This window comes from Scyliorhinus torazame, chromosome 7 (assembly GCF_047496885.1).
Source record: "Scyliorhinus torazame isolate Kashiwa2021f chromosome 7, sScyTor2.1, whole genome shotgun sequence".
Taxonomy (NCBI): Eukaryota; Metazoa; Chordata; class Chondrichthyes; order Carcharhiniformes; family Scyliorhinidae; genus Scyliorhinus; species Scyliorhinus torazame.
Window position 1 is genome coordinate 233,867,793 of NC_092713.1, and position 218,836 is coordinate 234,086,628.

The following is a 218,836-nucleotide window of genomic DNA, read 5'->3' on the forward strand; positions in this document are numbered from 1 at the left end:
ACGTATGAGGAGGTGAAAAAATCCATCTTGGGTGCATATGAACTAGTGCCTGAAGCCTACAGCCAAAAAGGTTTAGAAATTTAAGGAAAGAACCTGGTCAAACATACATGGAGTTTGAAAGGATCAAACAAAGTAATTTTGATAGGTGGATAAGGGCTTTGAAAATAGACCAAACATATGAAGCTCTCAGAGAAATTATACTTTTGGAGGAGTTTAAAAATTCAATTCCTGATGTAGGAATTGGCTTTGTGCGTGGAAAATCATGTCTCACAAATTTGATTGAGTTTTTTGAGGGAGTGACCAAGAAGGTAGATGAGGGCAGTGCAGTAGACGTTGTCTACATGGACTTTAGCAAAGCCTTTGACAAGGTACCGCATGGTAGGTTGTTGCAGAAGGTTAAAGCTCACGGGATCCAGGGTGAGGTTGCCAATTGGATTCAAAATTGGCTGGACGACAGAAGGCAGAGGGTGGTTGTAGAGGGTTGTTTTTCAAACTGGCGGCCTGTGACCAGTGGTGTGCCTCAGGGATCGGTGCTGGGTCCACTGTTATTTGTGATTTATATTAATGATTTGGATGAGAATTTAGGAGGCATGGTTAGTAAGTTTGCAGATGACACCAAGATTGGTGGCACAGTGGATAGTGAAGAAGGTTATCTAGGATTGCAACGGGATCTTGATCTAGGCCAGTGGGCCGACGAATGGCAGATGGAGTTTAATTTAGATAAATGTGAGGTGATGCATTTTGGCAGATCGAATCAGGCCAGGACCTACTCAGTTAATGGTATGGCGTTGGGGAGAGTTATAGAACAAAGAGATCTAGGAGTACAGGTTCATAGCTCCTTGAAGGTGGAGTCGCACGTGGACAGGGTGGTGAAGAAGGCATTCGGCATGCTTGGTTTCATTGGTCAGAACATTGAATACAGGAGTTGGGACGTCTTGTTGAAGTTGTACAAGACATTGGTACGGCCACACTTGGAATACTGTGTGCAGTTCTGGTCACCCTATTATAGAAAGGATATTATTAAACTAGAAAGAGTGCAGAAAAGATTTACTAGGATGTTGCCGGGACTTGATGGTTTGAGTTATAAGGTGAGGCTGGATAGACTGGGACTTTTTTCCCTGGAGCGTAGGAGGCTTAGGGGTGATCTTATAGAGGTCTATAAAATAATGAGGGGCATAGATAAGGTAGATAGTCAACATCTTTTCCCAAAGGTAGGGGAGTCTAAAACTAGAGGGCATAGGTTTAAGGTGAGAGGGGAGAGATTCAGAAGGGCCTAGAGGGGCAATTTCTTCACTCAGAGGGTAGTGAGTGTCTGGAATGGGCTGCCAGAGGTAGTAGTCGAGGCGGGTACAATTGTGTCTTTTAAAAAGCATTTAGATAGTTACATGGGTAAGATGGGTATAGAGGGTTATGGGCCAAGTGCGGGCAACTGGGACTAGCTTAATGGTAAAAACTGGGCGGCATGGACTGGTTGGGCCGAAGGGCCTGTTTCCATGCTGTAAACTTCTATGATTCTAGTGAGAACTCATGTGGAATAGCAGAGGATTAAAACTGCAAGGTTAGCAGCAGAAATGGCAGATGATTATGAATTAATCGTAAATCAAAGCTTGGTTTCCGACATCAGTTTCAGCCTGTGAGGGTTAGAAACTGGGGAAAAGAGAAATACTCAAGTGGCAGAGGTAAAGGAGATCTGATGGGAGATAATAATGAGAGTGTAGCTCAGATTAAAAAAGAAATTCAGGAGGGTGGAAAAGAAATGAAAAGTTTCAGATGTTTTCACTGTAATAAACTAGGCATGTAAATACACAGTGTTGGTGGTTGAAGAAAAGCACTGGGAAGGCTGATGTGGTAAAACGGGATAAGACAGTGGGGTTTGTTAAGAGTGGTAAAGGAAAGCCCAAGGGAAGCGAAGGAGGTGCAAACGATTGTACAGCCTGATCAAGAGGTGATTGATAAGAAGGTGCCAGATCCCTTTAAAGAATTTATTTGTGTGGGTAAAGTTTACTCGTGTGTACCGGAAAGCTTGGTGGGGTAAAGAAGTCACAATTCTAAGAGACATGGGAGCTATTCAATCTTTGACGGTAAGAGATGAGGAGTTATGTAGTTTGGGAGGAATATTGCCAGAAAAGGATGTAATATGTGGAATTCAGGATGAGGAGAGTAGTGTTCCATTATATAAGTTAAGGTTGGAAAGTCCAGTGAAGAGTGGTGAAGTGGTAGTAGGAGTAGTAGAGAAACTATCTTGTTCAGGAATACAGTTTATCTTGAGTAACGATATAGCTGGATCACAGGTGGGAATGATGCCTACTGTGGTTGATAAGCCAGTGGAAAATCAGTCAACTGAAGTGTTGAAGAACGAATATCCTGGGATTTTTCCGGATTGTGTATTAAGAAGGTCGCAAAGTCACAGGTTAAGACAAGAGGAGAAATCAAAGAATGAAGATGGAGTTGAGGTTCAATTATCAGAAACGATTTTTGATCACATGGTTGGAAAAGAACAAGAACAGGTGGAGGATGAAGCATATATTTTTAGTTCAGGAAAATTGGCGGAGTTACAATAGAAAGATATAGAAACGGATGAATCAGAAAGCATACACAGAAGAGAAATCTGAGTGTATACCATAATTTTATTGCCGTAAAAGTGATGTCTTGATGAGAGAATGGAGACCTTTACATATGCAGGCGGATGTAAAGTGGGAAGAAGTTGATCAAGTGGTATTGCCAGTAGGGTATAGGAAGCCGGTTGCGAGTAGCACATTAGGTACCAGTGGGAGGCCATTTGGGTGTAAGGAAAACTCAAGCTAAAATCATTTTTATTAACCTGGACGACATAAAGATGTAGTTAAATTTTGTCTATCATGTCACACATGTCAAGTGATAGGGAAACCTTAAGCAGTGATAAAACCAGCACTCTTAATACCCATTCCAGCATTTGAGGAACCTTTTACAAGGGTCCTAATTGATTGCATAGGACCACTTCCTAAAACGAAAAGTGGGAATCAATACCTTTTCACGATAATGGATGTGTCTACTAGGTTTCCAGAGGCCATTCCAGTACGCAATATTACAGATAGAAAGATTGTGGAGGAGTTACTTAATTTCTTTACTAGATATGGACTACCCACAGAAATACAATCGGATCAAGGATCAAATTTTACCTCAAGGTTATTCAGAGGAGTTATGGATAGCTTAGGAATAAAACAATTTAAATCAACCGCGTACCATCCAGAATCGCAGGGAGCGTTAGAAAGGTGGCATCAGACATTAAAGACAATGTTGACGGCTTATTGTCAAGATAATTCAGAGGATTGGGATACTGGAATTCCATTCGTACTGTTTGCAATTGGGGATGCACCTAATGAGTCAACCAAGTTCAGTCCTTTTGGACTAATTTTTGATCATGAGGTAAGAGGACCACTTAAATTGATTGAGGAAAAATTGGTGAGTGAGCAGTTGGAACTTACATTATTTCATTACGTGTCAAATTTTAGGGAACGATTAAATAGAGCAGGGGAATTGGCTAGTGAACATTTAAAGGTTGCACAACATGTGATGAAACGGGTAGTGGACAAGAAGGCAAAAGTTTGTAGTTTTGCCAGTGGAGATAAAGTTTTAGTATTGTTACCAGTGGTAGGTGAATCTTTAAAAGCAAGGTTTTGTGGACTTTATCAGGTTGAAAGGAAATTAAGTAAGGTGAATTATGTGGTAAGAACGCCAGATGGAAGGAAAACTCACCGAGTGTGTCATGTGAATATGCTTAAAAAGTACTTTGAAAGGGAAGGAGCGCAAAAGGAGTTTTTAATGATTCTAACTCAAAGTGAAAAACCAAATCCAGATGTCTTTGAATTTGACATCCCTCAAATTAAATTGGAAAACGAGGATGTTCTTAAAAATTGGGATAAATTGTTGAGTTACCTTCCAGAGGAAAAACAAACTGACCTGAAAGAGTTAATGATGGGCAAGTTTGTGTAGATAAGTTGGGAAGTACTAAAATGGCTATACATGATGTAGATGTGGGAAATGTTGTTCCAATTAAACAACATCCATATAGACTTAATTTAGAATTGGCACAGGTTAACAAGGAAATTGAAAGTATGCTTAAAAATGGCATAATTGAAGTGGGTTGCAGGCAATGGAGCTCACCCATAGTGATGGTACCGAAACCGGATGGTACCCAATGGTTGTGTGTGGACCATAGGAAGGTTAATGCAGTTACAAGAACGGACTCTTATCCTATCCCACGCTTGGAGGATTGCATTGAGAAGGTGGGACAATCAGCTTTTATTTCCAAACTGGATTTACTTAAGGGTTACTGGCAGGTACCTTTATCCGAAAGGGCGAAGAAGATTTCAGTTTTTGTGACTCCAGATGGTATATGCCAATTCAAAGTTATGCTGTTTGGCATGTAAAACACCCCAGCCACATTTCAATAGTTACCTAACAAAGTCATTTCAGGATTACTCAATTGTGCGGTATACATCGACGATCTGGTAATTTTCAGTCAGACATGGAAAGAACATTTAAAGTATCTGATGGAGTTATTCGATCAACTTCAGGAAGCGGGTTTAGATGTAAATCTAGCCAAAAGTGAATTTGGAAAAGCCCAAGTCACTTTCCTTGGCCATACAATCGGATAGAGTCGAATGGTCCCACGGGATGGGAAAATAAAAGTTATTGGGGAGTTTCCAATACCCTCGGCACAAAGGGAAATAATGCAATTTCTTGGCATGAGTGGATTTTACCGGAAATATCTGCCGAACTTTAACAGTGTGGTTTCCCCACTGACGGACTTGCTAAAGAAGCATCGCAAATTTAAGCGGACAGCAGAATGTCAACAGGTATTTGACTACCTGAAGGCTGTGATAACCAATGCACCTGTGTTGGAGAATTACAAGGGGCTCTGTGATCGGATTGAACTAAAGTATCTGACTTCAAAGAGAAACGCCTAGGCGAAGAGAAATGGATGGATCGTGCAGAGACCTTCTTGTCCAAAGAGACTATCAATCAAGAGGGATTCCAGTTGCAGGAAGAAGAATTAAAATGGACTATGTTATTATAAATATTTGCGTATTTTGTTTTGTTAAAAAACAAACGTATATTCACTGTCAATATTTCTTAAAGAAAAGCGAAATGGTGAAAAATGAAACCATCTTGGGGGGAGGTGTCATGTGACTGTCCCTTTAAGAAAAGTGTGCTTTATCAAATGGCTGCAGTGATGTCATTGTGTGGGTGGAGCTGGGCTCTGCTCTGCTTTTTACTTTTGTTTTGAGCTGGAAGTTGCTTTTTGGCTCTGTGTTTAGTTTTGCTTTCAGTTGGAGAGCTGCATTCAAACAAGAAGCTGTGTATCTTTCTTTCTCGAAAGAATGTCTCCAGATCACTTGATGATTTCAAAGTAATACCTGTTTCTGCAGAGAATTCAAACCTACTGTCTTTGTTAAAAAGTGTTTTAGCTTATGGATGTTGTTAGGAAAGTTACTAAGGGTTACCAATAGAGTATTGTATCTGTGGGGATTATCAGTTTTGGTAGTTGGTAAGATGTTTACTGTGGATTTATAAAACTTAACTGGATTCATAGGATAAACATTGTTTTGTTTAAAAATACTTCTAGTTCTCTGTTGCATCACAGCTGTAAAGTGGGCCCTTGTGCTCCCCATAACCAAAATCTATTCAAAGTTGTGGGTCAGGTGGATTCCATGATATACTTTGGACTTCTCTAAACCCTGGCCCAAAATAATTCCTTCATTGTTGCTGGGTCAGTTTCCTGAAATTCCCTATGTTACACCATTATGGGAGCATCACCATCACAAGAACTGCTGGAGATGGGGCAGTTGAATTCCAGATTTCATTCACTTGGCAGGAAATGAAATGAGCTGGAAACTTGAAATTGCTCAGTTCCCTAGTCTGACAACCCAATAGTCAATCGTACTGACCTTGCTGGCCAAACCCGGAGGATAAAGTGGATAAGAGTGGTTTCCAAGTGCAAAATGGAGACAGTCCTCAAAAGAGAAATTGGCCAGCCTCTGAATGATTGGGGGGCAGTGAGTGAGGGGAGTTGTGACACTTGCCCCACACGACCAAATAGATCCGCCACCGAAAATGGACTTCACAAAAACATGAATTAACCCTTCAACTTGGATTGGCAATGTAATGGATTGCATTTCCAAAAACCCATCTGTTAGTTGCAATGACATTGACCACATTGGCCCATAATATACTGTCAAAGTAACAGTGAGATAAATAGCATTCACGGTTATTTATGCGCAAGTGCAACAGCAACTTCAACTGAGGGCAGCTGTAGAACTCCAGAAAATCCGGCACACTATTAGCTTTGCATCTTGCGAATTGCCTCACTGTAAAATTGCATTGAGAGGTTTGAAGTTGTATTTGGCCAATAAAGAGTAACAAAACTTGCCACAAAGTTAGGTTTTGTCTACTCGAGTCGAAGTATCCTTTTAATGATGTGGTAAGTATTGGTTAGTAACTGCCAACCTATCTGGCACTGAAAATTAACTCATCCAAGTGTGGAATATCATTCTTCAGGTTTTCATTTTTTTATTGGCGATTTTAAAATGTCTAATTTTACATACCCTTTTTAATAAAGAAAATCTTTTCCTTTCTGTCTTTTTTTTACAGTCTCTTAATCAAATTTTTCTTTTTGCTTCATTTCGTTATTTATTCCTGATTTGACACTGAATTCATTCACGCTAATTTAAACTTACTTCTCTATTTTTGCATTGTTCACTTCACAATCCTTCAGTCTGATCTGTTTAGGAGGTACCCTGCAGGTTTCCCTGTTCACTTAGGTCCCAAATGTTTAGTTTGCCTCACTGCAATGTTACCACCTGAAACATTCAACAACCTGCCACAAAAAAAATTAAAAACTTAAACATGCAACGGTAAATCTAACTGACTGCAGATACAATGCATTGGCTTATCAAAGCAATTTATGGCCTAATGTCTTGAATTTTAGTCATGAATTTCCATTAGGTTTGATTCCAGCCAGGGGTGACTGTCTGTGTGGTGTCTGCGTGGGTTTCCTCCTACAGTCCAAAGATATGCAGGTTAGGTGGATTGGCCATGCTAAAATTTGGCCGTTGGTGTCCAATGATGTGCAGGTTCGGTTGGATTTGGGGATATTGCAGGGGAGGGGGATTAGGTTGGGTTCCCTTTCAGAGCATCGGTGCAGACTTGATGGGCCGAATGGCCTCCTTCTGCACCCAAGAGATTCTATGGATTATATGAATATATCTTCCATTCAACTGCAAATGCTGTCTTCTTGTAACAAAATAATTTGTAACAAAAGAGTGAAAACTTCAAAATCTTTGGTCACCTAGCTCAAATGAGGCAAAAGCTCAACATATTATAACTCATCTGTTTGGCAAAACTAGGTGACCATAATATCCATTTTACACGTAGCACATTGAAATACAAAGGCTTGTGTAAGATTTCAAAATAACCAGCGGCCAAACACAATGTGAAGAAAGCTCATCAATTATGAAGATGTAAATTTATCTTGAAGCAATTAAAAAGACAAAGTAAAGCTCTGGAATTTAAACAGCAGTGGTTTGTTGATAAACCAATTCAGTGCCGCATGAGACAGCACAGATTTAGGTGAACAATTTATTCCACATTGAGTTTCTGACTGTAGCTATCATTCAAGAGGGAGAGTGTAAGCCAGCTTACATCACTTATGTACTTCCACAAGTATTTAGAGAAGAGCACTGTTAGAGAGGGTGACTTCCCCAGGTAATGAGAAGTTTGGCATGAGTACTCTAAAACCAATGACGAAAAAAATGAAGCAATGCATGTTTTAAACATAAATGGATATGGGGTTCAAATAAAAAGGTATAACTTTTTGATTTGAGGCACGCATAGAAAAGAGGGTAGTCTGTCAGAATGAGTGACCTCGGAGTAGGTTTTCTTTCTGGTTACTATGTAACCACAATCATTAAACAGAAGATCAGGTGAACATGTAAACAACCTTCCGTGTAATTGAATATTTAAAAAAAATACAATACAAATCTAGACGATGTATTTATTTAAGACATGCTGTTTTGAACAATGTCAAGAGATTTAGCAAACGATTGTGTACAAAATCTAGGTCAATCCAAAGCATGAAAATGAAAAAGGCTTACCGACATTAAACCTCGGGTTGGGTCAGTGCATTCAGAAGAAAATGAACCTTGGACTTAAGTGATTCAAGTTAATAACAGCAAACCGAAGCAGCATACAGCTTGACAACAGCTTCCCGCCGTGCCAGTGATCTCGACTAACTGGTTTTCTCAGTAGTTTTCTGAAACTTAATTTGAATGCCACTATTGTCGGCTTGAAACAGCCCAGACGGATTGTTTTGTTACGTAGCAGATTCCTGCCTGAATTTATGCCGAATCATTGTATGTAGGATTGTTTCACTGAAATGATTGTCAAAACAACACTGCCCCAGAAGCTGTTCAGGTAAAGTTTGTCCAACATTCGCCAATGTTCTTTGTTCTGTAGTTCAAGAATATCTGAGACAACAAGAAAGAAAATATATGGTTCATTTTGTGCCTGAATCAAAATATGATGTGCATTTAGATAATGTACACCTATTTCCCAAAATCCTTTGGGATCCCTGCAATTATTCTGGGATTGCCTCCTAACATTCCTTCAGGCTCTTCCAAGTTGGAGTTATTTGCAAGATGAGAGGGTGGGCACCTAATTTGCAACGGTAAGGTGGGTGCAATTGATATTATGGACAATAACCTATTTATGTCAGTTAGGAAATTCCCGGATTCTCCTCCCTCCCAACACGGTCCATCGATGAAGCGGTGTGCCAAAGTTTGAGATTTAAAACGAACAGATAACTAAATGGTACAAAAGCAACAAGGAAAAGAAAATCACAAAAGCTCCACTGCATTGAGACCAAGTAAACATACCTTTAGCAAAACCTACTATGGAAGTGCAGGAGAGACCAAAATGCAGCATAGAGAGCTGCTCCTAGCTTAAATGTGAGTGAAAAGTACAACCCGAAGTGAAACAAGTTTAAGGAAGTAACATTTTCCTCATTAAAACTAAAGTAAAAGCTGTAAGTTCTGTACAACATTTCACACTGGAAAAGAAACAGATGAAATACTTTATATTGCTAAATTCCTGGGTGGGATTCTCCGTCCCACCGCACCAGGGCTGGATTCTCCGAATTTACGGCTAACTGCCGTCGCCGGCGTGGGAACTGTAGCGTTCTGTGATGCCAAAATCAGCGCCGCACCCTCACCGATTCCGGGTTCTGTGAGGGCTAGCAGCAGTGCCGGGTGAAACTTCTGGCTCCGCGCCAAAAACGGGCGGAGAATAGCTGGGTCCTTGGCCGCGCATGCACACGGCGACGACCTGCAGCGGTCGAGCCACACAACATGGCACAGGCCGTGGCTCCTGCTGATCAATCCTCCCACTCGGCGAGGAGGTTTGTTTTCCCTCCCTCTTGCCAGCTCTCCGGCTTGCCACTGTTCGCTGTTTCTCCCACTGGCTGGCTCTCAAGCTTGTTGTGTTTCCTGCTGGCCGGATTTCTGGCTCGCTGTCTCTCCAGCACGCCGGGCCTCCCGCTCGCTATCTCTCCAGCACGCCGGGCCTCCCGCTCGCTGTCTCTCCCGCTCGCCGGCTCTCCGGCTCGCTGTCTCTCCCGCTCGCCAACCCTCCGGCTCGCTAACTCTCCAGCACGCCGGGCCTCCCGCTCGCTGTCTCTCCCGCTTGCCGACCCTCCGGCTCGCTGTCTCTCCCGCTCGCCGGCCCTCCGGCTCGCTGTCTGTCCGCTCGCCGGGCCTCCCGCTCGCTGTCTCTCCCGCTCGCCGGCTCTCCGGCTCGCTGTCTCTCCCGCTCGCCAACCCTCCGGCTCGCTGTCTCTCCAGCACGCCGGGACTCCCGCTCGCTGTCTCTCCCGCTCGCCAACCCTCCGGCTCGCTGTCTCTCCCGCTCGCCGGCCCCCCGGCTCGCTGTCTCTCCCGCTCGCCGGCCCTCCGGCTCGCTGTCTCTCCCGCTCGCCGGCTCTCCGGCTCGCTGTCTCTCCCGCTCGCCAACCCTCCGGCTCGCTATCTCTCCAGCACGCCGGGCCTCCCGCTCGCTGTCTCTCCCGCTTGCCGACCCTCCGGCTCGCTGTCTCTCCCGCTCGCCGGCCCTCCGGCTCGCTGTCTGTCCGCTCGCCGGGCCTCCCGCTCGCTGTCTCTCCCGCTCGCCGGCTCTCCGGCTCGCTGTCTCTCCCGCTCGCCAACCCTCCGGCTCGCTGTCTCTCCAGCACGCCGGGACTCCCGCTCGCTGTCTCTCCCGCTCGCCAACCCTCCGGCTCGCTGTCTCTCCCGCTCGCCGGCCCCCCGGCTCGCTGTCTCTCCCGCTCGCCGGCCCTCCGGCTCGCTGTCTCTCCCGCTCGCCAACTCTCCGGCTCGCTGACTCTCCCCTGTGCCGACCCTCCGGCTCGCTGTCTCTCCGCTCGCTGTCTCTCCCGCTCGCCGACCCCCCCCGCTCGCCGACCCTCCGGCTCGCTGTCTCTCCCGCTCGCCGACCCTCCCGCTCGCCGTCTCTCCCGCTCGCTGTCTCTCCTGCTCGCCGACCCTCCCGCTCGCAGTCTCTCCCGCTCGCCGACCCTCCCGCTCGCCGACCCCCCCGCTCGCCGACCCCCCCGCTCGCCGGCCCTCCCGCTCGCCGGCCCTCCCGCTCGCCGACCCCCCCCGCTCGCTGTCTCTTCCGCTCGCCGACCCTCCCGCTCGCCGACCCCCCCGCTCGCTGACCCACCCGTTCGCTGTCTCTCCCGCTCGCCGACCCTCCCGCTCGCCGACCCTCCGGCCCGCTGAACCTCCCGCTCGCCGGCCCTCCGGCTCGCTGTCTCTCCCGCTCGCCGGCCCTCCGGCTCTCTGTCTCTCCCGCTCGCCGGCCCTCCGGCTCGCTGACTCTCCCGCTCGCCGACCCTCCCGCTCGCTGACTCTCCCGCTCGCCGGCCCTCCGGCTCGGTGTCTCTCCCGCTCGCTGTCTCTCCCGCTCGCCGGCCCTCCGGCTCGCTGACTCTCCCGCTCGCCGACCCTCCGGCTCGCTGACTCTCCCGCTCGCCGGCCCTCCCGCTCGCTGTCTCTCCGCTCGCCGACCCTCCGGCTCGCTGTCTCTCCTGCTCGCCGACCCTCCAGCTCGTTGTCTCTCCGCTCGCCGACCCTCCGGCTCGCTGTCTCTCCGCTCGCCGACCCTCCGGCTCGCTGACTCTCCCACTCGCCGGCCCTCCGGCTCGCTGACTCTCCCGCTCGCCGACCCTCTCGCTCGCTGTCTCTCCCGCTCGCCGGCCCTCCGGCTCGCTGTCTCTCCGCTCGCCGGCCCTCCGGCTCGCTGTCTTTTCCTCTCGCCAACCCTCCGGCTCGCTGTCTCTCCGCTCGCCAACCCTCCGGCTCGCTGTCTCTCCCGCACGCCGACCCTCCGGCTCGCTGTCTGTCCGCTCGCCGGGCCTCCCGCTCGCTGTCTCTCCCGCTCGCCGGCTCTCCGGCTCGCTGTCTCTCCCGCTCGCCAACCCTCCGGCTCGCTGTCTCTCCAGCACGCCGGGACTCCCGCTCGCTGTCTCTCCCGCTCGCCAACCCTCCGGCTCGCTGTCTCTCCCGCTCGCCGGCCCCCCGGCTCGCTGTCTCTCCCGCTCGCCGGCCCTCCGGCTCGCTGTCTCTCCCGCTCGCCGGCTCTCCGGCTCGCTGTCTCTCCCGCTCGCCAACCCTCCGGCTCGCTATCTCTCCAGCACGCCGGGCCTCCCGCTCGCTGTCTCTCCCGCTTGCCGACCCTCCGGCTCGCTGTCTCTCCCGCTCGCCGGCCCTCCGGCTCGCTGTCTGTCCGCTCGCCGGGCCTCCCGCTCGCTGTCTCTCCCGCTCGCCGGCTCTCCGGCTCGCTGTCTCTCCCGCTCGCCAACCCTCCGGCTCGCTGTCTCTCCAGCACGCCGGGACTCCCGCTCGCTGTCTCTCCCGCTCGCCAACCCTCCGGCTCGCTGTCTCTCCCGCTCGCCGGCCCCCCGGCTCGCTGTCTCTCCCGCTCGCCGGCCCTCCGGCTCGCTGTCTCTCCCGCTCGCCAACTCTCCGGCTCGCTGACTCTCCCCTGTGCCGACCCTCCGGCTCGCTGTCTCTCCGCTCGCTGTCTCTCCCGCTCGCCGACCCCCCCCGCTCGCCGACCCTCCGGCTCGCTGTCTCTCCCGCTCGCCGACCCTCCCGCTCGCCGTCTCTCCCGCTCGCTGTCTCTCCTGCTCGCCGACCCTCCCGCTCGCTGTCTCTCCCGCTCGCCGACCCTCCCGCTCGCCGACCCCCCCGCTCGCCGACCCCCCCGCTCGCCGGCCCTCCCGCTCGCCGGCCCTCCCGCTCGCCGACCCCCCCCGCTCGCTGTCTCTTCCGCTCGCCGACCCTCCCGCTCGCCGACCCCCCCGCTCGCTGACCCACCCGTTCGCTGTCTCTCCCGCTCGCCGACCCTCCCGCTCGCCGACCCTCCGGCCCGCTGAACCTCCCGCTCGCCGGCCCTCCGGCTCGCTGTCTTTCCCGCTCGCCGGCCCTCCGGCTCTCTGTCTCTCCCGCTCGCCGGCCCTCCGGCTCGCTGACTCTCCCGCTCGCCGACCCTCCCGCTCGCTGACTCTCCCGCTCGCCGGCCCTCCGGCTCGGTGTCTCTCCCGCTCGCTGTCTCTCCCGCTCGCCGGCCCTCCGGCTCGCTGACTCTCCCGCTCGCCGACCCTCCGGCTCGCTGACTCTCCCGCTCGCCGGCCCTCCCGCTCGCTGTCTCTCCGCTCGCCGACCCTCCGGCTCGCTGTCTCTCCTGCTCGCCGACCCTCCAGCTCGTTGTCTCTCCGCTCGCCGACCCTCCGGCTCGCTGTCTCTCCGCTCGCCGACCCTCCGGCTCGCTGACTCTCCCACTCGCCGGCCCTCCGGCTCGCTGACTCTCCCGCTCGCCGACCCTCTCGCTCGCTGTCTCTCCCGCTCGCCGGCCCTCCGGCTCGCTGTCTCTCCGCTCGCCGGCCCTCCGGCTCGCTGTCTTTTCCTCTCGCCAACCCTCCGGCTCGCTGTCTCTCCGCTCGCCAACCCTCCGGCTCGCTGTCTCTCCCGCACGCCGACCCTCCGGCTCGCTGTCTCTCCCGCTCGCCGGCCCTCCGGCTCGCTGTCTTTTCCTCTCGCCAACCCTCCGGCTCGCTGTCTCTCCCGCTCGCCAGCCCTCCGGCTCGCTGCCTCTCGGCTCGCCAGCCCTCCGGCTCGCTGTCTCTCCGCTCGCCAGCCCTCCGGCTCGCTGTCTCTCCGCTCGCCGACCCTCCGGCTCGCTGTCTCTCCGCTCGTCAACACTCCGGCTCGCTGTCTCTCCCGCTCGCCGGCCCTCCGGCTCGCTCTCTCTCCGCTCGCCAACCCTCCGGCTCGCTGTCTCTCCCGCTCGCCGACCCTCCCGCTCGCTGTCTCTCCGCTCGCCGACCCTCCGGCTCGCTGTCACTCCCGCTCGCCGACCCCCCGGCTCGCTGTCTCTCCGCTCGCCGGCCCTCCCGCTCGCTGTCTCTCCCGCTCGCCAGCCCTCCGGCTCGCTGACCCTCCTGCTCACCGACCCTCCCGCTCGCTGTCTCTCCGCTCGCCGACCCTCCGGCTCGCTGTCACTCCCGCTCGCCGACCCCCCGGCTCGCTGTCTCTCCGCTCGCCGGCCCTCCGGCTCGCTGTCTCTCCCGCTCGCCAACCCTCCGGCTCGCTGTCTCTCCCGCTCGCCAGCCCTCCGGCTCGCTGCCTCTCGGCTCGCCAGCCCTCCGGCTCGCTGTCTCTCCGCTCGCCAGCCCTCCGGCTCGCTGTCTCTCCGCTCGCCGACCCTCCGGCTCGCTGTCTCTCCGCTCGTCAACACTCCGGCTCGCTCTCTCTCCGCTCGCCAACCCTCCGGCTCGCTGTCTCTCCCGCTCGCCGACCCTCCCGCTCGCTGTCTCTCCGCTCGCCGACCCTCCGGCTCGCTGTCACTCCCGCTCGCCGACCCCCCGGCTCGCTGTCTCTCCGCTCGCCGGCCCTCCCGCTCGCTGTCTCTCCCGCTCGCCAGCCCTCCGGCTCGCTGACCCTCCTGCTCACCGACCCTCCCGCTCGCTGTCTCTCCGCTCGCCGACCCTCCGGCTCGCTGTCACTCCCGCTCGCCGACCCCCCGGCTCGCTGTCTCTCCGCTCGCCGGCCCTCCGGCTCGCTGTCTCTCCCGCTCGCCAGCCCTCCCGCTCGCTGTCTCTCCCGCTCGCCAGCCCTCCGGCTCGCTGACCCTCCCGCTCGCCGGCCCTCCGGCTCGCTGTCTCTCCCGCTCGCCGGCCCTCCGGCTCGCTGTCTCTCCCGCTCGCCGGCCCTCCGGCTCGCTGTCTCTCCCGCTCGCCGACCCTCCGGCTCGCTGTCTCTCCCGCTCGCCGGCCCTCCCGCTCGCTGTCTCTCCCGCTGGCCAGCCCTCCCGCTCGCTGTTTCTCCCGCTCGCCAGCCCTCCGGCTCGCTGACCCTCCCGCTCGCCGGCCCTCCGGCTCGCTGTCTCTCCCGCTCGCCGGCCCTCCGGCTCGCTGTCTTTTCCTCTCGCCGGCTCGCTGTCTCTCCTGCTCGCCGACCCTCCCGCTCGCTGTCTCTCCCGCTCGCCGACCCTCCGGCTCGCTGTCTCTCCCTCTCGCCGGCCCTCCCGCTCGCTGTCTCTCCCTCTCGCCGGCCCTCCCGCTCGCTGTCTCTCCGCTCGCCGGCCCTCCCGCTCGCTGTCTCTCCCTCTCGCCGGCCCTCCCGCTCGCCGGCCCCCCCGCTCGCTGTCTCTCCGCTCGCCGACCCTCCGGCTCGCTGTCTCTCCCGCTCGCCGGCCCTCCGGCTCGCTGTCTCTCCCGCTCACCGACCCTCCGGCTCGCTGTCTCTCCCGCTCGCCAACCCTCCGGCTCGCTGTCTCTCCCTCTCGCCGGCCCTCCGGCTCGCTGTCTCTCCGCTCGCAGTCTCTCCGCTCGCCGGCCCTCCCGCTCGCTGTCTCTCCCTCTCGCCGACCCTCCGGCTCGCAGTCTCTCCGCTCGCCGGCCCTCCCGCTCGCTGTCTCTCCCGCTCGCCGGCCCTCCCGCTCGCTGTCTCTCCGCTCGCCGACCCTCCGGCTCGTTGTCTCTCCCGCTCGCCGGCCCTCCGGCTCGCTGTCTCTCCGCTCGCCGACCCTCCGGCTCGCTGTCTCTCCCGCTCGCCGACCCTCCGGCTCGCTGTCTCTCCCGCTCGCCGGCCCTCCGGCTCGCTGTCTCTCCCGCTCGCCAACCCTCCGGCTCGCTGTCTCTCCAGCACGCCGGGACTCCCGCTCGCTGTCTCTCCCGCTCGCCAACCCTCCGGCTCGCTGTCTCTCCCGCTCGCCGGCCCCCCGGCTCGCTGTCTCTCCCGCTCGCCGGCCCTCCGGCTCGCTGTCTCTCCCGCTCGCCAACTCTCCGGCTCGCTGACTCTCCCCTGTGCCGACCCTCCGGCTCGCTGTCTCTCCGCTCGCTGTCTCTCCCGCTCGCCGACCCCCCCCGCTCGCCGACCCTCCGGCTCGCTGTCTCTCCCGCTCGCCGACCCTCCCGCTCGCCGTCTCTCCCGCTCGCTGTCTCTCCTGCTCGCCGACCCTCCCGCTCGCTGTCTCTCCCGCTCGCCGACCCTCCCGCTCGCCGACCCCCCCGCTCGCCGACCCCCCCGCTCGCCGGCCCTCCCGCTCGCCGGCCCTCCCGCTCGCCGACCCCCCCCGCTCGCTGTCTCTTCCGCTCGCCGACCCTCCCGCTCGCCGACCCCCCCGCTCGCTGACCCACCCGTTCGCTGTCTCTCCCGCTCGCCGACCCTCCCGCTCGCCGACCCTCCGGCCCGCTGAACCTCCCGCTCGCCGGCCCTCCGGCTCGCTGTCTTTCCCGCTCGCCGGCCCTCCGGCTCTCTGTCTCTCCCGCTCGCCGGCCCTCCGGCTCGCTGACTCTCCCGCTCGCCGACCCTCCCGCTCGCTGACTCTCCCGCTCGCCGGCCCTCCGGCTCGGTGTCTCTCCCGCTCGCTGTCTCTCCCGCTCGCCGGCCCTCCGGCTCGCTGACTCTCCCGCTCGCCGACCCTCCGGCTCGCTGACTCTCCCGCTCGCCGGCCCTCCCGCTCGCTGTCTCTCCGCTCGCCGACCCTCCGGCTCGCTGTCTCTCCTGCTCGCCGACCCTCCAGCTCGTTGTCTCTCCGCTCGCCGACCCTCCGGCTCGCTGTCTCTCCGCTCGCCGACCCTCCGGCTCGCTGACTCTCCCACTCGCCGGCCCTCCGGCTCGCTGACTCTCCCGCTCGCCGACCCTCTCGCTCGCTGTCTCTCCCGCTCGCCGGCCCTCCGGCTCGCTGTCTCTCCGCTCGCCGGCCCTCCGGCTCGCTGTCTTTTCCTCTCGCCAACCCTCCGGCTCGCTGTCTCTCCGCTCGCCAACCCTCCGGCTCGCTGTCTCTCCCGCACGCCGACCCTCCGGCTCGCTGTCTCTCCCGCTCGCCGGCCCTCCGGCTCGCTGTCTTTTCCTCTCGCCAACCCTCCGGCTCGCTGTCTCTCCCGCTCGCCAGCCCTCCGGCTCGCTGCCTCTCGGCTCGCCAGCCCTCCGGCTCGCTGTCTCTCCGCTCGCCAGCCCTCCGGCTCGCTGTCTCTCCGCTCGCCGACCCTCCGGCTCGCTGTCTCTCCGCTCGTCAACACTCCGGCTCGCTGTCTCTCCCGCTCGCCGGCCCTCCGGCTCGCTCTCTCTCCGCTCGCCAACCCTCCGGCTCGCTGTCTCTCCCGCTCGCCGACCCTCCCGCTCGCTGTCTCTCCGCACGCCGACCCTCCGGCTCGCTGTCACTCCCGCTCGCCGACCCCCCGGCTCGCTGTCTCTCCGCTCGCCGGCCCTCCCGCTCGCTGTCTCTCCCGCTCGCCAGCCCTCCGGCTCGCTGACCCTCCTGCTCACCGACCCTCCCGCTCGCTGTCTCTCCGCTCGCCGACCCTCCGGCTCGCTGTCACTCCCGCTCGCCGACCCCCCGGCTCGCTGTCTCTCCGCTCGCCGGCCCTCCGGCTCGCTGTCTCTCCCGCTCGCCAGCCCTCCCGCTCGCTGTCTCTCCCGCTCGCCAGCCCTCCGGCTCGCTGACCCTCCCGCTCGCCGGCCCTCCGGCTCGCTGTCTCTCCCGCTCGCCGGCCCTCCGGCTCGCTGTCTCTCCCGCTCGCCGGCCCTCCGGCTCGCTGTCTCTCCCGCTCGCCGACCCTCCGGCTCGCTGTCTCTCCCGCTCGCCGGCCCTCCCGCTCGCTGTCTCTCCCGCTGGCCAGCCCTCCCGCTCGCTGTTTCTCCCGCTCGCCAGCCCTCCGGCTCGCTGACCCTCCCGCTCGCCGGCCCTCCGGCTCGCTGTCTCTCCCGCTCGCCGGCCCTCCGGCTCGCTGTCTTTTCCTCTCGCCGGCTCGCTGTCTCTCCTGCTCGCCGACCCTCCCGCTCGCTGTCTCTCCCGCTCGCCGACCCTCCGGCTCGCTGTCTCTCCCTCTCGCCGGCCCTCCCGCTCGCTGTCTCTCCCTCTCGCCGGCCCTCCCGCTCGCTGTCTCTCCGCTCGCCGGCCCTCCCGCTCGCTGTCTCTCCCTCTCGCCGGCCCTCCCGCTCGCCGGCCCCCCCGCTCGCTGTCTCTCCGCTCGCCGACCCTCCGGCTCGCTGTCTCTCCCGCTCGCCGGCCCTCCGGCTCGCTGTCTCTCCCGCTCACCGACCCTCCGGCTCGCTGTCTCTCCCGCTCGCCAACCCTCCGGCTCGCTGTCTCTCCCTCTCGCCGGCCCTCCGGCTCGCTGTCTCTCCGCTCGCAGTCTCTCCGCTCGCCGGCCCTCCCGCTCGCTGTCTCTCCCTCTCGCCGACCCTCCGGCTCGCAGTCTCTCCGCTCGCCGGCCCTCCCGCTCGCTGTCTCTCCCGCTCGCCGGCCCTCCCGCTCGCTGTCTCTCCGCTCGCCGACCCTCCGGCTCGTTGTCTCTCCCGCTCGCCGGCCCTCCGGCTCGCTGTCTCTCCGCTCGCCGACCCTCCGGCTCGCTGTCTCTCCCGCTCGCCGACCCTCCGGCTCGCTGTCTCTCCCGCTCGCCGGCCCTCCGGCTCGCTGTCTCTCCCGCTCGCCAACCCTCCGGCTCGCTGTCTCTCCAGCACGCCGGGACTCCCGCTCGCTGTCTCTCCCGCTCGCCAACCCTCCGGCTCGCTGTCTCTCCCGCTCGCCGGCCCCCCGGCTCGCTGTCTCTCCCGCTCGCCGGCCCTCCGGCTCGCTGTCTCTCCCGCTCGCCAACTCTCCGGCTCGCTGACTCTCCCCTGTGCCGACCCTCCGGCTCGCTGTCTCTCCGCTCGCTGTCTCTCCCGCTCGCCGACCCCCCCCGCTCGCCGACCCTCCGGCTCGCTGTCTCTCCCGCTCGCCGACCCTCCCGCTCGCCGTCTCTCCCGCTCGCTGTCTCTCCTGCTCGCCGACCCTCCCGCTCGCTGTCTCTCCCGCTCGCCGACCCTCCCGCTCGCCGACCCCCCCGCTCGCCGACCCCCCCGCTCGCCGGCCCTCCCGCTCGCCGGCCCTCCCGCTCGCCGACCCCCCCCGCTCGCTGTCTCTTCCGCTCGCCGACCCTCCCGCTCGCCGACCCCCCCGCTCGCTGACCCACCCGTTCGCTGTCTCTCCCGCTCGCCGACCCTCCCGCTCGCCGACCCTCCGGCCCGCTGAACCTCCCGCTCGCCGGCCCTCCGGCTCGCTGTCTTTCCCGCTCGCCGGCCCTCCGGCTCTCTGTCTCTCCCGCTCGCCGGCCCTCCGGCTCGCTGACTCTCCCGCTCGCCGACCCTCCCGCTCGCTGACTCTCCCGCTCGCCGGCCCTCCGGCTCGGTGTCTCTCCCGCTCGCTGTCTCTCCCGCTCGCCGGCCCTCCGGCTCGCTGACTCTCCCGCTCGCCGACCCTCCGGCTCGCTGACTCTCCCGCTCGCCGGCCCTCCCGCTCGCTGTCTCTCCGCTCGCCGACCCTCCGGCTCGCTGTCTCTCCTGCTCGCCGACCCTCCAGCTCGTTGTCTCTCCGCTCGCCGACCCTCCGGCTCGCTGTCTCTCCGCTCGCCGACCCTCCGGCTCGCTGACTCTCCCACTCGCCGGCCCTCCGGCTCGCTGACTCTCCCGCTCGCCGACCCTCTCGCTCGCTGTCTCTCCCGCTCGCCGGCCCTCCGGCTCGCTGTCTCTCCGCTCGCCGGCCCTCCGGCTCGCTGTCTTTTCCTCTCGCCAACCCTCCGGCTCGCTGTCTCTCCGCTCGCCAACCCTCCGGCTCGCTGTCTCTCCCGCACGCCGACCCTCCGGCTCGCTGTCTCTCCCGCTCGCCGGCCCTCCGGCTCGCTGTCTTTTCCTCTCGCCAACCCTCCGGCTCGCTGTCTCTCCCGCTCGCCAGCCCTCCGGCTCGCTGCCTCTCGGCTCGCCAGCCCTCCGGCTCGCTGTCTCTCCGCTCGCCAGCCCTCCGGCTCGCTGTCTCTCCGCTCGCCGACCCTCCGGCTCGCTGTCTCTCCGCTCGTCAACACTCCGGCTCGCTGTCTCTCCCGCTCGCCGGCCCTCCGGCTCGCTCTCTCTCCGCTCGCCAACCCTCCGGCTCGCTGTCTCTCCCGCTCGCCGACCCTCCCGCTCGCTGTCTCTCCGCTCGCCGACCCTCCGGCTCGCTGTCACTCCCGCTCGCCGACCCCCCGGCTCGCTGTCTCTCCGCTCGCCGGCCCTCCCGCTCGCTGTCTCTCCCGCTCGCCAGCCCTCCGGCTCGCTGACCCTCCTGCTCACCGACCCTCCCGCTCGCTGTCTCTCCGCTCGCCGACCCTCCGGCTCGCTGTCACTCCCGCTCGCCGACCCCCCGGCTCGCTGTCTCTCCGCTCGCCGGCCCTCCGGCTCGCTGTCTCTCCCGCTCGCCAGCCCTCCCGCTCGCTGTCTCTCCCGCTCGCCAGCCCTCCGGCTCGCTGACCCTCCCGCTCGCCGGCCCTCCGGCTCGCTGTCTCTCCCGCTCGCCGGCCCTCCGGCTCGCTGTCTCTCCCGCTCGCCGGCCCTCCGGCTCGCTGTCTCTCCCGCTCGCCGACCCTCCGGCTCGCTGTCTCTCCCGCTCGCCGGCCCTCCCGCTCGCTGTCTCTCCCGCTGGCCAGCCCTCCCGCTCGCTGTTTCTCCCGCTCGCCAGCCCTCCGGCTCGCTGACCCTCCCGCTCGCCGGCCCTCCGGCTCGCTGTCTCTCCCGCTCGCCGGCCCTCCGGCTCGCTGTCTTTTCCTCTCGCCGGCTCGCTGTCTCTCCTGCTCGCCGACCCTCCCGCTCGCTGTCTCTCCCGCTCGCCGACCCTCCGGCTCGCTGTCTCTCCCTCTCGCCGGCCCTCCCGCTCGCTGTCTCTCCCTCTCGCCGGCCCTCCCGCTCGCTGTCTCTCCGCTCGCCGGCCCTCCCGCTCGCTGTCTCTCCCTCTCGCCGGCCCTCCCGCTCGCCGGCCCCCCCGCTCGCTGTCTCTCCGCTCGCCGACCCTCCGGCTCGCTGTCTCTCCCGCTCGCCGGCCCTCCGGCTCGCTGTCTCTCCCGCTCACCGACCCTCCGGCTCGCTGTCTCTCCCGCTCGCCAACCCTCCGGCTCGCTGTCTCTCCCTCTCGCCGGCCCTCCGGCTCGCTGTCTCTCCGCTCGCAGTCTCTCCGCTCGCCGGCCCTCCCGCTCGCTGTCTCTCCCTCTCGCCGACCCTCCGGCTCGCAGTCTCTCCGCTCGCCGGCCCTCCCGCTCGCTGTCTCTCCCGCTCGCCGGCCCTCCCGCTCGCTGTCTCTCCGCTCGCCGACCCTCCGGCTCGTTGTCTCTCCCGCTCGCCGGCCCTCCGGCTCGCTGTCTCTCCGCTCGCCGACCCTCCGGCTCGCTGTCTCTCCCGCTCGCCGACCCTCCGGCTCGCTGTCTCTCCCGCTCGCCGGCCCTCCGGCTCGCTGTCTCTCCGCTCGCCGACCCTCCGGCTCGCTGTCTCTCCGCTCGCCGACCCTCCGGCTCGCTGTCTCTCCGCTCGCCGACCCTCCGGCTCGCTGTCTCTCCGCTCGCCGACCCTCCGGCTCGCTGACTCTCCCACTCGCCGACCCTCCGGCTCGCTGTCTCTCCGCTCGCCGACCCTCCGGCTCACTGTCTCTCCGCTCGCCGACCCTCCGGCTCGCTGTCTCTCCGCTCGCCGGCCCTCCGGCTCGCTGTCTCTCCCGCTCGCCGGCCCTCCGGCTCGCTGTCTCTCCCGCTCGCCGACCCTCCGGCTCGCTGTCTCTCCGCTCGCCGACCCTCCGGCTCGCTGTCTCTCCCGCTCGCCGACCCTCCGGCTCACTGTCTCTCCGCTCGCCGACCCCCCGGCTCGCTGACTCTCCCGCTCGCCGGCCCTCCGGCTCGCTGATTCTCCCCTGTGCCGACCCTCTCGCTCGCAGTCTCTCCGCTCGCCAACCCTCCGGCTCGCTGTCTCTCCGCTCGCCGACCCTCCGGCTCGCTGACCCTCCCGCTCGCCAGCCCTCCGGCTCGCTGTCTCTCCCGCTCGCCGGCCCTCCGGCTCGCTGTCTCTCCCGCTCGCCGACCCTCCGGCTCGCAGTCTCTCCGCTAGCCGGCCCTCCGGCTCGCTGTCTCTCCCGCTCGCCGACCCTCCGGCTCGCTGTCTCTCCCGCTCGCCGACCCTCCGGCTCGCTGTCTCTCCCGCTCGCCGACCCTCCGGCTCGCTGTCTCTCCCTCTCGCCGGCCCTCCGGCTCGCTGTCTCTCCGCTCGCAGTCTCTCCGCTCGCCGGCCCTCCCGCTCGCTGTCTCTCCCTCTCGCCGACCCTCCGGCTCGCAGTCTCTCCGCTCGCCGGCCCTCCCGCTCGCTGTCTCTCCCGCTCGCCGGCCCTCCCGCTCGCTGTCTCTCCGCTCGCCGACCCTCCGGCTCGCTGATTCTCCCCTGTGCCGACCCTCCCGCTCGCAGTCTCTCCGCTCGCCAACCCTCCGGCTCGCTGTCTCTCCGCTCGCCGACCCTCCGGCTAGCTGACCCTCCCGCTCGCCGGCCCTCCGGCTCGCTGTCTCTCCCGCTCGCCGGCCCTCCGGCTCGCTGTCTCTCCCGCTCGCCGACCCTCCGGCTCGCTGTCTCTCCCGCTCGCCGACCCTCCGGCTCGCTGTCTCTCCCGCTCGCCGACCCTCCGGCTCGCTGTCTCTCCCGCTCGCCGACCCTCCGGCTCGCTGTCTCTCCCGCTCGCCGACCCTCCGGCTCGCTGTCTCTCCCGCTCGCCGACCCTCCGGCTCGCTGATTCTCCCGCTCGCCGACCCTCCGGCTCGCTGTCTCTCCGCTCGCCGACCCTCCGGCTCGCTGACCCTCCCGCTCGCCGGCCCTCCGGCTCGCTGTCTCTCCGCTAGCCGGCCCTCCGGCTCACTGTCTCTCCAGCACGCCAGGCCTCCGGCTTGCTGTCTCTCCCGCTCGCCGACCCTCCGGCTCGCTGACTCTCCGCTCGCCGACCCTCCGGCTCGCTGTCTCTCCCTCTCGCCGACCCTCCGGCTCGCTGACTCTCCCGCTCGCCGGCCCGCCGGCTCGCTGTCTCTCCCGCTCGCCGGCCCTCCCGCTTGCTGTCTCTCCAGCACGCCGGGCCTCCGCCTCGCTGACTCTCCCGCTCGCTGGCCCTCCGGCTCGCTGTTTCTCCCGCTCGCCAACCCTCCGGCTCGCTGTCTCTCCCGCTCGCTGTCTCTCCCGCTCGCCGACCCTCCGGCTCGCTGTCTCTCCCGCTCGCCGGCCCTCCGGCTCGCTGTCTCTCCCGCTCGCCGGCCCTCCGGCTCGCTGTCTCTCCCGCTCGCCGACCCTCCGGCTCGCTGTCTCTCCCGCTCACGGCCCTCCGGCTCGCTGTCTCTCCCGCTCGCCGGCCCTCTGGCTCGCTGTCTCTCCCGCTCGCCGACCCGCCGGCTCGCTGTCTTTTCCTCTCGCCGACCCTCCGGCTCGCTGTTTCTCCCGCTCGCCGACCCTCCGGTTCGCAGTCTTCCGCTAGCCGGCCCTCCGGCTCGCTGTCTTTTCCTCTCGCCGGCCCTCCCGCTCGCTGTCTTTTCCTCTCGCTGGCCCTCCGGCTCGCTGTCTCTCCTGCTCGCCGACCCTCCGGCTCGCTGTCTCTCCCGCTCGCCGGCCCTACGGCTGGCTGTATTTCCCTCTCGCCGGCCCTCCGCCTCGCTGTCTCTCCCCCTCGCCGACCTTCCGGCTCGCTGTCTCCCCCCCCCCCTCGCCGCCCTCCGGCTCGCTCTCCCTCCCGCTCGCCGCCCACCAGCTCGCTGTCTGCCCCCCTCGCCGCCCTCCAGCTCGCTGTCTCCCCCCCTCGCCGACCCTCTGGTTCGCTGTCTCCCCCCCTCGCCGCCCTCCGGCTCGCTGTCCCTCCCGCTCGCCGCCCTCCGGCTCGCTGTCTCCCCCCCTCGCCGCCCTCCGGCTCGCTGTCTCCCCCCCTCGCCGCCCTCCAGCTCGCTGTCTCCCCCCCTCGGCACCCTCCAGCTCGCTGTCTCCCCCCCTCGCCGCCCTCCTGCTCGCTGTCTCCCCCCCTCGCCGCCCTCCGGCTCGCTGTCTTCCCCCCTCGCCGCCCTCCTGCTCGCTGTCTCCCCCCCTCGCCGCCCTCCGGCTCGCTGTCTCCCCCCCTCGCCACCCTCCGGCTCGCTGTCTTCCCCCTCGCCGCCCTCACTAAGGGGTGTGAGCCCTGGGTTGGTTGGCAGTAGCGCCGGGTCTGGTCCATGGGATGGAGGGTGATGACAAACCACTCTGTGATTAGCTCTGATGCTCTGCAACACATGCCAACGTCTGACTCCTGCCCACAGTAGCACTTTCCACCGTCCACCTGGGTGATCCCTGCATTCGAGCTGGCCATTCCATCACATGGTCCCATCGGATCCCTGGGGTGGCGGTGGTGTAGACGGTCGGGGTGTGGGGGGGGGGGGGGGCAGCCCAGACCAGCCTTCACACCCATCAGACAGCACCAAGGCAGGTTGTAACAGGCGTTTAATGTGAACAAATATTTACGGGTTTGTGCCCTAGCCCCGATAACTAAACTGTGCCTTGCAGCCAAATTAACTGCTGTCTAACTTTCTAGCCTTACAGGCTCTAACGTTACATCTAGCTGGTTCCCCAAGTGGTACAGCACGATTGGAGACAGCCTGCTGCGATTCCTGTCCTGTGACCTAGGTCCCCATCTGCAGGTGTCTTCTGGGGCGACTGGGCCTGGATGGGCTCGGCTGCAGCTCGGGTGTCCTGGGTGGCGCACTGCCAACACATTATGCCCACTGACACTAGACCCACCAGGGACAGGAGTGGTGGTGGGTGTCCGAGGTGTGCGGTGTTCCGGCAGCTCCCCGGCAGGAGTCACCTCCTCCTCCCTCGGGCTGCCCGATGAGCCGCCGGGCTACTCCTTGGGACTGATGTGCGAGCGGAGCTATTCTCCAAAGCTTGGTCGCCACCTGGTGCTGCCAGTCTTGGAGGCCGGCTCTGGTCTCGACCAGGGTCCACACGGCTCGAGGCCATGAAGCACAGGGATTGGACCATCTCCATCTGGGACTGCGCTCCATCATGCTGCGACTGTGCTGGGAAACAATTTTTAAAAAGGAATATCCTATTGTGGTAAACATGAGCTTTCAGAACAATAATAGCTGGAATAGTGAAGACGTCACTTGAACAGTCACAACTGTCTCACTCCCTTCAATGCGGAAGAAATGGTCGTAAGGATGTTGAAAAATTAGTGTGTGGATGTAGGGAGTGGTTTCGTTTTTGCGGAAGGTCCTTCCGTACTCTGGGTCGATTCAACCGAAATTCTTCACAGATCGCCGTGCTAATTATGCATTTCACAGAACTTTTACTGGTTTTAATTTCCTTTCATGGTGATTCAGGGCTGCGGGTGATGAGTTTCTCGCTGCACGATTGCCAAGTGCATGGCTCCTTACTCGTTGGCCCAAACTTGAAAGTGTTATGTTACCGGATGAACTTGGTCAAGGTCCCACGGTACATTCCGACCGCTACAAAATACCTGGACTTGGCCGAGAACAGAATTGCAAGCCTGCAGAAATCCAGCCTCGATCACTTGCTGCAACTTCAAGTATTGAACATTTCACAAAACAGCATCCGTGACATCGCGGAGGGGACTTTCGGGCGCACAAAGAATCTCTCTTACCTGGACCTGAGTTACAATAGACTCACTTCATTAACCAAAGGCATGCTGAGCGGCCTGGGGAATCTCACTGTGTTCCTGCTGAACAACAACGTGATCCAAAGCATTGACCTCGACGCCTTTGCCAGCTTGGTGAATGTGAAAAGCATCAACTTAAACTCGAACATGTTGCACCGTTTGGAGGAAATGAGTGGTGTGTTTAACGCCATCGCCGCAGAAACATTGCACATCGGAGACAACGGGTTAGTTCACTTCTCAACCCAGAACATCCCCATTGTGCCGAAAACCCTAACCGAATTGGATGTGTCGAAGAACCCTTTGGTCCTCTGCAATATTACAACTGACGTTCTGGGCAGTCTCCTCTCTCTGGATCTCTCCTCTGTCGGGGGCAATGGGTCGGTGGTGCTGCACGTTGCTGCCGGCTCTTGTTTAAAGGGGATGAAGAAATTACCTTTGGGAGGGATTCACATGGCGCCACCTGAGATACGGGCGCTCCTTGCAAGCATAAGGAATGTGTCACTGGAGGATATTCAGCTAAACAATCTGCAATTGCAGGCGACAGACCCCCTCCTGTTGGAAATCTGCATTTTGCACCAAAATTTGAGAGTTTTAAATCTGAGCGGAAATAGCCTCAACCCTTTAAATGGCGATGGCGTCTTTAGGCCATGTGTACATTTAGAGCACTTAGATTTATCAATGAATAAGTTAAGCAGCATGTCAAGTTCTTTATTCAACAACTCCGTTGCTCTAAGACTGCTGTCTCTGGCCAGCAACGAACTGACGGTGGTCCCTGAAGCCGTTTTGGGTGCCTGCGGTTTGGAAAGCCTGGATCTCAGCTTCAATCAGATTGGCCGCATTGATCCTCAGGATTTCGCCACCCTCGGTAAACTCAAGCGGCTGCTTCTTGCAGGAAATAAAATCAGTCGAGTTGCGCCGTCTTCATTTTCTGGCCTTTTTGAATTGACAGAGCTCCAGTTGGGTAACAACTATCTGCTGGAAATAGCCAACTTCTCATCCGACCTGAAGAGGTTAACAACTCTGAGTCTTAGGCGTAACAAACTGAATTTCATTCAGAAGCATACATTCATCCATTTGCAGAATTTGGATTGCCTTAATTTGATTGACAATCAGATATCCGACCTGCATGAGGAGAGTTTTGAGGGGCTTTCAAATCTAAAACACTTGCTATTGGGATCCAACAGACTAACAGCTGGTATTCTAAGAGGCTATATATTTTCACCAGTTAAGTCATTGAAGGATCTTCAACTATTCGACAACTGCCTCACCTACCCGTCTTCAAAGAAGCTCGATAGGGCACCGTTCACTTCGCTCAAGTCGTTGGACCACCTTGCCATAAACAGCCAGGCTCACAATGGTCTCCAGCATTTCCCTGTAAACCTCCTGGAAGGGCTCGATTCTTTGAAAGAGCTCCACGCAGGGAATATTGCCATTAGTCACATTGATCCTAATACGTTTCAGTACGCGCCAAATATTTCTTTCCTGGACTTGAGCAACAATGCCTTCAAATCCATTAATTTTAGTTTGCTGCTGCACTTACCGGACTTAATCGAACTTCACCTCAATAAAGTCGGGTTGCAGAATCTCGACTTCCTGAAGCAGGCACGGCTGATCAATCTGAAGCTCCTGCGGGCTACGGGTAATCAAATTGGTTTGGTAAACCCAGCACATATCAAGGCAATGCCATCGCTCACATTCCTGGACCTTAGAGAAAACCCTTTCATGTGTGCGTGCGATAATTCTTGGTTTCAAAATTGGTCCCTTTCTGGCAATAAAACCCAAGTAATATACTTCGATCGGTTCACATGTACTTACCCGCCCAACCTTAAAGGGATGAAACTGGTTAATTTTAACTCGAATTCTTGCCTTATCCACTTCGAGTTTTTGCTCTACATTTCATCATCCACAATCATAATAATGACCATATTAGTAAGTTTCGCCTATCACTTTTGGAGATGGCATGTTGTCTATGCATATTACCTTTTCTTAGCATTAATTTACGATAGCAATCGTAAGAGGGGCAGAAACGAACGCTACAAGTATGATGCTTTTATTTCTTATAACGCGCAAGATGAACAATGGGTATTGAACCAACTGTTGCCAAACCTGGAAGGCAACAATGAGTGGACGTTATGTCTCCACCATCGAGATTTCGAACCTGGGAGGCCGATCATTGATAACATTGTGGACAACATCTATCAGAGTAGGAAAACGATCTGCGTCATCAGTCGCCACTTTCTGGAGAGTGAATGGTGTTCCAGAGAAATCCAGGTGGCAAGTTTTCGGCTTTTTGATGAAAGGAAAGATGTACTGATTTTGGTTTTTTTGGAGGACATACCCCCAGACCAACTTTCCCCATATCACAGAATGAGGAAACTGGTGAAAAAGACCACGTATTTGCAGTGGCCTCAACATCAAGAGGAGAGAGCTCTGTTTTGGCTTAAACTTCGTACCGCATTGAAAACAGCAGAGAATAAAGATGAGAGCCCGCTCCTTTCTGGGATTGACTCAGGGCCCCAGTGCTAGTCACTATTAAACATTTACTGCCCGCAGTTGTTTAATACAGCGACGGAAAGGAAATACAATCGAATACAAATTCTTCTATCACACGCTATGAAGCTGAAGTTGAAGTCTTTGCTACATTTGGCCAAAAATGCCTGCCTAACAAGTACAGTGGGAGTACCCTCACCCCATGGACTGCAGCTGTTTGGAAACACTGTTGTCATTCGAGATGGACAATGAATTCTGGTCTCCCCAGCGCCAGCCGTATCCTGAGAATGATTTTATTTTTAAAAGGAACCAACAGAAGATGCAGAAAGTTAACAATATGATTGAGAGGTACCTGGAGCTCTGTGTACTACTAGGGAATGTGTTAATCTTAATGTTTACAATTAGATTTAATGGGTCTACAATTACTTTTTGGTGTACCCTAATCCAAGAGAACATAAGTAAATATTTGCAAAGGGCCAACTTGGATTGTGAAACTCAATTGATCAAGGCAAGCTGGTCTAGAAATTACAAAATAATTTAGACAAAATATGTATATTGATGGACAAATGGCAGTTGAAATTTAATTCAGACCAACTGCACATGTGAAGGATAAATAGATGGCATGTATTCATTAATAGCATTGTAATAGGTGTACAATTCCAGCTGATTTTATAACTGGTCGGGAAAATCCCACAATGGCACCCTGGCTCAAAAGACTGTAACTTTTACACTCGGTTTCGAAAACTTGGATGAACATCAAAGGCTACCAATTAGTTTTTTAACAACAACAAAAAATGATTGAACATGAAAAGTTTGACTACAATACAATACTCCTTCACTCCCACTTATGTACACACATTTTAAAGAATAACACAGGTTATAAAGTACATCTTATGCTATGCTCTCATTAAACACACAGTCCCTGTAACCCAACAGACTGACTGTGGTGTGATGACTGGAAGCCTTCAGAAGATTGGATTCTAAGTATTGGTCAATTTAAGGGTTAAAAACCTGAGGCTAGAATGTGTTTGACTGGATTGGTTTATTGTCACATGTACCGAGGTACAGTGCGAAGCATTTTTCTGCGAGCAGCTCAACAAAAAAAAAATTGTTTAAAAAAAAAATCTGTTTTGCAGGGCCTAGGTTTTAGCAGCCAGAAGGTGAAATTGACAAAGGAAAGTGTTTTTCAGTCTGGACTAATGAACTGTGTTTTGACTGGGAAATTTCCTGGGGATTAAAGTGCCTTGCAGCCTGCAGAGATCATTTGTTTTACATCTTGGGGAGATGAGGTTGTTGCATGGTAGAGCCAAGGAATGCAGAGAAACATTTTGCAAAGCTTCAGAGAAACATTTTAAAAATGCGAGGCAGTTTTTAGAGAAAGTTTCGGAGAGAGGAGTTGAATTCTCTTCTGCCTGCATTGAGTCCACAATTCTCCCACAGCAAGATAGATTGAGAGCTGTATGTTTCTTTTCTTGCTCTTTAATGGCAAATTGAATAGCAGTGTTTAAGATGTAATTGTAAGTCATAATAAAGTTTTGTTTTAAAAACATACCAAAGCCCTATTTCTTTATGCAATCAAACCTGGAGCGAATCATTCTTCCCGCAGTCTTACAAATAAACTAAAATATTGGGGTTTTGGTCCAGTATCCTGGCCACTGTTGGGGTCTGGTCTGGCATTGTAATAGTGATAAGACAACACTCCACTGAAATCCAGTGGCCAATGCCACACAATCAATCTTCTGTGCGTTTCTCCTCAAATTCCACGCAGATGATTGTCACACGAATGATTCCAAACTCCACTCCCAGAAAACATGTTTTAAAATCTTCTTTCACGCAATGCTTTCCCTCAGGATCTGGCTCTAGGTTTTCCAACTCCTGTTTTCAGTATGCCTTTGTCTTGAATTGTGACACACATCCAAACATCTACACACAGATCAGGTATTCAGTTCCCAATAGAAACTATTGTTTAAAAAAATTGGAAATAAGTACACCAAACCTTATGAATGCTTCAAATCGGTCTCTGGCTTCTAGCTTGCCAACTTCATCAATTGCTTCACTTTTTAGCTCTGTCTTTAACTTCAATGAATAGTATGCTGTTCCAAATCCTGTTTGTGTTTGTTCCTCTGACTTCCTGGAATATCTCTTTTTATTCTTTAGTTTCTATAATTAGCTGTTCTTTAGTTCCTGGTGTGCTTTTTGGGAAGTCTGTCTGATTGCAGCTCCCTTGTCCTATTGGCAAAGCTAAGAGAACTGTTCCCTCTCTAGCTTCCTAGTTCCACAGCTAAGAGAACTGTTCCCTCTATAGCTTCCTAGTTCCACCTACTATGATTTCAGGGAAACAATCACAAGGTCTGTCCCTCCTAAAGTGGCCCCTGGTTGTTAAGCATTTTCCTCAGGCTTGTGTTTACTTTCCCCATCGTAATTTCTCCCTCAGCACAATAGAAACATAGATTGAACTAAAACCAAACCCCCCACAACAAACACATTTGGTAAACATGAATCTAACTAGATGTTTACCCTTTCTTATAGAGAAACACAAACTTAAATTCTCTTAAATCTATACCTAATTTCTAAATATCCAACAATCATTATCATAGAATGTACAGTGCAGAAGGAGGCCATTCGGCCCATCGAGTCTGCACCGGCTCTTGGAAAGAGCTCACTACCCAAGGTCAACACCTCCACCCTATCCCCATAACCCAGTAACCCCACCCAACACTAAGGGCAATTTTGGACACTAAGGGTAATTTAGGCCTTGTCAAAAAGAAAAAGGAGGCATTTGTCATGGCTAAAAGGCTGGGAACAGACGAAGCCTGTGTCGAATATAAGGAAAGTAGGAAGGAACTTAAGCAAGGAGTCAGGAGGGCTAGAAGGGGTCATGAAAAGTAATTGGCAAATAGGGTTCAGGAAAATCCCAAGGCTTTTTACATGTACATAAAAAGCAAGAGGGTAGCCAGCGAAAGGGTTGGCCCACTGAAGGATAGGCAAGGAAATCTATGTGTGGAGCCAGAGGAAATGGGCGAGGTACTAAATGAATACTTTGCATCAGTATTCACCAAAGAGAAAGAATTGGGAGATGTTGAGTCTGGAGAAGGGTGTGTAGATAGCCTGGGTCACATTGAGATCCAAAAAGACGAGGTGTTGGGCGTCTTAAAAAATATTAAGGTAGATAAGTCCCCAGGGCCTGATGGGATCTACCCCAGAATACTGAAGGAGGCTGGAGAAGAAATTGCTGAGGCCTTGACAGAAATCTTTGGATCCTCACTGTCGTCAGGTGATGTCCCGGAGGACTGGAGAATAGCCAATGTTGTTCCTCTGTTTAAGAAGGGTAGCAAGGATAATCCAGGGAACTACAGGCCAGTGAGCCTTACTTCAGTGGTAGGGAAATTACTGGAGAGAATTCTTCGAGACAGGATCTACTCCCATTTGGAAGCAAATGGACGTATTAGTGAGAGGCAGCATGGTTTTGTGAAGGGGAGGTCGTGTCTCACTAACTTGATAGAGTTTTTCGAGGAGGTCACAAAGATGATTTGTGCAGGTAGGGCAGTGGATGTTGTCTATATGGACTTCAGTAAGGCCTTTGACAAGGTCCCTCATGGTAGACTAGTACAAAAGGTGAAGTTACACGGGATCAGGGGTGAGCTGGCAAGGTGAATACAGAACTGGCTAGGTCATAGAAGGCAGAGAGTAGCAATGGAAGGGTGCTTTTCTAATTGGAGAGCTGTGACCAGTGGTGTTCCGCAGGGATCAGTGCTGGGACCTTTGCTGTTTGTAGTATATATAAATGATTTGGAGGAAATGTAACTGGTCTGATTAGTAAGTTTGCAGACGACACAAAGGTTAGTGAAATTGCGGATAGCGATGAGGACTGTCAGAGGATGCAGCAGGATTTAGATTGTTTGGAGACTCCGCACAGACAGTGACCCAAGCCGGAATCGAACCTGGGACCCTGGAGCTGTGAAGCAATTGTGCTACACACAATGCAATCCACAATGCAAACATATATTACTTAAAACTACCTCTCCTTCTTGAAATTGCTAAGGATGAAATTGAAAAATACCTAACAGCCTTAACAAACCTAAAATACTTGAAGACTATAGTGAACTAACCAGAACACAGTAATGTGTACATGTCTGTCCAGCAAGATACAGGACAACTATTTAAGAAATAGAAGTGATTCAGAAAAGGACGACAAAGCTCTTGCTTAGTGTCAGAGATCGGAGAACAATTAGAGAAATTGGACTTTGAAAGAAGGCAAATGAGATCAAGGCAATCCGATTGTTTTAAGTTGAGACTCTATATGAAATAGAAATGATAATGGACTTCAAATTACTTAAAACTAAATTATTATGGTAGACCAAGCAGGCACAGGTTCCTAACTTGTAAAGAGCTAATTTAGCATTGGTATCAGGAAGTTTTCCCAAACAGAGCAATCAATAGATAGAATAGACTTTCAGGCAGAGTAATGGAGGTGAAACATTTTAGATTGATCTAATTGGAAATTACAGAATGCTGGAGTGGGAAGACTTGGAGACCTTCAGGATGAATAGCCTATGGTGGCCAGAATCACCTTCCTCATCATCCTCTGATATTTTGGGGCTTTATTGTACAACATCAAAATTCAAATAAAATAAGTGCAATAAGCCCAGGTTTATAAAAATAAATTTGTGAGTTCTAGGCATAAAAATAAACTGGATAAATTGTGCAGAACAATCAAAGGAGAAAACAAACATATTTTTTCTTTCTTTGTTCTTGATATCTGGGGCGTCATTCTCCGACCCCCCGCCGGGTCGGAGAATGGCCGTTGGCCGCCGTGAATCCCGCCCCCGCCGAAGTCTCCGAAGGGAGAAAAGTCGGCAGGGCGTTAATGGCGCCGCTGCCGCGGAGAATGTCACGGGTCTGCGCAAGGCAGCCGATTTTCGGCCTGCCGATATTCTCCCTTCCGGATGGGCCGAAGTCCCGTCGACGTGATGACCGTTCACGTCGACGTCAATCAAACCTCCTTTTCATCGGCGTGACCCGGTGCTCCAGGCTCACGCCGACCAGCGAGGAGGTGAGTGACGGCCTGGGGGGTTGGCTCTGGGCAGGAAATGGCGTGGCCGCAGACTGATTGCGTGAGGAGAGGTGTGTCTCGGCTTGTGTGTGTGTGTGTGCGGCGGGGGGGGGGGGGGGGGGGTGGTTAGAGTAGGCTGGGCTCCGGGGGAGTGCCGGGAGGGGGTCCGTGCCGGGGTGGAGGTTGGGGGGGGGGGTCCGTGCCGGGGTGGAGGTTGGGGGGGGGGTCCGTGCCGGGGTGGAGGTTGGGGGTTGGGGGGGGGTCCGTGCTGGGGTGGAGGTTGGGGGTTGGGGTCCGTGCCGGGGTGGAGGTTGGGGGTTGGGTCCGTGCCGGGGTGGAGGTTGGGGGGGGGGGTCCGTGCCGGGGTGGAGGTTGGGGGTTGGGGGGGGGTCCGTGCCGGGGTGGAGGTTGGGGGGGGGTCCGTGCCGGGGTGGAGGTTGGGGGGGGGTCCGTGCTGGGGTGGAGGTTGGGGAGGGGGTCCGTGCCGGGGTGGAGGTTGGGGAGGGGGTCCGTGCGGGGGTGGAGGTTGGGGAGGGGGTCCGTGCCGGGGTGGAAGTTGGGGGGGGGTCAGTGCCGGGGTGGAGGTTGGGGGTTGGGGTCCGTGCCGGGGTGGGTGATGGGAGGGCAAATGAGTTGGTCCACCTGGCCAGGTGCCAGCCTCCAACAGTTGGACCCATGCGGTCCATGCCACCTGGCTGGGGGGAGAAGGGGATATGGGCAATGATGACATGTCGTCGTTCCCCTCCCCCCCACCAGGCCGTCATGTTTTCAGACCATCCAGCGATGTTGGCCGCCGTGGTGGCAGCCGCTCATGTCTATGTTGCCCTGGATGAGGAGGAGGAGGAGCGTGCCAGAGAGGCGGCGCATGCTGCCGCAGAGGGGCAGGCGGCAGCCGCCCAGGCTGGAGGGACACCTGACCGACAGGACGAGGAGGGGGAGGAGGACGTCGCGGCCCCACGGCAACGGAGGCACCCGAGGGCGCCCCGTGTGTACCGGCCCCGGCAGTCATACCAGGACCTCACGGACCGGGAATGCAGGAGGAGACTCCGGATGAGCCGGGAAACCGTGGCACACATCTGCCACCTGTTGGCACACCTGTCACCGCGTGGCACTGGCGGGGGACACCCTCTCCCCGTGTCCGTCAAGGTTACGGTGGCCCTGAACTTTTATGCAACGGGGACATTCCAGGCACCGAGTGGGGACCTGTCCGGCATATCGCAGACATCGGTGCATCGGTGCATCCGGGCAGTGACAGATGCCCTTTATGCCATGGCGCACCGCTACATCCGCTTCCCCGTGGACCGGGCCAGCCAAGATGCCCGGGCCGTGGGCTTCTCTGCCGTTGCCGGGTTCCCCATGGTCCAGGGCGCGATCGATGGGATGCACGTCGCCGTGCGGCCACCTGCAGAGAACAGGGCCGTGTTCACTAATAGGAAGGGGACCTATTCAATGAATGTACAGGTGGTCTGCGACCACCGCATGATGATCCTGCACGTCTGCGCCCGTCACCCAGGCAGTGTACACGACTCATTCGTGTTGTCGCGGTCATCCATCCCCGGCATGTACGAGGGACGCCATCCCCGGCTGAGGGGCTGGTTGCTGGGCGACAGGGGCTACCCATTGCGATCGTGGCTGATGACGCCTATACGGAGGCCACGCAATGAGGCGGAGAACCGCTACAATGATGCCCATGTAGCGACAAGGGGAGTGATCGAGAGGTGCTTTGGCGTGCTGAAGATGCGTTTCAGGTGCCTGGACCTCTCTGGGGGCGCCCTCCAGTATCGGTCAGATAGGGTCGGCCGCATCATTGTGGTGTGCTGCGTCCTGCACAACATAGCCCAGCAGAGGGGCGATGTGCCGCAGGCAGAGGAGGGCGGAGTGGAGGAGCAGCAGGAAGAGGCCCAGTCCTCCCCAGATGAGGGGGATGGGGGCAATGGTCAGGGCAGACGGGGTAGACACAGGCGGGTGGCTGTCCACCGTTACCGGCTGGCCCAGCGGGCACGGGACAGACTGATAGACGCCCGCTTCACTGACTAGATGGGCGTGGGAATCGGGTAGTATGGCCACAGACTGCACACCATGACAACAGCCGACCACCCACACCCCCCACCCATCCACCCACCCAGCACCCTCACCCCCCTCCCCAACCCCACACACCCCACCCGCATGCACACCACCCCCCCACCCCCAATTGCCGATCCACCGGCGGCACAACGGGCCGGGCTCACCCAGTTGCGGGTGGACGCGTGTCTATCGCAGGCCATGGAGAATGATGACAACCCGCCTCCGATGAGCTCCTGGCTCTACATCGTTGGACTATGTCTGACCCATGGCCACAGTACCACCATCCACCCGGACCATCCCTGCATGCGGCTGTGACACTGCAGCGCACGGTCCCGTCCTCTGCCCGGGGGATGTTGATGGCGGCCCAGGGGGAAGGGGGCAGACTCACCTGGGGCTGAGGTAAGACCACCCCTCACACACACACTTGCGCTCAACGTACATGACACGCCCGCACACTTTGGACAGAGCACAAAGGCAGCTTCGGTAGGTGTAACATTGACTTTAATAACCAAAGGAGTTCATGCACGTGCCCTAGCCCCTAAAACTCATCTGTGCCCTGCACCCGTGCCAACTTACTCAGTGTCTAATTGTTTGGCCTTACGGGCCCTTTGACTACGTCTCCGTGGTTCCCCAGACGGTACAGCAGAACTGGAGGTGGACTCCTGTGATTCCTGCCCTCTGACACTGGATCCCTTTGGCGGCCGTTTCCTGGGGCGTCCTGGCCTCGATGGGCCAGGCTGCGGCGCGGGCGACTGGGATGGCGAGCTGCCAGCCTGTCCTGCCCGTTGCCCACCCGATGCACCTGGGACGGAAGGGGGGGAGTCCGAGGTGTCGCGGTGTACCGGGACCTCCCTTACAGAGGGAGCCGGGATGGACCACACCACCTCCTCCTCCCTTGGGGTGCCCGATGGCCCCTAGGCCTCTACATGGGTGGGGGATGCGAACGGACTGGCCATCCGACGCGCCCCCGACATCTGGCGCTGCCAGTCCTGGAGGCCCGTGCTGGTATCGACAGGGGTCTGCAGGTTTGCAGCCATGGAGCCCAGGGGGTTGTCGAACCCTGTCTGCGACAGTGCGACGCCAGCTCGCACATGGCCACTGGCGCCGATGCCCTCAGCGATGGCCTGCTGAGACTGGGCCATGGCCTGCAGAGACTGGGCCATGGCCTGCAGAGACTGGGCTATGGCCTGCTGAGACTGGGCCATGGCCTGCTGAGACTGGGCCATGGCCTGCTGAGACTGGGCTATGGCGTTGAGCGCCTCTGCCATCTGGCGCTGGCACTGGCTCATGGCCTCCTGTGAGAGGGCAGCCATTTCCTGGGCCACAGACGCCGCCTGCACGGAAGGCCCCAGGCCTCGCAAACCGTTCCCCATGTCTGACACCGTCGCACCCATTGCCTCCACCGCGGACACCACCCGTGCGGTGTCAGCCTGGGTGGCACGCATGACCGGGACCACTCCCAGCTCCTGGACGCGGGTGGACTCCTCCACCTGCGACCGCAGCCGCCGCAAGCCACCCGTCACCCTATTCGCTCGTCTCCGTGTCGGTGGTTGCATCGGATCTATGTGTGGGTGTGGTAACTGCAGGAACCCGGGATCCATCTGGGCGGCAGATGTTCGCTTGGCCTGGGCTGCCCTCCGACCGCCCGGTCCCTCTGCTGCTCCTACCTCCACCTGCTGTACCGGGACGGCTGTGTTGTGCGCACCAGTGAGTGTACCAGACGCCTCATCACTAAAGTGCCCAACCGTGGTGAGTGTTTCTGCGATGGTGGAGGGTGTTGGTGACAGCAGTGGCGTTGTGTCGTGCTCTTCGTCCCACTCTGAGTCCATGGCACTTTGGGGTGGGGGTTCGTCTCCACCCATCCACTCTGAGTCACTGTCCGGTATTTCGTCTTCCCGGGTAGGGGTGTCCTGGGTAGTGCTGTCCCGGGTAGTGCTGTCCCGGGTAGTGGTGTCCTGGGTTGTGGTGTCCCGGGTAGGGGTGTCCTGGATAGTGGTGTCCTGGGTAGTGGTGTCCTGGCTCGGATGTGACGGGGGCCTGTGGCTGCCCCCCTCATCGCTGGGTGGTCGCTCCCGCACGTGACGGGGGTGTCGTCTCCCTGTTGCTCCGAGTCTCTCCGTCTCCCGTGGTGTGCGAGGGGCATCCTGCGGGCGTCGCATGCTGGAGGGTCCGGGTCTCTCCGTCTCCCGTGGTCTCCGAGGGGCATCCTGCGGGCGTCGCATGCTGGAGGGTTCGGGTCTCTCCGTCTCCCGTGGTCTCCGAGGGGCATCCTGCGGGCGTCGCATGCTGGAGGGTGCGGGTCTCTCCGTCTCCCGTGGTCTCCGAGGGGCATCCTGCGGGCGTCGCATGCTGGAGGGTGCGGGTCTCTCCGTCTCCTGTGGTCTCCGAGGGGCATCCTGCGGGCAGTCTGCATCTGCGGGGATGGGTGCCTGGACGTTTGGTCCTGCGATACACAATGAAGCATGCATGGTTAGACATCAGGCAGTGATCAGGTGATACGGGGGAGGGGGATATAGGGGAGGGGGGATGTGGGACGGGCTGTTGGTGGCTCACTTGCTCGTGGGGCCCCGACCTCTGCATCAGCAACCTCCCGGTCCTCAGGTCCGCCAGCCAGTTCCAGGGCCCTTTCCTCGTGTACGGTCAGTGGCCTCTCATCAGCGGGCCCTCCTCCAGTCCTCACAAGCTCCCTATTGTTGTGTGCGCGCTTCTCCTGGGGGGGGGGGGGGGTGGTGGCAGGGGTAAAAGGCAACAGTGTTAGGCAGGTATATGAATGCACGCCATCGGTTGCGCGTGCATTGCAGAGGTTAAGGTTAGGGCTGGATTCACTTGGGGATATGGGGGAGGGGGGGATATGGGGGAGGGGGGATATGGGGGATATGGGGGAGGGGGGATATGGGGGAGGGGGGAATATGGGGTATATGGGGAGGGGGGATATGGGGGAGGGGGGAATATGGGGGATATGGGGGAGGGGGGATATGGGGGAGGGGGGATATGGGGAGGGGGGAATATGGGGGATATGGGGGAGGGGGGGATATGGGGGAGGGGGGGATATGGGGGAGGGGGGAATATGGGGGAGGGGGGAATATGGGGGAGGGGGGAATATGGGGGAGGGGTGAATATGGGGGAGGGGGAATATGGGGGAGGGGGGAATATGGGGGATATGGGGGAGGGGGGAATATGGGGGATATGGGGGAGGGGGGAATATGGGGGATATGGGGGAGGGGGATATGGGGGATATGGGGGAGGGGGGATATGGGGGAGGGGGGATATGGGGGAGGGGGGGATATGGGGGGGAATATGGGGGAGGGGGAATATGGGGGAATATGGGGGAGGGGGGATATGGGGGAGGGGGGAATATGGGGGATATGGGGAGGGGGGATATGGGGGAGGGGGGAATATGGGGGATATGGGGGAGGAGGGGATATGGGGGAGGGGGGAATATGGGGGATATGGGGGAGGGGGGATATGGGGGAGGGGGGATATGGGGGAGAGGGGAATATGGGGGATATGGGGGAGGGGGGATATGGGGGAGGGGGGATATGGGGGAGGGGGAATATGGGGGAATATGGGGGAGGGGGGATATGGGGGAGGGGGGAATATGGGGGATATGGGGAGGGGGGGATATGGGGAGGGGGGAATATGGGGGATATGGGGGAGGAGGGGATATGGGGGATATGGGGGAGGGGGGAATATGGGGGATATGGGGGAGGGGGGATATGGGGGAGGGGGGATATGGGGAGGGGGGATATGGGGGAGGGGGGAATATGGGGGATATGGGGGAGGGGGGATATGGGGGAGGGGGGATATGGGGGAGGGGGATATGGGGGATATGGGGGAGGGGGGATATGGGGGAGGGGGATATGGGGGAGGGGGGATATGGGGGAGGGGGGATATGGGGGAGGGGGGATATGGGGGATATGGGGGAGGGGGGATATGGGGGAGGGGGGGGATATGGGGGAGGGGGGAATATGGGGGAGGGGGGATATGGGGGAGGGGGGAATATGGGGGATATGGGGAGGGGGGATATGGGGGATATGGGGGAGGGGGGGATATGGGGGAGGGGGGATATGGGGGAGGGGGATATGGGGGAGAGGGGGATATGGGGGAGGGGGGATATGGGGGAGGGGGGAATATGGGGGAGGGGGGATATGGGGGAGGGGGGAATATGGGGGATATGGGGAGGGGGGATATGGGGGAGGGGGGAATATGGGGGATATGGGGGAGGGGGGATATGGGGGATATGGGGGAGGGGGGAATATGGGGGATATGGGGGAGGGGGGGATATGGGGGAGGGGGGATATGGGGGAGGGGGGATATGGGGGAGGGGGGATATGGGGGAGGGGGGATATGGGGGAGGGGGGATATGGGGGAGGGGGGATATGTGGGATATGTGGGAGGGGGATATGGGGGAGGGGGGATATGGGGGATATGGGGGAGGGGGGATATGGGGGAGGGGGGGATATGGGGGAGGGGGGATTTGGGGGAGGGGGGATATGGGGGAGGGGGGGGCTATTGGGGAGGGGGGATATGGGGGAGGGGGAATATGGGGGATATGGGGGAGGGGGGGGATATGGGGGATATGGGGGAGGGGGGGATATGGGGGATATGGGGGAGGGGGGATATGGGGGAGGGGGATATGGGGAGAGGGGGATATGGGGGAGGGGGGGATATGGGGGAGGGGGGAATATGGGGGAGGGGGAATATGGGGGAGGGGGGAATATGGGGGAGGGGGAATATGGGGGAGGGGGGATATGGGTGAGGGGGGAATATGGGGGATATGGGGAGGGGGGATATGGGGGAGGGGGGAATATGGGGGATATGGGGGAGGGGGGATATGGGGGAGGGGGGAATATGGGGGATATGGGGGAGGGGGGGATATGGGGGAGGGGGGATATGGGGGAGGGGGGATATGGGGGAGGGGGGATATGGGGGAGGGGGGATATGGGGGATATGGGGGAGGGGGGATATGGGGGAGGGGGGATATGGGGGATATGGGGGAGGGGGATATGGGGGAGGGGGATATGGGGGATATGGGGGAGGGGGGATATGGGGGAGGGGGGATTTGGGGGATATGGGGGAGGGGGGGCTATGGGGGAGGGGGGATATGGGGGAGGGGGAATATGGGGGATATGGGGGATATGGGGGAGGGGGAATATGGGGGATATGGGGGAGGGGGGATATGGGGGATATGGGGGAGGGGGGATATGGGGGAGGGGGGGGATATGGGGGAGGGGGGAATATGGGGGAGGGGGGATATGGGGAGGGGGGAATATGGGGGATATGGGGAGGGGGGAATATGGGGGATATGGGGGAGGGGGGATATGGGGGGGATGGGGGATATGGGGGAGGGGGGATATGGGGGAGGGGGGATATGGGGGAGGGGGTATATGGGGGATATGGGGGAGGGGGGAATATGGGGGAGGGGGGAATATGGGGGAGGGGGGAATATGGGGGATATGGGGAGGGGGGATATGGGGGAGGGGGGAATATGGGGGATATGGGGAAGGGGGGGATATGGGGGAGGGGGGAATATGGGGGATATGGGGGAGGGGGGAATATGGGGGAGGGGGGGATATGGGGGATATGGGGGAGGGGGGATATGGGGGAGGGGGGATATGGGGGAGGGGGGATTATGGGGGAGGGGGATATGGGGGAGGGGGGATATGGGGGATATGTGGGAGGGGGATATGGGGGAGGGGGGATATGGGGGATATGGGGGAGGGGGGATATGGGGAGGGGGGGATTTGGGGGAGGGGGGATATGGGGGAGGCTCACCCTGCCTGCTCTGACGAGGTCGTTCACCTTCTTGTGGCACTGGGTGCCTGTCCGTGGTGTTAGGGCCACAGCGGTGACGGCCTCTGCCACCTCCCTACACAGACGCCGGCTGTGGCGTGGGGCAACTCTGCGGCCGTGCCCGGGATACAGGGCGTCCCTCCTCTGCTCCACCGCGTCCAGGAGCGCCTCCACATCGCGTGACTCGAACCTCGGGGCTGAGCGACGGCCAGCCATCAAGTCGGGTGTTGCGGTCGGCTGTTCCGGTCGGGTGGGGGGGAGCTGCGCGGCCTTATGAGCCGTCACGCCGTGCAGCGCGTATGACGCTGCACGGCGTGAACCACTGCGCAAGCGCGGATCCCGTTACGTCGCTGCTAGCCCATTTCGGGCTGCAGACTATCGGCCCATTTTTATGACGTGACGCAAGTGGGATTTGCGCCGTTTTTTGCGCCGATCGGCGGACTTTCCGCCGATAATGGAGAATTTCGCCCCTGTTTCCTGACTCTGTCATTGTTCACCTTTTCATTCACCTCCCATATTCTTTCCAGTTCAGTTTTCTTTTAATCTTGCATGTTTTGTAGTCGCCGCCAAGGAGAGGGCAGCAGCGGTTTGGGAATATAGGGCTGGATTCTCCCTTCTGGGGACTAAGTCCCGACGCCCGCCGGAAAACGGGAGAGAATCAGTCCGGACTTTTTCCTCAAAGGTCCGGAGTGATTCTCCGTTTTCCAGGGGGTAAGGAGAGCCCCAGTGTGCGTCCCACAGCTCTGACTGCTGGTGGGGCGCTGCTAGCCAGACTGCGCGGCCGCACATGCACACGTCGGCTGCAAGCGGGTCTGCGCCGCCGACATGGCGGAGCCACAGAGCGGGCCCGCGCGGAGGAAGGTAGGTCCCACCCAGGTCGCAAAGGCCCCCGATCGCGGGCCTGGCCACCGCTGAGGTCATCCCCGGAATCAGATACTCCCCCGCCTCCCACCAGGACCGCCAGCGCGGCCGCAGCTCCTGCTGGATGGTAGGTAAACCACGCCAGCGGGAGTTCGGCCGATCGACCGTGGAGAATCGCCGCATGGACCGCGCGCGCGGGACTGGCGGATCCGTGGTGAATCGCGGAAGCTTCGTCGCTCCACATATCCGGCATCAACGGCTTTTCTCCGCCCCTGCGATTCCATCGCGGAGGGGCGGAGAATCCGCCCACAGTGCCCTCAAGCTCCCCTTCAAGTCACACACTCTTCTGGCTGGGAAATATCTCACTGCTCCTTCATTACCACTTGCTCAAAATCCTGGAACCCCCAACCTAACAGCACTGTGGGAGCACCTTCACCATACAGGCAGCAGTTGCTCAAGAAGTCAGAGAAACAAACACAAACAGGGGGCGTCATTCTCCGACCCCCCGCCGGGTCGGAGAATGGCCGTTGGCCGCCGTGAATCCCGCCCCCGCCGAAGTCTCCGCTCCCGGAGATTGGGCGGGGGCGGGAATCCGGCCGCGCCGGTTGGCGGGACCCCCCGCTGGATTCTCCAGCCCGGATGGGCCGAAGTCCCGCCCAGGAATTGCCTGTCCCGCCGACATAAATCAAACCTGGTATTTACCGGCGGGACCAGGCGGCGTGGGCGGGCTCCGGGGTCCTGGGGGGGGGGGGCGCGGGGCGATCTGACCCCGGGGGGTGCCCCCACGGTGGCCTGGCCCGCGATCGGGGCCCACCGATCCGCGGGCGGGCCTGTGCCGTGGGGGCACTCTTTCCCTTCCGCCTCCGCTACGGCCTCCACCATGGCGGAGGCGGAAGAGACTCTCCCCACTGCGCGTGCGCGGGAAACTGACAGCGGCCGCTGACGCTCCCGCGCATGCGCCGCATTTCCGCGCCAGCTGGCGGGGCAACAAACGCCATTTCCGCCAGCTGGCGGGGCGGAAATCCCTCCGGCGTCGGCCTAGCCCCTCAATGTTGGGGCTAGGCCGCCAAAGATGCGGAGACTTCCGCACCTTTTTGCCGGCGCGATGCCCGTCTGATTGGCGCCGGCTTTGGCGCCAGTCGGCGGGCATCCCGCCGTTGGGGGAGAATTTCGCCCAGGATTTGGAACAGGATACTATTCAGCAGACTACCTTTTCAAGGGCAACGAGATGGACAATAAGTGCTATGCTTGCCAGCGACACCAACATCCTGTGAACGAATTATGAACATACAAAGATAGGAAAGGTTGTTTGTAAAAGCTTTTCATTTGTGTAATGTGCAATTTCTGAATAGCATCATATATGTCAGGATAAAGAGTACATTTGGAATTTTTCACTTTTATTTCAAATACTCATTTGCGATTATGTGCCCAAGTCAATGGGACAGGACTTGGAGACAAACGTTTGACTCCATTGCAAGAGTGTTGTTACGACTGAGGCAAGACTGGTAGCTCAGTAACAGGCTCAAAATTAAACTTCTGCTGTTATGATTTTTACTTATTTGTAAAACATCACATACTTAATGTTGGAGGATAGGAATTTGGTCTGGAAGAGGAAGGAAATAATGTTCACCCCAATTTCCGGTACTGCCAACAGCAACTGTCTGCAAAAATGTCCATTAAAAATCTCTCAAATATTTCACCCTAATGCAATTTTGCCAATAGAGTCAACGTTTACCCGTCTTAAACACACTTTGTGGAATACACTTATGGCATGAATTATCCCCCCCAAAAATCAGACTCTGTTCTGGGCAGGATTTCCTGGAACCACCTCGCTACCTAACGGCACTATGTTGCTATTTCGGGGCCCAACATGGAACTGAGCGACCCGGGCCCTTCAGGATCATCTCCTGCACTAAGGTGCTCTAAGGAGAGAAGCCTGTCAGTGCAGGAAGAGATCAAGAGACCATGTTTCTCTTTCCAGGCTCCCCTACCATTGAAACCAGCAGCACAGGGTGGCACGGTGCCGCAGTGGTTAGCACTGCTGCCTCACAGCGCCGAGGTCCCAGGTTCGATCCCAGGTCACTGTCTATGCCCCCGTGCCTGCATGGGGCTCACCCCCACAATCCAAAAGATGTGCAGGGTAAGTGGATTGGCCATGCTAAATCGCCCCTTAATTAGAACAAAAATATTTTGATACGCTAAATTTAAAGAAATAGATTTTTGCTGAATTTTGACAATATTATAGTATTTTCTTGCGAGGGATACCTGATGGATTTTTTTTTTTTTAATAGGTCTGTTGGATACCTGTGTTCTGGACTAAATACCCACAGAAGTGAAAAATAAATCTGAGTTGCTACAGGACGACTCGGCACTTCCAGATATATCATGGAGGAAGCAAGAATATTTCAAAAGCAGGAACCTGCTTCATCAGCATTTTAATAGTGGGTTGTTTTTGTTGATGTAATTGCGGCAGACAAAATGGTTTTCATACTTGGCTACATATCTGGAAATTCATGTCTTTTTATCCTGCATCAGCACCTTCCCTTCACATGGTCTTTAAGATTCTCTTTCTTGAGAGTCCTTGACCCCCCCCCCCCCCCCCCCTTGTAGAAGCCAGGTATTTCTAATACAACTAGTATAGGTAAAAGATAGCTGTTTAAGCATAAATATTAAGCCCCAGTTTTAAATAGCCATTTAAAACTGGGGCTTAATATTTATGCTTAAACAGCTATCTTTTACCTATACTAGTTGTATTAGAAATACCTGGCTTCTACACCCCGCCCCCCCCCCCCCCCCCACACCCTCCTGGAGGCTCTCTTTCTTGAGAGTCCTTGAACCCCCCTCGAACCACAGACCCCCCACCCCTTCCCCAAATGGCCCAACTCATCTGTAGGGTGGGCTCACCCCACCACTTACCGGCAGGGCAGCCCCAGGCCTGATCCCCAGCATGGGCAAAATGCCAGCCTGCTACCCTGGCAAAAAGAGATCTTACTCTACTAAGATCTCATGAAACATAACGGCCGTCGGGAGAGACCTCTCCCAGGATCTACCAGAAGCGTCCCGCCGGCCAATGGATTGTGGCCTTAATAGTTGACAAATACAAATGTGATGAGGATCCATAGCTTACACCTCTGGCACAGTGAGATATTACAACAATTGTTTCCACAATAATTCAGACTGCATTTGGAAACTGCACCTTGAAAGAAAGAGGGTCTCAAAGACCAAGTGAAGGGGAGATGCTGTAGGACCTTAACAAGACGGGTGAATTTCAGATATGTAGCCAAGTATGAAAACCATTTTGTCTGCCATAATTACATCAACAAGAACAACCCACTGTTAAAATACTAGTGACGTTGGTTCCACTGGTCCCAGCATTTCAAATATTGTTATTCCTCCATGGTATATCTGGAAGCGCCTAGTCATCCTGTAGCAACTCAGATGTATTTTTCGCTTCTGTGGTATTTAGTCCAGAACACAGGTATCCAATAGGCCTAATTTTTAAAAATCCATCAGGTATCCCTCGAAAGAAAATATTATTGTATTGTCAAGATTCAACAAAAACCCATCTCTTTCCTTTGGGCTGAGATCAGTTTAAAGACATGGATGAAAAATTTGACTCTGTACTGCTGCTGGTTTCAATTGTACAGGAGCCTGGAAAGAAAACAAATGGTGGTGGGCTCACACCTGATGTCTTCTAGTACAGTCTGGATCGATCGCCATCTTTGCTCCACACTTTCCCATCCTTCCATCCCTCTATTACCAACCATCAGTGTCCTTGTGTCTAAAATCTTGAAATAAAAGACAAATCAAACATTCCGCATGAATGCTGCAGTCCTGAGAGAGGTTTGCGCACCTTTGAGTCACTGCCACCAGAGTGATGCCACAGCATTCCTGGTCACCTCCTGGAAGACACAATGCTAAACTGCTGTGAGACCTTGAAATCCCCTTTGAGCACTGGCATCCACAGGCAAGTTGGCAGAAGTTGAAGCCTGCATGGTCAATGTTGTAGACTTAAAGGGGGGGCACAGTGGTTAGCACTGTAGCCTATGGCACTGAGGACCCGGGTTAGAATACCGGCCCTGAGTCACTGTCTGTGTGGAGTTTGCATATTCTCCCCGTGTCTGCGTGGGTTTCACCCCCACAACCCAAAGATGTGCAGTATAGGTGGATTGGCCATGCTGAATTGCCCCTTAATTGGCAAAAAAAAATTGGGTACTCTAAATTTATTTAAAACAAATGTTGTAGACGGAGGCAGAGACTCCACGAGAGGCCAGGGTGACAGGGTACAACTAACTCACTTTATTCTACACTAGTCACAAGAATCATTCCTCTCCACAGGATCTTCTTCCCCAAACCACTTCTAGGTCCCGGTTTATATTCTGTGGGGAGCTCCTCCAATTGGGAGGAAGCTCCACCCCTTCGTCACCTGAGTAACTCTTAGGGAATCGGATGTTATACAAGCTCTGTCCGTGTAGGGGGTCTGTGCCCTGTACCTGGATTGCAAAGGAGACTGGCCTTGTCATGTGGAGGACTACCCCAGGGATCTATGTGGCTCCGGTCCCGAAGTTCCTCACATAAACCACGTCACCCATCGCGAAGGTGCGTGCTTGTGGGCGGCGGTGAGAGTCTGTCTCTGAGCGGTCCCGCCACTGATGGACCTATACCCCGATGTCGGGGAGGTTGCAGCTGAAACGCGTCTGGAGCCACCGCCCCATGAGCAACTCTGCCAGTGCGATGCCGTTCGTGGCGTGAAGTGTCGTACAATAACTGGAAAGGAACCGTGCCAACTATGTGTCCTTTGACCCTGAGGTCACCTTTCTCGTGGCCCACTTGAATGTTTGCACCGCTCGTTCGACTAGCTCATCGGAGGCCGGGTGGTACGGTGCCTGATGCCTTTCGTGGCCATGAACAAAGTGAACTCCTGGCTTGTAAATGCCGTCCCATTGTTGGACACTAGGAGCACGTGCAGTCATTGAGTGCTAAAAATACCTCTCAGTCTGTCCGTAGTTTCTTGCGTGGTCGACGTGGGGACCCAGTGCACTTCAAGACACTTTGAGTGGGCGTCCACTAATATAAGGAATGTGGCCCCCCGAAAATGGGCTGGCAAAGTCAATATGTACACGGGACTAAGGCTTACCGGGCCAATCCCAGGGGTGGATCGTAGCCACCGGTAGGGCCTTCTGGTGTTCCTGGCATGGGGTGCAATTGCAGACCACCCACTTGATCGCAGCACCAAACATAGCTGCGCGACAACATTTTCATTTTGGCCACCCCTGGGTGCCCGTTATGGAGGTCTTTCAACAGTGGTGTGCGCCCTGTTCGGGTATGACCACCCCCATTCCCACAGGAGGACGTAGTCTTCGATGCTCATTTCAGGCAGCTTTGAGGTGTAGACCCGTTTGGTATCGCCCTATGGCAGGCCCCGTATTGGACCATATCTCAGACCCTTCACAATTCAAGATCGGTCTGGATCTATTCTCGAGTATGAGCTGCCGTTATAGATAAAGTGCCCATGAAATGGAGGACGGCTATCACTTCCGTGGCTGCGGCGGGCGCTGGCGGCTTTGTGGGCAAAGGCAGGGGGCTTAACGCGTCCCACTTGCAGGATGTTTGTGCTGGGGCGATGCTCTAACATCAACTTGTAGGCCGACAGGAGCAGGGCCCACTGTTGAACACGGGCAGGTGCTATCGATGGAATCACCAGATCTTCCTCAAACAACCCTAGCAGGGGCTTGTGATCGTATACCATGGACGTCTCACATAAACGTATTGGGGGTATTTCCTCACCGCGAACACAACTGCCTTCCTTTTCTATCTGGGCGAGGTTTCACTCGGCGTCCACCAGCGTGCAGAACGCAAAAGCTATTGGTCGCTCTACTGTTGGGAAAGCGGCGTGCCAGGACCACCTTGACGCCGTATGGCGAGGCATCGCCTGTGAGGAGCAGCGGTTTATCCGGGTCAAAGTGAGTCAGCAATTTATCTGATGAGAGACACTGCTTCACCGTTTGAAACGTCTTCAGATGCAGGGAGCTCCACTTCTGTCCCTTCTTCAGTGGTTGGTGGAGTAGACTGAGCAGCATGGCTTCCCGAGTATGAACTTCTCATTGTAGCTGAGGCTTAGGAAAGAGCGGAGCTCCATTTAGTCACGATGGGAGCCTGGCGAATTGCCCACATCTTTTCCTCCACTGGATGGAGGCCTGTGCTGTCCACTCGGTAGCCAAGATATATGACCTGCGGCACGTGGAAAAAGCACTTTTCCCTCCGGAGGCAGACACTGGCCCAAGCAAACCACTCAAGAACCTCGGTTAGGTTCTCCATGTGTTCCTGATGAGATCTCCCAGTGATGAGGGTGGTGAACGGTTTGCAGTAACCATTCACCATGTATATAACTATGTCACACTGTTGCCCATGTGGACTCCACCTATAGACCATTGTAAGGTATTACCTGTAATGTATCATGTTGGTGCCTTGTGGGCCCTGCCCCTGGCTCCACCCCTTGAGGGGAGGTACAAAGAGCAGTAGCCCTGTAGGCGACTCTCACTAGCAGACCAGTCGCAGGCAGGCACTGTTCTAGTTGATTAAAGCCACAGTTTACTTCTACTCCTGGTTTTGTGTGAATTGATGGTCGCATCAATGAGAACATCGTCCAGGTAGATGCCCACCCTTGGCAACCCTCGGAAGATATTCTCCATAACACTCTGAAATATCGCACAAGCCGAGGAGACTGCGAACGGCAACTGCGTATACCCGTACAATACCAATGGGTATTAATTGTCATATATTTCCTGGAACTTGGCTCAAGCACCAGCTGGACGTATGTGTGGCTCATGTCCAACTTAGTGAATGGTCCTCGATCTTAGGGACCAGATAACGATCAAGATGGGATGCCCGGTTTACGGTCATTTTATAGTCCCCACAGAGCACCGACCCATCCGGCTTCAACACGGAGACTACAGATGCAGCCCAATCAGCATAGTGGACAGGGCAAATAATATCCAACTGCTCCAAACGTTCCAATTCCCGCTCTACCTTGGCACGAAGTGCGTATGGCACATGTCCTACATGTTGGACTTTTATGACAACAGGTAGAGATATCATGACCTCAGTTCTAGCTTCCACTGCAGCACTGAGATGTTGGGTAGCACCTATCCGTGCTGCACAGAAAGCATGTGACATCGGTATCAGGTGCTGCATCGTGGCTGGCATAGCAGTGTCCCCATGAAGTTAGCTACCACTTCCACTATGGAAAGGATAGGCTCCAGTTTCCACAGGAACCCCTGTGCCATGTTGAGGTTGGATTCCTCGACACTCCTTGGCAGTAATAAAGAACTGTCCGTCAGGCCCACCAATGCATCAAGCATTGTCCGATCAAAATTCTCACCCAAGTGCTCTGCAGCGGAACTTATTTCTGACCCTGTCCTCCAGGGAGCTAGCACAATCGCTAACCTTATGTTTAGCATTGGCTGCACTTCACACTCACGGGTTGTGCCTCAACGAGCCTGTTAGTGGGCCTCATCTAACATTCAGTCCATTCAGTCATGGACTGAGTGAGGCTGCCGTTTGGTATGCTGGATTAAATGCAAGATTCGAATTAGAATGTGGATCTTGCACAAAAACATGATCATTGAAATTCCACATGAGCTGTTCAATGGAGTAGTGGAGGTCTTGTGATGCAGTGGGTAGCAATCCTGCATTTGAACCAGAAGCTTCGGGTTCGATTCCCACCCGAGAACTTGATGGCCAAGGAAAGTGCGTTCGTAACATGGCCAACACGTTGAGTATCAACCTGCATAATCCTTCCAAACACTCCAGTGGAGGGCAGCATGGTGGCGTAGTAGTTAGTGCTGCCGCCACACGGCGCTGAGGTCCTAGGTTCGATCCCGGCTCTGGGTCACTGTTTGTGTGGAGTTTGCTCATTCTCCCCGTGTTTGCGTGGGATTCGCCCCCGCAACCCAAGATGTGCAGGGCAGGTGGATTGGTCACTCTAAATTGCCCCTTAATTGGAAAAAATGAATTGGATACTCTAAATTTATTGGTACTCAAAAAAGCACTCCAATGGCAGGCGGTAAGAATGGGAGACTCCTGGTCAGCAATGATTGATGCGGAGTGGCACTGCATCCAGTTGTAAACCTCTGGAGGCAGACGAGCGGCCTGTTCCTGGAAAAACACTCACTATGGGAACAGATGAATGTCTGACTGATGCATCACTCAGTGTGGGGAGAAAAACAATAACTCATTGAGTTAGATCACAGATCAGGTATCACTGAATGACAGAACAAACTGCATGTCATAGCACTCTGATGACCATGGGGAAACCATTGTTGATCTCCCCATGGGACTCACGGAGTAGAGCTTCCTAGGTAGGGGGCGGAGGCCACCCAGCTGGAGCTCCTGAAAGATTACACATACAAGTTGGCCCAAGCAGAGCCCAGCTTTGTTGGTTGTCCCAACAAGGACAGGATGAGGAGGGAGTTTCTGCCGTGGGCAGTGTATTGTGTGTAGTTCAATTAATCCTTGTCCCACTACCGCTGGTTTCCTCACATGACTAAACCACAGATACTTGACGTTCGTTAAACCAATATCCTTTCTATAAAACTAGGCAAAGAATTGCCGCAGCTCCAACTTCACATTTTTAACCTCAATCCGGAGTGTGTTTTTTAATCAATGGCACAGTATCTCAGATTGTGCGAAGAAGTGTGGCTTTCCATAATCATGTGGACCCTGATGTTATCCTTGGTGTATAAAAGAAGAGACACCCTTTATATACAGGCAGAGGCCATTTCATCCACCACTTGGAATATGGTGCCAGGAGGGTGCAGCTTAGGAATAAGAGATCCTGCTGTGAGAGCACATCTGCTAAGGGAAGAGAAAGATACTCTGCAGAAAACTATTGACATGTGCAGAAGTTCTGAAGTGATCAAGCATCAGCTGAAGAGTATTAATGGGGGAACTGACCAGGTTTTCCACTGTGCCAAGAGGCAGTTCAGGCCTTCTACACACAAGGAATGGAGAGGAGACAGAACTACTTTCAGACAGGCTGGCAGAAATATCGAGGTTGACGTTATGGACGTAAATGGCACAGAGGACACCACAGGAAATCAAAAGATGCATGTCCTGCTTGGGGAAAGCAGTGCTCTAATTACAAGAAGCCAAATCACTTTGCATGCAAAACCTGGAGAGATTTTGGATGATTTTTTTTGAAATTTTTAAATTTTGTGTACCAAATTCATTTTTTTCTAATTAAGGATCGATTTAGCGTGGCCAATCCACCTCCCCTGCACATCTCTGGGTTGTGGGGGTGAGACCCATGCAGACACGGGGAGAATGTGCAAACTCCACATGGACAGTGGCCCGGGGCCGGGATCAAACCCGGGTCCTCGGTGCCATGATGCAGCGGTGCTCACAATTGTGCCACGGTGCCACCCCTGAGATGTTGGAGGCTGATCCTGGTGAATTATTCTGCACCCTTGAACAGGTTGCCACCCTCAAGTCACAAGAAAAATGTTGAGACTGTTTTGATTGGAATAATGATCAAGTTAATGTCAAGTGTTAGATAGACACTGGTGTTTTGTACAACAACATAAGCTTCGCCAGGCTTGTGTGAAGTTGCTCAAAATGGCGAATCAGAAATGAAGTCTTCTAAAGTAAATTAGGAGCTATATGATGGAGGAATGCTCACCCCTGAAGGCAAACTAAGTTGAGAGACCAACGCAATGGGGAGAAAGGTTTACAGCTGCAAATAAAAGACACAAAACAAAGTCCACTTATCTCAGCTGAAACAAATCAAATCTTGTCAAGTTTCCCTTCCTGAACCAGCAATGTTTCACATGACACAAAACCATCAACATTTTAACAAATCCTAAACAAATTACAAAGATTCTTCACGGGTCTTGGATGTCTTCCCTGTCCATATAATCTTGAAGTAGAGGAGGTTGTGAGTCCAACTCAGCATCTTGTTAAGTGTATCGAACATTCTGAATTCGCCCTCAGTGTACTCGAGCAGGTGACGGACTGTGGTGACGAGGGGATGTTCACAGTAGCTCCATTGCGGTGTTAATGTAAGCCTACTGGTGACACGAATAAAGATTATTATTTTGAGGAGAATTACAGCTGCCCTCAAGTCCAGCCTGAAAGTCAAGATAGAGAAACTTGAAAAGACAATTGTAAATCAAGAAAGTGGCAATTCCTACAGACTGGATTAGCAGCATGCTTTCAGTGAAAAAACCTGGAAAGCTGAGAGTGTGCATAGATCCAAAAGACTTCAATTAAGGTGTTACGGGTAAGATCCTGGCATGGAAAGAGGATTGGCTGACTGGCAGAAGGCAGAGAGTGGGGATAAAGGGGTCTTTTTCAGGTTAGCAGCCGGTGACTAGTGGTGTGCCTCAGGGGTCAGTCCTGGGACAACTTTTCACAATATACATTAATGATCTGGAAGAAGGAACTGAAGGCACTGTTGCTAAGTTTTCAGATGATACAAAGATTAGTAGAGGACAGGTAGTATTGAGGAAGCAGGCGGGCTGCAGAAGGACTTGGACAGGCTAGGAGATTTGGCAAAGAAGGGGCAGATGGAACACAGGTGGGAAAGTGTGATGTTATGCACTTTGGAAGGAGCAATGGAGGCATAGACCTTTTTCTAAATGGGGAGATGCTTAGGAAATCAGGAGCACAAAAGGACTCGGGAGTTCTTGTTAACGATTCTCCTAAGGTTAACGTGCAGGTTCAGTCGACAGTTAGTAAGGCAAATACAAAGTTAGCATTCATATCGAGGAGGGCAAGAATACAAGACCAGGGATGTACTTCGGAGGCTATTTAAGGCTCTGGTCAGATCCCATTTGGAGTATTGTGAGCAATTTTGAGTTCTGTATCCAAGGAAGGAAGTGCTGGCCTTGGAAAGAGTCCAGAGAGGGTTTACAAGAATGATCCCGGGAATGAAGAACTTGTCATATGAGGACCAGTTGAGGACTCTGGGTCTGTACTCGCTGGAGTTTAGAAGGATGAGGGGGGATCTTATTGAAACTTACAGGGTACTGCGAGGCCTGGATAGAGTGGAGAGGATGTTTCCACTTGTAGGAAAAACTAGAAGCAGAGGACACAATCCCAGACGAAAGGGACGTTCCTTTAAAACAGAGATGAGGAGGAATTTCTTCAGCCAGAGGGTGGTGAATCGGTAGAACTCTTTGCTGCAGAAGGCTGTGGAGGCCAAATCTCTGAGTGTCTTTAAGACAGAGATAAATAGGTTCTTGATTAATAAGGAGATCAGGGACGTCCGGTGGCAGCCATGGAGCGAGTGGTCACTTATTTGGTAGCTCCCGCTCGTGATGGACCTTTGGGATCGTTTCCCCCGATTTAGAGTGGATTTGTCCCTGGCCCAAACTGCTCGATGAGGTATTTCCATTCAACTCTGTCACAGGCCTTTTCTGCATCGAGAGAGACTATCACCTCTGGTGTTCTCTCCCCGGGTGGGGTCAGTATCCCATTCATCAGTCGTCACAGTTTGCTGTCTACCCTTGACAAAGCCAGTCTGGCCCTCTGCGACCACTTCTGGTACGCAGTTCTCCTGTCTGTAGAAGGGAAATTAATGAGTTGCCAACTTGGAAGCATGCTGGGAAATGCTTGACTATAGTTTAACACTGCTTCTGAACAAAAATAAGTAGGTCAGGTAACATAAACAAAATACTGCTTAATATTTTGGTCTCGCCCTTATTATGAGAACCCATTGTCCTCCGAAAGATAACAAAATGTGTACTCGAGTTGTTTTTAGCCAAGGGCAAGAACATGCGTACTACGTATTTCATCTTACATACTTTCCAAGGTCTATTTAATATAAATATGTCTGTTTACTTCAAGCTGTTATTGCAGACTATAAAATATGCTTCCTTCAATCGAATCTCAGTGTGGTGCACTGGCTATGTAGCTGGAACACTCTCTCTCCACAAATATATTTGTGTAAATAAAGTTCCTTAAATCGAACCTCGAGGAATTCGTCTTTATTATAATTTCCACGACACATTGGCGTAGTCGTTGCAGTTTCCCTAATTTAACGGGACGTGAACCCTGAAAGGACTCTATAAATAGGACTCTCTCAGCTGAAAGGGAGAGAGCCATAGCGCGACCCCAACTGAAAGGAGGGGGGCGGCGCTCAGCAGCCTTAATTACTGGCCGGTGACTCATGCTAGGATAAGTTATCTTAATTAATAAATTAACGATATCTGCATGGGAAGAAACAATGTCCCTTAGAGACTAAATTTTTTTTAAAGGCTTTGAGGTTCGTGAAAGGATAAACACCGGTGTGCACTCTCTGTAGTATTTGTAAATGAATTCTGCGGTCGTTGTTATTATGTATATGTTCTGAAGTATTTTGCAGAAGGAACGATGAGCAATAAACTCGGCACCCCCATCCAGGTCGTCCCGAAGCCTCGGTAAAGACATCCGGAGCAAGAATGAAGGTGAACTCCTTAAAGAAGGCATATAAGGGAGTCAAAATGAGTAAGAAAATGAAAAGAAACAATCGTAAAGCAACGGAATGAGGTAGGAAACCCACATGTCCCCCATAGGAATCTAATGAAGCTGAACCCCTCTCGGAAAAAAAACAGGGGAGTAAAAGTAAATAGAAGATGAAGGTAAAAGCATAACAGATGGGTCCCTGTCGAAAAGGGAATTCAGATTTGTCTGTGGCCGTGAGATAAGGCTAACGTTTAACTATGATATTTGTGAGCTGTGAGAATCTGTGTGTTTTGTTTAACCAATTAATTTAGTCAAAGCATGAAGTGCTAAGTGGGTTGTATTTTTTATCGTCTGTCATTGTGAGTCCGAGATTATAACTTGTGATTTGTGTTGAGATTTCTCGAATGCACTGAAACATTGGAAATTAAAATCAGTTTAAAAGAAAGAAAATGCCTTTACGAATAAAATTAATTGAATATAAGTTTTTAGATTACGTGAAAAGACGTAAATGGCATCATTCCAAGATCTCCGCCCCCTTAGGTTCTGCAGGAAACATTAACCATTTCAGCAGACAGTTGACCTTTTCTGAATTGACGAAGAAAAATATACGTCTCTAAGAATAGCTAATGCCTATAAAATCAATCATTGGAAATTGACTTAAATGTGTGGTATTTATAGCCCCCTCCAAGGGGATGTTTTGCTGCTTCTAAAATACTCTTAAGGTGCATCTTGGCTAGCTTTGAAGGATGGGATTGCAGTCCCACCCGGCATAAATGGGGGCTGGGTTCCCAATAATGATAATCATTTGAATGAAGGAAATGAGTACGTCGAACACTGGTTAGCAAATAGAGGGAAAGAGGCTAACCTGCAAGGGGCCAAGAAGCATTTAACCCCCAGGAAGGATGTACCCCACCTAGTGATGCCTTCCCCTATTAGGCAGACAGACACTCTGCAAACTAGAAGTGGTAATACATTGCATTGAGAATGGAATGCTTATAGAACTGTCTCAAATACGAGCTCACCAGCTGCAAAATTTAATAATTTCTGAGCCTGCGCCCGATCGCTCTGTGTTGTATGCTGGCAGCTGAACGTTAACCCTTACAGTTAAACCCACTGTTAAAAAAACATTTTAAAAATTTAAACTGCAGGAAGTCTTACAAAAGGTTAATGACCCTTGGGCACAACTATTAAAACACCTGAGACCAGACGAGAGAATATAGTGACCCATTGCACGGCTCGGTATGCTCGTGAGGATGAGCAGGCATACAATTTACAAGCGCAATGTCACTTAGGAAAGCAGGCATCATTGCATGTCACTCCTTTTTATTTTTCGGTATTGTGGGATTAGGAATGTTGGTACAGTTGGTCCATAGTCAGAGGGACCTTTTTAGGATGGGTTTGACTTCAGAACCCCATTTAACATTGGCCGTAAGACATCCCTCTAAGGCAAAGCAAATAGGAGAACTGGTCAAAGAGGCCAAAGGAAAAAAGTAATACATGGGATTTATATTGAAATGGACGGACAAAATTGCCTGATGGCAAACAGGAGGGCAGAGTGACCTGGAAAGAGGAGCAATGGCCCACTACATTTGAAAGACAACAACCTCCCCGAGAGAGCCATCATTTATTCCCTTCAATCCTGGCCCAGGTACTGGCACATCTATGGGCCCAACATAAAAATCATGTTGGAAAAGTACATTCTGTCCCAGTGCATAGGGTGCAGTTACAGAAGATCGTTGCCCTGCCCTGCTTAAAACTATACAGGTTGGCACTGGAAGCAGAAAAAGGGATAGAGGGAGTGATCAATGCACTATTACAGCAAGGGATGTTGAAGAGAACATAAAGCCCCTGTAACACCCATATATTCCCCATTCCAAAGGTAGGAAGACCCAACGAGTGGCGGTTTGTGCAAGATCTTTGAGCCATCAATAAAATTGTTATCACTATTGTTCCATTGGTGCCGGACGCAAATGTCATTTTGTTTTCTATACCACCAACAGCGGATACTTTCTCAGCCTTTTTCTCCATACCATTGCACCCAGAAAGTCAATATCTATTTGCTTTACATATCGGAATCAACAGTATTAAAAGAGACTTGGGCGAGTGCCAGTTGTCTGCAGGCTCAACATTCCCTCAATATGATGACGATTTATTGATAGCCTCAGAGGGAGGGCTAGTTTGTCAACAGAATACCCTTTTGTTATTATCACATCCGGCAGAAAGAGGGCATAGGGCCTCAATGGACATACTGCAATTCTGTCAGGAGGCAGTTCAGTATTTGGGATTTCAGCTGCAGCAAGGACAGCGGAGGCTTGGGTCTGAAAGCATACAGGCTGTAGCAAGGGTTCCAACTCCACACACGAAAAAGGAAACCTTTACCTTCCTCGGAATGGTGGGCTATTGCAGGCAGTGTATACCAGACTATAGAGAGATAGACACAGTACTGCACAAGACTACCCTACAGGATGCCCCTTCAGTTGTTACCTGGATCCCAGAGAGGGAGCAAGCATTTTGTAACTTGAAACAAGCCATGACTAGCGCCCCTGCCTTGGGACTTCCTAATTTCAGCAAGCCCTTTAAATGAAGCAGGGTGATTTGCAACAGGGGTCCTGGTGCAAGAGCATTGAGGAGGGAAAAGACCCCTTGCCTATTACTCGGTGGCCCTATGTGCTGTGGTAAAGGGTATGCCAAGTTGTTTAAGAGCAGTAGCAGCCACGGCAGCCATAGTAGAAAAATCAGTACCCCTTGTACTCGACCACCCTTGTACAGTATTGGTTCCTCACTCTGTTTTACTGCTGCTTAATTCATCTGCAACGCAGCATTTTACTGCGGCTCGACGTACTGGGTACGAAGTAATCCTCTCGAAAACCAACTTTACCTACAAGCGAGCAGCAGCTGTCAACCCTGCTACACTCTTGCCCGCAGCCTCAGAAGCAGAATATCTGTATGATCATGACTGTTTACAATTGGTTGAAGTCACCACAACGTCTCAACCTGATCTACTGAGTCACCCACTAGAAAATCTAGACATCATCTTTTTTACCAATGGGTCAACAAACCGACCAAATGATATGACTCTCCTGCCCGGCTATGCAATAGTAACTCCATTCAAGAGCGTAGAAGCTTTTGCTCTGCCTTCGGGAATGTCTACTCAAGCGGCCAAATAGTTTGCCTTTACTAAAGCATTCTAGCTAAAAAAAAAACAGCCAATATTTATACTGATTCCCAATCCGCTTTTGGGGTAGTACATGATTTTGGCCAATTATAGAAAAACAGGGGATTCATAACTTCCTCCGACCAACCTATTAAACATGCTAAATTGGTTAAATATTTCCGAGATGCTGTTCAGCTGCCCAACAAGATAGCCGTTTTAAAGTGTGAAGCGCATACTACCACAGACGATGAAGTCTCATGCGGCAATAGATTTGCTGATAAAATAGCAAAGGAAGTGGCTCTCCAACAGCAGTCACAACTACAAGCTGCTGCAGTTGAACTTCCGTCCACCATAACAGAACCAAAGTTAAAACAGGCACAGGAGCAAGCCTCGCTACAGGACCATCGCTCTTGGCTAAACGTGGGTTGCTATCAAGACAATCATCAAGATACCCGCGCAGTATGCCCCAGAAGTCTGTTTTTTCCACTATGTCGCCTTGCCCATGGGCAGGCTCATGTGGGCAAAGGAGGAATGATACATGCTGTATGTCAACAATGGTATGCTCGAGGTATTACGGTAACAATTGAAAAAGTAGCACCGCACATGTATGATTTGTCAAAAGAATAATCGGTGATAGTGGGCATGTTTTCCCGGTGGGTAGAGGCTTTTCCAACCAAAAGAGATGATGCTAGCACAGTGGTAAATATTCTGTTGAAGGAAATAATACCTAGGTTTTGGCTACTAATGGGTATTAACAGTGACAGGGGAACTCATTTCACTAGCAAATTGACCAAAGCCCTAAAGAAGCCATGGGATTTGATTGGAAATTGCATATATCATACCAGCCACAATCCTCAGGAATGGTGGAAAGGGCGGATGGAATAATTAAAACTGAAGTTACAAAAGTGTGTCAACAAAATGGGCTGCCATGGCCAGATGCCATACCCATAGTACTGAATGCCCTGAGACATAAGAGAAATTGTAATACGGGTTTAACCCCGTATGAGATATTAATGGAACGTCCCATGACAAATGGAACTAAACCCCCAATGACTCCAGCGGCAGTTGCCTTAATATGGGCAAATGAGGCATCACTAAAATATGCACAGGCTATGGGCTGGATTCTCCCCTACCCGGCGGGGCGGGGGGTCCCAGCGGGGTGGAGTGGCGTGAACCACTCCGGCGTCGCGCCGCCCCAAAGGTGCGGATTTCTTCGCACCTTTAGGGGCTAGGCCCGCGCCGGAGTGGTTGCCTTCCCGCCCGCTGGCGTGGAAGGCCTTTGGCGCCACGGCAGCCGGGGCCGAAGGGACTCCGCCGGCTTGCCGAAGTCCGCACATGCACAGGAGCGTCAGCGGCTGCTAACGTCCTCCCCGCGTCGGCCATCGCGGAGGCTATGGCCGACGCGGAGAGGAAAGAGTGCCCCCGCGGCACAGGTCTGCCCGTGGATCGGTGGGCCCCAATCACGGGCCAGGCCACCGTGAGGCACCCCCCGGGGCCAGATTGCCCCGTGCCCCCCACAGGACCCCGGAGCCCGCTCGCGCCGCCTGGTCCCGCCAGTAAGGGAGGTGGTTTAAATCACGCCGGCGGGACCGGCATTACAGCAGTGGGACTTCGGCCCATCGCGGGCCGGAGAATCGCCAGGGGGGGCCCGCCGACCGGCGCGATTCCCGACCTGCCGAATCTCCGGTGACGGAGAATTCGGCGGCCGGCGGGGGCGGGATTCACGCCACCCCCCCCCCCCCCCGGCGATTCTCCGACCCAGTGGGGGGTCGGAGAATCCCGCCCCATGTGGGAAACCGCTGAAAAGAAAAATTACATGAAAAGGTGCGACAGGCTCAGGTGCATCCAAAAGAGGGAAATATACACCCTTTAAACCTGGAGATCAAGTATGTGTGAAAGCACTAAACAAAGATTATTTTTCTCCTAGGTGGAATGGACCCTACCAAGTGCTGCTAACAACCCGAACATCCGTTAAAGTAAAAGAAAAGCCAGATGGGATCCACGTAACTCGTGTAAACTACATCATACGGAACATTGAGAGTACTAGCGAAATGCTGACCTGAAGAGAATGACGGCGCCACTGTTCTTGTGGATTATCATATTAATCCAACATCATGTAGAGGGAAACTGCATACTAACACCTTAATATACATGTGTCACTCATACGCAAAGAGGGTAAATAAATTCAGTTGTTAGGTTTGTACACAAATTCCCAGATGCTCGGGGGAGGGCTTCCCTGTGCGACCTATCCCATTCACCAGTAAAGAGGTAGCAGAATGGGCTTGAAGAAGAAATAGTACAGGACATGGTGAAGATACACAGAATATATTAGATTGGATATTAGTTGGATACGATATGAATAAGTTTGAGGAATGGTGGGGGCCTAGGTTTAATGTAACACGTCAACCGCCCAATTATACTGGCGTCCCAAAAGGAAGTATATGCTTTAAGAATCATAAAACATATGGGACCCACTCAGTAGGAAGTGAGTCAGTGTGATCAGACCTTGAATTGGCAACCCCCTATGTTCCACTTTACAGCTAAAGGATTATTCATCTTTGATTGGTCAGGAGTTGAAAATCAAACTAGTGGAGGCTCCTGGGAAGGAGATCCGATTAGACTAATGGTGACTGATAGTAAAGGAAACCTGACCGCATATGACGGTACGTACTTTATCTGTGGCCATAAGGCGTACCCTTGGTTACCAGAAAATTGGGAAGGCTCCTGCTATTTGGGATACGTAGTCCCTTATGTGCATCACGTTCAGCAATTGCAGGACCATCCCCATCACAGGACAACACAAAATATTATGACATGGGCACAAATGCTGGGAATAATGATACCACCATTAGGAATAGCCACTAATGCATACGAACTATGCGAGCTACGAGACATCCTTGAGCAGGTAGCTAATGACACTGCAGAAACTGTTAACCAGATAGAAACTGAGATAGCTGCTATAAGAGCAGTTGCCCTGCAGAATAGAATGGCCCTTGATTTCCTGTTAGCTGAAAAGGGAGGTTCTTGTACCCTGACTGGAAGTGACTGTTGCACATAAATCCCTGATAACTCAGAAAAATTGATAATCTGGTGGATCACATTCGTAGAGAGGTAACAAGATTACATGAAAATGAGGGATGGGACTTTGTCTTTAAATGGTAGGATCGTTAGGACAGAGGATTGTGTTCTGGATTATAATCGCCATTGTAATCTTGATTGTCGTATGGTTACTGTTTTAATGTTGCTCAAGATATTTTTATTGTACTAACACGGGAACAGCCCTAGCTGTCTTGCCACCAGACTCATAACATGCACGGAACTGTCATATGTCCATTCCCCTTACATTATAAACCACTCTTCTCTACGGAGGACACGATAATTTACTAAAAGGTGTTGATCAACAGATCAACAAGGAGGGAATTGTGGAAGGGAAATTAATGAGTTGCAAAAGTAGAAGCATGCTGGGAAATGCTTGACTATATAGTTTAACACTGCTTTTGAATGAAAATAAGTAGGTCAGGTAACATAAACGAAATACTGCTTAATATTTTGGTCTCGGCCTTATTATAACACATTGTGCTCCAAAAGATAACAAAATGTGTACTCGAGTTGTTTTTAGCCAATGGCAAGAACATGCATACTACGTATTTCATCTTACATACTTTCCAAGGTCTATTTAATATAAACATGTCTGTTTACTTCAAGCTGTTATTTCAGACTATAAAATATGCTTCCTTCAATTGAATCGGAGTGTGGTGCACTGGCTATGCAGCCGGAACACTCTCTCTCCGCAAATATATTTGTGTAAATAAATGTCCTTAAATCGAACCTCGAGGAATTTGTCTTTATTATAATTTCCACGACACTGTCTATTGACCAGGGCTGTAGCGCGTATTTTCGCATCTACGTTGAGCAGCGAAATGGGTCTATATGATCTGCATTCCGTTGGGTCTTTGTCTTTTATGAGTATAAGCGATATAGTGGCCTGCTTTAGCGTTGGAGACAAAGTACCCCTCGCTAGCGAGTCTCCAAACATCTCCAGTAGGTGTGGGGCAATAGCCTGTGCAAATTGTTTTGTAGAAGTCCGCCAGGAACCCGTCCGGTTCCGGTGCCTTTCCCGCCTGCATGTTGATGCTCTCCATGACCTCTCCCAGCCCTTTGGTGATTCCAGCTCCCTCCATCTATCAGTCCCCATGACTGGTATGTCCAGTCCATCAAAGAACCTTTTCACCAAGGACAGCATGTGGCGCAGTGGATAGCACTGGGACTGCGGTGCTGAGGACCCGGGTTCGAATCCCGGCCCTGGGTCACTGTCCATGTGGGGTTTGCACATTCTCCCCATGTCTGCGTGAGTTTCACCCCCACAACCCAAAGATGTGCAGATTAGGTGAATTGGCCACGCCAAATGGCCCCTTAATTGGAAAAAAATAATAATTGGGTACTCTAAATTTAAAAAATAATTCATCCCCACCTCCCCTTCGGGGGGGCTCAGAGGTGTACAGTCCCCGTTAGAAAGCCTCAAATGCTTTGTTGACCTTTTTTAGTTCGGCAAATAGGCTGCTGTCCTTGACCTGGGCTATTTCCCTCATGGCTGCCTGCTTTCTCAGCTGCTGAGCCAGCAGGCAGCTGGCCTTCTCTCCGTATTCATAAAAGGTCCCCCATGTCTGGCGGAGCTGTGCACTGCTTTCCTGGTGGATAGCAGGTTAAAGTCCATTTGCAGCTTTTTCCTCTCCGGCAGAAGTTCCACGGTCGGGGCTTCGGAGTATCTTCTGTCGACCTCCAGAAGGGAGTGATCAGTTACTGCCTAGCCATGGTCTTCTTTGTAAAATCGTGTTGTCCCAGTTGAGTGCGTACACATTTACCAAGACTACCGGTGCCTGGTCTAGGACACTGCTGAGCATGACATTACCGCCCCCCTCGGTCCGTAACCGTCTTTGTCGCCGTAAACACTGTCCTCTTGCTTATCAAAATCGCTACCCTGCCCCAGCCCTGTAGCAGGAAGGGTAGGTCTGTCCCACCCAGCCTCTCCCTCAGTGCGTCTCTTGGAGGAAGACTATGTCGGCTTTCAGACTTATCAGATGGGTGAAGACTTTGGATCTTTTCTTTGGGCCGTTAAGTCCCCTAATGTTCCATGTGATAATCCTGGTGGGGTGGGATTTGTCCCTTCCTTCCTGCAGGATCAACCATATTTACCTAGTGAATGTGCCCCTGCACTCCGGGGTTTCCGTTTGTTAGCGGGCCATCCAAAATAGCTGCGGTCATCGTCCTCACTACAAGGCCAGGCCCCTGCACTCCAGGGTTTATCCTTTGTCCAGGGGGCCCCCAACATGGCCACCAATGCTGTGTGTACGACATGTGGGTGACCCCTGCACTCCAGGGTTTCCTTTTATTTGGGAACCCTCCAAAATGGCTGCTTGTGGCGCCATCTTTTTCCTTCAACCCGAAGCTTACCTGCTGAGGCCAATCTTCCCTTCCTTCGCATTGTGTTCCCCACGTGGTCCCTCTTTCCACCCCCCTCCGTCCCCCTTTCTACCCTCCCCTTCCACCCCCCTCTCCCCCCCTCCCCCCATCTACCTATTCACCCCCTTACATTCCCCTCCCTGCCAGAGGCTCACTCCCTGCTGGGAGGTATGCCGCAGCACCCCCCCCTCCTTTCATACTTCCTAGCGCTAGCTTTCCCTGCTAGTGTGGTGGCCCCCCTCCCGGGGCTGATCTTATCCCTTCCCTCCCCTATGCCCTATCAATAGTTGTTTCCTTTGTCTCCACTTCACCCTGTCCCCTCCCGGGGCTGATCTTATCCCTTCCCTCCCCTATGCCCTATCAATAGTTGTTTCCTTTGTCTCCACTTCACCCTGTCCTGCGCTCCGCTGCCCTTTCCTGTGAGCTGGTGCTCTTGCTCAGAGCAAGGCAGTACTGTCCTGCGCAAACATTGGTCATGTCCATTTCTTTTCTTTCTTATTTCTCTCTGTGCATCTTCCTCAACACTGCCTTGTCTGCCCTTTGACCAGGCCATTTGTCCGCATGAACTCGTCTAACTCTGCTGGAGCCTTAAAATAACGTTCCTTGTTTTGGAATGTCACCCAGAGCCTGGCTGGGAATAGCATCCCAGATTTTATTCCATTTTTGTACAAGGCCGACTTCGCTTGGTTGAACCCTGCCCTGCGGTTTACCCCAATGGCTTGATACACCCGTGTATTCGGTGTCCTTCCCAATTGCTCGCCTTTGTCTGCTGTGCCCAAAGCAGGATCCTCTCCTGGTATCTGTGTGGTTTGGCGATTATCGCCCTTGGCTGCGCCCTAGCCTTGGACTTCAGTTGGAGTGGCCTGTGTGTCATGTCGAGGAACCTGTCCCTCCCGACTAAGTTGCCCAGCATCTGGGTCACGTAGTAAGTGGGGGCCTTGCCCTCGATCCCCTCTGGCAAGCTCACAATTCGGATATTTGGCTCCAAGACCGGTTCTCCAGATCGTCGACTTTCCCCTTCAGGCGCCCCTGGGTAGCCACCAGCCTTTCTATTTCAGCCTCCAGAGCAACAATCCTGTCAGTCCATGCCTGTTCAAGCTCCTAGATAGTCTTCCCCTGAGCTTCAAGCTTCTTCCCCATTCCGTTGATCACCATCTGCATGGCAACCAGCGCCTCCATCGCGGCCACCTTGATCTCCTCATTGATTGCCTCCCTCATCGCGGTCAATTCCTTAGTCAGGAATATCTTCCATCCATCTCCAGGTTGGTGAGGGGGGTGGGGGGGGAGGCCATTATATAGTACATAGAACAAACAGTGCAGAAGGAGGCCATTCGACCCATCGAGTCTGCACCGACCCACTTAAGCCCTCACTTCCACCCTATCCCCGTAACCCAAGAACCACTCCTAACCTTTTATTTTGGTCACTAAGGGCAATTTATCATGGCCAATCCACCTTTGGACTGTGGGAGGAAACCAGAGCACCCGTAGGAAACCCACGCAGACACGGGGAGAACGTGCAGACTCCACAGACAGTGACCCAGCAGGGAATCGAACCTGGGACCCTGGCGCTGTGAAGCCACAGGGCTATCCACTTGTGCTACCGTGCTGCCCACTGTTTGGTTTGTCTGTCTCCCTCCCTCGGGGGTGGACGGGGTCCCCTCGCCTCATGGATTCACTGACTCGTTCACTCGCTGTCCTTTCCCTCCGCTTCTTCCTTATCTGCGGCCTCGAGCTCCCATTTGCAAGGATACTGCACCTTTCCTCATTCTTTCTTGTTTATGCGTAGAATGGGTTTGGGTTTGGGGGCTAAATTCATCCAAAAGTACCTGTCTTATTGCATTCTGGAGGAGAGCCACCTGATATGCGACTGCTCAGCACATACCACCACCAAAAGTCAAGGTTTAAAAAATATATATATTTATTAAAGTTTTTTAACACAATTTTTCTCCCTTACAAACAATAAACTCCCCCCCTCCCCCCTCCCCTCGTAACAAAAAAAAAATGAGAAATCGCGCAGAGCAAGATATATACATGGCAAAATGATATATTTACACAGCTTTGTACACTGGCCCTCACCTGTACGAGCCAGTTTCCCCAAACCTTCATGTTATCTATTGCTCATCCACCCTCCCAGGCAGTCCCCCCTTCCCCCCCCCTCCTCCCAGGAAGGGGGGGGATGTGATGTGGGGGGGGTGGGGGGGGATGTGATGTGGGGGGGGGGGGGGAGAGATGCGGGGGATGTGGGGGAGGGGATGTGGGGGAGGGGATGTGAGGGAGGGGATGTGAGGGAGGGGTTGTGGGGGGGAGAGATGGGGGGAATGGGGGGTGGGGGGGATGGGGATGGGGGGGATGGGGATGGGGGGATATGGGGATGGGGGGATATGGGGATGGGGGGGATATGGGGATGGGGGGGATATGGGGATGGGGGGGATATGGGGATGGGGGGATTGGGGGGGGTGGGGGGGATTGGGGGGGGTGGGGGGATTGGGGGGGGTGGGGGGGATTGGGGGGGATATGGATGGAGGGGGATGTGGATGGGGGGATGGATGGGGGAATGAGAGGATGATGGGGGATGCTGGGGGGGGGGGATGTGGGGCGGAGGGGGATGGGGGGACACGGGGGGGGGGGGAAATGGGGGATGGGGGGCGAGGGGACCGGGGGACGGGACGGGGAGAGGCTCAGGGGGATGATGGGGATGGGGGGGGACGGGGGGAGGGGATGGGTGGATGGGGATGGGGGGAGAGATGGGGGGGTGGGGAGGATGGGGGGAGGGGAGGATGGGGGTGATGATGGGGGGTGGGGGACGGCGGAGGGAGGATGGGGATGGGGGGTGGGGGGGGATGGGGGGGAGATGGGGATGGGGGGATGGGGATGGGGGGATGGGGATGGGGGATATGGATGGGGATGGGGGGGATGGGGATGGGGGGATGGGGGAATGGGGATGGGGATATGGATGGGGGCTGGATGGGGGGGATGGATGGGGGGGTGGATGGGTGGGGATGATGGGGGGATGTGGGGATGATGGGGGGGGATGATGGGGGGGTGGGGGGATGCGGGGGGATGGGGGGGCAGAGGGGGATGGGGGGCGGAGGGGGATGGGGGGGGAGGGGGGTGGGGGTGGAGGGGTATGGGGGGACATGGGGGGGATGAGGGGGGGACTGGGGGGGATATGGGGATGGGGAGGGGATGGGTGGATGGGGATTGGGGGGTGGGGGGGATGGGGGTGGGGGGGGGAGAGATGGGGTGGGATGGGGAGGGAGATGTGGGGGAGGGGGGAGGGAGATGTGGGGGAGGGGGGAGGGAGATGTGGGGGAGGGGGAGGGAGATGTGGGGGGGGAGGGGAGATGTGGGGGGGGAGGGGGAGATGTGGGGGGGAGGGAGAGATGGGGGGGGAGGGGCCCACTGAAAGTCACTCCCTGTACTTTCTTCCAACCCCTCCCCCAACCCACCCCACCCATGACCTCCATCCCACCCACATCTATCTGGGGATTCATCAGCAGTCTGCAAGGTAGGCCCTAGAATTGTGTGCTGGCAGTGACCACTGCTAATGGTACTGGCAATATTGGGGAACTGGGTAGCTGACAGCTCTTGGGTGTGGGATTTCTAACCTATCGGGGGCTTGATTGTGTGGGAAGCCCAATGGTGTTCAGGTAATTATCTGATTGCCTGATTATTAACAGGCTTCTTAGAGAAAAACAACCTGGACTTCCCATCCGTTCTCCAATGCAATGGACCCACATTGCACACATTGATCAGAGTCATCTATGGCACAGGAGGCGGCCAATCGGCCCTTTGAGCCCATACCAGGTACCTGCTGAGAAATCCAGTCAGTCCCAATCGTTGGCTTGACCATCATAGTCCTGCAAGTTTATTTCCTTCAAATGACCAAAGTTATTTTTAAAATCATTGCTCGTTTCCACATCCCTCACCCTCGTTGGGCAATGAGCTCCAGGTCATTAAGACTTGTTGCTCATAAACATGTCTTTCTCACATTTCCCCTGCATCTGTTACCCAAAATCTTAAATTCTTCTTGTTAATTCTGTTTCTCTCCACAGATGCCACCTGCGGGTATAATGTTACTTCCCTAAGATATTACATACTCATTATTAGTACAGTTCAAAAGCAATTATGCAAATCCATGCACCAATTTAGTAAAAAAAAAGATACAGATTACAGCCGTTCACTAAGCACGATGTACACTGACCCCTGCATTTTGTTTTCCTTTCTATAGTCTGTACCTGTGGTAATCTCCCACAAACTAGACAAACCATGTACATCAGATAGAATATAATAGTAAATAATTTTACATTTATTTACTTCCTCTTCGTGGATGGAAAAATTAAGGACAGAATTACCAGGCAGCACGGTAGCATAGTGGTTAGCACAATTGTTTCACAGCTCTAGGGTCCTCGGTTCAATTCCCGGCTTGGGTCACTGTCTGTGCGGAGTCTGCACGTTCTCCCCATGTGTGCATGGGTTTCCTCCGGGTGCTCCGGTTTCCTACCACAGTCCGAAGATGTGCAGGTTAGGCTGATTGGCCATGATAAATTGCCCTGAGTGTCCAAAATTGCCCTTCGTGTTGGGTGGGGTTATGGGGATAGGGTGGAGGTGTGGTCTTGGGTAGGGTGCTCTTTCCAAGAGCCGGTGCAGACCCGATGGGCCGAATGGCCTCCTTCTGCACTGTAAATTCTATAAAACTATGAATTCATTTTATACAACTATAGTAAAATTTATATTTAGCAAAAAAAAGAGATTAGTTCTTGTTTTCCTCCCAGAACCTTTTCCTGAACTGAAACTCTTGCAGCTGGCACTATGCTGAGGCCACTCTTTCTCTGAGCCTCAACAGCTATTCAATATATTCAGCTATTCAGGGAATGTAGCCACATGTTGTCCCAATATCAAAATATTCCTAATTTTCAACCAGAGACAGCTGACAGTCTCACTGGGAGAGCTGGGCAGCAGAACAATGCAAGGGCATCTCAAATAGAGGGGCCCACTGGAGAACTATGAGATTTTAAAAATCAGTCTTATCACTGTTGTCAGGCCATCAGTGTATATAGGGAGTCCTTCCACAGGATGGCCTGTGCCTGCGACTGGAGCTCCTCTAGCATCCGCTACTCCGGACAGGGCATGGAAATTAAAGGACGCCTCATGGACTGCCAGCCTCTTGGCACTTGGCATGCTTCAGCCTCAGCAGGAGGCCTTTCTCCAGCTCGTATGAATCCAACGCTATCAGCATTTTGATAATCGGTTACCCACCGCTGCGAACCGGTAGCTGGTGTCAGTATAAGACCATAAGACACGCTGGGCAGTTGGGAATTGGGGAGAGGCTGCAGGAGAAAGGAGCTGCGCCACAGGGGGCGGGGCCGGCCCAGGCAGAAAAGGCAGGCTTTTTCCCGTGCACAAAGGGGGGGCGTGGCCCGATGCGGGGGGGGGGGGGCGGTACCGGATGGGAGCCTGCACTGGCTCATAGGGGGAGGGGAGGGGAGGGACTTCGAGGGGGAATTCAATCGGGGGATCGTCGGCAGAGGCGGGAGCGGCCTGGGTCAGCAGGAGTCAGCTGACTTACGGGATTGCAATGGGGGGAGCAAGGGGGCGAGGCAACTTCCTGGCCCGGGGGGATCTGGGTTGCTGCTGTACTGACTGAGGGGGAGCTGGAGGTAAGAGGGAGAATCGGGACGGGGAGCCCCCGCCTGGGGGGTTGGAGAGTGCGGGAGGCATGGGCATGAGGCTGGCCTAAGAATGGAGATGGCTAGTCGGCAAGGGGGGGGGGTCCCCTGATCCGGCTGATCACGTGGAACGCGAGAGGCCTGAATGGGCCGGCCAAGAGGGCCCAGGTGTTCGCGCACTTAAAGGGACTGAAGGCAGATGTCGCTATGTTGCAGGACACGCACCTGAAGGTGGCGGATCAGATCAGGCTGAGGAAGGGATGGGTGGGGCAGGTCTTTCACTCTGGGTTGGATGCGAAGAATAGGGGGGTTGCAATCCTGGTGAGCAAGCGGGTGACGTTCGAGGCGATGAGTATTGTGGCAGATAATGGGGGCCGATATGTGATGGTGAGTGGTAGACTGCAGGGGACCCAGGTGGTGCTGGTGAATGTGTATGCCCCGAACTGGGACGATGCAGGGTTCATTAAACGCATACTGAACCGGATCCCGGATCTAAAGGCGGGGAGTCTGATAATGGGGGGGGGGGGGACTTCAATATGGTACTGGACTCGGCACTGGATCGATCTAGGTCGAGGTCGGGCAAGAGGCCAGCTGTGGCCAAGGTTCTGAGGGGGTTTATGGATCAGATGGGGGGAGTGGATCCGTGGAGGTTTGCCAGGCCAGTGGCTAGAGAGTTCTCCTTCTTTTCCCATGTGCACAAGGCCTATTCACAGATAGACGTCTTTGTGGTGAGTAGGGCGTTGATCCCAAGAGTGGAGGGGACGGAGTACTCGGCCATAGCCGTTTTGGACCACGTCCCGCACTGGGTGGAGCTGGAGTTGGGGGAGGAGAGGGGCCAGCGCCTGCTGTGGCGCATGGAAGTGGGACTGCTGGCGGATGAGGAAGTCTGTGGGCGGGTCCGGGGGTGCATTCAGAGATACATAGAGGCCAATGATAATGGGGAGGTACCGGTTAGTGTGGCTTGGGAAACGCTGAAGGCGGTGGTGAGGGGAGAGCTAATCTCAATCAGGGCTCACAGAGAGATGAGGGAGAGGATGGAGTTCATGGAACAAGTGTATGTAAGTTGTTTAAAGCTGCACCCCTTCTCAGTTTTTTGAAAAATCTTTTGTCGCAGTTTTGTTTGCACTTCATTCCCCATGCTCGTGATCTACGGGCACCCAGTGCGGAGTTGGGTGGGGAGGGAGGAGGACCTCCTCGAGAACCTTCTCCTGGGCCTAGCCAAACTTGCCATAAACAGATCCAGGGAGCAGGCGACTGAGGGGGTCGTCCAACCGGACAGTCTGCAGCTGCATTCATGGCCGGGTGCCCCTGGAGTGGAAGCATGCGGTGTCCACAGGCACCTTCGAGACTTTCCGTGCTTGGTGGCACATTTTGGTTTGATGTTTTAAGTTTAATTTGCTCTTCGTTTAAGGGGCTGCCCCTTTTAATTTGTTCCACAATTTGTTTAATTTAGTTTATTTGGTTCAATCTCTCCCGGGAGAGTGGGAAAAACTGGATGTGTGAATGATCAAGCCATGGAATTGGAAGTAATGTGTCAAAGTTTACAGATTATTCAAAATTTCGGGGGGTGGGGGGTGTTCGTGAATCAAGGCAATAAATACAAGGTAGCCATTTGAAAATCAGCTTTTTAGGCAATGGAAGTTTTCACTGCAATATACCCAGTGCAACGTTTACATATAATAAATCGGCATAAAAGCTCAGATATTGCTGTTGAAAATAATAATAATTGAACATTTAACACGTATGACATTATTTCTGCTATTTTAATGGAGGTATTAATCCATTCAAAGCAAATTCATTAAATCCTGTATTAAAGTAGGAGACTGAACAATGCCACACAAATATGTTAAGTATCCATTTGCTAATATCACGAACCATAATTTCCAAGTTGTAATGAAATTAAGTTTCCTCCCTTTGCAACCCACAACTACGACACAAGAATAGAGAGGCCAGCAGCCCTTTCAAAGTGGATGCAATGGAAATTATCTTATGTTTCCTCAGTAGAGACCAAATTATCATAGTTATTACCAAGAAATGCAAAGCAAGTGCCTTAATAGAATTCCTCCAACTTTCCATAATGATATTCAATGAGAAATCTCTGTTCCATCTGATTAAATGTTCTTTCCACATCCAGGAAAAGTAGTCCAAACTATTTATATTCATATTGTAAAATTGGTGTAGTATGTTCAAAATTATCTCCCATTGTCACTTGATAAGTGTTCTTCATAAATTTTGCATAAATTGTCTGTAACTATCTTGAGGAAAAATGGAGTTCAACCCGAGTAGTTAGGATAAAATCTTAAATTTGCTCTTCAAATGATAGAAATCTGTATAAAATAAACTACCGGAAGATCTCTATAATATGGATGACGTCCTCAATCACTTTGATCAGTGTATGAAGCAGGCCACAACATCACAAAGCCTGGAAGTTCCCTTTCAAGCCACTCACCATCCTGACTTGGAAATATATCTCCATTACTTCAATGCCGCTGGGTTAAAATCCTGGAAGTCCCTTCCTAACAGTGCTGTGGGCGTGCCTACACCACATGGATTGCAGCGATTCAAGAAGGCAGCTCAGCACCACCTTCTTGAGGGCAATTAAGGATGGGCAATACATTTGAGCCTAGCCCGCAAAGCCCACTTCCCATAAATGAATTTTTAGAAAAATGTTGGTTGGAAAATTGACTGAATTTAAAAATCTGCAGGATTTATTATTTCTATAACTTTGGAACTTCAAGAGATTGCGAGGATGTCATTCACACATTAATAGCTGACTATGAGACTGGTCTTCTACGCAAAGGCAGCTAACTGTATATTTGAAAATCTAGGTTAATCAGCCTATTTCAGCCATCAACCAGGCAATATATGCAATGAGGCTGGTTTAGCACACTGGGCTAAATAGGTGTCTTTTAAAGCAGACCAAGGCAGGCCAGCAGCACGGTTCAATTCCCGTACCAGCCTCCCCAAACAGGCGCCGGAATGTGGCGACTAGAGGCTTTTCACAGTAACTTCATTTGAAGCCTACTTGTGACAATAAGCAATTTTCTTTTTTTCAATGGCCTGGAGCTACTGTTGTTGATAACCATCGAATGGTTTATTGCATTGAGTGTTACTTTAAATCAGCTGAGCACATAATCTGCCCCAGAGGACAATAAAATGTTTAGAAATCCTTGAACTTGATTCAGCAGTCTACCCACCATGAACAGTACTAATTCACACTTTATTCACACATTTTTCAAACTTTCATTATTATATTGAATTATTTCAATATATAAGGCTACCTATAAAATATTGGGTTACATTTTTCTCGTTGTTCAAAAAAGGTACTGACACTTGTAAAATCCATTTTTTTAATATAAATTTAAAGTGTCTAATTATTTTTTTCCCCCCAATTGAGGGGCAATTTAGCACGGCCAATCCACCTACCCTGCACATCTTGTCTAATTTATTTTTTCCCCCCAATTGAGGGGCAATTTAGCATGGCCAATCCACCTACACTGCACATCTTTGGGTTGTGGGGGTGAGACCCATGTAGACACGGGGAAAATGTGCAAACTCCACACGGACAGTGACCCGGAGCCGGGATAAAACTCGTGTCATGTGAGAGTACCTTTAAGACATGGATGTTTAAGCAATGTACCTTTAAGAAAACAGTGATGTCAGAGAGTGGGTGGAGCTGGGCTTTAGATCAGCCATTTTGCAGTTTAGTTTTGCAGTTTGAAAAAAGAGCTTGTGAGTGTCTGTGTTTTGCAGTGAGCTGGATCTCTGCCATGAAAGACTATCTCTGGATCATTTGGGTGATTTACACTTATAATAGTAAAGCCTTTAACCTGATGTGATTCTGTTTAAAGGTGTTAAGTCTCTTGGAAGTTTGAAGGAACATTTTGAGGAATTATTTACTGTTGTAATATTTTCGAAGTTATCTTTGAAGTAAGGGATGTTAAGAGATCCAATGTTTATTAAAGATATTAAGTTGAGTACATGGAATAAACAGTGTTTTGTGTTTAAAAACCCAAGGGAACAAGCCGTGTGCTGGGAAAAGCAACAAATACATTAAAGGGGGAGGTTGGTTGAACTTCAGGATACATTTTGGGGTTCTGAAAACGCCTCTCCCATAACAATTGGGGGCTCGAGGGGGATAGAAGTCGATCTATTGGATTGGCTTTTGTGAACTTAAAGACAGTGAAGGATTTTTGCTTTTCCGGTGTGGTATTTTAGTTTAAGTGGGGAGTGTGTTGTGGACAATGGCTCTTTCAGAGGCTCAGAAGATTTTGGGGGTGGAGACTGTCACACGCAGTACTTTACGTACAGAGACGAAAAGCAGACTGTTGGGTCTAGCAAAAACATTGCAGTTAACATTCCCTGATAAAATGCGAAAAGATGAGGTAATTATGGCGGTGGTTAAGCATTTAAAGTTGCCTGAGATAGAGTTTGACTCATTGGAAATGGCAAAAATTCAGTTGCAAATTAAACAAATGGAACATGAGAAAGATTGAAGCGGCTTGAAAACGAGAGTGAGAGAGAGGAGAAAGAAAAGGAGAGAGAAGAAAGAAACAAAGAAAGAGAGTGAGAGGAAAGGGAAAAGGAGAGAGAGTTGAACTTCGGAAAATGGCTCTGAAACATGAAAATCTGTTCAAATTGGCAGGCGTGAAGGGACACGTACAGTTGGAGGAGATGGATGAGGATAATCTGACAGAGCGTCATAGTCGAAGACGTGGTGGGGATCTATTTAAATATGTCCAAGCATTGCCAAGGTTTGACGAGAAGGAGGTAGAAACCTTTTTAATTTCATTTGAGAAGGTAGCTAAACAAATGCAATGGCCACAGGACATGTGGGTATTGCTGATTCAAACAAAGCTGGTAGGTAGGGCTAGTGAAGTGTTTGTATCACGACCGGAGGAGATATCTGGAACGTATGAGGAGGTGAAGAAATCCATCTTAAGTGCACATGAGAGCGTGCCTGAAGCTTACAGACAAAGGTTTCGAAATTTAAGGAAGGAATTTGGTCAAACATACATGGAGTTTGAAAGACTCAAACAGAGTAATTTTGATAGGTGGGATACGGGCTTTGAAAATAGACCAAACGTATGAAGCTCTCAGAGAAATTATACTTTTGGAGGAGTTTAAAAATTCAATTTCTGATGTAGTGAGAACTCATGTGGAAGAACAGAGGGTTAAAACTGTGAGATTAGCAACGGAAATGGCAGATGATTATGAATTAGTTCATAAATCAAAGATTGGTTTCCGACATCAGTTTCAGCCGGTGAGGGATAGAAACTGGGGACATGAGAAATACTCAAGTGGTAAAAGTAAAGGTGATCTGATGGGAGACAATAAAGAGAGTGTACCTCAGATTTTTTTTAAAGCCAGGAGGGTGGAAAAGAAATGAAAAGTTTCAGATGTTTTCACTGTAATAAACTAGGCATGTAAAGTCACAGTGTTGGTGGTTGAAGAAAAGCACTGGGAAGGCTGATGTGGAAAAACAGGATAAGACAATGGGGTTTGTTAGAGTGGTAAAGGAAAGCTCAAGGGAAGCGAAGGAGGTGCAAACGATTGTACAGCCTGTTCAAGAAGTAATTGTTAAGAAGGTGCCAGATGTATTTAAAGAATTTACTTTGTGTGGGTAAAGTTGACTCATGTGTATCAGGAGGAGCAGGTAAATAAGTCACAATTTTAAGAGATACAGGGGCTAGTCAATCTTTAATGGTAAGAGATGAGGAATTATGTAGTTTGGGAAGAATGTTGCCAGAAAAGGTGGTGATATGTGGAATTCAGGGTGAGAGGAGTAGCATTCCATTATATAAGGCAAGGTTGGAAAGTCCAGTGAAGAGTGGTGAAGTGGTAGTAGGAGTAATAGATAAACTATCTTGTCCAGGAATACAGTTTATCTTGGGTAATGATATCGCTGGATCGCAGGTGGGAGTGATGCATACTGTGGTTGATAGGCCAGTGGAAAATCAGACAACTGAAGGGTTGAAGGACGAATATCCTGGGATTTTTCCGGATTGTGTAGTAACAAGGTCGCAAAGTCACAGGTTAAAACAAGAGGAGAAATCAAAGAGTGAAGATGAAGTTGAAGTGCAATTATCAGAAACGATTTCTGATCAGATGGTTGAAAAAGAACAAGAATAGGTGGAGGTTGAGGCGGATATTTTTAGTTCAGGAAAATTGGAGGAGTTACAACAGAAAGATGTAGAAATACAACTGATATATCAGAAAGCATATACAGAAGAGGAATCTGAGAGTATACCAGAGTGTTATTACAGTAAAAATGATGTCTTGATGAGAAAATGGAGACCTGTACATATGCAGGCAGATGAAAAGTGGGCAGAAGTTCATCAAGTAGTATTGCCGGTAGGGTATAGAAAGGAGGTGTTGCAAGTTGCACATGAGGGACCAGTGGGAGGTCATTTGGGAATAAGGAAAACTCAAGCTAAAATCCAGAAACATTTTTATTGGCCTGGACTGCATAAAGATGTAGTTAAATTTTGTCAATCATGTCACACATGTCAAGTGATAGGGAAACCTCAAGCAGTGATAAAACCAGCGCCCTTAATACCCATTCCAGCATTTGAAGAACCTTTTACAAGGGTCCTAATCGATTGTGTAGGACCGCTTCCTAAAACAAAAAGTGGGAATCAATATCTTTTGACTAATGGATGTGTCTACTAGGTTTCCAGAGGCCATTCCAGTACGTAATATTACAGCTAAAAGGATTGTGGAGGAGTTACTTAAATTCTTTACTAGATATGGACTACCCACAGAAATTCAATCGGATCAAAGAACAAACAAAGAACAAAGAAATGTACAGCACAGGAACAGGCCCTTCGGCCCTCCAAGCCCGTGCCGACCATGCTGCCCGACTAAACTACAATCTTCTACACTTCCTGGGTCCATATCCTTCTATTCCCATCCTATTCATATATTTGTCAAGATGCCCCTTAAATGTCCCTATCGTCCCTGCTTCCACTACCTCCTCCGGTAGCGAGTTCCAGGCACCCACTACCCTCTGCGTAAAAAACTTGCCTCGTACATCTACTCTAAACCTTGCCCCTCTCACCTTAAACCTATGCCCCCTAGTAATTGACCCCTCTACCCTGGGGAAAAGCCTCTGACTATCCACTCTGTCTATGCCCCTCATAATTTTGTAGACCTCTATCAGGTCTCCCCTCAACCTCCTTCGTTCCAGTGAGAACAAACCGAGTTTATTCAATCGCTCCTCATAGCTTATGCCCTCCATACCAGGCAACATTCTGGTAAATCTCTTCTGCACCCTCTCTAAAGCCTCCACATCCTTCTGGTAGTGTGGCGACAACAAGGATCAAATTTCACTTCAAAGTTATTCAAAGAAGTTATGGATAGCTTAGGAATAAAACAATTTAAATCAACTGCGTACCATCCAGAATCGCAAGGAGCGTTAGAAAGGTGGCATCAGACATTAAAGACATTGTTGAGGGCTTATTGTCACGATTATCCAGAGGATTGGGATAAAATAATTCCATTCGTATTGTTTGCAATTAGGGATGCACCTAATGAGTCTACCAAATTTAATTCTTTTGAACTAATTTTTGCTCATGAGGCAAGAGGACCACTTAAAGTGATTTAGGAAAAATTGGTGGGTGAGAAATCGGAAATTACACTATTGGTTTACGTGTCAAATTTTAGGGAACGATTAAATAGAGCAGGTGAATTGGCGAGACAACATTTGAAAGTTCAACAAAATGTGATGAAACGGGTAGCGGATAAGTATTCCAAAGTTCGTAGTTTTGCCAGTGGGGATAAAGTTTTAGTGTTGTTACCAGTGGTTTTGTGGACCGTATCGGATTGAAAGGACATTAAGTGAGGTGAATTATGTGGTAAAAACACCAGATAGAAAGAAGACTCACCGAGTGTGTCATGTGAATATATTTAAAAGGTACTTTGAAAGGGAAGGAGGGAAAAAGGAGGTTTTAATTTTTCTAACTCAAAGTGACGAACCAAATCCAGATGACTGTGAATTTGACATACCTCAAATTAAATTGGAAAGTGAGGATGTTCTTAAAAATTGGAATGAATTGTTAAGTTACCTTCCAGAGGAAAATCAAACTGACCTGAAAGAGTTATTGATATCACATGGGCAAGTTTGGAGAGATAAATTGGGAAGTACTAAAATGGCTATACATGATGTAGATGTGGGAAATACTGTTCCTATCAAACAACATCCATATAGACTTAATCCTTTAAAATTAGCACAGGTTAACAGAGAGATTGAGAGTATGCTGAAGAATGGCATAATTGAAGTGGGTTTGCAGCCAATGGAGCTCACCCATCGTGATGGTACCTAAATCAGATGGTACCCAACGGTTGTGTATGGACTATAGAAAGGTGAATACAGTTCGGACTCTTACCCTATCCCACGTTTGAAGGATTGCATTGAGAAAATGAGACAATCTGCTTTTATTTTCAACTTCCAGACATGGAAAGAACATTTAAAACATCGTATGGAGTTCTTTGATCGACTTCAGGTGGCTGGTTTGATGATGAACCTAGCCAAAAGTGAATTTGGAGAAGCCTAAATCACTTTCCTTGCGGAGTTTCCGATACCCTCAAGACGAAGGGAAATAATGCGATCTCCTAGCATGAATGAATTTGATCGAACAGTTGTGCAAAAGTTTTGTGGCGTGATTACTCCACTGATGGAATTGCTGAAGAAACGTAAAAAATTTCAATGGACAGTGGACTTTCAACAGGCATTTGACTGCCTGAAAGCTGTGATCACCAATGCTCCTGTATTGGAGAATTGCAAGGGACTCTGTGGTCAGATTGAACTAAAGTATCTGATTCTAAAGAGAAATGCCAAGGAGTAGAGGATCGTGCAGAGACTTTGTTCAAAGAGACCGTCAATCGAGAAGGTTTTCGGTTGGAGGAAGAACAAAGAAAAATGGACTATATTATTATACCTGTTTGCGTGTGTTGTTTTTTTTTTTTTAAAACAAAAAGGTATATTTACTGTGTACATTTCTTAGTGGATGGTGCAAAAGTGAAAAATGAAACCATCTTGAAGTTGATAGGTTTTTTTTTCTTGGGGGGGGAGGTGTCATGTGAGAGTACCTTTAAGACATGGATGTTTAAGCAATGTACCTTTAAGAAAACAGTGATGTCAGAGAGTGAGTGGAGCTTGGCTTTAGATCAGCTATTTTGCAGTTTAGTTTTGCAGTTTGAAAAAAGAGCTTGTGAGTGTCTGTGTTTTGCAGTAAGCTGGATCTCTGCCATGAAGGACTATCTCTGGATCATTTGGGTGATTTAAACTCATAATAGTAAAGCCTTTAACCTGATGTGATTCTGTTTAAAGGTGTTAAGTCTCTCGGAAGTTTGAAAGAACATTTTGAGGAATTATTTACTGTTGCAATATTTTCAGTTATCTTTGAAGTAAGGGGTGTTAAAGAGATCCAATGTTTATTTAAGATGTTAAGTTGAGTTCATGGAGTAAACATTGTTTTGTGTTTAAAAACCCACGTGTCCATAATTGTAATCCCACACCTAGGGAACAAGCTGTGTGCTAGGAAAAGCAGCAAATACATTAAAGGGGGAGGTTCGTTGAACTCCATGATACATTTTGGGGTTCTGAAAACGCCTCGCCCATTACACCCGGGTCCTCGGCACCATTAGGCAGCGGTGTTAACCAGTGCACCGCCGTGCCACCCTGTGAAATCCTTACTTATGACATGCAGTCAAATGAAACAAAGTGCACCTGTAATGTTTCACCAACTTTTAGGGAGATACTTTACTAACTTAAATGAGAAGTTCAGAATTGTACCATTGAATGTAAAAGATGTATGGTTAATAGTGGAATGAAAATTGAGAAACTCTGATTTCTCATCAGGCCCTAGAAATAAATGGCACCGTTTTGTGCATGTCGATGTACTGCAATACATGGTTTGCTCTTAAATGTTGGGAGTTATTTCCTTGCTTTTGTGCACATTTGGTTTCAGAAGTAAAGATACCAGTTCAAGTTACTTCTGATTTTGTAGAACCTAATTTTCCTCCTTTATCAAAACTTTGGTGCATTGTGGGCATTTGTCTTTCTCTCAGTCTATTGATTCCAGAACTTTGATGTGGCCCCCATAGCAGAGCCAGAATTCTGTGCCTTGCAGCAGGGTAGTAAAGAAACTGGCCTGGTAAAATTTGATTTTAGAATTCAGCTCATGTTATGCTGCTTCCGTAGGTCATCACAGAATCATTGAATTTACAGTGCAGAAGGAGGCCATTCGGCCCATCGAGTCTGCACCGGCTCCGGGAAAGAGCACTCGACTTAAGGCCACACCTCCACCCTATCCCCGTAAACCAGTAACCCCACCTAACCCAAGAGCAATTTAGCATGGCCAATCCACCTAACCTGCACATCTTTGGGCTGTGGGAGGAAACCTGACGACCCGGAGGAAACCCACCCAGACACAGGGAACGCGTGCAGACTTCGCACAGACAGTGATCCAAGCCGGGAATTGAACCTGGGACCCTGGAGCTGTGAAGCAACTGTGATAACCACTGTGCTACCGTGCCGCCAAGGTCATGGAGTCGGACATCGGCAGAACTAGCTTTCAGAGTGCGTGCATGGATATCATTATCAATGCTGCATCCATACAAAGCATACTGCCAAGGTACAAGAATCCTTCTGCAATATTGTGCCAACAATTGTTATGACTGGTGCTTAATAGTGTGCCCGGTGCTTCATGTATATTTTTTTGAGAAGTACAGAACAGTCAGACAAGAAACCCATTCCCAGGTTTCTCAATGCCATTCTGTAAATATCCACAGCAGGATGAATGGCGGAAGATAGAACTTAACCTTTCCACTGTCCCTCACTTCCTCAATGGCAACAGCTCTCTCCTTATCACCTCCAGCAGTGGGTTGAGATCAGAAACTGATCAAGTCCATGAGGAATCATGGCTAGAAACCTCTATCCTACAATTAGCTAATATCCATGACTACAGTAAATGTTGTCCATAAATGTATGAGCTTTCATACGCAATTTGGTAAACTAGTACAATGTCAACAACATACTGTATCAGCATATATAACATGTGCACATATACTCTGCGGGTTAAAGGACAGAAAAGATAAGTGTATCTGCAACAAGGTTAAATGCCACATGAGGGCAGACTTGTATAACTCTTTAAAGTAATCAAACCAAAGTTACAGTTCAAAACAAAGTACAAAAACTTTCTTGCTTTACCTATCACTAAATATTAACAACATTAATTCCAGCTTAAAGAACAGGTTACCTGTCATCGCCTTACCCAAAGGAACAAAACATATTTACTGAAATGATAAAGCGACTAGCACTTGAATACAAGAGTCTACAAGTACAAATTGTTCCCATTTCATCAAAATGAACTCAGATATTCCACAAAGCTGTTTGAAAAATAATAAGCCACATTTCAGTACATCTTATTTAAAAAAAGGAACTTCATGTGGGGGTGGAAAATTGTAGTTCTATAAATGAATCACACTTGTAACACAAAATGTTGTTTGATGCAACAAGCACCAAACCCTGTTGCCTAAGGGACTATTGATTGGTGCATCAAACAAAATTTAATGTTATCCTGTTTAGGTTGGACATGTTGTACTATCGTGTATTCAATTCCATGAGCAATAATTTGTGTTCAAATAAATTGACTTCAGAACGGAGTTATGCTTGTACTTGTCTTTTCAGGGTTGGCCTTCATACTACAAGATTTCAAACGAGTAGTTGCATAAGTACTCCCTTAATCTGTAGCCAGGAATTCTGATGACAGACACAGAGGTTGCCTGGCAACAGACGCCAAATGGGTGCTGAGAGTTGTGCCTGATTCATCCTGCTGGCGTTTGTCCAGACCTCATATTGGTTCATTGTTTAATCTACAGAGCTGTTTCACAGTCCATAGCTGTGAAAAGCAAGCAACACTGATCGATTTTTAACCTGTGACTGAAATGAGCTGCTCTGAAGGTAGTTTTACTCTGTGAGCAACACTTGGTAAATCAAATGACTTAATTATTTGGAACCTACCCACGAAAAGGCTATTCAGCCTAACCTGGTCTATGCAGTGTTTATATTTCATTGAGCCTCCACCAACTTGTAATTACTTCTCACCTTCCTTCCCCTAAATCAGGGAACTGAAGTAGGCAATTCAGCCCTTCAAGCATGTTTAACTATTTTGTTGGATCATGGTTAATTTGTACAGCAATTCCATTTATCCAGTTTTTCTCCACATCCATCATTTTCCTTCTTAAAAAGTCTATCGATTGAACCTTAAAATTTCAATTGGGCAAGTATTCTCGAACTTTTGGGGAGCAAATTCTGGATTTCCAATTGTATTTGTGTGGGGGAAAGAAAGAGCTTCCTGATTTTGGTCCGAAAACATCTGCAATTTTCCAATATCTCTATTCACAACTATTAAGAAAATTATGAAGAATATAGAGTCAAAATCATAGAGCTTTACAGTACAGAAAGAGGCCCTTCAGCCCATTGTGTTTGCACTAGCCATCAAGCACCTATCAATTTTAATCTCAATTTCCAGCACTTGGTCTATAGCCTTGTATGCTATGGTGTTTCAAGTGCTCGGCTAAATGCTTCTTAAATTGCAATATCCTGTTTCTTTCAACAACCCCAGGGTGGAAACCTTCAGGTCTTTGAGATTTGATCATTTTAAAAAACATTAATTGTCTTCATTAACACGTTTTCTTATATTAAATTGACTAAGTTTCTCCTCTGGATTTCAAATTCTCTTACACAGCTGATATTTTACCCCCATTTCTTTATTTCCTTCTCCTACTTGCAGGCAAAAAGCAATGACTGCTTCAAGCATTGCATCTTGTAAATTTGACATTCGCATCACTGTGTAATGCCCTGAAAAGATCAAACTTACTAAACTATTTGAAGAAGTAACAAAGATTAGACAAGGCAATGCGGTTGATGTTGCAAATGTGGACTTGTAGAAGACATTCAATAAAATGCCACACATAAGGGATGTGACAAATCGTAATGAGTGTAGAGTCAGGTAGCAGAATGAAATGAAAGATGGTTAGAAAACAGAAAATAGATGATAAGATGCAGGATAGTGTTGATGGGAAGTGAGAGCTGAACCCAAAGATCTGATGTATATGGCAGATTTTTGTAATTGTCACTGGGAGGCAGGTTAAGGGGCGGGGTGGGGGGGGGGGGGGGGGGCTTAAGCCCTGAAAAGTGGCATTAGATTGAAAACCTGATTTTCACTCTTGGATTTGACCCAGGCAGGCAGGGATCTACCAAAGAGTTTTGGATTAGCAATTTCAAATCCCCAATTAATTGCAGATTTAACAAAGCATCCTGAATGTAACAGCCAGTGCCAGATTTCTTTGACTACTGTGGGTCAGGCACGAGTAATGCAGAGAGAGCTTCTTCAGTGAAACTGATAGGTTGGTGTTAGTGTTTTAACCTGCTTGAACCCTATTGGCTGGAACTATTGCTTATCCCATGATGTATTTTGGGGAGCAGAGCTCCCCAATGCGGGGGGGGGGGGGGGGGGGTGCGGGGGAATCATTAATAATTGCACCTGTATAAATAGAGCTGGCAAGTGTGGTACCGGCTAAAGTAGGAAGCATTAGTGAATTACTGCTGCTGTGTATATACTATTGTACATAAAGTTACTTTCTGTTTGAATCTACAAACTCGTGCTGGATTCTTGACAAAACTGGCGCCGAGGATGGGTTCCTCATGTGGGGGATGCATGTGGTCGTCCTGGATAAAGGGCTGGAGCTGATACTAAAGGACCTCCACAATGGCCATCCAGGTGTAATCAAAATGAAAGTGTTGACACGGAGTCCTATCTGGGGGCCGGGCCTCGACGCCGACTTTGAGATGGTGGCCCAACACTGCTCTGTTTGCCAGGAGGGTCAGAAGCTTCCGCCAGCTGCACCCCTGCATCATTGGGAAGGGGCCGGACCGGCCTTGGGCGCGCTTGCATGTAGATTTTGCCAGGCCTTTTCAAGGATCCATGTTCCTCTTATTGATCGATGCCCAATCAAAGTGGCTAGAGGTGCATAGGATGGTAGGAACAATTTCCCGTGCAACCATCAAGAAGATGCGTTATATTTTAGCATGCATGGCCTCCCAGAGGTGCTTGTCATGGACAATGGCACTCCTTTCACAAGTGAGGAGTTTGCAGGGTTCATGAAAATGAACGGCACACAACATATCCGCACCATCCAGCTTCCAATGGAGTAGCGGAGCGCTCAGTGCAGACGTTCAAACTGTCTTCCGGGTCCATGTACACTAGACTGGCTCACTCCGCATGCAGTGACTGGGGTAGCTCCCGCAGAACGCCTAAAGGGCTGCAGACTTTGTACCCACCTCAGCATGGTTTTTCCGGACATTGGCATGAAAGTAGGAATGGCAGGGGCACGACATCTTCTCAACATCGGCTGATCCGGAAGCTTGTGCCCGGAGACCTGGTGTGTGTTCAAAGCTTTGTTGCTGGTACCCAGTGGGTCCCAGCATCATCTTTCGAAGAACAGGCCCAATCTCTTACCAGGTGCAAGCCCGGGTCGTATCCAACACAAGCATTCAGACCACATTCAGTCCAGAAGGCTGCCATTTCCACAGACTCCAGGTCCCCGGAGGTCGCTTCTCCAGCTGTAGCGACTACCAGATTTGGACGGAATGGATACTCATCCTAGAGATCTCCCTCTGACGCCGCACTCATAGCCTGCTCGAGTTGTTACTGAACCCCACGGATATATGGACGCTAAGATCACGGAGGGTCTTGACTCCGACTCTGAAATGGACATGCAGAATGCCTCCGAGGGGGTGTCCCTCGGACTTGCAGCCATTACGTCGTTCATCTTGGAAGCGCCGTTCACTTCCTCGTTATACGCTGCCCGATCCAGCGCCCAATGCGAATGACGCCCTGCCTGCTGTAAAACGGGTCTGACGCCCTCCTTCGCCAGAGTCTTCAGTGGGTTCCTTGGACTTTGTGGGGGGGGGGCGGGGGAGAATGTTATAACCTGCCTGAACCCTATTGGCTGGGGACTATTGGTTATCCCATGAAATATTTACAAGCTTAGTAACAACTCAAGAACACAAAAGAATAAACAACATGGTAAAAAGTCACAAAAATCAGTAATATGCAAAAAGCATTTACAAGACAGCAAAAAAATACAAAATTACCAGCTCTCAAACCAGCAACCGCACCCCCCCCCCCCCCACCATTCCCCCCCCCCCCCCCCCCCACCATTCCCCCCCCCCCCCCCCCCACCATTCCCCCCCCCCCCCCCTTCCCTCCACCCCACCCCCTCCGGCCCCAACAATAGTCCCATATCAGCAGAAAGGCACCCAAACAAGCGGATGTTCCTGTAAATAAACCACCAGCTGCAACGCCAGCATATGGTCACCTCTGCCCCCCACCTCTTCTCCGCTACGGTAGCCCCACATCACAGAAAGGCGCCCAAATGAGTGGTGCAGCCCACTGGAAAAGGACACACTGATGCCCTGCCCTAACGGCAGCCCCAAGCAACCAAATGAACGGCAATGACCACTGGAAAAGTACACACCGATACGGGGCATGGCAGAAGAAAGAGAGAGAGAACTCCCTTTATTAAAAAAAAAGACAAAATACAGAGCAACCACAAGAAACACAACAAACAATTAAGTACAAGGGAAAGCCGGCAGCACTCAAGGCAAGGCACACACCCCTCCCCCACCCTCCCCTGGCACCAGCCCCATGCAGGTAAAGAGGTGCCCGCAAGCAGCTCAATCCACAGGGAAAGGACAGGCAGCGTTGAGGAGAGAGAGAACAACCCCCCCCCCCCCCCCCCCCCCGCTAGCACCGAGAAGGACCTCTCAAACACCAGTGCACAGAAGCAGGAGGGCCACAAATGACCAGCATGCAGCCGCAAGGTCCAAAATAACAATACACAACAAAAATACAATAATAACCATACAATCTCCCAACAATAAAACAAAACCAAGATCAGTACAAGCAGTGCACATAGTCACTTGGGCCACCATCCTGCTGCTCTCACAGTTCCGGCATCCGGTCTCCAGACACCATCCAGTCCAAAACTGCAAAATCGAGTCCGTTCTCCTCCACTTTCAACCCGACAGCAGGCCAACCAAAATCCACCCCATGCTCCACTCCCAGCCGGTAAGCAGAAAGGCAGCCAGTAACCAGTACGAATCCCAGGCGTGGCAACTGCAGGCAGGCAACTCTATCCTCTCTTTCCCCTGTAAGCAACCTCTCCTCCATCCAACTGGTTGTAGCACCATTCACCCTTGCCATAGTCCAGGCTTCAAAGTCAAGAAAAGGCAGCCAGCATACAGAATAACACACCAGGTCAGGGAGCAGGATTACAGCCAGAGGCAGCTGGGGCTCAGAGACAGATTCCCTCCAACACCTCAGAAGGTGAGCTACTCAGGTGGAACGTGGGGGGAAACACAACCCAGGAAGAGGCATTTTGAAAAGTGAAATGGCGGTTGTCCTCTTCGGGGGTTTTGTCGCATTTCGAAGCCATTATCCGTCACGTGATTCATCACCGTATGGAATTGGGGCAGTCCTTTCTCATCGGATGAGCGATGGCCGTAAACGCTCTATCGCCTTTGTCTCCCAGAAGCTGGCTATGGTTGAGCGCAAGTACACTGAAATATAAAAATAAGGTCTGGCAGTCGTATTTGGTGTGAAGAGATTTCATCAGTATGTCTATGGCCGCCATTTCTTTATCATCAAGGATCACAAGCTCTTTACTGGGCCTCTTCTGTGAAGACAAGGCAACCCCACCAATTGCTTCCACAAGGATTCAACGCTGAGTATTGTTACTGGCTACTTAAGAGCACGTAATAACTCGGGTGGCCCCCGCCAAGATGCTCACGGGTCGTAGACTTCCGTTTGCATCTGCTAGACATCAGTGTGAAGGTGCGCCATAACCAGGAGTTGCATGGGCATTGCCCGGTTCAATGGCGACCTCCCTGACACTTCGTACCTGACGACACACTGTTTGTTCATAACTTCACTGACGGTGCTCGCTGGCTCTCTGGGATTGTCATCAGTCAAACAGGACCAGTCTCTTACCAAGTTCGGATGCAGGGGAAACAGATGCGATGGTATTTCGATCAAGTTTGCGCATGGCGAGGGACGAGGGGGAGATCATGGTAGATGAGCTGAAAGGGAAATGGGAAGAAGAACTGGGGGAGGAGATTGAGGAGGGGCTGTGGGCTGATGCCCTACGTAGGGTAAACTCATCGTCCTCGTGTGCCAGGCTAAGCCTGATACAATTTAAGGTGTTACACAGGGCGCATATGACTGGAGCACGGCTTAGTAAATTTTTGGGGGTAGAGGATAGGTGTGCGAGATGCTCAAGCGGCCCAGCGAATCACACCCACATGTTCTGGTCATGCCCGGCGCTACAGGGGTTCTGGGTGGGGGTGGCAAAGGTGCTTTCGAAGGTGGTGGGGGTCCGGGTCGAACCAAGCTGGGGGTTGGCTATCTTTGGGGTTGCAGAAGAGCCGGGAGTGCAGGAGGCGAGAGAGGCTGACGTGTTGGCCTTTGCGTCCCTAGTAGCCCGGCGCAGGATATTGTTAATGTGGAAGGAAGCCAAACCCCCGGGTGTGGAGACCTGGATAAACGACATGGCAGGGTTTATAAAGTTAGAACGGATTAAGTTTGTGTTAAGGGGTTCGGCTCAGGGGTTCACCAGGCGGTGGCAACCGTTCGTCGATTACCTCACAGAAAGATAGAGGGAATGGAAAAGAAGTAGACAACAGCAGCAACCCGGGGGGAGTGGGGGGGGGGGGGGGGGGGAGGAATCGGACAGACTCTCAGAGTGTTATTGTATATGTATAATATGTATAGGTATTTGTTATAGGTAATTGTATATTGGATTGTTGGATTGTATTTTTGGAGAGTATTTATTTTGGACAAGGCAGTTGCCATTTAGTTTTGTTCTTGTTTATATATTATTTATTTATTTGTTTAAAACTGGCCACTGTTATTTATATTGCTTTATTGTTGTGTAAAAGAAACACTATGTACTGTTATGTTTGGCCAAAAATCTTGAATAAAATATAATTTTAAAAAACGTTTGTGCAATTGGTCCTTTGTGGGGTTCGTGAGGTTCATCGAAAGAATCCTGTCCTGCATCCTCCAACTCTATTACCAAACCAGCCTGCTGTGACGCCTCCAGCCTGTGCCAGCGCCAACATGCCCAACACTTTATCGTCGGACTCAGACATAGAGAAGCAGACGTTTGAGGTCTTGGATGCCGATTCGGCAGTTCAGCCGTCTCCTGCCGAACGTCCACCATGGCGTTCCTGCTGCAGGCGACGTTCCCTTTCGAGGTTTACACCACCTAATTCGCCGCTCCGGGGACTCGGGGTTTCACCAGAGCCGAAGATGGTCCGATGTCCTCCACCTGCTCCTCCTCGTTGGCCGTCAAGGGTGCCTTTGGACTTTGTGTGTGTGTGTGGGGGGGGGGGGGGGGGGGGGGGGAGGGGAGAAATGTTGTATTCCGCATGGGACGTATGGAGTGGGAATGATTATCTTCCTTGCAGTTCTCGCGGTGTACGAGCTCCCCCAGTGAGGCGGGGGAGCTCCAATCAGCCTTGTATAAAAGGTCAGCCAGTAAGGCAACGACTGTGAAGAGACCCGGTAGGGATCTACCAGTTGTATATAACGTAACTGTAAATTAACCAAAGTTCTTTATTCTTACTCGGTGTGGACCCCCCATGTCCTTATTAAAGTAGCCATGCCTAGATGAGAGGCTGATGCAAGCACTTCATCTCACTGCTAGACACATGATGTTCAACTTCTTGGAAGTCAGTTCACCCATTTTGGGTTTCACTGAGCTTGGTGTGCACTTCCCTCCTGCAAGCCTTCACTGAGCTAACACTTAACAGCAACAACACCAGGAGCAACAATTGTAGCAGCAACAGCTATGTTCTCCTTAGCATCCTGCTGCAGTATAGGACAGAGGAGATAAAAACAAAGATCCCGTTTGAAGAGCTGAAACCCTCACACAAGGTCTGAAAACAAAACAAAACGATCATCACTATCAATATGTGTGAGGCTCAGGATTTTACAGCAGGTCATTGCTGACATCTGCCGCCTCCTGGAACAAATCTTGCTTACTCATTCGGCAGGCATTATCAGCGTCCATTAAGGTGGTTATCATTAGAGAGTCCCACCAGTCATCCTGCTCTCCCATCCTTGGTTGTCTGTGTCTCTCTGGAGTTATGCAATGCAAGGAGGGAAAGTAGAGTTGAGTGTGAGAAGCAGATTGTGTGGAGAAGATGGAATGGCAGGATTTGTCGAGGGTGATGCATGGTTGTATTACAGCACAAAGATGAGGGTGAATGCGAATGTTGGCTTTTCAAATGGGAATGTGAGGAGGTGCCTCGAGAGAGTCCATAGAATCCCAATAGCGCAGAAGGAGGCCATTCGGCCTATCACGTCTGCACTGACCAACTGACCCCACCTAGACCTACATAGAAGCTAACACATCATAAATGAGCTTTACAAAAACTTTTAAATAATGTGGATTTTTTAACAATAATGGTGAAATTTGACATTCTGCAAATATAAAATAGTTTTTCATGGTAAGGAAGGTTTTTGGCAGCAATTATGAACTTAGTATACAGTTGCAAACCCTGTTACACACCATTCGCCAAGGTTTAACTTCAAGAGTTTTTACAGGAATACTAACAGCGTAGATTAACAACTTTTAATTAAATAGCACCTTTAACATAATGGGCATAACTTTTGTGGAGTGGCAATCACAGTTGGATTGTAACTTTGCTCCTATCTACCTGCACTAAAATGTAACTGTATCTTTCTTGCCGGAACTTCCGACTCTCTTGTCAAGGAGTCAGGACAAAGAAAGTACTAGCTAAAGGGGCAGCATGGTGACACAGTGGTTAGCACTGCTGCCTTATGGCATCAGGGACCAGGGTTCAATTCCAACCTGGGGTGACTGTGTGGGATTTGCACGTTCTCCCCGTGTCTGTGTGGATTTCCTCTGGTGCTCCAGTTTCCGCGCACAGGAAGATGTGCAGGTAGGTGGATTGGCCATGCTAAATTGCCCCTTAATGTCCAAAGTTTGGGTGGGGTTACGGGATGGGGTAAGGGAGTTGGCCTAGGTAGGGTGCTCTTTCAGAGGGTCATTGAAGACTCAATCCTTTTGCACTGTAGGGATTCTAATGTCGAGGAGGCAGGTTGAAAGGTCCAGGCACTTTTTAAGTTTGTAATGTGTGGGCAGGATGGAGGGGTACCAGTATGTGGGGAGAGGTGGTGAGGGCAGGGTAGTCAGTGTGATCGGTAGTCGAGGAAGGGTTGGGGCATAGCTAAGGACGGAGGCAGCTGATGAGGTGCGAGGGGTGGTGGTCAGCAGCTTTGTTACACAGGAGTTAGAACTTTTCCTGGGTAACTATTTCTGTAAGACAGTTGAACCATCCAAAGACTCCAACTTAAATCAGAATATCAGATGGTTCCCAGTGCAGGATAATTGCCCAATGGAAGTTTGAACTTCACACACAATTGGAATGCAGTCCTTACGATTAGATTAGATTTGTCATGTGTACTGAGGTACAGTGAAAAGTATTGTTCGGAATACAGTCCAGGCAGATCGTTCCATGCATGAAAAACATAGGGGACGTGATTCTCCCATGCTGCGCCGTATAGGAGAATCGCCATTCGCACCATTTTTTCCCGCGCCGCCGGTCCGAAGCCGGCAGGCGATTCTCCGAGGAGCGGAGAACCGGCGCCATTTGCGCCGGCTCATTTGGCGCGGCGGCCGGGCCGCAGTCCGTGGCCGAGCCTCCATCCGCAGCCGGGCCGCCGATTCTCCGGCCTTGATGGGCCGAGCGGCCGCACGGAAACGGCAGAGTCCCGCTGGCGCCGTTCACACCTGCTCGCAGTTGGCGGGAACTCTGCGCGTACAGTCGGGGGGCGGCCTGTGGGGCGGGGAAAAGCGCTCGTTCACCGGGGGAGGGCCTCCAATGTGGTCTGGCCTGCGGTCGGGGCCCACCAATCGCGGGCCGGCCTCTTCAGCCCCGGCCCTATTTTATTACGCGGCCAGCCCCTGAACCCCCACACCATGTTGCATCGGGGCCAGCGGGCTGATGGCGCGGCCCAACTGTGCTGTTGGCGCAGCGCCAATTTGGTGTCGGGAAGGGAGGCTGGAGCGGCGTGAACCGCTACAGCGCCATGCTGTGCCCCGTCTCCATTTCGAAGAATCGCGCTCAGGAGATACGATAAATACACAATGTAAATGCATATGGACTTCCAGGGGTGGGAAGGGCAGCACATCTTTGGGCTACCTCCCAAGTACAACTCCTGGAGATCAGAGGTTATGAGCCATTAAAACATTCCAAGGCACTTTAAAGGGGCATTATAAAACAAGATACGACACGGATCCACATAGAGAGATTTTAGGGCAGATGACCAAAATCTTGATCAAAGAGATAGATTTTATTGAGCATTTTAAAGGAGATATAGAGATGGGGTGATTAAAATTGGGGATGTCCAAGAGGCCAGAATTAGAGAACAGCAAATATTTCAGAGAATTGTGGGGTTGAAGGAGATTGCAGAGATAGAGATGGGTGAGCCATTGAGGGATTGGAAAGCAAGGATGATCATTTTTAAATGGGTGCATTGTTCAGTAAGCATATGGATGATGAGTAAATGGGACTCGGTACGAGAAAGGACACCAGCAGCTTTAGGGTTTTAGATGGCTTCCAGGGAGGAGTATGGGAGGATGGCCAGGAGTGCATTGGATAGCCAAGATTAAAGATTACAAAAGGTATGGATGAGAGTTTCAGCAGCAGAGATCAGTTATCATAGATCATAGAATTTACAGTGCAGAAGGAGGCCATTCAGCCCATCGAGTCTGCACCGGCTCTTAGAAAGAGCACCCTACCCAAGGTCAACACCGCCACCCTATCCCCATAACCCAGTAACCCCACCCAACACTAAGGGCAATTTTGGACACTAAGGGCAATTTATCATGGCCAATCCACCTAACCCGCACATCTTTGGACTGTGGGAGGAAACCGGAGCACCCGGAGGAAACCCACGCACACACGGGGAGGATGTGCAGACTCCGCACAGACAATGACCCAAGCCAGAATCAAACCTGGGACCCTGGAGCTGTGAAGCAATTGTGCTATCCACAAGGCTACCGTGCTGCCCACTTGTTCAGGCAGAAGCAGTTGAGGCAGAAGCAGCTCTATGATCAGGTAATGGTATAGATGTGGAAATAGGCCGTGATGATGTGGCTATACGGTTGAAAGCTCATCTCTGATAAATGTTGATACCTGGTTGCAGTCAGTCTAGTTCAACCTGTCAGGGGTAGAGATATTGCCAGTGACCAGAGTTTGTAGTGGGGACCAGAAATAATGGCCTCATCCCTATCATCCCTATATTTAAATGGAGAAAATTTCTACTTATTCAGTATTGGATATCTGCCATGTTGTCTGATATGTTTGAAGCAGTGGAGAGGCTCAAAAAGGTAGTGTTGAGGCAGAGCTGGGCATCATCAATGTACGTGTGAAAGCCTACAGCAATGAAGTCACTGAAGGACAGCACGCAAATGACAAATAGAAAGCAGCCAAGGATAAATCCTTAAGGACAACAGGGGTAATTGTGTGGGAATGGGAAGAGGAGCTATTGCAAGCGATTCTCTGTCTATGGCTAGATAGATTAGAATGGAACAAGACGAGTGCAGTCCCACTCAGCTGGGTGACAGAGGTGAGGTGTTGGAGGAAGATGGTGCGGTCAACATGCAAGGGAAGTTGTTTACCACTCTCACAGTCACATGTCATTTGTGACTAAGAGCTATTTTGGTAATGTGACAGGTGCTGAAACCGGACTGAAAGGATTCAAACATTGAGTTCTGAGAAAAATGGACATTGATGTTGGAGGCGACTACAGGTTCATGGAATTTGGTGGAGAGGGACTTTGGAAACGGAGCGCTACTTTGGAAGAAAGTTGGCGGGGGTTTAAAGGAAATTTGGCTTGGTGGGCTATGGGAAGTCAAGGGCCAAGGTGATTGATCGGATGATTTCAATCTTAGTAAGAAGTTTTACAACACCAAGTTAAAGTCCAACAGGTTTGTTTCGATGTCACTAGCTTTCGGAGCGCTGCTCCTTCCTCAGGTGAATGAAGAGGTACGTTCCAGAAACATATATATATAGACAGATTCAAAGATGCCAGACAATGCTTGGAATGCGAGCATTAGCAGGTGATTAAATCTTTACAGATCCAGAGATGGGGTAACCCCAGGTTAAAGAGGTGTGAATTGTGTCAAGCCAGGACAGTTGGTAGGATTTCGCAGGCCAGATGGTGGGGGATGAATGTAATGCGACATGAATCCCAGGTCCCGGTTGAGGCCGCACTCATGTGTGCGGAACCTGGCTACAAGCTTCTGCTCGGCGATTCTGCGTTGTCGCGCGTCCTGAAGGCCGCCTTGGAGAACGCTTACCCGGAGATCAGAGGCTGAATGCCCTTGACTGCTGAAGTGTTCCCCGACTGGACGGGAACATTCCTGCTTGGTGATTGTCGCACGATGTCCGTTCATTCGTTGTCGCAGCGTCTGCATGGTCTCGCCAATGTACCACGCTTCGGGACATCCTTTCCTGCAGCGTATGAGGTAGACAACGTTGGCCGAGTCGCACGAGTATGTACCGCGTACCTGGTGGGTGGTGTTCTCACGTGTAATGGTGGTATCCATGTCGATGATCTGGCACGTCTTGCAGAGATTGCCATGGCAGGGTTGTGTGGTGTCGTGGTCACTGTTCTGAAGGCTGGGTAGTTTGCTGCAAACAATGGTTTGTTTGAGGTTGCGCGGTTGTTTGAAGGCAAGTAGTGGGGGATGACCTTGGCAAGATGTTCATCGTCATCAATGACGTGTTGAAGGCTGTGAAGAAGATGTCTTAGTTTCTCCGCTCTGGGAAAGTACTGGACGACGAAGGGTATTCTGTCGGTTGTGTCCCATGTTTGTCTTCTGAGGAGGTCGGTGCAGTTTCTTGCTGTGGCGCGTTGGAACTGTTGATCGATGAGTCGAGCGCCATATCCCGTTCGTACGAGGGCATCTTTCAACGTCTGTAGATGTCTGTTACGCTCCTCCTCGTCTGAGCAGATCCTGTGTATACGGAGAGCTTGTCCATAGGGGATGGCTTCTTTAATGTGTTTAGGGTGGAAGCTGGAGAAGTGGAGCATCGTGAGGTTATCCGTAGGTTTGCGGGAAAGCAAAGTGCTGAGGTGACCGTCCTTGATGGAGACGAGTGTGTCCAAGAATGCAACTGATTTTGGAGAGTAGTCCATGGTGAGTCTGATGGTTGGATGGAACTTATTGATGTCATCGTGTAGTCGTGTCAGTGATTCTTTGCCGTGGGTCCAAAGGAAAGAAATGTCATCGATGTATCTGGTGTATAACGTCGGTTGAAGGTCCTGTGCAGTGAGTAGGTCTTGTTCAAACTTGTGCATGAAGATGTTGGCCTATTGGGGTGCGAATTTGGTCCCCATGGCTGTTCCGTGTGTCTGGATGAAGAACTTGTTGTCGAAGATGAAGACGTTGTGATCCAGAATGAAGCGGATGAGTTGCAGAATTGCGTCTGGAGATTGGCAGTTGTCGGTGTCGAGTACTGAGGCTGTTGCAGCAATGCCGTCGTCATGGGGGATGCTGGTATAGAATGCCGAGACGTCCATTGTGACGAGGAATGTTCCTAGTTCAACTGGTCCGTGGGTGCTGAGTTTCTGTAGGAAGTCCGTTGTGTCGCGACAGAAGCTGGGCGTACCTTGTACGATGGGTTTCAAGACGCCCTCGATGTAGCCAGAGAGGTTCTCACACAGGGTCCCATTGCCTGAAACGATAGGACGGCCTGGTGCGTTGGCCTAGTGTATTTTCGGTAGGCAGTAGAGATCTCCAATGCGGGGAGTACGTGGGATGAGAGCACGTAGGATGCTCTGAAGATCTGGATCCAAGGTCTTGATCAGTCTGTTCAGTTGGCGTATGTGTTCCTTGGTCGGATCTGCGGGTAACTGTCTGTAGTGTTCTTGGTTGTTCAGTTGTCGGTATACTTCTTTGCAGTAGACCGTTCTGTTCAGTATGACAGTGGCCCCTCCTTTGTCTGCTGGTTTGATGACGATGCTGCGGTTGGTCTTGAGAGCACGGATGGCATTGCCTTGTGCTTGGGTGACGTTCGGGGCTGTCTTGTGAATGCGACTGATGAATCTGGCATTGACGCGACTCCTGACGGCTTGAGCATACATGTCGAGTCTAGTGCAACCCTGCCATGGCAATCTCTACACACAACCCTGCCATGGCAATCTCTGCAAGACGTGCCAGATCATCAACATGGATACCACCATTACACGTGAGAACACCACCCACCAGGTACGCGGTACATACTTGTGCGACTCGGCCAACGTTGTCTACCTCATACGCTGCAGGAAAGGATGTCCCGAAGCGTGGTACATTGGCGAGACCATGCAGACGCTGTGACAACGAATGAACGGACATCGTGCGACAATCACCAGGCAGGAATGTTCCCTTCCAGTCGGGGAACACTTCAGCAGTCAAGGGCATTCAGCCTCTGATCTCCGGGTAAGCGTTCTCCAAGGCGGCCTTCAGGACGCGCGACAACGCAGAATCGCCGAGCAGAAGCTTATAGCCAAGTTCCGCACACATGAGTGCGGCCTCAACCGGGACCTGGGATTCATTTTAAAAAATTTTTTTTTATTCAAAAAAATATACTTTATTCATAAAATTTATCATAAGCATTACAGAAACATTTCAACTTGTCTTGACTGTACATTTCCGGCAGAGTTGCACATTGCCTTGGCTTTCTTCCATTCAATTTTGATATTATTATACACATATCACTCTTTACATTACAATTCCTTCTTAAATATTTACATTGTCATGTTTATTTTATACATTGGAGTGTTGGTGGCCCAGATCGAGGGGGGATTACACTGTTACCCGCCGCTCGGTGTACATTTGCTGGAAAGACCTTACACAGTGGTCTTTCCCCATTGCGCCTTGGCGGCAGCTGCCCCAAGCTTGAGTGCGTCCCTCAGCATGTAGTCCTGGACCTTGGAATGTGCCAGTCTACAACACTCGGTCAAGGACAATTCTTTGCACTGGAAGATCAGCAAGTTTCGGGCAGACCAAAGAGCGTCTTTCACCGAGTTGATGACCTTCCAGCAGCAGTTGATATTTGTCTCGGTGTGTCCCCTTGGAAACAGTCCGTAGAGCACAGAGTCCTGTGTCACAGATCTGTTTGGGATAAACCTTGACAAATACCACTGCATCTCTCTCCAGACCTTCTTTGCAAAGCCATATTCCACAAGGAGGTGTGTGACCGTCTCATTTCCCCCACAGCCACTCCGAGGGCAGCGTGCATTGGCGCAGAGCCTTCGGGTGTGCACGAAGAATCTGTCAGGGAGGGCCCTTCTCACCACCAGCCAAGCTAGGTCTTGGTGCTTGTTTGAAAGTTCTGGTGATGAGGCGTTCTGCCAGATGATTCTGGCAGTCTGCTCAGGGAACCATCCAACGTCCTCCACGGTCTCCTTTTCCCTGAGGGCCTCGAGGACATTACGTGCTGACCACTGCTTCATTGCCTTGTGGTCAAAGGTGTTTTTCTTCAAAAACTTTTCCACGAAGGACAGGTGGTACGGTACGGTCCAACTACTTGGAGCGTTCCGCGGCAATGAGGCCAGGCCCATCCTTCGTAACACCGGGGACAGGTAGAACCTCAGTATGTAGTGACACTTGGTGTTTGCATACTGGGGGTCCACGCACAGCTTGATGCAGCTGGACACAAAGGTGGCCAACAGGATGAGGGAGGCGTTGGGTACGTTCCGCCCTCCCTTCTCCAGAGGTTTGTACATGGTGTCCCATCGGACACGGTCCATCTTGGATCTCCAGATGAATTTGAAGATGGCTCGGGTGACTGCTGCGGCGTAGGGTCGGGTTATGGGCCAGACCTTCGCCACGTGCAGTAGCACCGAGATTACCTCACACCTGATGACCAGGGTTTTGCCCGCAATGGAGAGGGAGCGTTGCTCCCACCAGCCCAGTTTCTGCCTTGCCTTTGCTATGCGCTCCTCCCAGGTTTTGGTGCACGCCCCAGCAGCTCCGAACCATATCCCCAGCACCTTCAGGTAATCTGACCTGACAGTGAAGGGGACAAAGGACCGATCGGCCCAGTTCCCAAAGAACATGGCCTCGCTCTTGCCGCGGTTTACCTTGGCTCCAGAGGCCAGTTCAAACTGGTCGCAGGTGGTCAAGAGCCTGCGTACAGACGCAGGATCCGAGCAGAAGACGGCAACGTCGTCCATGTACAGGGAGGCCTTGACTTGCGTGCCTCCACTGCCTGGGATCGTCACTCCTCTTATACCCGGATCCTTCCCGATGGACTCGGCAAAAGGTTCTATGCAGCACACAAAAAGGGCAGAGGAGAGAGGGCAGCCCTGCCTGACTCCGGATTTGATCTGGAACTTTTCTGATTCCCACCCATTGATTGAGACTGCGCTATAGATGTTTGTGTAGAGCAGTTTGATCCAATTGCGAATTCCCTCCCCAAACCCCATTTTGGAGAGCACATCCATCATGTAGGTGTGCGATATTCTGTCAAAAGCCTTCTCCTGGTCAAGGCTGATGAGGCAAGTATCCACCCTCCTGTCCTGCACGTAGGCGATCGTATCCCTGAGTAGCGCGAGGCTATCAGAGATCTTCCTGCCGGGTACAGCACAGGTCTGGTCAGGGTGGATCACCGACTCCAGAGCAGACCTGACCCGATTGGCGGTGACCTTGGCTAGAATTTTGTAATCTACATTCAACAGTGAAATGGGTCGCCAATCTCAAATTTCTTCCCTATCCCCCTTCTGCTTGTAGATGAGGGTGATGATGCCTTTCCTCATGGACTCTGACATGCTGCCTTCCAGACGCATACTCTCGTACACTTCCAGCAGGTCTGGGCCCATCCAGTCCCACAGAGCCGAATACAACTCAACCGGTAAGCCGTCGCTTCCGGGAGTTTTAATCGTCTTGAAGGATTGGCGGCCTTTGTCAGCTCATCCAGAGTTAGTGGTTTGTCCAGGTTTTCCAGCTCGCTGTCGCCTATGACCTCCGGGATAGTCGACAGGAAGGTCTGGGAAACAGTGCTATCTGTTGGCTTCAGGTCATACAGTCAGGCATAAAAGGATTGGCTGATCCTCAGGATGTCAGACTGTGATGACTTTACAGAGCCATCTTCTTCCTTCAGGCTGCTGATCCCAAGAGGTCTCTCTGTGCACCTTTTGGAAGAAGAAGCGTGAGCAATTTTCGTCCTGCTCCACGGAGCGGACTCTGGAACAGAAGATAACCTTGGAGGCATCCGAGGTGTAGAGCAAGACTTGCTGGCTCTTCACCTCTTGGAGATCCTCCTTGACATCCACCCCCGTCGACTGCAGATGGAGCAAATTCTGCATATTTTTCTGGAGCCTGGACATGACCCCTCGTCTCTCTCTCACCTATTGAACGCCCTTGAGGATGAAAAACCTCTTGATATTTCCCCTTGATTGCTTCCCACCAGAGATGTGGGGCCTCAAAGAGGGGTTTCATGGTTCTCCAACCCTTGTAATCCATCCTGAGTTCCTCAAGGTTCTCAGGGGTCAGCAGTTTTGCATTGAGCTTCCATGTCCCCCTGCCTACCCCCTGGTCTTCCTGCAGGTGGCAGTCGGCCAGTAGGAGGCAGTGGTCAGAGAAAAACACCGGCCTTACGTCGGTGGACCTGACCGTGAAAGCTCGGGACACAAAGAAGAAGTCTATCCTGGAGCGGACGGACCCGTCTGGCCGTGACCATGTGTATCTATGCTGCGCTCCGTCTGCAGGGTTGCTGCAGACGTCGAGCAGCTTGGCGTCTTTTACCGTTTCCATCAGGAGTCTGGACGTAGCATCTAGTTTGCTGTCGGCTCTGCTGGATCATCCAGCCGCACCGATGATGCAGTTGAAGTCACCACCCAGGATGACCGGCTTGGAGGTGGCCAACAGCAGTGGGAGTTGCTGAAGGACTGCCAGCCGCTCACTTTTTACGGCCGGGGCGTACACATTAATAAGTCTGAGAGGGGTGTTTTTGTATTTGACGTCTGCTACGAGGAGGCGCCCGCCCACCACCTCCTTAACGTCGGAGATGGTGACGTTGCCTCCCCGCAGCAGAATACCCAGGCCGGAGGAGCGGCAGTCGTTTCCTCCTGACCAGATGGATGGCCCGTGGGACCACCAGCTCGACCAGCGCCTGTAGTTGCTGAGGTGCGGAATTCCGCACTCCTGCAGGAACAGTAGGTCAGCTTTCACATTTGCTAAATAGTTGAGTGTGGCTACACACGGCGAAGTATCTTTGATGCTTCGCACATTTATGGATGCAATTTTTAAACCCATTATAAAAAGGTAGATTTACCAGTCTCAAGAGTCCAGAGTCTATGCAGTTGGCTGTTCCAGTTGTTGGATGTTCCCCAGCATGCCGGTGGTGCTCGCAAACTTTAGCACAGTTGCAGGGCTGAGAAAACTGTTCTGGTCCGCACTGGCCCCGTGAACCTGATGCAGATGCATTGGGGGGGGTGGGGGGGGGGGTGGTGTAGCCCTGGCGTTCGTTGTGGCAGTCAGTAGGTGTTGGGGTTGCAGGCCGGTCTTCGCCTGGGTTGTTGCTGCTTGTTACTTTCGGGGGTTGGTCTGTGACCTTGTTTTCAATGTCCTGCGTTTGGTGGCCGTTGGTCATATTGCTGTTCCCATGAGCCAGGGGTTGATTGTCTCGGCGGTTTTTATTTTCTTCCCGGTCTGTGCCTCCCGTTCCACGTTGGTGCTTTGCCTCTTTATTTGAGGCCGATTCTTGTCTTGTTTTCCCTCATCGGAGGAGGTGTCGGCGCTAAGTCCGCTGGCTGAAAGGTGTCGCTTTTTGCCACTCCCCCTCGGGGGGTTCTTCAGTTTGTTTTTTTGTTTTCTCTTTCGTTTGTCCCTGTTCACTGTTTCCCAGGGCTCTTTATTCTTTGTCCCATCCTCTTCCTCTTCCATTGAGTGTTCCTCATCAGATGAGGCTGGGGTTGGGTTGTCAGGGCGTGCTGAGGCCTCCTCTTTTTGTTGGGGTCCCTTCTGTTGCTTTTCCGCATTCTGTGCCGTGGTGTCTTTTTCGGTGGAGGGTGTATGAACCTCCTCTCTGGTCGCCTTTTTAACTCCGCTGCTGATGATCTGTGCATATGTCGCCCCGCGTTTCGGGCAGGCCCTGTAAAGATGGCCGGCCTCCCCACACAGGTTGCAGTACTTGTCTTCTTTGCAGTCCTTAGTCATGTGTCCCTCCTGCCTGCAGTTTTTGCAGAAGGTCACACTGCAGTTTGCGACAACATGCCCCGTTTTGCCACAGGTGTGGCATACTCGTGGCTGTCCCACGTAGTAGAGGTAGCCACGATTTCCTCCAATGGCGAAACTGGAGGGGGGGATGCAGGATGGTTCCGTTGCTGTCTGTTCTCAGTCACCTTGATCTGGTGCTCACTTGTCCAGATGCCGAAGGTGTCTTTCACTTGCACGCTGTCACTTTTCAGCTCAGCGTACCTGGCGAGGAACGTGAGCACATCAGACACGGGGACGTGGGGGTTGTACGTGTGCAGTGTTACAACCCGGTTTTGCTGCGACGGTAGCGTAAACAGAGGCTCCGCAGTCAGGATCGACAGGGCACTCTGGTTACCTTTTTCCTTGAAGACGTTCAAGAATTTGATGCACGCTGCGACGCTCTTGAAGGTGACATCAAAATATCCATTGTTGGGGAAGTTTTGCAAGCAGAAGATCTCTGTTGCTTTAAACCCACAACACTCGAGCAGCACCCGCTTCACGAAGAGTTTCCGGTCCACAGGTGACTCTCCTTCCGTTTTCTTCACTGTGACTCGGACAGTGTTTCGCACTCCCCAGCCTGGTGGTCGGGATGCAGCTGCATCCATAGCTCGTACGTTGGGTCTGAACTGTATTCATGTCGCATTACATTCATCCCCCACCATCTGGCCTGCGAAATCCTACCAACTGTCCTGGCTTGACACAATTCACACCTCTTTAACCTGGGGTTACCCCATCTCTGGATCTGTAAAGATTTAATCACCTGCTAATGCTCGCATTCCAAGCATTGTCTGGCATCTTTGAATCTGTCTATATATATGTTTCTGGAACATACCTCTTCATTCACCGGAGGAAGGAGCAGCGCTCCGAAAGCTAGTGATATCGAAACAAACCTGTTAGACTTTAACCTGCTGTTGTAAAATTTCTTACTGTGCTCACCCCAGTCCAACGCCGGCATCTCCACATCATGACTTCAATCTTAGTGACAAAGGCACCAAATGCTGCAATGCATCATGATGATTTCTTGGAGTCAAAAATCATTGAGCTGTAGAACAAAAACCAGTGGCAGGTAAGGCTTGTTTCACAGTCAATGTAGTAGATTCCAATTGTGAGAGGAGAAGGGAAATGTTGGGCACATGGAGGGAAGTAGCAAGAAGAGACTGGCAGCAAGCTGGAAGATCTTTGTGTGAGACTCTGAAGAGCATTTCTGCTGCTACTTCGGGCCCCACATCAATCATAAAAAACAAAACATGTATCCTTTTGGAGAGGTCTGCAGCTGCTTCTTTAGGGACAATTCATTTGGATTCTTCATACTGAAGAAAGTAGTAAAAGCATGCACTATGCACACACCGTCCATTCCTCCACAAGGCTGCAATAGTGCCTTATTGTAGATATTGAATTCAAATACTTAAACCGCCTCCTGTCTGCTTTGAGTGCAAGTCCTAGTGTCCATTTATATTCAATATGAATTCAAGCAGGAAAATGGGTGCAGAATGCTCCAATATTTTCCTCTGCCAGTCTTCCGATAATCCTCCCCTAAATCTCCTTGCATGCGGCACTACAGAAAATTGGCCAGTATATATGAAGGTACAGATAAATATATTCTGGTTTAACTCTACAATAGCTGCATAAAATATAAATATGAATGTACTGGTTTGAAAATTTAATCTGCAGATTAGGTGGATTGGCCATGCTAAATTGCCCATTGGGGTTCAAAAGGTTAGGTTGGGTTAGGGCAGTGTTCTTCAAAGTCGGGGGCGCGACCCGCGGGTGGGTCGCGGAGCCGTCCTTCATGGCGCTCCCAATCGCGCAAATCCCCGCGCAGCAGCCGGTTTTTAATAACACCGGCTGCAAGCGGCCTTTAAAATGGCCTTTAAAATGGCCACGATCATGTAAAAAAAATGTGGCCGCATTGCACATGCGCGCACGATCATCGCTGCGCATGCGCAAAACTATGCGCATGTGCGCCGATGATCGGGCGTGCATGCGCAGTCCTGCCGCTATTTTTTTTAATGGTCGCAGTTCGGGGGGGTTTTATTCATTTAATTTTTATTTTTTTCATTTATTTTATTCTTTTTTTTTACAAGTTCAGGGGGGTTTTATTTGATAAACGTTTGCAGGAAAACAATGCAGAACTTTGGACAGATGGAGACTCCATACTTTCCGACACAGGAAGGTTCACCTTCATCCAACAGGTTCCATTGGAGGAGCGTGTACGAGGGCCAAAGGGACCCAAAGTCATTTCCTCCATTTTTATCAGCAGCAAACAAGGTAAGATAAAATGGTGGGTCGCTCAGGTCGGCCGGCGTGGGTCGCTCAGGTCGGCCGGCGTGGGTCGCGAAGGTTGGCCGGTTGGTAAAAATGGGTCCCCGGAAAAAAAGTTTGAAGAACACTGGGTTAGGGGATAGGGTGGAGGCGTGTGCTTAATTAAGTAGGCTGCTGTTTCCAAGGGCTGGTGCAGACTCGATGGGCCAAATGGCCTCCTTCTGCATGTAAATTCTATGATTAGGAACCTTGGTTAAATGGCCTAGTCCATCAAGCCAAAAGTTAAATTCCCGCTAAACATACAGCAATGATTTACATGAAATAACTGAAATCCATTTGTTAAAACTAACAAGAGAAACTTATAATTACCAAGGCAGCTAGTAATTGTTTGGAGAAAAGTAAAATAATCAATCGGCTCTTCAATCACGAATAAAATGTATTGCTTGCCATATTGACTACACAGAGAAAAAAGCGTTTTGTATAAGAATAATCGATTTAATGGAAAACTTTCGAAGTCTGGTAGTTAGCGGGAACTGCCGCTATCCTCCTGGCGCTCAATCCGGCGAGGCCGTCACCGGTCTCAAAAATTAATTGGTTTACTTAAATCAAACGTTAATGTGTTGGGCCCACCGGCTTCCCACCAAGGGGGATCAGCACTTAAACAGATCCCACAGAGCAATCCCTACACTTCGCAGCCATGCCACCGAGGAGACCAGCCCCATAATTCGGGAATGCCGACATGACCAGATTGTTGGAGGGTCAGCCACAGGGCAGCCAATGTCGCCTGGGACGAAGCAGCAGGGGCGTCAGATCAGGTAGCGTGACCAGGAGGGACGGCACCCAATGCCATAAGATCAACGACCTCCAAAGGGCCGTACGGGTGGATTAGCATGAGCTACGTGACACAGATACCCACAGGAATCCACTTGGGAGGTGTGAAGTGCTCACTTAGCTACAATTGCCAATTTCCGATTAGCAATAACTTTCAGCCGCACAGCCAGAGATCCCGACGGTCAATGGGAGTTATGGGTGGCCGTGGAGACAGGCAGACAAGGGTTGCCCCCATTATGGGTACACACGATCCAGTGAGACATGAGACACTCCCCCCTCTCAGCCAAATGGTGAACCCTCGGCCTCCCAACGATGGCGATCCCCCCATGAACCGAGGCCGCCGCGCCTCCACTATGGGCGGGCTAACCCACTAGCTCCCATCCCCACCCCCCTCTCCCCGAGCACTGGGGCAGTTACGCCAAGGCCTTCAGACTCATTGCCCAGGAGCGAAGATGGCTACTCACGTCCTCGGATTCCCACAACAGCTATTCCACCAGCTTCATGCTTTTAAAAATGTGTACTAATTGGTTTCTCGCCACACCACGGCAGGAACCTGATTTCGCCAATGGGAGTGGGCCAGTTAGACCACAAACTGATCGACATCCGAAGTAAATTCAGGACTGATCAATCTGGAGTAGTTATATATCTGGATGAGGGCTCTTAGAGAATGCGCTGAAATTATTCAAGATATATCAGGTCTTGTAAAGGTGTGCATGAGAGGAGTTTGTGTGTAAAATTTGCTTGTGGCTCAAAACAGATACGTAACATAAGCTGACACTACAGCTAAATATGGAGGGGATACCGCATTGTTGGAGGTGCTGACTTTTGAAAGAAAAGTTGAATCCAGTCTCCAGTTTATTCGGTGAATTTTAAGAATTACATGATATTTTTTTTTAAGCAAAATCAATTTTACTGGTGTCCTTCCAACATTTATTCCTCCAGCAAGACTACCAAGGACAGACCAAGTAATCATTCAACACACTGTGCTTTGTGTGACCTTACTTATGAAACAGTGATTAAAACTTCAAAAAATAATTCATTTGCTTTGAAAAGTTTGGAATTTCCTGAGAGCATGTCTCTATTTTTATATATGCTGAATGGCTACTCTTTACATCCATAAAAGATTCATGAGCAAATTCAGAACTGATGGCACGAACCTACCTCTTTATTATTATGGACCAGTGAGCAATGTCGTTTGTCCATTTCATTCAATCATGTTAATATCTCTCAACTTTGAGAAGCCGCAGTGATGCAGTATTTAGGAATTCTGAAGCATTGTCTGAGAATGATACAGGTCCACATACTAAGCTCCAGATTCACCTACGGTAACAGACAAATGTTCAGGCACTCTTTCAAAATACCACAATGGAAGGAAACCCTAAATAGGAAAAAGGGGAAAAGTCCATTAACTAAAGAAGCATAACATACACAATATAAAATTATAATTCTTCCAACCACGAGGCAGAAATAGGAGGGCACTTGTTAAAGGAAAACTATCTTCATGGAATATTTTTAACACTTTGTTAAAAATGCAACAGGGTTCAATAAATCTCATGTAACAACCTCCCCTGAGTGTGTTGAATGCTAGTGCTATTCTCCTTTGGCAACAAAAGAAAACAAAAATTGGTTGATAGAAATTGCAAACCTCAGGAATATATCAACGGATGATATCAAGTCAACAAAAAAGCAGAAAATGGAATTCAATCTGGAGAACAGGTGGATAATGCGTTCGATGAGGGCAAACAAGGCAAGGGAATATGCAATAAACACCGCGATTCTGAGAAGCGTAGAGGAACAAGGGGACCTTATCCTGAAGGTAGCAGGATAGGCGTCCAGAAGGCATATGGGAGACTTTCCTTTCCACGCTGAGGTCTGGAGTATAAGAGCAGGGGGTAGTTATGCTAGAATTATATTAGAGCATACACATACAGTGCAGAAGGGGGCCATTTGGCCCATCAAGTCTGCACCAACCCACTTAAGCCCTCACTTCCACCCTATCCCCATAACCCAATAACCCCTCCTAACCTTTTTTGGTCACTAAGGGCAATTTATCATGGCCAATCCACCTAACGTGCACGTCTTTGGACTGTGGGAGGAAACCGGAGCACCCGGAGGAAACCCACGCAGACATTGGGAGAATGTGTAGACTCCGCACAGACAGTTACCCAGCAGGGAATTGAACCTGGGAGCCTGGTGCTGTGAAGCCACAGTGCTAACCACTTGTGCTACCGTACTGCCCTAAACACACTAGTTTTCAATAGACCCAAAGCTAGAGTACGGTGTACATTTCTGGTCACAGCATTACAGGAAATATGAGAATCAACAACAATTTATATAGCACCTTTCACATAATAAAAAGCACTTCACAGGAGCATTAAAAAACAATATACGACAACGAGCTACATAAGGAAATATTAGGTCAGATGACCAAAGGAAGAAATCAAGGTCGAGAGTCAGTGAGATTCTGGGGCGAGGGCGGTGAGCAGGGACAAGGTAACTGAAGTCACAGTCACCAATAGTGCAGCAATTAAAATCAGGAATATTCAAGAAGCCAGGAGCAGAAACACAAAGGTGTTTCGAATAAGATAACAATTGGCATAATGCCAAAAAAGGAAATATTAGAACGGATGACTAAAATTTTGTTCAAAAAGGCAAGTTTTAAGGAGGGTTTTAAAGGAGAGGTGGAGTGATGGAGAGGTTTAAGGAGATAATTCCACTGCTTCGATACTAGGTAGCTGAAGGAGATAAACTCTGGTCTCAGATGCAAGAAATGCAAAATTCTGACCGCATCCCTTCTTCGAATCTTAACTCTCAATGTGTATGCATAATACCCTTAACCTTCCGATTTCTGATCCTGCTCTGACCATGAATCTTGTCCCCACAGAGCAAACCACCTCACCTGTCTCCAATATTCTCCCTCTGCCTTCTTATCCTCTCCATCTTTTCATCAAGTACTGCGGGCCTGATATCAGTTATCTCAATTTCCCGGATTTCTCCCTTACTCACTCTAATCTAGCTCCCTCTGACCGTGCTACACTCCATTCTCTCAGGTCCAACCCTAACAATGTTATCAAACTTGCCAACAAAGGTGATGATGTAGTTATCTGATGTACTGGCCTTTACCTTGCAGAGGCTGAAAAACAATTATCTTGACACCACCACTGAACATCAACCCAGGACTGCCCTGTCACACACATTATTCCAGCCTATTTCTGCCCGATGGAACTGGTTTCTTCTTTCAACTCTTTATTTTCTCCCCTTGTCCAGTTGCTTCTCACCTACATCTGTGACTCTTCCGATGCCCTCCATCACTTTACTTTCCAATTTCCTGGCTTTGCCCTTCACCTACTCACCTTGGACATCCAATCTCTCTTACACATTCATCCACAACTGGGGCATTCTTAGGATTCTCAGCTTCTTCCTTGAACGGACGCAAGTCCAAACAGTTTCCATCCACCACCATCCTACTCTGTCTGTCTGAACTACTTCTAACATTGACCAACTTCTCCTTTAACTCAATTCACTTCCTCCAAATATGGCTACCCACATGGCACCTAGCAGTTTGTCATTTTTGTGGGAAATGTTAAACATTCCTTTCTCGAGTCCCACACAAGCCCGCTCCCTCAACATTTTTCCAGTAGATTGATGATTGTTTCCTGCTCTGAATTGGAAAATTTCATAAATTCTGTCTGTAATTTCCACCTTTCTCTCACCTTCACGTCCATTTCTGACTCTTCCTTGACTTCTCTGGCTCCATTTCTGGTGATAAATTAACAAACATTCTTTATAAGCCACTGATTCCTAGGCTACCTTGATAACACTTTCTCGCCGTGCTTCCTTTAAGGATTTCATGCTATCCTCCCAGTTTCCCGATGACAGCTGTTCTGATTATGCTGTGCTCCATATATTTTTTATATATTCGCTGTCTTTTTCCTCAACCAAGGATTCCACCACTGCATGCACTGCCCCGCACATTTCCCTGCACCCCACACAACCACTGTCGTTGTCAAGGTTTTCAACTGTTGCTCTCACTCCTTCCCCCACCCACCCAAGCCATGATACAATTCCCCCTGTTCTCACCTTCCATCCCACCAGCCTCCGTATTCAAAAGATCATCCATTGCCATTTCTGCTCCCTTAAGCATAACGTCACCACCAAACACATCTTCTCTTCACTTCCCCTTTTAGCATTCCAAAGAGATACCTTGGTGTACTCCTCAATCATCCATAACATCCATTCCCCTTCACACAGCACCTTTCTATGCAGGTGCATGGGGTGCAACACCTGCCATTTTATTTCCTCCCTCCTCACTTTCAAATTCCTCAAACACTCTTTCCAGGTGCAGCAGCAATTAGCATGTCCTCCTTTGAATTTAGGATACTGTATTTGCTTTCCACAAATGCAGTCTGCTCTACAATAAGACCAAACGCAGATTTTGACCAATTTGAAGAACATCTCAGTGACTCTGAGCTTCCGGTCAGGTCCCATTTTAATTCTTCACTTTGCTCTCATATTGACTTTTGTCCCCAGCCTCCTAAAGTTCTCAAATGATGTTCAACACAAGGTTGAGGAACAGCACATTATCTTTTCACAAGATATTTTACAGCTTTCCAGACTCCAAATTGCATTCAATAATATCAGACCTCAGCTCCTATTTTGTTTCCTGTCTCTTTGCAGGTTTCTCATTGCCATTCCCATCACCTCTCGTGCATCCTTTGCTTCACTTGTCCCATTGGTCTTTGCACCCCCAATCTGTCTGCCACCCCATCAAGTACATTTCCTGTTATTCTCTCTTCCAACCCCCGACTCCCTTACTCCAAACATATTCCATCTCTAGCTTTTCCCAGTTCAGATGAAATACGAAACGTTAGTTCTGCTCCCCTCCTCACAGGTGATGCCTAACCTGCAGCTGAGTATTTCCAGCACTTTATTAAGCAATTTTTTCTGACTGCATTAAGTCAGGAGATGTCTGCAGAGCCATCAACAATCCAAGGAAACACAAATCCTGTCGGAAACAGGAAGGCATCACCCAACATTCCACAGACCACCTGTTGAAACAGGAGTCAGTAGAAGCGAAAAAAAACCCGCAGGCTGATGGAAGTTGTAGTCTCCCCGCCCTTACCTTTATTGCGCAGAGGACTACAAATCCCAGAATGCAGTGCACTGCACCCCCTAGGGGGCGGGCGTGTGGTGGCGGCTGCGTCCGCCACAGTGGAGGTGCATCGTCATCATGGCCCGCGGCCGGGAGGGAGGCGGGGCCGCATCACCATGGCGATGAGCGCGAGAACGGGACGATGATTGTAAAAAAACCGATGACGTCCGTCTCCCCTCGCCCCACAAGCCTTTGCAAAGAAGAAAGAACTTGACGGCGAGAAGATGGAGCATTAGGGAGAGTCGGCGGCGCTCGGGAAGGGGGAAAGGAATAGGAAAAGGAGCAGGAAACGGATCCGAATAATTCAGGAGAGGACGTGGGGGGAAGGCGGCGCAACCCAGTGGCCTCTATATGTCCGCGTCCCGCCGGTCGTCGTGCTGAGAGAGCGAGCGAGGGGAGAGCGAGAGAGAGAGAAAATTACTAACGACGAGGATGGCCAGCGCCAGTGGTTCGAAAGCGGAATTTATCGTCGGTGGAAAATACAAATTGGTCCGGAAAATCGGCAGCGGCTCGTTTGGCGATATCTACCTGGCGATTAACATCACCAACGGGGAGGTGAGTGTGGGAAGGGGAGAGAGAGAGATTCCGCCCTTTTAACCCCCAGCCCCCTTCCCCATGTAACTGCTGGTGTTGTTTCTATCGGTGACTGACCAGTGTTTTGTTTATTATTCTCTTCCCTTTCATCTCCTGTTTTTTGGTTTGGTTTTGCCCTTCCGTCTCTCTTTCCCCCCCCCCCCCCCAAAAAAAAAAAAATCTTCCTAGGAGGTGGCCGTGAAATTGGAATCACAGAAAGCGAGGCATCCTCAACTTCTCTATGAGAGCAAACTGTACAAGATCTTACAGGGAGGAGTCGGCATCCCTCACATCCGGTATGTTAAATTGATAACTTTCTTGGGGGTTTGTTTTGTGTGCGCGTTTTATGTAACAATTGACCCTTTTTCCAAGTGTTTGTGCGGTAGGCGACCCCTCCCCCTCTCTTCAACTCCGTCAAAAACGTGAGGCGAAAATGCACCGCGGCTTCGGTTAGATGATTATGTTTGAAGTTGGCTTTTCATCAATCGAGGCTAGCAATTGGGGGTCGGAGTGCGATTATTTTCAAATAAACGATTGAAGTTCCCCTCTCGGGCGATCACTTTTTGCGGCCTATCCTCTGGTGTCTCCTTCTCATGCGATTCCTCTTTTCTCTTCCTCCCCCAGCCTCGCAACCAACACAACTTCTCCTTTTAAAAATCAGCCCGTGCATATCACCTTTTAAAAATTGTATGCTCGGTATTCATTATTTTTAGTAAATTGTGTTCTGACATGTACAGTGCGGGTGGCTGCGTGGAATGGCTGCTCTTTTGTTATGTTTTGTACGGACATGTCATAAAATGGCGGATCGACGTGATTAGGAGCAAGTTTCATCCCACAGGATTTAGATATTTCTTCATGGTAGTCCCGGTTATTCCGTGTTACTTCCGACAGCCGGGGGCGCCTGCTTCATAAACGCGCTGTCGGCTTAAAAAAAAAATGGCAGGAGTACTCTTTTTTTTTTGGTCGACTTGAAACTACGGAGTTTTATGTCCTCTGCAACTTTTTGACTGAGTTTAGGGACGAAGGAGGCAGCTTGGTGTCTCCAGTCACTAAGGGCATGAAGCTCCTGTGCGGTTTTGGGGCAGCAAGTGAAGAAAGACTGAAACGAAAATAAGTTGTGAAGATAAATCTTGAGGCGTAAACGTTTTCTTAAATTTTGAGTGGTAATTGGAATGTAGGCCTATTATATGCAAGAAACTAAAGGCAAAAAGGAAATGGAGCACTTATTTCATTAGTACTTTGTATCTGTTTTCACAGTTGAGGAAGAGAACCAAAAGTATAGGAATTTTTAAATTCACCAGGAGGGTCTTGTTAATAAAAGTTTATTAAAGATGGAAAATTATTAGCATTTAAGATGTTTGCTGCCCCTTAGTAATCAATAAAAAAAAGTTTTAACGCATTAGATTCAGGGACATTGCCATGTATTGGAAAATTACTGCATTGTGTAAGTAATCCAGGTGACAAGCCTTGTCCATTTAATGTCAGTTGGCGAGTTATTGGCGCCTGAAAGATAATGACAGAGTATGAATTTGTAATAAGTGAGTCAAGTATTTTGAGGTCAGTGACATGGTGATATCTATCTACAAAAAAATGCACAGAGCTGGCAGTAATGAACAAAATGCTGGGAAATAGATCGTGAAGCAGTTAGCAATTTTAATGGGAACATTATCTGATTGGATTTGTAAAGTGGCAGTACCCAGTGATTTGTATCTTTGATGGAACGGGGTTGGAATTGATCATCCGGATTGTCAGAATGCACAAAAGTTGGGAGGCACAGTAAGTTGCATGCATAGGCACAGATTTATATAAGTTTGGAAAACTGTGACTTAAGTAGTCATTGATTTGAAAGTTGTGGAGGAGCAAAGGGATTTAAGTTTCCTAGGGGGAGGCAATTAAAAGTTTGCATACAGGTAGAATGTGATCAACAATTAGAATTTGGTTAAGCCCCATCTGAAGTCTTGTCTTGGGCTCCAGAAGAGGAGTGGCACAAATATTGTTGGCGTGTGATGGGTAAGACTATCCATGGGAAGAAGCTGAGGCAGAAATCAACCATTATCTAATTGAATGGTAGTACAGGCTCATGTAGTTACTCAGTCTCTACTAGTAATGTTTGTTAGATCGGAAGAGCTTCTCTGGCGACCTGTTGTGTACCGTATTTGGTTCACATTTATGTGGTGGAATGCTGCCCTATAACTAATAGGGATGGGGGGAAAGAGATTTTGTGGGTTGCATTGCTTGCTTATTTTCAGGCCACATACAGAAAGTATTGTGGAATTGTCATGAATTGGGACATTCCCCATTGCATATACCTGTTATAATTTTTCTAGTAAATTGATGTTGTTAGCTGATATGCAGTTGTGGAGTGATTTGTAATTTGGTTCTGTCCCTTGAGTATGGAATGGGAAAAATCAACCACAATTTGTGTTCTTCTAAGAGCATGCCATACACTTCTGCTAACACTCTAACAATCCCTGTCTCTCAGATTGTCTACAATCTTTGCCTATTCTAAATATTAGCTTTTTTTTTCTACCTAGAGACCCATTTCTTCAACCTAGCCTTTAGTTATTATCACTCCCTTGAGCTAACCAGTTATTTTTGTGCAAACTGCATAACGAGTGTTGTCCCTTGTTGAAACAGCTTAAATTGTAACTAAACTGCTAGAAGTCACATTTGTAGCCTGTGTATATTGAACATGTTATGCAAGAGCTGAACAGGTTCTACAATTTAGTCTGCTGTTTTTATTTATGTTGGCCTAAATGCTACAGTGTAATGCCAATCATATTTTTTAAATCTGTATTTGATAGAAAACATAATGAGCCATGGTTGTTCCATACCCATTGTGGAGCTGTTAATGTTTACAGGAGTATTGTTATGCAGTGATTTGGGGAAATTATTTCAAGAAAAATGTTTGTGACATTCGATGTGTTCAGGGCCTCGTTCTGGGTTAGTCTGCTTTTTTATGTTCTGATGAGAAATGCTATTTTGCCTTTTATGTTTATGGCCTGGAATTGCTTAGAGTCGTTGCAGTCTGGATTAATAGTCTTCTGAAAAGGTCAAAACCTTAAAAGGAGATGGTTGACACATCAACTTTTTCTGGCATATTAGTTAGTGAACCCAAACCACACCTCATTGGTCAATAAAATTCTGTAGCTTTAAACACACAATTTGCCTTCATCTTATAACTCATGTGCTTATTGCACACCTAATTGAAGTAATCTCATTGTGTGAAATTTCAGGCTCATATTATGGTTACAACTGTATAATGCAGTATGTTGAACTCTTGCATTTTGGTACTATTCTGATCCTATTGTGCAACCTTTTACTTTGGTGGACAGATAAAATGTAGTATAAGGGGTGGTATGTCTCTTGTCAGAAATACTCACTGAACAGATCTTCAATTTGTGGAATTGTGCTGCACAGAAAAATCTGAATTTATGTCACACCTTTCACTCATCTCAATCTCCTACAGCCATTGGTGCATTTCAAAAGTACTTCAAAGTTGTAGGAAACTGGAAGAAGAAGTCCCCCATTTTTTCTTCAAGTAGTCCCATGAGGATTTCTATGTCTGTCTGGGTAGATGGGTTCTCGATTTAAGGTCTCATCGGAAGATGGCATCTTCAATAGTGCAAGTCTCTGGAATGAAGCTGGAGCCCAGCCCCTGACCTGGAAGAGAGTTATTACTGAACAAAGACTGACTGCATGGTTTGCTGTGTCTTGTAGGGAGTTGTAATCTGATTGCCGTGATAAAATTCTCGTAACAAAACTATTTGAACCCAGTTACTGCAAAAAATGCTGTAAGGGGCATTAATAATAGTTATAACTTGCAGTACTTTTGACTCAAGTTAAGAATTATAGGTTTTTCATTCTTGCCATATGTCCCATTCAGACAGGTGCCTATTTGCTTCCGGTGACCTATAGCCACTATTAAATTGAGATTTATGTGACTTCTAGTTTTACCATAGGAAGTGTTACAGTTTGCACCTCTCTGTCAATGAAACCTGGCTTCAGCAAGGTTCCTGGCTGAGATTGAATGCATCAAACTCCGAGTATTGCAGCATTAACTTTTAAGATCAAATATTTCAAGTTGTTGGATAAGCATGATTGAGTCAAAATTAGGGTTTAAAGATTAAATTGACTCCGTAGATTGGTATTTAATCTTATCCAGTGAAATATAGCTAACTGAACAGTGTCCAGTTTCGAAAATATTGGCTTAGTTTTATTGCTCATTAAGTGTGGATCTTTATCTGTAAATATGTATGACGGAAGTAGTGTATTACTTTTCTAGAGTTTTGAGTTGCTGGTTTGATATAGTGAATGTTCGGCAAGTCTGTTTAGAATTTCAGCCCCACCCAGATAAATTGCACAAAGCAGCTAAATGTTGGCCCTAAGCATCTGAATGCAGTTCTTTGTAGCAGGGGTTAGTGTCACCTTGTGAAAGTACTTTAATGCAACTTTGACACTCAAAGGATCAAATTAGATCTGTAAGAGTACATCATATAAAGGTCTTTTTGCATTTTATTACCCAAATCTGCGATTGGAATTGTATCAAAAGCTATTGTGTGTAATTTTAATGAGAAAGGGATGTCTTTTGATAGCATTCTGTACAAATGACTGGATGTCCAACTTTGCAAAGCCATTGCAAAGTGTTTTTTGTTTCACACCAAGACAACAATTACTGTAGCAATAATCTGAATCCACTCCCTGGGCTTGAGCTATCACCAGATTGATGTGGGTGAGAGTCCTTGAAGAATTCTTGCTCTGCTTTTGTGTTTATTCATACCTTGATTCTGGATTGACTGCACAAGGTTAAAATCAGATGGTAGTAAGATCAGAGACGATGGGGCAGCATGCATTTTTGCATGGGCAGTGAAGGCCTCTAGTCAGATTTCGGATGGGTTAGATATAAAGCCAAACCTGTTTGAGCACACCTTAATCCCTTTGAATACTAACCTGATTATTGTTCTTTTGCATATGATCTCCAAATAAGGGAGATTGGAATTTGAAATGGTCATTTATCCTCTTAAACCAGTACTGCCATTCAGTGCAATAATGGCTGAATTTTTGATAAACCTTTATAAACACTAGCTTGGTCACAACTCGTGTCCGGTTCTAGGCACCACCCTTTGGGAAAGATGTTGAAGTTTTTCGAGAGGTTGCAGAAACGTTTGCGATGGTTTGAGGGGTGAGGTATTTCAGTTACATGGTTAGGTTGAAGAAGCTGTCCACCTGAGAGGAGATTGGATAGTGATGTTTTAGATCATGAAGCGTAGATGAGGAGAAACTGTTTGTACCGGCAAAAGGATAGAGGGCATTGATGTAAAATGGTTCAAATTAACCCAGCGTCAACTAATGTTTGCCCAAGAGAGTTCTAAACATCTACCTTTTGTAGAAGTATTAACGAAAACATTTCTGAAAAGGGCCAGATTATTACCCCTTTAATGTTTTAAATTCAAGGGAAAGCAATCTTGAGTTTTGTGTAATTTCTCGCTCTCTTGCAAGCGCACTCTCTAACCCTTTGAGTCCAGGTATTATCTCTGCACCACCTTTTTATTTTCGCTTATTAACATATGCCCAGTTTACTGTAGAAAAATCATTTCATCCTGATCAGTTTTGCCTCAAACTAGAATCTTAGCTGTTGTGTATCTCCCCATCTCAATCTGAACATTGATCATATTGTCACTATTTGATAAAGGCTCATACATTTAAGTTAACTAAATGTGGCTGCTCATTATTCAACTTAATATGGCTACCGCCTGGGTTATTAGAGTATATTGTTGTAGAAGAGTACCTGAATGCAGATAGCAACCTACCAAAGTAATATTATTAGAAGTGCTAGTTTCATCTAAATGGTTAATTTTAGATTCTAAATATTTAGCAAATCCTCGTGCCCAACCAATTTTGAATATTCTGCCATTTCTTTTAATTCAAGCATATTATATTGTTTAGGTAATTTTACTGGATGCATATTTATGACTAACCTGTAATTACAGGCCCACCTGTAATTTCAGCAGGCTTGTTTGTGATTCAAAAAATGTAAATTTAAAATTGACATTCATGAACGTTCTGTCACCAAATATAGAGATAAATGCAAGCTAAGAATTTGTGAATTGTTTATTTGCAGGTGGTACGGACAAGAAAAGGATTACAATGTCCTAGTTATGGACTTGCTTGGACCAAGCCTTGAAGATCTTTTTAACTTCTGTTCTCGCAGGTTCACGATGAAAACTGTTCTGATGTTAGCTGACCAGGTATGTAATAAATGTGCACCAAATCCTGATTGGATTAGTCTATGGCTTGGGTATGCCTGCTGCTTAACAAAATAATATGAGGCTTTTGGGAGGCTGTAGCTTTTGACTGAAGTACCGGAGAGCCAAAGGAGCATTGTTATTGCTGTTTTGTGGTTTTGGAAAGTATCTGACATATGGGAGCATCTTTAATATTAAGGTGTATATTACAGTAGGCTTGGAATGAATAGTTTGTCATACATATGATGAACAACCATTTTGAGACCTCCCAGAAGACACATGTAGGCAATTGACTCATTTTCATGCAGCTGGCAGCAACTAAGCTCACTGTACTTTGTGCGCCACCACAGTGTCTACCACACAGACAGACTCGGTAGCACCATGACTAGAATTATAAAGAACATATTTTCCAGGTGGGTGAGTGAACCAACGCCCTGGATTTGGGGGGGGGGGAACAGATATGAAACACATTTTTGGGTATGCCCAGTGCTGCTCCTGATGTATTTTCTCGCGTTGATCACTGAATCAGGGTTCATCCCCTGACTTCATGGTGATAGAGGGAAGGATGTGCTAGGCCATGACGTTATAGATTGTTTTGAGCTGTAGCATCTATTGATTCTATCCCTTTAACAGTGGTTGTGCCACACACCACAATGGAGCGTGCTGTTAATGCAAAGACAATACTTTGTCTATTCAAGGAATGTGCAGACCTACCAACACTCATGGGCTGATGCATTTGCAGCAGGTAGATAGGCATGAATGAGGTCAACACATGAGTGTTAGTGGGACTGTGCAGTCCTGTTTTGCATTGACAGGACTCCATTGTGATGTGTGGCACAACTACTGCCAAAGGGATAGACTCAACAAGTGTATCAGTTCAGAACAATCTGTAACCTCGTGACCTGGCACATGCCTCCCTCTACTTTAACCATGAAGCCAGAGCACCAACTCTGATTCACTAATCATTGTGGGAGAGCATGCCAGGAGCAGTCCTGGGCAAAACAATCTAAAATGAGTTGCATACCTGGTGAAACTGCAACACAAGTCCACACGCATGCTAAACAGCAGAAGCAGTATATGATCGACAGCTAAGTGCTCCCTCAACCAAAGGATCTGATCTGATCAAAGTCTGCAATCTTACTGTGCCAAACCATGAATGGTGGGGGGTCAATTGAACAAGCAGCTGGAAGAGGAGGCTTCAAAAAACATCAACATCCTCAGTGATGGTAGAGCCAGATAGTCTGTGCATCTTCAATGGCGAGTGCTGACTGAATATCTTGGCCACCAGAGACTCCCATATCATGTCAGTCTACAGGCAATTCGATTCACTTCTCTTGTCATTAGCAGAGTGATGGAAGGTGTCATCGACATTGCTATCATGTGTCACTGACTCAGCAACAACCTGCTTACTGACTCAGTTTGAATTCCACCAGAGTACTTGGTTCTGATCGGTCCAAATATGGATGTAAACCTGAATTCCAGAGGTGAGGAAACGGTGACTGCCTTTAACATCAAGGAACCTAGGAAAAGTGGGATTTGGAAGAGCAATTCTCTATTGATTGGAGTCATATCTACACAAAGGAAAATGGTTGTAATTGTTGGCCTTGGCCAATCATCTCGGGGGCCCAAATATCGCTGCAGGCATTCCAGACTCTGTCATCTTCAGCTGCTTCATCAATGACTTCCCCTCCATAATTAAGTCAGACTGTTAGTGCCAGTTGCAAGCATTCGGGCTTGGGCTGTATAAATGGCAAGTTGCATTTGTGCTATGTGGTGGTGACATTACCATCGTTGAATGTCTCAACATCCTTACCATTGATCCGAAACAACTGGACCAGCAATATAAATGCTATGTAGCTGAAAGAATGGTGAATAACCCAACTACATATTTCTCCCAAAGCCTTTTCACTATCTACAAGGCACAAGTCAGGAGTGTGAATAGCCTCCTCGATCACCACCACATCCATCTTCTCTACCAGTGCACAGTCAAAGCAGTGTGTGCCATATGCAAGATGCACCACAACAACACAGCAAACCTCCATCAACCGCACCTTCCAAATCTGCAAACTCTACCCTGTAGAAGAATAAAGGAAGCAGATTCATGGGAACACACATCTGAGTTGGAACTATAATGTTGTTCCTTCACTGTCTCCATTCAAAATCCTGGAACACTCTCTCTAACAGCAATGCAAGTTTACCTGCAGCAATGTACTGCAGCGGTTTAAGTGGTGGATCTCTACCTAGCAAAAATGCTGCACTTGCCAAAAATCCCAAGAATAATTTAAAAAGATATCTGGCAGTGGTCATTAGCTGAAGAACTTTATACTGCAGCACTAATGGATATGTAAGATCTATATTGCCCTAGTGGCCTATCGCCATACTGTAACAAGTGGAGACCAGTTGCATTGTCAACTGGAATTCCAAGAGTTGAGTTCCGCTGATTGTGTAGGTTTTAGGCTAATTAGACTACCTGTACTCATTTCCAATGTAGTGAGGCTGGGGCTGTAGAGGTTGATCGTATCGTCTCTTTGTTTATTGACTAGTTATAGTTGGAGCTTTTCTCTGCACTGTCTGGTTTAGTTGATGTTTGTCTTTTTGGTGAGAAATTTTAGGCTCTGTTATGGGCTCTGTTAGAATGAAGGTCGAACTTGGACAGATGCAGAGAGAGGAAAACTGCACTGATTCATTCTGGACAAATCCTGAGTTTTTCAGTGAGGTTGCAAATAGAAAAATGCAGTAAGGTTGCAAATAGGAAAATGCAGTTGAGTGCTGCATATGGACTTCCCGGACTTGCCAGCAAAGTTGAAGCCTATAGGATTAAATGGTTAGCAGTGGCATTGATACTAAACTGGTTGAGTGACAAGAAACTAGTGTGAACATTTTTCAGACTGGAGGGTTATTCAATGGGGTTCTGCAGGGAAGGTATTCGGATCACAACTTTTCTTGATATGTATTCATGACCTAGATTTGGGCATGTAAATCACACAATTTCAAAATTTTCTGATGCAATACTTGAAATTATTGTGAACTGAGGAGGCGAGTGATAGACTTCAAGAAGGAATGGATGGATCATTGGTAGATATTTTATTCCGAGAAGTACGACGTGATGTTGTTGGGTGGGAAGAATGAGAAAAGGCAATATGAATTAAAGGAGCAGAGGGACCTGGGGTCCCGGCTTGGGTCACTGTCTGTGTGGAGTCTGCACATTCTCCCCGTGCCTGCGTGGGTTTCTCCCACAAGTCCCGAAAGACATAGTGTTAGGTGAATTGGACATTCTGAATTCTCCCTCAGTATATTGAACAGGTGCCGGAATGTTGTGACTAGGGGCTTTTCACAGTAACATCATTGCAGTGTTAATGTATACCTACTTGTGACAATAAAGATTTTCTTTTAAAATTATGTGCAGAAATTTTGAAGATAGGGCAGGTTGAAAAATGAGCCATACGGGATCTTGGGTATTGTGTTTCGAAGTATTTTATTCAAATTTTTGGCATTTTAATATTTTGCAAAACCAAAAATTAGACCCCCAAATGCAATAAACACAGCACCAATTCCTCCCTCCCTCCCCCCCCCCCCCCCCAAACAGTTGACGTTAACTAACACACCAAAATGAAAAATAAGCAAACCGCATCTCTTGTGGAACCCTCAATTGCCCCCATATGGCAAATTTCACCGTCTCAAGATGCAAGAAATCCATTAGCTCCCCCAGTCATGCCAAGGCACAGGACCTCCACCCCAACAGAACCCTCCTGCAACTATCAACAAGGCAAAGGCTAAAACAACTGCCCCCTCCCGTGCTCCTGCCTGCAACCAATCCCGCGTGCAGGATTGCTGACATGGTACTGAAAAACAACCCTGAAAATGTCTCCAACTTCGAGCAGAACCAGACAATGTGCATATGATTAGCTGGGCCCCACCAACACTCTTGGTCTTGGTCATTACAAATAGAAACCTGGAGTATAAAAACAAGGAAGTAATGATGAACTTTGGTAAAACGCTGCTGCTTAAATTGGAATATTGTGTCGAATTCTGAGCACTGCACTTTAGAATTATGTCACAGGCGAGGGAGAAAAGATTTTGAATGTTTCCAGGAATGCAATTCACAGTTATGTTGATAGATTGGCGATTCTAGGATTTTTCTTGGTGAAGAGAAAGTTGTTTTTTAAAAAATATTATTGTTCTCTTTTTTTTCACATTTTCTCCCAAATTTGCACCCACCAACAATCAGCAATAACAAATAGAATGTCAATCCCCATATCAACAACAACAATCCCATCCTCCCACCAACCCCTAAACAACTGCCCTCATGTTAACATAAACAAATAACAAAAGTGAATCAGGAATCACTCATAGTCACCATTAACACAGCCCCCCTCCCCCCCCCCCCCCCCCCCCCCAAAACTAATGTTCGAAGTTATCCAATTCTTGAAAGTCCATAATGAATAACGCCCATGAATTGTAGAACCCCTCCATCCTTCTCCTCAGTTCAAACTTAACCTTCTCAAGAGTCAAGAATTCCAACAGGCCCCCCTGCCACACCAGGGCACAGGGTGGAGAGGTTGCTCTCCATCCCAACAGGATCTGCCTTCGGACGATCAACGAGGCAAAGGCTACAACATCTGCCTCCGCACCTGTTTCCAACACCCCGAATATTGCCTCCCGAGGGCCCGGGTCCCATTTCACATGCACCACTTTAGAGATTATCCTAAAAACCTCCTTCCAGTAATCCTCCAGCTTTGGACAGGACCAAAACATATGAATGTTCCCCCGAACAGAAAGTTGAGCGGAGCAGGTGCTCAAAGCCATGAGGGTTCTTAACTGAGTAGACCAGAAGAAACTGTTGCCAATGGTGGCAGGATCAGAGAGCACTGAATTAACGTAATTCTTTTTAAAAAAAAAAAAAAAAGAGGTCAATCTCAAATGCACTGCCTGAGAGTGTTGTGGTGGCCGATTCAATAGTGGCTTTTTAATAGGCTAATTATTTGGAAGAGCAAACATTTGCAGGGCTGTGGGGGAAAAGGCTGGTGTTGGAGAGTGGGACTTGGTGAACTGCTCTTTAGAGCTGGCGCAGGCAAGATGAGCCAAATGGCTGATTCTGTATTGTAATCATTGTGTGCTTTATCATGTGGGGTGAACTGTATGCAAGACAGCTAATTTAATAACTTTGATGATATAAATCTTATACATTCTCGCAGCCTGCTTACTATCCAAAATGATAATGGCTGAACTTGAACATCAACACTCCCCAAATTCCTTAATTCTTTTGGTGCCCAAGAATCTATAAATCTCTGCCTTGAATATACAATATAAGACTGACCATCAACTGCCTTCTGTCATAGAATTCTAAAGGTTCACAGCCTTCTGAAGAAACTTCTCATCTGAGTTCCAAATGATTGATCCCATAACTTGAGACTATGGCCCCTATTTCCAGACTCTCCAGCCAGGCAAAAGAACTCATCAGCATTTACCTTGTTAAGCCTCTTTAAGTTTCTTTCAAACAGGTCAACTTCTCATTCGTAACCCTGCTGCTTCCTCATGTGATTGATAACTTGACTGATTTTGGCTTCGAAATAATTTGATTAGATTTGTGATTGATTTAATTTATTTACTATAGTTTCCCAAAACATATGATTGGTAATGAGCATGCTGTCGGGTGGAATGTCTATTTTGTCACTTGTGGACGAATGAACAGGATCCATTTGCATACATCTCTACCCTTTGACAGCCATGGTAGTCAATATTAAAAGCTGTTTTGCTTTTTGGCTTTTCTGTATTTTGTATATTTTTACATTAACAGATCAGAAGTGATGTTAGCATTTTTCACATCCTAAGGTATGTTAGAACTGCAGACTTTTGTATGCTATGTGCCTATTTCACAGTATGCTACAGCTTCTCGAAGATCATTGGACTATAGCTATTCACATACAAGTTGTCAGTATTTTTGGCTTGCTCGTCATCGACAAATCAATTATCTTTTCATAATCTAATGTTTTCATTCTGTATCTTATTGGCAATGATTTGTGTGCTTTGGCAAATGGCTTTAGGTGGTCAACTGAAGTTAAATCAGGATTGCAAAATTCAATGATTCGTGCACAAAATATTTTAGTGAGAAATAACTGGCTTTGTTTCCACCTTTTTCTGGGGGAAATCAGCTTTATGATTTGATGTGTATTTGTTTGCTGATAAACTGCACTGGGAAAATGGAAGTCTATTCTTTATCCTTTGGATTATTTTGAAACATATGGAAATAGAAACTGGAGTTGGAAAATTCTGCACTGTATATTTCAAGCAATGGAGAATGAATCCAGTCAGAAGAAATCCCATTGGTGTTTGCTGATATACACATGCTGACATAGTCTCGATAGGCTTAGCCTCCTGTGCATAAATGACGATATGTCTCTATTTGTAGTTTTTTTTAAAAAAAAGAAATTTAGTGTACCCAATTCATTTTTCCAATGGGCAATTTAGCGTGGCCAATCCACCTAGCCTGTACATCTTTGGGTTGTGGGGCAGAAACCCATGCAAAAATGGGGAGAATGTGCAAACTCCACACAGACAGTGACCTAAAGCCGGGATTGAACCTGGGACCTCGGTGCTGTGAGGCAGCAGGGCTAACCCACTGTGCCACCGTGCTGCCCTCTATTTGCAGTTTTAATGTTAAATATTTAAGCATTAACTTGCATCACTTGCTAAATAAATATACGTGATTTAGATTAGCAGTTTTAAATGAGAAGGCACAGTACAAAATAAATTTATTCTCAATTTTAGTACAGTATAAAACTCTTCTGGTTGATAATAGATATGAAATTATTCTTCACCTTTCTGCATTCATGAGTCATCTATGTACAGATTTTAGTTCACTATTTTGTGATATCCATATTTAAGTTTTAGCTCAGTTGGCTGGACAGCTGGTTTGTAATGCAGGACAAGGTCAACCATGCGAGTTCAAATCCTACAGCAGCTGAGGTTATTCATGAAGGCATTGTCTTCTCAACCTTGCCCCTCGCCTGAAATGTGGTGATCCGAAAGTTAAATCCCACCGGTCAACTCTCCCCCTCAAAGGGGAAAGCAGCCTATGGTCATCTGGGACTATGGTGACTTTGCTTTTTACTATAGTTTGCATCTGAAAGTAATATCAATGTAATATAATTACATATTTTCTCCCATTTTGTTTTTCAGATGATCAGCAGAATTGAATATGTGCATACAAAGAATTTTATTCACAGAGATATCAAACCGGACAACTTTCTAATGGGTATTGGACGTCATTGTAATAAGGTTGGTATTCGCACTAATGTATTTAATACATCAGAGACAGTTGCAGAAATTTAATTTAATGGAAAAGACAGCCAAGTTTTGAACAGTTGACATTTTCCTCCAACAAAAAATATACTTTTAGCCTTTTATTATAAATGCCTTCACTGTTTAGAAGGAATTTGTTTTCATAATACCTTGGATTCTTATTTTGGGAACAGTAAATTAGCCTGTTCATTTTACTATGACTCCATTTAATTTTGCATCTTCTAGTATAAAACCTAATCATGAAAATTTCAATAGAAATTAGACACGATATATCACGGGGTGCATGGTGGCACAGTGGTTAGCACTGCTGTCTCACAGCGCCAGGCCAGGAATCCGGGTTTGATTCCGGCCTCGAGTGACTGTCTGTGTGGAATTTGCATGTTCTCCCCGTGTTTGCTTCAGTGTCCTCCCACAGTCCAAAGATATGCAGGTTAGGTTGATTGACTGTGCTAAATTGTCCGTTAGTGTCCAAAGATGTGCAGATCAATGGGGGGGGGGGGGGGGGGGGGGGGGTCTAGGTAGACTGCTCTTTTGAAAGTTCGGTGCAGACTTGATGGGCCGAATGACGACCTCCTCCACTGTAGGGATTCTATGAATCATATTATTCCTGTCCTGGCAAATTAAATGGAGACATAAAGCAGTTACATGGATGTTCTTAAAATAAGGTGTGTTTACTGGTTTTAATTTTACATTATCAATGTACAATACAGCATGTAAAATAAATGAACAGGTCTTTCACTGCCTCCTTTCTCTCCTCCTCTTTCCCCCCCCCCCAATAAGTAGTAACAGTTTAAAACTATTTATGTAATCGCATTGGGTCACCTGGAGAGTAAAACAACTGCAGTTGGATTGCTCACGTGACATATCTGTGGCTGAGTGGAATTGGTGCATTAAAAAATCTAATTTTTTGGAATTCCGTTTGTTAACAAAAACTCATCCAGTTCCTCACACTAGAACCATCTTTTTAACAGGAAAGGTAGTTCCTCATCTTGTAAATAAAATTTGTAAATAGGATGCTTGTGCTGATTCAGTTCAAGTCAGAAAAGTTTACTTCTATCTAATTTACCAAAACATTTCCTTTTAAATATTCATTAAGGAGAGCATGGTAGCACAGTTGCTTCACAGCTCCAGGGTCCCAGGTTCGATTCCCGACTTGGGTCACTATCTGTGCAGAGTCTGCACGTTCTCCCCGTGTCTGCGTGGGTTTCCTCCATGTGCTTTGGTTTCCTCCCTCAGTCTAAAGATATGTAGGTTAGGTGGATTGGCTTTGCTAAATTGCCCTTAGTATCCAAAAAGAGTTAGGATAGTGTGGAGGTATGGGCTTGGTGGGGTGCCCTTTCCAAGGGCCAGTCAGACTCGATGGGCCGAATGGCCTCCTGCTCTGTATATTCTATGATGTCCTCTGTTTTCTCTTGGATGAAAACCCAGAATAACCCATAATTTCTCACGATCTAGAATAAACCACGATAACCATTCTTGTACGTCTTTCACACTACAGATCCATTATAAAGTAGCAATCAAAACTGTATCCAGTACCCCACAAGGGATCTCGTAATATGACTTGTCTGCATTTATTACACTCTACTACATCTCCGACATTCCATTTGTGTTTTTAGCAGCCTGAAAACATTGACTGTTGCGACCTTTTTGTTGAAATCTGGAACACACTCTTGTCCCGATGCGCCTCTGTTCCCATTTAGTACACGACCTGCATTAACCTTTCAATTCTTATGACCTTACATTTCCTGAATTAAATCTCATCTGCCGTTCCTCTCCCAAATGAAAATCTTTTAAAGTTTGTGAGCAGCGCTGTCCATACCTTCCTCCCCTAAATTAGTTATGAAAAACTATAAATCGCAGCCACGTCATTGAAACTTGTGACAGTCCACCATAACTGGCTGCTAACCAGATATTTACACATGCATTAATATGTTATTTACCAAACACTTATCAACCCACTTTGGTGCGTTCCCATCTATCCGATAGGTTGAGTCCTTCCAAAAGCTGAATAGTCAAGTAAACAAAACTATTCATTTATTTCACATGCTTGTGCTGGCTTTCCTTGTATTTATTCTAGAGAGGAGGGATGTGCCTAAAATTATTTTGTATAAAATTCAAGGAGTTAAATGTGTGAATTCTTGTCATTCTTGAAAGATTTGTATAATGGTCTGGAATGATTAGCGATGTTAATCCCACTTTCATTTCATAAGGAATGAAGTTGAGCTTTGTATGTTTGTGTGCTTGATTGAAGTTTGTCATTTTTGAGCTTGAGCAGACAGGCAGCATTGGCAACATTACGCATGCTGCAATTGATGGTACATTTGATCTGTTTATAGTGACAGATAACCTTGGAGCACCAATCAACTTTTTAAAAAATCAAGTTGCTTTTTAACTAGTCACATTGATATATATCAGCAAAGCATGTTTTTTTTTTACCGTTTAGGTGCTGCAATCCCCTTTAGAAGTATTTACCAGAGTCTGCCTGTACGAATGACAACTTGGCCTATTTAATTTTAATCTTAAAGGAAGGTTGTCTGCAAAGAAATCATTTTCCCCTCTAGGCAATAAAAGTCATATTTTAGTCATGCCAAATGACTATATTATGCTATTTTATTACACAAAAGCTGCTTGTGGGATTTTTTTCCTTGTGTGTACAGGTGATGTTAAAAATATCTTGGGGTTTTGAATTTATGGAAGCATTTCATTGTCTTTTCTCCTAAGACTGTTTCAACCAAGTAGTAACTTGTCAAGGGTATAGTTCTTTAGACGTTGCTAGCACATGAAATAACAATTTTCATGTGAGCCTGGGCAGAATGTGCCAACAGGCTAACAACTACTTGCAGAATTTGTCAATTCATCCAATATCCTTGTGCACTTTACAAAAGAAATTGCTGGTTAATAAGCAGAAACAGACATTTTACCCTCCATAGTCAGGCTAGTTCTATTGTCCCTTTTAAGAACAAATAATTGACATGAAAGTAAACCTGGAATTTTCATAGCTTTTTATGTCTCAGTACCCTACTTGACAAAAATGTGATTGATTGCCAGCTGAGCCACTGCCATTAATTTCAATAATTATTCATTTTGCTGCTCAAAGATATAAGTATGTTTCTGTACAATCTTGTGGATAGAAAGGGCTGTGAGAAAGATGTATTGACTTTTTGTTTTCTTCCTGCCGTTGGGAAATGTCTGACTTATTTGCTCCGTATGTGTCCCAACAGTTGAGGTGAAGCTAGTTCTGCCTGGGAATTGTAGGGGCTGATCTGCCACTCTGGGACTGGGTGGCTGTGCCACCTGTTCTAGCAGATTTTAACTTGAATGAAGGGGGTGAGATGAGTTAATTTTAAATGAAACCTTGTTACTCATGTCTGTGTATTGTAAGTTTTTTTTGTTTTTTTTTGTCAGCAATTTATATTTTGTATCTCAATTATGTCAAGGATTAAATTACATTTGTGGTGTTGAACAGGGTTGACTTATTAGTTGCTAGGCTTGACAAAGTATTCATCCCAATTGTTTACTTAACCATAGCTGGCATTTAAGCAACATTAGTCCAGTTTGTTTTTGTAGTATAATTGCAGATAGTGTTGAAATTCACCCTATTAACAATATATATCTAATTGCAATATATCTTAAGCGGCAGTCGGGTTACATCTCAAGTTCATATGCTCCAGCAGACACACTTCCTTTAATAAAGACCACGCTTTTATTAATAAGTGCCAGTAAACTGGCATAATACAGTATGGACTACATGATAGATTACAGTGCATTCCTTATTACTGTCAACCTAAAAGCAGTTACAGTACAACCCAAACTGATTCTGTCTTCAGTTCCCTCCTTTCTAGCTACTTCGTCATTGCTGCTTTTCAAGTTTGAGGTATCCTTTGGTATTTTTAGACCAGTTTTGGTTTCTATGAACTTTCTCTCGGGTAACCATTTTTGTCCAGCTGTGGCCTTGGCCTAACTTAGACTTTCTTGTAAAATCTCAATTATCTGGACAGCCACCATGTGAAGTAATTACATCTTTCGAGGTAGCAAGTTCAAAATTTCTCTAACTTGACCTGCAGGTAGTTTAACCATACATAGTAGCTGGGTTCCAGATTAACTTGGTGCTGCATTAGCTAATCTAAGTTGGGCAGCATCATAGGAAACTACAGTTGGCCTGTGCAATCTTGATTTAAAAGATGATTATCAACCATGATTCCCACCTTGATCCTTCCAGTAGTCAGGCTTGTTTAGGCACCTTCTGTGGCTTTAATAGCCTCATATTTCCTTTCAGTGTTCAAGTGTTCGTGCAGAATGACTGCCTTTGGAGCAGTACTGCAGCTTGAAATCAAACTCTAGGGATAAAGGGGGGGGGGGAAGTGCATTTTCAAACTCTAAGAAAGTAATTTCCATTATTTTTATACGAATAGATAGTAAATGGTACTTATCCAATATTGACTTGGAATTCATACAAGGCAATATGTTGTCATAGTTTGCACAATGTCAGAAATGGTCAAAATCTATGAGATGATACTGTAAGGAGACATGTTTGTCTCTTATTTTGGCAACTTATTTTGGGAGAAATGAAAAAGTAACAAAAGCTCAGTTGTCGATGGGCTTTTTACATTTACAAAAAGGGAAGATTTGGGTGACAAAATTACAGCAAAAATAAATTGGAAATCTTAACGCAATAAGCAGAAAGCACTGTAGTCTAAGTATTCTGTAGGCATATTGTTACTGCTGATCAATAACTTGAAATGTTTTGAAATAATTGTATTTAAAGAAAAAGCAGATACAGTTCTGTAGGTGTGACTTGTAAATAATGCCATCAGATCTGTATCTAATGGAGAGGTAATTGTGCCTGTGATCCAGTGAAATGCTCATTTAAATAACTAATTTAGCATGCCTATTGCCTAATATTAACTATTCTGACTATCTGACCCAACTATTTTGCCGAAATGCCTTCTACCTCTTCCTTACTGAAGGTCTTGACATTCATTACATGATACATGAAAAATTCTTCATTCAATAACATTTGTAATGCTATTGTGACCGTGGAACTTGTAGCACTGTAACCCTTGGAAATTGTAAATTCCATAAGATTGAAACATTCTCCTGTGTAGTAACTGTTTACTGTATTTGCAACGTCATTAATATCAATGAAATGTTGCATTTACGGTAATATATTGATATCTCCTTTTCATAATTTTCTTCTGAATGGAGATGCAACAAAATAGTTCAAACTAGAGCAGCAGGACAATAAAAGATTATCCAGAATTGTCAGCAGTACCTGCCCCAGGGTTGATAGGTGCATGATATTGATGATCCATCTTCTGACATTGCCTGGATCCTTTGTACATTAATAACTTAAGGCCACGCGATATATTTGACTAAGCTTGCCAAATGTCAGCTAATGTACTAATAAGGCACAGTGCTAAGTATTTTTCTTGACCTGCTACTTGTGCTATACTACCACACAATTTTGCAGATGCACTTGTGTAATCGTGTTCCCCTGCACTTCAGATTAAATTGGGGATATTTTATTCCAATACTGGACATAATTGCTTTTCTAAACTTTTAATGGCTTTTCATTCATTTTGAAAGCGCTGTGTTGGTTTTGCTTTTATTGTTTAATTTAGAACACAAAATTGATAGAGTTGATGTTGGGAAGATGGATGGCATTTGGCTGCCCCTTCTTAAAAGCCTCCGTGTTGCCTGTCTGCGCTGGCCTTTCTATGTCAGCAATAATGTTCATGCACTGCCACAATCTTCATTTGTTCAGTGTTTAGAATCTCCAGTGGGGAAGAGGAAAAGAAGCATGACTGTTAGTCCTTCTCACGATCCAGCTTTCTCAGGATTAAATCAGGTCTGAAACTGTCTCCTACTCGAGCCAACCCAAAATTCATTTTTTCCAATCAGATTTAAGGCCACTCACTATCTGTGTTGGCATTATTCAGACATACATGGTAAACGTGTTTGTTTTCTTGCTTGGAAATAAATTCTAGTTCTGTTCACTGAATTCTTTTCTGGCTCTTGTGTGCTATTAGAATTGGGCTAAAGTTTGACCATTTATGTATAACCTTTTATATTTCTTTGTATCTGCACTCGTTTTATTTTAGCCTTCCTCCCTTTGACTGAATTCTGGCTGGGAGAAAACAAACACGTTTGTTCGACCCCCTTTGGCACTGGTGCTTTGTGAACCAGCTAGGTAGGAGGTGTGTCCACCTTTGAAGTCTGGATTTGTTAGCTTCCCACAGTGAGAACTGGCAAAATGGGGGCAGGTTGGAGTGTTGGCCTTCACTGGGACTCAGACCAGCCACCATGGAGGTGTTGGGTGAGTGCTACTTAGTCACCATGTTGACTATAGTGACTTTACATTCCTTCATACCCCTGGTAATACTTTAATTGCAACTAGAACTGGCATATAAAACTTAAATGGGAGTTATATTTTGCAGTTTGAAAGAGTGTTCAACAAAAACAATTGAAAATAAATGGTTTTCTCCCCATGACCAACAAATGGCCTATTGAATGATTAGTCTTTTGAATCTTAATTTCCTATCAATCTTTGAGGAATTAGTATGGGTGTTTGGATGAACTATACCAGTCTCATCTAGCATTGTTTTATCCATTTACCAAATGTGTGGAAGTTTGTTTTGGATCTTGCTTCATTATATTTACAAAATTTGGGGTGTGTGACCTCTTTTAAAGCATGTAAAGTATTTCATTTTGAATAAGTGGGTGCTTTGTCATGAAAGTTCTAAGAATGAGAAGAAAATATAATGGGAACAGGTGAACGTTACCCATTACTAGGAAAAAAATAATCAGGATCAAGCAGTGTTTGTGCGCTGAATATTAAGCTAACTGCGCAGTGGAATCAACCTTTTTTTGCAATTCAAGTCTGAAGTATTTGCTCCGTTTATTCTTCCTTAATTGGGCCCATCTATTTGGTGACTGACAAAGTAAGTCGTTTTCCAATTTGTGATGTTTGGGTTTGTCCTACATTTGAATTATGTGGATAAAAAATTTACAAAAAATTCAGTATGCAGCATAGAATTCTGTCCATAAATATTAGACAAATGCTTTCATTTGTCTGGTCAGGTGCTTCCAATTGACTTTATTACAATGTCTATTTTATCTCCACTGGAGTTTCCTATGAAAAGAGGAATTGAAAGGCAAGTGAAGTGTTAGTTCCTGCAATTGAGAAGTGGTATTTGAAAGAGTGAACTTCTTTAATGAGGCCAAAGCACTTTAATTTCCAGGGTGCTTGAGCTTGTAAATAGGTTGGGGGGGGGGGGGGATAAGAAAATAAATGAGTGAATTGCGTAGTTTAGGCATATAATTCCCCTTGTTAATGAGCAGTAATTTATTCATGGTGGGGTGATGTCACTGGATTAGTAATGCTGGGGCTGGGGGCACTTGTTCAAATTATAGAATCATAAAATTCCTACAACCATCGAGCCTGCACTGATGCTCTGAATGAGTATCTACCTTTGCCTACTCCCATACCCTATCTCTTTGGACACAAAATTTAGCATGGCCAATCCACCTAACATGCACATCTTTGTGCATGACAGCAGGTGAAATTTAAATTCAATTAATAAAATCTGGAATTGGAAGCTAGTCTCAGTAATGGTGACCATAAAACTATAATTGATTGTTATAAAAACCCATCTGGTTCACTAATGTCCATGAGGGAAGAAAATCTGCTATCCTTGCCCAATCTGGCTTGCATATGAATCCAGACCTCCACATTGTGGTTGCCTCTTAACTACACTCTGAAATGGCCTACCAAGCTACTACATTCAAAGGGAATTGGAGTGGACAACAAATGCTGGCCTTGCCAGTGATGCACTCAACCAGTGAAATAATTAATTTTAAAACGGTAATTTTCCTTAAATAATCACTGGATATTAAAGTTAATTTCAGGTCATCAATTGCTTGATCAGCAATAATATTGCTTTATCATATTAAATGTTGACTTTCCCAAAACAAAGGCTTTTAAATGTTTTAGTTAAAATTATATACAGTTGATCTTGAATGCTGTGTATCCATCTATTTGGTATTTTTATCATTAATCCTTTTGAAGCTTTATTAAATCGCAATATGTAGCTGCTATGCTATTCTAATATTTATTGGGTAACGAAGAGTGCAGTTTACAATAAATTGATCATTTTCTTTTTAATAAATTTAGAGCATCCAATTAAGGGATGATTTAGCTTGGCAAATCCACCTACCCAGCACTTCTTTGTTGTGGAGATGAGGCCCAATCGGACACTGGGAGACTGTACAAACTTCACACGGACAGTGGACCGGGGTCAAATCTGGGTCCTTGTCGCCATGAGGCAGCAGTGCTAACCACAGCGCCGCCCATAAATTGATCTTTTTCAAGCAGAAATGCCAGTATTAAGGCTTTCAATGTAATGAGCTAGCAACCTTGGCCATATGTGAATTTTCATTCCTGTAATCTGAACTTAGTCATAGATTCAGTTGCTTAAATGTTGCATGCTTTGAAGGCTTGGTTACCCTGAAATGCACTTGAATTGATACTGATTTCAAACTAGCCAGATTACCTCATGATTGTTTTGGTATATAAATAGGATTTATTTATTTTCAATTTGCTGATGTCAATATCCATTTCAGCTGCAGGGTAGTCATATTGTCCTAATTTTGCAAGAGCATTGGAATTCACCCGAGGAAGGAGCTGTGCTCCGAAAGCTAGTGATTCGAAACAAACCTGTTGGACTTTAACCTGGTGTTGTAAGACTTCTTACTTATACCAGTAGTTCAGTTTCTAATCGGATTCAGAAATATTTCATTTATGTTCTTGCAACTTAAAAGTATGCCTTGGGCAATCCCTCAGCATCAAGGATGACTTGCTTACTCCGTGGAGGTGCGTTCTGTGGTGGTGGATAAGTCCGATCCTGGATCTGCAGACTCTGCCGCAGCTTTGGCAGGTGGTGCTTGATTGGGTGGGTGGGACACTCTGGATTTTGCAGTACGTATGTGTAAAAGTATATGATTGATACAGCTAATAACGAAAATCTAGCATAGTATTCCTAACTTATGAAACACTAGTTAAATCACTACTTAAGTCACTTTGGCTACAGATTTGTAATTAGGGAGGTATTCGGTATATTGTAGATGAAGGAACAGAATTATAACTAGCTGGGCTGGTTTAGCACAGTGGGTTAAATAGCTGGCTTGTAATGCAGAACAATGCCAGCAGCACGGGTTCAATTCCCGTACCGGCCTCCCCGAACAGGCACCGGAATGTGGCAATGAGGGGCTTTTCACAGTAACTTCATTGAAGCCAACTTGTGACAATATGCAATTATTATTATTATTTTTGCATGCTTAAATTTGCAACTTTTGTTCTTTACTTGCATTTGAGGATCCTTAATACTGCTGTGTACAAACTTTTAACTGCGTGATTTTGAGAGAAACCCTTCTCAACAATTGTACAATATTTTGATGACAAACGTTTTGTCAGTGATCCTAGTTGAGCAGATAATTTGAATACATTAACCTTGACCTGCACATTTCCTGAAATTAAAATTGCATGTTTAGAAATAAATTGAACTGACCGGCTATGATGAATTTGCTTTAGAACTGAATTAACATTCCACAAGGGGGAATGGTTTCATTTTCAATGTGATTATAAAGCTATCTTGAGGTACACATTCCAGGGTAAAGCTTTGACATTTATGTTTGCTAAAATAATGTGTAAATGTTTGGTTGTAGGGTGACCAAGCACTGTGGTTTTACTTGAGTAAATTTTATAAGAGAAGAATAGAATTGAGATTGTTTAGTAAACAGGGAGGTAAATGACTACCCTGACTTATCACTCCATGTTGGCAGATCATTAGACAGTAGGTGAATTTTCAGAAGTTTTAAAAGTTTTAGTATGCCTGAGTGCTTTGGAAAGTTGTAGCCTTTGCAGAGACCTGCAATAGTTAACTATTTGTTCTCCATTCCAACTTTTCAATTCTCCTTGCTTGTTGCCAGATTGTGGTTAACACTGCTGCCGCACAGTGCCAGAGACTGGTTCACTTCTGACCTTGGGTAACTGGGGTTTGCACGTTCTCCCTGTCTCTGCATGGGTTTCCTCCGGGTGCTCCGGTTTCCTCCCACAGTCCAAAGATGTGCAGGTTGGGTGGATTGGTCATGCTAAATCGCCCCTAGGTGGTGTTCGGGGATAGGGCAGTGGATTGGACTTGAGTGAAGTGCTCTTTCAGAGGGTCAGTGCACACTCGATGGGCTGAATGGCCTGCACTGTAGGGATTCTATGATTTGTGTAGATAACTAATAAGGTGAAAGTAAAAGGGATTATTAAGTAGAAGTGAGCCTATTTGTTGCCATTTTGATCTCCCAGTTGTAATGTATCAATGTAAAAAAGCTTATTGGCTGATACAAAGATAGAAGGCATTTCAAGCAATTTGGATGGAAGCATAAAATCACAATATTGATAGATTAAGTGACTATCGAGGAATTGAACACGAGGCAGTAGAAGTCCAGCTTCAGCAATACAAAGCACTGTCAGACCGCACCTGGAGAACTGAACAGTTCTAGGCACCACCCCTTAGGAAGGATACATTTGCCTTGGGAGGGGCTGCATAATAGCAGAATGAAACCTGGACTCTCAAATTACAAGAATAAATTAAACTAAGGTTGTATTCCTTGAATTTAAAAGTTTAAGGGATGATTTGATCAATGGTTTCAAGATGTTGTGGGGAACAGGGTAAATAGAGAAATTATTTCCACTCTCTGGGAAGTCGAGTATTTGGAGGGTGTGGTTAAATTTAGCATCAGACCTTTTTGGAGTGAAATTTGGAAGCACTTCTTCAGGCAAATGGTGATACAAGTTTGGAGCTATCTTCTGCAAATAGCAATTGATGGAAGATCAATTTTTTATTTTTAAACTGACATTGAACAATGTGGCGTGGGTATGTGGAATTGATTCGCAGATCAGCCATTGCATGACAGCCAGGTTCGGCACATATATGTCACCAGAAACCCCTTTTTACTGATGTGTGATTGAGAGAAATGCTGGCTTGAAGACCAGTCAAATCAACTTGGAACATCACTTGGAAAATGTGATGGGCTCATTTACCTGCACCAAGGAAACCTCAATTAACATTTAATCCAAACGATGACACCACCTCTGTGCTCTGGATCATACATTTATCTCTCTGAAAAGAGCTTGACCCCACAACCTAACTCGGGCAAAAATGTTACCACTGAACCAAAGATGACACTTGTGCCTTTCATATAATAAATCTAAATGCACCAAAACCAAAAATCAGTTTTGTGCATAAACATTTTCATGTGAATGAACATAATTGGAACTGCAAATTGCAGAAAATTCTATCAAACAACTCCTGTTGTGCCATTTAGAAAATTGGGATGCATTGTAGCTCTCCAGTAAAATTAACACTACTGAATACTTCATAGATGAAAACTTGTAACATTGTCATAACAATGAATGTGAAAATTTGTTAAACATGTCTACATTATCTATGTTGGGGATATGTTGCCCAGAATTGATCAATCGGTCATGGCATATTAGCAACACAGCAGAACTAAAGTGCTTGCACAGATATAGCACCTTTCATAACCATAGGGCACCCCAAAACCCCTTGCAGCCAATTAAATGTCACTGTTATAATATAGGAAACCTGGCAGCTAAGTTACCAGAGATGACAATGTATTAATGACTAGATTTTCTTTTTTACTGACTTAGATTGTAGGATAAATATTGACTAGATAACTGCAGGCTCTTTGAAATATGCTATGAGATCTTTGGTATCACCTGAAAGGGCAGATTGGACCTCAGTTTAAAATCTCACTTGAACAGTGGCATCTCCAGCAGTACGCCATCTGTTCATTGGAGTGTCATTAATCTGCCGTTGCACTAGATTTGGCGCTCAAGTCTTTGAAATAGCATTTGAACCTGGAACCTTTTGACTCTGGTGAATATTGCTGAAAGTCTAATGAACACATAGTGCAGCACCAGACAAGCTTTTCAAGCAGTAACAACTTTGGCGGACTAAATCTTGGGGGCAGCACGGTAGCATAGTGGGTAGCACAATGGCTTCACAGTGCCAGGGTCCCAGGTTCGATTCCGGCTTCGGTCTCTGTCAGCGGAGTCTGCACGTTCTCCCTGTGTCTGCATGGGTTTCCTCCCACAGTCCAAAGTTGTGCAGGGAAAGGTGGATTGGCTATACTAACTTGCCCTTAGTGTCCAGAAAAGGTAAGGTAAGGTGGGGCTACGGGGATGGGGTGGAAGTGTGGGGTTAGGTAGCGTGCTCTTTCCAAGGGCCGGTGCAGACTCGATGGGCCGAATGGCCTCCTTCTGCACTGTAAATTCTGTGAAATCAAATTTTGGATCCAAGTTAAGTGAAATATTAAAAAGCTGAGAAATTTGCATTTCGTTTCATTTTATTAATAAAGATAGGTTTTTTTTCATGGGGGCTGGAGGAAGAGCCTAGACCTGTTTTTTCATTGGCTATAATTTGGGTATAGCTATATCAGTAAATAGCAATCTACAATGTATGGAGTTTTAAAAAATTGTCATTTATATTTAATATACAAACCTTAGTTTGTCACTGGTGTTTGTACTTTGTGCTGGAGAAACGTTCAAACTATCTGATACAGTGGTCTCACTTAACAGTTGAGACAACTATGGTCCTTGGGAGAGGTTAATGGCTTGATAAACCATATTCCTGAATATTTTATATCAATTCCTAGTTGAGCTACGACCATGGTACAAGTTGAGGGTGATTGACCATATTGGATTCCTGTCCTTTCCATCAGCGGAGAAATTTAAATTCCGTTCTATAGAACACGGTGGCAAAGTGGTTAGCACTGCTGCCTCAGGTTCAATTCCTGCCTCGGATGACTGTCTGTGTGGAGTTTGTACTTCCCAGTGTCTGCGTGGGCTACCTCCCAAAGTCTAAAGATGTGCATGTTAGGTGGATTGGCAATGCTAAATTGCCCTTTCGTGTCCAAAGATTGGGTGGGATTACGGGGATAGGATGGATGGGTGGGCTCAGGTAGGGTGCTCTTTCTAAGGTTCTGGTGCAGACCTGATGGGTCGAAGGGCCTCCTGCACTGTGTAGATTCTATGAACAAATAAACAGTAGCTTTATTTTCTAGTAGATATCGATATTGGTCTATTGGGAGACGGAGGAGAGGCCATTGGCACTTCCTAGCATGTCAACACGCAGTACCCATGTCATTTAAAAGGATCGCTTTTACCATTGCAGTTGTGGGTGTTGGAGTAGAAGTGTCTGCATTCCTGTTGCTACATATTTAGCAAAACAGGCAGCATCGCCAATTTAGTCTCCACAAAACATTTTTGATTGGTGGCTGATTGAATTCTATGCACTGATTTTCTCCTTTGTGCTTCGGATAAATTTTTACAGATGCAGTCTATTTTGCATATTGCTAGTTTTTTAATCTCTGTTTTGTCCTTTGTTTAATGGCAAGTTATTGGAAAGATAACAAATAATTTGGTGGATGTTTCATAAAATCCCTACAAATAAGTTTTTCTTTGCCTCAAATGGAGGCAATCTTTTATGTTTTAAGGTTGAGGCATTATTTTGGGACATGTTACCTTTCCCTGTCCTTTATTCTTTGTGCTCCCTTAGGAAGACCCAACTTTGGTAGGAAATGGTGACTTACCACCTTGGATCAGATGCAGTGGGTGACTGCACTTGTGCCTATGTATTTATATATTTTTTTAATGGCTTCAGCTGGACTTCCTCCAATCTTTCACCCTGTGTGTACACTATTGAATGTAGAATGACTACCTTGCAGAATTTGCACATGTCTTGACTGCCGTTTAACCATATAGTTGAAGAGCTAGTGTGGCATATTCTTGTGCCCTGGAAATTACCTTGATGCCAGGTGCATTTTATTGAATGAATCCTATTAACACTTGGTGCCCATGTTTTAAGACCATGTTTTTCAAATGTTTTTTTTCCCCCGGGACCAACTTTTGCCATCTGGCCAACTTTGGGACACACTTGCTTTTAATGCGAAAAGCGGGGGGGGGGGGACCACTTGCTTGGTCCTCACAATCTCATTCCAGTCAGGTTCACAGGAGAGGGCAATGTGCATATCGAGTGCAGACGTCAGCCAATGTCTCTGTGCTGCATTCACCTTTGTAAGAACGGAAAACCCAACCTTGGACACGCAGGTCATCGTGAAGGACAATAGCAACAATATGCTCCTTTTACTCAGCACTGGATACGCTTGGGAGATGCTACTCCAGAATGCTGAGAGCCTCATGGACTTTTGGCATGTTTTTAATGTGCTATCACAGGTCAGGTACGACAGCCTAGTCTTTTTTGGAGTCTCTTGTAAGTTAATACCTGACTCTGGGGACTTGACCTCAAAATAAACTTTTCACACACTACTACTTTCAAAATCTTTTATACTGCTTTGTTCCCGAGTTAGGTTTCTTCTTTGTAGGCTGCTAACCAGAGGCCGTGGAGATTGTACAGAGCTAGCACTGCCCTGTCCTGCGAGGATTCCCCTGAGCAACGCTCTCCAGATTAAGATGTAAGATCCTGGCCAATAGGTGTATTACCTATTGTCTCTCTGGCCATGATTTGCTTGTCAGAAAATGATTCATCTTCACTATTCTCTTGCCTTGCTTGCCAGCAACTAGAAAATAGAAGAAACTCTCCTCTGTGATTTGGTGTCAAAAACATGCACATACAGGGTGCTTGCTGTCAAGTGTACTTGCAGGGCACGTAACCTGCTCACTACTGCCATTTATGGCTGGAAGACGACACAGCATAATTTCCTTCTCATTTAAAAAGCCACCATTTTCAATTTTTTTAAAAATGCCAATAGCGATTGGGACCTCCGCGGATACACCTCAACCCTCCTGATACCCGCCTGTGACCCACCCGTGGGTCACGTTCAAAGACATGAGCAAAATAAACAGTATGTTGCTTTTCATATGAACATATTCCTGAAGAGTGAGTTATTGTTGATTTCAACCATTCAAGTTTTATATGCAAGCATAATTTGAAAATGGATTGAATTTTTGTCCTGTAACACTGTTCAGTTTGATTTGTGTATGTTAATGTTGCTGTACATTTGCCAGGATGTACAATGAAATCTAAAATTTAGTTGGTATGATACAAGTTCTAATATATTACCAACAAATAACATGGAGCTGATGGAGATCTAGATTTAAAATATTGGTTGCCTAACTAAATTACATTTTGTTATACACAATTGATGAAAACTGCTTTGCATTTTAGAGAAAAAAGTAATTGAGCTGAAGAATGACCAGTCTTATAACAAACGTGTTACAGAACTGAACATTGTGCAGATTGTACTTCCATTGGTGTGAAATCAATTCCAATGTTGGCATTCACCTTGTTTAGGCAAGTCTTTGTTCTTGGTGCAAATCTAGATAGTAATAATTAGCAGGTTATTTGAACATGGAATTGGAACTGAACCTAGTTCTATTACTTCCTAGTGCTCATGTGTGCAGCAGGAGTCACTCCTTAGTAGTTCGGAACCTTGGGTAGCTGTTTTCCAGGACGCCAACAGCAGATCATTTTAATTTCTATAGTTCTAATCTCCAGTCTTCTGGTATGTCCAGCTTGGTGCTGAACTGGGTGGCATGTTTTATCTATCTGGCCATGACAGGATTAGGAAAGTGACCTTGAGCTTCAGTGTCTAATTTTGGACAGAGATGCTAAATCTAGTTGGCGTGAATGCATGTTGAAACTTTAGGTCAGTCAAACTTGATGTGGAGGGATATTCGGATGAATGTGAGGAAGTTGGGATGTTACTTGGATGAATGTGAGGAAAAGGCCATTGTAATCCACTGTCATTCCTTAGTTTGCTTAATGTTAAGAATCAATGTGTGTTAATCATAAAATGTGAATGACCTCCATGTGCAATTTGTTTTTGTTTTTTTAATACTGCACAAGCAAAAAGTAATGGGAAAATTACATTTTGGCCATTATCTAATGTCTTTCTTTTGCTACGACTGAGTATTGAAAAGATTAAACCAGGAGAGAGAGAAACATGAAAATGGTATCTCTAACATGAGAATTGTTGATTAGGCCCAAGTCCACGAAAGGAAACATTTGGCCTTCCCACAGCCCAGATGACTCCACCCCTCTTTGCCATTTGACTATCATGAGTCAACACCCCTTAAAAGAGGAGGGGTATTCTGTGCAAATTATTTGTTTCATTGGCATTATTTTTTCACTTTTTGAAAAAAAATTATTTGTGCTGAGATGCCAATTTTTCCATTTGAGTACATGGCTGCTTTTGACTGTTTTGCAGCTTTAGCTTGTATCCTCTGTTAGTAAATATGTTTTTATTCAAATTGAAAATCATATAAGCAAAGGACTTCAAGGTCTAGAGGAAAATATTTTTATTTTAACCATGTTCCTGAAAAATGACGCACCTTCATCACTAATTCAGGCCCTTCTCTCGATTTCAATATCTTTTTACACTCTGTATAATGCATGCCATCACTTTTCTCCTTTAAAAGGAAATGATTATTATGTTTCTGGGTGGGGGGGACAAATTGAGTGCTAATGATGGCTAGTTTGTTTGCATGAGTGAGAATCATATTTTAAATAAGTCTAATTAGAATTTCCTATTTTGTATCTCTCTGCGTGCTGACACACTCCACTGTAGCCGAAGTTTTGCAGTATTGAATTTTGCTCTTTAATTAGTATCATCCATTACAAAATTAAAGCTAATACTGGATTTCACTTTACATTGCCTTGTATTTCATATTACAGCTGTTTCTGATTGACTTTGGTTTGGCCAAAAAATACCGTGACAACAGGACAAGACAACACATACCATACAGGGAAGACAAAAATCTCACAGGAACAGCACGTTACGCCAGCATCAATGCACATCTAGGTATTGAACAGAGGTAAGCTATTCAATTATATTTTTAATACCAAAATTGTTACTTTGGTTTGGAAGGGACAGATGTTCAAGGCAGCAGCAGTTGAATGGATGGTCCCTATCCTGGTAACAGAGGAATCTAAATTCTTTGCTTTTGTTGGAGTTGGGAGTGGTGGAAATTGGGTATAGTTATTAGAGAAAATCCAGAATGATTTTCCATCACTAGGATAATCTTGGAGCAGAATTTGCAGAGCATTGGGACTGGAGGACCTTGACTTTTACCTACAGATATAGTGACAGATGGCTGAACTGGTTGTGTGCAGGAAATACTCCAGTTTACATCTCAGACTTGAGGGAATGAAGAAGTGCACCTTAGTGGGGAAGTGACTGGGGTGAGAAAAGTGAATCTTTTGAGGACCGGGGAATGGATGATAGAGGTGTTGAGAAAATCAGCAATTCAAGGGTATTGTAAATATGGGTCAAAAACTAGGAAGGGGGGGTGGGGGATTTTTTAGTGTAACTGTAAACCTGGAGTTTTGTGGAATTGGATGCTGAAGGATCTTGGCATAATTTGGAGAGAATGGAATTTGCTGAAGACTGGCAGTTGAGATGCTGAGGACCCAAGGAGGCAATCAAGATGTATCATTTACTCTGCACTTCTGGCTGAAGATTGCAAATGCCTCGGTCTTTGTACTAATTTGCTGGGCTCTCCCATCATTGAGGAGGATATATGTGTAATAATATCATAATTTTTATTGCCACAAGTAGCCATACATTAACACTGCAATGGAGTTATTGTGAAAAGCCTAGTTGCCACATTCCAGCACCTGTTCGGGTACACAGAGGGAGAATTCAGAATGTCCAATCCACCTAACAGCACATCTTTCAGGACTTGCCTCTTCCTCCAGTTAGTTGTTTAATTGTGCACCACCATTCCTGGATGTAGCGGGACTGCAGAACGTTGATTGTGGGATTGCTTAGCTCTGTGTCTATTGCATGCTGCTTATGCTGTTTGGTATGCATTGTGTCAACTTTTTGTTGTTGGGAGTTCCATTCATCCAGGCAAATTAAGAAATTTCCATTACATTTCTGACTTGCCTCTTGTGGATTGTGGAAAGGCTTTGGAAAGTCATGTAGTGAATGAGCTGTCACAGAATTCCCAGCAAAGACTGTAGCCACAGTATTTATATGACTGTTCCTGTTCTGTTTCTGGTCCTTGACTGCCAGAATGTTGATATTGGAGACCTCAGCGCTGTTCATGCCATTGAATGCCATGGGGAGATTGTTGAGTTATTTTTCGTTGGAGATGGTCTTTGCCTGGGACATGTGTGGTGCAGTGTTACTTGCTACTTGTGAGCCCAAGCTTGAATGTTGTCAAGGTTTTGCTGCAGATTGACACATACTGCTCCAGTATCTGAGGAGTTTGAATGGAAGTGAACACTGCATTTGTAGCAAAGATGCCCACTTCTGATCTTAACAAGGGAGGTCATTGTAGGATCAACTGAAGGTGGTTGGACTTGGGACACTGCCATGTGAGCTCCTGCAGTGATGTCCTCTACCTGAGATGGTTGGCCTCCTTTGTGCTGATATGATTGCAGCCAGTGGTGAGAAGCTTCCGATTTCCATTCACTTCAATTTTGAGGCCAACTACTATCTTGATGTCTGAGGCACTCAATCTGCCTTCACTCTGTTTTGTCATGTTTGAATCAAGAATATAATGAGGCCTGGAGTAGTGGTTTTGGCAGAACCTAAAGTGATTGCTGCTGATCTGGTATATGGTAAGTGCCATTGGGTAGCACTGTTTAAGGGAAAAAGCTAATTCTGGCGCAACTGTCTTTGTAGCTGGCATGTTGCCAGCTTCCATCGCCTTCCTGATTCTAATGTGGTCAGACATTTCTTTCATCACAATCAGAAGCTATGGACAAAGATAGGTCATCCACTCAGCAGTACTGGCTGAAAATAGCTCCAAATGCTACCACCTTTTGTGCTGCTGTGCCTGGCTCCACCACCATTGAGGATGGGGATTTTCATGGGACTTGTTTAATTGTCGGCCACCATTCATTGTTTATGAGAGGACTGCAGAGATTTGATCTGATTTATGGGATTGTTTAGTTCCATTCATGGTATGTTGCTTTCACCATCTAGCATACGTATGTTCTAATTTACCAATTTGGCATCTAATTTTTGATATGTTGACTGATTGCAGTATTTCCCTTTTTCTTGAATGTGCTCAAATAAAGTTATTAAAAACCATGACAATTTTTGTAGGATACATTTCTTTCAAGAAAAAAATTAGTTTAGTGGGCGTGCTTCACAGCACCAGGGACCTGGGTTTGATTGCCGGCTTGGGTCACTGTCTGCGCAGTCTGCACGTTCTCCCCGTGTCTGCATGGGTTTGCTCCAGTTTCCTCCCACAGTCCTGAATGACGTGCTGTTAGGTGAATTGGATATTCTGAATTCTCCCACAGTGTACCTGAACAGGTGCCGGAATGTGGCGACTGGGGGATTTTCACAGTAACTTCATTGCAGTGTTAATAAGCTTACGTGTGACACTAATAAAGATTATTATTATTTTGCTCACTTTAACCCAAAGAATGTCATAGCATGTAGGGGCATAACTGGTTACTGATTAGAATTGGTATTGATTAGCATGCAGAGACATAAATGGTTTGCGATCAGCATTGTTATTTGATTTTCATTTTGGTTGGGTGTGGCATTTAAAAACGGCAAACTAGTTTTTAAATTGCATTCTTCCTCTTGCACTTGATTATTATGGAATAGAATATCCCAAAAATTTGGTAACGGCACGTGTGATTTATTGAGGGATGCAAAGGTTGCTTTTTACACTGAAGATAGAGATATTGACTCTTTTATTTTTAACTATACCTAACATCTACAAAGATTCCTCGGTTGCATTAACCTTTGGAATTATTTTTTGTAAAATGGTTTACTAACTTCTGGCTGTATGTAGGCTTGTCAGCTGAGGAATGCAATAAATCTTTCTGTAGAGATGTTTGAAGGTTTTTAGCTGTACTTATGCTGACTTGATCTAATTTTTAAAATTAAATACAGGTACCCAGTTGCACTGCATCCAAACTGTCTCTAAACGTGACAAAACAACTCTGGATGTTATTCTGCCTTTAATCCCAAAAGTGCAATGCATGCGATGGTTTGGGACAAATAGCCCACATTGGTATTGGGGTAACGTTTTTGCCTAGTTGTTTTTTAAATGATTGGAAGTAATGAATGGCATCTTTCAATTGGTATTATTTTTATTTGGCATTTATTTTTCAATTTTCCCCTTAGTTGCAATGCAGGGAACAGCTAAATTGGTTAGAGGGCCCAATTATTGTTCTTGGTTTCATTGCTTTCCTAGCCAAAGCCAAGAAAGATGGTGAGTTTGAGTTGTATGGGGTCAGTGTTTTATGGTGAGTTGAGAACTGTGGAGATTGATTTTTAAGATTATCACCGGATCAGCGTGTAGCCAGTGTGTCTGTACTGACTTGAAGTCTCACAGCATTTTTTTTCCAGCTGGAAAACAGCCGTGATGACTTATAATGCCAACGTGTGTATTGCTTGTGGTTATGAATGAAAATTATGTTGGCAAAGGTAACAATGGATAGCAAAAATAAGAGGGCAAAACATTTTTGGCAGCTATTAGGCCTGGTTAGGAGTTGAGAAAATCAATGGGATAATCAAGTGAGGTTTGCTAGTAGATTGGCACAAGCCAGCTGTTGTCTAATTAGAATTGAAAGGAGCACAGATCTGTATTTTTGCAATCGGGGCAACTAAATGCCTGCTGGGTGGGATATTGTATTACAAAATATTCATCTGTAAATCCTTCTAAAAATTCAAAGATATTACTAATTATGCTTTGCATAGGAGGATTCTATTTTGTGTTTCCTCTTGGTCCCTGGAGCTGTTCCTGTGATTTGGGTCGTGACATGTCAGCTGATATTAACCTGTTCTCCCTGGCTTGAGTATCGAAGTGGGGATCCAAGCTGCGCTGCACTACTTTGAATTATTAAGGAAACTCTTTTGAATGCAAAAGATTGGAGCTTGCTATATATGGTGCTTCATTGACATTGAGAGTGAATTCAAGTATTTTTCAAGGTGAATTAGTTAATTACTAGTCTCTTTGTTTTGCTACTTCCTAAGACATTTAACTTTTTCCCACCAGTCGTCGTGATGATATGGAATCTCTAGGATATGTACTGATGTACTTCAACAGAACCAGCCTTCCATGGCAAGGATTGAAGGTAAATCCAGAGGAGACTTTAGAAATAATTCAATAGCAGCATAGGTGTGACTGAATGTACATTGCATGGATTGGGATTATTTGGATTTGATTTTTGTAATCAATTTTGCAGTATTTTTAGTAGCTGAGGAAATTAATGTAAGAATTAGGAACAGAAGTGAACCATATGGCCCTGTCATCCTCATTGCATACCTGTCTGCTTCCTATAACCCTTGATTCCCTGAGACCAAAAATCTCTCTTCACCTTAAATATACTCGACAATCAAACCACTGGAAGAGAATTACATTGATTCACATATCTTTGAATGAATAAGTTTCTCCTTAAAGCAGATTAAATGATAAACTGCTTCTCCTGAGGCTGTAGCCCGGCCCATGCTCAAGATTCCCCAATGAGGGAACATCCCCTCAAATGTCTGCATTATCAAGCTCCCTGGCATCTTGAATATTTTAATGAGATTCACTTTCATTCTTCTTACCGCCGGAGAACATAGCACAATCTGCTCAACTTCGCAACATAAGACAACCCTGTCACCCAGAAATCAATTTAGTAATCCTTTGCTTGGAAGACTATTGCAAGTATATCCTTTGATATGGAACCAAAACCATGCATTGTACTCTTGTCACATCAAAGATCTGTACAATTATAGTCAGGCTTCCTTGTTATTGTATACCCAATTGATTTGTAACAATATACTTGGAAATGAATGAATTCTGTATCTTTGAAGAAAACCCACGGTACAGATTTTGGGGAAGGAGCCTTAGATGTGATTTGCAAATTTGTATTACAACATTCTGAATTATAAATTCAGAATTATTCTGAATTATAAAGAAAAAATCATAAGGATGTAAACATTTATTTCAGAAACTGTTTTGCTTGGCTAACTATCGGTAAGGCAAGAGGTCCCTGAGACTGGCAACAAATCAAGTCTGTAAGAAGGTGCTCCTCAGTTGTTGCTTATGGAGTATTTACTTATCAACAAGTAATGAGCAGGGCACCAGCATCTTTGGAACCATTATCAATATGAACTAGGTGCAGGTGTGACCTTACCACTAGGCTTACAACTTGTTCCTCACTAGATTTCACCTCTTCCAATATCAACTTTATGATCCACGAAGGTATATTATCCAACCTTCACCCCTGCGATTTCTTTCCCAGTTCAATTGTTGCCCTGTCTTTCTATACACCTCAATATGGAACTGGAATGCTCTTGTGCATTTGGTGAATACCAAAAGCACCTTATCTTCTTTGAGCAAAAGTAAATATGCCCTGCTCTAGGACAAATTGCTGTTTACAGTTTAAATGCAAGAAAGGTTGCTTGATTTTTTTCAATATCAGTAGGTGTAAGTGAAGGTAAAGACCTGCAATTTTAAGTATTTAGATATAGACTACATTTGTATGATGGACATACAAAGAACCATACAACACAGGAACAAGCCCTACTTCAAGCATTTATAATTTAAGGAAATCGATATGTAAACTATTTGTTCTGAAGATTTTTGGCAAACCATTTGAATTGTGTAGTCCTTTAAAGAAAATACATTGTTACTGCTTAATAGATTTAAAATACTTACATGTTTTGCAATAACATATTTATTACATTCATCTACCTGGTGTTGGTGTGACATTTTTTTAAACTTATTTCTAATAGCCGAGATATTCCATGAACAAAAATTGGAAATATTGCTTTCATGTTGCATATCATTTCTGTACATGGTGCTTGCTTTTATATATAATAATAATGAATCTTTGTAAACCTTTCTCATCACATGCTGAACTTCAGCATTGTTATCATTACAAGTGCTATTGCAACTGCACGCAAAGTGATTCTAACAATCATTTGAACCAGATCTATGTGCCACTCCTACTACACCAAAAGCCACCCATGTATTTTGACGTAGTCATTGCTCGTCTAATGAAATAATTGACGCCATCAGACAACTACTGTCTGCTCCTGTTTATTTTCCTTTAACGTCTCCAGCCTAATATAAGGTTTATGTGTCTGGGCACACACAGGGCCCTTGGTAAGCAATTTTGAAATACCTGCTTTGCCCCATTCTTTGTTTTTGGTTGGGGGTTACAAGTGTTTATTTTTGTATTTATCTCATCAACTTTGTAAATTTGTTCACTAACTCGTGTTCTCTTTGGGAACTTTCCTTGATGGTTAGACAGCTAGAATGCAACAAAGGTTAAAGCATGCAAACTGTGACCACGCCCAAATAATTACAATTAATATTAATGGGCAGGTCCTGACTTGTTCAGTATATAAATTGGATTTTTATTTAAAAAGTAAGCGTTGCCCTTGATATCAATGTTGCATGACTGTCTTTAAGCTTGATTGACCGTCAGAACTTGCCAACAGTTTTTCAGCCTGGTTTATAAAATGTTCATGCAGGATTTTGCTGTTCAACTCATTTGTGCACTTCAGACCATTCTCAAATGTTTATTCTACAGGCAGCCACAAAGAAGCAGAAATATGAGAAGATTAGTGAGAAGAAGATGTCCACACCAGTTGAGGTTTTGTGTAAGGTAGGTTTTGTTTCTAAGTCTGTTGAATTTCTTTTAATGTTGTTTATGCTTGAGTGCCTTTTTAAATCTTCCAACTGGGTGCTTGAATAAAGATCAACTGACATTTTGAGCAGTGGTGTTCCCAGCGATGAGGGATTGATGATGTCTTACATTGCAAGCGTCACCAGATCTTCCAACTTGCACTAACTGAGTAACTTGCAGTGTGATGGCTCCACGATATGGCAGAGGGAGATGATGTAGAAAATTTAAATTTGTTGAACTTTTTCAAAAGGTGATTCTGATCCTTTCCTGTTGTAGAAAAATGTTATGTGAATAGAAAGTTAACTCTTTCACCTCTCTATATTAGGGGTTCCCCGCTGAGTTTGCAATGTACCTGAACTACTGTCGTGGACTACGTTTTGAAGAAGCACCAGATTACATGTATCTTCGACAACTTTTCCGCATTCTTTTCAGGTGACTTGTGAAGCCACAGTGCACTTTTTGGAAAAATCATTTTTTTAAATGGAGGACTTGGGAATTTACCAAAAGATTGCTTTTATATCTTGCTACTAATATGCTGTACAATTTTTCAAATGTATAATTGGGTACATTGATATCATCTCATCTTCCACATATTGGAAAGAACTGCAGTTAGAATGATGCAGCAAAGAAGAACAGAGGGGTGGCCATTTTGGTGGGGAAACGGGTAGCATTTGAAGCAAAGAACATCGTAGCAGATAGCGGAGGTAGATATGTAATGGTGAGTGGTAGGCTGGAGGGAATGGAGGTCGTGTTGGTTAATGTGTATGCCCCAAATTGGGACGATGCGGGATTCATGAGACGGATGCTGGGGCGTATACCGGACCTGGAGGCAGGAAACTTGATTTTAGGAGGGGACTTTAATACGGTGCTGGACCCGGGGCTAGATAGATCCAGCTCAAGGACCGGAAGAAGGCCGGCAGCGGCCAAGGTACTTAAGGGGTTTATGGACCAAATGGGGGGAGTGGATCCATGGCGATTTTTTAGACCTAGGGCTAGGGAGTTTGCCTTCTTCTCCCATGTCCATAAAGTGTACTCCCGGATAGATTTTTTTGTTTAGGAAGGTCGTTGATCTCTAGGGTGGAAGAAGCTGAATACTCAGCCATAGCGGTTTCAGATCATGCCCCACATTGGGTGGACCTGGAAGTAGGAGAGGACAGGGAGCAGAGAACACTCTGGCGATTAGATGTGGGACTGATGGCGGATGAGGGAGTGTGTGCAAGAGTGAGGGGGTGTATTGAGAGATACCTGGAGGTCAATGACGACGGCGAGGTCCCTGTGGGAGTGGTCTGGGAAGCACTAAAAGCGGTGGTCAGAGGAGAGCTGATCTCTATTGGGGCCCACAAAAGGAAAACAGAGGCCAAGGAACGGGATAGATTACTGGGGGAAATTTTAAGGGTGGACAGGGAATTTGCAGAGACCCCGGAGGAGGAGCTGAACAGGGAGAGGAGACGACTCCAGACCGAGTTTGACCTTCTGACCACCAGAAAGGCGGAGGTACTGTGGAGGAAAAAGCACAGGGGAGGAAGTACGAATATGGGGAAAGGGCTAGTCGCCTGTTGGCGCACCAACTGCGAAAGAGGGCAGCAGCGAGGGAGATAGGAGGAATTAGGGATGAAAGGGGAGACACTGCGAAGGGCAGGAAAGATAAATGAGGTGTTTAAGACCTTTTATGAGGAACTGTATGGGTCTCAACCCCCAGAGGGAGAGGAGGGGATGCGGCAGTTCCTGGACCAATTGAGGTTCCCGAAAGTGGAGGAGCAGGAGGTGGCAGGCCTGGGGGCGCCGATTGAGGTGGACGAGGTTATTAAGGGACTGGGAAGCATGCAAGCAGGGAAGGCTCCGGGGCCGGATGGGTTCCCGGTGGAATACTACAGAAAATATGTGGTCTTGTTGGCCCCGTTGATGGCGAGGACGTTCAATGAGGCCAGGGAAGGGGGGACTCTACCCCCGACGATGTCGGAGGCGACGATATCGCTAATTTTGAAAAGAGACAAAGATCCGTTGCAGTGCGGGTCCTATAGACCTATTTCACTATTGAACGTGGACGCCAAGTTACTGGCAAAGGTACTGGCATCGAGGATAGAGGACTGTGTCCCGGGGGTGGTGCACGAAGACCAGACAGGGTTCGTAAAAGGGAGACAGCTGAATGTTAACGTGCAACGACTATTAGGGTTGATAATGATGCCCCCAGTGGAGGGGGAGGCAGAGATAGTGGCGGCAATGGACGCAGAGAAGGCATTTGATAGGGTGGAGTGGGAGTATTTATGGGAAGTGTTAAGGAGGTTTGGGTTTGGGAATGGGTTTATTCGCTGGGTTAGACTTCTTTATGGGGCACCAACGGCAAGCGTAGTTACAGGTCGACTTAGATCGGAGTATTTCCGATTATATGGGGGAACAAGACAGGGATGCCCGCTGTCTCCATTGTTGTTTGCGTTGGCAATTGAACCTCTGGCCATGGCGTTGAGAGACTCCAGGAAATGGAGAGGGGTGATTAGAGGGGGAGAAGAACATCGAGTCTCGTTATACGCGGATGACCTATTGTTATACGTGTCGGACCCAGCGGGGGGGGATGATAGAGGTTATGCGAATTTTGACGGGGTTCGGGGAATTCTCGGGGTATAGGCTAAACATGGGGAAGAGTGAATTATTTGTGATACATCCAGGGGACCAGAGTAGAGAGATAGAAGGCTTACCGCTAAGGAAAGTGGAAAGAAACTTCCGATACCTGGGGATTCAGATCGCTAGGAGCTGGGGAACCTTGCACAGACTTAATCTGACACGGCTGGTAGAACAAATGGAGGAGGACTTCAAGAGGTGGGATATGCAGCCTTTATCGCTGGCGGGCAGGGTGCAAGCAATTAAGATGATGGTCCTCCCGAGGTTCTTATTTGTATTTCAATGTCTCCCTATATTAATCACCAGGACCTTTTTTAATAAAATAGATAGGAGCATCACGAGCATTGTGTGGGCAGGGAAAGTTCCGAGAGTAAGGAGGGGGTTCCTTCAGCGTAGTAGGGATAGAGGAGGACTGGCACTACCGAACTTGGGAGATTATTATTGGGCCGCCAATGTGGCATGATACGTAGATGGATGATGGAGGGTGAGGGAGCGGCGTGGAAAAGACTGGAGAGAAAGTCCTGTAAAGGGACGAGTTTAGAGGCGCTGGTGACGGCACCGCTACCACTCTCGCCTAAAAAGTATACCACGAACCCGGTGGTGGCGGCAACACTGAACATATGGGGACAGTGGAGGCGACAGAGAGGGGTGCGGGGAGCCCTGGTGGGGTCCCTTATCAGGAACAACCATAGGTTCGCCCCAGGAAGAATGGAGGATTTCAGAGCTGGTACCAGTTGGGAATTAGCAAGGTGGGAGATTTATTCTTAGATGGGACTTTTGCGAGTTTGGGAGCATTGGAGGAAAAGTATAAGTTACCCCGGGGAAATTTCTTGAGATATATGCAAGTGAGGGTGTTTACTAGACAACAGGTGAGGGAATTTCCGTTGCTCCCGATACAGGGGATACAGGACAGGGTGCTTTCAGGGGTGTGGGTCGGAGAGGGCAAGGTGTCAGAGATTTACAGAGAGATGAGGGAAGAGGGGGAGGAGTCGGTGGGAGAACTAAAGGGAAAGTGGGAAGAAGAATTAGGGGAGGAGATAGAAGAGGGTATGTGGGCTGATGCCCTAAGCAGGGTAAATTCTTCTTCCTCATGCGCCAGGCTTAGCCTGATTCAATTTAAGGTGCTACATAGAGCACACATAACGGGGGCAAGATTGAGCAGGTTCTTTGGAGTGGAGAACAGATGTGGGAGGTGTGGCGGGAGCCCGACAAACCACGCACATGTTTTGGGCGTGCCCGGCACTGGAAGGATATTGGAAGGGAGTGACTGGAGTGATCTCGCAGGTGGTGAATGCCCGGGTCAAACCAAGCTGGGGGTTAGCTCTATTTGGAGTTCATCATAGAATTTACAGAGCAGAAGGAGGCCATTCGGCCCATCGAGTCTGCACCGGCTCTTGGAAAGAGCACCCTACCCAAGGTCAACACCGCCACCCTATCCCCATAACACACTAACCCCACCCAACACTAAGGGCAATTTTGGACACTAAGGGCAATTTATCATGGCCAATCCACCTAACCCGCACATCTTTGGACTGTGGGAGGAAACCGGAGCACCCGGGAAAACCCACGCACACACGGGGAGGATGTGCAGACTCCGCACAGACAGTGACCCAAGCCAGAATCGAACCTGGGACCCTGGAGCTGTGAAGCAATTGTGCTATCCACAAGGCTACCGTGCTGCCCGTAACGCGGAAGAGCCGGGAGTGCAGGAGGCGAAAGAGGCCGATGTCGTGGCCTTTGCGTCCCTAGTAGCCCGGCGCAGGATCCTACTTATGTGGAAGGAGGCAAAACCCCCCGGACTGGAGGCCTGGGTAAATTATATGGCGGGGTTTATTAAACTGGAGCAGATAAAGTTTGCCCTGAAGGATCGGCTCAAGGGTTCACCAGGCGGTGGCAGCCATTTCTCGACTACCTAAGGGAGCGTTAGAGGGAAGACAGATGACCAGCAGCAGCAACCCAGGGGGAAGCGGGGGGGGGTTTAGTTTAGTATAGGTCAATAGATAATGGGGTTTTGTTACTTGTGTATTGTTAAAAATTTCTATTTTGTTATCGTTCCGTTTGTTTTGTAAGAGGGAAAAATGTTGTTTAGAAAAATTTTTCAATAAAATATATTTTTTAAAAAAAAGAATGATGCAGCAAAGGAAGAGGCCATTCGGCCCATGTGGGACTAATTGGGACACATCACTGCTATTTGACCATTTCCCTGAAAACCTGTTCCCTTCAACTATTTATTCAATTCCATTTGAAGGCTGCTACCTAATCTGTTCATTTGTTTTCAAGTAGTGCATTTCAGATCATAACTTAGCAGTTTTTTCCCCCTCATTGTCACTGGAAACCATTTCTCTTTATTCTCTGTATCAAAACAATTATTCTGAGCCTCTCCGTCAAATCTCCTCTTACAGTAATAATAACCCCAGCTTTCCCATCTCTCCTTGTAACTGAAGCACCTCCTACTTTGTACTATTCTGGTGAATCTTTCTGCATCCTGTTTTTATCCCTTCTAAATGGAGATTGACTGGAACACTCCAGCTGAAGCCTAACCAGTGCTTCATGAAAGTTTGGCATGACTATCTAGCTTTTGTTTATAAAGCCACAGACCTCATTTTTTTAAAAAATGTCTCCTTAGCTTATGTTCCTACCGTTTAAAGATTTTTGTGTTCACCCTAAGACTCTGCTCTTGCACCCCATTTACAGTTGTGCCATTTAGTATATATTGTGCCTCCCTATTCTTCCTGCTAAATTGTATCACATCACAATTCTTTGCATTTAGTTCAAGTGCCATATATCTGCCTATTTATCCTCTTGACGTGTATAGCTATCTTTTGTGTTTACTACTTTTGATTTGCATTTCGTTCACATTTGAAAATTATACCCAAGCTATTAATATGTCAAAAAGAGCAGTTCTAATATTGACCCTTTGGGAACATTGCATACCTCCCTCCCTCTGTAAAAGAATAGTTGATTGCTCTCTGCTTTCTTAGCTAATTTTGTATGCACTTTACCAATCTTCATTTATCCCATAGGTTTGCTAGAAAGATTGAAGTCCGTTATGTGGCACTCCCATCAAACATCTTTTGACAGTCCATGCGCACCATATTAATTGCATTACCCATTACTTCATCAAAATTCAAAGAAGTTACAAAATTGTGATTTACCTTCAAGTCCATGCTGGTCATTTGTTTATTAACTTGTATCTTTCCAAGTTGTCTGAGGTTCCATGCCACTTCCATTAGGCTGACTGCCCTGTAGTTAGAGGGTTCTTCTCTCCCTTGAACAGTTGTAACATTTACAATCTTCCAGTTCTCTGGTATCTCTTGATATTTAATGAGGATTGGAAGATTGTGACCTGAACTACTTCCGTTTCCTCATTCCTTCTATAACCTACGATGCATTGCATTAAGGTGGCTTTTCTACTTGGAGTGGTTGCAATCCTTTTTAGTATGTTTTTCTTTTTCATACCTCCTGATAGCTCCAATATTGCATCCTTTACTTTAACATTGGCAGCATCCTCTTTGTGCAGACAGTTGAATAGGAGGTGACTATTTTTCTATCGATGTTCCTGGGGTTTTGAGTAGCTTGTTTTTAAAAAATATTGCATGAATTGAAATTAAAATATGGCCCAAAAAGAATTGCTAGTAGAATTCTCAACATTTTTAAATTTAGTCACATAGCATGTAATATGTGCTTTTTTTTTTCTTTAGAACCTTAAATCATCAGTATGACTATACCTTTGACTGGACAATGTTGAAGCAAAAGGCAGCACAGCAGGCAGCTTCTTCTAGTGGGCAAGGGCAGCAGGCCCAAACCCCTACAGGCAAGCAAACTGAAAAATCCAAGAGCAACATGAAAGGTTGGTAGCTGTATGACTTTGTTGAAAAATGAAGCTGTAAATTTTGAGGCAATGTAGATAGTTGATGACATGCCAACTTTTAGTATTAAATCAGGCAGGTAGTCAAGAATCTATTCAACTAAACTATTTTGTACATTGTTGTTTGAAGAGGGAGGATAATGGTTAATTGAACTTCACTATCTGGTATGAATTCCCCTCTTTAAATTACTTTAGACTTGGTATATGATTCAACTTAGACCTGATATTTATATATCTAAACATGTTCCAGTGGGGAAAATACTTATTTCCACAACAACTTGATGGAAGCAAATAAAAAACAAACAAATGATTAAGGTTAAGTAGCAATAGCATCTTTTAAAAGATGGAACAGACAGGAAAAAAGGAATAAGTGCAGGAAACATTTACTCCAGCTCTACCACAGCATTGACCATAATCCAAAGATTGGACAGTGTTTTCCTTTGTTCCACTATAAGCTAAAGACCACACCAATTGTCCCACTGCTTTAATGGATAAAATGAACTGTTTGGTGAGAGACAATTGCATTTGAATCTACTTTAGAATCGAATACTGTTTTTATATTTGGAAGTGGTTTCCTGTCTAGAACCTGGTTACTGCAGTATTCAGTATCATAGTGGTCCATAAGTTTCAAAGCTGAGTGCTTTGCTTCCTAACTGGATTTGTATCCAAGAGGACAGCAGTGTCCTTTTTCCCCTCAAAATTCTAGGTAAATGGATGTTGACTGCTTAATGCAACATAATGCCGGGCAGTGAATGTTATTGAGTTGTTGAAAGGTTGATGCTAATACATTGCTCAGTAAACTTCTATAAGTAACAGCGTTATGATTGACTGGGGGTACAGATAATTTGCATAAGAGAATTCCATTTTGTCTTTTTGTGATCAAGCACATCAACAATCTGTTCAACCAATGAAGAAAAGATCCATTAACCTAGAGTCATGAAGTGGCAGTTGCTTAGCTATCCTGCAGTGTTTTAACTCTTAAAATACGAATTTGCTTCCGTGGCAGTATAATAATCTTTATTAGTGTCACAAGTAAAATTACATTAACACTGCAATGAAGTTACTGTGAAAAGCTCTTAGTCGCCATACTCCGGTGCCTGTTCGGGTACACTGAGGGAGAATTCAGAATGTCCAATTCACTTGACAAGCATGTCTTTCGGAACTTGTGGGAGGAAACCGGAGCACCCGGAGGAAAACCACGCAGACACAGGGAGAACATGCAGATTCCACACAGACAGTGACCCAATCCGGGAATCGAACCTGGGACCTTGGAGCTGTGAAGCAACAGTGCTACCCACTGTGCTAACGTGCACTGTGTAAAATCAAATATAAGAAGCCCACCTGAAACTGAGAAATTTAAACTGAGCTTGAAAAAACTCACATCTAATGAGATGCACGCGAATCGTATGTTGAAAATCATTTTCTTTTTTAAAAAAATATATTTTATTAAAGTTTTTCGATCAAACAAAAATTTCCCATTTTACAACTTTGTAATAATATATACATTGATCGTTTTTTAAATAAATAATATACTAACTAACGGCAACTGCCAACAACAAAATAAGAAACAACAGAAATAGTAACTAAAATAGTAACTTCGTAAAATCTAATATAAATAACTAATACATAAACACACACACAACCCCTGAGGACCCAAATGAGTCGGTCGTCGTCGTCCCCCCCCCCCCCCCCCGGGTTGCTGCTGCTACCTTTCCTATTTTCCCTTATCGCTCTGCGAGATAGTCTAGGAACGGTTGCCACCACCTGGTGAACCCTTGAGCCGAACCTCTTAGTGCGTACTTTATCCGCTCCAATTTTATGAACCCTGCCATGTCGTTTATCCAGGCCTCCACGCCCGGGGGTTTAGCTTCTTTCCACATAAGTAGAATCCTTCGCCGGGCTACTAGGGACGCAAAGGCCAAAACATCGGCCTCTCTCGCCTCCTGCACTCACGGCTCATCCGCAACCCCGAACATAGCCAACCCCAGCCTGGTTCGACCCGGACCCCCACCACCTTTGAAATCACTTTTGCTACACCCACCCAGAACCCATGCAATACCGGACATGACCAGAACATGTGGGTGTGGTTCGCTGGGCTTCCCGCGCATCTCCCACACCTATCCTCCACTCCACAAAATCTACTCAGCCTTGCTCCAGTCATATGCGCCCTGTGTAGAACCTTGAATTGTATCAGGCTGAGCCTGGCACACGAGGACGAAGAGTTTACCCTACTTAGGGCATCTGCCCACAGCCCCTCCTCAATCTCTTCCCCCAGCTCCCCCTCCCATTTTTCCTTCAGCTCCTCTACCATCGTCTCCCCCTCGTCTCTCATTTCCCTATATATATCTGACACCCTGCCATCACCCACCCATGCCCCCGAAATCACTCTGTCCTGGATCTCTTGCGCCAGGAGCTGCGGAAATTCCCTCACCTGTTGCCTCACAAATGCCCTCACTTGCATATCGCGAAATGCGTTCCCAGGTGGCAGCCCATATTTTTCTGTCAGTGCTCCCAGACTCGCAAACGTCCAGTCTAAGAACAAGTCCTTCAATTTCGCAATTCCTGCTCGCTGCCAAGATATAAATCTCCCATCTATCCTTCCCGGGACGAACCTATGGTTGTTCCTTATCGGGGACCACACTGAGGCACCCGTCACTCCCTTATGTCGTCTCCACTGCCCCCAAATTTTCAGAGTTGCCACCACCACTGGGTTTGTGGTGTATTTTTTCGGGGAGAACGGCAACGGCGCCGTCGCCAGTGCTTTTAGGCTAGTTCCCCTACAGGATGCCATCTCCAGTCTTTTCCACGCCGCTCCTTCCCCTTCCCTCATCCACTTACATATCATTGACACGTTGGCGGCCCAATAATAATCACTTAGACTCGGCAGTGCCGGTCCCCCTCTGTCCCTACTGCGCTGCAGGAACCCCCTCTTTACTCTTGGGGTCTTTCCAGCCCACACAAAGCTCATAATACTCTTGTCCACCTTCTTAAAAAAAGCCTTTGTAATCAGTACAGGGAGGCACTGGAATACAAAAAGAAACCTCGGAAGGACCACCATTTTAACCGCCTGCACCCTGCCCGCCAATGACAGGGGAGCCATGTCCCACCTCCTAAAGTCCTCTTCCATCTGCTCTACCTGTCGTGCCAAGTTAAGCTTATGCAAGGTTCCCCAGTTCCTGGCCACCTGGATCCCTAAATACCGGAAATCCCTTGTTACCCTCCTCAACGGTAAATCGTCTATTCCCCTGCCCTGTTCCCCGGGGTGCATCACAAACAGTTCACTCTTCCCCGTATTCAATTTATATCCTGAAAATTCTCCAAACTCCCCGAGTGTCTGCATTATCTCCGGCATCCCCTCCACTGGGTCCGCGACATACAACAACAAATCATCCGCGTATAATGACACCCGATGCTCTCCTCCTCCTCTAAGTACCCCCCTCCACTTCCTAGAGCCCCTCAGCGCTATGGCCAATGGCTCAATTGCCAACGCAAACAGTAACGGGGACAGGGGACATCCCTGTCTTGTACCCCTATATAGTCTGAAGTGGTCAGATCGTTGCCTATTTGTAATCACACTTGCCACCGGGGCCCTGTACAGGAACCCATCTAATGAACCCCTCTCCAAATCCAAATCTCCTCAATACTTCCCACAGGTAGTCCCACTCCACTCTATCAAATGCTTTCTCTGCATCCACCGCCACCACTATCTCCGCCTCCCCCTCCGGTGGGGGCATCATCATCACCCCAGCAGCCTCTGTATATTAGCATTCAATTGCCTCCCTTTAACAAACCCTGTTTGATCATCATGCCCCACCCCAGGGACACAGTCCTCTATCCTCGTCGCCATCACCTTGGCCAAAAGCTTGGCATCTACGTTCAAGAGGGAAATAGGCCTGTATGACCCGCACTGCAGCGGGTCTTTGTCTCTTTTCAGGATCAGCGATATCGTCGCCTCCGACATCGTCGGGGGTAGTGTCCCCCTTTCCCTAGCCTCATTAAAGGTTCTCGTCAGAAGTGGGGCCAGCAGGTCCATGTATTTCCTATAGAACTCCACCGGGAACCCATCCGGTCCCGGGGCCTTCCCTGCCTGCATGTTCCCAATTCCTTTTACCACCACCTCCACCTCAATCTGCGCTCCCAGTCCTGTCATCTCCTGTTCCTCAACCTTCGGGAACTCCAGCTGGTCTAGGAAACGCATCATTCCCTCTTTCCCTTCCGGGGGTTGAGCCTTATATAGCCTCTCGTAAAATACCTTAAACACCCCGTTCACCCTCTCCGCTCCCCGTTCCATCTTTCCCTCCTCGTCTCTAACCCCTCCGATCTCTCTCGCCGCCCCCCTCTTCCCAAGTTGTTGGGCCAGCAGCCGGCTCGCCTTCTCTCCATATTCATACTGCACTCCCTGTGCCTTCCTCCATTGTGCCTCCGCCTTACCCGTGGTCAACAAGTCAAAGTCCGTGTGCAATCTCCGTCTTTCCTGTATAGCCCTTCATCTGGAGCCTCCGCATATTGCCTATCTACCCTCAAAATCTCCCTCACCAATCTCTCCCTTTCTTTATTCTCTTGTTTCCCCTTATGGGCCCTTATGGAGATCAGCTCCCCTCTAACCACCGCCTTCAGCGCCTCCCAGACCACTCCCACTTGGACCTCTCCGTCATCATTAATCTCTAGGTACCTTTCAATACGTCCCCTCACCCTTGCACATACCCCCTTGTCCGCCAACATTCCCATATCTAATCTCCAGAGTGGGCGCTGCTCCTTTTCCTCTCCTACTTCCAGATCTACCCAATGTGGGGCATGATCTGAAATGACTATAGCCGAATACTCCGTTCCTGCCACCTTCGGGATCAGCGCCCTTCCCAGGACAAAAGTCTATCCGGGAGTACTCTTTGTGGACATGGGAGAAGAAGGAAAACTCTTTACTCCTTGGCCTAGTAAATCTCCAGGGATCCACTCCTCCCATCTGCTCCATAAAGCCCTTAAGCACCTTGGCCGCTGCCGGCCTCCTCCCGGTCCTAGATCTGGACCGGTCCAGCACTGTGTTGAAGTCTCCTCCTCCTCCTCCTCCTCCTCCTCCCCCCCCCCCCCCCATATGACCAACTTTCCCATCTCCAGGTCCGGGATGCGCCCCAACATACGCTTCATAAAGTTCGCGTCATCCCAGTTCGGGGCATATACATTCACCAGCACCACCGCCTCACCTTGCAGTCTGCCACTCACCATCACGTATCTACCCCCACTGTCCGCCACTATGTTCTTCGCCTCAAACAATACCCGTTTCTCCACCAGTATTGCCACCCCTCAGACCACGTCTGCCTTTAGCTTCTTTTGGTGCGCAAGTACCCTTGCCCTCTTAATCGTCCCATTCAACCCTCTCACGTTCCACGTGATCAACCGGGTTGGGGGGCTCTTTACCCCCCCCCCCTCGTCGACTAGCCATCCCCTTTTTTAGACCAGCTCCTCACCCGGTTCCCACGCACCCGCTTATCCCCCCCCGACGGCGCCTTCCCGTCCCGACCATCCCATCCCCTAACCCCTTCCCCTTAGCAGCAGCAACCCAGTTACCCCCCCCTGCTAGATCCCCCTCTAGCTTAGTTGCTCCCCCCATATTGCTTCCGGAAGTCAGCAAACTCTGGCTGACCTCGGCTTCCCCCGTTTATCCTTAACCTCCCATCATGTGAGGCCCCCTCCTTCCTGCGCCCCCTTTTCCCGCCACAATTTCCATAGCGCGGGGACAAAGCCCGCGCTTCCCTCTCGGCCCTGCCCCTGATGGCACAGCTCCCTCTCTCCTTCCCCCTCCCCATCCCCACCGGCGCCCATATTTCTTCGTGTGTCCCCCCCTCCCTTCGAGGGGAAAGAAAATTTTCCCCCATCTGATTCACAGTCCCTTGCCACCACCTCACTACTTCATTTCAAACGCTCTTTCTCCAATCTAGTCCAACTTCTCCTCTTCAATAAATGTCCACGCCTCTTCTGCCGTCTCGAAGTAGTGGTGTTTACCCTGGTGTGTAACCCACAATCTTGCCGGCTGCAACATTCCGCACTTCACTTTCCTCTTGTGGAGCAACGCCTTGGCCCGATTGAAACTCGCCCTCCTTCTCGCCACCTCCGCACTCCAATCCTGATACGCAGATCACCACGTTCTCCCACCTGCTGCTCTGTGCCTTTTTCTCCGCACCATCTCCCTGTCCTTGTAGCGGTGGAACCTCACCACTATTGCTCGAGGTATTTCTCCTGCCTTTGGCCTTCTCACGAGGACTCGATACGCTCCCTCCACTTCCAGGGGGCCCGTCGGGGCCTCCGCTCCCATTAAGGTATGGAACATCGTGCTCACATACGCCCCAACGTCCGCTCCCTCTGCCCCTTCGGGAAGACCCAAGATTCTCAAGTTCTTCCTCCTCGAGCTATTTTCCAGGGCTTCCAGTCTCTCCATACACCTCTTATGCAGTGCCTCGTGCGTCTCTGTCTTCACCACCAAGCCCTGTATCTCGTCCTCCTTTTCGGCAGCTTTTGCCTTCACTCCACGGAGCTCCATCTCTTGGGTCTTCTGCGCCTCAATCGCCTGCAGCATCGGCGCCAGCACCTCCTTCTTGAGCTCCTCCACATATCGCCGGAGGAACTCCTGCTGTTCCAGGCCCCATACCAATTGGCCTCCCTCGGCCGTCATCTTGCTTCTCACTTCCCTTCTTTGCCGCTGCTCCAGAGGATCCTCCGCAATCTGGCCACAATTATCTCTTCTGTCCATTCACATCCGGGGTGACTCCCTTCTATGTCGCCTCACAATGGGTTTAGCCTTCGAAAATTGCCATTGGGGCTCCCGATAAGAGCCCAAAAGTCCGTTAAAACTGGAGGTGCCGAAACGTGCGACTTAGCTGGTCATCGCCGCACCCGGAAGCCGAAAATCATTTTCTACTAAGTGTTGATATTACTCAGCTCAGGGCTTTAAGACTGTGATGAGAAACAAAAGTCAAGCACCAGTGAACCTCGTTGCATTTGATGAACTTGAAGACTGGGTTCATCGCCCACTTAGCCTTGCAGTATTGGTTATGAAAGACCCCCCACAATTCTGTTGTGGTTGTGCAAGCCAATGTACCTGGTGACTTGCCCACCCTTTGGCAATATATTCTCAACACTTCAGTTCCTATTGACCTGAAGGAGTGCCTGTTTGCAGGAATGGAACCCTCAGGGCAGATGTGCCAGGAGTATGCTAACTTTAAGGTGCCAACGTAGGACACAAATCTAAAACTGGACCATAAATATCTTAACCCAGATATCACAAAATTCTCAAAGAAGCATTACTTTGAGGCTATTTTTATTTGTACAAAAAAGACTTGATTGTTTATTTTAACCTGTATTTACAATTTGTTTACAGCCACAGAAACAATTTAACATTTTAAAACACAGTTTAAAAACTGCAGGATAGCTAAGAAAGCGCTTTACTTATTTTATTGATTTGAAATAGTTACATTTTTGGTTGCATTTGATCCAAAAAATATACAGTGGAATTCTCTTTTGCAAACTATAAGTATCCCCAGTTAACCACAAGGTTCAGAAAGTTTGTGTCACATGAAGTTGGGAGCTAAAGTCAGAGTGAAACAATTAGTGCAGGGTCACTAATGATCATCTTATTCCTTTAAGACTATTGATAATTCTGGATATTGCATAGTTTTCTGTTGGATAAGCATCCACAGATATTAATTTGCCACTTCACCTGACAGTCGAGTGTTTTTTTTTTTGGGGGGGGGGGGGAGAAAGCATGCCAATTGGCCATTTTTGTTTGTAGTTTGCATAAGTATGGCAGCAAGTAATTAAAGATCTAGAAATCTATTGAGGCAATACTGTTGCTGTCCTGCAATATTTTCTGTAACAACTCTGACTTTGATAGCTAATGCAAAGATTTGGAATACAGGATATTTAAAAATGTGCTTATTTTGCACACGTTCTTTTCAAAAACTTAAATCATAAAATAATTCGAATTGGGTATTACAGAATCATAGAATGAGATGTTAAGAAGGAGGCCATTAATTTATAAGCACTGCTTTCAAAATCACAGCCACTGGCTTGCAGTTTCTTTTGTTGGTGCTAGTTCTTTTGCTAATTACCTTAAATCGTGTCCTTTGTTTTCAGTGGCAGAAGGTTGGAAACCAACTTCTATTTACTGTATCAAAACCCATCATTGTTCTCAGCACCTTGATCAAAGTTCTCCTTAAACACCTCTGCTCTGAGTACAACCTTAGTTTCTTTGGTCGCTCCCCATAATGGCTTTTCTCCCCATGTACCATTCCAGTAAATCTCCTTTGCATGCCATCCAAGACCTTGACATCCTTCCTGAAGTGTACCGCCTAGAATTGGTCACAGTTAGGCCTTGTTGACAGGCTCACCAGAGCTAGTTATAGAAAATTATGTTTGAACTCGTCAACTTAATCCCACTTTCCAACTCCTGGCCTGTAGCCTTCTATGTTACAGCACTTCCAAGTGCATATTCAAGTACTACTTACATGTGATTAGAGTTTCTGCCTCTACCACACTTTGATGCAGTGGTTTCTTGCCCCACCAGGTTCTGGGTGAATTTCTAATCCTTTTGCCAATTACTCAACAACTATGCCCTTTGTAGGATCTCTTATTTTCTAATAAAAGTCGAAGTCTGTTGGTAGGTTGAGATTGAGTTTATTGCAAAACTTAGTACAATTTCAAACATCAAAGAGAAATAAAAAGCCCAGAGGGGCAAAAGAAAGAGAATAAAAGAAAGGGAACAAAGAAGACATGTATGTTTTGGGTCACACCCCTTCTTTGTCCCCCATTGACTTAAATTCTGAATTGTGACTCCTGATTGGTGCTCTATCGCAGCACTTTATACCAACATTTACACTTGTATCTAACTTACTGGCTGCACTTACATTTTTACAATGTCACATTTGTGGTTTGGATTCGGAAAAGCTGATGTGTTCCCACAGTATTTTCCTGCAGTTTCAATATTTTAAATTGAGTTTCAACATTTTCCCCTTTTGATTCTTCTAAAAATTAAAAGAGAATTAATCAATAAGAGCAAGCAAGTGGGAAATAGCACAGAGGAACACATTCACAGATGCCCTTGATGGTTCCTTTGTTTTGGACAGCCTTCAACATTGGAATGGGCAAGCCAATATACTGTTACAAACCTTTAAACGTAGGAAGCTCACTTATTAGGCAAGATGGAATGTCAGTTAGTCTTGAGAAGCTTAACCTTAGGAGGGGCTTTGGTTAATTGTTTACAGCAACACTAAAGCAGAAAAACACAATACAGAATAAGAATGATAATGAAGAATAAGATCAATCCTTGAACTAATGAGGTCCCTTAGAGCCCAACCATCCAGTTGCCCAATTCCACAAGGTGGTGGATAGAGGTTGTTTGAGTTTTTTTGTCTTTTGTATGCGCTCCACCAAATTAGTAATTTTCTAGGAGCTGTCCAGGATAGAGCACAAGTTCCTCCCTTTTCAGCAAGAACGTAGTCAAGAGCCATTCGGTTCTGCAAGGCCACAGTACGAAGGGCGACCATTTCTGCATTTATTTTAATTAGGGCTTCAAGGTTATCATTGCCCATCTTTTCCATGTATGCCAAATTAATGGACTCCCTTGCCAGCGGTCCCATAAAAAGGGACCAGGATGGAGAAGAATCTTTCCATCTGGAATGGCGCGTCTCATCTGCGGTCCTCTGAGGGAGATAGAATGATGGATAAAGGGAACAACATACCCCAAATAACAAGATCCTGTCCAAGAGCGTGGTAGCCAGGGATAGGCCCCGTGACCACAGATAAAGTAAGTACCATTATAAGAGGCGAAGCGGGCCACCACCTCAGGATACCAGCACTCTGAGAAATTGCCGCTGCTGGTAAGATTGCAAAAACGTGTCAACAGGGAGGCATGTTCTGACCATCCCTTAACGGGGTTTGCTCTTGTCATGTCAAAATAGTGAATGCAATTACTGTGTCTGACCTGTTTCTGTCCTCGACCCCCCCCCCCAACTACTCCCGACCGGGGACTAGTTAGGCATGGGGTTCCTCTCTGACTTGTGGTGGTGGAAAGTTCTATATATGGCTCCGATTGTAAGTGGGCTAGTATCACCCCGAGAAAGCAGTCAAAAGATAACCCACTAACTGCCATGTTTCAATGTTACCAGTTATGTCTGTCAGGTAACCCCTTACACATGAGGTCACCTCATCACAGAGGAGAATGAGCAGATATACCGTTTCAGATGGGCTAAAGGAGATAGGTCTTAAGGTAATGCCTCAGTTAGAGTAGATGGGAATATAAGTACACACCCAACAGCTGGAGAGGTTGGAGTCTTCGGCATACATATAGGACATGTAAAGGAAGATGCTGACATTTGGCTCCTTGGGAACCTGTCTGGGCATGACATGGCCGGTCAAGGGAAAGAAAGGAATGCAAAAACTTAAAAGGCAAGCAGTGAATCTAACAATATGGCCCTTTTAACAGCTAGGAGTTTTAAACCGTGTGCTCATTTAACGTGAGATGTGTAAATCCAAGCTTTCTTCCCCTGGGCTTGGGTGGTCAGTAGCACTTGATAGGGTCCTTGGCATCCAGAGGTTCTTTATGTATTTTCTTTGTGTAAACCCAAACTCTGGGGATGTGTCATATCCTCCTTCTGGTGCCGATACCTGTTGGGGCGTAGAACTAATAGTATTTGTTATATTCTGCCAATATTCTAACAAGGCATCGCTTACCAAGTGACAATCGGCTTTTCGTAAATTAATGGTTCCTGGCAGAGACATGGGTCTCCCTGTTATCATTTCAAACTGACTTGGACTCCTAATTCTATTCAGAGTTGCCCTAATACTGCACAGGACTATTGGTAGTGCCTGGGGCCATGGTATTCCTGCCTGATGATGTTTGGCATGTCGTTGTTTCAGAGTTCTGTTCGTTCGTTTCACTTGCCCTGGTGATGAGGACAATGCAAGTCCCAGGTAATGTTTAGTAATCTACAGACTTCTTGGCAGACAGCACCTGTAAAATGGGTTCCCTGCTCGGAGTCCATGCTGGTCCGGACTCCCCATTGGGGAATGTAATCCTTAGGATCTTGTATGATTAGCTGTGGCCCTTCTAGTTGGAACAGCTTGCGCACACCTTGAGAACGTGTCGACCATCACGAGAACATTGGTGTATCCTTGACCTGGAGGAAGGGAGATATAGTCCAACTGCAAATACTGGAATGGTCTGGCAGGGGTCTTCAGTTGGGGCATTACCATGATAGGTCTGGGATTCTTTTTCTGGCAGACTACACTGGTCTACTACCAACTGGGCATGTTTTTTGAGTCCCTGACCCCACCAGAACTGTGCCATCATTTGTAGCGGAGCCAAGTATCCCATGAGTGGATCTGTTGGGCTAAAAAGGACATCAGTGCTTGTGCCGCGACTGGCTTGTCAGTACCTTTTTGTCTCCAGATGCCTTCATCACATAGCTGAATTCCTGTCTCAATCCATGTCCATTTTTCTTCTCAAGAGCACTTGCCTTGCATTGCCTGTAGGTCTTGAGTCAGGCTGATTGCTCCCAGTTTGCCTATTTGTGTCAGTTCTTCTGGGGAAGCACATTGTGAGGCGGCTTCTTTGGCTGCCTGGTCAGCTAGGGTGTTTCCTTGCGCTTCTGGTATTTTCCTTTTATGTGGGTCTTGCACCTCAAAATGGACACTTCGCAGGGCAGTTATATGGCTTCTAGTAAGTGTTCGTACCGCTTTCCCGTTTTAGATAGGTGAACTAGCAGCAGTGAGAAATCCTCTTCTCCATCTGTAAACGGGATTAAGTCTAGGTCTGGTCAGGCTCAATTTCTCCATTTAAGATCTCCGCACAGTCATGCTCCCCTCCTCCCCCTTCCTGCACCTCTGGAGGCGGGAGCATAGATGTTGAGTTAATGGGCGAGCCTGTACAATAGGGAGGTTGGAGGCTTCCAGGATCGCTGTCCATCTGGCTGCGGTCACCTGGGATACTCTGTTCTTAGACAGCAAAATGTGTATGTGTGGGAGAATTTGGTGGTTAGCCTCTGGTCCAGGACTAGGCCCACAGTGGCCATTACAGCCTGACGTGGTTTCCATGGCTCTCTGGCAACTACCCCATCGAGTCCACTGCGTCCAATTTTCCTGAATAGTACCTAATAGGTCTCTGCTGATCCCCATGTTTTTGCGCCAGTATTACTGTCATATATCCATCTTTCTCATGGACAAACAAGATAAATGGCTTCCCGTTGTTGGGGTTTCTCTGAGCTGAACGCAAGGCCCTTTTCCGATTTGCAAAGGCTTCTTCTTCTCCATTAGGGCAACGGCTTCCTTGAATTTCCACAGGTCATTCAATAGCCGAATCAGCTGTGTATAGGAGTCGATCCAATTTTGGTTCAAGTTACACAAGCCCAAAAAGGACCTGAGTTATTGGATAGTAGTGGGCTGTTGGCACCCTGAATGGCTGAGTCTATCCTGGGAAAGTTCTCTTCTTCCTTCTGAAATCTTTTGTCCTAGGTACAAAACCTCCTCTTGGGCAATTTGTGCTTTGGCAATGCTGGATTTATGTCCCCTGACGTGGGGGAAGTCCAGTATGGTACGTAGGTCTTGTTCATGTTGTTCTTCAGAGTTGGATGCCAACAGAATATCATCCAAGTACTGAATAACCATGGAATGCATGGTAAGTAATTCTCCCGAATGTTTTGTACGGCCATGTGAAATACCGTAGGGCTGATAGTCGTGTCCAGGTGTACTGTTGCTGTTGGACGGTGAAGGCGAACCGTGGTTGAACCTCGGGTGCCGATGGCGCCAACCAAAATCCATTGGCCATATCTATAGCTGAAACCATTTATGTTCCGGTGTTATGGTATTAAAAATAGTTGAGGGATCGGCGATCAATACACTGGTTGACCTGCCTGTAATCGGCGGTCAGATGCCATTGTGTTTTCGTACTGGCCATACGGGGTTGTTGGAGGAACTGTTTTGACCAGCACGCCTCGCTCTTCTTGTTGTTAATGACTGGCAAGAAGCCAGCAATGGAGGTTTGGCTAATGGCCTATCCAGATTGCTGTGGTCAATTTGTGAGAGTGTGGGGAGATCCAATGAGCATAGGTTGTGTTCTACTGATTGCCAAACCATGGTCCCTCAGCCCAGTGGGCAATTTATATCCTGTCACCTAGAGGCAAAATGGTTTTGTATCGTAAGGGCAAACGTTAATTCTGCCCCTGTTTTCGGGAGACGGTCTATATCTTGATCGCCCACCCTCATGGTGATATACAATCCATCTCCTCGCTGTTGGATCAGCGCCAGGAGAGGTACGAGGTGAGCAAGGGTGGACTCCCCTAGTTTTTTTGCAACCTCCAGTAATTCCTTTTGTTGCTGTGGTGTAAGCTGCCTGAATCTTTCCCATATTTGTCATCAGAGGGTGTGCCTGGTTTGTGTGTCGGTTTGTTTCCCTGACGTCCCCTCCTCGTCCTTTTTCTTTGCACCTCCTGGCCCAGTGGCCTTCCTTTCCGCAGTAGTGACATTTTCCGGGTCGTCTGCCTTGTGTGTTGTTCGGATCCTTGGGTTTCCACCCTGCCTTCATGGTTCGAAGTGTAGCTCCTATATCCCGGTTTAGTTGGTTACATCGATCCACTAATACTGCAAAATTCTGTTTCTCAGCCTTCCCAACGGGCAGGGTGATCTTCGTCTTTGACAATTCTGGTTTTAATCCAGCGACGAAGGCAGCTTTCATGGGCCCCAAAACTGCTCTCGTCCATATCCTCGGGTCCCTCGTTGTTTAGTCCCGAGTGTTCCAACCAGACAGATTGAAATCGCTCATCATACTCTTAGCACTTCCTCCACCCTTTTTGTTGGTAAATTGCAATCTTACCCCAGTCTGTTTTTGCTGGTCTGAAAACTTGTAGCCAGCACTTGATTGTGGCCCATCTGACCCCTAATAGCTGTTCATCGTCACCAAGGGCGACTTGAACCTCTTATTTTCTTCCCCTCCCATCTGGGTACCATTACTGTCAGGATCTGTACCCTGCCCCACGGGTGGAGATGGTCAATGCCCGTTAAACTTTCAAGCTGTTCCCATGTCTTCATTTCCCCTTTCTTGAGGTGTGGTAATTTATCAATTTTTTTCCGTGTCCACTGGGACATGGTGAAAATGTCGGGGCGTATTTACCTTTAATTGTTTTCTCGCCACATTCGTCAGTTTCTTCTGGCTTAATCTTAACCCATTATTTCTTCAGAGGGTTGAGTCGCGTGAGGAGAGTTCCTTCTCTGAACTACTTACTCCACTTGAGGATCAGAATCTGTTTCTGGACTGGCTTTGCGTAACTGCGTTTTTCGCTGTTCCTCTTCTATTTTCTCCAGGCATGGGTACAAATGGGACCATACCAAGGGATGTCCCTGGCCTTTTGGTTATGTTATTGGTTCTTCAAGCAATTGTTTCTTAAATTCCTTATTTTCAGGCTTGCATTCTTTATTTTCCACTTCTAACTTTTCCAATTTAAGTTTCACCCCTTTATTAAAATTTCACAGACTGCCCTCAGCTGGTCCTTCGCACCCTGCCCAATGCAATTATGTTAGGATTGACTCATAATTTTGATTTGCTGTTGAACCTGGCCCATGGTGTCTAGGGATCATTTGGTTTGTTCCTTTTCTTTCTTGTGGGTTGTTTTTCCCCAGTCTAATATCTTCCAAGGACCATTATCCTATGGAAATACCAAATTTTTCCTCAATCTCGGAACAAGTTTTGGATGAGTCAAACTGCTGCTCTATATATTCTTTTAATTGCCAAAGGATCCTGTCTTCTGAAAGTCCAGTGGGGCCTTCCCGCCTTCGACTGTGGTACGCAACTGTGTTTGTTCTTTTCCACTGCCATAATGGCGATTCTTTTCGAGGACTCGAACCATGGGGCTTTTCAGCCGGGTCGGTATATCTGTACGGCATGCTGCCGAATTCCAGACGTATGTTAGGGACTTGAACCGACTACCAAACTGGAGAGGTTTGGAGTCGCATTACTGAGACAAAACAACTGCCAAGGACTTTTTTAATAAAGAAGTGTCCTTACCTCCAGGGCCCGATATAGGTCTGATGTCCAGATCTATGGTTCCTTTTCGTCCAGCGGCCCTGCTCGCAGGGCCAAATTGTAGGAGCTCTTATTTTCCAATAAGAGTCAGGGTCTGATGGTAGGTTGAGATTGAGTTTATTGCAAAACCTAGTACAATTTCAAATATAAAAAAGAAAAATTAAAAAGCCCAGAGGGGCAAATGAAAGAGAACCACGCGTACAAAGAGACAAGCTTTTGTATACATGTAGATTTTGGGTCATGCCCCTCTTTTGTCCTCCATTGTCTTACAAATTCCGAATTGTGACTCCTGATTAGTGCTCCATCACAGCATTTTATACCAGCATTTACACTTGTATCTAACTTACTGGCTGTGCTTACATTGTTAGATTGTTTAATGTCCATTAGGGAAGCAAATCTGCCATCCTTACCTGATCTGGCCTACATGTGACCCCAGACCTACAACAATGTGCTTGACTCTTAACTGCCCCCTCAAGGGCAATTAGGGATGGACAATAAATGCTGGCACAGCTCGTGATGCCCATATCCCATGAAAATATTTTAAAAACAAATTGTGGTTTGGATTTTGAAAAACTGATGTGTTCCCACAGTTTCAATATTTTAAATACAGTTTAGATATTTCCCCACACCTTTTGATTATTGACCTTTTTGATGAGAGGAATTATAATCAGTATAACAATTTAATTGTGGTGTAAGCTCTTTGCTCTTGTGTTCTAGGCCACATCTATTCGATAAAATTATCCCAAATGTCATTGGCATCTTCCTGCAGTTGACAGTCAAAATGATTGGTATGCACCATGAAAAGCAATGGACATTATACTGCACCCTGCAGAATCCCACTGTAATTGGCCATCCAGTCACAAACCCACCAATGGACCCTTCACTCCTACCACTGAACCTACTTTGAATCCACTCTACCACTTTTCCTTGGATATAATGGGCTTGTACTTTTCTGACCAGTATCTGTGGGACCTTGTCAAAAAGGTTGCTAAAATCTATGCAGTCTACATAAAGGACACTACTGTCATTGTCCCTCCTTGTTACCTCCTAAAATGTTCAATCAAGTTAGTACGACACAGCTTTCCATGCCATTTTGATTATGCTGTTCCTCAATTTTTCCAATAATTTGCCTGTCACTGAGCTAGAGATTACTGTCCTGTAATTACTTAAGTCTACCCCTTTTTCCCTTTTGCAATAATGGTACAATGTTAGGAGTCTGACACAACACCTGCAGTTGGAGATGATTGACAAATGATCGAACCTCCACAATTTCCTTTCTTCCTTCACAGCTGGGATTCATTTGCCTGCTGGAAGATGCTAAACCCAGCCATTGTTCACTTTTCACTATTTTATAAAGCATTTTGCATATTTCTTCCTTCTAACTAATGTTTGCATCATCCCCACCCCCTCCCCTTATGAAAACAACGCCAAGTGTTCGCTAAGAGTTATGCCCATGTCCTCTGCCTCCATATTAAATTCACCCTTTTGGCCACTATCGATCCCTACTTTTCTTTTGGTTATCATCTTTTTATGCATTTATGAAGCATCTTTTTGTTTTCATTGACTTGCCATTATTTTTTTCATGCCTTTTTGCTCCTAATTTTGTTTAAAAAATCAACCCTATCTATACTCAGGCTTTCTGAGGTCTTGGTACTTGAAGTAAACTTCAATTTTTTGACATTTACCTACTCCAGTAAGCTCCTTGACATCCAAGTGGTTCAAAATTTGGAATTTGCATACTTTTTCTTTGTGAGAACATATTCATTCTGAATCCTCTATCTGCTCCTCACATGCCCCCAATGAGTTATCTTCAAGTTGTTTCCTGTCTACCATTACTCAATCACACTTCGCCAAAGTAAATTTGGCCTTTTCCCCAATAGAGGATTTTAATTCCTGGTCTATCTTTATTCTTTTCCATATCAAGCTAAATTTATGACCACTGGTGCCCTTTGCTCCGCTTCATTTCCTAAACCTAAATCCAGATCTGCCCCTTTTATTGTTAGACTTGTTACATAGTTTTTTTAAAAAGTTGAATGTAGTTTTGGAATTCTGTGGCCTCCATGCATTTTACACTGATTGAATATCAGGGTAGTCGAAATCCTCTCCTATCTATCACTGCCATATTGTTTTTGTTTTTCTCCAAAATCTGTCAACATATTTGTTTTTCTATCTCCCTTGATTTAGGGTCTTTAAAACACTGCCAGCAGTGATTGTCTCACATTTGACCTACCTCACAGCTATGATTTTTCACTTTAACAAACATTATGATCAGTCCCTTGCTCCGTTTTATCACCTGCTCTAGCTTGTCTACAACCCCCCATTACCAAGATTGTTGAGCTACCATTCATGCCCTTTAACCATATTTCGGTAATAGCTATCATTTGCTTAGAAGTGTCTACCTTTGTTCTCTACTCATCTACCGTATTCACTGTGCTCCTTGCAGAGATGTATGTGTCACTGGAAGTAACCCTAGCTACCTAGCTCCTCAAAACCGATCTGCAACGCCTTATCCCTCTATTTCTGAATGGTTGGTACAGATAGGAACCTTGACCTCTAACACACCCCATTTTGCAGCAGTCTCCGCTCATCTGCTGAAACCCTGATTACTTCTAGACTTGATATTCCAGCAGCTCTGGCTGGTCTCCCATATTCTACATTCTGTAAACTTAAGGTCAAAACTCGGCTGCCTGTATCTTAACTTGCAGCAAGTCCTTTCCTGCTATCACCCCTCTGACTTACATTGCCTCCTGATCAAACTGCATCTTTTTTTTCTATTTTAAGAGTACCCACTTCATTTTTTTCAATTAAGGGGCAATTTAGCATGGCCAATCCACCTACCCTGCACATCTTTGGGTTATGGGGGCGAAACCCACGCAAACACGGGGAGGCTGTGCAAACTCTATATGGACAGTGACGCTGAGCTGGAATCGAACTTGGGACCTCGGCACTGTGAGGCAGCAGTGCTAACCACGTGCTGCCCTGATCAAACTGCGTCTTGATTTTTAAAATAAATTCTTGTCCTTGTTTTCAAATCTCTCCATGGCCAACATCTGTTGTCTTCTCGAGCACCACAACCCTCAAATATCTGCACTCCTCTATTTCTGGACTCTTTTGCAATCCTGATCTTAATCACTCCACTAGTGGCTACACCTTCAGTTGCCTCGGTCCCACACTCTGGAATATCCTTTCCACACCTCTATCCTTCTACCATGCTTTCTTCCTCGAAGGCAATGGGTCAACCTTTTGGTGACCTGACCTAATATCTCCTTATGTGACTCCTTTGTCATACTTTCTTTCAAAATAGACCTGGGGAGCTCCTCAATGTTTTGTTGCATTAAAGGTGCTAATTAATGTGCAGCTGTCTCATGTAATCTTACCAGATATAAACTTAAGACTTGTCTCTTACCTAGAAGAAAAATATTCTCTGACTACTCGAAAATCCTCTTTCCTCCTGCTGACATTGCTTTAGGTGTTTGTTCCTCTTTAACGTTCGCACTCCCTTGCCTGTTAGATTTATTTGTTCCCTAATGAATTGCATGGAAGAGAATTTGGTATACTTCGTATGAATATGGTAGAAAGTAACTACTGATCTTTTCCATATATGTATGTTGAGAACTATATAGTTGATATATAGAAACAATTTTGGTGCTGAAATGTAGTCAAAAGTATTCATGCAGGTTATTATGCAATGAATGAAATATGCATTTCATTGAGTAACTTAATCATTTTATTTTCTACAGGTTTCTGATTTCGAAGTTGAAACGAAGGAGCAAAGCAGCATGTGAGAGCAGGTTGCCTTTTGTCACTCCCCTTCTGATTTTTGTTTCACATGTACATGCCGTTCAGTGGACAACCATTTAACTGATGAATTAAACTCTACTGGATACAGCAGACTCTGGGAAGAGCATATAAAAACTGTACCTGCAACTGTAGCAGCCTTTAATCAAACTAATTCCTGGAAAAGCGCAATTTCATCTTTCAAAATAGAGCAACTGAAGCAGACTTGCTGGTGTTCAGTTTTCTTTATTCAATAAATGGGATGTAAGAAAGTGGTTGACACATGGAGAGAAAATTAACATTGTGAATTTGCCAATTTTTTTCTTTTTTTGTTTCCGCACTGCTTGGAAGTTAAGGATATTTCTTAAATGGCACATGGAAGCTGTTTCGTAAGCAGTCTCTGAATTTCGGCCCAAACTTGTACTTGAAAAGTGCACTGCATTACTTACCTTTCCCTTGTATTGTGTTCCAAATTTCCTGTTGCCTAATGGAAAATGGTAAATATCTTAAGGCTGGGATTTCTCTATTAAAGCACCTACAACCAGTAGTAAACTGATAGCAACCAAAGAATCCATGTTTTCTGTTGGAAGGACTCTGCCTGCTGTCTTATGCTAGAGTGGCATCTAATGTGAAGAAATGACAAAAGTAGTGACTACTAGATAAATCTAGAACTCTACATTAAGTATATTGTACTTGGTTAAAAGAAAAGCTTAGTCATCGCAAGCTTAGCTAACAACTTAAGACCTTGTATGTAAATTGCTTAGATAGCATTGTAATCACTGTATACATCTACTCTGACCTGAGATTTACGGTGTTTATGGACGTCAGCTTTTTGTTTACATGTTAATTGAATAAGAAAACACAGTTCTTGTAAAAGAATAGGGTTATTTTATATTGCTGTGCTGAATTTCCCTGTTTGCAATGCAACCCCCCCTCAACTTTCACTTTTTTAAAAAACAAATCAAACTTTCAAATGCCAGTTCATTTAAAAACGTTGCATTTCTTCACAGATAGCTTTAGATTTGTAGACGGATGTACCTTTCTCCTTTTTTAATACGGTGGTTATTTTGTAATTCTTTTGGGGCGGCATTAGCTTTGTTCTTGCTGCAGTGAATTGATTGGTTATAGAAAGAATATGTATCCAAGATGGAACCTCTGCAGCTACTAAGCAAATACCATTGTATATTCAGTGGCTGAACTTTGGAGTTTCTTTGAAATTTAAAAGCGCGTTGGAGGTTTTTTTTACTTTTGATCTTGTAAAATGAATGAAAATTAACTGATGTTTTGCAGTCAAGATGTACAGTGCAGAAATGGCAACTGTTGCTGGCTGTGATTCTGGCCCAGCTGAAATCTTTTATTGCTGGAAGTACTTTAACAGTGTAATTTATTCCTTTTTAGCATGTAAGAATAAATTAAAAATTACTTGTCGGAACCACCTGACCAGTCTTAGTTTTTGCCAATTCATCATGCAAGTACTGTCAGATTTAATATTCATATTTCTAACAAACTTTTATGCATATGATCAAATTACTTTCAATTCATTTTGCTTCCTCTATGATTTATCACATGGCATAGTGATCTTATTCCTCCCCTACTTTCGCCTGTTAATCTTTGGAGCAGGTTTTGTAAGCTCTGTTCTTGGTGGAAGAATACATGGATAAAATATTACTTTCTGAAATTAGTTTTTGGTAACATGGAGATCTTTTGAATGTATTTTATCCCTGCTTAAGTGCAATCTTCAAACTAAATGCTTGATAATATGACTTCATATCCGCTTCCAAAGTCAGCATACCTTAAATGTAGTTCCATCTAGTTTGAAGTAGCACCTCCTATGTTTTGCAGGGAGCAACCCCTGGATGTACCTGCTTGATGACATGACTAGCATGGCCTATCAGGGTAGGGTTGACTATCTCAATTGTCTCTGCTGACAAAATTTGTGCTTCTGTTGAAATGTTAAAGAAATTTGATGGCTATTTTCTACTTAAAATGTTAGGGTACTGTTAATGGAGAAAGTACTACCCTGAGCTTTTTCTTGAAGCAATTTGTGACTAATCGGCTCTTATAAATTAGTCCTGTTTAAAAATATGTTTAAATAGATGTTTTTTCAATTGTTCTGGATGCACCTTCATTTCTGGAGTCTTGTTTATTTTCGATCCTGACTAAAACTACAAATTCTGTTTGTTAATCTGAAGGCTAATGTGAATATTTAAAAAGCAGTGACCAGCTTAAAACCTGCCTCTTGACATTTGAGATTTGGCTAAGTACATATCTTTGAGTTTGCAGATTGGCTCTTGGGATCAGGTTGCATTTGACATTTTAAATATTGATGCAATCTGCTGGAACCATTAGGTACTTTGTCACTGAAAAGTATGGAAATAATTGTAAACCCTATACCCTATGTAGGCTCATGTGTTCAAAGCCAGAGCAATCTTGTGTTTGGTAAGATGCTTTTTAATGTAGGTGTATTGCTCCTTGCATCTCTCTCCTTCTCTAAAACTTAAGGCCTAGGCATTGAGGGAAAAGTGGCAATTGTTAATTGAAGAATATTTTTTTAAAATCCTGAATCGCATGCGAGGTGATGGCTAAATAGAGATGGTGATTTCTTCTAACAATGTAATGAATTGTCAAAAATGCTGAAAATCAAATAGTGAAACTGCCAACGGGCATTTTTTCTTGTTGAGACTGAGCTACTGCTTAATCATTTATTTTTGATCTACTCTAGTTAATTTTTATCATTTTTCAGAATGTGTACAATTATGGGTTTTGTATATCGAATATCTGTATATATTGGGATATTGTGACATCTAAGTGAAACAGTAATGTGTTTGCCAATCAGCTTTCAATTTTTGAAGTGTACAGCTGTATTACTTCTGTTGCATCTATTTGAAAGTCTGAAATAAAATACAAATTTTGAATTAACATGAAAGGAATCGGATATTAACCTGTGAAAATTCATAAAATTGTTGGATGGCCCAGTGAATATTAACTTAACCGCGGGCAAAATTCCAGTTGATTGTGATTCTGGCAAAATAAAAGTGCGGCAGATGCATGTTTGAAGAATCACATGACTACATGAAAGTATGATTCCGGACAACATTTGAGTTGTTTCCAAAATGTGCTGTTGGTCTTGCTGACAACTTATGCTGCTAGTAGTGAGATATTACTGCTGTTGGAAATTATACTGTCAATTTGCAGTTTTGTTTATAAATGGGTTTCTCTCCCTACATCTGCAGTTGTCTGAAAATGATTCCAGATGAGAAATACAGATCCATACAGAAGTTAAACTAGATTATAGGAAGTAGCTGTTCAGCACATTGGGAAGATTGTTCGTAAGTTGTAGTAATTCAGAAGTTGCACAAAACTACTTTCAAGATGCCAGATTGATTTGTTAAAAGCAGCATATTTGGTTATATCCAGAACTGTAATTCAGGGAATTTGGTTGCCGGAAGACATTGATCGGGATTCTCCGACCCGCCGCAACTGTTTTCTGGTGCAGCGCACCCCGCCAACAACAGGATCCTCCGTCCCACCAGTCGGCCAATGGGGTTTCCCATTGTGGGCACCCCCATGCCATTGGGAAATCTGTGGGCGTGAGTGTGCTGCCGGCAAAGCGGAGGATCACGCCGACAGAATCCAGCCCTTTATCTGTCATTCCAATAGTTTTGTGATATTAACTAGATAATTGCTTAGTTGCTTGTGATAATTAAAATTAGTTGTTGCTGAAGACATTACATTGTAAAATACAAATTCTTTAAAGTTCTGTGCATGATATATATTTACTTGAGTGGCATCAAATTTCTTGTGTAGTTTGTGAAAGAAATGTTTTAAGAATGCATCTGATTTTTCACCTGGGCATGGAAGGAATATATTGATAAGTATTCTGAAGTAATAGGTGGAGGTTATGAAGGGCATAGATTCTCGAATTGGCTCGACATCTTCAGGATCTACACCATTATTCTATGGCACCTTCAAGGTCATTGGGGCAACTTTCCATCTGGCATCAGACATACTTTGCACTGTCTCTCAAATTACATGCTGCATTTCTCTATACCTTTCCCCATTCATTGATTTGAATGTTAATTTTGTTGCTGTATAATGATATTTTATTCTATTGTTAGTAGTTGACGTTGTTTCCCAAAGTTACAACAAGTGTGTCAATATTTGCTGCACCAGGAATGCCTCATTTGTTGAACTATTCTAGTTCAATTTCTGTTAAAATAATTATTGCAACTTAAAAGGTTTTGGTAATCAAACTGCAGGCCATTGTTCTTCATGGGTTTTTTTATTTGTGGAATTTACATGTCTTAAATGTAAAATGACTCTGTTTGAAAAACACGCAATTGGGCCATTTTGTTATTGAGAGCGAAATTATTTTTCATTTTGCAGCTAGCAAGACTGGATTCACCTTCCACCATTACCTTTTTAATGCAAATTCTTTGGAAGCTACATACCTGGAGTTTATCACATTGAAGGAATCGGTTTGAACCTGTTAAATGTTTTTGTGATTTTGGATTATGTAAGATACACATTGCAACGGAAAATCAATCCAAACACCTAGAATTAATTCCTGGTGTCTCTCAGTAACTGTACTGGGATTAGGTGTAGCAAGCAAATGCTGATGTATGAAATATTAACCAAACCTTTCGCTCTTAACTTTTGGCACTAATGCTCCAACTGTGTTCAACTGCTGTCCAAAGTGAGGAATTGCTCATCTGAAATCCTACTTGGGGAAAGTGACCGTTATATTTAATAATTTTGAGAAATATGTAGTTTTTAAAAAAAGTGTACATATAACCCTTGTTGAATTTGGTTTACTATTTCCACTCGAGGACCACCATTCTGGAGAAATCTCCATTACTGGAAGTAAGGCAGACCAAAATCGTCCAAATTGCAGAATGAGGTAATTGGAAGGCCCTGAGTTAGTGGTTAACACATGGGTCTATAATAATGAAACCACTTTTCCTAGACAGAATGGAAATGGTTGTGATTTCCCCATCAATCACACATGAAAATGACAGGAATTGATTACCTATTCAGGCAATCAGAGGCATTTGCCCTAATGGACAAGAAAAATTAGAGCCGTGCTACAAAGAGGTAGCCCTGAAGAGGAAGACCATGTTTAAAAATAGACTCGGCAGCACTTTACAATGTCAAGAAGATCGTTGATTACTTTTCTATTGTACTGTTCTGGGGGTTTTAAGGCTTTGAATGCAACTTGGCAGTACTCATCCAGAGAATTTTGTTTCACCTAATGATGGTGTAAGTGGAACAAGAACTGGACATGACCTCTTGATATTTAAGATGGGGGGAGGATGGAAGACTCCCATCATTTCTTGTGCCTTGATCTGGAATAAAGATGAATGTTAAATGGGGCTGGTTTCCAGCCTAGATCTCTACCTAGCAGCCAATGAATATAATGTCTGATCCAGTACTTTTTAAGGCCCATGGTTCTCCCATGAAAACATCACACTAGAAAAGCAGTCAAGAAAACTGAGTAGTTCTGCTTCATTTCCCCAGAGAAGGGCAGTTTCCGATGGGTCAGGAGCTTTGCTATATTGCAAATTGTCCTCCAAAAATGGAAGCATTGTTAGCAAAGCATGTGCATCCTGAACAAATTATTTACCTTGCGACCTAAAATTGCTACGGTAGCACAGTGGTTAGCACTGTTACGTCACAGCACCAGGGTCGCAGGTTTGAGTCCCGGCTTGGGTCACTGTCTGCGGAGTCTGCACGTTCTCCCCGTATTTGCGTGGGTTTCCTCGGGATGCTCCAGTTTCCTCCCACAAGTCCCGAAAGAAGTGCTTGTTAGGTGAATTGGGCATTCTGAATTCGCCCTCCGTGTACCCGAAAAGGCGCCGGAGTGTGGCGACTAGGGGATTTTCACAGTAACTTCATTGCAGTGTTAATGTAAGCCTACTTGTGACAATAATAAAGATTATTATTATTTCTTGGAGCAAGGTTTTGATTTTTAAAGCATATTTGTGATGCAGAACAATGTTCAGTCAATAATTAGATTGGCAGTTGCAAAGTCTTAGTATGTAAATCTTGTGGATGTTGTCGACTTTGGTAAACTGGATAATTTTGCATTTCTTTACAAAACAGAAAAAACAAAAGACATGTAATGCTTTACTGGAGAACTTTTCCACAGCGACTTAAATAAAGTTAAGTCATAGAATTCTACAACTTGTCAATGTCCCGCTGAAGTCGCTCAGCGTCATCCTCCGAATTCACTATTCTCCCTAGCTCAGTATCACCTACAAATTTAGAGATTTTGCCCTCAACACCCATCTCTAAATCGTTTAAATAAATCAGAAAAAGCAAAGTTTCCAACACAGCCCTGGGGAACACCACTTTCAACTCGATTCCAGTCTGAGAAATGCCCATCTATACCCACCTTTTGTTTCCTATCTCTTGTCAGCACGGATTAAAAGTTGGCCAAGGACCCATCCATCCCAAACATTTCTAATCCCAACCTGCCATGTGGCACCATATCAAATGCTTTCTGAAAGTCCAAATATACAACCTCCACAGCACTACCCTTATCCGATGCCTGTGTCACCTCGTCAGATAACTCAATTAAGTTTATCGGACATGACCTGCCGTGACAAAGCCACGTTGACTGCCTAGTATTAACTTATTTTTCTCCAAATGTATACTTATCTTGTATTATGGCCTCCCATCAGTTTTCCCACTATTGATGTCAAGCTGACAGGCCTGTTGTTCCCTGTATTATCCATTGCCCCTTTCTTGACAATGGCCTCATTCCCCGGGACTAATCCTGTGTTCAGAGAGGCCTGGAAATGTTTTGTCAACAGCTCTGCAATTTACTCCCTTACCCCCTCGCAGCAATCTAGCATGTATCCCATCCACCCCAGCAACTTTTCCACCTGAAGTGCTGCCATTTTTAGCACCTCACTTTATCACTAGACTGCTCAGTTGCTTAACACTCACATTTTTAACTGGGCCATTGTCACCATCTTATATTTTGGTAAAGACAAAAGCAAAGTACTAATTTAGTACCTCTGCTTTGTCCCTTATGGCGCCCACTCTACCCTTCACTAATCTCTTACTATTAATATGTTTGAAGAACATTTTTACTATTTTAGCACAATCTGCCATTCTTTCGTCGTGTTTCCTCTTAGCTGTCCTTATTTCAGGAGTAGCCTTTCTGCAGTTGAGACACTCTTCCTGATTGTATTTCTAATATTCCGGCATGTATCATATGGCTCTTTTTTTTTATTTCCCCTTATTTTCTCCTCAGTGACCTTTGTCATCCAGGATACTCTGGCTTTGGACACCGCACCTTTATTTCTCTGGGGTGTCTATCATATCTAGCTTATACTATATTGATCTCTTTGAAAGTCACCCATTTTGTCGGACAACCATTGAAATCCTACAGTGCAGAAGGAGGCCATTTGGCCCATCGATCTGCACTGACCATTCGAACAACCACCCTACCTAAGCCCAATCCCCCACAACTCCACACAGTCGTCCAAAGCCGGAATCGAACCCGGGTCCCTGGCACTGAGGCAGCAGTGCTAAACCGAAACCACAGTGGCAGATGTTTTGTAACATTTGGGGTTACAATATGGTTCTGTAGCAGAGAAAATTTATGAAGTTTGGCTATGATTACATAGTCATATGAGCTGTATGTATTTCTGAATATTAATGTATACCTTTTACAAAGTGTCTGAAGTTCACGGTAGCTAACTGGAAATGGTGTATGTAAGCATAATCCATGCAGTTTTTTTAAAGACTTGCATTTATATAATGTTTATTACAAACACTGGATGTTTTGAAGTATGTTTTGAAATGGAGTCTCTTATGGTGTAGGAGAAACAAAAGCTAACTTATGCTCAGCAAACTCTCAAACGGCAATGCAATAGTGACAAGATCGCAATTTTTGTGATGTTGATCAAGGAATGAATATTGGCTCGGACTGTGGGATAAGTCTTCTGCTCTTTGAAATAGTGACCGAAGTATTTTACATCGCTGGAAGCCGGCCGATGGGGGCCTTAGTTTAATGCCTTGTCTGAAAGTCGATACTTCTGATGGTGCAATTTCCCTTTCATGCTGCATTGGAGTGTCGGCCTTGATTTTTATGCTTGAGCTCCGAATGGGACTTGAGAACCCAGATCCTTGTGATTCAGAGGCAAGTGGCTACCAGCTGATTCACAGCTAATGCACATAATGACAATTGAGGACAAATGAGAGGGAAAGATGGAGTGAAAGGGCACTAGATAGACTAATGGGGTGTAATGTATATTAGAAATGGGTGACTTGAAGTTACAAACTAGAATTGAGTCAAACATCTCTTCATTCCGTGTAAAATCAGTAGCTTTTTTCCATAATTGTATTAGAAACAGCTAACTGCAAAGATCTAAACATTGTTAACCATATCAGATATGTCGGAGCCAAAAGTATTCTCCCGCAAATGAGTCTAATAGCCTTGTATTGCAAGTGAACCATTTGTATTGAGCAGGTTGTGTAAGTACTAGGTTGTGACCTTTAGAGTGCTTTGAAATTCCATTTAAATTTATTGGATTTTTACTTTTTGATCTCTAATCTTATGATTGCATCTGAAGCTTGCATACAGCCCACAATTTATGTGCAACTGGAGAGCAGCACTTATGCAACAATGTGGAGTTAAGTGACTGAATTAGGAAATAATTTTCAGAAACCAGTTCTACCTTCCGGAAGGTGTTTTGAATTTCAAAATTGCTGTCAAAAAATGTACTTTTTCTCTTCTGTTTGAAATAAAAATGAGCCACTCCCTTGATCACACTTTGTGCTGGTTCCATTAATTCAGTGTCTAGTTGTATGCTTCAAAAAAGACTAGATACTTCCAGGGTCTTGATTCAAGCTTAATTACCATTGAGAGGGATATGGTGAGTTGCTTTGTTGAACTGCTGCATCTGTCTTGTTGCTATACCCTGCAATGTTGGATGGGAAGCCCTGGGAATTTGATCCAGTGGCTGTAATGGAACCGTGAGGTTGTGTGTTGCTTGCAGGTGATGGTGTTTCCATGCATCTGCATTTTTGTTTTTCTAGAGGGGAAAATCGTGTTTTTGGGAGGTGCTATTTAAAAAGCCTTGGCATATTTCTACAGTGCATCTTGTCGATGCATGATGATAGAGGGAGTGAATACATGGCCGGTGGAGGGAGTGAATACATGGTCGGTGAGGTACCAATCCATCAGGTGACTTGATGTTGTTGAACTTCTTGTGGGAACCACATTTGGGCAAGTGGAGACTTCCATCTCACACACTACTTGTTTCTTGTAGGTGGTGGAAAAGCTTTGGGGAGCCAGAAGATGCAGAACGGACATGGTCTGACCTGTCATGCGCCTGGACTGGTCAATGGAGACCCAGGATGTTGGTCTGGGATTTGGTGCTGTTAAATCTCATGGGAGGCAGTTTTGCCTGGTAAGGAACAAATATTACTTCTCACTAATCAGTCCAAGCTTGAATGTTGTCCAGGCCTTGCTGCATGCGGGCATGGACTGCTTCGTTCTGTGGATTTTGCAATGGAACTGCACATGTAATTATCAATGAACATCCCGACTTCTTAGCTTGTGATGAAGGGAACATCATTGAAGCAGCTGATGGTGGCTGGACATAGACACTGCTCTGTGGAACTTTTGCAAGATATCCTGAAACTGAGCTGATTGACCTCCAACAGTCTCAGCCATTTTCCTTCATGCTAGCTAAAACTAGTGGGGAGTTGCCCCCCCCCCCTCCAATTCCCGTTGCCTTCATTTTTACAAGTGCTCCTTGAGGCCACGTTCATTTAAATCCGGTCTCAACGTAAAGGGTGTTCACTCATTTCACCAGAAATTCACCCTGTAGAATCCCTACATTGCAGAACGAGGCCATTCGGCCCACTGAGTCTGCACTGTCCCTCTGAAAGAGCACCCAACATAGCCCCACTCCTCCACCCTACCCCCATAGCCCCACCTGACCTGTATATCTTTGCACAGTTGGTTGAAACCTACGCAGACACGGAGAACGTGCAAACTCCACACAGATAGTCACCCAAGGCTAAAATTTAACCTTTTATAGGAAACCTGTGAGAAAGCACTGCTAACCTGTGTGTGCACTGGCATGAATTCAACACCTTTGTCCATGTTTAAACCTGAGGTTGAATAAACTTGGTTTGTTCTCACTGGAACAAAGGAGGTTGCGGGGCGACCTGATAGAGGTCTACAAAATTATGAGGGGCATAGACAGAGTGGATAGTCAGAGACTTTTTCCCAGGTCAGAGGAGTCAATTACTAGGGGGCATAGGTTTAAGGTGCGAGGGGCAAGGTTTAGAGGAGATGTATGAGGCAAGTTTTTTACGCAGAGGGTAGTGGGTGCCTGGAACTCCGAAGCCGGAGAAGGTGGTGGAAGCAGGGACGATAATAACGTTTAAGGGGTATCTTGACAAATACATGAATAGAGGGATACAGACCCCGGAAGTCTAGAAGATTTTAGTTTCGACGGGCAGCATGGTCGGTGCAGGCTTGGAGGGCCGAAGGGCCTGTTCCTGTGCTGTACATTTCTTTATTCTAAGCCAAAGCTGCAATAAGGTCTGGAGCCAAGTGGTCCTGGAAGAACCCATGCTGAACTTTGATGACTGTTGTTGGTGATTAAGTGCCAGTTGATAGTACTGTCAACACCACCTTCCATCTTTTACTAATGATTGAATATAAACTTGGCTGGTAATTGCACAGATTGAATTTTCCCTCCTTTTTGGTGAACTTAGCATACTTAGGAATTTTCCATTTTGTAGGGTCGATGCCAATATTGCAGCTGTACTGGTGTGGAATGGACTGCCTGCTGTGATAGTGGAGTCCGACACTTTAGGAACTTTCAAGTGGTTATTGGATAGGCACATGGAGCACACCAGAATGACAGGGAGTGGGATAGCTTGATCTTGGTTTTGGACAATGCTCGACACAACATCGAGGGCCGAAGTGCCTGTTCTGTACTGTTCTATGTTCTGTTTTAACTTGGCTAGATTTGTGGTGAATTCTGAAGCGCAAGTCTTCACTACAGTAGAGATGTTGTCCATGCCCATATGCTGTATCTGCCGCATCCAGTAATTTATTGATAAGAATATGAGAACTAGGAACCGGATTAGGCACTTCAGCCCCTTGAACCTTGCTCCGCCATTTAACACGATTGTAGCTGATCTCATCTCTGCCTCCGCTCCACTTCCTGCCTGCCTCCATAACCCTTCAACCCATTACTAATTAGAAATCTGTCTATCTCTGCAAATTTAAGTCCCGGCATCTACTCTGGGGTAGTGAATTCCACAGATTCACAGACCCTTTGAGAGAAGTAATTTTTTTATCTGTTTTAAATCTGCTATTCCTTACCCTAAAACTATGATCCTTCATTCTAGATTGCCCCATAAGATAAAGCATCTTCTCTACGTCTCCTTTGGCAAACCTTTTGTCATATAATCCTCAATTAGATCTCCTCTCGTTCTAAATTCGAAAGGACAGGTTTAAACTGCTCAGTCTCTCTTCATAGGACAAACCCTTCATCTCTGGAATCAATCCAGTGAACCTTCTCTGAACTGCCTCTAATGCAAGTAAAGGGACCAAAACTACACTACTCCAGGTGCAGTCTCACCAATGTCTTGCACATTTGCAGTAACATTTCCATACTTTTATATTCCTTAAGTGGAATGAACCGAGTTGGGTGAAGACTGACATCTGTGATGGCATGTATCTCAGGAAACAGATGGATTATCCACTTGACACTTCTTTTGACTGAAGATAGTTGCAAATATTTCAGCCGTTATCTTTGAATTCATGTGCTGAACTCCACCCACATTTGAGGGTAAAGGCCTTTTTGGGAGTTGTCTATTCCTCCCACTAGTCAATTGTCCCTTGTCATTGGCCTTTATTTCAAAGGGAATGGAGTATAAAAATAGGAAAGACACTAGTTGGACCACACCTGGAATAATGTCAACAGTTTTCGCTTCCTTATCTCAGGAAAGGAGAGATGGTTCAGGTTGATACCAAATGTGGAGGGATTTTCTTATGAGGAGAGGTTGAATAGATTGGGCATGTACTAATTGTAGTTTAGAAGAATGAGAAGTGACCATATTGAGACATAGAGAATGTTCAGGGGGCTTGACATGGTAAATGGTGAGAGATGATTTCTTTGGGAGGGTCTAGGACCAGAGGGCGTAATCTCAGTATGGGGTCACCTATTTAAGACAGATGAGGAGTTTCTTCTCTTAGATTAGTGAATCTGGATTTCTTTACTGTAGAGGCTGGGTTGTTAAGTATGTTCAAGGCTGAGATAGACAGATTTTTTAAATCAGTAAGTGAATTGAGAGTTAAGGGGATAAGTGGGGGGCGGGGGGGGGGGGGGGGGGGGAGGGGGGGAGGAGGGAGGAGAGTAGATTGAGGATTGTATCATATCATCCATGATCTCATTAAATGGTGGAGCAGATTCGGTGGGCTGAGTGACCTACTTCTGTCTTATGGTCATTCATGGTATGATAGGACAGACTATCTAGATCGGGTCCTTTGGTTGTGAGTTCTATTTACTGCATGGAGAGATGAGTGACTGCCCTTGATGACAAGGCAGCATTTGACCAAATGTAGTATCAAGGAGCCGTGGCAAAACTGGAGTCATTGGGAATTGGTGGGGGTGGGGGGACATAACACATGCCTAGTACAAAAGAAGATGGTTATGGTTGTTGGTCAATCCTCACACTCCCAGAACATCACTGCAAGAATTTCTCACAGTAGTGACCTAGGCCCAACAATCTTCAGTTGATTTGACAATGACCTTCCCTCGATAAGAAGGTCAGAAGTAGGGATGTCCGTAGATGATTGCACGGTGTTCAACACCATTCCTGGAGCAGTTCATGTCCAGATGCAGCAATACCGGAGCAATATTCGGGCTTGGGCTGATAGGTGCAAGTAAGATTTGTGCCATAAGTGCCAGGCAAGGACAATCTCAACAAGAGAGAATCTACCTTCAATGGCATTGCCATCACTGAATTATCCACTATCAACAGCCTGGGGGTTACCATAGCAGCCAAATAAATACGGTGGCTACATGAGCAGATCCAAGAGTGCGAATTCTGTGGCGAGTAACTCTTCTCCTGATTCCCCAAAGTCTGTCCATCTTCAAGGCGCAAATCAGGAGTGTGAGGGAATACTCCCTTGCCTAGAGGAGTGCAACTCCAATATGCTAGAATCTTGACACCACCCAGGACAAAGCCCATTTGATGAGTACCCTGTCCACCATCTTCAACATTCACTCCCATCACCATTGATGCACAGTAGCAGCAGTGTGCAATCTACAAGTGCACTATAGTAACTCGCCAACGCTCCAGTTCCCTCCAAATCTGTGGCCTCTCCCACCAAGAAGATCAAGGGCAGCAAGATGCATGAGAACACCTAATAGTTACCATTAATGTCACCCCAGCCAGAGTTTTAACTATATTGCTGGTCTTTCACTGTTGCCTTGTCAAAATACTGGAACTCCCTAACAGCCCTGTGAAACTACCTACACCACATGGAATGCAGTGGTTCAAGAAGGTGGTTCACCACCATGACCTCGAGGGCAATAAATTCTGGCCTAGCTAACTACTCTCAGATTCCGTGAAAGAATAAATTTAAATGTTGCTATGGCTGCTTAATATGGAAGTAGTCCTTTGTGTCTTTGCAGGTTTGCCACTTTATTATTAATTATACCTGGTGCTGAACCAGGCCTATATTCATTCATGGTTGGCTTTACGATAATAGATTGTGGAATATGCTGTAAGGGTACAGATTGTGGTGGAATACAACAATGCTGCTGATGGCCCAGAGTACTGCATGGAATTTCAATTTTGAGCTGCTAGATCTGTTCTGAATATGTCCAATTTAGCGTAGTGATAGTGCCACACTACACACTGCGTAGTGTTCTCTGTGTGAATACATGACTCAAGAACTGTTCAGTTATCACTCCCACCTCGTATCTGGCAGATATAGCCTTCAGGACTCCACCAACACGGTCAAAAATAGTGCTAACTGAGCCACTCCTGGTGATGGACATTGAAATCAGCCACCCAGAGTATAATCTGTGCCCTTGCTATCTTGGTGCTTTTTTTCCAAAGTGATGCTCAACATTGAGCAGTACTGATTCATCAGCTAAGAGAGAGCTGAAGATGGCAATTAGCTGGAGGCTTCTTTGCCCTGATGCCGTGAGACTTCATGAGATCTGACGTCAATGTTGAGAACTCTGACATACTCCCCCTTGACTGTATACCGCTGTGCTTCCACCACTGGTGGATCTGTCCTGGGGATGGTGGTGGAAGAACTCCGATATTGGCTGAAGGTTATGGCTGTCAGGCTGATTAACTACTCTGGGGAGCAGCTTTCCCAAATTTGGTGCCAGTCCCCAGATATTAGTGAGGAGGGCTCTGCTGGGTCAACTGGGCAGACCGTGCCTTCATTAGTGTGTCCAGTGCTTGACTCATTGTCAGGTAGCGCATCTTATTTTATTGACCTTTTCTGTAGTGGTTTGATAGAGCTGAGTGGCTTGCTAGGCCGTTACTCGACCACCTTGCCTCTGGTTACATGTGGGCCAGACCAGGTAAGGATGGAACGTTTGCTTCACAAAAGGACGTTAATGAACCAGGTGAATGCAACGGTCCGTGAATCTTTTTTAATCAAATCCAGGAAATTTGATGTGCTTTGGGGATATGTTTACGAGACCATTAAATTTAAAGGATTGGCCCAGAGCACTGCAGCTCAAGTGGAATATGAAATGCAAGTGAAAGAACACTCTTGTTTGCACAAGAGTCATGTAGCATTTAGATTTAAACTATATTTTTAATTTTTAGAAGGATTTATGCCATAAAAAGTATGTTCACTTGTTCATAACTTCTAAAATTTCACTTTTAACAAGTTCAAGTGTAAGGACAAATTAGGATTTTATATTTTTGCAAATTGTTGTCATATACTGTGGCTAAAGAGGAACTGAAGACTTGCGGGATGGATATGAGGGGTGAGATTCTCTGACCTAGCTGCATGTTTCCCAACAGCATGAGGCGGCGCACCGTTCGCTAGCGACTGAATTCTCGGCTCCCGCTGCTGTCAATGGGAATTCCCATTGAAGCCATCCCACCCTTGGGCGAGGGTCCACTGCTGGCAGGACCAGAAAATCCTGCTGCCAGCGAACAGCTGGAGAATTCCAGCCGAGATCTTGACAAAGGCAGTGGGTGCTGAAGCTAGACCTGTGAACACCAGCTTCTGTCTCCCTCAGAAGAGAAACCAGTATAAAATTTTCCCTAGACCAGCAGGGCATTGTCTTAATATTACTGGAATTACTTTTCTCATTAAAAATCTGAGGACTGTTGCCATCAACAAGGGTTTAGTTCCGGGTTTACTTGAGCCAAAATCATTTGGGCAATGGTTTGTGAGAAGTACTGTATAAATGTATTCTTGTGTGTCTTTGAATGTTATTTTCTTTTTTGGACAGCATATGTTTAAATTTAATATTTAAAATCTTCAAGTGATCTGAAACTTGTCTTGACTTCCGCTGCCGCCTCATAATATACAATTATGTCAGCTGATTCAATTGAGATTTGGGCAGACTGGCACTTTCCATCTGCCATAGCATCAGTCATGTGAAGTCCAATGTGATGCTTTGTTTGGAAATTTTGGAAAACATTCCAGTAGTTTTAAGAATTAAAATATTTTTTATTTAGCAGGGCATCAAATTTTCCTAAACTAGTAAAGGTACTATCAAAGGCTTGGGAAGTTGAAACTTATCTATGATGATGATGTAATTTCGTGGGAACCAAATAATTTAGTCAAAACAGGTACAAAATGGCTTACTCTCGATCAAATATAAATTCCTTCAGTGTTCATGTTTTGAGACTAGTAAATATATTTTACTCACATAATTCAACGTTTATCTTAACATTGAATTTGTATTGCATAAGTATAAAACAATCTGTCACTTCTCTAATAGAGCAATGCACGGTAGGGCACCACGGTAGCATAGTAGTTAGCACAATTGCTTTACAGCTCCAGGGTCCCAGGTTCGATTCCCAACTGGATCACTCTCTGTGCGGAGTCTGTACGTTCTCCCAGTGTGTGCGTGGGTTTCCTCCGGGTGCTCCGGTTTTCTCCCACAGTCCAAAGATGTGCAGGTTAGGTGGATTGGCCATGCTAAATTGCCCTTGGTGTCCAAAATTGCGCTCAGTGTTGGTTGAGTGGGGTTACTGGGTTATGGGGATAGGGTGATGTGGGCTTGGGTAGGGTGCTCTTTCCAAGAGCCGATGCAGACTGGATGGGCCGAATGGCCTCGTTCTGCACTGTAAATTCTATGATCAATGGATATCACCATGTACCGCAGCTTGTAGCTGAGTGTTTATTTGGTGTCTTTATAATGTTGAATAATTTAGATTTCCACTTTTCTATTGCTGAAAAAAGACATGTCGAAGCTTTTCAACTTGCATTCATCAGGGCACTTTGAAGAATACCGATTATAAGGCTAAAAAGCAGCAATTTCCTGCTGGTCCTGCAGTAGCAACATGAGTGCTATTTATCACTAACAGGATGCTGCTGTCAAGGCCAAAAAGGCGTTCTGCCTATCTCTCAAATTAATAATGTGGTACATGAATTTCAGTCGGTACGTAGGCTGTACGTCCCAAAGGCTGATCGCATCTATCCCAGCAGCTGCTCACAATGGACAAGGTGCAGACCATATCCAATCGGTCTGTGTACACAAAACTCAAAACACTGTCTAACAACATATGTGATTCTGCAATTGGACAACATTTTGCTGAATAATCAATTCTATAGAAGGGTCATGTGGACTCGAAATATTCATTCTGTTTTTCTCTCCGCAGATGCTGCCAAAGCTGTTCAGTTTATCCAGCATTTTGTGTTTTTATTTGCTAAATAATCCTCCGTGTGCTCAGAAGTATGCTGAAAACCAATATAAGATAGTCAGGCTTGCAGTGTGGTGCATTTGATGTACTGGAAACTATATTAATACATGGGGTCCTGTCGTTTACAGATAGAATGAACATGTATACACATTGCACCTATTTCAGCTGAACACAAGTGACAGCCATTCACTCATCCCTAATGAGCAATGCCTTATCCAATCAAGATCAAACTGCCTGGTTTAAATTACAAAACTTGGCAGTTAACTGTCAGTTATCTGGTGCATTCTCCATGGCAACACCTAATCCGAGTCCAACCAATGAGCATACTTGTACTTGTACCAAATAAATTACTGTTTTCTCCTTACGTCGGTATTCTTGCAAAGTGTCCTGATGAGCAAGACAGAAAGCTTTGACAACTTTTGAGCAAAACTTGAGTTCTGTATTACCAAATAACTATTTCCATTTTTGCACAAGAGCACATGATTACTTTCTTAAGGTTTTTCAGATTCGGGTTTTAATATTGTCTGCATTTGTGAAATTGTAAATAGGGGTTGAACTTGAGCTAGCTGAACTCCGGAATCGCCAACAAATTCAATGCAAACAAGTTTGATATAGGCATGGTAAGGGCCTGTGGTGATGAGTTTGGGCTGAATTATTAAGTATGTATTAATGAACGATCCCACAAGGATAAATAACGTGAAAATTCACATTGATAGAGTAGCAATTATGTGAACTGAATTAATACATATCGGGTGCTTGTCGAAGGAGTTTTGCTGTTCATCCAACTTGCCACCTACCCTGCAAGTAGCCAATCCTGGGATTATAGGTTAATAGAAAATCATTCTATTCAATACTGTTGTCCTTCACCTTGAGCAGTCCTACTTTGTGGTAAGATTTAAGTCCTTGCATGTGCTTCTCCATATATTTGATCCTGTTAAAAGAAATATGCATATTATTTGTGTTGAAATGTATCAATGCATCGTCAATCGTTTATATGCTATTCAGAAACAAATGGGAGCATGTTGGGAAATGTAATTTTGGCTGAGGTACATCAGAAAATGCACTTTAATTTTACAAATTAATGTACTCCAAGATGCATTTCCAAAAAGAGAAAACATAATATTATAACCGTGTCTATTCTGGGTTATGCTGAGGGTTGAAAATGTAAAGATTTGGTTTCAGTTAAGGTGAATTGGGGCTTGTTTACCTTTGGCTTGGTTTAATATGTCTATATGTGTGTTTACAAACCATGTTTGAACTTATGACCCAGCTGAGAGGCTTGGAAGCAAGGAAGCCATAAGGTTGCTTTGGAGGAAATTGCTAAGGGGTGGCATAGGGAGCAGCATCGGGACTGGAGGATTGCAAATTTTGTGCTTCTGTTCAAAAAGAGGGAAAAACCAGGCAACAGCAGGATAGTCGGTCTAAATGCAGTACTGGGGAAATTTTTAGAGACATTAATCGAAAATAAAGTTATTTGTCACTTGGAAAAATATGGATTAATAAATGAAAGCCAGAACGGATTGGCTGAGGCAAATCTGAATGCAGGAGAGGTTTGATTAGGGTAATGCTATTGTGTTTATGGGCATGTAGAAGTTGTTTAATCCATTAAGACCACATAATAGACAACACATTGGGATTAAAGGGGTAATGGCAGCATGGATATGAATTTGGCTAAAGGACAGTCGTAAAAAAAATCAGAAGGAAAGAAGTGCATATCGTGGTAGATATAGATATATAGATGGGTATATAGTTTGGGTATGGGGATTGAGATAAACTAAATAGTATAATTAGGGCAAGAACAAAGAAGGTGACGGGACAAATTGTGAAGGCTTGTCGTTGCATCATGGCATAATGCAACCCAAAAAGATGCCATTTGGCCTCTTGCATCTAAGAGTAATCCAATTTAGTCCCACTCCCTTTCTTTCCCTCTAGCCCTGCCATTTTGTCTCTCTAAATATTTCTCCGAATTTCCTTTGAGCACAACTCCAGCTGGAAGTGAGTTAACAATTGGTGTAGGTTCTTGGCTTTCATGCTTCTGTAAAGCCAATGATCCCATATGCCTTTATGAACTGGTTTGGTAGGCTGTCCTTCAAAGATCCACAGATTCCCTACAGTGCGGGAGGAGGCCATTCGGCCTGTTGAGTCTGCACCGATCCTCCGAAAGAGCACTTTACCCAGGCCCACTCCCTAGCCCCCCAGCACTGTAATTGTAACTGCATTGATCACAGCCAATCCACCTAACCTGCACACCCTTGGACCACGGGAGGAAACCGCAGCACCCAGAGGAAACCCACGCAGACTCGATGTGCAAACTCCACAGAGACAGTCGACCATAAGGTGTGGAAGCAGAAGTTGGCTATTTGGTCCATTGAGTCTGCTGCATAATTCAATGAGAAGATGACTGACCTGATATAATCCTCAACACCGCATTCCCACCTTATCCCCATAACCCTCAATTCCCTTACTGATTAAAAATTTATGCATCTCAGCCTGGAACATACTTAATGAGCCAACCTCTACATCCCTCTCCGATATAGAATCCCAGATTCACTACCCTCTGGGAGAAGAAATTCCTAATTTCTACCTTAAATGTGCAACCCTTTACTCTTTTATGATTATACCGTCTGGGCCCAGACTCTCCCACAAAGGTAAACAACCCCTCACCATCTACCCTGTCGAGCCCTCAGCATCCTCCATGTCTCATTAAGGTTGCTTCTCATTCTTCTAAATTCCAATGAGTACAGGCCCAACCTACTCCACCTCTCCTCATGAGAAAATCCCTCCATACCCTGGATCAACCGAGTAAACGTTCAGTGGACTGCCTCCAATGCCAGTATATTCTTGGATAAGGGGACCAAAGCTGTTCATAATATTTCCGATGTGGTCTTAACTAGTGCCTTGTATAGTTTTAGCAGGACTTAACTATTTTTGTGCAACTTTCCCTGTGAAATAAAGGCCACTTGCCTTCCCAATTACCTGCTGAACCTGCATGCTAGCTTTTTGTGATTTACGCACGAGGCCTCCCAAATACCTCTGTGCTGCAGCTTTCGGCTCCTATATTCTTCCTACCAAAATGCATAACTTCACCTTCATAATATTCCATCCGCCAAGGTTTTGACCACTCACCTAACCTGTCTATAACCCTTTAGATTCTGTCATTTTCATTACTTGCCTTTCCACCTATTTTTGTGTCATCTGCAAACTTGGCAATAGTACATTCATTTCTCTCGTCCAAGTCATTTTTATTTATATATATAAATAATTGTGACCCCAGCACAGTTCCCTATGGCATTCCACTAATTACAGGTTGCAATCCTGAATATGCTCCTCTTAGCCCAACTCTGTCTTCTATCAGTTAACCACTCATCTATCTGTGCTAATATACTACCCCAACACTATGGGCTCTTATCTTATTAACTAACCTTTTGTGCAGTACCTTATTGAGTGCTTTATTGGAATCGGAGTATATTAAATCTACTGGCTCCCATTTATCTATCCTGCTTGTTACCATCTCAAAAGAATTCTAATAAACTTGTCAGGCATGATTTTCTTCATGAAGCCAAACCGATTCTGTTTGATTATATTATGTATTTCTAAATGCTCTGCTATTACGTTCTTTAATTGGAAAAATGTTAGTCCAGTATACAGAATTTAAGCTAACTGGCATATAGTTACCCGTTTCTGTCTCCCTCCCTTTTTGAATAAGGCAGGTTTCCAATCCTCTGGGACTTTTCCAGAATTTAGGGATTTTTGGAAGATTACTACCAGCATATACACTATCTCTGTGGCTACTTCCTTTTAATATCTAGGATGCAACCCATCGGGTCCTCTCTTCCTACTTATCTATTTATTTGAAGAAGCTCTTAATGTCCATTTATATATTACTTGCTCGGTTACCCTCATTGTTTATCATCATTATTATTTTTTAGTCACCTTTGTTGTTTTTGAAACTTTCCCAATCCATTAATCTTTGCCACAGTATGTTTTTTCTATCCGTTTAATATAATCCTTAACTTCCTTGGATAAACATGGTTGAATTATCCCCTTCCGAGAATCCTCCTTCCTCACTGGGAAGTTTATCTTTGTTGTGAGTTATAAACTATTTTCATAAATGCCTGCCATTGCTTATCAACCACCTTTTCTGCTAAACTCCTTTCCCGCTAAACTCCTTTCCCAGTCCACTCCAGCCCATAATGAAGCACACTGGTTGGGGTGGTGGGGACCCTTGCTAGGTGGTGCACTGGGCATCCAATCAGAGGCTGATTACCCTGCATTTGAATGCAGAGCAAAATCAGCAGTGAGTCTGAAAGAGCAGGAAAACTGGTAACAAACTGTTAACTTGCGGCATACGTGCACAACCATGACGAGGGAGAGGCTGCTGAGGTTTGCGAATCAAGCCACAAGGAGCCGAACAGGTGAGAGATTTTGTGTCAGGCGCCGACACTAACGGACCTAGGCCAGCAATAGGTGCGTGAAGTGCGACTGCTTAATCAAGCCACTAGGTCAGCTGCGAGCAGGCGAGAGATTTTTTGTTGGGTGGCACCACTAGCGAACCCACGCCAGCAACAGGCGCTTTACGATGCCCCAAAGTCAGGGGAACGCACAGCAGCCATGACGGATGAGGCATTGAAGACCCCAAGCAAGTGAGATTGGTGAGTGTAAGGGGGTGGGGGAAGGCTGGAGGGTATAAGGGCTTGGTTGCATTATGGCAGGAGGGGGAGAGTTTGTGGTGTGGTAGGGTTCCACAGGGAGGGAGCTTTTGTGGGCTTGAGGGGAATATGCGGGAGGAGAGTAGAACGGGTGTTGTTTGAAATCCATGATCGGAATCAAACCCGGCTCCCAGGCGCTGTGAGGCAGCAGTGCTAACCACTATGCCATGGTCCACAAGCACTCCCTGATTTGTATGTTCTTTCACCCCCTTTAAAATTGTACAGTTCAGCTTTGTGGTCGAGTTGGGATTCCTTGACCCAAATGCCTTCCAAGTCTACTTCTGACTATACCAGCGGAGGAGGTAAAACTATCTTCCTGCAAGACACAGAATCAACTCTCACTAGGGGGGAATTACTGTTCCAGTTCTTAAACAGTTGAGCAGATTTCAGTTCCCCCCAATGAAAGATTTTTTAGATACGTTGCTCTTAACTAAACCATCTACCTCTTTTGGTTGTGGATCTTTGTCATTTAAGACATCCTAAATGAGCGTCTAGGACCTAAAACTTATTCAAAGTAAAATACAGAGTTTATATTTTTCAGTGGAAATATTTCAGAATATAAAATACATAGTTTAAAAATAATTATCTGTTCACAGTCCTTTGTTATCTGCTAACAGATTGTCTTCCTTATGAAGAAAAATATATGTAAACATGGAAATCTGAAAGTATCTATAAAACCTCTATCTAATACATTTCTTAAAGTAATAGGTGCATACTCACAAAACCTCAAGGGTCTTCGATGAAACAGGCTGCTGAACAGAATGTTGGTTGCACTCGAGTGAGTATGTCCTAACTCTGAATCTGCCCTTTTTGTGCATATTCTGTCAATAGCTCGTTTTGTGTCTTAACTTCAGAATGAGCGATTCCTTTACAATTTTGTTGTTTCACTTGATCTTATTGACAATTTTATTTTTCAAAGCTGATTAATGCTTTTAACATTGGTTTGAGTGTCAAATGTTTTAACATTTGGTCATTCTAAAAGTGACTTCATTTTGTTTTCTCTTCGGTGTCAAGAGTTTTTAAATATATTCTTGAATAGACGTTGGTTTTATTCGTTATCTGTTGTAAAGTCTCTCGTTATGGTTGTGGTCACTGTTTCAATTGAGTAATTAAAAGGGATTTATGTTTTATCAAACCAAGGATCGATCTTAGGCTCTTTGTTTTGCTTGGTAAGATGCGTGTCTTTCGCCTACCAAAGTGTATCACTTCACTTTCCTCTGAATTTAATCTCTCATATGCATGCCCATTTCACCACCTCTTGAAGTGTCACTGCCTTCCTTGCCTTTTGCTGCATTTCCTAACTCTTGATCTTTAAAGCGGGAGTATGTTGAAAAAGCATACTTTATAAAACAAGATATAATGTACAAACGCCAGGAATTTATGCTGAATCTTTACTAACTACTGGCTAGATAGACCCTAGCTGAGTATTGTGTTAAATTTTGGGCATCACATGTCAGGAATGAAATCAGTGATGTCGGTGAGATTGATGAGAATGGCAGCGTGGATGTGGGACTTGGTTAAATGGAACAATTAGAGAAACTGAACCTGTTCTCTCCTTAACCTGCTCTAAGTGCCCTACGTGTTGGGTGGGGTTACTGGGTGTGGGCTTGGGTAGGGTGCTCTTTCCAAGAGCCGGTGCAGTCTCGACGGGCCAAATGGCCTCCTTCTGCACTGTAAATTCTATGATCTATAAGGAGATTTAATGGAGGTTTTAACAATCCGGAATGGTTTTAATAGTGATTAAGGAAAAACTGCTTCCAGTGGTAATGGGCTGATAATCAGATGACACTGATTAAGATGTCTGGCAAGAGTTTTTTTTAATGCCGAGTTACAATGATCTGGAATGCACTGTATGAAAAGGTTATGGAAGCATTTTCAAAGGGGAATTAAGATAAATATTTAGAGAGGAAAAATAGAAAAGGGATGATTAAAAGGGCAGGGGAGTTATTGTCGGATAGTTCTTTCAAAAGCCGGCACGAGTAGATTGGGCCAAATGACTTCCTTCCATGCTGCATCAATCTATGATTATTGATGGCACAGTGTCTGCAGATGAATAAGTTGAATTTTTATACATTATCCATATGTTTATGGTGGGAAATTCTAAATTATGTCACAACAGGAGAATGTAGCTTGTTATTCTACATATGCAAATTAGTGGGCTGCACGGTCACACCGTGGTTAGCACGTGCTTCACAGCTCCAGGGTCCCAGGTTCGATTCCTGGCTTGGGTCACTGGCTGTGCGGAGTCTGCACGTTCTCCCTGTGTCTGCGTGGTTTTCCTCCGGGTGCTCTGGTTTCCTCCCACAGTCTAAAGATGTGCAGGTTAAGTGGATTGGCCATGCTAAATTGCCCTTAGTGTCCCAAAAAAGATTAGGTGGGGATAGGGTGGAGGTGTGGGCTTAATTAGGGTGCCTATCCAAGGACCGGTGCAAACTCGATGAGCCAGATGGCCTCTTCCTGCACTGTAGATTCTATGATTCTAGTGGAAGCTGTTCTCAAGCAGCAAATGGTGGAAAATACATGCTATTGGAACTGGAAGTGGTAAAGTCAGTTACAGCTCCAGTGATCCTCAGTGCCTCACTTGTGAAGAATTGGTGACTGATCTAAAACAAATGCAGGAATTTTGACGTGTGCCATAGTTCTGGCAGGTGTTATGATCTTGGACCAGCCCACCTTGTTTTTGATAAGATTTGGTTAGGGATCAGTAATTTTTAGTTTACAGTAATCAAAGTTTCAGATTCAAGACATTTGCTAAGGAACAAAGCTACACAATTTCACGAATTTCATTAATGTCTTTAGTATGCATGGTCCGAAAGATAAAATAATTTACAATATCTGTCTTATACTTTGTACCTCATTAACCCTGAATGTTCATGTGAGTTAGCAGACAAATAGTTGAACACTGCACACTAAATAGCAAATGTGATCTAAACAGAGCCCCTGGATTTCTCAGCGATCCACTCCATTATTAGTAAGCACTGAGTCAACCAATTTCATTGCAACTCTCTCAAGGATTCAAATCTTCATCTTTGAAGATCTCGCCTTGGATTTCTCTCAAAGTCACTCCAACTTAGAGGTCAACAATGAGCCATCTCACAGGGATTGAATCATGTTCCCCTGGGTTCTGAGTATGTACTTGAGCAAAACTTCAGCTCATTGGCCGTGCCGAGCAGAACACAACTGATCCAAAGGGGGCGGGGTTCTCTTGAGCCCTCACCAAAGTCTGCCAACTAAAGCCCCTTTTCTGCTTGGAATCTCTTTTTTTCCCTCCGCTCTTTGTCTCTCTCCTTAATACAACCCCCCCCCCCTTTTCCACTGGACTTTTCCCAACCCACATCCCTTGGGGCTACATGCCCCCCCCCCCCCCCCACCACTGATGTCTCAACTATGGTATTCTGCTCTCAGTCACATGACTGGGGTTTTCACACTACTTACTTTCTTCTCTTCACATAGGCACCCTGGGCCGGTCCTAGGCCTGAAGAATTAAACAATGTTGGATTGCGCATGCACCATCTGCTCCTGGCCTGCACATGTGCGAAACTCACAGGGCCTGTAAGGACTTCGAGTTCCTGTCCCCTGCTGCAGAAGAATGTGAGGGGATCTCATCACATATGACAGAATTAATTTTTTAGTTTAGTGAGTTAGATGTATTCGAGAGTTTTGAGCTGAATCTCGTGTTCTGTAAATGAGGATTAGTCTCCAATTTCCTTTGGTCTTTGCTGGAAATTGGGCAGCTCCCCATACCTATTTTGAGGCTCGTTGGCTCGGAGTATTTTAAGTGGAAGGAGGTAATGTACCCAAGGGACAGCACTTTCTTGCAAAGGACAAAAACATGGGACTGGTATTGAATGCAACAGGATTTGGGAAGAAGTTGATGACAACTTTACATCACTCCATGACTACTTCAATCACTACTGTTTGGATATTCGTGAGCCAACAGATGCTTTTCCCATATCACTTGTACTAAAATCCTGTGGAATGTTGATAGTGCAACATAGTAGACTGGAGTAAAGAGAGAAGCTTTATTATTTCTGTATTTTCTTTTTTTGAAAGGGTCATCTGATCTTTTCATGTGACCTGAACCCACGGCAGTCTAGTGTAATGTCACCTGAAATGCTGTACTTTCTGACAATGCAGCAGTTTGTTTTTGATTTCCTAATGAGAGTAAAATTCTAATTGTCTAAATACATTGTTCAGTTTTAACAAACTGTCTTTATTTTCATGCACCTTGCTTTCTTTACAAAATGTTTGGTTTTTGTTAGGTGGACAACTTGTTAGTGCAGTAACAATAAAGACAAACCTTTTGTTTGGTGTGGGTCACTTCCAATTTGAAAGAAAGTAAGTAAGTGATATTTTTAAATGTCAACTTCTCCTCCCTCTTACCCCAGAAGGGACAAACAGTTGTAACTGGATCAGATCCTAACCGGAAGAACAGGCATGAACCTGGAATCCATTAGGAACGAACAAAAACCTACCCGAGACAAACCAGAACACATTTCACACCAGTTTTCCAACTGGTTTAACTCGTTATGTCCGGTTATAGTTTGTGGCGCAGTTAACCTGAACTGAAGACAGATTGCAATCGGAAGCTGTGAACTACTTGACTCTTTTTATTGCAATATTTGCAACATATTCAAATGGTGTAGGTATACGATTTTCATTTCTAAAAATAATCAACAGGCACTGAAGTGGGACAGCACCAGAGCACAGCACCACAGGAAGAGTGACAGGGGTCCTGCCTCCGGATCCCCAACCCTGTCCGCCACTCGTTCGGGATGAATTGTGAAGTGTTTAAGTTATCATCCTGCCCGTTCTCCATAACCCTTCAACCCATTACCAATCAAAAATCTGTCTAACTCCTCCTTAAATTCACTCGCTGTCCCAGCATCCTCCGCACACTGGAGTTGTGAATTCCATAGATCCACAACCCTTTGGGAAATGTAGTTTCTCGACTCTTTCCTTCCTCCCTCCTACTTTTCTTCTCTCTCTCTCTCTCTCTCTTTCTCTCTCTCTCCCAACCTCCCTATTTTCCATGGGGAAAGACTTTTTTTTAAAAAGAAAGGGGGAAATTAGCTTTAACAAACAATTTGGGTCTGCTAACGGTCAAAACTAAAGGATTATTATTGAGTAAATTCTGAGAAACTTGGGTAGCTTGGAAACCAGACCATTAATATAAATGACACAATAACCCGAGGGTAGACGAGTGGATCTTTGTGTTGCAGAGGAATTGTAACCTGAAAGGATAATGGAAAATGATTCAATAATAAAAGAGAGTTGCATCTGTATTTAAAAAGCAGGTTTGTAGGGTAAATGGAAGTGAAATTAATTGGTTATCAAGCACGATGGACTGAATGGTCTGCAGTGCTGTGTAATTTTTTTTTTAATGGCTTAAAGTAGTTGGTCTCTGCAGAAAAACCACATGGCCTCGAAACAAGAACCCTGTTCCTCGCAACGGAAACTGCCAGGCTTGCGTTTTTCCAGAATTTCCTGTTTTTAATATATTGGCATAATTGGTGTTTAGCTTTATTTTAATATTTGTACATCAAATGTTTGAAAAGCAACAATGAAGTGTCAGTATTCAAATCTTAAAGTATTAGGGAATTGCTAATGCAATTATCTTTTAAGTATGGAAACTGTATGGCATTGTGGGAATGGAGCTGTCTGATCCTTTGTCCAAATCAATAAGCATCACCACACAGATTTGCTTTGGCTTCACAATCCCAAATATATATTTTTAACAGTCAAACTAATTTTACCATATTCGTGCTCCCTCTTTGTTATGGAAATAAACTAACACCAAATCAAACTAACACGTGATTGTCATTTGGTGTCGGGCCATATAGTCATCGACTTCAATCACAGCTGAAGGACTTTTTTTGCTGTAATTATAGTAAGTAAAGTCACCATCGCCCCAGATGATCTTGGGCTGCTTTTCCCTTTAAGGGGGAGAGCTGACTGGTGGTGATTTAACCTCCGGAACACCAAACCTCAGGTGAAGCGCAAGGGAGAAGGCAGGGGGGGCCTTCATGAATAACCTCAGCCATTACGGGAATTGAACCCACGGTGTTGGCCTTGCTCTGCATTGCAAACCAGATGTCCAGCCAACTGAGCTAAATGCCCAGGACATTGTGACCCAGTGGTCAATTCCTGATAGAGAAGGTCTTCAGGTATACGGCCATCATCCATCTGATGAATGTGGTCAAGCCAGTGCCATCATTGATGTGGCAATGAGTATATGCTGATGGAAGTAGCATGCTCAAGGACCTCTTCATCTGTGACCTTGTCCCGCCAAAAGATACCGAGGATACATCGGAGACTGCAAAGGTAGAATCTGTTTCTCCTTTTCTCCTGCCCTTGCATATGTTGTCCAGGTCTCCCCATTGTAGAGAAGTGCAATGATGATGCAGACTTGGTTGATTTGAATGTTGGTGTTCAGTCAGGCTGCTGTTCCACAAATTCTTAGCTCCTACATAACAGCTGCTGCTTTTTAAATTTGTTTCCATCAATTTTACCAATTTCACGGCTAGTTTTTAAAAAACAGTTAAAGTGAATGCTCTAACTTTTTGAAACTCTGATTTTCAATGTTTAGTGCAACAAATGGGCAGCACGATGGCACAATAGTTAGCTTTGTTGCTTCACAGCGGCAGGGTCCCAGGTTCGATTCCCAGGATCACTGTCTTGTGTGGAGGCTGCACGTTCTCCCTGTGTCTGCGTGGTTTTCTTCTGGGTGCTCCGGTTTCCTCCCACAAGTCTCAAAAGACTTAGGTAATTTGGACATTCTGAATTCTCCCTCTGTGTACCCGAACAGGCTCCAGAATGTGGCGACTAGGGGCTTTTCACAGTAACTTCATTGCAGTGTCAATGTAAGCCTATTTGTGACAATAAAGATTATTATTATTATAAGAAAATATTAGTTTGATTGCATTTGCAATTAATAAAGTATATCATGCCCCTGGTTAATCGGTGAACAGAACTTTCCAACTTTAGTTCACAAAAATAATTGGAAATCAAGTTTTTATTTTACGGCTTCTTCATTTTTTCTATTGCAATTGACAAAATTTTATATATTCCTATTTAAGTATTTGGTGACCAATAAAATAGAAGGAACGTTCCAACAGAAGACGAGGTGGGTGAGTAAGTTTTGGCAGTTAATACATTTCAATGGCAAATATGGCATTTTTAATGAGTTATTTCTGAAGATGTTTATTTCCCTATACAGAAGAGATGTAATTCTGGCTGCACAGTTTATTGTTTAGTGGACCTGTATAATGATATGGAGGGAGAACAGCTGCCACATTTGATGCACTATCAATTACGACGAGACGAGAGTAGAGAGTAATCGAGGCTTTATTACACCGATGTGTGGCCTCCTACAGCTGCTGCCAAAATGGCTGCCGTTCGGAGAGCGCGCACATTTATACTCCGTCTACTGGGCGGAGCCAGCAGGCAGGGATCTACTCCCGTACCTGTAGTACAGGGGCCTTACTGTAATGCCCATATATACAATATAATACAACAGTGGTGACTACCACATTCACCCCCTGTTAAAAATGAGTCCAGCGGGGGTGGTTGAAAACTATTTACATACAGGTTGTCATTAAAATTTCAGAGAAGGTTACAAATTTAGACGGTCGGGCGCCTTGATCCATCGTTGAGAGCGCCGCAGTGCTGGTAGCGAGTCAGGTGTCTGCTCGGTCGGCGGTAACTCCGGGAGCGTGTTGACATCCTCTTCATCCCCGGGTGGGACAAAGGGGAGGATGGATTGTCCTGGAGCGGGGGCTGTGGTGGGGTGTGCTGGGGGAAGGGAGGGGGGGGGGGGGGGCTAACTTTTGGTTGGTTCAATTGGCTCTGTTTTATAACCTTCGCTCTCGAGTCGCCAGGTATCTTTATGATACCGCCATGAGGTTCAAGTCCAAGTAATGATCAATAACTCAATACACCGATTAGTAAGATTCAAATCACATTTATTATGCACAGTAATCGCTACTCATGCACAAATTCTACGTCTATAACTAACAGGCCTATACTTAGCTTCGGACTGGCCCACCAGGTATGGGGAATAAATGGCCTTTCGTTCGGGTTCTGAGTCTGCGGGATTCGGAGTTGGTACGGATTGGTAGTTAGTGTAGCCAGTTAAAATGGCTAACTCCCGATTTAAAATGGCGAACGGCAAAGGCTGATGGGAAAGTCAGCCAACAGGACACAAACAAGCAGCTGCGGGTTGAGTGTGTATTTACCATGGAAAGACCAGACAAGATCGATACCGGCAACCATCAGCATAACAAAACACCAGCCATCTGCATACTAATGAGCAATCTCCGGGAACAATGAGCAACATTTAGATACATAAAGCTAACCCAGACTCGTCGGTGCCAGAAGAAGCCTACACAAAGGGAGGTGAACGACCACCTCAAGACCACCCATCGATCAAGGAATCGCTCCAGCATTGGAGAAAATCGAACCAAGTGATTGGGATAAAGTCCAATCACTTGGAACCAGGTACAGGGTCCGCCCCGAAAGGCAGGAAGCCCCTGGGGACTATAAGAATAGAGTCCAAGTTCAAATCGTTCTTCTTCACCGGGTCACTCAGCAACGCGAACCAACCCTTGACAGTGACCGGTCCAGCCATCGCTGAAATAGAATAAGTCCTACTTCAATGCTCGCTACGAGATAGGCGCTCCGAGCTACCAATCTGTACCAACTTCGAATCCCGCAGGCTCAGAACCCGAACGAAAGGCCATTTATTTCCCTGACCTGGTGGGCCAGTTCCAAATTAAGTATTGGCCTGTTAGTCGTAGAAGTAGCTTGGACGTAGAATTTATGCATGAGTAGTGATTACTGTGTATAATAAATGTGCTTTGATTTAAATCTTACTAAGCGGTCTATTGGATTATTGATCATTACTCTGACTTGAACCACGTAGCGATATCAGAAAGATACCTGGCGACTCAAGAGCAAAGGTGATAACACAGAGCAATTAAACTAAGGCAAAAGTTAGCAACATTTATTTGGCGACCCAGATGGGATCCGATCTAGAAGTGGAAAACCACTCCGGGAGAACCCAGAATTTGAATTAGAGATCCAATTGGAAACAAAACCACAAGTGTTCAAGCAGTTCTGATCAATCGTCATAATTCGGAAGTGTGTGTATGCATGCGTAACTAACAGGGCTATAAGGTAAATCTGATAGATTTTTGTTGCGTCAAAACTGTCGGAAGTTTGTATATCGGAAAGTAGCGAAAGCCGTACCCGTATTTACAGCACCTCCTTAGCTCCCCTGTTCCAAAATTAAAAGAAGCATCCAGATAGGAAAAATGGCAATGCAGCGCCTAATGAATCCTGAGGAATTTGCGGTCGCAGCGACCAGCAGCAGTAAGGTGGGACAATGTCCCATTTGGGAGGAAGAAATCAGGAAATATCTCAAAGGGAAAGGATGGCCCCTTTGGAATGAATTCTGTGATAACGAGGAATCCGGTCCCGGGAGTATAGGACATACTTGGTGGGAGACCCTGAGCGAGATCCACAAAAAAAAGCTTGGGGAAAGCTCGCATGCCGATGGCAATCGTGTCCTGCTTGGCACAATTGCGAGGCACAGAGGAGGTCGTTGGGATGCTCCGGAAAGAAGTTAAAGGCATACATCGGATGAGTACGGTCGATGTAAGTGAGGTAGAAAAGGAGAATTTAGACTTGAGAAGGAAATTGGCAGCAAAAGATGGAGAGATGGATGACTCCAAAAGGGCTCACCAGTCTTGCCTGGCGCACTTAAACAGCTTCCAGTCTCAATACGAAAAGGCCTATCAGGACACGCAACGTGCAGTCCTGGTATGAGAAAAAACGGAAAAACAGGTAGCGGCATTACAGAAACAGTGTAGTGACCTCAAGGCAGCATTAAGAGCACTCCAAGCTGCCACCACAGAACAAAGACAAAGCACATTAGACCACGCAAAGTGCCGGAAGCAGATTGCAGAGCTGCAATCACTGCTTTCTGTTCAAAAAGGTTTTCAGGAAACCTTTGGAGAAAGATTAGATCAGGAAGACGGCCCTGATTGAGAAGAGTTGAATGAAACAGCGCAGAGATATGTTCAGGGAACATGTGCGCAGGGAAAGCCACAAAAGAGGAAAGCGCCCCAACCCCCCACACAGCAGAAAGTTCACGCTCCAATGAACCCTGTAACCACCCACCGCACAGCCACATCGGACGATGCGGAATTTCTATATTCCACCCTCTTAACAGTGACTCCATTACGGGGCGCGTGCGATAAGATCACACCGTTCCTCCCCACCTCAGACCCCCACCATTTCTTTGCCACAGTTAAGCATCAGGTGACCATGTACGGCCTGGATGAGAGAGAGCAGGTAAAGCTCACAGTTTAGATCCGTCAGTAGCAGCAGCCCTTCCCGGCCCACCCAATGTAGGAGGAGGCACCCTAGCAGAAATGCATACCGCGATCCTGGATGTGATCGGGTATAACCGGGGTGACCCCCGTAGATGGCCTCAACAAATGTAGGCAAAAGAAATCCGAGCAGCCCACAGCGTTCGCTGGACGCCTGTGGATCCACTTTGCAGCAGTCTTTGGAGACGTAGACTGTGCCCATTTGTCCCCAGACAACATGGCCAAATGGACCCGCACCCTTATCTCCCATGCCACAGAAACAGGACAGAAAGCCTGCGCGACTTATGAGCGCTCAGAGGAGGCCCATAACGAGAAGTGGGCAGTGAAAAGATTGTCCCGCGCTTGGGAGCAATCTGTTCAAAGTAAACCCACAGTTAAGAATAGCGAGGAAAAGCAGGCCGCCGCAGATATGCAGGCAGTAAAAACAACACACCACAACCCCGCATGGGTGAATGAGGGAAAGAACAGCCCCCCACCCAAGTCACAAGAGTGTTACAACTGCGGACAGTTGGGACACTTCGCAAAAGAGTGCAATGCCCCTAAAAAGCCACAGAGAGCCCAGCAGATGGGCACTCTGATTAAGAAAAAGAATGAGACCATTCATAGCGTTAGCGCCCGTTCAGATCAGACGGACTTGACCATAACTGACTGACGGTGTATGGGCTCCCCCAGTTGGGTCGGCGACACCCTTTGGGATAGGTCCAGACGACCGGTAGTTGCAGCAAAAATTCGGGGACAGATTTCTCTGGGACACAGGAGGGTACTGCACCACAATAAATTCCTACACCCTGTTTCAAAAAAGCACGTGGCCCACGACAGCCACTATCACCCTCAGCACAGGCCACTCACAGCAGGGACACATCACAGCCCCTGTACCCATTCAAATCGGTACCATCACCACCAAGCACCCCCTTAGTTTTAGTTGACCTGCCCCACGCAGCAGACCACATTCTGGGAATTGATTTCATGAATTCCCACCACCTTTCATTCGATCCAGTCAACCAGTGTGTCTGGAAGATGGCAAAATCCGCAAGAGCCCCCGCAACGCTCAACATAGGAAAGTACATGAACAAAATTAGCGCAGTAGGCAAATTTTGGTTCAACCCGACCACGCTTAGTATGGACAAGCAGGTTAGGGCAGTTCTGCAAAAGAACAGGGCAGCATTCGCGACCCACAAGCACGACTGTGGACGGATGACTGGCTCCGTACAAGTAACAGGACCTGACCCTAGACCCCAAAAACAATATGGATTTCCCCAAGAGGCAGAGGGAGAAATCTCCAAGGTAATAGAAAGCTTATTAGAGCAGGGCGTACTTAGATCAGTAGCCTCCACTAATAATGCCCCGATTTGGCCAGTGAGAAAGCCCGATGGATCATGGCGACTGACCATCGATTACCGGGAACTCAACAAAGTCACCCCTGCAGCAGCCCCCACAGTAGCAACAAGTCCCGAGACCATGCTCAAGCAGGGACCCAATTCCTGATTCTTTATGGTTTTGGACGTCAGTAATGGATTCTGGTCCATTCCATTGGCAAAGGCGTGCCAGTACAAATTTGCCTTCACCTTTAAAGCACAGCAGTACACGTGGACATGCCTGCCACAAGGCTTCCATTTTCCCCCTCCATTTTCCACCGACAGCTGGCAAATGGATTAGCCAAATTCTCTTGCCCTGAATGTCTGGTACAGTATGTAGACGACCTACTACTGCAGACAGACACCAAGGAAGAGCACATTGAGCTTCTGTCCGAACTCCTGGAACTATTACACTCAATCGGTTGTAAAGTCAACCCCAAAAAGGCCCAGATTTTGGAAGAAAAAGTGATCTATTTGGGAACAATTGTCACATGGTAAACGCGAGATCGAGCATAAAAGGATTGATTCGATTGCTAAATTGCCCCTTCCCCAGAACGTTTCAGCCCTCCGGTCGTTTTTAGGACTGGTTGGCTACTGCCGAAACCACATTGACTGTTTCGCCAGCAAGGCAGCACCCCTCTCAGACCTAAAGAAAGGAGCCCCCTGGGAATGGCTTCTGCAGCATATGGATGCTGTGGACTCTTTGAAGCAATCACTCATAACAGCCCCTGCACTACAAGTTCCAGACCCGCTTTCCCCTTGCGCCATAGAGGTAGCGACCACAGACCGCCACCTTTCAGCCGTGCTTCTCCAGGAACGGCACGACCAGTTAAGGCCCATAGCTTATGCCTCCAGACTTTTAGGTGCTGTGGAGCAGGGATTTTCAGCCTGTGTGAGGCACCTGCTCGCAGTATTTTGAGCAGTCCTGTATTTTTAGTACATTACCGGACTGAACCCCATCACAATTCTCACAGAACGGCCCCCCCACCCAACTTTTACTGAGCGGACGACTCTAGGACGGTACCGTCAGTCAAATAAGAGCAGCTAGATGGACCCTTCTCTTGCAGGGACGGGACATCACTGTGAAAAGGACAAAGACACACACATACTTAGCCGACAACTTACAGTACCCCGGAACCCCCCATGAATGCGAAATTATCTCTCCACACCACAACACAGGCCCCTTTATCACTAATACACCCCCCAGAAAGATAGATAGTTCAACCCAGAGCCCCCAGCACACGGACACGTGTGAGCCCATAAAGATCTATGTGGATGGATCTTCCACAGTCTTGGATGGGAAGCGCATAACATGTTGCGGTATATATGTTGAGGACGCGCCCTTGAGGAAATATCGTTAAAACTACCCAGACACTTAGGCGCGCAGGCAGCAGAGCTCGCGGCCATCACATATATAGTAGAACACCCAGATTCCTTCCCCAGCCCAGCAGACATATACTCGGACAGCCTCTATGTCTGCAACAGCCTCACGGAATTTCTGCCCCTGTGGAAAGCAAGAGGATTTGTTTCCGCAGACGGAAAACCCCTCCCCTCAGCCCCATTGCACCGTCATATTTTAGAAAGAGCCCAGAACAGGACTTATGGGATAATCAAAGTCTGCAGCCACCATCGTTCCTCTCTCCCTGGGAATGTAAAAGCCAACGCACTGGCTAAAGCAGGTTCCAGGCATGGATATTGTTGGACCCCCCCCCCCGAGGGCGCACCAGTGAGTGCAGTTCAGGTCTCACAGACAAAGATCGAGGATCTAGTGGAGGCCCAGAAGCAGGACAGCAATCTCAGGGAGATTGTAAAAGGGAAATATCCAGCTCCCTATGATAGATTTAGAAATGCACTGACCACACATGACAGCGTAGTGTTAAAAACACCCTTTATGTGGTTCCTGAACAGGACAGGAATCAATTGATTTGCTTGTTCCATGACGGTCATGGACATCAGGGAATCGATCCCACTACAGCCCATCTCAAGCAGCTTTGTTGGTGGCTGAATTTAAAGGAAGATGTAAACCATTACATCGAGAATTGTCTTATCTGTGCCCAGAATAATCCGGACAGATATGACAAAAAGGCTCAACTCAGCCACACCCGACCCGTTAATGGCCCCTGGACTAACCTCCAGATCGATTTTATAGGGCCATTGCTCCCTTGCAGGAATGGCTATAAATATGTACTTGTGGTAATTGACACATTTACAAAATGGGTGGAAGCATTCCCAGCCCGCACAAACACGGCAAAAACCACAGCCAAAATTCGAACCCACCACATCTTTACAAGATGGGGACTCCCCCGCAGCATTGAGTGCGACCAAGGTTCCCATTTTTCGGGCCATGTCATGCAGAACATCCTCACTATATTTGGCATCACCCAAAAATTCCACATAGCATACCACCCACAGTCGAGTGGTATCGTGGAGCGCATGAATCGGACCCTAAAATTCGCCCTCAGAAAAATGGTCCAGCAGAACAACACCACTTGGGACTCAGTCCTCCCTTTTGCGCTGATGTTTATACGTAACACAATTTCTACTTCCACAGGTTACACCCCACACACCCTCCTGACCGGACACCCCATGAAAGGCACAGAATATTTGTTAGGTTTGGACTTGACCAGCCCCAAAGTGACGGCCCTCACACATGAGAAAGCAGTACAGCAATTAATGGAAAATGTTAAAATTGCTCAGCTAGCAGCCGCAGTAACATTGGGCACCAGAAAGAAACAGAGTTTTATGTTGTGTGTATGTTTGTTAAATGGTGTATGTTTGTTAAATGTTGTATGTCCGACAGGAGAATTTTTTCTCACTGCCCCATGCCTATTCGGCCGAAACCTCTGAGGACTTGCCTACAGAGACTCACCATTGACGGACACCGGTTCAGCAGAAACCTCTGAGAGCTTGTCTGCAGAGACTGGTTAAGGAACCAGACGCCATTCGTAACTGCCCTTCTGGTTCGAAGGATAGAACCACTACGGCAGCCCCACCACGATGACTACATTTTTTGCCCGTTCTTGTCGGTTGCTCAGGCAGCGGAGAAACGGCTTGGGACCCTTCCTGCCTGGACATCCTCTGGTCAACTACGCTCGGGTAGGAGAGACACTGCATTGGTAGCCGTCCTACCCGGGGACTCCATCCAACTCGTACCCGTCGCGGCCCATACGCACCTCATTTTGGCACTTTCAGTTCAAAAAGTTTTGTTTTCTTTAGGTCACCTTTAGGTTGCCGACCGTCTGCTATTTACATCCTGGAACATTTGGATGGTAAATCAGCACTGGTTCATTATTGGGAAGTGTGCCGTGTCCTAAAATTTGTTTTTTGGAAAAAAATGAGGGAGTCGCACATAGTGACCAATTATAAAGGGAGTAATTGGCACTACAGGACAGACAGACTATCGTACGAGATATTAAACAAAGATAGTTACAGACACTATGCTTGTTTCCACAGAACTCCAGAAGCTCCAGGACCGGAGAAGAGAAGAAAGAAAAGGAAAGAGAAGCGCCATGAGGACTTCCTTCACGTGGATCACCCTCATGATTTTGGACATTTGGTTGCGCGTGAACGCGTGCCCCATGACATCAAGCCCCCCAGCTGTTAATGTTTCACTTCCCCGCAGTACCCAGAGCCCAGTCACCAGTGATACTACAGCATCTTGGTGTGCCAGGTTTATAACCTGGTACTCCCTGTCCTATGTAATCGAAACATTACTAGCATTGGCGATACTCTGCTGCATTGTGCAGACTATACGTCTATGGAAATGGAGAAGGAGAGCCTACCGCGCTCGAACACCGGTATATAGGATCAGATACCCTATGTTCGGATACGACCAGACCCCCAACCCCCGCGATCTATAATAAAGTGTATACACTTGCGTTTATAGTAAATAAAGAAATGTAAAGAACTTTTCATGAGCAAATTGTATGATCCTGACCTTGACGGCCAAGCCAGGAAAGACTGTGTATGAAATGCTATGATTTTGTTGTATGATTGAGGAAGGTAGGATAATGAAATGTTTCAGTGAGTGTAGTGTATTGAGAATAGTTAGAGGTTCCCAGTTTATTGTTTTGTAATGTATGTCCCTGTTTGTCATAGTGCCCTTAGAATTGTTAGTTAAACATTTTTTCATAGCTATGGTCAGTGCAGAGGCCATGAAGGAAGTGTCCCCCCCCCCCCCAAATCAGGGAATGGAAAGCAACATAGTTATGCGATCCTTCACGCTTCGCGTTAGGATCACAAGGAGGGAATGTAGCCAGTTAAAATGGCTAACTCCCGATTTAGAATGGCTAACTCCCGATTTAAAATGGTGAACGGCAAAGGCTGATGGGAAAGTCAGCCAACAGGACACAAACAAGCAGCTGCGGGTTGAGTGTATTTACCTCTGGAAAGGCCAGACAAGATCGATACCGGCAACCATCAGCATAACAAAACACCAGCCACCTGCATATTAATGAGCAATCCCCGGGAACAATGAGCAACATTTAGATACATAAAACCAACCCAGACTCGTCGGCGCCAGCAGAAGCCTACACAAAGGGAGGTGAACGACCACCTCCAGACCGCCCATCGATCAAGGAATCGCTCCAGCATTGGAGAAAATCGAACCAAGTGATTGGGACAAAGTCCAATCACTTGGGACCAGGTACAGGGTCCGCCCTGAAAGGCGGGAAGCTCCTGGGGACTATAAGAATAGAGTCCAAGTTCAAATCGTTCTTCTTCACCGGGTCACTCAGCAACGCGAACCAACCCTTGACAGTGACCGGTCCAGCCATCGCTGAAATAGAATAAGTCTTACTTCAACGCTCGCTACGAGATAGGCGCTCCTAGCTACCAATCTGTACCAACTTCGAATCCTGCAGGCTCCGAACCTGAACGAAAGGCCATTCGTTTCCCTGACCTGGTGGGCCAGTTCCAAATTAAGTATTGGCCTGATAGTCGTAGAAGTAGCTTAGACGTAGAATTTATGCATGAGTAGTGATTACTGTGTATAATAAATGTGCTTTGATTTAAATCTTACTAAGCGGTGTATTGGATTATTGACCATTACTCTGACTTGAACCACGTGGCGGTATCAGAAAGATACCTGGCGACTCCAGAGCAAAGGTGATAACACAGAGCAATTAAACTAAGGCAAAAGTTAGCAACACTAGGAGTGCCTATCTCGTAGCGAGCGTTGAGTTAAGACTTACTGGATCTCTCGGCGGCTGCACCGGTCACGGTCAAGGTTGGTTCGCGTTGCTGGGTGACCCGGTCAAGAAGAACGATTTGAACTTGGGGCTTAACTTTTATAGTCCCCAGGGGCTTCCCGCCTTTCGGGGCGGACCCTGTACCTGGTTCTAGGTGATTGGACTTCGTTCCAATCGCTTGGTTCGATTTCTCCAATACTGGAGCGGTTCCCTGATCGATGGACGGTCTTGAGGTGTTCGTTAACCTCTTTTGTGTTGGCTCCTGCTGGCGCCGGGGAGTCTGGCTTAGTTTTGTGTGTCCCAAATGTTGCAATTGTTCCCGGGGATTGTTCATTAGTATGTATATGGCTGCTACATTATTATGCTGATGGACGCTGGTATCGATGCTGTCTGGGCTTTTGCAGAGTTAAATACACAGCAAACCAGCACCTGCTGGTTTCTGCCTGTGTTGGCTGAACTTCCCTCCAGCCTTTGCCGTTCGCCGTTTTAAATCGGGACTTGGCCAACTCAGGTGGCTACAGGGGGAGGGGAGGGGAGGGGGGGGGGGGACCCAGCTGGTGCCAGGTCCTTGAGGGAGACTGTGTCTTGACGGCCGTCGGGGTACGCTACTTGGGCGTACTGCGGGTTTGCGTGGAGTAGCTGTACCCTCTCAACCAACGGGTCCGCCTTGTGGAGCCGCACGTGCTTGCAGAGGAGAACGGGTCCTGGAACTGCCAGCCACGTTGGGAGCGAAACGCCGGAGGTGGACTTCCTGGGGAAGGCAAAGAGACGTTCATTGGGGGGGGGGGGGGGGGGGGGTTCGTTAGTCGCCGTGCACAGGAGCGACCGAATGGAGTGAAGTGCGTCGGGGAGGACCTCCTGCCAGTGGGAGGCCGGGAGATCTCTGGACTGTCGGGCCAGCTGGACGGCCTTCCAGACCGTCCCATTCTCCCGCTCCACCTGCCTGTTTCCCCGGGGGTTGTAGTTGGTCGCCCTGCTCGAGGCAATGCCCCTGTTGAGCAGGAACTGGCGCAGCTCATCGCTCATAAATGAGGATCCCCGGTTGCTGTGGACGTGGGCAGGGAAGCCGAACAGAGCGAAGATGGTGTTGAGGGCTTTGATGACGGTGGCAGACGTCATATTGGGGCATGGGATGGCGAAAGAGAATCTGGAATATTCGTCGACCACATTGAGAAAATACCTGTTGCGATCGGTGGAGGGGAGGGGCCCTTTGAAGTCCGCGCTGAGGCGATCAAAGGGGCGGGAGGCTTTCACCAGGCGCGCACGGTCTGGCCGGTAGAAGTGCGGTTTACACTCCGCGCAGACCTGGCAGTCTCTGGTGACAGCCCTGACTTCCTCGATGGAGTAGGGCAGATTGCGGGCCTTCATGAAGTGATAAAAGCGGGTGACCCTTGGGTGACAGAGATCGTCGTGCAGGGTCCGGAGTCGGTCCACTTGTGCGCTGGCACATGTACCTCAGGACAGGGCATTGGGGGGCTCGTTGAGCTTACCGAGGTGATACAAAATCTCGTAATTAAAGATGGAGAACTCGATCCTCCATCGCAAGATCTTATTATTTTTGATCTTGCCCTGCTGTGTGTTAAACATGAAGGCAACCGACCATTGGTCTGTGAGGAGAGTGAATCTCCTGCCGGCCAGGTAATGCCTCCAGTGCCGCACAGCTTCAACGATCGCTTGGGCCTCCTTTTCGACGGAGGAGTGCCGAATTTCGGAGGCATGGAGGGTGCGGGAAAAGAATGTCACGGGCCTGCCTGCCTGGTTGAGGATGGCAGCCAGAGCGATGTCTGATGCATCACTCCCGACTTGGAAAGGGAGCGTCTCGTCAACCGCGTGCATCACGGCCTTGGCGATGTCTGCCTTGATACGGTTGAAGGCCTGGTGAGCCTCGGCCGTCAGTTGGAAACCGGTGGAATGGATGTGGGCAGGCCTTGTCCGCATAGTTCGGGACCCACTGGGCGTAGTATGAAAAGAACCTCAGGCATCGTTTGGGGGGCAGTGGGTAAGGGAGAGATCCATGAGGGGGCGCATGCGATCGGGGTCGGGCCCTAGAACTCCGTTCTGAACCACATAGCCGAGGATAGCTAATCAGTTCGTGCTGAACACACACTTCTCCTTGTTGTAGGTTAGGTTGAGGAGTTTGGCGGTGTGGCAAAATTTGGAAAGGTTAGCGTCGTGGCCGCAGATGGTGACGTTATCCAGGTACGGGAAAGTGGCCCGCAGTCCGTACCGGTCAACCATTCGGTCCATCTCCCATTGGAAGACCGAGACCCCGTTAGTGACGCCGAAGGGAACCCTAAGGAAATGGTAATGGTGGCCGTCCACTTCAAATGCGGTGTGCGGGCGTTCCGCCTTGCGAATGGGGAGCTGGTGGTTGCAGATTTCAGGTCCACTGTAGAGAAGACCCGGTACTGTGCAATCTGATTGACCATATCAGATATGCATGAGAGGGGGTACGCGTCGAGCTGCGTGTACCGATTGATGGTCTGACTGTAGTCAACAACCATCCTATTTTTCTCCCCCCGTTTTCACCACTGCCACTTGGGCTCTCCAGGGGCTGTTGCTGGCCTCGATGATACCTTCCCGCAGCAGCCGCTGGACCTCAGACCTGATGAAGGTCCTGTCCTGGGTGCTGTACCGTCTGCTCCTGGTAGTGACAGGTTTGCAAACAGAGAAGGCGGGTCGACCTTGAGGGTCGTGAGGCCGCATACAGTAAGGGGTGGTGGGGGCCTGCCAAATTTCAGGGTTAGGCTCTGGACGTTGCACTGGAAGTCCAGGCTGAGTAGCAAGGCAGTGCAGAGGTTGGGGAGGACATAGAGCCGGACGCCGCTGAACTCTACGCCCTGGATGGTGAGGGTGGCAATGCAGTACCCCCGGATCACCACGGAGTGGGATCCGGAGGTCAGGGAGATTCTTTGGTTAATGGGGTGTACCGCGAGGGAGCAGCGCCTTACCGTATCGGGGCGGATGAAGCTCTGTGCTCCAGGAGTCCAGAAGGCAGGATATCTCATGCCCGTCGACCTTCACCTTTGTCGACGCAGTCGTGAGGTTGTGCGGTCGGGACTGGTTGATCGTGACGGAGGCGAGACGCCACTGGTCGGCGGCGGTTGGGCGATGAGCGGCTCGATGAGGTGCCCGACGGGCAGGGGTCCTGAGGCGGGGAAGATGGCGGCGCCCTCGGGCCGCACGTGTCCTGGGGCAGGCAAGATGGCTCCGCCCATTGGTTATGAGGCAAGCAAGATGGCGGCGCCCACGGGCCGCACGTGGTCTGAGGCGAGGAAGATGGCGGTGCCCACCGGCCGCACGCGGGGAGTGCAGGGACAATAGCGACAATTGAGCGGGCTTGGCACTCTGCAGCGAAATGTCCTTTCTTGCCGCAGGCCTTGCAGAGCGCGCTCCGCGCCAGGCAGCGCTGCAGGGGGTGTTTTGTCTGTCCGCAGAAGTAGCGCTGGGGTCCTCCGAGGTTGGTTGGCTGGGGGCAGTCGCTGATGGGGTCCACGATGGGGTGGCCGCTGGCGGGGTCCACTATGCCCAGGAGGGGTGGGCCGTGCGGTCGGGGGCATACGCCTGTACGTTCCGTGAGGCGACTGAGCGAGACCACTAGTTTCTTGGTTGATGCAAGGTCAAGCATAGCCCCTTCTAAGAGGCGCTGGTGGATGTAAGCCGACCCTATGCCCATAATGAATGCGTGTCTCATTAGCAGGTTAGAATGTTCAGCGGCCGAAAAGGCCTGGCAATCACAGTCTCTCACCAGGGTGAGCAGGGCACGCCAGAAATCTTCCAAAGACTCACCGGGAAGTTGGTGCCGTGTGGACAGGAAGTGCCTGCTGTAGATCTTATTGGTCTACTATGCGGAGCCAGCAGGCAGGGATCTACCTCCGTACCTGTAGTGCAGGGGCCTTACCGTAATACCCTTGTATGCAGTGCAGTATATACAATATAATACAACAGTGGTGACTACCACAACGTTTTTGTCACAAATGATTCATTTTGATGGCAAAACAGCAACAGAGCCTTAACTGTTTTTATTTGAGTGAGCTTGGATAGGCAACAAATCTGGCATGCTTGCCGTGGACATGTGCAAGACCCATTGTTAAGGACTGGGAGAGAGGTGATGGGGATGGTTTCCTTTTTCACCTCTTGGCTAAACAGTTTGTTTTAAAATGCTTTAAACCACCTCCCCCCTCCACCCAAGTGCTGGAACTGTAAGGAGCAGGCTTGTTTCCTTCAGTTTTAAAGGAAATAAATGCTATTCAGTACCTGAATATAGATGCAACCACACCCACTCTCTCTCTCTCTCTCTCTCTCACATACATACACACAAACTCAAAGATTGTGATTCCGAAAATAGGGTGCATCTAGGTCATAAGAGATCCTTGTCACGCTCACTTTTTTTTTCCAGAGTGAAGCTTTAAAACCCTGCAGGCCTATAATCCTATTTTGGTATACTGAAGTGAAGCCTGGAGATTTTAAGGAGGTGCATGTTGTTTACTTGTTCACAGTAGCAGATTTCTTTATCATTCCATTCAAGCTGCAACATTGAAGCCCTGTAGTGAAGTCCTGATCCAGTTTCTTAGGGAGAGTGGTCAGGGCCAAATCAAATCTCTGTCTACTGATGTTTCCTGGACAAGGCCTTGTTCCTTTTCCTGGCCCAGATGTTTTTCTCTGTCTGCTCCAAAAATGTGTCTGAAGTCTCCTAATCAGAAACCTAGTTTCTGTCATGTGACCAGATCATCACTTTCCATCATTTTGTGACGAGTTTCTGATGGCTAGGCCATTGTGAAACAATGGAGTCTGAGGATCGCCCATTCACTTACCATTGTGGTAAAAATAGGACTTTTCATACCCATTCCCTGGATTTCAACTTTGGAGTCAAAGTCTCTGCAAATAGTATTGTGAAGCAAAGTTTTTCGATGAGTGGAGAAGTAACCACAAGAAAGGATTTTGCATTTTCATTACCAATATGTTCAGAAAGGTCCTTTGCATTATGGTACTATGAAGATTTCCTTGTCAAATGTGGCACTCCAAAGGTCTTGGGTGGGATACTCCAGTTCACCAGCCGCATTTTCTGGCACAGGAGCCGGCAGCGGGATACTCCATTCCCACAGCCGGCCAATATGATTTCCCATGGTGGCCACCTCATGCCGTTTGGAGACCTGTGGGTGTGGGTACACTGCCGGCGGACTAGAGGATTCCGCTGATGGAGAATCCTGCTGCTTGTGTATTTGAAGGAAAGAAGTGGTCATCTGACCTGTCAACTCCATTTGTTTTGAAGGAATGCATCCATTTCAGTTTGTAGTGTCTATGTGCGATACGTATTCTGGAAAACATGATAGTACCACAGAGGTCAATATAAAAACAAATAGTGATGGAGAGCTATAGGGGTATTTGAAGAGCCTGATCCAGTCTTCAGTCTTCAACTGATGTTCATGTGTGAAAACCTGTAAGCAGGGTGGCAATTGCGAGCAGCTCAATCACCACACATTGCTTTTGACATCTTCTGGACTGAATGGCTGAGTGCCACATTTGACAAACTACTTTGCCCAGATTTCTGGGAAAATATTTCACTTTACATTGTGTTGAAACTATTTGACTGGATTTCTGTCTTACATTATCAGTTGAAACTATTTAAATGAGTGGTTCATATAGGTATAGCATCTAGACACTTTTGTTTTGTGTGTGTCATGTGAGAGTACCTTTAAGAAATGGAGTGATGTCAGTGTGTGGGTGGAGCTGAGCTCTACTTCTGCTTTTTAGTTTCAGTTTTAGAAAAAGCTTGGGTGTGTCTGTGTTTTTCAGTGTTGCAGCTGAAGTCAGCCAAAGCAGCTGTACTGTTGAGCTCTCTGCCATGAAGGACTATCTCTTGATCATTTGGTGAATTCAGAAATTTAAATGTTTTCAGTATTGAATGTAAACCCTGATGTGCTTCTGTTCAAAGGTTTGTTAAGTCTTTTGGGTGTAAAAGGACAGCATACAGGTTACTTAATGTTGAATTCTTTGGGGGGTATCTTTGAATTAATGGTTGCTAAGATGTTCACTGTTTTAAAAAGGTAAACTTGCGTTCATAGAACAAACATTGTTTTGTTTTAAAGAAATACTTGTCCATTTTCTGCTGTACCACACCTGTAGAGTGGGCCGTGTGTTCCCCATACCACAATCTTAAAAGTTGTGGGTCAGGTGAATTCCATGATACACTTTGGGGTTCTCTAAACACTGACCCATAACATATGCAGCGATTATATTTTCATTGAGCCTTGGTAGAAATTGGACCTGGTGTAAAGGGTGGCGCGGTGGTTAGCACTGCTGCTTCATGGTGCTGAGGACCTGGGTTTGATCACAGCCCTGGGTCACTGACGTGTGGAGTTTGCACATTCTCCTCGTGTCTGCGTGGGTCTCACCCGCACCGCCCAAAAAAGATGTAATGGGTAGGTGAATTGGCCACGCTAAATTGCCCCTTAATTGGGGAAAAAAAGGATTGGGTACTCTAAACTTTTTTTTAAACCAAGGAGCATTCAGTCTTGGAGTTTATTGATCTAAATTTTCATTGTCGAAAGCAGGAATGTATTCCCCTCCCCACCGCACCCCAGCCCCAAATATCCCTGCAGTTTAGCACTTGGCTGAAACAAAAAGCTGACTATATCACAAAGTCGGTCTATTTTATTGATTTATATTAAATTGATCTTGATTGCCTACTTGGCAACAACATTAACTTGTGCATTTTACAAAGGTGCTGTGATATCAAATAGAATTATTTTTAAAAAGTTAAACAGAATAATTCTTAATTTGCACATTTCCCCCCTGAGGGCAGTTGTATAACGTAATTGGGCTGAAATCATGAGACAAGACCATATTACTTTGAAGAACTTTTTCTCAACCGTGCATTTGAACCTTTTCTTTTTTTTTTCTATCAACTTAATTGTTGGCAAACTGTCAAACATACAAGGCATCACAGGTGAGCAAAATCATGTCCTTTCAACTCTATTTTCCCCAAATGCTCATGAGATTAACTTTGAGTTTATAATGGATACGCTATGAATAACAATGCTGTGCAGCTATTTTATCTGTGTTCTGCTTACTTTACCTTGGATATTTTGAAATTTTTGAAGATTTTTTGTGTGCAGGCGGAACAAAAGAGATATGACTCAGCCCTGCAGTTCACCATTATTGTCCAACGTGTCAAATCCAACCTTAAGCGATAAAGCCTACTGTAAGACTCATTCAGGAAGTGACTAATCGAGGTGTGCTTGTCTAAACACCTCCAGCATGGGGAGTCACTCTTTCTGGGTAATGAGTTTTCACCATATTGCGTTACGGCATAAGCTAGGAATATTTGTATTTAAAAAAAAAACAAGGTCAAGTAATTTTTCTAGACACATTTGAGATTTGAGCAACATCACAATAAACATAGTCTCCGATTGTGCATGCAACAAGGACAGATTTAAATGTAGATGGAGACTAAACAGGCAACTTATGATTATGCAGGTGCTGAAAGTCTATGTATTTTATCAACAAAGTGAAGATCGAATTGGATAAGTACCTGAAAAAAATTGAGATGTGTGACTGGTATTGTCAAAGATCATTCCTTGACTCTGGATTTTGATATGGACTGTTATCCAGTCCTATCAATTTCTATAATTGGGATTACTGGAAAAGGGAAGTCAATTAACACATTGGTGTTTTCATAGGTTAGTGTTATCTGATATATTAGGCACTTGTGCAATGTGCTTAATTAGAAACCAAGATGCGAAAAATTACATTTGGTTAGTTTTTTGGAAAAGTAATGGACCTTGGACATATGATCTCGGTATTCATTCACACAATATATTGATGTGTACCCATGTGCTTTTGCCAGTGAAGTGGTAAAACAACACAATGTGTGCAAGTATTTTCTTCTATGCCTTTAGTTACTGAATGGTGGATGATTATGTAAATATATAAATGGAAGTATCAAATTTATTGAAGGACTTTTCTACTAAACAATTTCTATTGAACAATGCTGACAAATATTTTGTTATAGAGATAACCCCTTATGAAAGCAGCCTGTATTTTCAACTTGAGATCTACTCGTCCTAGAATTTATCATAGAATTTACAGTGTAGAAGGAGGCCATTCGGCCCATCGAGTCTGCACCGGCTCTTGGAAAGAGCAACCTACCCAAGGTCAACACCTCCACCCTATCCCAGTTACCCCACCCAACACTAATGGCAATTGTGGACACTAAGGGCAATTTATCATGGCCAATCCACCTAACCTGCACATCTTTGGACTGTGGGATGATCTCGGTCTCCTCCAGAGATTCCAAGCAACACAGATGTCAGTATTTAGCCAATATGTTTCACTCTACGTGATATCAAGAAACCGCTAAGGGCACTGCATACTGCAAAGACTATGGGTCCTGATAATATCCCAGCAATATTACTGAAGACTGTGAAAAACCCCAGTCGCCACATTCTGTCACCTGTTCGGGTAGTTCGGGTAAATTAGTGGTTAGTACAATCGCTTCACAGCTCCAAGGTCCCAGGTTCGATTCTCGGCTGGGTCACTGTCTGTGCAGAGTCTGCACGTTCTCCCCGTGTCTGCATGTGTTTCCTCCGGGTGCTCCGGTTTCCTCCCACAGTCCAAAGATGTGCGGGTTAGGTAGATTGGCCACGCTAAATTGCCCTTGGTGTCCAAAAAGGTTAAGTGGGGGTTGCTGGGTTACGGGGGTAGGGTAGATACATGGGCTTGAGTAGGGTGCTCTTTGTAAGGACCGGTGCAGACTCAATGGGCTCAATGGCCTCCTTCTGCACTAAGTTCTATGATGATGAAACTGAGGGAGAATTCAGAATGTCCAAATTTCCTAACAGCACGTCTTTAGGGACTTGTGGGAGGAAACCGGAGCACACGGAGGAAACCCACTCAGACACTGGAAAAATGTGCAGACTCTGCACAGACAGTGACCCAAGCCGACAATCGAACCTGGGACCCTGGCCCTATGAAGCAACAATGCTAACCACTATGCTACTGTGTATCCGAACGGGCGACAGAATATGGCAACTAGGGGCTTTTCACAGTAACTTCATTGCAGTGTTAATGTAAGCCTACTTGTGACAATAAAGATTATTATTTTAATGGAATACTCTCCACTTGCCCGGATGAGTACAGCTCCAACAACACTCAAGAAGCTCAACACCATCCAGGACAAAGCAGCCCACTTGATTACTCCCCCATACACAAACATTCAAACCCTGTACCATTGACGAAAAGTGGCAGCCATGTGTACCATATACAGGAGCCACTGCAGTAACTAGCCAAGGTTCCTCAGGCAACACCTTCCAAACCCACAACAACTACCATCTTGAAGGACAAGAGCAACAGATACCTGGGAAGCCCACAACCTGGGGGTTCCTCTCCAAGTCACTTGCCACCCTGACTTGAAAATATATCGCCGCTCCTTCGCTGTTGCTGGGGCAACATCTAGAACTCTCTCCCTAACAGCATAGTGGACTGCAGCAGTTCAATAAGGCAACTCACCACCACCTTCTGAAGGGCAGCTAGGAATAGGCAATAAATGCTGGCCTAACCAGTGACGCCCACATCCCGTAAATGAATTTGAAAAAAACCTTGGGTTCAATTTGATATACTGCAGTGACCTCCAGTCGCAAGGATGAAAGAATCGGATTGGCAAATTTGAATTTTGCAGCTTGTATATCCACTAAACAGCAATTACATTGTTTGCTGAAGCACAACATGGCCTCTTGATTGTAATTTAGCTAATATATTGAAATAGTCTTTTACCAGTGCAGTGTGCTAGTTCTCTGCAATGTTAAGAGTTGAGCTGTTTAATACAGTATTTCAATTTGCGGCTGAATAAAAAGTCAACTTGACAGGCATTGGAACTAAATCAGCAGCCATGCTTATTAAGAGTAATTATCCGATAGGCTCCTTGTATTTGTCACTACTCTGATATTTATGTTTGCTAATTGTAATGAAGCTATTGGATTTTTTATTCTGTAAACCTCTGGCCTGTGAAAAGGATTGGGATTCCTTCCATAAGATATCCCACATATCATAAGATGCTCATTAAAACCTACGTCTTTGACCAAGCTTGTTTTAATATCTGTTTCTTGGGCTCTGTCAATTTGGGTCTGATTACTTGCGTATGAAATGCCTTGGGACGTTTTAATATTTTAAAGGCACTATATTTTGGAGTTATATTTGCCTGTTTTAATGCCCAGAGTGTAATAATATAAAAACCAATGAACAGATTGATGTACCGTCAATTACCACGAGACGAGAATGGTGAAACAATCGAGGCTTTAGATATTGTGCCTCCTGTAGCTGGAACCAGAATGCAGGAGAGCGTATCGGGGACGACCTCCTGCCAGTGGGAGACCGGGAGATTTCTAGACCGAAGGGCCAGCAGGATGGCCTTCCAGACCTTCCCGTTCTCGCTCTCCACCTGCCTGTTTCCCCGGGGGTTGTAGCTGGTCGTCCTGCTCAAGGCGATACCCTTGCTGAGCAGGAACTGACGCAGCTCATCACTCATGAAGGAGGATC

At 47.3% G+C, this 218,836-nt stretch overlaps 2 protein-coding genes and 3 long non-coding RNA genes across 9 annotated transcripts; 4 read left to right on the plus strand and 1 right to left on the minus strand.

Annotated features, from left to right (window-relative positions):
• Positions 1-8,135: 8,135 nt before the first annotated feature.
• LOC140426895 (uncharacterized) lies at positions 8,136-60,728 on the plus strand. The gene is made up of 3 exons (XR_011948329.1): positions 8,136-8,454; positions 53,657-53,830; positions 58,828-60,728. It is a non-coding gene; the product is annotated as an uncharacterized lncRNA (long non-coding RNA).
• On the plus strand, positions 24,218-29,087 carry tlr22 (toll-like receptor 22). Its single transcript, XM_072512144.1, has one exon. The coding sequence runs from the start codon at positions 24,694-24,696 to the stop codon at positions 27,565-27,567; it is 2,874 nt and encodes a 957-aa protein (XP_072368245.1). The 5' UTR covers positions 24,218-24,693; the 3' UTR covers positions 27,568-29,087.
• LOC140426894 (uncharacterized) lies at positions 44,799-106,480 on the minus strand. Of its 3 annotated transcripts, none has more exons than XR_011948327.1 (4): positions 106,374-106,480; positions 105,184-105,229; positions 102,632-102,848; positions 44,799-51,366 (listed from the first exon to the last, which is right to left on the minus strand). It is a non-coding gene; the product is annotated as an uncharacterized lncRNA (long non-coding RNA). The 3 variants fall into 3 exon arrangements; XR_011948326.1 differs by having other exon boundaries at positions 44,799-51,369; XR_011948328.1 differs by lacking the exon at positions 44,799-51,366 and adding an exon at positions 83,855-84,659.
• A 309-nt stretch (positions 106,481-106,789) lies between these two features.
• Positions 106,790-171,186, plus strand: csnk1a1 (casein kinase 1, alpha 1). Of its 3 annotated transcripts, XM_072512147.1 has the most exons (11): positions 106,792-107,177; positions 107,385-107,491; positions 113,317-113,443; positions 120,620-120,718; positions 126,507-126,590; positions 137,512-137,651; positions 141,807-141,885; positions 144,337-144,411; positions 144,758-144,864; positions 150,750-150,898; positions 169,718-171,186. In XM_072512147.1, the coding sequence occupies exons 1-11, from the start codon at positions 107,055-107,057 to the stop codon at positions 169,723-169,725; spliced, it is 1,098 nt and encodes a 365-aa protein (XP_072368248.1). In that variant the 5' UTR covers positions 106,792-107,054; the 3' UTR covers positions 169,726-171,186. The 3 variants fall into 3 exon arrangements, with proteins under 3 accessions (XP_072368249.1, XP_072368248.1, XP_072368250.1); XM_072512148.1 differs by lacking the exon at positions 169,718-171,186 and having other exon boundaries at positions 106,790-107,177; positions 150,750-150,906; XM_072512149.1 differs by lacking the exon at positions 126,507-126,590 and having other exon boundaries at positions 106,797-107,177.
• Positions 171,187-190,974: 19,788 nt separating this feature from the next.
• Positions 190,975-195,549, plus strand: LOC140426897 (uncharacterized). The gene is made up of 3 exons (XR_011948330.1): positions 190,975-191,305; positions 192,065-192,140; positions 194,816-195,549. It is a non-coding gene; the product is annotated as an uncharacterized lncRNA (long non-coding RNA).
• The last annotated feature ends 23,287 nt before the right edge of the window (positions 195,550-218,836 follow it).

Bases quoted from the DNA above. Each gene is read 5' to 3' on its own strand.
- tlr22 (XM_072512144.1), top strand. From the start codon at position 24,694: ATGCATTTCACAGAACTTTTACTGGTTTTAATTTCCTTTCATGGTGAT.
- csnk1a1 (XM_072512148.1), top strand. From the start codon at position 107,055: ATGGCCAGCGCCAGTGGTTCGAAAGCGGAATTTATCGTCGGTGGAAAA. The intron at 137,652-141,806 runs GTAAGCTATTCA...TTTTCCCACCAG, and splicing joins CATCTAGGTATTGAACAGAG to TCGTCGTGATGATATGGAAT. The intron at 144,865-150,749 runs GTGACTTGTGAA...TTTTTTCTTTAG, and splicing joins CTTTTCCGCATTCTTTTCAG to AACCTTAAATCATCAGTATG.